This window comes from Sorex araneus, chromosome 8, assembly GCF_027595985.1.
Source record: "Sorex araneus isolate mSorAra2 chromosome 8, mSorAra2.pri, whole genome shotgun sequence".
NCBI classification, from domain to species: Eukaryota; Metazoa; Chordata; class Mammalia; order Eulipotyphla; family Soricidae; genus Sorex; species Sorex araneus.
In genome coordinates, this window is record NC_073309.1 from 44,633,518 (window position 1) to 44,907,128 (window position 273,611).

The 273,611-nt window shown below is 55.6% G+C and overlaps 11 protein-coding genes across 29 annotated transcripts in view; 5 read left to right on the top strand and 6 right to left on the bottom strand.

Annotated features, from left to right (window-relative positions):
* Positions 1-2,948: 2,948 nt before the first annotated feature.
* On the bottom strand, positions 2,949-6,253 carry SERTAD1 (SERTA domain containing 1). Its single transcript, XM_004620737.3, has 2 exons — positions 6,080-6,253; positions 2,949-3,984 (listed from the first exon to the last, which is right to left on the bottom strand). Exon 2 carries the CDS (start codon positions 3,982-3,984, stop codon positions 3,280-3,282), a length of 705 nt encoding a protein of 234 aa, XP_004620794.2. The 5' UTR covers positions 6,080-6,253; the 3' UTR covers positions 2,949-3,279.
* An 8,378-nt stretch (positions 6,254-14,631) lies between these two features.
* SERTAD3 (SERTA domain containing 3) lies at positions 14,632-17,905 on the bottom strand. 7 transcript variants are annotated; one of them, XM_055145774.1, is made up of 3 exons: positions 17,754-17,905; positions 16,104-16,363; positions 14,632-15,875 (listed from the first exon to the last, which is right to left on the bottom strand). In XM_055145774.1, exon 3 carries the CDS (start codon positions 15,867-15,869, stop codon positions 15,273-15,275), a length of 597 nt encoding a protein of 198 aa, XP_055001749.1. In that variant the 5' UTR covers positions 15,870-15,875; positions 16,104-16,363; positions 17,754-17,905; the 3' UTR covers positions 14,632-15,272. The 7 variants fall into 7 exon arrangements, with proteins under 7 accessions (XP_055001749.1, XP_055001751.1, XP_055001753.1 ...); XM_055145776.1 differs by having other exon boundaries at positions 16,104-16,252; positions 17,754-17,883; XM_055145778.1 differs by lacking the exon at positions 17,754-17,905 and adding an exon at positions 16,507-16,639 and having other exon boundaries at positions 16,104-16,252.
* Positions 17,906-21,965: 4,060 nt separating this feature from the next.
* Positions 21,966-38,784, bottom strand: BLVRB (biliverdin reductase B). The gene is made up of 5 exons (XM_004620735.2): positions 38,579-38,784; positions 26,536-26,700; positions 26,313-26,402; positions 25,344-25,472; positions 21,966-22,214 (listed from the first exon to the last, which is right to left on the bottom strand). Exons 1-5 carry the CDS (start codon positions 38,655-38,657, stop codon positions 22,057-22,059), a joined length of 621 nt encoding a protein of 206 aa, XP_004620792.1. The 5' UTR covers positions 38,658-38,784; the 3' UTR covers positions 21,966-22,056.
* Positions 38,785-39,935: 1,151 nt separating this feature from the next.
* On the top strand, positions 39,936-134,687 carry SPTBN4 (spectrin beta, non-erythrocytic 4). Of its 3 annotated transcripts, XM_055145822.1 has the most exons (36): positions 39,937-40,089; positions 43,838-44,030; positions 56,866-57,017; positions 58,563-58,736; positions 62,514-62,605; positions 63,270-63,350; positions 64,195-64,310; positions 66,168-66,280; positions 66,374-66,561; positions 66,661-66,778; positions 67,049-67,207; positions 68,383-68,685; positions 69,955-70,105; positions 74,488-75,439; positions 77,618-77,755; positions 79,914-80,658; positions 82,266-82,468; positions 86,840-86,930; positions 90,856-91,002; positions 93,918-94,181; positions 113,982-114,206; positions 115,701-115,790; positions 117,347-117,625; positions 117,709-117,839; positions 118,624-118,828; positions 120,799-121,179; positions 122,180-122,424; positions 125,695-125,833; positions 125,938-126,022; positions 126,398-126,594; positions 128,415-129,052; positions 130,264-130,333; positions 130,907-131,199; positions 132,392-132,565; positions 132,715-132,757; positions 133,630-134,687. In XM_055145822.1, the coding sequence occupies exons 1-36, from the start codon at positions 39,946-39,948 to the stop codon at positions 133,789-133,791; spliced, it is 7,881 nt and encodes a 2,626-aa protein (XP_055001797.1). In that variant the 5' UTR covers positions 39,937-39,945; the 3' UTR covers positions 133,792-134,687. The 3 variants fall into 3 exon arrangements, 2 of the variants coding, with proteins under 2 accessions (XP_055001797.1, XP_055001798.1); XR_008631261.1 differs by lacking the exon at positions 130,907-131,199 and having other exon boundaries at positions 39,936-40,089; positions 133,630-133,726; XM_055145823.1 differs by lacking the exons at positions 39,937-40,089; positions 43,838-44,030; positions 56,866-57,017; ... (13 more) ...; positions 82,266-82,468; positions 86,840-86,930 and adding an exon at positions 88,071-88,204.
* Positions 134,688-135,038: 351 nt separating this feature from the next.
* SHKBP1 (SH3KBP1 binding protein 1) lies at positions 135,039-145,375 on the top strand. The gene is made up of 18 exons (XM_004620734.2): positions 135,039-135,186; positions 135,398-135,451; positions 135,579-135,624; positions 135,740-135,813; positions 136,100-136,158; positions 136,573-136,653; positions 137,742-137,903; positions 137,998-138,088; positions 138,168-138,358; positions 138,748-138,863; positions 140,405-140,492; positions 140,591-140,707; positions 142,452-142,622; positions 143,340-143,495; positions 143,842-143,938; positions 144,459-144,637; positions 144,783-144,897; positions 144,993-145,375. The coding sequence occupies exons 1-18, from the start codon at positions 135,101-135,103 to the stop codon at positions 145,204-145,206; spliced, it is 2,097 nt and encodes a 698-aa protein (XP_004620791.2). The 5' UTR covers positions 135,039-135,100; the 3' UTR covers positions 145,207-145,375.
* A 1,975-nt stretch (positions 145,376-147,350) lies between these two features.
* On the top strand, positions 147,351-179,831 carry LTBP4 (latent transforming growth factor beta binding protein 4). 3 transcript variants are annotated; one of them, XM_055145598.1, is made up of 34 exons: positions 147,351-147,476; positions 149,076-149,142; positions 152,108-152,166; positions 152,317-152,465; positions 152,965-153,074; positions 158,310-158,501; positions 158,647-158,876; positions 158,990-159,092; positions 159,576-159,644; positions 159,720-159,842; positions 161,229-161,393; positions 162,220-162,369; positions 162,515-162,922; positions 163,812-163,931; positions 164,011-164,136; positions 165,216-165,341; positions 165,673-165,915; positions 166,318-166,443; positions 166,529-166,648; positions 167,244-167,372; positions 167,595-167,720; positions 168,102-168,224; positions 168,480-168,611; positions 169,526-169,657; positions 169,737-169,862; positions 172,794-172,949; positions 175,181-175,450; positions 175,700-175,771; positions 176,102-176,230; positions 176,360-176,518; positions 176,707-176,859; positions 177,787-178,491; positions 178,818-179,000; positions 179,475-179,831. In XM_055145598.1, the coding sequence occupies exons 1-34, from the start codon at positions 147,420-147,422 to the stop codon at positions 179,627-179,629; spliced, it is 5,493 nt and encodes a 1,830-aa protein (XP_055001573.1). In that variant the 5' UTR covers positions 147,351-147,419; the 3' UTR covers positions 179,630-179,831. The 3 variants fall into 3 exon arrangements, with proteins under 3 accessions (XP_055001573.1, XP_055001574.1, XP_055001575.1); XM_055145599.1 differs by lacking the exons at positions 147,351-147,476; positions 149,076-149,142; positions 152,108-152,166; positions 152,317-152,465; positions 152,965-153,074 and adding an exon at positions 154,298-154,576; XM_055145600.1 differs by lacking the exons at positions 147,351-147,476; positions 149,076-149,142; positions 152,108-152,166; positions 152,317-152,465; positions 152,965-153,074 and adding an exon at positions 156,622-156,872.
* Positions 179,832-194,729: 14,898 nt separating this feature from the next.
* On the bottom strand, positions 194,730-216,939 carry NUMBL (NUMB like endocytic adaptor protein). Of its 2 annotated transcripts, none has more exons than XM_055145839.1 (10): positions 216,777-216,939; positions 213,505-213,589; positions 211,872-212,011; positions 210,829-210,903; positions 210,662-210,736; positions 208,375-208,515; positions 202,511-202,688; positions 199,753-200,055; positions 196,905-197,027; positions 194,730-196,090 (listed from the first exon to the last, which is right to left on the bottom strand). In XM_055145839.1, the coding sequence occupies exons 1-10, from the start codon at positions 216,798-216,800 to the stop codon at positions 195,459-195,461; spliced, it is 1,776 nt and encodes a 591-aa protein (XP_055001814.1). In that variant the 5' UTR covers positions 216,801-216,939; the 3' UTR covers positions 194,730-195,458. The 2 variants fall into 2 exon arrangements, with proteins under 2 accessions (XP_055001814.1, XP_055001813.1); XM_055145838.1 differs by having other exon boundaries at positions 199,753-200,058.
* Positions 216,940-217,784: 845 nt separating this feature from the next.
* On the bottom strand, positions 217,785-239,386 carry COQ8B (coenzyme Q8B). 6 transcript variants are annotated; one of them, XM_055146328.1, is made up of 15 exons: positions 239,353-239,386; positions 235,263-235,367; positions 235,066-235,185; positions 234,841-234,907; positions 233,930-234,007; positions 229,651-229,755; positions 229,391-229,476; positions 228,314-228,454; positions 228,152-228,233; positions 227,560-227,653; positions 225,588-225,729; positions 225,346-225,453; positions 223,560-223,625; positions 218,852-218,938; positions 217,785-218,512 (listed from the first exon to the last, which is right to left on the bottom strand). In XM_055146328.1, exons 2-15 carry the CDS (start codon positions 235,362-235,364, stop codon positions 218,231-218,233), a joined length of 1,560 nt encoding a protein of 519 aa, XP_055002303.1. In that variant the 5' UTR covers positions 235,365-235,367; positions 239,353-239,386; the 3' UTR covers positions 217,785-218,230. The 6 variants fall into 6 exon arrangements, with proteins under 6 accessions (XP_055002303.1, XP_055002304.1, XP_055002301.1 ...); XM_055146329.1 differs by lacking the exon at positions 239,353-239,386 and adding an exon at positions 236,000-236,156; XM_055146326.1 differs by lacking the exon at positions 239,353-239,386 and adding an exon at positions 235,771-235,832.
* A 193-nt stretch (positions 239,387-239,579) lies between these two features.
* Positions 239,580-261,569, top strand: ITPKC (inositol-trisphosphate 3-kinase C). The gene is made up of 7 exons (XM_004620730.2): positions 239,580-240,779; positions 248,747-248,846; positions 250,457-250,670; positions 253,308-253,512; positions 254,727-254,828; positions 256,278-256,349; positions 260,150-261,569. The coding sequence occupies exons 1-7, from the start codon at positions 239,634-239,636 to the stop codon at positions 260,351-260,353; spliced, it is 2,043 nt and encodes a 680-aa protein (XP_004620787.1). The 5' UTR covers positions 239,580-239,633; the 3' UTR covers positions 260,354-261,569.
* Positions 261,570-261,586: 17 nt separating this feature from the next.
* ACTMAP (actin maturation protease) lies at positions 261,587-266,339 on the bottom strand. Of its 2 annotated transcripts, XM_055145614.1 has the most exons (7): positions 266,133-266,339; positions 265,380-265,971; positions 263,118-263,186; positions 262,753-262,877; positions 262,391-262,520; positions 262,232-262,302; positions 261,587-261,932 (listed from the first exon to the last, which is right to left on the bottom strand). In XM_055145614.1, the coding sequence occupies exons 2-7, from the start codon at positions 265,694-265,696 to the stop codon at positions 261,595-261,597; spliced, it is 1,050 nt and encodes a 349-aa protein (XP_055001589.1). In that variant the 5' UTR covers positions 265,697-265,971; positions 266,133-266,339; the 3' UTR covers positions 261,587-261,594. The 2 variants fall into 2 exon arrangements, with proteins under 2 accessions (XP_055001589.1, XP_004620840.2); XM_004620783.2 differs by having other exon boundaries at positions 265,380-266,339.
* Positions 266,340-267,006: 667 nt separating this feature from the next.
* SNRPA (small nuclear ribonucleoprotein polypeptide A) overlaps positions 267,007-273,611 on the top strand; it is an 8,513-nt gene continuing 1,908 nt past the window's right edge. Inside the window, exons 1-5 of one of the 2 annotated variants that reach the window (XM_004620729.2) lie at positions 267,007-267,298; positions 269,829-270,001; positions 271,513-271,692; positions 273,005-273,178; positions 273,548-273,611. The exon at positions 273,548-273,611 is cut by the window's right edge and continues 25 nt beyond it. In XM_004620729.2, coding sequence (XP_004620786.1) covers positions 267,226-267,298; positions 269,829-270,001; positions 271,513-271,692; positions 273,005-273,178; positions 273,548-273,611 — 664 coding nt within the window. In that variant the 5' untranslated portion in view covers positions 267,007-267,225. The remainder of the gene's footprint in view (positions 267,299-269,828; positions 270,002-271,512; positions 271,693-273,004; positions 273,179-273,547) is intronic. The other variant, XM_055145736.1, reaches the window with a different exon arrangement.

Sequence of the window (273,611 nt, forward strand, 5' to 3'; positions counted from 1 at the left end):
AGGAGGAGCTGGGGGCGGGGCGCATGGGGGAGCAAGGTTCAGATCCCAAAGGAGAAAGTGAACTGGGGTGAGGAGAAAATGAATAGATTTAGTTTTTTCTGGGGCTGGAGTGATAGCACAGCGGGTAGGGCGTTTGCCTTGCACGCGGCCGACCCGGGTTCGAATCCCAGCATCCCATATGGTCCCCTGAGCACCACCAGGGGTAATTCCTAAGTCCAGAGCCAGGGGTAATTCCTGAGTCCAGAGCCAGGAGTATCCCCAGGTGTGACCCAAAAGAAAAAAAAATTTAGTTTTTCTACCTTACCCGTTGGGTCCCCCACAGACACCCCAAAAGCTATAAATGCTTGCGGGGGGCGGGGGTCTGGGGGAGACCAGAACAGGCCAAGCTATATCAGGTGCCTGAGGGCAGAAGTGCTGGCAGGACAGGGTGGCTGTGGATGAGGGGAGCTGGCCGCCAGTGACTCCGTGAGGGGGAGACACTGGGCCTCTGTGAAAGGCAGCGCCCAGAGGCAGTGAGGAATGGAGTGGGCCCCGGAATGCGCTGGGGTCGAGCCCGAGGGCGGAGGGCTAGGGCAGAGCCAGGAGGCCTGCTCTGCTCAGACAGACAGACAGGCAGATAGACAGACACAAAGCCAGGAGGCCTGCTCCCTCCCTCTCTCTCTCTCTCTCTCTCTCTCTCTCTCTCTCTCTCTCTCTCTCTCTCACACACACACACACACACACACACACACACACAGAGCCAGGAGGCTTGGACACACACACACTCACACACACACTGAGCCAAGAGGCAGGCTTAGACACACACACATACTCACACACACAGAGCCAGGAGGCAGGCTTGGACACACACACACACTCACACACACACCGGGTCAGGTCCCTAAACACACACACATACAGAGAGTCAGGAGGCAGGCTTGGACAGACACACACACACACACACACACACACACACACGCAGAGCCAGGAGGCAGGCTTGGACACACACTCACAAACACACACACACACACCCTGGGTCAGGTCCCTAAACACACACACACACACACACACACACTCCCGGGTCAGGTCCCTAAACCCGAGGGTCCCAAGGCACTGGGATCCCTCTGCCCAAATTTAATCAGGTCCAATGTCAATGCTCTACTGGGGACCCTCAAGGCAGCCCCTGAAGCCGGGAGCCCTTGAGCAGTACACAACCTAAGCAACTCAGGGCTCTGGGCGGTTCTGGGCGGGGCTCAGGGGCAGGTGGCAGCCTCTGGGCAGAGACATAGCTGCTGGCGTCGGTGGGTATCACGGAGTTTTCCCAGTGTGGCACTGAGAAGTGTGGGAGACAGGCCTTCACCCCCACATTACAGGCCCCCTCTCTGGGAACAGAAAGCAGGGAGCGCAGACCCTCAGACTAGGCACCAGGGGGCACTGTTGCGTTCAGCCTAAACTCCCCCAGGTCTAGGTCCGGGTCCGAGTACTCAGAGGGGGTGGGGGGAGCAAGAACGACCCGAGGTAGGGGGAGCGCGGTGCCTGCAAGCCCCCTACGCATCCCCCCACTACTCGGGGCCAGGTTCCAGCTCTTTCCGGGCCATTTCCCCGGGGCCACCGCGACCACCTCCAGAAATGGGCACGACTTCCTGCCCTCCTCCAGGAAGCCGGCTGGGCACGCCCCTTCCCGCCCGAGGGGCAGGCCCGAAACTGCACCCCTCCCCCCTCCCCGCTCCACCCCGGCTTCGCCCTCCCAGAAACTTCCGGCCCGAGGGGAGGCGCCGGGGCCCGAGCACCGGCGTGTCCCCCGGCCCGTGTGTCCCCTGGAGGGACGCCCGCCGCTCCGTCCTCCCTCGCGGGTCCTCAGCGCCTCGCCTGACCTCGACTCGGGCCCCCCGTGCCCCCCCACGCCCGCGCCTCCACAGCCTCCTGGCAGCTCCCGGGGCCGCGCCCTGCACCCCCTTCCCCCCGGGCGCTGCCCTGCCCCCACGGCCGCCAGGAAGGACGCGGCCGGGTCCCGTGCCAGGCCTCTGAGTGTGCCGCCCCTCCCAGCCCGGCCAGGAATGCGGCTGGACGGCGGGGGCGGCGCAGACACCCCGCGCCCGGCCTATCACACGCGCCGGCCCGCAGGTGGCTCAGCTCGCTGGCGCCTGGCTCGCTGCTGCAGCGAAGGCCGAGCGGCCGCCGTGGTGCCGGGCCGGGAGCCCAAGGAGCCGGGCTCATGTTTGTAAAAACTTGCCCAAGGGGCTGGAGGGGCGGCACTTGCCTTGCTTGCGCATGCAGTAGACCAGGGTTTGAGCCTGCATTCCACAGCGTCCACCAGCACCGCCACGGGTGATCCCTGAACACCACGGGATGTGCTCCCCCAACCTCTCCCCGCAAATAAAAACTTCCTCAAGTCTGATCCGTTCCTTGGAGGGCTCCCCATCCGACTCAAGGGAAACTCACCTTTGCCCTCCACTCTCACTCAGCCCCAAAGACTAGGCCTAGGTTTTAAAACATGTCTCTGTGTATGTAGGGGCGGGTTGGAGTGGGGAGTGGGAGATGCCTGGAGAATGTTCAGCAGGAGGGTGCTTGCCTTGCGGGATTTGATCGCTGGTGTCCCGGAAGGTCCCGAGCACCGCAGGGAGTAATTTCTGAAGACAGAGCAAGGAGCAAACCCCAAGCAGCGCAAAAACAAACAATGTCTCTGGGTGTCCCTGCCCCTCCCTAGGTTTACACAAGGGGCTAATGGAGGCCCCGTAGCAGCCGGTCCTCCAGTCCTCCAGTCTCGGAGGATCAGTGACCAGACCAGGCGGGATTAAGTTTCTGCTGAGAAACCCCCCTCCCCCAGGGAGACTTGCTTCTGCCTCAGTTCCTCACCTTTAAAATGGGAATAAACACGCCCCGCTCCGCCCCCATTCTATGGTTCGAAAGCAAGTCAACACCTCCGGCACAGAGTGCTGGGCTGGGGACACATGCCACGAAAAAGAACACAGATTTTGAGTTTTTCTTTTAATTTCAAAACACTGATTGGGGTCTCCTCGCCCAGTAGGGAAAAGAATATTCCCCGACTCTGACCTTGGCGGTTCAGTCTGGCCCAGGGTCTGGTCATATCACATTCCAGTCCCCAGCCCTGTCATCACACTGAGGGCCAACCCCACACGGTCTCCTCAGCCCTGGACGACAGGCTGGAGGGAGGGAGGATGCCCGGGCCGACCCCATCTGCTCAGAGCCTCCTCTCTGAACTGAAGGTCCCTTCGGAGCATGGCGGGGGGCCGCCCGGCTCAGCTTGGCCACCGGACAACCATCCAGCCGGAGGGGAGGTCAGCGCCCCGGCCCTGGCAGCCGCTCCAGTTCCTGTGTGCTGACCAGCATGTCCATGAGGTAGTCCAGCTCATCCAGCTCCGAAGTTTCCTCCTTGCTGGGGGCCTCCACAGGGCCGGCTTTGAGGCCCTCAGAGGCCGGTGCCCACAGTTCGCTGTCATACATGGAGGTGTCGATATCCTCAAATAGACACTCGAGCCCATTGTCCAGCAGACAGCCGGTGGCTGGGTCCACCAGGTCCAAGTCACCCAGACCAGCAGAGGCTGGCCCCGTCAGGCGGCCCGGCGGGCCCTCATCGGCCAGGGGCTGGGGGGCCTGGCTCAAGCCCTCGATCTGGCTGAGGTCCTCCAAGAGGCTGGCCATGGAGGCCGAGAGGCTGGCATCTGAGCTGGCCAGCAGGCTGTCCACCACACTGGGGACGACGGGCGGGCTGGGCACGAGGGGCAGGGCAGCTGCAGGGGCCATGGATGCCTGGATGCGCCGTAGCGTGTTCACGACCAGCACCAAGTGCCTCAGGTCTGGCTCACTCTGCCGAAGGCTATGGTGCAGTTTGAGCACCGAGAGGTCAAAGAGGGAGCTGGAGGCGGCGGCAGGGGGGTCCTGTGCCGGAGCAGCGTGGCCGGGACCCAGCCACCAGGCGTCTTCCTTCCTCTCCTCCTCCTCCTCCTCCTCCCGCTTACGTTTCAGGCTCTTGCTTAGCATCATCTGCAGAGAGAGACAAGTCATTGGGTCCGTGAAGTTTACACAATTGCAGTCTGGGAGCCCCTGCGAAGTCACCGGACCTCACTGAGTTAAGGAACCTTTAAGAGGTGAATGAGGGGGGCCCATAGCATAGTGGGCAGGGTGCTTGCCTTGCATGTTAGATCCACAGCATCACATTTGGTTCCCTGAGCACTGCCAGAAGTAATTCCTGAGTGCAGAGCCAGGAATAATCCCTGAACATCACCGGGCATGCCCGCCGCACCCCCCCTCAAACACACACAAAGGAAAAAAGAGGTGAATGAAAGGGCCAGAGCCATAGTACAGCAAGGAGAGCGCTGAGCACAGTTGAGTGTGGTCCCACACATTAAAAAGTAAATGATAATCTTACTATATCAGAGAGTTGGTTTGGGGCAATGAATGAGACAATATATAAAAATTACTTACAACTGGGTCTGAGACACAATCATCACTCATTAAGTATTCTTTAAATAATAATTATTAGCATTTATGTTTTCAATGTGCTATATGAAATGTCCAATATCCAACCTTTCTTTGTGTTATTTGTTTTTGGGCCACACCCGGGAGTGCTCAGGGCTAACTCCTGGCTCTTGCTCAGGTTGTGCTTGGGGGACCCTGTGTGGTGCTGGTGATCAAACCGCAGTTGGCTGAGTGCAAAGCAAGCACCTGAACCCCTATACTCTCTCTGGTCCCTAAAATTTTTTTATAACCTAGAAAAGCAGTTGTTTCTCATAGTACAGTCTAAATGCACTAAATGTCTAGCATGCAGCCCACAATACAGGAACAAATACAGACAGGAATTTGACAGCGAGTGTTGGGACGTTGCTAAAAAGTTTCAACTGAGTGATCAGGGAAGGCTTCACTGAGGAGGTGACACCTGAAACTCATGTCAGTCATGGAAGGACCAGCAGGATAGTATTCCCCAAAGAGGAACAAAACCAAACAAGCAAAGGCAAAGAAAGTGGACAAGGCTGGAAAGGTTTATGCTGAAAACAGCCCAGCACGGTGGGGTGCAGACAGAGATAGGGTACTGAGTGGTCTTGGGCCGTGGTTAGAGACCAAGGAAGTGATCTGAAGTGATTGTGAGTGTGGCAGGGGGTCCTTGAAAGGGTCCCAACAGAGAGGAGTGAGACTGGGGGCTTTTCCGGATCCGGGGGTGGCAGGAAGGGCGAGGGGCGAGGCTGGAGCTGGTTCGGGACCCCACTCGGCTACGGCACGCTGGGTCGGAGATAATGGGAACTCAGACAAGGTGGTAGTTGGTGGAGCCGGAAAGATGCTGGATTCCGGATTGACTGTGTGGAAGGCGGAGCGGACTGAACTTGCCGGGAAAGCCTGCTGGGAGGGCTCGCAAGTCAGGGAGAGCGGTCTGAAGACACCACCCCCCTCCCCACCGCCTCCCGGCATTCCTAGGCCGGGGGCGCCCTGGAGTTCTGCACCCCTGGCCCAAACTGCGTTTTCGCACCGGCCACCTTCGGGGGCCCAGCAGGACCTTCGGTGTGACCGCACATAGGATCCCTAACTTGTGTCCCGGGAGCCTTCGGTAAAGGCCCGGGAGTTCTGAACCTCAGGAATTCAACCCTCACCCCCCGACTCCTCCCCCGGCTCCGGGCCGGCGCCCCCTAGCGGCGCCAGGCCGGCTGCCCGCCCCCCCAACCCCCAAGACCGGGGTCGCGACTCCTCGGAACCCTGCCACCCCGTTGACACTACACCCCACAACGCAGGTGCTGGCTGCCGGAGGCCGGGGCCGTCCGGCCCGGGACCCCTAGGGGCTGTGCTGCCCCCTCGGCCTGCGCTCGCTTCCGGAAGGCAGCGGAGGCGGCTCCTCCCGAAGCGGCGGCGGCGGAGGCGGGTGAGTCACGCAGCCGGAGCCAGAGAGCCGGCGCCTCCGCCCCCTTCCCTGACTGCGGCGTGATTCACCCGGCCAGGCTGGGGCGCGCGGCACGGAAAGGCCCGCGCGTATCGATACGGGGCAGCCCCGGCGCGAACCTGCCGGAGTCGGGGATCGAACCTACGCAAGGACCCCGCCGCCGCCGGGCCCCCCTCTCTCCCCGCCGCCGGCCCCTTCCCTTCATTTACATACCCAGCCAGCAGCCTGCCAATCAGAACGAAGAGAGAGCCGACCGCAGCCAATCAGGGAGCGACGGCGGCGGCAGCATCGCTCTCGGGATCCCTCACTAGCCTCGCAGCCGGCGCCTGGGTCGCGAGACGTACTTCTGACTCCGGCGCACGACTCGCAGCGCTGGACTCCCCTTAGTTACCGCCCACTCCGCTGGAGGCCCGCCCTCCACTCTGTGATTGGGCAATGGCAGAGAAGGGCGTAGCCTGGCTGGCCTCTGGAGGCCCGCCCTCCACGAAGTGATTGGTTTCAGGAGGAGAAGGGCGGAGCCCGATGGGGCAGGTCCGAAGGTAGTCAAGGTTCGATTCAGCGCGCATGCCCCGGAGGCTTCCTGCCGGGAGCCGAGAGGAGCTAGGTGTCAGCTTTGCTGGGTGGGGAGAGGCGTTTGCCTCTTGAGGTGCGGGGCCCTCACACCTGTGCCTGGGGAACCCGACATTGACCGGCGTGAGGGGCCGCACCTCGACAGGCAGCACGACACTACATAGGTTTGGGTTCAAATTCTAACCATGCATATTCTGCGTGACCTTGGAAAAAGCCTTGTAACGCAACAAAGTGTGTTACAAGGGGGCATCATCTTGCCCACTTCTTGGAAATCAGAAAACTTTCAATAAGATTGTATCTCTAAGGACCAGAGCAATGTAGTACAGTGGGGAGGGCGCTTGCCTTGCCACGCTGCCGTCCGAGGTTCGATCTCTGACATCCCATATGGTCCTCCGAGCACCGCCAGGAGTGATCCCTGAGTGCGGAGAAAGGACATCAGGAGTAAACCCTGGACATCTCTGGGTGTGGCCCAAAGACCAAAAAAAAAAAAAAAAAAGATTGTATCTCTATTTCCAGATTCAGCAGGTTCAGGGCTGTTGGGCTCAATTGTGGCTAAAAACCAGAGGGGAGTTGTAGGGGGTGTGGGGGTGGGTGGGAGGAGCCTTGAGGAAGCCACTGGATTCCCAATCAGGTCTCCATTCCTTCAGTCGCTTTGGCAAGGGCCTTAATCCTCATTCCCTATTCTTTAAAGAAGGAAAATAGAGTCTGGCTCATTGGATTGTTTGGAGAATTAAGTAGAAAATTTCTTTCAATCCTTTTGCGGTGTCTTTTGTTAGTAGCAAAGAGTAATCGGGATTGTTACAAAGTCAAGGTAGACACCAGTGGAGTACAGATAGAGAGGAGTTTAACTCTGGGCTGAGAAATTGATGCTGGGATTTACAGGTAGCTCATATGCTAATTTTCCTGCAAGGACCTATTGGTTGTGAATAAAGCTCCTAGTTAGGGGACAGAAAGATAATGCAGGCACGAAGGCACTTAACTTGTCTTCCAAGAATGCCACCAGGTTTGATCCCCCCCACACCCACCATCCCGGGCAGGAGTGATCCCTGAGCACAGAGCCAGGAGTAAGCCCAGAGCAGAGCCAGGTATGGCCCAAAAACAAAATAAAAAAAATAAATAAAGCTCCTAGTCAAAGTAAGCTCTTAAACATGTAGGATATCTAGGATTTGAGCAATACTGGGGCAGGTAGAGTGTTTGCCTTGCACACAGCTGACCTGGGTTTGATCCCTGGCACCCCATAGGCTCCCTTTAGCCCCTCCTGGCGTTATTCCTAACCATAGAGTAAGGAGTAAGTCCTGAGCACTGCTGGGGATGGCCCCTTCCCAAATGTGGGAAATTTATATTAAATTGTGGCACATCTATATTACAAATATACTGTTGGAAGAAATGTTTAATTTCAAGAATACACAAAAAAGGGGCTGGAGTGACAGCACAGCGGGTAGGGTGTTTGCCTTGCATGTGGCTGACCCAGGTTCGATTCCCAGCAACCCATATGATGTCCTGAGCACTGCCAGGGGTAATTCCTGAGTGCAGAGGCAGGAGTGACCCCTGTGCATTGCCAAGTGTGATCCCCCCCCAAAAAAAAAGAATACACAAAAGGATTTGGTGGAATTGGGGAAATATTGCAGAATCAAAGGTACATGATTGGGTTGGAGAGATAGACTAGTGGGTACAGCGGGTAGGGTATTTGTCTTGCATGAAGCTGACCTAGGTTTTAGCCCTGGCATCCCATATGGTCCCCCAAGCCCCTCCAGAAGTAATTCCTGAGCACTGATCCCAGGAGTTACCACTGAGCATTGTTGGGTGTGGTCACCCCAAAATAAGAATGAAAATAAAATCAGGGGTTGAGAAAGTATAGCAGGTAGGGCACTGGCCTGGTATTTGGCCAACTGAGGTTTAATCCAACACCTCATTCGATCCCTTAAGTGCTGCCAAGAGTGATCCCTGAGTGCAAAGCCAGGAGCATGCCCTGAGCACTATTGGATAGGCTTGGCCCAGAAACAAAACAAACAAATAAGAAAGAGAGAGAGAGAGAGAGAGAGAGAGAGAGAGAGAGAGAGAGAGAGAGAGAGAGAGAGAGAGAGAGAAGAGGGAAAGAGAGAGAGAGAGTCAGTGTTAACTAGAACCAAGACCTCTGTTAGACAAGTTTACATCATTTACATCATTCCCTTCTCAATATTTCTTTAAGAAAGTCCCAGAGGGGCTGGAGCAATAGCACAGCATGTAAGGGTGTTTGCCTTGCATGCGGCCAACCCGGCTTCGATTTCTAGCATCCCACATGGTCCCCCAAGCACCGCCAGGAGTTATTCCTGAGTATAGAGCCAGGAGTTAACCCCTGTTCATCGAGGGGTGTGACCAAAAAAGAAAAAAAAGAAGAAGTCCCAGAATATCCAAGGGACTTTTCTGAAAAAAAGCTTGTAGGAGTCTCTTGGTGAGACTCAATAACACTGAGTAAATGTGTGTTTATCAAGCACCTGTTATGTTGTCCACACTGTTGTAAATGATGGGGGAACAGCAATGAAGCTGCCTCAAAGGGTCTCTCCTGGGATAGCTCAGATGGGATGGGGAGAGAAAAGAATCAGACTACATTCACTGGCTCACAAATATTTGTGTACTGAGCAAGTGCTGTGGGTCAGACACTAAAGATGACACAAAGTAAAATCAGACAAAAATTCCCGATGTGGAGAGGTGAGCAAGAAACTTAAAAATAGAGGATAATCTCTAGAAAGGTGAAAAGGAAAAGCATAAGGCAGAAAGGAAAGTTATGAGTAGGAATGCGCAGGTAAGTCAGGGTGTTGGTGGGTTCCAGGGTCCCTGCAGAGGTGACCCCATTTAAGGAGAGACCTGGTGAAGTGAGGGGCAGGAAGGCTCAGGACAAAGTACTCTAGCCAGAGGGAAGGACCAGTGCAAAGACCCTGAGGTGGGAGTGTTGTTTGACCAGGAGTTAGGCCAGAGTAGCTGGATCCCATTTGGTTAGGGAAGTTTCAGACCCTTTAATTTCAGGCCCTTCATGAACGTTTCACCTCACCTGCCCCCGCCCGTGCCCCCCCTCTACTCCTGGCACAGCCAGCCGACCTCAGGGGACATATGAGGTACAGGTCAGTCACTTGCAAGGCAAGTACCCTACCTGTTGTACTATTTATTTCTCCAGCTCCTGAACTTTTGCTTTTCGTTCTGAATAGGATGAGAAGCCCCTAATGGTAAACAAATGAGGAAGATAATCCCTGCTTTTGTGGAGGGATTGAGCAAAATTAAAATTAGGGAAGTGGAGGTCTTGGTGGATATGGATAATTCCGAGATTTGGAAGACACATCTGCTGTTGAGCAATCCCGGAGTCCAGCCTTGAGGAGGTGACTAGGAAGCTGATACCAGAAAGTGAAGAAGCAGCCAGAAATGTGCTGAGGGGTGGAATGGGAGAGGGAGAGGAGAGAGATCGGGCCTGGGGAAACGAAACCAAAGCCACCAGGCCAAGCCGGCTCGGAGGACGAGCCTCCTCGAGCGAGCAGGGGGGGTGAGAGGAGAGCCCCGCCCTGGCCACCCCACCCAGCCTCAGGGGAGGGAGGAGGCGCCGACCCGCCTCCCGGCCACCGCTGATGGCCCGGTACCTTGTCGCAGACCAGCGCGGGGGTGGAGGGTGGGCAGGTAAAGTGAGTGCCGCCCACGCTCCGCCCATATGGGCGGGACCAGACCATAACCCGTCTTGGTAGGCGGAGCCAGTGCACAGCCCCCTCCCCGCCCCCCCCAGCAGCCGTGGCCCCTCCCCCAACGCGGGACGTCCGGGCTAGCTGAGGCTAAAAGGTGGACTCTGCCCTAGCGGCCAGGTTCTCTCGGCTGGGCCAGTCTTACATTTCTCCAGTCAGTTCTTTTTTTTTTTTTTTTTTTCACTGTTTCCACTCCTGTCTAGTCAGTTCTTGAACCGGGTACGATCCGGACCTTTTTATTATTTTTTTTTTTGTTTTTTTTTTTGGGGGGGGGTTACACCTGGCGATGCACAGGGGTTACTCCTGGCTCTGCACTCAGGAATTACTCCTGGCGGTGCTCAGAGGACCATATGGGATGCTGGGATTTGAACCCGGGTCGGCCGCGTGCAAGGCAAACGCCCTACCCGCTATGCTATTACTCCAGCCCCCCCCCCCCCACCCCCATCCGGACCTTTTTGAGCCTCAGTTTGGGGGCTCTTTCTGCAGGCTTTTCTGTGGCACAGCGGGAGAGCGACAGGGCTCTTCTGCACGAGGTTTCCTTTTAGGGCAAAGAGCCCGTCCTGTCTTTCCTCTCGCTCTCACCCAATGTAAAGGTCAAGTCCTCCCACAAGATCCTCGATGGTCTGCAGCCTGACCCCCTCCGGGATCCCAACTCGCTTTCCTGGTTCCCTTTGAACATTCAACAGGGGCCCTAAAACACTCCATTCCCATTCTGACCTCGGGGCAGTTCGCACTGGCCCTTACCTCTGCCAGGCTGCATCCGCTGTAGACACCGGGTTCACTACTCACCTTCTTCATATTGTCTCTGAAATGTTCCTTTGTTAATGAGGCCCCCGGGCCATTCCGCATAAATAGCAACACCCCATCACACCTCCTCCCTTTTTCTTTTCCTTCCTTCCTTCCTTCCTTCCTTCCTTCCTTCCTTCCTTCCTTCCTTCCTTCCTTCCTTCCTTCCTTCCTTCCTTCCTTCCTTCCTTCCTTCCTTCCTTCCTCTCTCTCTCTCTTCTTTCTTTCTTTCTTTCTTTCTTTCTTTCTTTCTTTCTTTCTTTCTTTCTTTCTTTCTTTCTTTCTTTCTTTCTTTCTCTCTTTCTTTCCTTTTTTGTTTTTTCAATCAAGATATATCTTATTGGGATTTATTTAAAAGATGTGAGGGGTGGGGCTGGAGTGATGTGATAGCACAGCGGGTAGGGCCGAGCCTGGTTCAATTCCCAGCATCCCATATGGTCCCCCAGCACTGCCAGGAGTAATTCCTGAGTGCAGAGCCAGGAGTAACCCCTGTGCACTGCTGGGTGTGACCCAAAAAGCAAAAGATAAATAAATAAATAAAATAAAAGACGTGAGGGGAACAGAAGTACATTATTGAGAGAGAACACAGGCTTCTCTAGAGTAGAAATAGGCAAGCATAAAAACATCAAGATATGCAAGAAAGATCCTTGTTCAAAGGAGAACAGGGACTTGAAGATCAAGCCCCCTTTTTCTCTGCAGCATTTAACCACCCACCAAGGACCTTTCACTGCCTTTTTCTTGTCCCCCTCAGCCTTCCCAGCCACTGCTGCCTTAAGATAGCAGGAAGTGGGGCTGGAGCGATAGCACAGCGGGTAGGGCGTTTGCCTTGCACGCACGAGGCCGACCCGGGTTCGATTCCCAGCATCCCATATGGTCCCCTGAGCACCACCAGGAGTAACTCCTGAGTGCAAATCCAGGAGGTAACCCCTGTGCATTGCCGGGTGTGACCCAAAAAGAAGAAAAAAAAAAGATATCAGGAAGTGCTGTGCATGTGCCTGAGACAAGATCTGGCCCACTAGAGGCCATTTAATCGATGGCTGATCAGAGCCTGGGTGTGTACCCGGTCTCTTGCTCCTACCTTTTGCAGAATCGATCAGCAAGGCTGGAATTCCTCAGTTCTGGAGGTGGAGATATGCAGGTGTGTTTGAAGAATAGTAGTGTTATAGTGTGTGAAGCATAGGAACACAGGCATGAGGGGGTGGGGGAGGGAAGTTGGTCCAGAGTTCACAATTTGCAGGGCCAAAGCAATAGTACAGAGGGTAGGGCTTTTACCTTGCCAGCAGCCATCCCAGGTTGGATCCCCTGCATCCCATGACTTGGTCAAACATGGTTGTAGGCAAGGAACAACACAACTGCTCCTTAAATTTCCAGCAGGCAAAGAAGCTAATCACAAACAAATAATAAATCACCTGAGATGGGAAGGTGCATGCTACAAAGTAAACAATCTGTATTAATGTGTATGTGTGTATGGGGCAAGAATGATAGTATGGTGGGTAGGGCACTTGCCTTGCATGTGACTAACTAGGATTCAATCTCCAAAATCCTGTATGGTTGGGGGCTGGAGTGATAGCACAGCGGGTAGGGCGTTTGCCTTGCATGCGGCTGACCCGGGTTCAAATCCCAGCATCCCATATGGTCCCCTGAGCACCGCCAGGGGTGATTCCTGAGTGCATGAGCCAGGAGTGACCCCTGTGCATTGCTGGGTGTGACCCAAAAAAGCAAAAACAAAACAAAACAAAACAAAATCCTGTATGGTTCCCTGAACCCCACCAGCAATGATTCCTTGAGCACAGAGCCAAAATTAAGCCCTGAGCACTGCCATGAGTGGCCCCAAAACAAAACAATGGAGGTGGGGGTACCAGGTGGGGAGTTTTTGTCCCAGAACATGTTGAACTAGAAAGAACAGGGACGGCAATGTCCCCTTCTGAGAAGGGGACATTTAGATTGCTAAAGCCATGGGGAAGCATTCTTTGGCTGTTCAGGGCAGGTGCAAAAGCCCTGGGGTGGGAATGAACATGGGCTCAAAAGAGAATAGTGTGGGAAGAGAGAATAGAAAAATTGAAGGCCTTGGTGAAGTTAGGTGGTGGGGTACACGGAGTGCATAAATAGTCTGGGGTTTAAATAGGAAGGATTGGTCACATGCAAATTAAGTACTTTACCTCCTGGACTATCTCTCTGGCTCCCAAAAGTTGGGGTTTTATCCTTTTTTTTTTTCCCTTTTTTTTTGGGTCACACCTCGTGATGCACAGGGGTTACTCCTGGCTCTGCACTTCGGAATCATCCCTGCCAGTGCTCAGGGGATGCTGGGAATCGAACCTGAGTCAGGCGCGTGCAAGCCAAATGCCCTACCCGCTGTGCCATTGCTCCAGCCCCAAGACCACCTCCTCCTTCTGGACTAGCACTGCATGTTAAAGGTACCCTACTGCTTTCAAACTTCTATGCTAGGACCCTCTTAGTGAGACTATGGCTTTGAGCCAGAAGCACCTGCAAAAAAACCCTCTTTCCCAGCCTAAGGACTGTGCCAGGCTTGTGTTTCTTCTTGTAGTCCTAGAAAAGTCCTTTAGTCCCTAATGCAGCCATGACCAGGTTTGTGCAGTACAGCAGCTTCAAACACTGCATTTTCCCTGATCCTATTTTTTTTTGGGGGGGTCACATCCAATTATGTTCAGGGATTATTTTTTTGTTTGTTTGTTTTGGGTCACACCCAGTGATGCACAGGGGTTACTCCTGGCTTTGCACTAAAGAATCACTCCTGGTTGTGCTCGGGGGACCATATGGGATGCTGGGAATTGAACCCGGATTAGTCACATGCAAAGCAAACGCCCTACCTGCTGTGCTATCAGCACAGCTCCCATGTTCAGGGATTATTCCTGGCTCTGCACTCAGGAATTACTCCTGGTGATGCTTGCGGTACCATATGGGATGCCAGGGACCAAACCCGGGTTGGCAGTATGCAAATGTCCTACCTGCTGCACTATTCCTCTGGCCCCGAGACCCCTTTCTCTTTTCCATTTCCCTGGAATTAAATCCTCCAAATAAATCCTGAGCACCCTAACATTGCAGGGGGTGGGGGGCATAAAGCGTTTTCATCTTCTAGACCTCACATTTCATAGAAGTTTTGGCGTGTTTTGGCCACACCCAGCACTGCTGGGGAGTTCAGGTGATGTCAAGGATTGAACCAGGACTCCCACATACTAAGCATATATACTTGCCAATCCTTTGTCATGACTGCCTGCTTTGGGGGGCTGCGAGGTGCATTACTCCTAGCTCAGAGATATCCTAGTAGTACTAGGGGGAATAGTATGTGGTACCAAGGATTGCAAGGGAAGTACCTTAACCCCTGAACTCTATCCAGCCTCAGTAAGACTTGAGTCACAAGCTATTGTTTGATGGCAATTCACATACCTCAGTATCTTGCTCCTGTTAATCAAGTAACTACAAACAGCAGCGGAACACAGGCCCAGAGGTAGACAGACTGTACTAGATACATGGTCCTTGTTCCCCCATCATATGACTTAGCTGCCTAAACCTCAGGCTCCTTCCAGGTAAAATGTAGGCCTCATATCTACATAAGAATGTATTGACTTAACTTAAGCACTCAGGAATAAGCCCCGATTTTGGCAGGTCAGAGGTGGAGGTGTCCAGGGAATCTACCCAGTTCCCTCCCTAATGACCCAGTGAAGTCGAGAAACACACCATCCCTTCCAAAATACTTTTATTAAAAAAAAAAAATACAAACAATCAAAGGAAAAAAAAAAGCCACCACAAAACCCGCCTTTCTTTAAATAGTGCGGCATGGAGCAGTTTGGTTTCCATCCTATTGCACGTGGTCCGGCCTGGTTATCAATCAGGAGGCTGCTGGGACTGGGTCCTGCCAAGGAGGTAGGATTCAGCCTGGGCAGGGGGGAGGGTGCCAGCCCCTTTCCACTTCTGGGAGATGCAGAGAGGCAGGGCCTGGTTTCCATAGCAACAGACAGCCCCTGCTGGGCGTCCTTCACAGGCCCAGTTTTATCTTCCCTGAGGGCCCCAGTGGTCACCAGGGGAGAAGGAACTGGGAGGACAAGGCAGAAGAAATGTGAAGTGGGAAATCAGATTCCCAGAGACAGTCTCATTAAGGCATTTGGAGTAGATAAATTAATTCAGGGAAAAAAAACAAGAACAAAACAAAAACACCACCTTCACAGAAGGTGGCGGTAACCAGACACACACACATGCAAGATGGTCTGTGGAACCCTGCAGTGGGAGGAGAGGGCCCCCCTCCCCCAACACACACATACAGATTTGCCTCCTGGGCTCCAGCCCACCTGAGATGAGGAAGGAACCATCCCCCCCACGCCCCCTTCCAAGTTTTAGGATCCCAGAATAATTTCCATGATGTGATCAAGTTCGTTCCACTCCCAGGAGCCTGGGGTACAGAAGAGGTTGTGCGGAGGCTCGGGCGGGGCCAGCGCGGGCTCCTTCTCCACCGTGGATGTGTCAATGTCCAGAAAAAAATCGTCCAAGCTAGAGTCCTCCAGGTACCGGGAACTCAGCGCTTCCAAAAAGACCGGATCGGGCTGGTGTTGTGGCACTTCGTTTTGGGGTGCTGGGGGCGCCACTGGATTCTGCGGGGGCTCGCTCTCGTCCATGGTGGTGTCCAGCTCCCTGAGAATAGAGCCGATGGTGGAGGACAGGGAAAAGTCCTCCTCACCCAGGAAAAGGGGCTCCGGGGGCAGGGCTGGGGTGGGCGCCAGGCAGAGCGCGGCCTGCAGCTGCTGCAGCGTGTTGTGGATCAGGACATGCCGGCGCAAGCTGGGGGCACGGGGGCCCAGGCTGCGCTGGACTTTGTCTAGGGAGATTCGCAGCAGGGCTTGCTGGTAGCTCCGCAGGCCGGCGGGACTCCAGTCCCATTTCTCATCTTCCTCCTCCTCCACATCCGAGTGTTTCCTCTTCAAGCCCCCAACCATGACGCCCTGCAGAGAAAAGGGGGGGAGGACTAAATGAGACACAGCAGAACCAGTTCCAATCCCACAGCTCCTGCTTGATTTGGGGGAGGGGGCTGATGTTTAACCATCTCAAGCTCAGTGTCCGCATCTGTCAAAGGAAAGCAGCAAAATCTCACAAGGCTAAGGGGGAAAAGTCTCATTATGACTCAGCACATGAGAACTCGATCGAACCGGTGCTAGGTGAAGCCCACTTACTTGCCGATGTGGCCTTGAACAGTGAATTTACATCCTTGAGGCTCAATTTTTCTCATCTAACTCAAGTCCTTCTGAATCCTAAATCTGTACTCTCCACATTACTCATTTCTTCAAAGGTGTTACACAAGACAGGTGTGGAGTACAGAGACCTGGAGTGGAAGGAGGGAATCCTGGGTTTGAATTCTGCCTCTGACACTGCTCAGCTGTGTGATCTTGGGAAAGTGATGTAAGATCACCTCGCTGGGCCTCAGTTTCCTCATCTGTAAAATGGGGATTGTACACATTACCACCACATTGTCACGTCGATCCCACGAGTAATACGCACAGGGCCCACCGCAAAGGAAACATTTTACGGAAGGAGTTAATCACCAATAATATAATCCAAGATTTTTATTTACACCACCTGGCGCCCTTGTAAGGGACCCTCTTCTTGATCGCCTCTCCGTTCACACGGCCGCTCTCTCTGTCCATTCCCTCTTCCTAAGCGACCTTGAGCTTGGAAGTGGCCTCCCCTGTCCCTCCAACCAGTGCCTTTGGCTTTCCCTGCAATGCGCCCCAAAGGAAAACTAGTTGGGACGAGACTAAAGCCAAGCCCCGCCCCCGACCGACGCTGCCAATCAGGTAGCTCTCGGCTCTCCCGCGACCTCGCCCCTCTATTCAGCGGGAAGACACGCCCCAATTTCGCCCAAGGCCTTCTGGGAAAAAAGGCAAACAGCCTCCGGGCACAGGCATTGACGTCGAACGCGCACTACAATCCCCAGAGGGCTCAGCAAACCACGGGGACCAACCCACGCCCTCCCTCCGAGCATGCGCAAAGAACAGGGGTGGGGGAGGGGAACCCGGACGTCCAGCTGCCCGGCGCTAGCCGAGCCCCGCCCTCCGTTGCCTCCAGGGCGGCCGGTCTGAGCTCCCCGCCCGGAGTACCCCTCCCCCCACCCTAGACGCCAGCTCTGAAGCTGCTTTCTCTGGGTCCGAAGGAGCCTAGAGTCTACCCCGAAACAGCTCTCGGGTTCCTAACATACCGCTCAAAAACTACAAACTACCCTCCGATACACTCCGTGCGGGAGATTAGCTTTATCTCAATTCTGGGATCTTACCCCCGTCTAATTTTCCCCTATTCACCCCTTCCGAAAAAAAGCCTCACGACTTCATCTCCAAACTCCCCCTCCGGCTCCAAGCGCCGAACGCTGGAAGTCTTCTCCAGTACCCCAGCCGCGCCACTGAGTCTGGAAGACCGAGCAAGATTCCTTGCATCTTGTTCTTTCACTTCTCCAAACGCTCGGGATCCCGGTTCCAGCCCCTCACATCTAGCAGTATTGTTCCCTAGAATTCTAAAGCCCCGAACTCAACCCGAATTGTTCTCTCCAGATTCCCTGACCCAAAAGTTTCTTCCCAGGGTTTTCCGCTTCTCCAGACACACCATGTCCCCATCTCAAACTCCCTCCACTCGAAAACTCTGCCCCAACTACTGCCGTCCAGGTTCTCTAACTCAAGTCTCAGACCCCCGAAGCCCCTCTAGAGCTTATCATCACTCTTAATCGGGACCCCCCCCCCCAACTCCCGCCCAGACCCCGCCTCCGCAACTTTCCGGGCCGCGCCTACACCTCCCTCAACCCATGGCAGAACGCAACCCGGGAAGCCACCCCTCACCTTCGCTGCCAGGTTCGGAATGAGCGCCTCCTGAAACATCCGCAGCTCTGCCACCCTTCACTGCTGGGTAGGGGCCTCTCTCGCCTCTCCGGGGCCTCTCCGTCTGGCTCCGGGCCCACTCAGCTCCGCCCCGGACCGAGCCGCGAGCCGCGATTGGTTGGAATGATGCCCGCTGCCGGGCGAGGATTGGCTGGGCGGGGCCACCGGTCGGTTGCCTGGAGACGTCGGACCCGCCCTCCCGTCCCTGGCGCCCAGGACCATTTAAAGGATTCCGACTCGCCCCGGGGCGGAGCCTCGGCTCTCGGGTGGGAGGCTGGCGGGGACATTAAAACTGTTTCCTTTAGTTCAGCTACTGTCGCGACTCCTAGGTCGCCAGCACTGTCCTCAGACCCCTTGATAGCAGGCTTAGACCTCGTCGCGGAACAAAACTGGCCGGCAATCACTACCCCACCTCGTTTTCTAAGTGACCAATGCGGAGCAACTCATGGAGGCCGCACCCCTGGGGTTTCGGGGGCGGACGCGGCGGGCTGGGTGACGCAGCGGAAGAGCAGCCAATGGGTTAGCGCAGTTGAGGTTGCCGGGGTGATCACAGCCCCGCCCCAGCTGTAGCCTGTGGCCCCACTTTCGTAATTAATCCTGAAGCCCTTTTTTTTTTTTCTCAGCGTGTTCTCTTGAGGTCCTCCTCTAACTCAGGATGGCCCTGCGTTGCTGGAAACTCGCTCCCGGCTCCTCTTAAATTAAGTCCAAATTAACTTTTCCAGAACCTGATACTCAGTTTGCTCTCGACCTTCCTGCAACACTGAATCACTTTGCTTTTCTAAAATGTTTCACGCTTGCCCTGCACCATTCGGAACAGAGATTTTTGTCCGTTTCTCTTTTTTTTCCCCGAACTTACACCAACAATGCCAGATACCCTTCGCTAATACTCAAGAAATGGAAGCGGAGTGTGTGTTTGTTTGTTTTCCTTTTGCTTTGGGTTCTTTGACCACACCCTTAGGTGCTGGAGGCTACTCCGGGCTCAATGCTGGGGAGGGGGTGCCCCCCCCTCTGGACCAAGCGGTTTTTGGGAACCGCTCCAGTATGCACGATTTGTACTCCAGTTCATTGAGCTAGCACTACTCCTGCCGCCCCCTAACCTCTAAATTCCTAAATCAGTTCTCTTTTCTCTTTATTAGGTAAATGTTCTGTCTCAGAGCCACTGCCCTGCCCCCTTTAATCCGGTTACCTTTTTTTTTCTGGGCCACACCCAGTGGTGCTGGGGCTTTCCCTGACTTCTTGCTGTGGGGTCGCTCCAGGCTATGGACCCTAAGATTTTTTTTCTTTTTGGGTCACAGGGGTTATTTCTGGCTCTGCACTCAGGAATCACTCACGGCGGTGCTCGGGGGACCATGTGAGATGCTGGGGATCAAATCCTGGTCCGCTATGTGCAAGGCAAACGGCCCTACCCGCTGTGCTATTGCTCCAGCCCCTGTACTCGAAGATCTTAAAATAAGCCTGGGCTTGAGCCACAGGTGCCCCAGCCCTTTGGACTTTCTGCTAACCCTAAACCTGTTTTCTTTTTCTTTTTGGTTTTTGGACCACGCCAGGCTGTGGTCAGGGCTTTCTCCCGGTTTTGTGTGCTCATTTCTAGCTCTTCTCAAGGAGTCATACTAGGGTATGGATCCCGAATCTCAGGCTATATGCAAGGCTATACACTGTACTTATCTCTCCAGCTTTTAAATCTTTTTTTTTGTTCATTTTGTTTTTGTAGCACAACTGGCAGAGTTCAGAGGTTGCATCTGTGCTCTATAATCTCTTCTGGTAACACGCAGGGGACCATATGGGATGCCGAGGATTGAACCCCGGTCGGCCCCATGCAAGGTAAATGTCCTATGCTCTGTACTATCGCTCTGGGCTTGAAAGCTGTTTTCTTTTTTCCCCCTCTTAAAAAAAATTTACCTTGCCACACCCAGCAATGCTCAGGGATTAGTCCTGGTTCTGCACTCAGGAATCACTCCTGGCGGTGCTTTGGGGGAACCCTGTGCACTGTACCCACTGTCCTATTTCTCCAGCCCCATAAATGTTTTCTTATCCTGAAAAATTTACCTTCAATTCCCAGACCACCTCTTAGCCGAATTCAACTCCAAGGTTTACTCTCTAAGAGGATCTCCCTATTCTCACTCTGGGTTCCCCTGGCTTCCCATGATCCCCCCCATTTCTGCCCAAACTACTTCGTGGTGCCTTCCCCATCTTTTATTTGGGGGGGCACACCTGGCAATGCTCAGAGGTTACTCTTGGCTCTGTACTCAGGAATCACTCCTGGCAGTGGTCGGGCCACCACATGGGATACCAGTTATCGAACGCAGGTCTACCGTGTGCAAGGTAAGTACCCTCCCAGCTTTACTATGTCCCCTGCCTTTCCCATCTTGGCCCTGGCTGTCATTATCTGGGTTGAGGGCTTTTTTTTTTTTTTGCTTTTTGGGTCACACCCGGCAATGCACAGGGGTTACTCCTGGCTCTGCACTCAGGAATCACCCCTGGCCGTGCTCGGGGGACCATATGGGATGCTGGGATTTGAACCCGGGTCGGCCGCGTGCAAGGCAAACGCCCTACCCGCTGTGCTATCTCTCCAGCCCTGGGTTGAGGGCTTTCTGGGGACAAGATTACTGAGGTCACCCACTCCTTAGCATTAGCTAGCACAGAGCAGTGCTCAGTTGATAAATGCCCAGGTAGTATGGCAGAAAGAGAAAGAGGGAAGGGGCCCAAGATAGTGGAGAGGTTAAGGTAGCCTGTCTTGTCTGTGTGGCCAGTACCTACAAATTATCCCCAGGAGGAGGCGGTTTTTTCCAGTCTGTGGTTGGGAAGGGAGTCTAAGATTCCTCAGACCAGTTCTCACCGCCTTTTTTTTTTTATCAACCAAGTTATCCTGCTGTTTGCAGAAGCAGTCAGGTCCTTTGGGGCAAGAAAGGAACTTTGCAAAGGAACTTCCATGGGGGGAGGGAGAGGGGAAAGGCAGAAGTGGGAGAAAGAGAGGAAGTGCTGCCAGGGGTGTGCTTCCCCCCCACCTCACTCCCCCCCCTACCCTCTCCCCTCACAAAGTATTGGAGTGCAAGATTTGTATGTAGGAGCCCTGGGTTCAATCCTCAGTCGTGAGCACTGAGCTGGGAGTAGCTCCTGAGCACCACTAGGTGTGGTCACGTAACACTGAACAAAACAAAGCACCAGGCAAACATGGTTCCCTCCCTTCTTCCACTCCTCCCGCAAACCTCAGAACCAAGCTCAGATTTATCACAATGCCTGTGCCTGGCTTGACTTCTCGGCCCAGCATCTTCAAGGTGGACCACCTGGTTGGACTCAGCCTGGCCTGTCAGGAGACCTTATGTAGTGCTGGGGACCGAACCAGAGTTCCTGGCATGCAGCAAGTGTTTTAACCCCTGTCCCAGCATTCCAGTCCTACAAAATAGTATTCACTGGAGGGGGGGGATTGCAGCTCTGCAGAAGAATCGTGAGTTTTTCTGTCTCCTGGCCTGACTCGGGTGATTTTTTTTTTCTTCTTTTTTTTTAATAGCTATTTAAAATTACTATTATAGGTGGTACTGCCAGCGGAGGTGCTTGGAGCCATGGGGTGCCAGGAGTGAAACTCGAACCCTGGCTCATCCTGGACATGTACACTGCCCTTGAGCCACGTGGGCAGCATTCACGAGGTTTCTTCCACGCAGGATGCCAGCATGCTTTAGAACATACTCCCCCCTCCCCCCCCCGCCCCCGGCTCATTCCTTTTCTTCTTTTTTGCTTGTTTGAGTTTTGGTGCTCAAGGCCTCAGAGTGGCTTTCAGGCTCTGTGCTCAGGAGTGACCCCTGGCGGTGGCCAAGGGCCAGGTGTGGTGCCAGGATGGAGGCCAAAGTGGCTTCATGCAAGGCAAGTGCCTTAAGTGTCTATACTCTCCCTGCCCCCGCCCTGGCTCATTCGTACCCAGAAAGATCTCCAATGAAGCCCTCTTCCACAGAAGTTTGTTTGCGCCTCAGACTTCATCTTCCAGAGCCTGGGCCCTACTGTTTTCCCATGGGTACTTGGAAGATCCCTGACGGCAGGACTCTGAGGCCCTGATGGGGCACAGGACCATTATGGGATACACTGGCATTGAAAAGGTGAATGAATGGATGGACAAGAAAGCCACACAGAAGAGACAAGAACCTGGGACACAGGGAGAGAGAAATGCCACAGTGTCAGGTCTTCTGGAATCATGTGAAGCTCTGGGCTCCATTTATTGCTCCCTCACTCTGTTCTCTATCTCCCAGGCTGCTGTCCACGGGCTGGGCGGACCCTAGTCATACTGGTGGGAGGGGTAGGTGCTGTGCCCGTCATACTCGTCCGTGGTGAGGCAGCGCAGCATGAAGTGGCCCAGGTCGTGTTTGGAGATGACCCTGGAGGGTCCCCGTCCATCCAGAGTGACCGTGTAGTCCCCGGTCAGAGGCTGATCTCCTGCAAGATGAGTGGGAAAATGAAGCAAAAAGTCCTTCTCTCTCCCAGCTCTCCAATCCTGACGGCCCAGAGTACGAGCCAGCAAAGGACAGAGTGCCTTTCCCAAACACAGGGCACTCATCTGTGTCCTTTTCCTTTTTTGCAAAGCTGGGGATGAAACCCAAGTTTCTTTTTTTTTTGTGGGGGGTGTCAGAGTGGAGGGGCCACACCTGGCGAGGCTCAAGAGTTACTTCTGCTCTGCACTCAGAGAGTGGTCAGGAACGCACTGGTGGCTGTGCTCGGGTGGCCATATGGTGGCTGCCAGGGATTGAACCCAGGTTGGCTACATGCAAGGCAAATAAGTGCCCTAACCACTGTGCTACTGCCAGACCCATGGAACCCAAGTTTCTTACATGTAAGGTATCTGCTTAACCACTGAGCCACTACCTTTCCCCCAAATAGCTTATTTTTTTTGGAGGGGGAGCGTAGAGGGGTCACACCTGGCTGTGCTCTGGGATCACTCTTGGCAGGCTCAGGAGAACCTGTGGGATACTTAGGATCGAACCTGGGTTGGCAGGCGAGAGCCTTACTCTCAGCCCCCCTAAATAGCCTCTTTATTTCCTTCACTTGACAAGTCCTTCCTGTTGTTTTCTTATGTCAGGTGCTGGCTACCCAGTGAGGACTCAATAACACAAGAATCTGTACCCTCAGCATTGAGACGTTTGCTAGGAAGAAGCAACCAAGAAGCTAAGAGACCAATGAGAGAGCCAGTAAGAATGGACTGGATTGGGATGGAGAGCTTGCACAGTGAGGAAGGCGCTTGTGGGGTGTCCTAGTGTGAATCCTCAGCATCCCAAAGGGTTCCCTGAGCCCTGCCAGGAGTGATCCCTGATCGCAGAGCCAGGAATAAGCCCTGAACAGTGGTGGGTGTGGCTTCTAAGCAAACAAAAAGTAAAAGGGGAAATCCTGTTTAGGAGACACCCCTCATTCCATGAGAGCCTTCCTGACCTTTTCCCTTTCTTTATGTTCTCTTCAATAAAATGGTCATCATTTAGGAAAAAAAAAAAAAGAAAAAGAGATCAGAGTGAGAGTACAGTGGGGAGGGCACTTGACGCGGCCAACCCGGGTTTGATCCCTGACATCTCATATGGTCCCCTGAGCCCCACCAGGAGTAATTCCTGAGTGCGGGGCCAGGAGTAAGTCCTGAGCATCATCAAATGTGGCCCAAAAACAGAAAGGAAAGAAGGGAGGAAGGAAGGATGGACAAATGGGCAAGTGAGAGAGCCCAGGGATCAGGGATGGCTCAGAGGCAGGCAGCTCTGTGTGTGAGGTTTTCTGGTTGTTTTTTTTTTCTTCCTTTTTGGGTCACACCCAGCGATGCACAGGGGTTACTCCTGGCTCTGCACTCAGGAATTACTCCTGGTGGTGCTCAGGGGACCATATGGGATGCTGGGAATTGAACCCTGGTCTGCTGCGTGCAAGGCAAACGCCCTACCCACTGTACTATCACTCCAGCCCCAGACAGGCAGCTCTGGCCTGAGCCTAGCCTAGTGGCTCACATAAGGCATGGCCCCGAAAGCTTGGCTGTTTCCAATCCCCAACTCTGTGGGCTGAGCCTAGCCTAGTGGCTCACATAAAGCATGACCCTGAAAGCTTGACTGTTTCCAATCCCCAACTCTGTGGGCTGATGGGCACACTCATTGCAGCTAGAAAGAAGATGACGCCCCCTCCTGGTGTGACTACTGCCACCGGAGTGGCCCTGCGAGTGTGTCTGCACACAGCTATGCCCCACCCCATGCACGAGCATTGCACCCAGGCCTTACAGAGCACCCCAGTTAAAGTGGGGTGCCCTCAGGAGCATCCCATGGCCAGGTATGTGTCTGTTTATGACTTTGAGTCACAGAGGAAAGGGGATGGGAGAGAAAAACAATTAAAAAAGAGGGTCTGGAGCCATAGCACAGTGGGTAAGGCGCTTGCCTTGCATGTGACCAACCTGAGTTCGATGCCCAACATCCCATATGGTCCCCTGAGCACCCCAAGAGGTAATTCCTGCCTGCAGAGACCAGAGTAACCCTTGAGCATCACTGATTGTGGCCACACACACACACACACACACACACACACACACACACAGAATTTCATAACAAATGAAAAATAAAAGAACGGCTGGGGGTTGTACAGGGCTTAGGCTTATGTCCAACCTGGCTGGGATCAATCCTTGACACCACTTGGTCCCCTGAGCATCGCCAGGTGTGCTCTGGAGGCTCCTGAACCCCTGTGGGGAGACCCAGGTGCTCCTCAGGGTCCAAGCAGCACCTCTTCAACTGTTGACTTGGTTGGCCAAAAATTGCCAGTGGGGCCACTCAGCCTCTTGAGCACTTCTTGGGAGCCCCCACCGCAATACACTAATTAAAGACATCAAATAAAAACCAGCTAAGGCCAAGCAGCTGGCTCAAAGGGTTGGAGTTCACGCTATGTATGTGGAGACCCTGGGCTCAATTCCCAGCACCATAGGGTCCCCCTGGGTGCTAATGGAAAGAGCCCCCAAATGAATAAAACCAAAAACTAATCCTTGGTACCTCATATGGTTTCCTGAGCATCACTGGGAGGAAGGAAGGAAGGAAGGAGGGAGGGACAGAGGCAGGGAGAAAGGGAGTGCGGGAGGGAGGGGGAAACGAAGGAGGGAGGGAAAGGGAAGGGAAGGGCCATGGGCAGAGGTGAGGGTGCAATACTGAGGTCACTTCTAGTGCCCAGCAGTTCGGGAAGGGAAGGGAGGGAGGAGGGAGGGAGTACAGACAGCTCCAGGTAGGAAGAAATGGTCACAGAGAACATCTAGGATGTCTATAACACGCCCTAAGAGAGAGGGTGGCTGTCCCATAGGGCTGAGCTCCAGAGACAGCCCGTCTGTGAGAAAGGTACCCTGCCCGAGCCGGAGCGATAGTACAGCAGGGAGGGCATTTGCCTAGCACTCGGCCTACCCAGGTTCCATCCAGCATCCCATATGGTCCCCCAGCATCACCAGGAGTAATTCCTGAGTGTAGAGCCAGGAGTAAGCCCTGAGCCTCACCAGGTGTGACCCAAAAAAGACAACAACAACCAGAAGGAAGGGTGAGGGGATCCCAGGTGTGGGCAGAGGCGGGGCACGCTCACCGATGTGTGGTGGCATCACAGCCACATACTTCAGGCCCGACTCCTGCAGGACCTTGTGCATCCGGATGTGGTCCTCGGTCACAGCTTGCAGTCTGGGGGGCACCTTGGTTGGGTCCCAGAGCAGGAAGGCTGTGGGGGGGTTGGGGGGAGACGGGCAACGTCAGTGAAGGTCTGAAGCTCTCAAAAACCTCCTGGCCAGCTCTGCATGCCTCCCCACAGCCCCCACCCTGCTGGAGGCAACAGCTTGGACTGTGCACCCACTTGCTCTGGTCACCCGTGCCTGCCGCCCAGGCCCTGGCACCTGCCCCCCACAATCTACAGCCCCTGCTAGAGGGGAGGGAGCTTTTCAGCACTGCCACCTCAGCTCTGGCTCTTCCTCTCCCAGAGACTGTCCCCAGATGGCTCATCCCCCTGCCCTGATATCCATGGTGTCGAGGAGGGGGGCGCTGTGGCCCCTCTTCCTCAGCTGGGAGTGTCCTGTCTTGGAAGCCCAGGGGTCTCCCTTTGGAGGACAGGGACCACAGTTCCCTCCTGGAGGCCCTGTGGAGAACTTTAATGCATCATCCCCAAGACACTGCGCACAGGAAGTGCTCAGCGACCACCCAAGGGCTGAAGTTGGCAGCGAGGTAAGGGGGACCCTCTCCACTGTGCAGCTTGCTTGGAGCCTCCCTCTGGACCAGTGGGGGGGCTCGCAGTCCACCAGGGGGCATGAGGGTGAGACCTATCCACAGAATTGTCCAGCCAGAGGCTGCCTGGGCCCCTCCGTCCTTCGCTGACCTCCTGCCAGCAGCACCCCCTTGTGTGACAGGTCTGACCCATTGACCACCACCTCAGTCTCAGGCACACAGCTGGTGCGCAGTAAGTACGCGGTGACTTGGGGTGGTTGCCGTGCACACTGGCACAGGCCCTCGGAACCCCTGCCCACTCCCCCCAGTCCCCGCAGCCCCACCACTCTGACCCACCACCCACCCGAGGTGCAGGCCACGACCTTGTCCACGCCGTGGGCCTTCATGGCCGCCACGATGTTCTGGGCCCCCTCGGACATCACCGTGGTGGGACCTTAGAGGGGACAGAGAGTGGCTGTCACTGGTGGGCGGTGGCGGCGGCGGTGGCAGGGGAGGGGCGGGGGGTGGGGGTGGCGCTGGGGGCCGAGGTGCAGGGGGGGGCCGTGGGCAGAGGGGGGGCTCAGTACTGAGGTCACTGCCAGTGCCCAGCAGCACGATGATGGCATCTTGCCCAGCCACTGTCTTGTCCACATCGGCCGCCTGTCGAACGTCCCCCACCACCACGTGGGCCGGCTGGGGCCCTGCCGAGGGCAGTCGGGAGGCATCCCGCACCAGCACTGTCACTTCATAACCTGCAGGCAAACGGGGGCAGAGAGACAGGTCAGGGGGCTGGTGATGGCACCCCAGGGGTTAGGTCCTGGGATGCCCCAAATCCATCCCCCAGGTTTCCATTTAGGGATAGTGGTCTTCAAACATAAGACTCCCCCACCTTTTCTCTTCCCCTCTCTCTCTCCCACCCCCCACAAGGCAGCCATCCGTGAAGAGACCCCTCTGCCAAGAGTCACATCTATTAGCAACTGGATTGTTGTACTATTTTGTTTTGGGGCCACACCGGGCAATGCTCAGGCCTTAATCCTGGCTCTGCACTCAGGAATTCCCCCTGGCAGACTTGGGGGATCATATGGGATGCCTGGACTCGAATCCAGGTTGGCCATTTACCAGGCAAACGCCCTCCCCACTGTACTATCTCTGAGGTCCCTTTAGCACCTGCAATTTGCCAGATTCCAGAACTGCTCAAAGTACCCCATCCAGGTCCCCCAGACTCTGGTGCTCTCTGCAGCGGCCTTGACATTCTCCTGCTGTCCTGAAAAACTCAGCGCAGCTCTTTGGAGACGTGGCTGATGCTGGGCTGCCAGGGAAAGACCCGATGAGCTGAGAGCAGCTTCTCCTGCCAGTGCTTAGTGAAGGAGGAGATACTTGTTCAAAGGAATAATGGGGGCAAAGGAAGCTCCTGAGTCTATGGACACCTGTACCTGAAGCTAACCTCACCACTCACCACTGGCAGCTATGAAAGGATGAAGCCATTATTCTGAAAAGCATAAAGGAAGAAGGTCAAAAATCAAATTGTTGGGGCTGGAGCGATAGCACAGTGGGTAGGGCATTTGTCTTGCATGCAACCAACCCAGGTTCGAATCCCAGCAACCCATATGGTCCCCTGAGCACCGCCAGGAGTAATTCCTGAGTGCAGAGCCAGGAGTAACCCCTGTGCATTGCCGGGTGGGACCAAAAAAAAAAAAAAAGCAAAAAAAAATCAAATTGTTGGGGCTGGAGCAATAGCACAGCAGGTAGGGCGTTTGCCTTGCACGCGGCCAACCCGGGTTCGATTCCCAGCATCCCATATGGTTCCCTGAGCACCGCCAGGGGTAATTCCTGAGTGCATCGCCGGTGTGACCCAAAAAGCAAAAAAAAAAAAAAAAATCAAATTGTTCATTCTTTTTTTTTGTTTTTGTTTGTTTTTGCCACATATCTGGTGGTGCTCAGGGTTTACTCCTGGTTCTATGTTCATGGGATGATCTGGGGTACTGGGGATTGAACCCAGGCCAGCCATGGGCAACGGAAGTGCCTTACCCGTTGTACATTCTCTCCAGCTCCCTTCCCCCCACTACTTTTTGCTTTTTGGCAATGCTCAGCGTTACTCCTGGCTCTGCACTCGAGAATCACTCCTGTCACTGCTCAGGGGGACATATGGGATACGGGATGCCAGGGATCAAACCCAGATCGGCTGCAAGCAAGGCAAGTGCCCAACTCACTGTTTTGTGGCTCTGCCCCAGCCCCCATTTTTCTTGACAGCTGTCACCCTCTTAGAAAATAAATCACAGGAGGGCGCTTTCCTTGCACGCAGCTGACCTGGGTTCGATCCCTGGTTTCCCATATGGTCCTTTGAGCCTGCCAGGAGTGAATCCTACATGTACAGAATCAGGAGTAAGCCCTGAACACAGCTGGGTGTGGCCCCAAAACAAAACAAAAACCGTATAGAAGCTGCTGAAATTCTAGAACCATGATAATAGTAGCCAGTTACATAATATTCAGAGAGTAGCATTATGTGCGAGGTGCCAAGTGCCTTGTAGATATCAGTTATTATTGCTTAATAGTGATATAAATCTCAGGGAAATGATGGATGGAATTCTAGCCCTTGTGCTTTTCAGCTGTTGAACACCCGGCAATCCACCTAGCTTTATAAAGCTAAAATTCACCTGGACTTTGTAAAGTGACACGAATAATAGTTTCTGCCTTAGAGTTGCTGCCATTTTAAATTAAATATCTAAGGATGTATTGTGAGTCATATGACAACACTGCCAAGACAATTTTTTGTTTGGTTTGGTTGGTTTGGTTTTAGGTCACACCCAGCAGTGCTCAGGGCTTACTCCTGCTCTGCACTCAGGAATCACTCCTGGTGGTGCTCAGGGGACCATATAGGATGCTAAGGATTGAACCTGGTTGGCCACATGGAAGCCAAATGCCTTTCCCGCTTCACTATCTCTCTGGCCCACTAAAACAATTTTAGTGCCAAGACAGGGGCTGGCCAAGGTAGTGGATAGGGCACTTGCCTTGCATGTGGTAGACCTGAGTTTGATTCCCAGGACCACATATGGTCTCCCAAGCCCCACCGGGAGTGAACGCTGAGTGCGGAGCCAAGAGCATCACCGGATGTGCCCCCACTGCCCACAAAAAAAAAAAATGTACCAAGACAATTCAATAGGGAAAGAATAATCTCTTTTAATTTTTTTCTTCTTCTTTTTTTTTTTTTTGTCTTTGTTTTTGGGCCAGTCCCAGTGATGCTCAGAGATTACCCCTGGCTCTGCACTCAGGGATCACTACTGGCAGGCTTAGAGGACCCATATGGGATGCTGAGGATAAAACTTGGTTTGGCCGAATGCAAGGCAAATACCCTACCTGATGTACTATCTCTCTGGCCCTCCTTTTAATTTTCTTTGTGATGTGTGTGTAGAGGGGACTGGACCACACCCACTGGTGCTAAGGAGCTATTTCTGGCTCTGTGGTCAGGGATCAAGAATAGTCTCTCCCTGAACCACATCCAAAAGAACAAAAGCAACCCTTGTTGGCGTGGATGTGGGGAGAAAGCGACTCTCCTTCACTGCTGGTGGGAATGCTGACTGGTTCAACCCTTTTGGAAAACAACATGGATGATTCTCAAAAAATTAGAAATTGAGCTCCCATTTGAACCAGCAATACCACTCCTAGGAATATATCCCAGAGAGGCAAAAAGGTATAGTAGAAACGACATCTGCATTTGTATGTTCATTGCAGCATTATTTACAATAGCCAAAATCTGGGAAAAAAACAGAGTGCCCCAAAACAGAGGACTGGTTAAAGAAACTTTGGTACATCTACACAGTGGAATACTATGCAGCTGTTAGAGAAGATGAAGTCATAAAATTTGCATGTAAGTGGGTCAACATGTAAAGTATCATGTTAAGTGAAATGAGTCAGAAAGAGAGAGACAGACATAGAAAGATCACACTCATCTGTGGAATATAAAGTAACAGAGTGGGAGACTAACAACCAAGAGTAGTAGAGATAAGGACCAGGAGGTCTGCCCCACAGCTTGGAAACCGGCCTCACATGCTGGGGGAAAAGGCAGCTCAGATAGAGAAGGAAACACCAAGTAAAGGATGTTGGGAGGACCCATTCGGGTTGAAAGGTGTGTGCCAAAAGTAGACTATAGACTCAACACGACAGCCACTCAATACTTCTATTGCAAACTACAACACCCAAAAGGAAAGAGAACAAAAGGGAATGCCCTGCCGAAGAAGAGGAATGGGGAGGTGGAGGATGGGGTGGAGGTGGTGGGAGGAATATTGGGAACATTGGTGGAGGAGAATGGGCACTGGTGGAGGGATGGGTAAATAATTATTGTATGACTGAGATGCAAACATGAAAGTTCATAAGTTTGTAACTACCCCATGGTGATTCACTAATAAAAATTAAAAAAAAAAGTCTTTCCAACAAATTGATCTGCAAGTAATGGATGGACAGTCATAGGTAGAAGAAGGAAGTTGGTCTATCACTCCACATACGAAAATGAATTCAGATTGATCAAAGAACCAAATGCAAGCAATACAACCAAACAGAACAGTTCTTTTGGTTTTAGGCCACACCCTGCTGTGCTCAGGAATTACTCTTGGCTCTGTGCTCAGGGATCATTTCTGGTGGAGCTTGAGGGATGCCAGGGATCGAACCTGGGTAAGCTGTGTGCAGGGCAAGAGCCCTACCCACCGTATTATCTTCCTGGGCCCCACAACCATACAACTCTTAGAAAGAAACAAAGACATAAATTTTGTGAGGTTGGATGAGGCACTGGTTTCCTAGCTAGGCTACCAAATGCACAACTGTTTCCTCAAAACTGCAAAAAATTTTTGGCTTCAAGCACACATTTAAGAAAGTAAGAAGTTCCAAATCCATTCCCCCGAATGGAGAGATAGTGGGAGGTAAAGTATTCGCCTTGCATATAGCTGACTCAGGTTTGATCCCAAGTATTGCATATTGTCCCCTAAGCTCTGCCAGGAGTGATCCTTGAGCACAGAGCCGGGAAAAAAATTCCTAAACATCATGTTAGTCTCCCACTCTATTACTTTATATTCCTAAACATCATGAGGTGTGAGCACACCCCAAAAAAGAAAATGAGAAGACATTATACAAATCATACAACTGCTTTTTTTTTTTTTTCTTTTTGGGTCACATCCGGCGATGCACAGGGGATACTCCTGGCTCATGCACTCAGGAATTACTCCTGGCGGTGCTCGGGGGGCAACATGGGATGCCGGGAATCGAACCCGGGTCGGCTGCGTGCAAAGCAAATGCCCTACCAGCTGTGCTATTGCTCCAGTCCACAACTGCTTTTTTTGAGGGGGTGGGCTTGGGGTTATGGGATTTAGGTTGTACCTGGCAGTACTGGAGGGTGCTACTCTGGCGCTCTGTCCAGGGGTCCCTGGGGACCGAACTGGGATTTAGCCATATTCAAGGTCATAACCTCTATACTATCTCTCAGGCCCCAACAAATATGTATTGGATAAAGTTTTGTACCTAGAATATATAAAGAACTCCTACAACTTGGAAATAATAATAGAGGGTAAGAGAGTTAGGCTAGCAGGTAAGGTGCTTATCTTGCACGTGGTTGACCCTGGGGTTTGACCCCTGACACCACATATGGTCCTTGAGCCCTGCCAGGAGAGATCCCTGAGGGCAGTGTTCCAAGTAAGCCCTGGCCCCTCAAAAAACAAAAAAACAAGGAGTTGGAGAGATATTACAGTGGGGAGGACATTTGCCTTGCACTGGGGTGGCCAGGGTTCAATCCCCTTGGTCCTCCAAGCACCCCCTAAGCACAGTCAGGAATACCCCCGGAAAAAAATGAACTGGACAGAATGATGCTCCAAAGAATATACACAAATGGTCAATAATCGGGGGCTGGAGCGATAGCACAGTGGGGAGGGCATTTGCCTTGCACGCGGCCGACCCGGGTTCAATACCCAGTATCCCATAGGGTCCCCTGAGCACGGCCAGGGGTAATTCCTGAGTGCAGAGCCAGGAGAAACCCCTGTGTATCGCCAGGTGTGACCCAAAAAGCAAAAAAACCCAAATGGTCAATAATCACATAAAAAAGATAGTCAATATTATAAGCCACCAGGGAATTGCAAATAAATAAAAACTACAGTTAGATACCTCTTGTGGCTGGAGCTATAGCACAGCGGGTGGGGGGTTTGCCTTGCATGCGGCCAACCCAGGTTCGATTCCCAGCGTCCCATATGGTCCCCGGAGCACCGCCAGAGGTAATTCCTGAGTGCAGAGCCAGGAGTGACCCCTGTGCATCGCCGAATGTGATCCAAAAAGCAAAAAGAAAGAAAAATATATCTCTCATTTTTTTTTGAGAGGGGTCAGACCTGGCAGTCCTGTGAGGGGCTGTTTCTGGCTCTGTTTTCAGGAGCGAGCTCTGGGAGTGCTTATCAGTGGTATCCAGGATCAAACTGGGGTTGGCCACATGCAATGCTAGCGCCGTAACCCCTGAACACTCTGTTCAGCCCCATACGTGAGAAACCTCTTCAGATGCGCTAGAATGGGCGCCATCCAAAGGATAGAGGAAAACTGGGTGTGTGTGAGCATAGAAGGGAACCCTCACACCAGGGAACTTTGAATGACTCAGCAGCTTGGGGAACCAGAGTAGCACTTCCTCAAAAGGGTAAACATACAGTTGCCATGTGACTCAGCGATTCTGTTCCTAGGTAGGAAAACATTTCTTCTAAGAGCAATGCAAACATACATAGTACACTGGGTAGGGCGCTTGCCTGGCACATGGCCCACCCAGGTTCAATCCCCGGCACCCTACAAAGTCCTTCGAGCCCCTCCACGAATGATCCCTGAGTGCAGACCCCTGAGCACAGCTGAATGTGGCCCCCAAACATATAAACAACAAAAAATGGTGTGCCTGCATGTTCTTACAGGCTTTATTCATAATAACCAAGACTTGCAAACAACTTTGAAGTCTTTCCAAGGCCAAATGGAGAGATAAAATGTGTCCATCTGTGAACCAGAGAGAAAGTACAAGGGATGGGGTGGTTCATCGCAGGAAGTTGACCCAGTTTTGATTCTAGGCACCCCATATGGTTGCCAGAATTTCATAAAGTGTGATCTCTGGGTGCAGAGCCAGGAACAACCCCCCAATACAACCAGGTGTGGCCCAAAAAACTAGAAACAAAAAAATCAATCGATTGTCCATCTACAGAAGGTGATAAATAATATTCTGCAAGTGAACAAAATGACTCAGTAATGCTACAATGGATGCCTAAGAAAGTAGACCGTATTAAGAAGTCAGTTTGGTTTGTTTTGGTTTGGTTGGTCAGAGGAATGACTTTAGATGCTAGATGCTGGTTTTTTCTTCTTTTTTTTTTTTTTTGGCTTTTTGGGTCACACTCAGCGATGTTCAGGGGTTACTCCTGGTGGCTCTGTTCTCATGAATTACTCCTGGTAGTACTTTGGAGACCATAGGGGATGCTGGGGATGGCACCTGAGTCGGTCACATGCAAGGCAAACACTCTCCCTCCTGGACTATCACTCCAGCCCCAGAATCTAGTTTTCTATGATTCCATTTCTACAAAACGTCTACAAAAGGCCAATTTAGGGACAGAGCGGTAATACAGTGGATAAGGTATTTATTTATTTATTTACTTATTTTTCTTTTTGGGTCACACCCAACGATGCACAGGGGTTACTCCTGGCTTGTGCACTTAGGAATTACTCCTAGCGGTGCTCAGGGAACCATATGGGATGCTGGGAATAGAACCCAGGTTGGCCGCATGCAAGGCAAACACCCTACCCGCTGTGCTAACATTCCAGCCCCGATAAGGTATTTCTTTGCCTTGCATGTAGCCAACCCAGGTTCAATCTCCAGCACCCCATATGACCCCTGAGCCCACCAGGAGTGATTCTAGAGGGTAGAGCAAGGCTGAGCACAGCTGGATATGATCAAAAGCAAACAAACTGATCAATTAAGGAGCCCCCAGGAGGTAACTGAGAGATAGAACATTTGGTCTGTCTGAGGCCTCGGGCCCTACCTTAAGAGGGGCAAATCTATACTAATAGAAAGTTGATGAGTCCTTGTCTAGGACTGATGAATGGGTTAGGCAGGAAAAAAGGGAGATGAATTCTAGTTTGTTTGTTTTTTTTTTCAGGGGCCGGGGATAATGGCAATACTCCATATTCACTGGGCTGATACTGGCACCACTCTGTGGCCATGATAAAAACTAATTAATAGAGCTGGAGAGATAGTGTAGCGGGAAGGGCATTCGCCTTGCATGCAGCCAACCAGTTTTGACCCCCGGCATCACATTAGGGACCCCTTATTACTGCCAAAGTGATCCCTGAGCACAGAGCCAGGAGTAAGACGTGAGCATAGCAGGGTGTGGCTCAAGCCCCTCATCCCCTGAAGAAAAAGTTAAAAAATGAGAGGCTGGGTGGGTGAGAGTGATAGTGCAACAGGTAGGGCGCTTGCCTTGCACGCGGCCAACTGGGGTTGGATCCCTGGCACCCCATATGGTCCCTCGAGCACTGCCAGGAGTGATCCCTGAGCACAGAGCTAGGAGAAGGCTCTGAACACTGCTGGGTTCAACACTATTTGTTGGCCCCCAAGCAAAACAACAACAACAACAAAAAGGGTTTGAAGCAACTGTATAGTAGTCAGGGCGCTTGCCTGGCACGCAGTTGACCCAGGTTTGATCCCTGAAATCCCATATGGTCCCCCGAGTTCTCCAGTCAGAGCTCTGAGCACAGATCCCTGAATACCATCAGGTATGGTCCCAAAACAAACCAGAAAAAAACAAAACAAAACACTGGATTGTATACCTTATTTTTTTAAATGTGTGTGTGTGTGGGGGGGGGGGGTTGAACTCCTCACAATGCTCCCAGATCTGTGCTCAGTGGTCACTTCTGAGCATGGGATGCAGGCAAGAGAAGTGCCTTTACGTCTGTACTATCTTTCTGACTCCTGACTTCTATACGTTAGTGGGTGAACTGTATGTGCATCCCAATAAAGCTATAAATGCAAAACTTAAATGCAGGAGTGAAAAGCTGAGGGTGTGTGCCCTACACAGGAATGGGCACTGATTTCTGGCTCTAGTCCTTCCTGGCCTCCTAACCTGCAGCCTCACACATCCACTGCCCTGCCTATTACCCTCCGCTGCCCCACCCATCTCTATTCCACAAGGCCGACAGCCAGCTTTCCCGAGTTGATATGTAAGTGTCCCCTGTTCAGATCCTTTCTGGAGGCCCCCTAATGCCTGAGGTAAAGTGTGTGTCTCTCACCTCTCAGGCACCTTCAAAATCCCAGAAGACCCTCCAGCTGTTCCTCTTCTGCAGTGCTGGGGCCCAACCCATTAGCCACCATATTAGCTTCCAGTTCCTCAATCACATCTGCTGCCCCCTGGCCTTTGCACATGCTGTGCCCTTGGCCTGGAGCTCCTGGTGCCTTCCTTCCTCAGTCCAGAGTGCTGTGCTTCCTATCAGGCTCTACATTTGCTGATCTGGAGTAAATAGGGCCTTCTGGGCTCAGGGACTGTGTCATTTTAGTTCCCTGATTTTTTGGGGAAGGGAATGATCTCTCTAGCAGTCCAGCAGGGCTAGGAATCCAAGGGGAATATTTTTTGGAAGGTTGGGTCATACCTGGTAGTGTTCAGGATTTACTCCTGGCTCTGAGTTCAGGCAAACACCTTACCCCTTGTACTACCTCTTTTTTTTTTTTGCCTTTTGGGTCACACCCAGCGATGCTCAGGGGTTACTCCTGGCTTTGCACTCAGGAACTACTCCTGGCGGTGCTTGGGGGACCATATGGGATGCCGGGGATCGAACCCGGGTCGGCCGCGTGCAAGGCAAACGCCCTACCCGCTGTGCTATCGCTCCGGCCCCCTGTACTACCTCTTTGACGCCATACCAGTCCCCATTTTTATTTTTATTTTTTTGGAGCCACACCCAGATGTGCTCAGTGTTTACTCCTAGCTCTGTACTCAGGAATCACCCCTGGAAGGCTCAGGGGACCCTATGGAATACCAGGGATCTAACCCTGGTGGGCTTAGTACACTGCAAGCGCCCTCCCCACTGTACTGTCTCTCCAGCCCCATCACACCAGCCCCCTGACCCTTTCCTGATTTTTTCTTTTTTTTGGTTGTTTTCTGGGCCACACCAATGATGCTCACAGCTTACTCCTGGATCTGCACTTCGGGATCAGTCCTGGGACCCATACAGGGTGCTGGGGAGATCAAACCTGTGCTGGCCGTGAGCAAGGCGAGTGACAGCTGTACTATCTCTCCCTGGACGCTCATAAACACTAAAGCACAGGACTGACCACTGGCTCCCTGAACCTGGCTGCTAACTGGGATCCTGCCGCTGCCTTAGGAACCCGGGGAAAGAAATACTCCCTAGTGAGACTCCAGTCTCGTCTCTCACAGGGCCAGCAAGAGGGCTGCGGGGAAGGTGCCTACCTTGCATGCCAGGCTCAGTCCTGGCACCCCACATTCAATGCTATGTCCTGCCAGGAGTAATCCCTGAGCACAAAATCAGGAGTCAGCACTAAGTACTGCTCGGAGTACCTAAAGTAGTGCTGTCTCACCACACATTGAGGAGCAGAAGGAACTTTGGGGTGCCAATTTTTAGGCCACTGATTAACTGCCACTGTGCATCCAGTGATGTTCAGGGGCTGCTCCATGCTCCGGAGTTGCGGCTGGGGACCATGTGGTCTGTTGGGGCTGAAGTCTAGGCCTTCTGCGCGCAGAGTCCTTGCTCACCCTTTGAATCACCTCCTGGGCCCCTATCATCTACAGAGAGTCACCTTGGCCCCACGGAATGACTGAGATCGAGGCAAGTCTTGCCTGGCATTGATGGGACTGTGGGCGGCTAACCCAGGTTTGATCCCTGGCACCCCTGAGCACCATCAGGAGTAATCCTAGAGTAAAAGAGCCAGGAGTAAGCCCTGAACACCACCAGGGAAGGAAGGAAGGGAGGGAGGGAGGGAGGGAGGGAGGAAGGAAGGAAGGAAGGAAGGAAGGAAGGAAGGAAGGAAGGAAGGAAGGAAGGAAGGAAGGAAGGAAGGAAGGAAAGGAAAGGAAAGGAAGGAAGGAAGGAAGGAAGGAAGGAAGGAAGGAAGGAAGGAAGGAAGGAAGGAAGGAAGGAAGGAAGGAAGGAAGGAAGGAAGGAAGGAAGGCTGTTCTACTCTCTGGAACTCTTCCTTCTGATGGGGACTGGTGGAGGGACTTGTCACAGCCTTAGGCCAGTGGGGCCCAGCTCTGAGTTCCTGGGTGCAGTTCCAGTGGTGAACAGCAGGGGGTCTGCGGGGCCCTGGGTGGATTTCAGGATTACAGGAAGGTAGTGCAGTGGGTACTTGATCCTTAGGGTGACTCAGCATCTCAGCTCCTGCAGCACTTCCTCCCCCAGAAGCATTCCTGAGCACATTCATGTTTCCCCTCCCCATAAGTCAATACCCTCCCTCAGTCCTGGGGGGCTGGGGAGGATGTTGGAGGTGGGGAGGTGGAGGAGGGGAGCAGTGGGCCTAATGGGAAGCTGTCTGTCAGGGCTGGAAGACAGCAGAGTGGGGCCCTGGAGGCCTCCACCCTTTTGGGGCACCCAGATAGTTGGTATCTTCAGGCGCTGTGACCAGCAAGGGTGGGGCCCTTTATCTGGAGGTCTCAGCCCCGCTGGGGGGTTGAAGTCAAGACAGTAGCGGGAGGGAGTGGGACATGCTGCCCCTTTCCTGGGGCAACTGAGTTGAGCCCTCCTTGACTTTCCCACCCCAGGGCCCTCAAGACTTTCATCACGTCTCCAAGATTATCTGGGCATGACGCTAAGCAACAGCCTGCCAGCCACCAGCCTTGTCAGCTTTGGGCCTGGGTACCCGTATAGAGAGGCAGAGGAGTACCGTGGGTAGGACAAGGGCTGAGGGTCGAGAGATCACAGAGTAAGGCGCTCACCTTAGGTACCAATCCTGCTACCCCTCGAGCACTACCTGGTGTGGTATGGCACTCAGGCCTCCCCAAATCAAAACAACAGAGTGAAGGCTGAGGGTTAGGGAGAGAGTGCCAAACAGGGATTCCATCAGGAGCTTGGGGTTCAACCCCCCACCACCGCCAAGCCTCCCAATACCGCCTAGAACAAGCGCTGAGCAACGCACTGGGAGTGGCCCCTGAGCACTGCTGGTTGAGGCTCCCCCAAACCAAAAAAGAGCCAGAACTGAGTTTAAATCCCAACGCTGTGTTATTGGGCATGTCAGTCTTTGCATGACAGTATCCTCTTCAGTCAATGAGTCGAGACTCTTTCCCACCTCCCAGGAGGGCAGGGAGGAGTTAAGAGAATCAAGAGAGAATGATTCTTGGGGGGGAGGGGGCGATAAACTGATCCCTGGCTTCTTAGACCCTCCTAGGGTACGCTAACCACCACCCTCTCCAGCACAACCGTCTCAACACCGTTAATAACATTTCCCAAATGTCCTGAACTTAATCCTGCCTCCGGGTGCCTCTATTCTTTGAAATCACATAAAATTGGATATTTTTATAACCTCCCACCCCATTCCTGCCATCTGGGTTTCCACCCGCCTCCGTCCCGTCCCTCACCCCCCACCCGGATTCTCCGTCTTAGGGGTCAACCATGACACTCCCCGCCCGCTCCAGCTCATGCCTGCTTGCACCGCCTGCGCCAGGGTGGTGAGCCCGGTCCTGCCGGTGGCGCCGAAAATCGCAATCTTCTTGACAGCCATGCTGCTGGGTCGCGCGGGAACCGAGTGGCCCTCCGGACCGCCCTCTTGGGGGTTCTCTAGAGGGAGGGACGGGGCGGGGCCGCGCACAGGGCCCTGTCTGGGCGCCGCTAGGGAAAAGGGAGGGGCCACGAGGCCACGCCTCCACCCGAAAGGACGGCAGGCGGAGTAGAGAAGGGGCGGGTTTTCTTCGGGCGCCCCGCCCCTTCCAGCCTTCCGCCCGCCTCTTAGGCTGAGGGGCGTGGCTGCGTTTGGCTAGCTGGAAGGACCGGGCGGACCAGACTACGAGAGACTGTCTATCACCCAGCGTCCCGCCCCCACACGGAGCCTCCCGGGGCGGGGCCATATGTGGCCACGCCCACAGCCCGTCCCCTAACACACGCCCCCTTTTCTTTTCGCTCCTTTTGGCGGATTTGAACTCGCTCCTCCGCCGAAGCCGGTGCCACCTAGAAGTTGCTGGCGAGGACCGTGTGGCTGTGTGTGGGTGTGACTGACTCTGTGTGACCGCAGTGTCTACAGGCTTGTGTGGCCCTGGGCAACTCGGAGTCACCTAAAGGGAGCGTCCGATGAAGGGTTGACAGCCTGTGTCGCTTCACGGAGGCTGTTCTGGTGTGACTTGTCCGTAGTGACCCTGGGGGGACCCCCGGGTGTCAGTCTATGGTCCTCTATGCATCCATGACGCTGGCGGAGAAGGTGCGCGTGCGACTCGTGACTGAGGCTGCCATGGTGTGACGCCGCTGGTGACATGTGTGGCACCCTGGCCCCCGCTCAAGTGCGTGGTGGGTCTGTTGTGAGGCGCTTTGTGACTTCCCGTGACTGGATGGGGTGGGTGACCACGACCGTTCGGGGGTTATGACCCGCTCCCCCTCCCCCCAGCTAGCAGGTGACACGTTCCCGAGTGTAGAAGTGTGTGACAGTGCTCATCCTGCGCGGGACAGTGAGTGACACAGATGTGCTTGCGTGACGCCGCGCCCACGGTGGTGACACCCCCTTGAGTGCTCCGGTTTGCGTGACGCGGTGGGGAACTCGTCCCCGCCCCGGGTGCCACCTTGGCGTGCCTGTCCCTGAGGGACCCCCTGTGCGGGGCTGGGGTGGACGTGCCTGCGAGTGACGCCGTGTGCCCCCGCGTGTGGATGACGCTCCCTCGGGGGTGTCTCCCCGCACCCCCGCGTGGCCGCCGCTGACCGCGCGCGGGAGCCCGAGCCGCGGGGCCGAGGGAGGGTCCTGGGGACGCGCCGAGCGGCGGCAGCGCGAGCGGGGGGAGGCGCGACGGCGGCGGCGGCGGCGGCGCATGCGGATCTGGCGGCGCGGCGGGGCCGGCGGGGCCGAGCAGAGCCGGGCCGGGCCGGGCCGGGCCGGGCCGCGGACGCCGACAGGGAGGGCGGCCGGACGCGGCGAGCAGCGGGGACGGTGGCACCGGCGGCCGCAGGCCCAGGTGAGCGGCCTCGGGGACGGGCAGCCCCTCCCTCCAGCATCTCCCCACCTGCCCGAGCATCCCTGGGCCGCGCGCCGCGGGCCTGTCCTGAGACCACCCCCCCGCCCCCCAACACCAAGTCTCCCAGGCTGCGGGGAGGCGGAGGGTCTGGGCAGAGGGAGCCCCCTCCCCCAACCGGTGGCGGCGCCGTGCGTGGGTCTCGCACCCCGGGCCTTGTCCTTCCCAGGTCCCCCTCCTCCGGAACGGTGACTAAACTGCATAGGGAGGCGCGGCCCAGGAAGGGTTAAAGCTCCGCTCCCACTGTCAGTCTAGGCCGGTGGCTTATGATGGGGCCCAGAACGCCTCTTTCTGCCAATTCCCACCTTTTCCATTCATCCCCTAATGGCCAGGAGGCCCCCTGCTCCCCCATTGAGCTAGAGCTGGAGAGCTCACGAAGTGCTAAGAGCTCCCCACCCCCAAGTTTCCTCTACTGAGGGAGAACCTGTGATCGCCGGATAACGGGAGGGGGGGAAACTGAGGCACAGAGCATCCAAGTGAAAGATAGATACAGCTAGAGGAAAGCCAGATCTGAAACCCTGGCTGTTCAGCCCCTATGCAGGCGCCTGGATAGTCTGAGCTGTGGAACCCAGGGAAGGCGGAAAAGCATCCGCTTCTGGGGGGTGAGGACTTGCCGGTATTGGTATTCTGTAACTCCAGGAGTACAGCTCCTGCATTGCTGATTGGTTAAAACACCCCCCAGGGAATTGGCACTGTGTTTCATTTTCGAGAGGAGCAAACTAAGACAGGGAGGGGGCTAGTGCCTACATAGGTGGTAGGTGGCTATGTGCCTTTTTGCAGAGGAATGAGGCACCCCAAGTGAAAGGCATCTGGGGTGTCCTTCCAAGCATCTGGGGCTGGCACCTGTCTGAGTCTTGGAATGGGGGGAGTTTCCTTCCTTTGAGGTGCCCAGGTCTAGTCAGAACCAAGGGTGGAGGAGATGATTCTGATGCTTCTTAGACCTTTAAACTTCTTGTTTTCAATCTGGCAGTGTTCTGGAACATTATTCTGGAGTAAGACTATTGTCACAATACTGCTGCATAAGAGTCACCCCCAAACTCAGTGAGTTTTTTTTTTGGCTTTTTGGGTTATACCTGGCGATGCTGAGGGGTTACTCCTGGCTCTGCACTCAGGAATTACTCCTGGCGGGTGCTCAGGGGACCATGTGAGATAATGGGGGTCGAACCGGGGTCAGCTGTATGCAAGGCAAATGCCCTACCTGCTGTACTACCATTCGGGCCCCATCAATGTTTTTTTTTTTTCACATTTATTTATTGGGTTTTTGGGCCACACCCAGCAATGCTCAGGACTTACTCCTGGCTTTGCCCTCAGGAATCTCTCCTGGTGAGGCTTTAGAAACTATATAGGATGACAGGGATTGAACCTGGGTTGGTGACTTGTAAGGCAAGTGCCTTATCCACTGTACTATCTCTCCAGCCCTATGTCTTTTTTTTTTAATTGAAGCGAAATAGCTTTTTGGTCATTGTTTTGCTTTTGGGATCACACCCAGTGATGCTCACAGGTTACTCCTGGCTCTGCACTCAGGAATTACTCCTGGAGGTGCTCAGGAGACCATATGACCATATGGGATGCTGGGGATTGAACACTGGTCGACTACATGCAAGGAAAACGCCCTGCCCGCTGTACTATTGCTCTGGCCCCAGAAAAATGGTTTTTATTGAAAGAAACTTACTTAGACGTGAGAAGAAGAGGAATATGTGGACATTTTTTTTCCTTTATTGTTTTTGGACCACACCTGGCAGTGTTCAGGGCTCACTCCTGGCACTGTGCTCAGGGATCATGCTCGGCATTGCTCAGGGAACCATATGGGGTACTAGGGATCGAACCCAGGTTGGCATCCTATCCACTGTACTGTCACTCCAGCCATGAGGCATATGTGTGTAAGAGAGAACAGAGGCTTCTCGAGAGTGAAAAAAGTGAGGAGAGAGAGAGAGAGAGCTTGCGCGCGAAAGAGAAAGTGTTCAAGAGATTCAAGAGAGAATATGGGCTTGAAAAAGCAAGCAAGCCCAAACTCAGAGTCTTAAAACACAAAGCCTTTATTTAGCCCTGAGTCTGAGCTCAGCAGCGGCGTAGGCTGAGCAGGGCAGTTTTCCTGCTCTCTGCTGACCTTCCTCATGTGTCTGGACGGAGCTGTGTGTGAACTCTTGGCTGCTCTGTCTGGCCTTGGCTGGAGTGAGGGAAGCATCAGACCCAGAGTGTAGCCTTAGCTTTTTTTTTTTTTTTTGGCTTTTTAGGTCACACTCAGTGATGTACAGGGGTTACTCCTGGCTCATGCACTCAGGAATTTCTCCTGGCAGTGCTCAGGGGACCATATGGGATGCTGGGAATCGAACCCAGGTCAGCCGTGTGCAAGGCAAATGCCCTACCCGCTGTGCTATCAATCCAGTTCCCCAGAGTGTAGCCTTAGGAGCGCTTTCATGGCCATGACCAAGTACAATCAAAAACACACAAGATCTCTTGAATCCAAGACTCAGAATTTACCAGCATTTCATATCTAGAGAATTGATGAAAGCTAAGTGAGGTGGCCAAGCCAGCCAAGGGGTAAGAGGGGCTTCTGAGAGCCTTCTTCTGCACTCTTATCCCAAGTCAGAGAATGCAGAGTTCTGTGGCAGTGACTGAGTCCATAAGGGTGAAGTATGGGGGCTGTTAATGCCGTCATCCGATCATAGTAACTACGTTTCACTCCTGCCTACACACTCGCTGTGTGATCTCGGGCATGTGAATTAATCTCTCTGTGCCCCAGTTTCTTCACTCCTGCCTATATTCTCGCTGTGTGATCTCAGGCAAATGAATTAATCTCTCTGTGCCCCAGTTTCTTCCCCTGCGAAGCAGACCTAATGATAGCCCATCTCTTGTGAATTAATTTGTGCAAATTAAATAAGATCATGCCTACAAGTACTGAGCACAGTGCAAGTGCTAATAAATGTTCATTAGTGTTATTACTAGAGTTATTTAGGTAATAACATCATCATTCTTTGTTGTGTGTGTGTGTGTGTTTTTTTACGTCAGGGGATGGGGGATGCTGGTTTGGGGCCATGCCCTGCAGTGCTGAGGGCTTACTCCTGGCTCTGTGCTCAGGGATCATTTCTGGCAAGCTCAGGGGACCATATGTAATGCCAGAGATTGAATGTTGGTCAACCACTTACAAGCCTGCTGCACTATCTCTCCGGCCCTTGTCATTGAGTCCACTTAATTTTCCTCTTGGTGCTCAGGGAATACTCCTGGTTTTGTGTTCAGGAGTGACCTCTGATGGTACATGGGTGATTGGGGCCATGTGAAGCACCAGGGTCAGCTGCCTGAAAGGCAAGCGCCTTACCTTCTTAACTATCTCTCCAGCTATCCAACTATCTCTCTATACATATATACCATTTTTATTTATTTTTGCTTGTTTGGGAACCATACCCTGTGGTACTTATAGCTTACTCATGCCTCTGTGCTCAGGGATTACTCCTGGTGGTGCTCAGGAAACCTTATGGGGTACTAAGGAATTGAACTGAGGTGGGCCATGTGGAAGGCACGCACCCTACTTGCTGTATTGTTGCTCTCACCCTTCATATATCGACTTCAAAGACGAGGAAGATGGGGAACAGAAGCCCGAGAGAAGGCACAGGACTTGGGGCCAGTGACCTTGAGGGATAGATTCTCTGCCCTCGGGCTGCTCCCTGCTTTAACCCGCTTCTGTCCATTCCAGGCCTCACCTTCCCTGATGGCGCAGGTACCAGGGGAAGTGGACAACATGGAGGGTCTGAGCACCCCCAACAACAACAACAACAACCCTTCAAGCCGCTGGGAGAGCCCAGACCGAGGCTGGGAGCGGGAGCCGCCTGCCGCCTCCACCGCTGCAGCCTCACTCTTTGAGTGCTCCCGGATCAAGGCCTTGGCAGGTACCAGGCAGGGAGTTGGAGTGGGAGGAGGGGAGGCAGGAAGGGAGGGGGTGCAGCATGGCGGTATCTGCACCTCAGTATCTGAGGACCGTGACTGCCTGGAGGGGCGGGATGGAAAGAGAGAACGTGTTTTTATTTTATTTTTGTTTGGGGGGCTACACCCAGCATGCTCAGGAATTACTCCATGCTCAGGAATCACTCCTGCAGTACTTGGGGGACCCTCTGGAATGCCTGGGATCGAACCTAGCTCAAAGTGCACATTTTTAGAACAGCCTAGTCTGGTAGTACTTTACCACGATGGGCAAATGTTACTCTCCACTATGTCTGTATACTAACGCTTGTGGCTGTGAGCAATGAGAATGTGGTCAGTGCTGTTTGAGGGACTGATGTTTTTTTTTTTTTTTTCACTTAAAGACTTTTAATGAAACTGGGAAAGCCACAGAACTGCACGTGGAAAAGCAGGGCAGCCTGAGAACCCTTGGGATCATCCAGTTCCTGAAACATGGGGCTTGGCATACAGAGTTCCTTCAGGTCCCAAAAGACATTGGATCTTGGGATCTTGAATGTTAGCCCAGAGACCCTTTGAACTGGAGACCCTTAAAAGCAGAATTGGGGGCCGGAGTAACAGCATAGTGGGAAGGGTGTTTGCCTTGCGTGCAACTTACCCAGGTTGGATCCCCGGCATCCCATATGGTCCCTCCAAGCTCTGCTAGAAGTAGGTTTTGAGTGCAGAGCCAGGAGTAATCCTGGGTGTGACTCAAAAAGAAAAAAAAAATAAGAAGAAAAGAGGAATTGTTAGAAACAGAACCTGATCTTCACACACCTTAAACATTTGAATCATTAGATTTGACTTTTGGGGCTGGAATGATAGCACAGCGGGTAGGGCGTTTGCCTTGCACGCGGCCAACCCTGGTTCGATCCCCAGCATCCCATATGGTCCCCTGAGCACTGCCAGGGGTAATTCCTGAGTGCAGAGCAAGGAGTGTGACCCAAAAAGCAAAAAAAAAAATACACATTAGATTTGACTTTCATTCTTAGAAACCTAAATTCTAATAAGTAGAGAGCCTTGGGCTTGATTATTCTTTTATTTGTTTTGTTTTGGGGCCACACCTGACTTTCTCAGGGCTTACTCCTGGCTTTTCATTCAGTAGTTACTCCTGGCTGTGGTCCGGGGATCATATGGGATGCCAGGGATCAAATCCAGGTTGGCCATGTGCATGACAAGTGACTTCCTTGCTCTACTATTATTGCACTGGCCCCTTCTGAACATTTAGAATTTCAGGTTAGAAGCATGATGGGTCCCTTTATTTATTTTAATTTATTTTTATATTTTGTGAAGCAAGATAGTTTTTATTGAAACCTACTTAGAAAGATGGGGTGAGGGAGCAACAGTAGGATGTTTACCTTGCATGACCCCAGGATGATCCTGGTTTGAAACCCAGTACCACAGATGATCCCCCAAACTCTGCCAGGAGTGATCCCTGGGTACAGAGCAAGGAATAATCATTGAGGACCACCGAGTGATCCTGAAGCAAAACAAAACCAAAAGAAAATGAAGAAAGATGTAAGGGAAAGAGAGGAAGTCTGTGTTCAAGGGAGAATACAGGTTTCTCCAGAGTGGAAAAAGCAAGAGACGAGATTTGTGTTCAAGGGAGAATGTGGGCTTGAAGAGCAAGTCTGGAACTTGAGGTTGCAAGCATGATAGATCCCTTAAAAAAATTTAAAAGGCGGGGCTGGAGCGATAGCACAGCGGGTAGGGCATTTGCCTTGCACACAGCCAACCCAGGTTCGATTCCCACCATCCCATATGGTCCCCTGAGCACCACCAGGGGTGATTCCTGAGTGCAGAGTCAGGAGTAACCCTTGTGCATCGCCAGGTGTGACCCAAAAAGCAAAAAAAAAAAAAAATTTAAAGGGGTCAGAGAGATAGTACAGCAGGTAAGAAGCTTTCCTTGATCCCCTGGTATCCCATATGTTCTCCTGAGCACCACCAGGAGTGATTCCTGAGTGCAGAGCTAAGAGTAGCCACTGAGCATTGCCAGGTGTGGCCCCAAAATAAACAAACAAAAATTAGAATTCTAGAATTGACTGTTTTATGCACAAATGTTTTCTTAGTGCCTGCTCCATGCCTGGCCTATGTTGAACAATGGAGCCAGCCCTGATTCTACTCCCCTGGGGCTCCCAAGACACTCCATCCAGCCCAGTCCTGATGACCAGAGGTGGCAGTGGGGCTGGTGTGGGCCAGACACAGCACAGGGCTGGGGTGAGGAAAGCCAGGAAATATAGAACCCAGATGAGAGTTTAAAATGCAGTTTAAGGGGGCTGGAGCAATAGCACAGCGGGTAGGGCATTTGCCTTGCACGCGGCTGAACCGGGTTCAATTCCCAGCATCACATATGGTCCCCTGAGCACCACCAGGAGTGATTCCTGAGTGCAAAGCCAGGAGGTAGCCCCTGTGCATTGCTGGGTGTGACCCAAAAAGAAAAATAAAATGCAGTTTAAGGAGTTCAAGTGCTTCCTGGAGGACAAGATTATCAAACTGAGGCCAAAAGGACCAAGAGGAGAAAACCGTGGGGGCAGGAACTGGAGCAATAATACAGTGGGTATGGTGCATGCCTTGCAGGTGGTGACCTGAGTTCAATCCTTGGCATCCTCTGTGGTCCCTGGAGCGTGTCAGGAGTCATTCCTAAGCACCGATCTAGGAATAAGGCCTGAGCATCTGTAGTGTGGCAAAAAAAAAAAAAAAAAAAAAGCTCTCAAAGAAACAAAAACAAAAATTATGAAAACCATGGGGTAGAGCATGGAAGAGTGTTCCAGGCAGAGGGAACAGCATATGCAGGCCTTCCTGAAGTCAGTGACTTGAGTAAGACAACTTATCAGGGGCAAGGAAGGAGGGGGAGCCAGTGGAAGTCTCACAGCATAAGACCTTACGGGTCCCAAGAAGTTTAATGATGCCACTGAGGAGTTTGGGCAGATTTTTTTATTACTGTTTTTATTACTGTTGTTTTTACCCAACAGTGCTTTTAAGGGCTATTCTAGGCTCGTGCTCAGGGGTTGCTTCCAGCGGTGTTTGGGGCACCATGGGGTGCCCAGGATAGAATCCGCATGCACTCACCTCATTTCTGTGCACATCTCATCTATGTGCACTCACTTCATTGCATCATCTCTCTGGCCCCATATGGTCAGATTTGAAGCTGGGGCAGCAGGATGTGATGTTATGGGCCAGGACTGGAGAGATAGTACAGTGGCTAGGACGTTTGCCTTGCATGCAGCTAACGTGGCTTCGAACCAGCATCCCATATAGTCCATTGAGCACTGCCAGGAGTAATTCCTGTTTGCAGAGCCAGGAGTAAACCCTGAGCATCACCAGGTGTGGCCCCCAAACAAAAGAAAACAAAAGAACTATGAGATGGAGAGAGTACAGCAGGTAGGGTGCCTGCTTTGCATGTGGCTGACCTGGGTTTGATCTCTAGCTATGTTCCCCCAAGGCGACGAGGAGTGATCTCTGAGCCCAGAGCCAGGACTCAGCCCTGAGCACCGCTGAGTGTGGCCCCCCAAAAAAGAAAAAAAGACAATATGAGAGAGAGAGAGAGAAAGAGAGAGAGAGAAAGGAGAGAAAACTTTTTTTTTTGTCTTTTGGGTCACATCTGGCGATGCTCAGTGGTTGTTCCTGGCTTTGCTCAGGAATTATTCCTGGCGGTGCTCTGGGGACCATATAGAATTCCAGGGATCGAACCTGATTCAGGCATCTGCAAGGCAAACACCCTACCTGCTATACTATCTTCCTGGCCCCGGAAACTAATTTTTTAAAAAAAATTTATTTTTATTTTTATAGTTGTTCACAATTTTTGATTACATTTAATATTCCAACACCAGTCCCACCACCGCTACACCTTCCCACCACCATATTTCCATCCCGAACCCCACACCCTGCTCCCAAAGCAGAACCAAAATTATTTTGTATTTTGTATTATTTTGTATTGCTTGTTATGAATAATCCATTAGAAATGAGACAAAAAAGGTTTCTTAGAGGAAAGTGTGTGAAGATTGTTGAATTTCACCCAGGAGCCATTAAGTCCTTCTAGAAGAGATTAGTAACATGTTGTTAAAGTTTGAGCCTTGTGTGCTTGTATGTAAATATATTTCCCCCTAAGATTGGTTGCCTTCTACTTTATTTATTTATTTATTTATTTATTTATTTATTTATTTTCTTTTTGGGCTGGAGTGATAGCACAGCGGTAGGGCGTTCGCCTTTCATGGGTCTGACGTGTTCGATTCCTCCGCCCCTCTCAAAGAGCCCGGCAGATACCGAGAGTATCTAGCCCGCACGGCAGAGTCTGGCAAGCTACCCGTGGCGTATTGGATATGCCAAAAACAGTAACAATAAGTCTCACAAGGAGAGACGTTACTGGTGCTCACTCAAACAAATCGATGAGCAATGGGATGACAGTGACAGTGACATATTTTCTTTTTGGGTCACTCCTGGCGATGCACAAGGGTTACTCCTGGCTCTGCACTCAGGAATTACTCCTGGTGGTGCTCAGGGGATCATATGGGATGCTGGGAATTGAACCGTGGTCGGCCGTATGCAAGGCAAATGCCCTTCCTGCTGTGCTATTGCTCCAGCCCCAATTGCCTTCTACTTTAAACCAATCAATTGTGGTGTGTTACTCTTAGTATATTGGTGGTACAAAGTACGAGATGTTGTGTGGCCGTCCAGGAATAGATTGACTCATGGGTGAGGCTCATCTGTGTGGAGAGCGGCTTTGGGCATGGTGGCGGTTGAGTTCTGGAGGTTTTTTGCTGCTGGGGCTGGCTTCACTGGGGCGGAGAGGGGCTCACCTGTCCTTCTCTGGGTTGCCCCAAATGAAACAGCCTGGCTTGAGTTCTGGCGGCATGGTATATCGTTTTATGGTCTCTTTAGAAAGATTTATATTGAGTCTCTGGATCATGGCCATTAATGAGATTATATGGTACCAATGGCAGCTTGTGGGTGTGACTGCCCAAGCTACTGGGAAAAAGGAGGAGATGGCGGGAGGTCACTCATTCCCAGTTTTGTTGGGCCTGGAGTTTTCAGTCACAAGTCCCACGTACCTGAGTTCAAAACTAATTTTTTTTTTTTTTTGGTTTTTGGGTCACACCCGGCAATGCACAGGGGTTACTCCTGGCTCTTCACTCAGGAATTACCCCTGGCGGTGCTCAGGGGACAATATGGGACGCTGGGATTAGAACCCGGGTCGGCCTCGTGCAAGGCAAACGCCCTACCCGCTGTGCTATCGCTCCAGCCCCCAAAACTAATTTTTAAAAACTTTTCCCCATACCTTCTTTTTTCTTCTTCTTTTTGGGTCACATCCAGCATTGCACAGGGGTTACTCCTGGCTCATGCACTCAGGAATTACTCCTGGCGGTGCTCAGGGGACCATATGGGATGCTGGGAACTGAACCCGGGTCAGCCGCATGCAAGGCAAATGCCCTACCCGCTGTGCTATCACTCCAGTCCCATTCCCCATACCTTCTTAAATAACTGCAACTATTGCTTCCTTCCTTTCTTCCTTCTTTCCTCCTCTCCTCTCCTTCCTTCCTTCCTTCCTTCCTTCCTTCCTTCCTTCCTTCCTTCCTTCCTTCCTTCCTTCCTTCCTTCCTTCCTTCCTTCCTTCCTTCCTTCCTTCCTCCCCTTCTTTCTCGCCTGGGGTTGCTTGATAAAACTTCTGGCTGAAAGCTGCAGGGATGGGGCACTCCTGACAGTGCTCAGGTGACTGTGTGGAACCTGGGGCTGTAGCATGCAGCACATATGGTCTACCCAGACTTAATGTAGTTTACTTAATGCACACAAATCAACATTAAAGGATATGTTTATTTCCTTTAATGCTTAGGACTCTCTAACACTCAGACACATTATGTTGGACTCCACACCCAAACTACAAAACCAGTGACATGTTTCTCAGGAACCCAGGGAGGCCTCTCTCAGCTGGACCTAGCTTACTACTCAAAATTGTGTAGATTCTTGAGATGCATTTTTTTTTTCTTTTTTGGGTCACACCCAGAGATGCTCAGTGGTTACTCCTGGCTCTGCACTCAGGAATTACTCCTGGTGGTGCCTGGGGGACCATATGGGATGCTGGAGATCGAACCTGGGTCAGCCACGTGCACGGCAAACGCCCTACCCGCTGTGCTGGCTCCAGCCCCTCTTGAGGTGCATTTTCTTGTATTTCCTCTTCCCTTGTTCGGATTAGGGGGTTATATGGTGCTTATGGGGTGGGGACATACCCTTTAATTGTGGTACTTGCATTCACCTAGCTCTGGTGTGGCCAGATTTGACTCTGTGGCACTGTACAAGAGATCTCAGACAGCAGAGCAGATGGGACTATGCTCAAGGCATGTGATGACACCAGGGACCAAACTGGAAGCCTTGCCTCATTAGGTAGTGAGAATCCACCTCTGCTCTAACCCCTGGGTCTCTGGAGAACTTTTTTTTTCTCTTTTTTTTCTTTTTGGTCACACCCGGCGATGCATAAGGGTTACTCCTGGCTCATGCACTCAGGAATTACTCCTGGCGGTACTCGGGGGACCATATGGGATGCTGGGAATCGAACCCGGGTCGGCTGTGTGCAAGGCAAACTCCCTATCCGCTGTGCTATTGCTCCAGTCCCCTGGAGTGCTTTCTTTTGTTTTGGAGGCCACACTAGCAGTGCTCAAGGCTTACTCCTGGCTCTGTGCTTAGGGAGACCACTCCTGGAGGGACTCAGGGGAACATATGGGATGCTGGGGATTGATCCTGGGTCGGCCACATGCAAGGCAAGCACCCTACCTAGCTGTATTATCGCTCTGGTTCAGTAAGTTCAGCATTTCCACAAATGGGTACCCAGATTAGGGAACAGAATAGGATGGCCCTGGAGAAACCCCTTCCCCTGTCCTCTCTGTCACTGCACTGCCAGAATGAATGCTGGCCTCGTGTCTCAGGTGGAACTGCTCTTTGGTGCAGTTCACCCTGCACTCTGTGAGGCGTTACAGATGTGAATGAGCCACAGTTCCCCTCTGCATCAGTGTGAAGCGTTCCAGGTGCGAACAAGCCATAATTCACCTCTCACAGGCTGCATGGAACTCTCAGGCATATCTGAACCATAAATTATCCACTTTTATGGTGACTTGTATTTGGATGACTTCTCATTTGTGACTACCAGACAAGAATCTTGTCTGTCCCAGACTTGTAATGACTATTATTACTACTTAATTTTTAGAGCTCGTTGTTCCTCAGAACTTTCTAGCACCTGTTGGTGGATTTATGTGCTAGTTCCGGGTGGCCTCCACCCTGACCCAGGTGGTGTTTGGATCACTGAGTAGGAATATGTCCCATTTTAGAATAATCTCGGGTTGGCTGGAGGATACCACAGCGGGCAGGGCTCTTGCTTGCGGATGGTCGATCCTCAGCATTCCATATGGTTCCCTGAGCACTGCCAGGAGTAATCCCTGAGTACAAAAGCTGGAGTAAGCCCTGAGCACATCTGTGTGTCCTCTCCCCACCAAATACATATATATATACATATATATATACATGTGTGTCTGTATTTATATACATACACATATAATATACATATATATAAAATCTCCGGTGGGCTGGAGAGATAAGACAGCAAGCATGGTGTTGGTTATAGCTGAGGTTTTTTTTTTTTTTTTTTTTTTTTTGCTTTTTGGGTCATACCCGGACATGCACAGGGCTTACTCCTGGCTCACGCACTCAGGAATTAACTCCTGGCAGTGCTCAGGGGACCATATGGGATGCTGAGAATTGAACCTGGGTTGGCCGTGTGCAAGGCAAATGCCCTACCTGCTGTGCTATCACTCCAGCCCCACAGCTGGGGTTTGATGCCCCATACACATTATGCTCCCCTGGGCCCACCAGGAGTGATTCCTGAGCACAGAAAACCAAGCCAAACAAACCCTCTAGCTTGAAATGTCACCAGTGTATCTCCTTCTTTGGTTGTTCTTCATCCATCCCTGCTGTGTTTTCATTCTAGCCGTCTTTTTGGATGTGCTTTGTTTTTCTACACTGAAATCACATCTTTCTCTCTTTCTTTTCTCTCTCTCTCTTCCTTCCTTCCTTCCTTCCTTCCTTCCTTCCTTTCTTTCTTTCTTTCTTTCTTTCTTTTTTTTTTCTTTCTTTCTTTCTTTCTTTCTTTCTTTCTTTCTTTCTTTCTTTCTTTCTTTCTTTCTTTCTTTCTTTCTTTCTTTCTTTCTTTCTTTCTTTCTTTCTTTCTTTCTTTCTTTCTTTCTCTCTTCTATTTTTTTTCCACTCCCAGTGATGTTCAGGGCTTATTCTTGGCTCTGAACTCGGGAATTACTCCTGGCAGTGCTTGGGGGGGGGGGGATCATATGGGCTGCTGGGGATTTAACCAGGTCAAATGCATACAAGGCAAGTACTCTATCCACTGAACATCTTTCTGGCCCCTGAACTTGTGTTTTCTTGTTGATTAATATAGCCTTAGTGTGGCGCAGGGCCTGTTCAAGTTTTTACTTACTATAGGGCCTGTTCAAGTTTTCCATTATTATTTGGATACCTTCCTGGGAAATGCTCATTCAGATTTTTTGCCCACATTCCCATTAGGTTTTCTACCTTTCCATCTTTATTGGTTTGCAGAACTTTGTATGTATTCTGGGGTCCAGTCCTTTGTCAGGTATGAGTGTTGTGAATATTTCCTCCCATTCTGTGACTTGCTTATCATTCTCTAAGTGATGCCTTTTTAAAACATTTTTGCCTTTTGGGTCACACCTGGTGAGCACAGGGGTTACTCCTGACTTTACACTCAGGATTACTCCTGGTGGTGCTCAGGGGACCATATGGGATGCTGGGAATTGAACCTGGGTCGGCCGCATGCAAGACAAATGCCCTACCCGCTGTGCTATTGCTCCTGCTCCAGTGATGCCTTTTTGGTCAGCAATATTCCTCTCTTATATTTCGGGGAGAGAGAAAGGTTCTTGGGCCACACTGAGAAGTGCTCAGGGACTATTCATAGTTCTGTGCTCCAGTGGCCCCTAGAGGTTCTAAAGGAACAATATGTGATGCCAGAGAGTCAAACTGGATTCCACTGCAGCCAAGACAAGCTCCTTGTACTATCTTCCCAGCTCTGAACAATAACACTTTTTATAAAGGAATCATTTTGTCTTTCTTGGGAGGGGGTCTCTGGACCACCTCTGGTGATGCTCAGGGGTATTCCTGGTTCTGCATTCAGGAATTACTCCTGGCAGTGCTCAGGGGGACCATATGGGATTCCAGGGATTGAACCTAGGTTGGCCACGTGCAAGGCAAGTGCCCTACCCACTATGCTATTGCTCTAGCCCCCCCCCAACAATATTTCTTTTTTGTGGGGGTGGGATGTCACATCCGATGATGCTCAGGGGTTATTCCTGCCTACTCCGGGCAGCAGTGCTTGGAGGACCATATGGGATGCTGGGGATCAAACCCCCGTTGACTGCATGCAAGACAAACTCCCTATCCACTGTACTCTCACTCTGGCCCAGTATTCCTTAATTTAAAACTAGTTTGGGAATCAGGTGACCCAATGGGCTGAGCAAATTCTTTGCAAGCAGGTGGTCTAGGGTGTTTTTTTGGCTTTTTTTTTTTTTTGCTACACCCAGCTGTGCTCAGGGCTTATTCCTGGCACTGTGCTTGAATCACTCACGGCAGGCTTGGGGGACATATGGGATGCTGGGGATCGAATCCAGAACAGTCTCTTGCAAGGCAAGCACCCTCCCTGCTGTGACTATTTCTCCAGCCCAGGAGGTTCAGGTTTGATCCCTGTCACCACATGATTTATTTTTCTATTTTTTTTTTGAGGGGAAGAGGTGAAGGCCATACCCAGAGGTGCTCTACTCCTGGCTCTTTGCTCAGGAATGACCTGTGGCAGTGCTTGGGGGACCATGTGCGGTGCTGAGAATAGAAGTGGGTTCCGCCATCTGCAAAGTGCCTTCAGTAGTGTCCTATCTCTCTGGTCAACATGTCAGTTCTTTTTTGGTTTGTGGGCCACACCCGGTGGTGCTCAGGGCTTACTCCTGGCTCTGAGCTCAGGACTCACTCCTGGCGGGGTGCAGGGGAATCACATGGGGTCCTGAGGAATGAGTCAGCTGCATGCACAACAAGCACCCCACCTGCTATACTATAAACCCAGTCCCAGCATGTAATTTCTTCATCTCAGTGTCCCCCCACCAAGAAAACTGAAGTGTCAGAACCCAGTCCTTTTGATGTCACCACCCACATGGCCCAGGATTTGTTGCTATTTTCTTTGGGAGAGCCCGGCAAGCTACTGAGAGTATCCCGCCCACACGGCAGAGCCTGACAAGCTACACGTGGCATATTCGATATGCCAAAAACAGTAACAAGTCTCACAGTGGAGACATTACTGGTGCCCGCTTGAGCAAATCAATGAACAATGGGATGACAGTGGTACAGTACTATCACTGAAATGAAATTGTGGAGTGTAAGTAAGGGAATAGAATTCTCTTGAATCCCTCTCCTCCAACCCCAGACACCCAGGATGCCCCAGAATCTCCCAGAATTCCCTAGAAAATCGTGAGGCTGAGGAGATGGCTTAAAAGGTAGGAGCTCCTGCTTTGTATGCAGGAGGTCTGGGTCCAGTCCCCAGCGTCATGTGGTCCCCTGAGCCCCACCCAGAGCCACTTCTGACCACTACGCCAATAGTCAATCTTTCTTTTTTTTAAATTTTTTATTAGTGAATCACACCGTGAGGTGGGCTGGAATGATAGTACAGTTCGGTAGGGCATTTGCCTTGAGTGTTGCCGACCCGGGTTCGATTCTTCTGCCTCTCTCTCAGAGCCTGGCAAGCTACCGAGAGTATCCTGCCCACACGGCAGAGCCTTGCAAGCTGCCCATGGTGTATTTGATATGCCAAAAACAGTAACAACAAGTCTCACATGGAGATGTTACTGGTGCCTGCTGGAGCAAATTGATGAGCAACAGGATGACAGTGACAGTGATACAGTGAATCACCATGAGGTACAGTTACAGACTTAAAAAGCTTTTTTCTTTTTTGGCTTTTCAGGTCACACCCAGCAATGCACAGGGGTTACTCCTGGCTCTGCACTCAGGAATTACCCCTTGGCGGTGCTCAGGGGACCATATGGGATGCTGGGAATCGAACCTGGGTTGGCCGTGTGCAAGGCAAACACCCTACCCGCTGTACTATCACTCCAGCCCCAGACTTATTAAGTTTTGTGCTTACATTTCAGTCATACAGTGGTCCAGTGCCCATACCTTCACTAGTGCCCATTTTCTACCACCAATGGTCCCAGCATCCCTCCCACCACCCCCACCCCATCCTCCCCCCACCCCACCTTGCCTCTGTGGCAGGGCATTCCCTTTTGCTCTCTCTCTCCCTTTGGGTGTTGTGGTTTGCAGTAGAGGTATTAAGTGGCCATCATGTTCAGTCTATAATCTACTTTCAGCCCGCATTTCCCATCCCGAATGGGCCCTCCTAGAACCCTTTACTTGGTAGTCCTTTCTCTATCTGAGCTGCCTTTCCCCCCAGCATGCAAGGCTGGCTTCTAAGCTGTGGAGTAATCCTCCTGGTAGTTATCTCTGCCAGTAGTCAATCTAAATGTGTCTTCCCGCCCCCCCCCCCAGAAAAACATGGAAAAGTTGGTCTATGGGGTTGGGGAGATAGTTCAAGGTTTGGGGTGCATGCCTAGCCTGTATGAGGCTTCAATGCCAAGTTTGACTTCTGGCATTGTGTGGCCCCTGAGCACCACTGGGGTGGCCTATTGGTACCCTATTGGTCCAAATCTCTCATTTTTTTAGAGATGGAGACCCAAAGGGAAGAGGTGACTGTCAGGGGCCCAGCTGCCCCGCTGAATTCTACTTGGACTTTAGTCCTGGCCAGAATCTATACCTGGGTGTGGGAACTGCTAGAAGTGCCCAAGACCCAAATACTCAACTGCACCCCTTTACTCTCATCCCTTCCTCCTGGGGGATCGATCAGCAGGTGAAGAAAGAAGGAAGATACAGTAGCTCTGTGACAGGAATTCTAACTTGGCTGTTAAAGGAATAATGTGCTGACACACATTGGATGAAACTTCAAAATAAGTGAAAGAATCCAGACACTCCCTGCCCCCCCCAAAAAAAATAAAACAGAACAAACATGTCACTATTGTGTGGTTTCATGAATGAGAAATGTTCAGAACAGGCAAGTCCATGGAGACAGAGAAAGGGTTGATGGTTCCTAGGGCTTCAAGTAGCCCAAAGACTATGTTTGTTCTGGGGGCATGAAAGCATTCTGCAAATTAGGGAACGATAATACAGTGGGTAGGATGTTTGCCTTGCATGTGCCTGACCCGGGTTCGATCCCTGGCATCCTATATACACTGCCGGGAGTAATTCCTGAGTGCAGAGCGAGGAGTAACCCCTAAGCATCTTCAGGTGTGACCCAAAAGGCCAAAAAAAGAGAAAGCGTTCTGAAAACAAATAGAGGTGATGCTTGGGCAATTTTGGATCCACTTTAAGACACTAAATCTATACTCTTACAGGGGGAGTATATAAATCATTCTAAAGCTGCTATTTCATTTGTTTGTTTGGGGGCCACACGAGCAGTGCTCACGGCTTATCCTGGCTCTGTGCTCCGAGACCTTATTCTATCTCAGGGATCCAACCCTCCTTCAAGGCAAGTACCTTACCCATGTACCATCTTTCCTGCCTGGCCCTGATTGTTGCAGAGAGCTGGGCCTGAATCGAGGTTGGCTGGGTGGCGGAGGGTGTGGGGGTGTAGCTGAAAGATAGGCTTGGGGTAGCAGGGGGAGTGGGTGGGGCTCATTGGGCGCTATCTTTCAGATGAGCGGGAAGCTGTGCAGAAGAAGACCTTCACTAAGTGGGTGAACTCGCACCTCGCTCGCGTGGGCTGCCACATCGTGGACCTCTATGCCGACCTCCGCGACGGCTTCGTACTCACGCGGCTCCTGGAAGTGCTCTCAGGGGAGCAGTTGGTGAGGGGGCCTGACGGGCTGGTGGAAGGGTGGGGCGTGGCTCTGGGATGGATGGAGCTAGGAGTGTGGGGAGGGAGTAAGAGGCAAACCCCTTCTGTGGTGGGCGGGGCTCCGGCAGGGGCGGGGCTTGGCTGGGAGGAGCCTGGGACTAGATGTGGCCCTAGAGCTGTGTTCCTTGAAGGTGATAGCCAAGGTCGACTTGAAGGGAGCTATTGGAGATGGGAAGAGCTTTCTTGAGAGATCTGGGGACTGGGTAGTGCTATAGTGAGGTGCGTGGCTGTCACACTGTGGCGCACCACAGTTGGCAGATCTATGCAAGAGGGAGCATCGTTTTGTTTTGGTTTTGGTTTTTGAGGGGTTGGGGGATCACACCCAGCGATGCTCGGGGACTACTCTTGGCTTTGTGCTCAGGAATGAACTCCTGGTGGTGCTCAGGGGCCCTGTGGGATGCCAGGGATTGAACCCATGTTGGCGGCGTGCAAGGCAGAGGCAGGACTGTGCAAGGCAAACGCTGTTCCTTCTATACTATTGCTTTGGCCCAGGGCGCAACATTTTAAACTGGGGTGGGGGTGAGGATTGTTATCAAAGCCACTTAGGTGGTGGAGTAGGGGAACCAAATGGAACTTTTATGTGTATGTAGCTTGTAGTTAGTGGGTGACAGCTGCATTTCTGGATTTGGTGGGTAATCCACTGCAAAGGGTGGGATTCTGATAGTACAGTGGTAGAGTGTTTGCCTTGCACGTGACCAGCTAGGATTCAATCCCCAGTTGGTGCCCCATATGATCCCCTGAACCCTGCCAGGAGGGTACTCTGAGCAGAGAGCCCAGGAGTAAGTCCTGAGCACTGCTGGGTGTGACACAAAAACAAAAAAAGTTTCACTTGGAGTACATTTCTTCCATGCACTATCTCTGTGGGGAGGGGGCAAAGTGCATGGTCCCCCAAGCACTGGCAGGAGTAATCCCTGAGTGCAGAGCCAGGAGTAACCCCTGAGCATCACCACCGGGTGTGGCCCCAAGAGGAAAAAAAAAGATTCACAAGATTCACAAGGACCACTACTTGGAGATCAGGAGTTGTGGGAGACTTCGACTATAGAATAAGAACAAACACCATTGGGAGGAGTGGCTCTATCAGCACTGTCCCTGGGATAGGGCAGGGATGGATGAAAATGGTCGTGATTCTGGGTAGGAACCTGATAGGGAGGCAGTGAGGCATGTTGCCATGAAACTACAGGCTAATGGCAGGACAGAGATCCAATGGAAAGGGGCTGACTGGCTGGATGAGGCCTGGTGGAGGTGGAGCATCAGGAGAAGGGGAGGAGTCAGGAAATCTCTTAAATTGGGGCAAGGATGTTACCCTTGACAGGTTACGGCTATGCATGTTTCTGTGCAAGGATTGAGTCCTAAATTGTGATAATTGTACCTCTGCCTCAGTCCCCCCCCCACAGGGCGTGGCTACGGGATGGGGAGGTGGGCCCTAAGAGGGGTGGGGCCGAGGGCACGTGCTTTTGGCCAGGCTCTGGATCTCCCAACGCCCCTGCTGCCCTAGCCAAGGCCCACGCGCGGTCGCATGAGGATCCACTCGCTGGAAAACGTCGATAAGGCGCTGCAGTTCCTGAAGGAGCAACGTGTTCATCTGGAAAATGTGGGCTCGCATGACATTGTGGACGGGAACCACCGGCTTACCCTGGGACTGGTCTGGACCGTCATCCTGCGCTTTCAGGTGCTCGCCAGGAACTCCCTCTTTTGCCCACCACTGGGCGGGGCTCATTCCTTCAAAAAATATTCCAAACGTGCTCGATACCTCAGTTCTGGGTGGTGAGGATGGAAATAATACAAATGATAGGAACTGGACAAGATAATACATTTGATTTGCATGCAGCCGACCTGAATTCAATCCCCGGCACTCCATATGGTTCCCTGAGCACTGACAGGAGTGACCCCTGAGAGGAGAGCCAGGAGTAAGCCCTGAGCACAGCTGGGTATGGCCCCCCAAATAAAAATAAATTATAGGGGCTGGAGCGATAGCACAGCGGGTAGGGCGTTTGCCTTGCACGAGGCCGACCTGGGTTCTAATCCCATCATCCCATATGGTCCCCTGAGCACCGCCAGGGGTAATTCCTGAGTGAAGAGCCAGGAGTAACCCCCTGTGCATTACTGGGTGTGACCCAAAAAGCCAAAAAAAAATAAAGAATTTGGGTTTTAGTTGCAGGAGAGATACAATGGAGAAGAAGCTTGCCTTGCATGTGACTGACCCGGGTTCGACCTCTGGTACTTCCTATGGTACCCTGAGCCCCTCCAGAAGTGATTTCTTGAGCACAGAGCTAGAAGTAAGCCCTGAGCACTGCCTAATGTGCCCCGCCTCAAATGCCCCCACCAAAATTTTGGATTTTGTCTGCAGCAAGAGTTTTATCAAGAGGAAGGACATGCTTAGTTAGAAGGATTCCTCTGAATTGGGGTGATTCCCCCAAATCAGGGACTGTGAGTCCAAAAAAGAGATAAGCTGGACCAGGGTAGGGGTGAGAGGAGGTGAGGGGGGTCATCTAGGAAAGCCACTCAGGAAGTGATGTGGACAGACCATCAGTAAAGGGGAACAGGAAGCAGCTGTGCAGGCTGAGACCCAAGGCTCTGACTGAGGGACTGGGGAGGGCACAGGAACACCCCTGACACCCCTGATCACCCCTGATCCAGGGAGGGGGCATGTTTGGGGAAAGCACTGGGATTATCTGGGAATATGGTGGTCTTAAGGGGTCCAGGACATAAGGGAGGGGCATTTAGGGGTGACACAAACGTGGGCAGTGGTGCTCTGCCGAGCAGGGGTGGGGAGAAGAGGCCCATTTGGGCACTATTAGTGCTGAGGCCAGGTGTTAGGCCATGTGGCCACACATTGCTACTGGTGCCTGGAGTCCCTCCTGGGAACTCACTCTCTCCCCTGACACCCAATCTCGGCTCCGGAATTGAGGACCCGTGTTCCACACACCCACCCAGGGATGTGAATTCCGGGACATTCAGAACCTGACTGAACATCCATGTGTGGCTGCTGGAAACGGCAGCTGAAGAGCACATGGGCCCAGGACGCTGTGAGGTTAGGGAGCCATGTGCAGCCGAATGCCACAGACTGGGACGCTCTGACAAATTCCAGACAGTTCCAGACGCTGCAAACTTGGGAGCCGGGAGCAGTGGGTTCTGGATTCTCAAGCCATTTGGTTTCCGCCCCTCGGCTGTCTACTCTGCTTTTTCTCCCTGGCGTCTTCTCCAAGGTTAGTCAGGGCACCTGTCCTCCGAGTTAGGACTCCAGGCTCTGACCTTATTATCTTTTTTATCCACTTCTGGGGGCTGGAGCGATAGCACAGTGGTAGGGCGTTCGCCTTGCACGCAGCCAACCTGGGTTTGATTCCTCCGCCCCTCTCGGAGAGCCCGGCAAGCTACTGAGAGTATCGCGCCCGCACGGCAGAGCCTGGCAAGCTACCCATGGTATAATCGATATGCCAAAAAAACAGTAACAGTAAGTCTCACAATGAGAGACGTTACTGGTGCTCATCGATTTGCTTGACAGTGACAGTGACAGTGATTCATTTCTGGGATGGAGGGGATCACATCCAGCAGTGCTCTAAACTTACACTGAGAACTCAGGGACCCTGTACAGTGTTGGGGCTTAAACCCGGGTCAGCCACACACAAGACAAGCATCTTAACCCCCTATACTATCTCTGCAGCTCTGCAGCGCTGATTAGCTTTACCTCCTTAAAGGCCCCATCTCCATCAAATTCAGTCGCAGTGAAAACTAGGGCTTCCAACTGTGCTTTTTAAATTTTATTTATTTATTTTCTAAAATTTTTGCTGTGGGGCCACACCTGGCAGTGCTCAGGGATCATTTCTGGTGGTTCTCAGGGGACTAGATGAGGTCCAGGGATTAAATCCAGACTTGGCAAGTTTGGCAAACACATTACCCACTGTATTATCTCTTCTTTCAGTCCCAGAACCACCTATGCTTTTTTTTTTTCTTTTTGGGTCCCACCTGGCGATGCACAGAGATTACTCCTGGCTCATGCACTCAGGAATTATTCCTAGTGGTGCTTGGGGAACCATATGGGATGCTGGGAATCGAACCCGGGTTGGCCGAGTGCAAGGCAAACCCCCTACCTGCTGTGCTATCGCTCCAGCTCCCACCTATGCATTTTTGAGGGGGACACAATTCAGTAAGTGCCGGGGGAGGGCAGTGAAGCAGATGAATAAATTAAAGGACTATGTGGGGGTAAGCTCTAAGGAGGAACTAAGGCCAAGGAGAAAATGTGAAGTGTTAGGGTTACACAGTCAGATTAAAAAAAAATAAAACAAAATGGGGGTTGGAGCAATAGCACAGTGGGGAGGGTATTTGCTTTGCATGCAGCAGACCTGGGTTCAATCCCCGGAGTCCCGTTTGGCCCCCCAAGCATCTCCAGGAATGATTCCTAAGTGCAGAGCAAGGAGTTAGTAACCCCTGAGCATCACTGGGTGTGATCTCCAAATCCCCCCCCTAAAAAAAAATCCCCAAAATCTCAGTAGTTGGGCTGTGAAAATGGTTTCAAGAACTGGTGCACTTGGCAGGTGAGTTATTGAGTTGGGCCCTGAGCCTGCTGGCAACACTCTCTGCCAGATAAATCAAAGTGGTAGGTGGTGACTTGAGAGGAAGGCCCCCAAGGAAGGGTAGGTCTTAGGAGATGATGACTGAGGAAGAAAAATCGTTTGTTCAAGAAGAAAAAAAAATTTAAAGTCTGTGCAAAGGTCCTGAGGTCTCTCAGGCTGAATGAGCTGCTGAGGTCAGGGGTGTAAGGAGTGCCTGGGGGTTGCTCCTGACTGGGTTTTGTAGATCACTAGAACCTCAGCCCTAGAGTTGTGGCCATAGGGCTTCTGCCTTTACCCCAAGAGAACCCCAGGAGGGCCAAGTGATCCAGATGAGCTGTGTTGTAGATGCTCCCAGAGTCCCTGCTCGCTCTGGTGACAGATGCTGGACTTGGATTAGGGATGTGGCTTCTCCTTCAAGCTCAGGGACTTCTCAGGAAGTCCAAGTACAGGGACAAGGGAGATGACTCAGAGGACTGTGTGAAGGATGGGGTTCGGGAATCCCCACCTGGTACCATCCCCGGCACTGCTTATTACCCCCTGCCCCACACAGAACAACAATAAAAAAGGAACAGGTGAGACAATTCAGTGGTGGGAGGGCCCTTATTTTGCATGCAGGGACTCTAGTTTGATCCCTGACACCACGTCTGTTTCCTTGAGTCCTGCCAGGAGTGATCCCTGAGCACTGGCTGAGTGTGGACCCCAAATAACAACAACAACCCAAACCAAGTTAAACAAAATCCATGTTTCCTCCATTTACATGCACCAAATATGAACATGCCCCCGCCATCCCCCAGATCCAACCCTCACACTCCTAAGCCTACCCCAGCCTGAAGCTCCCAGGGGCACCTAGCACCCCCTTTGCTGCACCCCCAGCCACCTACTTGCATTTCACCTAGATCCAAGTCATCAAAATCGAAACTGAGGACAACAGGGAGACACGCTCAGCTAAGGACGCGCTGCTCCTGTGGTGCCAGATGAAGACAGCTGGGTAAGCTTGATCTCGGGCTCTCCCCTGACAAGCCTTCTTGGGGCTAGGGACCCTAGGGCAGCTAGGTTCCAGGGTCTGAGGCAAACCAATGGTCAATAAAAGAGGTCCCCCTCCTCTGGAGCAATAGCACAGCAGGTAAGGCATTTGCCTTGCACACGGCCGACCCGGGTTTAATTCTCAGCATCCCATATAGTCCCCCGAGCACTGCCAGGAGTAATTCCTGAGTGCAGAGCCAGGAGTAACCCCTGTGCATCACCGGGTGTGACCCAAAAAGAAAAAAAAAAGAGTCCCCCTGCCTACACTGTGTCCAGGACATACAAACCTGTATCCTGGAAGGCTCAGACTCCCCCAAGATCAATGCGGCACTAGTGGCCTGTGCCCTCCCTGCTCTCCGCTTCTCCTCCTGCACCTCCAGAGTCCTTGGGTATGCCCCATGTGAGTCCTAGCCCAGGGGCCCCACTCTGGCCAACGCTGCTCCCAGGGCAGCCCCTGCCCAGCCGACAAGGGCGTGCACTGAGCCCAGGTGAGAAATCCAGGGACTGGGCCCTTCAGTGTTGCTGAAAACAGGGCTCTCTCTCTCTCTCTCCCTCTCCCCCTACTCTCCTCACCCTTCCCCCACCGCCCTGACTCTCCATCTGTCCATTTCTCCTGTTCTCGCTGCCAGTTACCCTGAGGTGAACATCCAAAATTTCACCACCAGCTGGCGGGACGGCTTGGCCTTCAACGCCCTCATCCACCGGCACAGGTACCTACCCCTCGCCCTCGCCCCTCAGCCCACATCTCTTCACAAGCATGTGTGGACCACAGGGCCACGGGCGGCACGTTTCTCTCCTCTCCACACCGACTCTGTTCCCTTCGCTCTGGCCACACACCCTTGCCCTCGCAGACACTCCTACCATCAGGGTAGCCCCACCCGCCTCCTTATGCCTAAGGACCTGGTGCTAAGTGTGTGAGAGAAGGATGCCGTGTCAGGAATCTGCCCCTAGCAGATTGGGGAAATGGAAGTCTAGTAGTCAAGGTGGGGCGAGGGGGGGCTTATTCTGGTGTCACAGAGGCCCCAAATCCACTTTCCCGGCTGCAGACACGCACTCATTCACATCCCGGGCACATACTAGGACTCGAAGAGGGAAACCCAACCTCGGCCACACCCCTGGCCACCCGCAAGCTGCAAAGGAGTTCACGCTCACAAAGGTGACACATCCCGAGGGACTCGAGCCCTAGGCGTGTCCTGTTCAGGGATTCTACAAGGTGCAGGCCCAAGGGGGGAAACTGAGGCACAAGGAGAGGAAGTTGTTTGCCCAAAGTGGCCGCAGGCTTCTGGTGCTGCCTCACATGTGACTGAGCTCTGGAGGGGGACACCTCCAGGTGGACCCAGAGAGCTGCTGGCCATGGAGCCCAGCACATCAGCCATTGCAACTCCACAGCAGTGAGCAGTTGCCCCCCGTCCCCTGCTGCTACCTCCTCTCCCTGGGCTCCTGCCAAGCCCCCATCCTTTGCTCTGGGTGGGACTTGGATGAAAAGGTCTTGGCTCACCTGCACCTCTGGCGCCGGGGCCTGCCTGCTGCCTGCCTGCTCTGTGCCCTGTGCAGGCCCGATCTCGTGGATTTCAGCAAACTCACCAAGTCCAACGCCAACTACAACCTGCAGAGAGCTTTCCGCACGGCCGAGCAGCACCTGGGGCTGACCCGCCTGCTGGACCCCGAGGGTGAGCCCCGCGTGGCCCAACCCCAGCACCGTCCTCACCACAGGTCCAAACTCTGCCTGACCCCCCCACATCACCCCCCGCCCCGATTGCAAGGCCCTTGGGAATCCCCATCTGGAGCTTCCTTCTTTCTATCCCTGCCACCTTCCCCGCCCACCTGCATTGTTTTCTGGGTCTCCAGTGCCACCTGTCCCCTTGCCTAAGTCCGTCTGGTCTCACCCTTTTCCCTTTCCACCCCCACACCCCCACCCCTCATTAACCGTCTCCTCCAAAATCCAATTCTCCTTCCCTCACCCCAGCCCCCAAAGGATCCCAGAACCAATCCCATCGACCCTTTGCCGTCCCAGCCCTTCCCAGGTCTTAGCCACACACCAGTCCTCAGAACCCAGCGATTTCCCAATCTCAGTGTTTCCCCCATCCCACCCTAAGGCACTTAGCCTCATTCCGGGTCTGTGATCTCACCCTTGACACCCCCGTTTCCCATCTCTGCAATACCGGTTGCTCCTCCTCCCCTGATCGCATACTAGCTGCATCAGACATGACTGGGAATTTAACCAGAATGGATGGCCCCTTCCCTTCCTTCCTCACACTGACCTGGCGGGGGGCGGGGGGGGGCGCATCGGTCACATCTGATTTCACCTCAGAGATGTGAAGTCCCTTGCCTGGTGTCACACAGAAAGCCAGCAAGCAGGACTTGTGATTTCAGAGTTCTGAGTCTTCATCACTCCTCTGCCCCACCTTTCCTAGCTGAATTCTGTTGCCAGTGGCTGGCGCATGGCAGATGTCAGTTCTGTCACTGCATGAGGTGGGAAAGAATGAGGGTCAGGCTGGAGAGATAGCACAGCGGGTAAGGCATTTGCCTAGTAGGTGACTGACCCTGGTTCCATCCCAGCACTGCGTATAATCCCCTGGGCACCTCTGGACACAGACCTGGGAGTGGTCCCCAAACAACACTAGGTGTGAACCCCCAAACCAAAATAAGTTGGTGAAGAGACAGGTGTTGGAATATTGTATGATTGAAACTTGAACATGTACAACTTTGTTTTTCCTATTTTTTGTTCTTGAGGGGGGTGCACACTTACTCTCCTTGCACACGACTGACCCGTGTTCAATCCCTGGCATCCCATATGGTCCCTGAGCACCACCAGGAATAGTTCCTGAGTGCAGAGCCAGAAGTAACCCCTGAACATCACTGGGTGCGACACATGAAGTAAAACAAAGAAACAAAAAGAGCCTAGGCTGTCTTCATCAATCTCAAGCTGCGCTTTCATCACAGAAGTGATTTTTTGGGTTTTCTGTTTGAGGGCTATGCTTGGGAATACTCATGGCTACTCCCATCTCTGTGCTCAGGGTTGCCCTTAGCAGTGCTGAGTGAGCCCCGTACAGAGCTCAGGATAGAATCTGGGCCTCTTGTATGCAACATCTATGCTTGGCCCTTTGTGCTCTCACCCATAAGTAATCGTTTGATTTACAATTCCTGACCAGCTGTGCTGAGGAAGGATACACTAAGGAGGTCAGCTGACAAGGTGGGCAGGATGGGTGGGCAGGACATGGTGGGCAGGGAGGCTGGTCCAAAGAAATTTAAGCTGAGCTGAGCCTGTGACAGTGAGTGCAGTTCACCACACAGAAGCAGGAACAGTGTTCCAGACAATGGGAATGACAAGTGCAAATGTCCTGAAGTGGATGGTAGAAAGATAGAATTGAGAACTGAGAAACAGAGAGGCTAGTTTCTTTGTTTAAGGTCACACAGCTTGTAAGAGTACAGGCTCCCTCCACCCAGCCCCTTCTCAGTACCTCCAGTCACTCTCTTTGTACTCACCATCGTGCATCCCCATTCTCCTTTGCCCACCCCTCCCCCAGATGTGAACATGGAGGCCCCGGATGAGAAGTCCATCATCACCTACGTGGTCTCTTTCTACCACTACTTCTCCAAGATGAAGGCGCTGGCAGTGGAGGGGAAGAGGATCGGGAAGGTAAGGAGGAGGAGTCCAGATATGGGATGTGGAAATCACCTGGGCGCACATCTGGGGTGTGGCTCTGACCCCAGCTGCCTTTGCCTGGGCCAGGTCCTAGACCAGGTGTTGGAAGTGGGCAAGATCATTGAGCGCTACGAGGAGCTGGCGGCTGAGCTGCTGGCCTGGATTCAGCGCACTGTGAGCCTCATCAGTAACCAGAAGTTCGCCAACTCCTTGAGTGGGGTACAGCAGCAGCTTCAGGCTTTCACGGCCTACTGCACGCTGGAAAAGCCTGTCAAGTGAGCCCATTGCCGTGCCCCCAACCCCCCAGAAGGGAGGGAGGGCAGCAAGTGGAGGAGCCACGGTCGGTCGCTGGTCCTGAGCTCCAGCCTCCTCAGGTTTCAGGAGAAGGGGAACCTGGAGGTGCTGCTCTTCAGCATCCAGAGCAAGTTGCGTGCCTGCAACCGTCGCCTCTTTGTGCCGCGGGAGGGCTGTGGCATCTGGGACATCGACAAGGTGAGGTGGAGGGGACAGAGCAGGGTTGCTCTGGCACGCAGGTCAGGTTGTGCACTGGCCAAGGAGTCCATTTGCACTGGAGATAGCAGGGACCGGAGGTTTGTTCAGATCATTTTGTAGCTGGAAAGCATCATGAGGAAGCAACGTGATGTCCACCACACCCAGTTCGCATGAAGGTCCTGGGAGTACTAGGAACAGCCCCCAAAAAAGCCAGACTTGGTCCATGGAGAGGCAGGGTTGGAGTGAAACTGTCTGTTGTCATCTCCCCAGGCTTGGGGACAACTGGAGAAGGCAGAGCACGAACGGGAAGCTGCACTGAGGGCTGAGCTGATCCGGCAGGAGAAGCTGGAGCTACTGGCCCAGAGGTTTGACCACAAAGTGGCTATGAGAGAGAGCTGGCTGAATGAAAATCAGCGCCTGGTCTCCCAGGTACGCTGCAGCGGCCCCGTGTAGGGCTTGGCTCCGGGGGAAAGGGAAGGTTGGGCGGGGCTGCAACTAGGACCAGTGATGAAGCTGGAGACATGATCTCCTAAGCAACAAGGGATGTGTTGCTTTAATCTCCTAGGTGACAAATGATGGTGGGAAGAGAAGATTGGTCTCCTAGGTGACAGGTGGAGGAGGGGAGTGGGCCTGGTCTCCAGAGTAACAGGAGTGAGGCTGATCTCCAGGGAAACCCAGAGGACAGAATTAGTCCCTTTAGGAGGAGGGAGAGTATTTAATTAGACGCTGAAGTGACAGGGAGGTTGTATCTGGTGTCCAAGGTAACTCAGGAGAAGAAAATTGGTCTCCTAAGGAACAGGATAAAGGAAAACAGTTTCCCCCAATGGAAGAATGGACTGACTGCCTGACTAGGGGCAAATTTAGAACTTTAAAAATGTAATGGGGGCGTTGCAGGCAGAGAGAGAATACAGTAAGTAGCACACTGGCCTTGCAACAGCCAACAGTTCAAATCTCGGGCACTTATAGTGTCCCCTGCACACTGCCAAGGGTAATCTCTAAGCACTAGGAGTAAGCCCTGAGCACCACAGGAAGTACTCCGCCTCCTGCGAGCAAACCGATATAACAGGAAAGGTCGGGTCGGGTCTCCAGAGCAGCCGGGGCAGGGGGTGATAAGACTGACCCAAGGTAGTGGGATCAAGGATCTGGTCGTCAGAGCATCTGGGAGTGATGAGGCTGGTCTCCATGGTAACAGGGTGATGCAGTTGGTCTCCTGGGTAACTAGGGATTGGTGGGTCTGGTCCCCAGAGTAGATACTGAGGATAAAATTGGTCCCAGAGAGAAGCACAGAGGGTCAGGCATCTGCCTTGCACATGGCCAATCCACTGACATCCTATATTGTCCCCCAAGCACTGCCAGGAATTATTCCTGAGCACAAAGCCAGGAGTGACCCCTGTGTATTGCTGGGTGTGGCCTCAAAAGCACCCCCAAAAAGCGAAAGACTGTTCCCAGGGTAATGGGATGGTGAAGCTGGTCCCCAGGTGACATGGACTGGGGGTGTTGGCCTCCAGGATGACAGGAGCAGGTGGGGGAGATTTCAGGGTCACAGAGGTCCAGGGCAGAGACCTGAGGCCCCATGGACACATGTCTGACCCATCCTGTTCCAGGACAACTTTGGCTATGAGCTGCCGGCGGTGGAGGCGGCCATGAAGAAGCACGAGGCCATCGAGGCTGACATCGCAGCCTACGAAGAGCGGGTGCAGGGGGTGGCTGAGCTGGCCCAAGCATTGGCAGCAGAGGGCTACTACGATGCCCGGCGGGTGGCTGCCCAGCGCGACAGTGTCCTGCGCCAGTGGGCTCTGCTCACTGGGCTGGTCGGTGCTCGGAGGACGCGGCTGGAGCAGAACCTGGCCCTGCAGAAGGTCTTCCAGGAGATGGTGTACATGGTGGACTGGATGGAGGACATGCAGGTGGGGGTCCGGCAGGGGCCCGGGAGGGATGTGGGGTGCTGGAAACGGGAAGGAAGCCTAGAGTCATGGAAGTGTTTGCCAGATGGACAGTGATGGTGGGGGGAGGCAGAAATTGATGAAGAGAGAAGGAGACAGAGAGAGGGAGAGAGAGAAAGGGACTGGAGGCAGAGAGAGGGCGTTTGCCTTGCACGCGCAGGCTCCTGTTTGATCCCCAGCACCCCAAAGGGTCCTCTGAGCACTTCCAAGAGTGATCCCTGAGCACAAAGCCAAAAGTAAGATAGAGCTTTACCAGGTGCGGCTTCTCTCCCCCCATCCCCAAATGTGTGTGTATATGGGTGTGTGGGGGAGAGGGTTGAGAGGAGGGAAAAGAATGAGAGAGATATAGAAGGACACAGAGAGTAGGGGCAGAGACTAGCCCATGGGAGATGGTAATAGTTTAAGAGGCAAAGAGGAATTAAAGAGAGGGGGGAGGGGGAGGGCAAGAGGGAAAGATGAAAGAGACAAAGTTAGCAATGGCTCTCTAAATGCCTGCAGGGAAATTATGTGAGAAAATGGAATCTATTCAAGAAATAGAAATACATACGAAGATAAGATTGAAGGGAGCAAAGAGAGGGACAGAGACAAGGTGCAAAGGAGAAGGGCAGAGATAGAGGCAGAAAAGTAGAGATAGTACAGTGGTTAGGTCACTCACCTTGCATGTCGCTGACCCAGGTTCTCTCCTCGGCGTTTCATATGGTCCCTGGAGCCCTGTCATGAGTGATCCCTGAGCACAAAGCCAGGAGTAAGGCCTGGTCACTGCTGGGTATGGCCAAAGAAACACCAAGAGGCTGGGATCTATACCTTGTCTGCCAGAAGCTGCAAGTTGAATCCCTGAGGAGTGTCTCTGGGTGTGGCCTTGGTGTCCTCAGCACCACTGGGCCCACACAGCACCAAATAACAGTTCTCACCCCCTCAGCAGGGAACAATCAATCCTGCAATCTGGGCTGAATACCTTCAGCCACCTCTGGGGAGGCAACCCCCCCCCAAAAAAAAAAGGAAATTGTGGAACCGGAGCGGTAAGGAGACAGAGATTGAAGACACAGAAAGAGCCCCGAGATAGAAAATGATGAGAGGAGAGGCAGATGGAGAGAAGGGCTGGAAGTGCAGAAAGCAAGCTAGAGAGGGTGACTGAAGGAGCAGAGCTGGGCCAATGGGAGCGGGGGCGGGGACTGGGGGGCGGGGACTGAGGCCCCCGCTCAACTGCTTGCTCAGTGCTGCCTCCTCTGGCAGGCTCAGCTGCTGTCCCGCGAGTGTGGGCAGCACCTGGTGGAGGCCGAGGATCTGTTACAGAAGCACGGCCTGCTGGAGGGGGACATTGCGGCCCAGAGTGAGCGCGTGGAGGCGCTCAATGCAGCTGCCCTGCGTTTCTCTCAGCTGCAGGGTGAGTCGGGACTTGGGCTTGGGGTGGAGACTTCTCCCAGGGCAGGGGATAACAGAAGCAGAAAGTCTCGGGGGGGATGGCAGGAAAGAGGGAGCCCCCTGTCTTTGGAAGCACCGGACTGGGTGTATCATCAGGTGAATTTGGGTCTCTAACGGAAGGTTCTGGAGCACACCCGCTTCCCCCCCTACTTGATGTCTTCAGTCATAGTTCACATTTAGGGAGCCCAGGTTTAATCCCCTGTACCACATGGTCCCTTGTGTACAGAGCTGAAAGTAGCCCCCCTCCAGTACCTCGAGGTGTGACCTCCAAAGTAAAGCAAACCAAAAAGATAGTTTGAAAGGTACTATTTAGACAGGGCTGTTTAGCAGGCAGTGAGAGAATCTCAGTTCAGTTAGCTGGTGGAGGAAGGGCGAATGCACTGGCCAGTGTAACCAAAGTGCCCAGGGAGCTACGTTGGCTTCAGGTCTGGCTGCATCTAGGGATAGTGGCGCTTCGATGCTTTTGAAATCCCGTCTCTCCCTGATTCTCCTCTCTATAGGTCCCATAGGCAGTCCCTCCCCATCTGCCAAAAACCTGGTATCCTCAGTCCTGCATCCACACCCCAGTAGATTGCAGAGGAAAGAGGCCCTTCCCCCACTAGTCTGGCAAAAGACCCAAGGAGGGGCCAGAGATAGTAGAGGTCAGACATCTGCCTTGCATGCAGTAACTTCTGCTGTGACCCTAGTTTCTCTCCCCGGCACCACATAGAGTTCCCCAAGCATTACCTGGGCGCTCCGGAGCAGAGAGCCAGTAATAGCCACAGAGCACTGTCAGGTGTGACCCCACCCCCAAATAAAAAAGACTCAAGGAACGCTTTTCTCAACCCAAGGGTCCCATCATCTTCACTCAGCCAACTAGCACTGGCGCAGATATCTCTGTGATCACACTGGCCCCATTCATGTAACATGCCCACCTGGGGCCAGGAGTGGGGGAGCTCTGTTCCAAGACATAGTTGAGGGGCCAGTGAAAGTACAGCAGGCAGGGTGCTTGCTTTGCACGTGGCCAGCCCAGGTATGATCCCTGGCATCCCACATGATCCCCTGAGTTCCAGCAGGAGTGACCCCTGAGTTCATACTAGTATTTATGTACTAAATACTCAGGAAATACCTGAGTATTTCCAGGTGTCGTCTCCTCCCCATACCCCCCCAAAAAATTAAAACAAAGACATAACTTAGAGGGCCAGATACTAGTCACAGGAATTCGGGCATTTGCCTGGCATAGTGGCCAAAGCTAGTTTCATTTCTGCAGCAGCACCAGGGATCACTGCTGAGCACAAGAGCCTGGAAGAGTCCCTGAGCACCTCTGGGTGTGTTCCAAATTGTGGGGTGTCCCCCAAATCCCAAAGAGGTAGCTAAGAAAGAGGAGGTGCACAGTGTTGCCAGAAGCCAGGCAGGGCCACTGCTGGGGACAGCCCAGGAGAGCACCCTCCAGCCCAGACCCCTGCCCACATCTCCCCCTGTGTGTGAGTTCTGTGCCCCTTTTGGGTGCATCTCAGGAAGAGGCTGTGACAAAGGACATCATTGAGAGAGTGGGCTTTGGTGATGGGGAATGAGATCACCATGTGGGCTTTCATGAGAATTGGGGGTGGCAGGAACTGGGGGCGGCTGGATGACTCGCCCCTCAGTTAGCCTTACAGTGCAGAAAGGAGTCAGAGAATAGAGGCTGCTGGTGTGTTCCACGTGGGCACACGGTGGCCTGATGTCAGGGTCCCTTGATGCAGTATGCACACTGGGAGTGTGGTCAGCTTTGTTCCTTCTCACAGATGAGGAAGCTGAGGCCCAGAGCCACAGAACCATCGGGAGGGCTTGAGGCTGGTCTGTCTCACTCCTTTATCGTATTTCTAATTATTTTTTTTAGGGGGGCACACCTGACAGTGCTCAAAGATTACTCCTGGCTCTGCACTCAGGGATCACTCCTTGATAGTGCTGGGGAGACCCTATGGGATGCCAGGGATCGAACCTGGGTTGGCCTCATGCTAGAAAGACTCTCTCCCCCACTGTACTATTATTCCAGTCCTCTATTTATTTTTTAAATTTTAAGGCCACACCTAGTGGTGCTCAGGGATCACTCCTGGCTCTGTGCACAGAGATCAATCCTGGAGGCACTTGGGTTGCTGGGGATCGAGCCTCAGTTGGCTATACACAAGGAGTGATTTTTTTTTTTTTGCTTTTCGGGTCACACCCAGCGATGCACAGGGGTTATTCCTGGCTCTACACTCAGGAATTACTCCTGGCGGTGCTCAGGGGACCATATGGGATGCTGGGAATTCAATCCAGGTCGGCCACGTGCAAGGCAAACGCCCTACCCACTGTGCTATCACTCCAACCCCAAGGAGTGATTCTTAAGTGCAGAGTTAGGAGTGATCCCTGAACACCTCTGGGTGTGGCCCCCAAACAAAAAAAATCCTATATATTTTTTTGAGGGGTGGGGGAACAGTACTCAAGAGCTTCAGGTACCTTCCCCAGCATCTCTCAGTTGACTGGGCTGGCAGTTTCATGCCAGCCCAAGGATGCAATGGTGCTTAGGTGTTGCAGCACTGAGGGCTACCCAGGCCACCCTATCAGTGCTTGGGGTCCTCCAGGGTCATACCTGGTGGTGTTCTAGAAGCCTCCAAACCTATACCCAGTAATGTTTGGAGGACCATATGTGCTTCTGTGCATCAAACCAAGCCCTGCTGCATGCAAAGCATGTACTTAACTTCTGTTCTAAGTCTCCGGCCCCTCCACACTATTTTTATTCAGTAAGAATTACATGTACCTCATGACCCCAAGTTTCATGGAGAGAGAGAGAGAGAGAGAGAGAGAGAGAGAGAGAGAGAGAGGCACAAAGGTTTTACAATGCAGTAATTCCCCTCACCTACATGCTGACACATTCTATTCATTCTCTTCTCTTCCATGAAAGAAATGCTGGTTGAGGACCATTAAGTTAATTTCACAGTCCTCTAGTCACAGAGTAGCAGTTAGGAGGAAGGTTTAATTGGGGCTAATAGACAGTGCCACAGAGGATGAGATGAACCCTGAAAATTGCTGACAAGCAGACATTACATTTGGTTTCATTCTGAAGCTTCACTAAAAATCACAGATTCTAAGGTTTAGTGAATCTTAGCTTCCATCCCTCCATCCATCCACCCCTCATCCATCCATCTACCCACACACTTGTTCATCCACTCATCTATCCATCACCCATGCACCCATTCATCCATCCATCCATCCAAATCCCATCTGTCCACCTATTCATCAACCATCCATTCACCCCTAATACACCCACCCACCCATCCCTCACTCACCCATCCCCCATCTATCATCAATTCATCTACCTATCCACCCATTCACCCCATCTTCCATCATCCATTCACCCATCTACCGACCTATCCTTCCACCCACCCACCCATCCATATGTTCATCTGTCTATCCATTCACCCATCCATCCATCCATCCATCCACCTATCCACCTATCCATCCCGTTTTCCATCATTCTTTCACCCATCCACCCACCTATCCACCCACCCATCCACCTATCTATCCACCCATTTATCCATCCAGTCACCCATCCATCCACCTCCCCACACATCCCTCACTCATTCACCCCATCCATCATCCATCCATCCACCTAGCCACCCATTCATCCCGTCTTCAATCATTCACTCATCCATCCATCCACCTACCCATCCACCCATCCATCCCTAATCCACCCGCCCACCCATCCCTCACCATCCATCCCCATCCATGATCCATACATCCACCTGTCCACTCATCCATCCCCTATCTTCCATCATCCATCCACCCATCCACCCATCCATCCATCCATCCATCCATCCCCCTTTCATCCTTCCTCCATTTATCCTTTTCACAATTTCCCTGGCTGTGACCTTATGCTGGGCAGAAATGGGGACATGATGTGGCAGGGACTGGTTCAGAAATTGCCCCTTTGCCTTTCACGCGGCCGACCGGGGTTCAATTCCCAGCATCCCATGTGGTCCCCTGAGCACCACCAGGAGTGGTTCCTGAGTGCATGAGCCAGAAGTAGCCCCTGTGCATCAACGGGTGTGACCCAAAAAGAAAAAAAAATTGCCCCTTTGAGTTCTAGATCAGAACGCGGACCCTTAAGTGGGCTGAGAGGAGGACATTACAGGTAGAGAGTGCAATGGGGGTTGGGAGAGAGGTAGCCAAAAAGCCTTTTTGATGCACAGAAGAACTGGGGATGCTAGGGAGGTGGCCTGGATGTTTTTGAACCCTGGCAACTGGTGAAATCTGGCCAAGGACTGGACGTTAGCCCGCACCACCTCTCTTGGGAGCTCCGTGGCCCGTGTCCAGCTTGGAATTCCTTCCCTTCTCCCGGCGCAGGCTACCAGCCGTGCGACCCGCAGGTCATCTGCAACCGCGTGAACCACGTGCATGGCTGCCTGGCGGAGCTGCAGGAGCAGGCGGCACGGCGTCGCGCCGAGCTGGAGGCTTCCAGGAGCCTCTGGGCGCTGCTGCAGGAGCTGGAGGAGGCCGAGAGCTGGGCGCGGGACAAGGAGCGCCTCCTGGAGGCAGCGGCGGGCGGCGGCGGCGGCGGTAGCGCGGCAGGGGCGGCGGGGACGGCGGGTGGCGCACACGACCTGTCCAGCACCGCGCGCCTCCTGGCACAGCACAAGATCCTGCAGGGCGAGCTGGGCGGGCGGCGAGCGCTGCTGCAGCAGGCCCTGCAGCGCGGCGAGGAGCTGGCTGCCGCCGGCGGTGCGGTGGGCGCGGGCGCCGAGACGGCCCACCTGGCGGGGCTGGCGGAGCGCGCGGCAAGCGCGCGCCGGCGCTGGCAGCGGCTGGAAGAGGCAGCGGCGCGGCGCGAACGGCGGCTGCAGGAGGCGCGGGCGCTGCACCAGTTCGGCGCCGACCTCGACGGGCTCCTCGACTGGCTGCGCGACGCCTACCGCCTGGCCGCCGCGGGGGACTTCGGCCACGACGAGGCGTCCAGCCGCCGCCTGGCGCGCCAGCACCGCGCGCTCACCGGGGAGGTGGAGGCGCACCGCGGGCCCGTGGGCGGCTTGCGGCGCCAGCTGGCGACACTGGGGGGCGCCAGCGGCGCCGGGCCCCTGGTCGTGGCTCTGCAGGTGCGTGTGGTGGAGGCTGAGCAGCTGTTCGCCGAGGTGACCGAGGTGGCCGCGCTGCGGCGCCAGTGGCTGCGAGATGCCTTGGCTGTCTACCGCATGTTTGGCGAGGTGCACGCGTGCGAGCTGTGGATCGGCGAGAAGGAGCAGTGGCTGCTCGCCATGCGCGTGCCCGACTCACTGGACGACGTCGAGGTGGTGCAGCATCGGTGAGCACGACGTCCCAGTCCGCACCAACCCACACCCCCTTGTTGGTTCAGCGGTTCCTGTGGCGGCGACTCAGCTGGAATTCACAGGCTCCGGAAGACCGGAGGGATAAGATTAGTTCTTACTTCACAGGCAGAACAGGAAATGAGCGAATACTGATAGATGCCTGGTGCCCAGGGAGCCTCCCAGAAGCGCCCCCTCTTAACTCTGAGGCTTACATTCAGCCAAGTAACCTGAGTGTCTCCAGGGCCAAGCAGCCCCCACCTTCCATGGACAAATGTTCCTCTAGCTAATAGCTCTAACCTTTACCAGGCTCTCTTCCTCCACCCACTAAGTTTCTTTATTACTCTTCCCACACATTAGATGCTGACTTGTCTGTAAGATGATTTACTAGTGAGCTGTTAAATGAGTGTATGAACCTCCTCTCACTAAGTATCTGTTCATCCATTCACACCCGCAGGCATCATCCCCTCATCCATCATGCCTGCACCCACCTGCCCATGCACACACACACACGCATACACACACACATTCATGTATCCACCTGTCCAGGCATATATGCAACCATCCATGCTTACTTCTATGTCTCCACGCATCCATGCATACAAATACCCATGCATTCATGCATCCATTTATCCGGGCATCTGGGCATTCATTCATGCTTACATTCATGTATTCTCCCATTCATGCATCCTTCCGTGGATCACTTATCCATCTACCCAGGCATCCAGGCATCCGTCCCTGCTTGCATCCATGTGCCTGCCCAGCCATGTACACATCCATCCATCTATTGGTCCATCTGTGCATCCATCCATTTATTCAACAAGTACTCCCTAAGCACCTATTCCCTTCTAGATCTGCCCTGACCACTATACTATCTCTTCAGCCCCTTGGGTAAGAGTTTTAAACTAGGGAGACCACCTGCCCAGCTTTAAAAAAACCTCCCTGTTTGCCCTAGGGTGCTGGGTTGCTGCGTTGGAGGGCTGAGAGTGGTGGCTGGGAGCCCAGAAAGGGAGCAGGGTATGTGGGAGGGCCTATGTGGGAAAAGACAGGATGGACAGGTCATGGGAGCAGATAGACTGTCCAGAACAGGGCCCCAAGTCTTGGCCTCAGGGGTGGCGGCACTGTTCCTGAAATGGGACGTCAGAAGAACTTTTACTTATTTATTCTTTAAATTTAATTTTTTATGGGGCTGGAGCAATAGCACAGCCGGTAGGGCGTTTGCCTTGCACGCGGCTGACCTGGGTTCAATTCCCAGCATCCCATATGGTCCCCTGAGCACCGCCAGGAGTAATTCCTGAGTGCAGAGCCAGGAGTAACCCCTGTGCATCTCCAGGTGTGACTCAAAAAGCTAAAAATAAATAAATTTAAAAAATTTTAATTTTTTATAAAGTTTTCCACAATAATTGATTACATTCAATATTCCAACACCAGTCCCACCAACTCTTTTTCTTTTTAAGTCACACTCAGTAATGCTCAGGTGTTACTCCTGGCTTTTCACTCAGGAATTACTCCTGGCAGTATTTGGGATGGAACGTGGGTCAACCATGTGCAAGACAAATGCCCTCCCTGCTGTACTATCGCTCCAGCCCCAGAAGAACTTTGAGGATCTGGAGAGAAAGTATAGCAAGGAAAGCGCTTGCCTTGCATGCAGCTGACCTGGATTCAATCCACAACACCACCTATGACCCCCCAAGCCCCATCAGGAGTGATCCCTGAGCACAGAGCCAGGAATCAGCTCTGAGCACAGTTGGGTATGGCCCCCCTGAACAAAAACGTTGAAACAACTTTGGGGGAAGCTAGTTTGAGTCCCATGGCTATGATGATCCCCAAAAAGGCTGATGGGAGGCTCTGAGGTTGGAAACGGGTTCAAGAGGGAAGCTGCCAAGCTCCAAGAAGGAGGTCTAGGGGGTCATGAACTCAGCAGTGAGGGACTGACTGGGGCTTGGGGGGATGAGATGCCATAAGTCAGCTTAGAGGGCCCAGGCAGCGGCCTGAGGAGTGGAAGATTTAAGGTAATGTTGAAGGTCCAGGGAGGGGGACAGGGACTGGGAAAAAGAAAGAACTGGCCAATGAGGGGAGGGGGGTGTCTGGAGGAGAACCACAAAGCAGTTGGACAAAAGCAAGTGGCCCTGGGCCCCCAGGGGCCAGGCCTCCCTGAGCATGTGTGTCCTCTGCAGGTTTGAGAGTCTGGACCAGGAGATGAACAGCCTCATGGGCCGGGTTCTAGACGTCAACCACACAGTCCAGGAACTGGTAGAAGGAGGTCACCCCAGTTCCGATGAGGTGCGCTCCTGCCAGGACCACCTGAACAGCAGGTAGGGGAGCCCTGGGCGACTACCGCGGGAATTTTCACCTCCGTCCTTCCCCTGATTCTCTCCTTAATCTATGCAAATATATTAAGAGCATGTTATTGCAACCCCCTGAAAGGCTAAAATGATGTAGTAAGCCAGCAGAATATATATATATACATATATATATAATTATATATATACATATATATATATATAATTGCCAGTGCAGTGTAAGTGATGCTGATGTCAAATGGGGACCCCGATCTATATGAGCTGTTCATTTATTTTCAGAAATGACCTGTTGACTCTTTACTGGGGTCCAGGAATTTATCCAAGCGTGATTTTTATCTTCTCTTAATATCCCAATTTCTGTAGTAAAGATTCTGAAATTCTTTTTCCATAGTAATAGATGAAAGCGGGTAGGGCGTTTGCCTTACATGCAGCCGACCCAGGTTCGATCCCTCTGCCCCTCTCAGAGAGCCTGGCAAGCTACCGAGAGTATTTTGCCTGCACGGCAGAGCCTGGCAAACTACCCGTGGCATATTCGATATGCCAGAAACAGTAACAAGTCTCACAATGGAGACGTTACTGGTGCCCACTCAAGCAAATCGATGAGCAATGGGATGACAGTGACAATAGATGAGAACCATTATTACTGTTATTTATTTTTTGTTCTGAGAGATAGTACAGGCACATGACTTGCATGTATCCACCAGGGTTCCATCTTCAGCACCATGTGGTCCCTAAGCTTGGTCGGCCAAAACTCACAGGGAGGATGCCCTGGATATCTGAGCCCCGCCTGTTCCCCCACCACCCCCAACACACACACACACACACACATACACACACACACACACACGCACACAAATCTTTTCCTGGATTGGAGAAATAGTTCAATGGGCTGAATGCTTGCTTTGCATGCAAAAGGCCCAGGCACTGCAGTGTCCCCCAAGGACCACCAGAAAAGACCCCAAACAGTCAAGAGTAGCCCCAGAGCACCTCCAAATGTTTTCCCAAATTCCCAAAAAGCTGATGAAAACTATTTTCAAGCCCCATCCCCTCCAAAAAATTGTAGTGAGAAGAGTGACCTTGTTTTGTGATTCTTACAAGTGTCTTTAATGTTTGCATCCCCTACTCCGCGGGGCTGTATGTGGATATCTGCTTCCAGCCTTTGTTTCTTGTTTGTTTTGTTTTGGGGCCACACTCTGCATTGCTCAGAGCTTACTCCTCGCTCTGTGCTCCCGGATCACTCCTGACAGGGCTCAGGCGACTCTCAGAATGTTGGGGATCAAACCCAGGTCAGCCTCCTGCAAGGCAAACACCCTACCCGCTACACTATCTATCTAATCCCTTTCCTGTGGTCTGTTTGTTTGTTTTGCTTTATTTTGGTTTTGTTTTTTGGAGGGCCACATCTGGCAATGCTCAGGCTTACTTCTGACTGTGTACTCAAGAATCACTTCCGGGGGCTGGAACGATAGCACAGCGGGTAGGGCGTTTACCTTGCCTGCAAACTGACCCGGGTTTGATTCCAAGCATCCCATATGGTCCCCTGAACACCGCCAGGGGTAATTCCTGAGTGCAGAGCCAGGAGTAACCCATGTGCATTGCCGGGTGTGACCAAAAAAATCAATAATAATAATAATAATAACAACAACAACAACTTCCGGTGGTACACAGAAAACCATATGGGGTGTCTGGGATCAAACCTGGGTCAGCCAGATGCAAGGCAAGTGCCTTACCCACTTTACTATCGTTCCAACCCGTTTTTGGCTTTTTGGTTTGGGGGCTACACCAGGTGGAGCTCTGGGGCCACCCCCTGCTCATGGCTGGGGGCGGGGCGGTGTCGCTCCCTGTGGTGCTGGAGGTGAGGCGGTATGAGGGAGGGACGGACTATGCAGTGCTGGGATTGGATCCAGGCTCCAGCTGATCCAGCCTTCCCGGACCATTTATAAAGACAGTGTGGCCCTCGCTCACTATACAGCATTTATGAGAACTTGCCCTCAACAGACGTGCTGGCAGCGGAGTTTGACACAGGCCGACATGGGCATTGGGGGGCAGGGGGCAGCGCCGGGAGATAAAGTGACTTGCAAAGGTCACACAGTGGCCGGGATGTCTCACCTGGCTTCTCGAAGCCCCAGCCGAGGTCCAGGTCTCCTCAGGCCTCTCCCCTCCCCCTGGACAGGTGGAACCGCATCGTGGAGCTGGTGGAACAGCGCAAAGAGGAGATGAGCGCCGTGCTGCTGGTGGAAAACCACGTGCTGGAGGTGGCCGAGGTGCGCGCCCAGGTGCGCGAGAAGCGGAGAGCCGTGGAGAGCGCGCCCCGCGCCGGCGGCGCCCTGCAGTGGCGCTTGAGCGGCCTGGAGGCGGCCCTGCAAGCGCTGGAGCCCCGCCAGGCGGCCCTCCTGGAGGAGGCAGCCCTGCTGGCCGCGCGCTTCCCGGCGCAGGCGGCGCGGCTGCACCAGGGCGCGGAGGAGCTGGGTGCCGAGTGGGGCGCGCTGGCCAGCTCGGCCCAGGCGTGCGGAGAGGCGGTGGCCGCGGCGGGGCGCCTGCAGCGCTTCCTGCACGATCTGGACGCTTTCCTGGACTGGCTGGTGCGCGCTCAGGAGGCAGCGGGCGAGGGCCCGTTGCCGGGGAGCCTGGAAGAGGCCGACGCGCTGCTGACGCGCCACGCGGCGCTCAAGGAAGAAGTGGACCGGCACGAGGAGGACTATGCGCGCATCGTGGCGGCCAGCGAGGCCCTGCTGGCCTCCGACGGCGCCGAGCTGGGACCAGGCCTGGCCCTGGACGAGTGGCTGCCGCACTTGGAAATTGGCTGGCACAAGCTGCTCGGCCTGTGGGAGGAGCGCCGGGAGGCGCTGGTGCAGGCGCACGTCTACCAACTCTTCCTGCGGGACCTACGGCAGGCGTGCGGCGTGCTGCGCAACCAGGTGAGAGGACGCCCGCGCGGTGGGGGTCCGAGGGAGAAAGTGCGCGGGAGGTGCAGGGATGGGGAAACAGAGGGATTCGTCGCGTTCTCCGAGGGCTGCGGGAGTGGGGAGCGCGTGCCGGGTGCGTGCTCACCAGCAGTGGGGTCTGGCGGCTGGCTGGGTGTCTTAGCTGAGCCGCCAGTTCAGAGCCTCTCGCGCGGGAATAATGCCCTGGGCTCTTTCTTGCCCCGGGCTTGGGGATTATCCGGAGGAAGAAAATAAGCGAGACTACGTTGTCGAGGGTTAACGAGGCTCCGAGATCTTATGGGGAGAACAGGATAAGTACCAATGACAGAAGTCGGTAATTCAGGCCGGGATGGTCCTGGATGACATTGGCGCACTGGCTCCATTCCTTTGAATTCCCTCCCCCGCTCACCCTTTTGCTACATCGTTGCTGGGACCGAGGTGGGTTTGCAAAGGCGCCCAGCTATGGTGCTCCCTGAGGGTCTGGTTTCAGGTCGCAGTGCTCCCTGGGGCTTGCACTCTGTTTTAGAGTTCTGGTTTGGGGCTACACCTGGCCGTACTCAGGGCTGACTCCTGTTTTGGTACTCAGGACTCGCCCCTAAAGGGTCTCGGGGGACCCTATGGTATACTGGTCAGGCCCAGGTGGGCTGGATGTAAAGCAAGTGTCCTACATGCTGGTCTATTGCACGGGGCCCAGGGACTTGGCCTATTAGTTGAGTGACTTGAGTTGTGGTTGTGGTGCTTGAGGAGTGCATTCCTGTGGTGTTCACTAGAGGTCACACCTGCTGGCACAGACCCTCCCCCCATCTTTAGTGACTTAGCTTCCAGGAGACATCCCCACACACACACACACCTTTATGTGGTATCCACACACTTCTGGCTGTGGTGCAGCTAGAAATTGCTTGGGAGTCAGGGACTGTGGGCGGGAGCACTGCCAGCCTCAGATGACAGGGCTACCAGGAGCATGGTTAGTGCATGTGGGTCACCAGGGGTTTTAACTCATGACCAGACCAACTGCTCGCAGGGCAGGTGCTCTAAGTCCCGCACTATCTCTCCAGATCCCTGAGTATCTCCTTATTGGGAATGACAGTTTGTAAGTTCTCTCAAGGTGGCAACTGTGCTTGTCGCTTGAGGAATCAAATGTGGTGGTAGCTGATCCAGCTGGCAAGTCATTTGGAATGGGCACCTAATGAAAGGATTTGGGTAAAATGAGAATGCCCAGTTTCCAGACTCTCCAGGAGTAGGCATCAGTTTTTTTTCAGGATTGCTTTAGAATTTGACTACCTGCACTGTTATTCAGAGAAAGCTGACTCCAATCACTTTCTAGGGGACACACAGGGAGCCCTGAGGCGGGGGAGACCTGCAATAATGAGGTTATTATTGCAGCCTCATTAGTGAAGCTCAGGAAGCCTCAAGAGACCCTTTGGTGGCTGACTCGTTAAAAATTTGTGGTGCTTACGTGCATGTCAGGAGACCAGCATGGACAAAGGCCCTGGGGTAGGACCATGCCTGTACACAGCTAACAGGCACTTGGGGAGCAGTGATGAGCCACAGCTCTGGAATGCAGGGGCTAACCTGAACACCCCCCCCCCGCCCCTTCTTAGGAGGTCGCCCTGTCAGGTCTGGAGCTCCCGGGCACGGTGGAGTCGGTGGTGGAGGCGTTGAAACAGCATCGGGATTTTCTCACCACAATGGAGCTGAACCAGCAGAAGATGCAGGTGGCCGTACAGGCTGCACAGGGCCTGCTGCGGCAGGGCAATGCCTACGGGGCCCAGGCACAGGAGGCTGTGACCCGGATGCTGGAGAAGTAGGTTCCGGAGACCTGGGCAGCCCCATGGGAGGGTGGGAAAGCAAGTGTCCTGCTATTTTGCTTCACAATTTTGTCTTTTCTGTCCTGCCCCCTTCAAAATTTCTATTCCATTTTGTAGTTTTCAATTTAATTTTACAAATGAGTTATTTTGTAATTTTAAATTTTTTAGTTTTCGTTTTTGGGCTGCACCCAGCTGTGCTCAGACCTTACCCCCAGTTCTATGTTCAGGGGTCACTCCTGGCTCTGCTTAAGGGATCATATGGGGTGCAGGAGATCAATCCTGGGTCTGCTGTGCAAATTCCCTAACCGTTGTACTATTGCTCCAGCCCCAAGAATTTTTATTTTTTAAATTGCTGTTATGGGGGGTCATATCTGGTGGTGCTCAGGGCTTACTCCAGGCTCTGTGCCTGGGGATCACTCCTGGAGGCTCAGGGGCCCCTATGTGATGATGGGGATTGAACCCAGATTGACCACATGCCGGGCAAGCACCTTACTCTCTGGCCTAAAGCTGCACTCAGGGATCACTCCTGGCAGGGATCGCTCCTCATCTCTCTGGCCCTAAGTGGATATTTCCCTTTTATGTGGAAAGGTAATTTAAGTTCATTTATAAATACAAAGGGGATGACACAGTGCCAGGTATGAAACGTGGGGGCTCACCTCTGCTAGACGTGTTCTCTGTCGCTCAGCCACACCTGGCATTGCTCAGGGCTTACTCCTGGCTCTGTGCTCAGGGATCACTCCTGTCAAGCTTGGGAGAACATATGTGGTGCCAGGATTTGAACCCGGGTTGGCCATGTATAAGGAAAGCACCCTCCTTGCTGTAACTATCGCTCCTGCCAATCACCTGGTTCTTTTTTTTTTTTTTTTTTTTTTGCTTTTTGGGTCACACCCGGTGATGCACTCAGGAGTTACTCCTGGAGGTGCTCGGGGGACCATATGGATATGCTGGGAATTGAACCTGGGTCGGTCTCGTGAAAGGCAAACGCCCTACCCGCTGTGCTATCGCTCCAGCCCCTCATCTGGTTCTTTTTGATGTGTTCCTTCCCTCTTGGTTACTTTCTTGGCTGTTGTCCATTTAGTTGCTTCCCAGCTGGGTAAGCGGTGCGATCTGTGCCCTATCCGGGGCCTATGGGCACATAGCAGTGACTGGGACCCACCACGACCCCCACCTTCTCTCAAGGGCTGCATATAGACAAGGAAGGCCCAGAATGGTCAGAACCAGGGAGCCCAAAGAAAACATCTCTGGCCCAGGTCTTTGCTGAGTGAGGCAGGAAAGTGGCAGGAAAAGAGGCATATCTGTTCCTGCCCCTTCCCCACTCACCAGACTCATGCAGATTTGGGGGCCCTTGGAGCAGGGCTGGGTGGCAGCTGATGCCATGGGGCTAGGCAGGGCCTGGTCTGAGTCCACACTCGACTCACATCGTGTAGGATTCCTCTGATTCAGTTCCCTTGGGATCTGCCCAGCCCTGTGTGCAAGGCCCTTTTTATCTGCATCTTAAAAAAAACAAAAGGGTTCAGATCAATAGTACAGTAGGTAGTAGGGTATTTCCCTTACAATCAGCCTACCCAGGTTCGACCTCTGGAATCCCATATGGTCCCCCAAGTGCACTGCCAGGTGTGACTCAAAAAGAAAAATTAGGGGCTGGAGTAATAGCACAGCGGGCAGGGTGTTTGTCTTGCACGTGGTCAACCCGGGTTCGATTCCCAGCATCCCATAAGGTCCCCTGAGTACTGCCAGGAGTAATTCCTGAGTGCAGAGCCAGGAGTAACCCCTGTGCATCGCTGGGTGTGACCCAAAAAGAAAAAAAAAAGAAAAATTATTTATTGGCTTGGGGGGTCACACCCAAACCTTATTTAAGCCTTATTCCTGACACCGTGCTTAGAGATCACTCCTGGCAGGGTTCAGGGGACCCTATGGGGTATGAGCCAAGGTCAGCCCTTGCAAAGCAAGGGCCTTCCATATTATATTATGTTAGCTCCCTAGTTTAATTTCCCTGCATTTTGCACCTAAGGCTCTGAAAAGGGACTTGGGGGACCAAAGCGATAGTACAGTGGGGAGGGCATTTGTCTTGCATGTGGTCAGCCCAGGTTCAATCCCAGGCACCCCATATAGTCCCTTGAGCCCCACCAGGAGTGATTCCTGAGCACAGAGCCAGGAGTTAGCCCTAAGCGCAGCGGATTGTGGTCCAAAAACCAAACCAAACAAAAACACTCCCCAGAAAGGGACTTGGACTTGGTCAAGATCATACTCAAGAAGAGGTCCAGCTCGGATCTGAACTTAGCCTTTTGCTCAGGCTCCCAGGACAGAGGGATTTCCCACCTCCCTTCTGCCAGGCTGCCTGGTGGATGAAGCCAGGGGCCTGGGAGGAGGGGGAGGGAGCAGGAGGGACCAGATTTCTGCTCAGTCTTTAGGCGTTTTCTATCTGCCTGGCTGGTTTCTGGTCCTTCCTGGTTCTTCTTCCTGCTCCGCCTCTGGCTCTTTGTAACTTCCTAGGAAGCTTTTTTCCTCCAGAATCAAGTCTTTGCCTATCCCTAGCCCCTCCTTCTCTCCCTCCATCGCTGTCCTCTCCTGCCTCTCTCCTGATTTCATACATCCAACAAAACTGTGTCAGGCATCTGCTGGGCCCCTGTTCCCCGGCACTGAAGCATTAGGGTTACATCTGAGAACAAGACAAATGTTCTAGCGCCCACAGAACCAGGTTCTTGTAAGGGAGAGAGACCAGATCATGCTGGACATATACCTACAGCGTGTCAGACAGTGCTTGGCACAGCAGTGAATATCGATGCAGGAAGGCAGGGCAGAAGTGGGGCCGGAGAGTACAGCGGGTAGTAGAGCATTTGCCTTGCATGAGGCCAACCAAAGTTCCGTCCCTGGTATCCCATATAGGTCCCCCAAGCACCACCAGGAGTGATCCCTGAGTGCAGAGCCAGGAATAAGCCCTGAGCATGGCTAGGTGTGGCCCAAAAACAAAAAAGAAAAAGAAAAAAAGAAAATGTTGCCGAGTGGTCCCAGAGGGGCCTCACTCAGGGAACCAGCAAGTGGGATATTGGGGTGGGGAAGAGCATTGAGGGAACAGTCAGTGTGGAGACCCTGAGGTGGGAGTGATGGGTAGGAGACTTCGGAACCTCAGGGCGAGACCTCAGTCCCTCAGCCTCTTAGATGATTGGCCCTGAGCTCTGGGCAGCTGCCTGGGTCCAGTCTGGCCAGTTCACTCAGGCCATGGACTGTCCTTCCTGGACGGTACCGTCCACCTTCCCTGTGGCTCCAGGTCATCGCCTCCTCCCCATCTCTTGGTGGGCTTCAGTCGGTTATAGTCTTACTATTTTCTGTTGTTAATTTTTAAATTTTTTTTTTTGGTTTTGGGCCACACCTGAAAGTGCTCAGGGCTTACTTCTGGTGGGGCCCAGGGGCTCATATGGGGGGCCAGGGATGGAACCTGGTCAGCCACATGCAAAGCAGTGATGCACTCCCTGCCTCCCTGCTGTACTATCACTCTGACCTTACTTGGTATTTTACTGTTGGTGTTTCTGCCTCTTCTCTGCTTGGGCTGTCCCAGCCACGACTCCCATTCTCTCATTCTCTCTCCCTCTGCCCCTCTGCTCTCGCTCTTTCTCTCTCTCTTCTTCTCCCTCCCTCCCTCCCTCTCTCTCTCTTCTCTCTCTGTTTCTCCCTGGAATGGCCCCTGTGTAATTTCTTCTCCTACCTTCTCTCTCACTTGGGTGTTTTCTTTGCCTTACTCTGGATCGCTATAGTAACACCCTCTTATTTATTTTTTTGAGCCGCATCTGGTGCTGTGCAGAGCTTACTCCTGGCTCTGTGCTCATGGATCACTCCTGGCAGACTGGAGGGGGGGGGTTGGCAGGCTTGGGTGGAGGACAGGACCATATGGGATGCCAGGGCTAGGGGGATGGAACCCTTTTCTATCCCGTGCAAAGCAAATGCTCTACCCGCCGCCCGGTAACACCCTCTTGAGGTATCTGTTTAGACAGAGGCGTCCTTGTCGCTCTCTCCCTCGGAGCAGCTCTCCCTTCTGATTTCTCTCTCTCTAAGGGACTCTCACTTTCCAGTGTTTGTCTCACTCTCTAGCCATCTCTTTCTCTTTTCTCTCTCTCTTTCTCTCTCTCATGCTCCTTCGCTCTCGCTCGCTCTCTTCCTTCCCCGACCCGGCTGGTCCTGACTTTGCCCCTGGATGTTTCTTCCTTGACCTTCTCCCACCCCTCCTTACTTTCTCCATTTCATGCCTTTGCATCCCGTCCAGTTTCCTAGACCCGTCAAATTTGATGCCCCGAAACAGCCCCGCCGCTGCCAGCGCCCCCGAAAACCGGTTCCCCAATTCCTATCTCCGCGCCCCCCCTCCTTTTACCCAGGAGCCAAGAAAATCAACTCCGGGCCCACCAGTGGATGGAGAAGCTCCACGACCAGCTCAGCCTCCAGCACTTCCTGCGGGACTGTCACGAGGTAGGGCCCTCCAGCTGTCCAGCGGTGCCCGCGGGGAACCGGGTGGGGAGCGCAGAGGCGCAGTGGGGGCGGGGACGCCCCGTCTAAGTGGGTCGCGGAGCGGTGCGCACTCGGTGCCGCCAGGGGGGGCGCGCGTGCCCGGGGATCAGCGCGCATGCTCTCCAGGTCCCCCCTCCCCCCCCTCCCCGCCCCGGCGCTCCTGGCAACGGCGCTTCCGCGTGTGCGGGTCCCGCGGGGCCGCGCGCGGAGCTCACCTTTCTCCCCGGAGACGGGAGCTGCGCGCTGCTGGGGAGCAGAGCAGGGACATTGGAACTCCGGGAAGAGGGAATGAGGCGGAGGCGGGGTGGGGTGCACCACCTCCCCAGAGTTCAAGTTCGGTCTAAGATGGGCCAGACCCGGTCCCGCGCCCCTTTAAAGTGTTCTGGAATCACATACTGCGCGCTGGGAGAAGGTTCACCCGTGGGGGTCACCCCCAGCGATGGCCCAGGTTCCCTGTCCCGTTAGAGAAGGCTCCGGAGACGCGGCCGCCGCCGCCTTCATCCCCTACATTCCCCGGAAGTTGCTCTGGACCCTAACCACTCGAGAGAGAAACGTTTTCCTAAGGCCCGGGAGGGGCTCCTCCGTCCACATACCTGACCCAGAACCCCCCAAGCAAAGATGTCTAGAAACCAGGCTCCTGGGCCCCATTCATGGCGAGCCCCGTGGGAGATTCTTCCCCCAACTTACGAAACGGACCAGCCTCCTCGGTGTCAGATCTGGGGTCTAAGACTCGAGCCCGTGAGAGTGATTCCAGGACCCTCGTGTCCCCCACCTTCCCGGGGAGGGTGACTGCGAAGCCGTAGACGGGCTGGCCCAGGGCCATCGCCTCGCAGATCCCCCTAGATCTGTTGCTGCTGAGGGGTCAGGGACTCCGAACCCCCTTCCTAAGAGAGCTGGTCCAGTGACCCACCCCATCTCCATCCCTCACCCCCCGCCCCCCGTCTGGTCCTCCGAGCTGGTCCCGGGGCCCCTTTCCCCGTCTCCGGGAGTGGGGGCGAGTCCTCCTGCAAGCCCCAGCCGGGGCCCGGAGGGGAGGCGGGCACGGAGGCAGCAGGGGGCGCGCGCGGGCGGGCGCGCTGCCGCGGCGCGGGGGCGAGGGCGGGGGCGCGCGCCCGCCGGAGCCTCAGCCGCCGCCGCCGCCGCCGCCGCCGCCGCCGCCGCCGCCGTCGCAGTGGAGGGGCGAGCACCCGCCCGCCTGCCGCAGGGACGCCCCGCCAACGCCGCCGCCGCTGCAGGTCTCGGGGGCGCCCGGGGGAGGGGGCCGGCGCGCGCCCCCGCGCAGGCGGGCGGGGGAGGGGGCTGGCGCGCGTGCCCGCCCGCCGGGGCCGCGAGACGGACAGGCGGGCGGGGGAAGGAGAGGAGGGGCGCGGGGGCGCGGGGCCGGCGCCTGGACCCCCGCCCGGCACCGGGCTGGCACGCCGGGAGCTGTCCGCGGTGCTGCTGCGGGCGGGACGCAGGGGCCGGACCCCAGAGAGGGAACCGAGCAAGGGGGCACTTGTAGGGCTGCTAGGGTCGGGGCTAGTCCTGGGAACTGGGGGTGGGGGCTCAGCCTCTCTCCGAAGCTCACTTCTGGGTGACGGGCGCCTGGGATTCGTCCCAGGTTTGGGGAACTCTTCCCCCAATCTTTCGTTTCCTCCCTTTGGTTCTTGCCGGGTCTATATTAACCTTTCCATGATGGGGGTAATTTTTTTTTTTTTTTGGTGAGGGTACGTCTTAAACTAAGAGACCCTCAGACTTGCTTGTGTTTAGGAGGGTCTGACTTTTAGGAGCTTTTCCTTGGTTTTCGGGGACTCGGGCTTTGCAGAGAGTGATGGGGGTCTGTTACTTTGCAGGGGGGTGCCTTGATGCCGCTTTGCGTTCTCTGCAGGCTGCGGTTGCCTCGGGCCAACTCAGCTTTGGGTGGGGAACCTGTAAATGGGGATGGGGATGTCGGGATGTGACTTGGTTCTGGGGTGTGGGTCTGAGGGAATTCGCAGGCGTGCTGGACCCCGGGGAGCCGTGCTCCAGGGACAAGGGGTGGGGTTTGGCGCTCCGATTTGTCCTTGGCCATGTATGACTGCATTTGCCTCCCGGGACCGCGGAGCGAGAGTCCGTTTGGGTTTTTTTTTTTTTTTTCCAAGAGGCAGGAGGAGGATCTTGTGACTGGGAGGGGGGTGAAAAAGGGGAGGGGTGGAGCTAACTGGCCCAGGTGGCAGGTTTGGTCATGAGTGGGGGAGGTGCCAGCCATAGGGGGATGCGGAGTGGGGGAGACTGTTTTATGGAGGGGGCTCAGAAAAAGCTGCCTTATGATTGGTCCTGATCAGGGTCGGAAGTCTCCCCCCTTGGTGTTGCATTTTGAGCAGCTGCTTTAACTGTTGAGTTGAGGGATTCCAACTGGCTTTGATTGGAGGGTGGGGCCGGAGGGGGTGCTGTCCAGGGACGTTCTGCTTAACCGTGTTGGGTAGATGTGAGCTAGATTTGGGCGGACGGTTTCATGCAAGGAGCGAGCAGGCCATTCTGCGGTGGGCATTTGGAGGGTGGGGTTAGGAACTTCCCATTTTGGAGATCTAAGGTCTTGGAGTCCCAGAGCTGGACACGGGGAGTCCTGTGGGCTTCTAGGGAAGTTAGATTTGGACTGTCGGGGGGGGAGGCTGTACTCTAGCCTGGGTGGCCGGTTTGGAGGGAAGTAGACTTTGCATTAGTTGGGATACTCTTCAGGGGTTCCACTGGCTGCATTGAGGGGCTGGGGCGAGATGGGGAGGCGTCATCTGCTATACATGGGAATGGGCTGGGATCTTGGTTCTTATTGGATGTGGCTGAGACTGCACCAAGGGCTCCGTGCTGGTGTGTGTGTTTGTCTGTGTGTAAAGTATATATATCTCTGTGCGTGAGTGTGTGCACCTGTGTGTGTCTCTTTGTTTTTGTGTCTCTCTCAGATTGTGTGTGTCTGTGTGTGTATCATTTATGAGTGTGCATCTCTGTGTTTATGTATGCATGTGTGTGTCTGCATCTGTGTGAGATAGTGTGTACTCGTGTGTGCATCTGTGTGTGCATGTATGTGTAAGTGTATGCATCTGTGTGAGAGTGTGTCTGTCACTGTTAGTTGTGTGAATATGTGTTTATATGAGAGTGTGTGTTTCCCTGAGTCTACATGTCTCTGTGTGTTTATGCTTGTGTGTGTCTGTGTGTCCATGCCCATGTGTGCCCCTGTGTATCTGTGTATATATGCCCATGTGTGTCTGTGTGTGTCTATGCCCATGTGTGTCTATGCCCATGTCTGTGTCTGTGTGTGTCTATGCCTGTATGTTTATGCCTGTGTGTGTCTATAGTCTATGTCCATGTATGTGTCTCTGTGTCAATGCTCGGGTATATCTGTGTGTGTCTATGCCCTTGTATGTCTGTGCCTGTGTGTCTGTGCTGCGTGTGTCTGTGCCCATGCATGTCTGTGTATCTATGCCTGTGTGTGTCTGTGTGTATGTGTGTCTGTGTGGCAATGCCCTTTGTATGTGTCTGTGTGTCTATGCCCGTGTGTCTGTATCTGTGTGTCTATATCTGTGTATGTCTGTGTATCTGTGCCTGTGTGTGTCTGTGTGTCAGCAGCTACCCTGCATTGGGGGACTTCCATCAGAAGTTCATTTGGCCCTGAGTGGTAGTGCTGATTGTGGCTCTACCTTGGGAGTTTATGGAGAGCTGCAGGGGGGTGCCCTGAGGGCAGGGGGGCTAAAAGACTGAGCATCCTAGAGGTGTTCCTCCACTCCCCACTTCCCAAGGGAAGAACTTGAGCTTGAGCTGCCCCCATAAAGCCCTTGCTTGCCAAAGTTCCCCCTTCCCACTGCCACCCAGACCCTGGGAACTCCTACAAGGGTCAGGGGGCGCCAGGCTGAGCCCCCTGCCCCGCCCTGCACAGCTGGATGGCTGGGTCCGAGAGAAGATGCTGATGGCGCGAGACGGCACGCGGGGCGACGGCCACAAGCTGCATAAGCGATGGCTGCGCCACCAGACGTTCATGGCCGAGCTGGCACAGAATAAGGAGTGGCTGGAGAAGATTGAGCGGGTGAGCACGCAGTCCCCCACCCCACACCCCCTGCCCCAGGCTTCCGGTGTCCTTGCCCCTGGGTCAGCTTTTTTGTACATCTGGCTCTGGGGCTGCGAGCTCAGGGCTGTGGCATGTGGTACCAACAATCACATTCTGCCTCTTCTCACCCAGCATGTTGGGCACGTGTCCTCCTTGCCTGTGAGAGATGCCCATAGGAGTGGCCAGTAAACACCTTCTGGCCAATAAACGGCTGAGAGGGGCTGGCCCCCTCTACCTCTGGACCCCGAGTCACTGCCCTCCTCCATGAGGTACCTGGTGTCCCCAAACAAAACCCCCTACATTAAAAATGGTTAGACCACCCCCACATGCTCCAGAGTGAACCCCCAGTTTGCTCATGTGTCAATAGTCAGTATCTCTTATGGATGGTGCTCAGAGTCTCCAGGGTGTGAATATCTACCCCCTGCTGTCACCTCTCCCATCAGACTTGCTCCCAGACTGTCTGGGGCACTAGACAGACAGGACAGACCTAGAGATTTGGGGTTAAAGTGAACTTTGGGGGAAACAGGGAGAGAGCGCAAAGGGTTGCAGTACCTGCTTTGCATGTGGGAGTCCTGGGTTCGATCCTTGGGGCTGCGTCATCCCCTCAGCACCACCAGTATCACCCCAAAACTAGGACAAGGAAAGAAAAGAAAAAGAAAGTGAATTGCCGGGCTGGAGTGATAGTATAGTGGGTAGGGTGTTTGCCTTGCACACGGCTGACCTGGGTTCAATCCCCGGCATCCCAGATGGTCCCCCAAGTGCCTCCAGGAGTAATTCCTGAGTGCAGAGCCAGGAGTAACCACTGAGCATTGCTGGGTGTGACCCAAAAGCAAAAAAAAAAAAAAAAGTGAACTGCACTCTACCTCCCTGGCTTTGTGCTGTGACTGACTGACACCCCTCTTCTTCCCATTTCTTTGTTCCTGGCGGGGGCATGGGGAGTTGGGGTGGGCCTCTCTGAGCCTCAGTTTTCTCTGCTTCAAAATGAACGAAACAGGAGCGGGGGAGGTACTTGCCTTGCATGAAGCTGACCTGTGCTCAATCCCAGCACCCTGTGCGCTCCCCCAAACATTGCTGGGTATAGCCCTAAAGGTCCCTGGGTACATCCAAGGGGCCCCATGGGGGTTGCAGGCTTTGAGCTGTGCAGCTCACACAGCTGTGCTAAGTCTCGTAGGGGTAGTTCCCTGATCCCTGAGCGTTGCTTGGGAAACACCCCCTCCCCCACAAAAATAAAATGAAGAAAATAATCAGCATAGCCACATCCCTAGGTTTCATGCACTGGCTGTGCCTGGCACAGGCTGGGCACCTTGGGGCAGCTTGAAGCTGGCATGGTTCTTTTCTTTTCTTCTTCTTCTTTTTTTTGGGGGGCGGGTTTGGGCCCACACCTGGGGGAGCTCAGGGCTTACTCCAGGCTCTGCACTCAGGAATCACTCCTGGGAGTGCCTGGAGAACCATATAGGATGCCGGTGATGGAACCCATCAAACCCGGGTCGGCCATCCATAAGGCAAGCACTCTACCCACTACACTGTCTCTCTGTCCAGCCCCCTGACGTGGTCCTTTTTGATATGTCATTGTAACGGAAGTATTTCCTGGCCGCCAATGAGCTTGCCTTTAGACTTGGAGAAACTCAGGTAGATTTTTGCTTCAAGCCTTAATCCCCCCCCTTCCTTATACACACACCCCACAACTGTCTCCTGTTCTGGTTAAACCCCTAAATCTGTACTTCCTTTTCTGACTGAGGTTAGAGCTTTTTTTTTTTTTTTTTTTTTTTTTTGCAGTTGGGGTTGGCATACCGAGCCAACCTGTAAGTAAGCCAACTAAGGGCTTACTCCTGGCTCTGTGCTCAGAGATCACTCTTGGCATGGCTTGGGGGACCATATGGGATACCTGGGATCGAGCCCTGGTCAGCTTCATTTAAGGATAGCATCCTACCTGCTGTATGCTTGCTCCAGCTCCCCACTTTTTGGGGAGATTTTGAAACCTTACTTATTTGTTTGTTTTGGGGGCCACACCCGATGGTGCTCAGGGATATTCCTGGCTCTGCAATCAGGAATTAAACCTTATCCACTGTATTATATCACTCTGGCCCTGAATTTTGTTTTTTGCTTTTTGGGTCACACCCGTTGATGCACATGGGTCACTCCAGGCTCTGCACTCAGGAATTACTCCTGGCAGTGCTCAGGGGACCATTTGGGATGCTGGGAATTGAACCTGGGTCGGCCACGTGCAAGGCAAACGCCCTACCCGCTGTGCTATCACTCCAGCCCCCCAAAATTTTATTTTCTATTTTGGGAGTGGGGGTTGGGCCACCCCGCTAGTGGTCAGGGCCTACTCCTGGTTCTGTGCTTGGGGCTCACTCCTGGTAGGGCTCCGAAGACCACAGGCAGTGGCAGGGATCGAATCAGGGTCCACAGCATCCGGTCCCCTCTGCTGGGTCTCCAGCCCGAGGCTTTAGCCCTGGAGATGGCCCGAGATGCCCCTAAGTGGTGGCACGTGCTCAAGTTCTTGACTTAGAGTTTAATAGAAATTCATTCTCTCTGTGTCTCTGTCTTTCTGTGGTCTGATTGTGCCCTGTCTCTGGCCTTCTCTCCACAATGTGCTCTCTCTCTCTCTCCCTCTCTCTCTCACTCACTCTCTCTCCCTCTCTCTCTCCCTCTCTCTCTCTCTCTGTCTCCTTCCTCTGCCTCTGTGTCCCTGGGTCTCCCTCCACACACCTGTCTGTCTGTCTGTCTGTCTGTCCCACTCCCCTCTGGACCCATCCGTATTGCCCTCCCTCCGCACATCTTTCCATGTTGCTCTGTGCTCTGTGCCTCCCAACTGCTCATTTCTCTCTCCCGCCCTGCCCCCAAACCATGTCCTGTCGCCCCCGTTGTTTCTCCACCCCTCTCTGGAGCAGGAGGGTCAGCAGCTGATGCAAGAGAAGCCGGAGCTGGCGGCGTCGGTGCGGAAGAAGCTGGGGGAGATCCGGCAGTGCTGGGCCGAGCTGGAGAGCACCACGCAGGCCAAGGCGCGCCAGCTGTTCGAGGCCAGCAAGGCCGACCAGCTGGTGCAGAGCTTTGCCGAGCTGGACAAGAGGCTCCTTCACATGGAAAGCCAGCTGCAGGACGTCGACCCCGGCGGGGACTTGGCCACAGTCAACAGCCAGCTCAAAAAGCTGCAGGTAGGTCCTGGCCCACCACCGGGGAGGCTCGTTCTGCCAGGGAGGGATGGGGCCCGGGAGCCCTGAGTCAGAGCAGGGGCAAACCCGGCCAGGGTGTTTCAGAGAGAGGGTCTTTTTTTTTTTAATTTTTTTTTTTGGTTTTTGGGTCACACCCGGGGATGCACAGGGGTTACTCCTGGCTCTTCACTCAGGAATTACCCCTGGCGGTGCTCAGGGGACCATATGGGATGCTGGGATTAGAACCCGGGTCGACCGAGTGCAAGGCAAACGCCCTACCCGCTGTGCTATCGCTCCAGCCCCCGAGCAGTCTTTTTTTTTTTTTTTTTTTTTTTGCTTTTTGGGTCACACCCAGCAATGCACAGGGGTCACTCCTGGCTCACGCACTCAGGAATCACCCCTGGCAGTGCTCAGGGGACCATATGGGATGCTGGGATTTGAACCTGGGTCGGCCGCATGCAAGGCAAACACCCTACCCGCTGTGCTATCACTCCAGCCCCTCAGAGAGAGGGTCTTTAACACAGGGATTGATGCCAGCGGGGTGGTGGGGCAGGCAGCTGCAAGAGAAAGATGGGCTTGTGGAGACAGGGGTGTGGGGGGCAGAGCAGGGAGGAAGGGTTGAGAGCAGGACAGGGGCTGGACAACCAGCACCCCAGTGCCTGCTTCCGGTCTAGGGCCACCAGGTCCAGAGGCAGGAGAAGGCTTGGGGTGGGCATCTTGTAGGGTATTACCTCTCCCCAGCTCTGTGCCCAGCCATCATGCCCCAGTAGTTCTTGGAGCTTGATGCTATTATTACTTGGTTGTTGTTGCTTTGGTGGCCCCAAACTGGTGACATTCAGAATTTACTCCCGGCTCTGCACTCAGGATCATTCCTGTTGGGATTTGGGGGACCAAATGTGATGTTGGGGATAGAACCCAGGTTGGCCACATGCCAGGCAAGTGCCAACCCACTGTGTTACCTCTTGCCCCCCAGGGTACTATTATTATTCCCTTTTTCCACAGGGCAAACAGGCCCAGAGAGGGGATTTCCAGCGAGTCAGCTCCTCCCTGTGGGACTGGGGGTGCCCGCCCGCCTTGCCTCTGCCCTGACTCGGCAGTTGGTGGCGGCCCAAGGTCTGAGTGTGGGGTGTGGGACTGGAAGTGAGAACTTCCTTTCAACTCCCCAGCTGGGCACCAGTGCCGGCAGAGTCAGGAGCAATCTCAGGTGGGAAACTGAGGCTGGGAGGTGACCTCATAGGCCCAGGGGAGCAAGTGGCGAGTGTGGCTCTGCATCCATGTCCCTCAGCTCCCCACTGCCCCCCCTTAGCACACTTCCTGCCGAGTCACAAGGCTGAGAGCCCAGGAGAGCGTCTGGCACAAGCCAGATGGACTAAGAATAAATAAAAGCATGAAATAAAATAAAATTAGCCATAGTACAGTGGGAAGGGCGCTTGCCTTGAATAGAGCCTACCCAGGTTCGATCCCCAGAAGCCCATTACAGTCCCCCTTCCCTGCAGGAATGATTCCTGAGCACAGAGCCAGGAGCCAGCCCTGAGCACTGCTAGGTGTTGCCTAAAAACAAACAAGAAATTATTATTATTATTTTGATTTTTGGGTCACATCTGGCGATGTACAGGGGTTACTCCTGGCTCAGGCACTCAGGAATTACTCCTGGCAGTGCTCAGGGGAACATATGGGATGCTGGGAATCAAACCCGGGTTGGCCGCATGCAAGGCAAACGGCCTACCTGCTGTGCTATCGCTCCAGCCCCCCAATTTTTTAAATTAAAAATAAACAAAACATCAGAGTGCCTGCTGTGCTATCGCTCCAGCCCCCCATTAAAAATAAATAAAAGCATCAGGCTACCAGCTAGTGTTAGTGGGGTTCGCCAATACGCAACTCTGCCATGCACCTACTGTGTGCTGGCAGCTATCCGAAATGCTGAAAATGAAAGCGGGCAAAAGCGGCCCCCAAATCCACACCCTCCTGGGCTCACATTTATGGTGAGGGTCAAGGGTGAGGAGACCGAGAGGCCCGGAACATAATGCCAGTGACGTCATTGTTTGTCCCCACTGGTGGGGCTGCCGGACTGACGTCACTTCCCTGCCACTCAGATCCCCAAAGGATTTCATTTCCCTGTGTCCTCCCTCTCGCTGTTGGTGCTATTAAAAATTAAAATGGAGGAATATTTAAGTTATTGATTTAAAAAAAATCAGCCATACATCAACGACAGCACTGCTTTTCGGGTCCTCGGCGAGTCTCAGGCCGATTAAGTAACCAAAAAACCGCACTTGGTGCATCGGAGGCTGAGTGCTGAGATGCAGGGACCCAAGAACACCAAACAGCTGACACACCTGGAGGAAAGTGGGGTGCGGAGAGTCCCCCTCCCAGCCTTTTCTGTTTGTTTTGTGTTTGGGCCACACTTGATGATGCTCAGGGTTTGCTGCTGGTGTGCTGGGCTCGGGGATGTCTCCTATGTGATAGCAGGATTCGAACCCGGCTTGGCTAGGGGCAAGGCCAGCGCCTTCACCCCCTGGACTATCTCTCCAGCCCCTCCTGTCCCTATGGTTGCTCCTTCTCCTCCTTCAGCTGCTGCTGTGATTGAGAGGACCAGGGTTACACCTTTGTGCCTGGGGTAGAAGGGGGGCTCATGTATCTCGGTCGTGGTGCTCCCCACGGGTGTCATACACATAGTTGTGGTTGTGCTACTTGCACATAATTGGCCGTGAGCTGGAGATGAACTTTCTGTTCTGATGCCTGGAGGAGAGATAGGGGGAGGGGTGGGGAAGGGGTAGGACAGAGTGGCCTGGACCCCACATATGGCACCTGGGGGTTAAACCCACGACCTCAGGCTGCAAGACAAGGGTTTTAGCCACTGAGCTGTCTCTGGGGCCACCTAGTCTTACTTCTTCTTATTATTTATGTTTTGGGGCTATATCCAGCGGTACTCAGGATTTACTCCTGGCTCTGCACTCAGGGATCACTCCTGGCAGGTGCCAGGGACCATATGAGATGCCAGGGCTTGAACCCAAATCAGCTACATGCACAGTGAGCACCTTCCCTGCCGGACTGTCACTCCAGCCTCGATGAAAGGCAAAAGAATGTAGAAGGCCATCTTGATTTTGATTTTATTTCTAAATTTTTCCCCATTATGGCACTTCAGCTGAGATTCCTTCCACCCACGCCCAGACAGACTGCTTTCTTTATGAGGCGAAGGGATTTTCATTTATGAAAAATTTCATATCAAACAAAAATATCTTGGTGTTTCCTGCTGCTCTAGAGATCAGGATGCCGGTTTCTCAAATTAAAAAAAATGCCTTGGTAGTGCTTGTTCCAGTGGCACATAGACCAAATTGAATGGCACAGAGATTAGTGTGGTGACCTCAAGGGTGACATGCAAATTTGTGAAGTGTTCCATATTTTTAAAATATACATATAGGGCTGGAGCAATAGCACAGCGGGTAGGGCATTTGCCTTGCACACGGCTGACCCGGGTTCGATTCCCAGCATCCCATATGGTCCCCTGAGCACCGCCAGGAGTGATTCCTGATTGCAGAGCCAGGAGTAACCCCTGAGCATCGCCGGGTGTGACCCCAAAAAAATAGCCAAAATAAAAGTATTCATATATACAAAAATGTGTCTTTAAATAGGTAAATTTAAAATATAAAATATATAAAAGTTGTATATTTTATTTTATATATTTATCCATATATATTATATATATATATGGGTAAGGCACTTGCCTTGCATTCAGTCAACCCAGGTTTGATCCCCGACCCTTCATTCCAGCGAACCCCACCAAGAGTGATCCCTGAGCATGGAGCCAGGAGTAAGCCCTGAGCTCTGACAGGTGTGGCCCCCAAACAAACAAAAGGGACAGCTCCATGTGTAAACACAAATTGCCAGTATAAGACGGGGTCCCCAGTATCTGTGGGGTAGAACATGGGGGCTGCCAGCCTTCGTAATGGTGTTGGCCTTGGAGATTATTACCTTTGCAGGGCATGTACAGGTGCATGTTAAGTGATTTGTTTATCAAGAACAGGGTAAACGTGAATAAAGTTTAATTTTGTATTTTTATTATAGTTTAGGTAACACATTGATAGTAGTACTGATGTTTGTGGTTTTCATGTGCAAAGTCACTACCTCATCACCTCTGTAACCACAGGGCCCACAGTCCTCCCCTGCTACCCGATGTCACCTCCTGTCCGGTCCACCTCTTCCTTCCAGCACCCGCCTCCCCATCTCAGTTTTGTAGTTCAAGGCCAAGAGTTTGTGTTCCCTTCTTTTTTCTTTTTTTTTTGGGGGGGGGGGCACACCTGGCAATACTTAGGGGTTTGGCAATGCTCAGGGCTTACTCCTGGCTCTGTGCTTAGGAATCATACGGGGGACCATCTGGAACCCATACAGGGGACCATATGGAGTCCACCCGGGGGACTATGTGGAATGCCAGAGATCGAGCCCCGGTCTACGGCCTGCAGGGCAGGTGCCTTACCTTGTTTTGTCTTTGACGAGTGAGGTCTTCAGTTACATGTTCTCCTTCTGACTTAATCCATGATGGGCAATGCCCTCCAGTTTCATCCTGATGGCAGCAAACTCCAGGTTGTCATTTTTCTCATGTTTGCAGAGTATTCTGCTGTGTGTGTGTGTGTGTGTGTGTGTGTGTGTGTGTGCTGATGTTTGTGGTTTGTGGCATCACCTGGTGTGGCCCCAAAACAAAACAAAAGCAAACCAAAAGTATCTAGAGTAGAGTCGCCACCCTTTTCCTGATGGGCCCTCACTTTGACCCTGTTTCCTTCCTGTGCCCCTACTCCTGCGCCACCCCTTTTTGATCCATTCCTCATTTTTGGACATTTTGGGTTGTTCCCAATCCTGGCTGATGTAATGAGTGCTATAGTTGACAGAGGTGCATCTTTTTACCCTTTTATTTTTGGCTTTTGGGGCCACACCTGGTGGTGCTCAGGGTTACTGCTGGCTCTGCACTCAGGCAGTGCTCTGGGGACCATGTAGGATGCTAGGGATCGAACCTGGTCAGCTGTGTGCAAGGCAAACCCCCTCCCGCTGTACTGTTGCACGTTATGGAAGGTGGGTCTGGCCTGGCCTCTGCCAGTGTGCAAGGGCCTGGCAGGCAGGGGCAGGGGGGGAGGGGGCCCCAACTCTGCCCAGAGGGGCTGGGGCCAGTAGCCAGGGCCCAGAGGCTCACAGAGATTCAGTTCCCATCAGGGTGACCCTGTTGGAAGCAGAAATGCAGCCTTCTAGGGCTGATGTGCTGGGGGGAACTGAGCAGGCCAGGGTCCCCACCAGGTGCCAGGCAGGTGCCCCAGAGCAGTCTGTGGGTGCTCATCAAGAGTCTAGAGTAGGGGGCTGGAGACATAGCACAGCAGGTAGAACCAAGGCATTTGCCTTGCATGTATCTGACCCTGGTTCAATCCCCAGCACCCCATGTGATCCCCTGAGCCCTGCCAGGAGTGATCCCTGAGAGCAGAGCCAGGAGTAAGCCCTGAGCATCACCTGGTGTGGCCCCAAAACAAAACAAAAGCAAACCAAAAGTATCTAGAGTAGAGTCGCCACCCTTTTCCTGATGGGCCCCTCACTTTGACCCTGTTTCCTTCCTGTGCCCCTACTCCCGACCTTGGTCCCCCATTTACACAATTTTCACCTTGGCCCCTTTGGAATTTCCTGGGGTTTCATATGGGACTTTATGGTCTAATCACAAGTTTCCTGACTGATCACTACCTACTTTTTCACTGTATCACTGTCATCCTGTTGCTTTATCGATCTGCTCGAGCAGGCACCAGTAACGTCTCCATCATGAGACTTTTTGTTACTGTTTTTGGCATATTGAATATGCCACGGGGAGCTTGCCAGGCTCTGCCATGCGGGCGGGATACTCTCGGTAGCTTGCCAGTCTCTCCGAGAGGAGCGGAGGAATAGAACCCAGATCGGCCGAGTGTAAGGCAAATGCCCTACCCGCTGTGCTATTGCTTCAGCTCCACCTACTTTTTAAGGGGGAAAAATCACTTGGTGCCCCCTCCCTGAAATAGACTCTCGTTTAGAGAAAACAAACAGGAAGCACCCCCAGCTCCTCCTGGGCCTTGCTGGGCCACCTGGCTCACCCCTGTGGGAGAGGGTCCCTACTCTGGGAAGGATGTTCTAGATACTATGGGGGGCAGAGGAGAGCAGGAACCTCTGCCTGAAGCGCCCCTGTAGAGGAGCCGGAAATGATGCCCCCCCCAGCTCTCCTCCATCAAGTCTAGTCTCCTGTGGCTCCACATGCCCACCGGGGGCAACTTCAGGGTGCATGGCCTATGGGGTCCCTTCAGGCCCCAATTCTCTGTTCTGCTCATGCTCTCTAAAATTAGTTGTTGGGGCCGGAGCGATAGCACAGTGGGTAGGGTGCTTGTCTTGCGTGTGCCCAACCTGGTTTCGATTCCCAGCATCCCCTATGGTCCCCGAGCACCGCCAGGAGTAATTCCTGAGTGAGGAGCCAGGAGTAACCCCTGAACATCGCCGGGTGTGACCCAAAAAGCAAAAAAAAAAAAAAAAAGATGTTGTTTGTAGGCCACATCCAGGGGCCTACTCCTGGCTCTGTGCTCAGGGATCCCTCCTGGCGAGACCTGGGGGACCATTTAGGGTGCTAGGGATCGAACTGGGGTCAGGTGCCTGCAAAGCGAACACTGTACCTGCTGTAATATCACTCAGGGCCCTTTTCCTTTGTTCTTGTTTTTGTTCTTGTTTTTGGCTCACTCCCTGCAGTGCTCTGTGCTCAGGGAACACTCCTGGCTCTGTGCTCAGGGGACCAGATGTGATGCTGGGCTTAACCCAGGGTTAGGTGTGAGGCAGGTACCTCCTGTAGCTCTGTGGCTCCTAAAATCTTTTATTTGTTTGCTTTTGGGGTCCCCCCGGCGAGGGCTCAGTAGCTATTCCTTGCTCTGTGCTTGGGGTCACTCCTGATGTGTGTGTGTGTGTGTGTGTGTGTGTGTGTGTGTGTCTTTGGGGGGAGTCATGTGCCAGTGCCAGGGATCAGGCACTGGGTCTTCTGCATGCAAAGCCTGTGCTCAACCCTGCAAGCGAGCTCTCCAGCCCTGCTTTAGAATTCTTACGCATATTTGAACAAGGGATCTGCATTTTCCTTCTGTACTAGGCGGGGCAAGTTACATAATCAGCCCAGAGCCTGACCCAACCAGAGGCCGGCAGACAGGCAGTAAGGGCGGATTGGTACCCCTCCTCTAGGTCATCCTCAGGGCCCCAGAGCAGGGTGGAGGCGCCCAGGCTGCGCCACGACGCTGCGTATAGCACAGCTGTTCCCCGGGGTTCTTATTTGATTCTAATTTGGGGGCCACTGCAGCAGTGCTCAGGTCAGGGGCTACTCCTGGCGCTGTGCTTGGGGGTCACTCCTAGCGTCCTGATCCTCCATCCCATCAAGCTATTGTTCCCTGGCCATCCCTGGGAATATTTGTTGTCATTATCAGTTTTTTAATTTATTTTTGTTTGGGGGCCATATCTCGCAGTTTTCAGGGCAGACTCCTGGTTCTGCACTCAGGGACCCCTCCTGGCAAGGCTCGGGGAAACTTAGAGGATGCCTAGGATCAAACCCGGGTCGCCCACATTCAAGGCAAGAGCCCTCCCCACAATGCTATGGCTCCGACCCCTCACTATCAGTTCTTCACAGCAACATTTGCTGAGTCAAAGCCACAGATCCGGGGCTGGAGCAATAGCACAGCAGGTAGGGCGTTTGCCTTGCACGCAGCTGGCCCGGGTTCGATTCCCAGCATCCCATATGGTCCCCTGAGCACCGCCAGGGGTGATTCCTGAGTGCAGAGCCAGGAGTAACCTCTGTGCATTGCCGGGTGTGACCCAAAAAGCAAAAAAAAAAAAAAGCTACAGATCCTGGGTTCAGGACTGTCCTGGATTTGAATCTCAGCTCACCTAGCCAGGCCTCTGGCGAGGTCTCAGGTGTCTCTCGGAGGGACGGCCTGTGGTGCTCTGCCACTCCATGGAGGGGGGCTGCCAGAGATAGAGCAGCACAAAGGTCACGCCATGGGAGCTGGTGCCTGGTGGTGCTCAGCCTCTGGGTGACCCAGAAATCTCTGGTCTTTGGGCCTCCATGTCGGCTACCACTGGATGGGCCTAAGGAGAGTGCTGCCCTCTGGTGGACACTGCGAAAATGGCAGGGCCAGATTCAGCCCAGGGCTGAATCCAAGGAACCTGATTCAGCATTTGTCTCCTAAAGAGTGTCTGGGATTTATTGCTCCCCACCCCCCTTTCAGAATTAAAAACTGTTCAGAACTCCCCTGGAAATTAAGTGGAGGTTCTTAATTTATACGTGCTTTTTTTTTTTATTTTTGGGGTTACACCCGGCGATGCACTCCTGCTCATGCACTCAAGGAATTACTCCTGGCAATGCTCAGGGAACTATATGGGATGCTGGGAATCGAACCTGGCTGGGCTGCGTGTAAGGCAAACGCCCTAACTGCTATACTATTGCTCCAGCCCCAATTTCTATCTGTTTTAAATGAAGAAACGAAATACTCCCCTCACCGCCCCCAAAGCATCTGAGGTCTCTACTGCCCCCTTAATCTTTCCAGTGATGATCCTGTGCAGTGGTCCTGCGCCCCGGGTGGGGTGGGATGGTATTACCCACATGAGGAAACACCTGTCTCCAGGATTGCAGTGGCCTTCAGCCCATCACCCCACCCCCATCTTATATGAAAAACAATTGTCCAATTGGTGTCCTTTGTATTTCTTTCTGGCCATTCTCTCTACTTTGTAAAAAATGTAGTGGGGACTGGGGCTGGAGCAATAGCACAGTGGGTAAGGCATTTGCCTTGCATGCGGCCGACCCGGGTTTGAATCCCAGCATCCCATATGGTCCCCCAAGCACCGCCAGGAGTAACCCCTGTGCATCGCCGGGTGTGACCCAAAGAGCAAAAAAAAAAATGTAGTGGGGACTGGGGTCGGAGCAGGTAAAGCACACAGCCGACCTGGGTTCTATCCCCAGCATCCCATATAATCCCCGAGCCATGCCAGGAGTTATTCCTGAGCACAGAGTCAGGAGTCAGCCCTTAGCACTGCCAGATGTGGCCCCCAAATCAAAATAAATAAAATTAAATATAAGGGGGCGTGCAGGAAGACAGCTCAGAGGATTGGGTTGGAGCACATATGTGTCCATGTGCAGAGCTCCTGGCTTCAGTCCCCAGCACAGTGTGACACCCCCAAACCGCGTCACAGTTGCCTGCCCATGGCCCTGCTGGTTCTGAGGAGCCTGTGACCCCCAAGCACTTGAGCAGTATTTGAGAGAGAAGAAATTTTGGTGATTGATGTTAAGGGTTGGCCTTTGGGCTCTTCATCCTGGATTCAATCCACCGTGACGATTGCGGAGACCTGCAGAGGCACAGCCCCAACTGGGAAGCTCCTGCTATCAACTCTAGGTGGATTTGTCCCAGCATAGAGGTGGACACCTTCAATCCCAGAGAGATGGTGAGCCGAGTGCGGTGGTAAAGGTCAGCACCCCTGGGGCCGAAGACAGGACAGCGGGTAGGGTGCTTGCCTTGCACGAGGCTGACCCCAGTTCAACCCCCAGCATCACATAAGGTCCCTAGAGCCAGGATTAAGTCCTGAAGATCCCTGGGTGTAGCCCACCTCATCCCCCAGAAGAGAGCTTACTTAGCACTATCTCCTGCCTGCCCTAGTGTCCATGGCTGGCAGCACTCAGCCCTGCACCCAGCCCACAGGAGGCCCCGTTTCCTCCCAGACTCGCGCCCCCTACCCCCGGTGGTCCTGTGGGCTTCCTCTGCTTCCCCCCAATCTGTTGGAACGAGGAAACTCTCAGTGAGGCACTTGCACCATTTGCTGAAGTCACTGGTGCACTCTGGCATCCTTCTCATTCCTTTGGCTTTTAAGGGTTTGGTGACTCTTGGCCCCTAGGCTGTGGAGGGACTGTGTAGTTCCACGAAGCTGCAGAGAGCACGGTCGGAAGGGACAGCCTGCGGGTGACAGGGCCCTGAGTGCCTCCCTTTTCCCAGCAGAGGGAGCTCAAGGCAGGAGCGTCTCCCGGGGCTCTGGGTCCTGTCTGGAGCCCGCCCGGCCTCAAAAACTGCCTCTGGGGAGGGGCCACCAAAGCCCCCCCCCCCACCCCCCAGCTCACCCGAGACCCACCTGAGCCCTGTCACTGGAGGCGGGAGTGACTTTGGCAGCTATTCTGCCCGGCACGTTTCCAGGCTGCGTGACGGGCGCCCCTGTCTCTGTGGGCCTCTGTCCTGCTCTCCAGCCCGACCCCATCTCCTCTCTCTGCGTCTGTGTGACCCGTCACGGCTCTGCCGCACTCTTGCAAGCGCCTCTTTTGTTTTGATTCCAGTTCTTCATCCCCGTCTCCTGCCCTGACCTCTCTAGCCCATGTCCTCCCCTGTCCCCAGCCCCAGCCACTGCTGCAGGCTTCCTGGAACCCCACAGCCCCAGGTCTGGGCCATGTGACCCAGAGTTCCCCCCCCCACCAGCCGCTCCTGCCCAACTGTCCCTCCTGATGGAGGAGGGAGCAGATGGTGGTGGCCGAGGTCTGACTTTGCCCAGTGTCCTCAGGGCCTAGCCAGATGGTCCAGCTCAGACACCCGCTCCTGTTCAGGGGAGGCTGGTCCCCGTCATCCTGGGGCGGGGAGGGGGTGGGGGTGGGAACGCACTGGAGGCTTTGCAGCTGCTGTGCTGAGTCCTTGGGGATCCTCCAGTTGTCCCCCCACCCCCTCAGCCAGGCTTCCTCCGGCCCAGTCAGCACCTCTGCACTCATGCTCAGCCCCCCCCCACCCCTCCACCCCCAGTTTCTTCATCCGGCTCAGCAGGGCCTGAGAGAGGAGTCCTGACCCGGGAGCCTCCCTGTCTGGGTTCAAATCCACACCCAGGGCTGTGTGGCCATGGGCAAGGTGTCCCGCACATGGCGGGGGCGGGCGGAGGTTACTCAGCCTCTCAGGAGAGATCCTCAATCAGCTCAAAGGCGGAATCAAACTGTGCAGACGCCTCCGAGTCTTTGTTTCTAAGGCCGGAAAATGGTTCTTTTTATTTTTTTTCCCTGGTTTTGGGGCCACACCCGGCAGTACTCAGGGCCCACTCCTGGCCCTGTGCTCAGGCCTCACTCCTGGTGGTGCTCAGGGATCAGACCCGGGTCAGCTGCACACAGGGCAAATATCCTACCCACCGTCGTATCGCTCCAGACCCCTGAGTCTCAGTTTCTGAGGCTAGAAAATGGGGTGAAGGCAAAGCAGGGCAGCGGAATCTGGCAGACCCGATCCCTGCCTCCCAGGTGGCCCGTGCCTCAGGCGTTGACCTTTGTCTTCTGTGTGTCCAGGGATGGGGGGGACAGCATTCCAAGTAATGCCCAGGGTCCACTTTTACCCACTCCCCAGGAAGTATTTCCAGGGGTCCCAGTGATTCTCAGTCACTCTGGCTGAAATGCTAGAACGATCTCAGTGCTCCTGGAGGCCTATAAGGGTTGGGAACCATACCAAACAATGCTTGGGGAGCCATGTGGGACCAGGGATCCAACCCTATGTCCAAGGCTCACTGCAGACAGGCATGTGCCTTAGCCCCTCTACCGTCTCTCTGACTCCCTTTAACATCTTTTTAACATTTGAGATCCAGGGCCTAGAGCAACAGTACAGTGGGTAGGGCACTTGCCTTGTACATGGCCGACCCGGGATCCCCACGTGGTTCCCCCAAGCACCACTAGGAGTGATTCCTGAGTGCAGAGCCAGGAATAACCCCTGAACATCTCTAGGTGTGACCTCTCCAAAAAAAAAAAAAGAAAGAAAGAAATGGAGGTGTTGGGATCAGGAAGACAGTGTCAAAGCCTGGAGCACATGCAAAGCATGCACAAGGCCCCAGGTTTGATCCCTGGCACTGCCTGCCCCCTGGAGCACTGCTGGGTGTGGCCCCCAAGTACTGCTGGGTCTGAGCAGTATCGCATCACCAGGCCCAAGCATTGGACCATCTGGTCTGACTGGGTGCCCTCCTGCCCCCACCCCACCTCCCGAGCATTGGTTGGGAGACCCTTTTCCTCCCAGTGAGATCTAATCCCATCCAAACACAGTGTACACTTATAAAATGCACAATTCAGTGGGTTTTAGTGTGGATGCAAAACTAAACTCTTTCCCCACTATCTAACTCCAGAACATTTTCATCACCCCCAAAAGAAGCCCATTAGCTCACTCAGGCGATCTGCATCCTGTCTCTGGATCTGCTGGCTTGGCTGTTTCACATAAGTGGGATCTTGCAGTAAGTGAAGGGCCTTTGGGGCCAGCTTCTTCCCCTTAACATAACGTGTTCCAGCCGTCTGTGGTCGGATGCAGCTGTCCTTCCTGGCCCCTCTGGTTTCAATGTTTAAAGTGTGACATCTTTTGACCAGACGTGTAGTTCAGGGGTAGAGCACATGTGTGGGGTCCTGAGTTTGATCCCTGGCACACACATGCACACAAAAGAATAAGTAAGTAAATCGAGCCGTCTTAAATTTTGTTTGGGTTTTTGGGAGAGGGCCACACCCGGTTGTATACTTCGGGCTATTTCCACGGGTGCTTGGGGAGCCGTTTGGTGCCTAGAATTGAACCCGGCCTCCTGTATGAAAAGCCTGCTCTCTGGGGCCGGAGTGATAGTACAGCAGGTAGGGCATTTGACTTGCACGCGGCTGACCTGGGTTCAATCCCCGGCATCCCATATGGTCCCCCAAACACCGCCAGGAGTAACCCCTGAGCATTGCTAGGTGTGACCCAAAAAGAAAAAAAAAAAAAAAAAGAAATCCTGCTCTCAGCCCATTGAGTGTCTTCCCAACCCAAAACAGGTGTTTTTTTTTGGGGGGGGGGGGGATTTGGAAGGTTGGGCCTCACCTGGCTATGCTCAGGGGTTACTCCTGGCTCTGCACCCAGGGTTACTCCTGGCAAACTTCAGGGAACCATATGGGATACTGGGGTTGAACCCAGGTGGGCCATGTGCAAGGAAAGTGCCTTACCCACTGTACTATCTCTTCTGCCCCATAGTTTAATTTTTTAAAATTCTCACTCGGGACCAGAGAGCTAGTACAGGGGTTAAGGCACTTGCCTTGCATGTAACTGACCTAAGTTTGGTCCTTGGCAGCACATAGGGTCCCACGAGACCCACCAGGAGTGATCCCTGAGCTGAGAGCCAGGAATAAGCTGTCAGCTGTGTACAGCCAGCTGTGGCCCCAAAGCCAAAAATTCCAAATAAAAATAAAATGCTGACCTTGAATACTGTCCATCTAACTGCCAGGCACAGGCCCCACTACAAATGAATGTACCACTTCCTGTTCACTGAAAGGTGTTGATCCTTAGGATCTCCCAGGCCAGTGTTTTTGAGGAGACGTGGGCCAGCTCCCTGAGAATGGCTGTATGTGGGAGGAGAAGTTAGAAGGAGGGGTAAGAGTAGGAAGTAATAGTCTTCCCCAGGGGCCCAGAGAGGTAGTACAGTGGGCAGGGTGCTTGCCTTGCATACAACCAACCCTGGGTTTTATTTTTTTGTGTTTTTTTTTTTTTGCTTTTTTTTGGGGGGGGTCACACTCAGCGATGCACAGAGGTTACTCCTGGCTCATAAACTCAGGAATTACTCCTGGCGGTGCTCAGGGGACCATATGAGATGCTGGGACTCGAACCCGGGTCAGCCATGTGCAAGGCAAATGCCCTACCTGCTATTGCTATTGCTCCAGTCCCTCCAACACTGGTTTGACTCTGAGCACCCATATGGTCTCCTGAGCCTGCCAGGAGTTATCTATGAGCACAGAGCCAGGAGTAAACCCTTAGCACAGCTTGATGTGGCCAATAAAAGGTCTCTTCCAGTTCTGCCCACTCTAAAGTGGTTCACGAGATCTAGTAGATTCTTTTCTGATCTTCTGGGAACACACACAACCCCCTGTTTTGGCAGTTGGGTGGAAACATCTTTTTTTCCCCACACCTGAAAGTTCTCAGACCTTCGTCCTGGCTCTCTGCTCAGGAATCACTCCTGGCAGGCTTGGGGAACCATGTGGGGTGCTGGGGGTTGATCCCAGGTGGACCATGTGCAGGGCAAGTGCCCTCCCCTCTGTACTGTCACTCTGGCCCCTGAAGCTTACCTTTTCCACTGGGCATGGCCTGAGCCCCTGATCTGTGTGAACATGTCCCTGGGCTGCACTTTCCGATAGGGTCACATTGGTCACTGACATTGCTCAGAGTGAAACTCCTGTTTTTTGGTTGTTTTTGTTTTGTTTTGTTTTGTTTTTTCCTTTTTTGGGTCACACCTGGCATGCTCAGGGGTTATTTCTGACTCTGCATTCAGGAATCACTCCTGGCGGCGCTCAGGGAACCATACAGGATGCTGGGAATCGAACCAGGGTCGGCTGCGTGCAAGGCAAATGCCCTACCTGCTGAACTATTGCTCCAGCCCCCAGAGTGAAACTTCTGGATTAAAAGGTGTATGAAGTAAAACTGGGGTGCCAGAGCCATAGGTCAGGGATCAGGAGGGCATGTCTTACATGTGCAAGGACCTGAAGCCAATCCCAGGCACCACAAGGACCCCCAGCAGTGCTGGGTTGAGGAGAACCACCTCACTGAAGCCAGACCATTGAACTCTCTGGCCCATTTGACTGTGTACCATCCAGAAGTGGCTTCCAATACCTCCTGAGTCACTTGGGAGGGCCCACCCCTGTCTTAAAAATAGGAAGTTCCAGGTTGTACCATCTCTCTACCTGATCATTGTTAGCTATCAATTAGCAAACTTTATATTCGCTATTATTCTGAAAGTGAGAAATTTTGCCTGTCTCATCTTTTCTTTTGGTTTTGGGACACACCTGGCACTGCTGATGGATCACTCCCAATGAAGCTCTGAGGACTATTTGTGGTGCCAGGGATCAAACCAGGGTGGCACCGTGCAAGGCAAGCACCCTACCAGCTCTAACATGACTTGTAAAATTTTCCACCTTCTGTAGTTTTGGCTTGCTATATTTGCCTTTACCTGTTTTCATGACTTCTATATAATGTAATTAATATCAACAGAGACTCTTTGGCATACAGTTCATAAAATTTCAACCAAATTTGACCAGGGCTAAAAGAGGTCATTTCTGTCTCGGGTGGCTGAAAAATGCAAGGCAGATGCATCTTTAAGATTGACCAGATCATTGCCTCAGTAATCTTTTTTTCTGGGCTCTATCTCCCCAGTGGTGGCCTCAGGAACTGATAGTGCGATGGTCCCCAACACCCTAAACCCACTTCTACCATCATCTCAAACCCTCCCTGAAAGAGAGCACCCCTTCTGAGCTCACCTAGATTCCAGATCAGTGGGATGAGTTTTCATTGGACTATTTTAGGTCACATGCCCTTTCTGATCCAATCCTATGGCCAGGATGATTCAGTGATTTCTTTGGTCAGGCCTCAGTCACATGAATGGTCTTTGAGGACGCATCAGTAGCACCTCAACAAACCAGAAGCGTTTTAACTATTGGTTCCCCTGATGTAATGTTACTTTCCTGACACCAGAGAGATTTCAGTATTACTGGAGGGGGTTGTTTTGTTTTGTTTTCATTTTACTTTTTGGGTCACAGTTTGAGATGCCCAGGTCCTGGCTCTGCACTCAGTAATGACTCCTGGTGGTGATCTAGGGAACATATGGGATGCCGGGGATTAAACCCGGGTCAGCCTCATGCGAGGCAAACACCTTACCTGCTGTACTATTGCTCAGACCCCAGGTGTCCATATTTTTGATTGGACAGGCTTGAGTCATGTGACCAGCTAGCTTTGACTAGTCTCTCTAGAAGCTCAGAACCTGGAGTGGGATTTGAGCTGGTGAAGAAGTCCTAAGAGATTGGGAGAGCTGGGCTGAAGCAATAGCACAGCGGGTAGAGCGTTTGCCTTGCACTCAACCCACCTGGGTTTGATTCCCAGCATCCCATATGGACCCCCAAGCACCACCAGGAGTAATTCCTGAGTGCATGAGCCAGGAGTGTAAACGCTGTGCATCGCTAATTGTGACCCAAAAAGCAAAAAAAAAAAAAAAGAAAGAAAGAAAAGAAAAGAAAGAAAGAAATTGGGAGAGCAAAACCAACCATTCTGCCCTATTCGACCTTGGAACAGAAATCTTGAGTTGGTGCTTGAGTTTTGCATTGCAGTCTTTGGCTAGAATCTGTTCCTACTTTAACTGTTTTGTTTTCTAGCTTTCTCCATCTGTTTAGAATCACACATAACATATGAGTATATTCTTTTGGTGAAAGATCTTACTAACAGAGAAGTCTTCAGTAAGACATGAATTTTCCCTTCACTGTATCTTTCAATCTGCACCTCATAGGAATCCTTAATCATTACTTGACTATTTGTTGTTCCAGACCACTTCCTAGGCATTTTTCACTGGCCTACATGGATTTCTCATGTATATTCTGATTTTCATGTTAAATTTAATTCTTTTTGTTTGTTTGTTTCTTTGTTTTGGGGCCACACCAGGTGGTGCTCAGCTGACTCCCAGCTCTGTGCTCAGGGATCACTTCTGGTGGTACTTGGGATCAAAGCCAGGTCAGCTGAGTTTGCAAGGCAGTTGCCCTGCCTGCTGTGCTATCTCTCCAGCCCCTTAGTTAAATTCTTCTTTTTTTTCTTTCCGGGTCACACCCATTATGCATAGGGGTTACTCCTGGCTCATGCACTCAGGAATTACTCCTGGTGGTGCTTGGGGGACCATGTGGGATGCTGAATCGAACCTGGGTCGGCCGCGTGCAAGGCAAACGCCTTACCCACTGTGCTATCGTTCCAGCCCCAAATTCTTGAGTTAATAGATCTTGAGTAAGTAGGTGTTTTTTTTTGATTCAGATATCAAGCACTTTTCTTTCTTTTCTTTTTTTTTTTCAACACTATATGAAAAATCTCTCCATCATCTCAGTCTCCGCCATTGACTGGATTCTGAGTTCCCAATAGGTACCATCTGTGACTGGTTTCTTGTTTTCGCCAAGGAATTTTTATGCATGTGCAACCCACTACAAATGTATTTTCATATGTATGCTCTGAATTACTTTTTCCTCTTAATGTTAAGCTTTGGCTATTATTCCATTCGGATGTGGATATGTTTAACCGTTTCCCTCTGGGTGGGCCTGGACTTGTTTTCCACTTTTTTCTCATGATAAACACCACACCAGTGAGATCCTCAGAGAAATGTCTAGGCTGTGATGTGCTCCTTAGACAAATGACCCTGTGTCTGTGTGCCAGCATTTCTTCTAGCTCTCTTGCTAGAGGAGAAGGTGCATGGGCGGGCCAACACCTGTGTGCCTTTTTTGCTTTGAAAGGACCTACCAGCTCATCTTCCTGAAGCCTCACCTAATTTGCATCCTGCAGAGAGTGACTCCATGTACCCATCTCCCTGTACGTTTAACATTCAGTATTACTGATCTGTAGTGTTGTTTTTTTTTTTCAATCTGATTAATAGAAAAGGATAGCTGGTTTTTATTTGCTTTCCCCTAATGGCTAGCAAGCCTGGGTATCTTTCCATGTGTTTATTTGTTGGTATGTGTATGGCCTCTTCACATCTGACACCCATGTCCCTCTGGGACGGGCTTTCCTTTTGCTGGTGTCATTCATTGTTGCACTGACCAAATCACAGTCACAGCTCCATTACATGCCAGACGCTTTTGGAGGCGGTCAGCAGAGGGCAAGCTGACACAACCTCTGCCCTCGGGAAGTGCACATTCTAGAAGCAAGACACCAATAAAAACACACAAATATTTCCACCACCACTGTCCCCAGTTTCCCTCCTGTGCAACCACCCCCCACCCTGTCCCTGGCAACCTGCCTCTATGGCAGACACTCCCCCCCCCCTCCTCCTCCTCCTCCTCCTCCTCCTCCTCCTCCTCCTCCTCCTCCTCCTCTCTCTCTCTCTCTCTTTCTCTCTCTCTCACTCTCTCTCTCTCTCTCTTTCTTTCTCTTTCTCTCCCTCTCAGGCACTGTGGTTTGCAATACTGTTACAGAAAGGGTACCATGCATCTTCCTTTCAGGACTCAGTTTTCATCCAGAATGATCATTTCCAACTATCATTGTCATAGTGCACTCTTCTCTGTCCCCCTTGGTGGCGCTTCCTACCATGGACCCTTCTGGTGAAGGGACAGCTGTTGGAACATTGTATAACTACAACTCAATCATGAACAACTTTCTAACTATATATATATCACTATATATATATATATATATATATATATATATATACATAAACACACAAACAGCAATAGTACAGCAGGTAGAGCATTTGCCTGTACATGGCCCATCCGGGTCTGATCTCCAGCACCCCATATGGTCTCCTGATCCTGCTAGGAGTGATCCCTGAGCACAGCTGGGTGTGGCAAAAAAAAAAAAATCCCAGGGGCTGGAGCGATAGCACACAACGGGTAGGGCGTTTGCCTTGCACGTGGCCAACCCGGGTTCAAATCCCAGCATCCCATATGGTTCCCCTGAGCACTGCCAAGAGTAATTCTTGAGTGCAGAGCCAGGAGTGGCCCCTGTGCATTGCCGGGTGTGACCCAAAAAGCAAAAAAAAAAAAAAAATCCCACAGAAATAAAGTACCAGAGAGATAGTAGAAGGGTTATGGCTTTTGCCATGCATGCTATCAACCCTGATTCCATCTCTGGCACTGCAAATGTCTCCCAAGCACTGCCAGGAATCCAGGAATGACCCTTGAGCCAGGAATATACTCTATGCCAGACATTGCACAAAAAACAAAACAAAACAAAAACAGGACAAAACAGAACAAAACAAACACACAAGCAAAGGCAGAGCTATGGTGATAAGCCCGGTACAGATTAGGGGATTTCTTTGATTGTCATAAAATGGTTCCTTGCTCTAGTACATATTAACTTTTTTTTTCCTTTTTGGGTCACACCCGGCGATGCACAGGGGTTACTCCTGGCTCATGCACTCAGGAATTACTCCTGGCGGTGCTCGGGGGACTATATGGGATGCTGGGATTTGAACCCGGGTTGGCCGTGTGCAAGGCAAGCGCCCTACCCACTGTGCTATCGCTCCAGCCCCCCCCCAATATTAACTTTTATCTGTTTTCTTTCCGTTTGTCATTTGGCTTCTAACTACAGCTAAAAATTTCTCCTGATGAATTTTTTAAAAAAGTCCCCCCCCTCTCCGGGTAAAATTTTCCCTCATGATTTTTATGCTTAGAAAGATTTTCTTCATTTCCAAGAGTATAGAACCATTCGCTCAGGTTTTCTTCTATTGCCTTATGGATTTACTTAGTCCATTTAAATCTTTAATCCATCTGGAATTGCTCACAGCATAAAGAGCCAGGGACCAGCTAAACTGGTGAAGACGTCGGTCCATGAGCATTCGTTGAGTCTTTTCCTTGGAGATGGTTAGGAGCACTCATGCTATATGCGAATTCTCTGCGTCACTGCGTCTTCCCTTGCACTTCCTGTCTGTCCCTCTGCACACCAACCATAAATCATTATAGTGGCAAGGCTAGCACTTGACAAATGAAGTACCTAACTTCTCCAGGCCTGTTTCCTCCTTGTAATACAGGGATCCCACCAATTTTGCAGGGTTATTCTGAGAACGAAAGATTTAACGGGACCCCCTTTAGTCTTAGAGGGTTCAGCCATGCCTCCTAAAGAAGATGACGTTGGAGCTAACATGGATTGACAAGGAAGAGCAGGCCTGGTGGAAGGGACTAGCAAGGGCAAAGGTCCCGGCGCGGGAACTAGATTAGCGGGGACGCCTCTGAATGGGGGCGCAGAGAGGGGTTCGCTGTCACCGTAAAGGTACTGTAGAGCCACAGCTGATCATCTAGAGGGACAGTGGGGCCCGCTGACCCTGGCCTTATTCCTACAGTCAATGGAGTCGCAGGTGGAGGAGTGGTACCGCGAAGTGGGAGAGCTACAGGCACAGACGGCAGCGCTGCCCCTGGAGCCGGCCAGTAAGGAGCTGGTGGGCGAGCGGCAGAACGCGGTGGGCGAGCGCCTGGTGCGTCTTCTTGAGCCCTTGCAAGAGCGCCGCCGCCTGCTGCTCGCCTCCAAGGAGCTGCACCAGGTGGCGCACGACCTAGATGACGAGCTGGTGAGCACTTTCGCGTGGAGCTGGGGCGGGACCACGACACTGGGAGGCTTGGGAGAGTGGGGCAGGGCGTGCAGGCAGCGGCGGCCGGGAGGTCGGGGCGGGGCCTGGACCTGGATAGGTGGAGGTGTGCAAGGGTGAGGCGGATCCGTGAGGGGGGCGGGGCCTGGGCCTGGATAGGTGGAGGTATGCGAGGGTGGGGCGGAAACGTTAGAGGGGGAGGAGCCTAGGACGGGGCGGGGTTGTGGGACGGAGGTTCAAGCCTGAGACTACTGAAGCCCTCAGACTTAAATCATCCAGCCCTCCACTTAAAGCACGAATTTATTCATTCTCTCTTTATTGATTTATTTTTGTCTTTTTTGGGTCACACCCGGCAATGTTCAGGGGTTATTCCTAGCTCTGTGCTCAGGAATGACGCCTGATGGTGGGGACCATATGGGATGCTGGGGATCCGACCCGGGTCCGCAGTGTGCAAGGCAAACGCCCTACCCGCTGTACTATCGCTCGGGCCTCTCACTCACTCTAATATTCCTTCATAATTTGTTTAGAGAGTTCAAGTTTTTTGAGGCAGAAGAGACAGTACAGCATGTAGGGGGCTTCCCATATGGGAAGACCCTCCAGGAGTCATCCCTGAGTACAGAGCAAGGAGTAAGCACTTGCTGGGGTATGCCTGCCCTCCCAAAAAATTTCAAGATTAAAAAAATATTCTTTGTGGGGGCTGGCTGAACCACACTCGGCAATGCTTTCAGGGGCTATTTTGGCTCTGTACTGAGGAGAGACCCCTGTAATGCTTATGGGGATCGGAGCAGGGGTCATCTGCATGCAAGGCAAGCCTTTCCATCTTTACTATCTCTCCAGCCTTTATATTCCTGTAGTCACTTTCAATCATTCACTGATCTATTCACAAAATCATTTTGTCATCGGCTCTTCCTTTATTCCTTTCTTATTTATTAGCTTACTGCTCATTTATCCACTCACTTGTCCATTCTCATTCAGTCACTCACTTCCCAATTTTCTCATTCATTCATTCATTCATTCACTCACGAGGTGGTTCATTCATGTTCTCATTCAGGGTGGAGATTGTGGCTGGATGATGCTGGGATTGCAGGTTATGTCTTGTTCTTGGTCAGAGAGAGCTCAGAGTTCAAAGGGTGCGGAATAATACACCCCAAAAAGGGAGTGACAACTGTGGATGTATTAGGGTTGTGATGAGGGGGACTGGGGAATTATGAGAAGTCCCTGACCCAGGAGTCAGGAGTCCCTGCTGTCAAGGAGGGTTTCCTGGAGGAGGGGGTGCCTGGATTGAGGTAAGAGAACAAGTGTCCTGAGTAAATGGGAAACAGGCAGCAGGACTTGCAGATGCCAAGGCCCAAGGTGAGTTAGCATAAAGCTGCTCCAGTGCTCAGCTGGAAGTACACAGAAGGGCCTTGGATCCTGTGTCTTACAGTTGAATTTGGGCCCATTCTTGCCCTAACCTGCTTCCTGTATCCTCTCCAGGCGTGGGTCCAAGAGCGGCTGCCACTGGCCATGCAGACTGAACGGGGCAGTGGTCTGCAGGCTGTCCAACAGCACATCAAAAAGAATCAGGTGAGGGGGCCTGAAAGATAGTAGAGTGAGTAGGGCACTTGCCTTGCAATGACCGACCTCAGTTTAATCCCCAGAACTGCCAGGAGTGATTCTTGAGTGCAGAGCTAAGAGGAAGCCCTACACACACACACACACACACACACACACACACACACACACACACACACACACACACACACACACACAAAAGCAGGTGATAGAGACATAGCTCATATACTTTGGACAAGGCAGTGCTTCCTCTCTATGGTGTCTCAACAAAGACAGAAGCAGGTGGCCAGAGTTAGGAAGGGGAGAGGTTTAGAACACACTTGAATGTGAATGATAGGAAGCCCAGGGTGGGTAACGGCCCTGAGGGCGTTATTGACTTTTGTAATTGAGAAGATTGGGACAGGGCTGGGACTGGGGCTCAGTAGCAGAGCACATTCCTCACCTGTGTGAGGCCCTGGGTTTGATTCCTCACCCGGCTGGGGGGAAAAGACACAAAGGCTGGAGAGCACATATATATGCATCATTACAGGGCTGGGGATACGGCTCTAAGGGCGACAGCATGGGCTTTGCATGTGGGAGACCTGGGTTGATCTCCAGCACCGCATGGTCGCTTGAGCACTGCCAGGAAGGGCCTCTGAGCATTGCTGGGTGAAGTCCCTCAAAAGAAAAAGAAAGCCATCATAATGTAATACATGAATCAAAGACTTCCTGTGTATGGAGTCTGCCTGCCTTTGTGGGTTAGAGTGATTGTTTCATTGAGTTCCCACTGTAGGTAGGAGGTAGGTATTGCCATTACCCCCTATTACTAACCCATGAGCCAGGTTCAACTCCTCTGTCTCTCTCAGAGAGCCCGGCAAGCTACCGAGAGTATTCCACCCACAAGGCAAAGCCTGGCAAGCTACCCGTGGTGTATTCGATATGCCAAAAACAGTAACAACAAGTTTCACAATGGAGACGTTACTGGTGCCTGATCGAACAAATCAGTGAACAACGGGGCGAGGACGACAGTACTACAGTGCTACTCCATGAAAAGGAACTGAGGCAAATGCCTGATGGTGGTGCCTTTTATTTGGGGGGTGGAGGGACACACCCTTCAATGCTCAGGGCTTACTTCTGGTTCTGCACTAAGGGATCACATCTGGCACGGTGCTCAGGGGACCCTGTGGGGTGCTGGGGATCAAACCTGAGTGGGCTGCATGTGAGGCAAAACGCCCTAGCCACTGAGCTCTCTCTCCAACCCTTCCCTTTCCCCAATTGCTGGGTATAAATACTCGCTGCACCCGAGCAGCGTGATTTTCAACCGTTTAGGGGGGTCTCGCTCATCACTGGGGCGTGTTTCAGGGCACACCCAGTCTCGTGGGAGTCAGCTTCCCGGGTGCTAATCTTGGTCCCCCCTTCCCGCCCCCAGTTACTAGCTACTAGTTCTGGAGCCAAGTATTTGGGTGCTGCGTGGTCTGACTTGCCGCCTGCAACGTGCAGAGGGATAAGTGAGCCCCTGAGAGCTGGGGGGTGACGCGGTGGGCCTCCCCGGCGCCCCCGCACCCACAGCCTCTCTCCCTGCCCCCCAGGGCCTGCGGCGGGAGATCCAGGCGCACGGGCCCCGGCTGGAGGAGGTGCTGGAGCGCGCCGGCGCGCTGGCCTCGCTGCGCAGCCCAGACGCGGAGGCCGTGCGCCGAGGCCAGGAGCAGCTGCAGAGCGCGTGGAGCGGCCTGCGCGAGGCGGCGGAGCGGCGGCAGCAGACGCTGGACGCCGCCTTCCAGGTGGAGCAGTACTACTTCGACGTGGCCGAGGTGGAGGCGTGGCTGGGCGAGCAGGAGCTGCTCTTGATGAGTGAGGACAAGGGCAAGGTGCGCCCCAGCTGGGGGGCGCGGAGGGCTGGGGCGGGGGTGCGGGGCACTGCGGCCTCATTGCGGGCTCCGTGTCCCCCCAGGACGAACAGAGCACCCTGCAGCTGCTGAAGAAGCACCTACAGCTGGAGCAGGGCGTGGAGAACTACGAGGAGAGCATCGCGCAGCTGTCGCGACAGTGCCGGGCGCTGCTGGAGATGGGGCACCCCGACAGGTGGGCAAGCCCGGGAGTTGGGGCTCGGTGGGGGAGGGCCGGAATTCAGGGTTGGGGATGATATGCAGGACCGGAAGTCTGCGTTTGCGTCGTGGGGGGAAGGCCAGAGGGAGGAGCCCCCTCTGGGATTCGAACGTAGCCCGTGAGGGTGACAATAGGACTGAGAAGGGAAGTTAGATGACAGGGGAGGGCTTTAGAAAAGACGTTGGGGGGGGGCTGTACTTGGCCCCCAGCGCATTTAGGCTGGAGTCAGGGGTGGGAGCAGGTATTGGGAGTTTGGGACCAAGGCTTAGATCTGGAAAGGGGCACAGGGTTAAGACCCCTGTACACCCCCCCACCCCTAACTTGGCGATTGAGGCGGAAGGTAGGGCCTGCTCCAGGAGCTGGGGGCCTCACCCAGGTTAGTGGAAGGGCAGGACTGGGGTCAAGGACAGAAGGATGGAGAGGATGAGCTAATCAAGCATGGGGAAAAAAATCCCCCCCCCCCATCCCCAGGAAGGCTGAGGTGCAAGGGCTGAGCTGAGTGACTCCCCGACTTGTAGGAAACAGTTGGGCCAGGGAGGTGGCTCAGAGGACAGAAGTGCAGCTTGGCAGGTGGGAGCCCCCAGGGTCCATCCCCAGCACCCCACAGTTCCCTGGAGCGACACCCAGCACGTCGCCCCTGAACACAGCCAGGTGTGACCCCCAAACCCAGACAGAACTTCAGAGTCCCCTGGATGGAGGTGTCAGAGGGGCACAGTTCTGTCGCAGGACTCAGGGGTCCCCGTCTGTGCCTCCCCGACAGCGAGCAGATCAGCCGGCGGCAGTCCCAGGTGGACCGTCTGTACGTGGCACTCAAGGAGCTGGGCGAGGAGCGCCGAGTGAGCCTGGAGCAGCAGTACTGGCTGTACCAGCTCAGCCGCCAGGTGGACGAGCTAGAGCACTGGATCGCCGAGAAGGAGGTAGTGGCCGGCTCGCCTGAACTCGGCCAGGACTTTGAGCACGTCACGGTGAGCATGGGGCGGGTTCCTCCCAACACTGCCCAGCCCTGGGCTGCTTCGGGCTTCTGGCAGCTCCGGACCTCAGGTTCCAAGCCCAGCTCTATAGAGAGCCTACTGGTGGGATATAACGTCAGTCACATCAGACCCTCCCAGCACACAGCGTCCCATGCGCTAGTTACTGTAACTGACTATTGTAACTAACTCTTTTCTCTTGATTCCTGTGACAGTGCCAGCTGTTCCCGGTGTAGGTACTTCAGGATCCAGGGTGGCTTTTTAATTTTTAAAAAAATTTATGTATCTAGGGGCTGGAGCAATAGCACGGTGGGGAGGGCGTTTGCCTTGCACACGGCCAACCCGGGTTTGATTCCCAGCATCCCATATGGTCCTTCGAGCACCGCCAGGAATAATTCCTGAGTGCACAGAGCCAGGAGTAACCCCTGAGCATTGCTGGGTGTGGCCCAAAAAGCAAAAAAAAAAAATTATATATCTATTTTGTTGCTTTTTTTCTGGGGAATGGCACACCCAGTGGTGCTCAGGGCTTATTCCTAGCTCTGCACTCAGGCATTACTCCTGGCAGGCTCTGGGGACCATATAGCACAGCAGCTAGGGCTGTGTCTTGCACGCGGCCGACCCGGGTTCGATTACTCCATCACTCTCAGAGAGCCCGGAAAGAGAGTATCCCGCCTGCGCCGCATAGCCTGGCAAATGACCCGTGGCATATTGGATATGCCAAAAACAGTAACAACAAGCCTCACTATGGACACGTTACTGGTGCCTGCTCCAGCAAATCGATGAACAACGGGATGACAGTGCTACAGTGCTACATACTACATGCTAGGCAAACTCCCTACCCATTGGTTGTACTGTCACCCTTGCCCCATATTTCTATTCTATGCCTAGTTTATCCTGGGCCATAAGTTTTTGCCCCTTCAGTTTCTTCTGGGATAGTCTTTTTTTTCCCCCTTCCAACTAGCCTCCTGGTCAGCTTTAGGGCCAATCTGCTTTTCCTCAATTGGACCCAGGGATGGGGTAAACCCGTCCATTGAGCCCTGAAAGTTTCGTGGTTCATCTTGGGTGTTTTGTTCACCTGGATATCCTCAATGGCCAAAGACTCTCCATGTAAACCCTTCCATTCAGCATTACTCCCTACATTTTTAAGCATGTGCAGTAAGAATCCCACACTGTTTGGGGGCCACTGGACCCACTGTTTGACCTGGGCTGCACCTCCCAATTTCAACACTGTGACACTGGAAGGGCACCATGTTTCTTTGTTTCTGCCCAGTGGTACCCTTCAGCTACCAAGTGGCTTTTCAGACAGGACATCCTCATGGCCTGCAGTTTCCCCCAGTCTTCTTAAAGGGAGCTGGAAGGGAGGCCAGAGCAATAGTATAGCGGGGAGGGCATTTGCATTGTGTTCGCCTGACCCAGGTTCAATCCCCTGCATCCCTTGTGGTCCCTGGAGCCCTGCCAGGAGTGTCTTCTGAGCACAAGCTAGGAGTAAGACCTGAACACTGCAGGGTGTGGCAAAAAAAAGCCAGGGGAGGGGGAAAGGCTTAACAGGAAGGGAAGGTTCAGAGCCTCTTGACTTTCATGATTTCTTAGGGTTATGGGGTCAGGTGAATCGTGTGCCATCTTGAGACCACCTCGGAGCACTTATAGAAAATCCGGGGGTGTTTTTTTTTTTCAGGGTTATCATTATTGCTATTTTTTTTACCTGCCCCAAGAGTGGAGTTTGGGGGCTGGAGTGATAGTACAGCAGATAGGGTGTTTGCCTTGCACAGGGCTGACCCAGTTCCCTTCCTGGTATCCCGTGTGGTCCCCAAACGCTCCAGGAGTGAGCCCAGAGCCAGGTGTAAGTCCTGAGCAGCACCAGATGTGGCCTACCAAAAAAAAAAAGAGTGGGGTTTTGGAGGGCTGGGGGGGCCACCCACAGTGCTATATTTCACCCACACTGTACCCCACACCCTGCCTGGTACCAGGTACTGCAGGAGAAATTCTCCGAGTTCGCCAGTGAGACGGGCACCGCGGGGCGGGAGCGCCTGGCAGCCGTGAACCAGATGGTGGACGAGCTCATCGAGTGTGGCCACACGGCGGCGGCCACCATGGCCGAGTGGAAGGACGGGTTGAACGAGTCCTGGGCCGAGCTGCTGGAGTTGATGGGGACACGGGCGCAGCTGCTGGCCGCCTCACGGGAGCTACACAAGTTCTTCAGCGACGCCCGGGAGCTGCAGGGACAGATCGAGGAGAAGCGGCGGCGACTGCCCCGCCTGACCGCGCCCCCGGAGCCCAGGCCTAGTGCCAGCTCCATGCAGCGGACCCTGCGCGCCTTCGAGCATGACCTGCAGCTACTCGTGTCCCAGGTGGGCCTTCGGGAGGGCCCAGCGGGACAGGGGACTGGGGCAGCAGAGAGAGCAAGAGGCAGGCTGCAGAGCGGGTCAGAGTCTGGACGGAGACTGGGGAAGCAGATGGGGGGGACAGAGAGGAAAGACAGGTGAGGCTGGAGCCCTGGGACAGCAGGGAAGGCGCTTTCCTTGCACGCAGCCGACACGGGTTCAATCCCTGGCATCCCCTGTGGTCCCATGAGTAACGCCAGGAGTGATTCCTGAGTGCTAAACTGGGAATAACCCTTGAGCACAACAACATGTCGCCCCCCCCAACAAAAAGAAATAGAAAAGGAAGGAAGAAGAGGACCAGAGAGAGCGCGGGGTGGGGGGGCGCTTGCCTTGCATGCAGCCAACCTTGATTCAATCCCTGACACCCCATATGCCCTGCTGAGCACCGTCAGATATGGCCCAAGTAACAATTTTATAAAAATAAAAAGTTTTTTTTGTTTGTTTTTTAGTTGTTTTTTTTTTGGGGGGGTCACACCCGGCAATGCACAGGGGTTACTCCTGGCAATGCTCAGGGGACCATATGGGATGCTGGGAATCGAACCAGAGTCAGCCACATGTAAGGCAAACTCCCTACCTGCTGTACTATCGCTCCAGCCCCCCAAAAGTAAAAAGTTCTTAAAAATTATATTTTTAATTAAAAAAGGAAAAAATAATATCATTCTAGAAGCTGGAGCGATAGTACAGCGAGTAGGGCATTTGCCTTGCACACGGTCCACCCGGGTTTGATTCCTGGCATCCCATATGTTACTCCAAGCTCGCTGTGACTGATTGTAGACTGAGTGTAGAGCTAGGAGTAACCCCTAACCACCACCGGGTGTGGCCCCCAAAACCAAATAAATAAATAAAAGCAGTAGAGCTCTCAGCCGAAAGGAAGCAGGCAGCGGGCTGGAGGGAAGTGTGAGTGCAGACCCCCAGCCTCTTCAGACTGTCCCAGCCCTCCGAGTGCAGACCCCGGCTCCCCCCTCAGGTGCGGCAGCTGCAGGAAGGGGCAGCACAGCTGCGGACAGTGTACGCGGGCGAGCACGCCGAGGCCATCGCCAGCCGAGAGCAGGAGGTGCTGCAGGGCTGGAAGGAGCTGCTAGCCGCCTGCGAGGACGCACGCCTGCACGTCAGCTCCACGGCCGACGCGCTGCGCTTCCACAGCCAGGCCCGGGACCTGCTCTCCTGGATGGACGGCATCGCCAGCCAGATCGGGGCTGCCGACAAACCCAGGTGCCCCCCCCTACCCCCTCTTACCCTGCTGGCCCCGCCCTGAAAGAAGTCGCAAGAGCCTGTGAACTGGGCACTTCATGTGTCCTTATTAGGGCTCCAGGGCAGGCATGTCACCGCGGGGCTCACAGTATGGGTCATCTTCCTGCCCTCTGTTCTTCGCTGTTGTCCCTGACTGGCCACCCATGTGGCTGGCTGGCCACAGGACAGACTGAAGCCAGGACAGAGTTGGGGAAGGATGGGACCTTTATTTGTGACATCAGCTGAACATGTCTTCTTTTTACTCTGTGTGTGTGTGTGTGTGTGTGTATGTTTTGTGGGCGGCCACATCCTGCAGTGCTCAGGATTTGCTCCTGGCTTTGCACTCAGGGATGACTCGGGGAATCATATGGGGTGCCAGGGATCGAACGTGGGTTGGCTACGTGCAAGGCAAGTGCCCTCCCCACTGTACTATCGTATCGCTCTGGCTCCTCATCAGCCTTCTTAGCCCCCAGGCCCACACCTGTCCGATATACTGGTCCATGGACCTGCAGTTAGAACCTACGCCCAGACCAGTGGCGTTCAACCTCTCAGTCTGCCTGCACACCTGCACCGCTCAGTGGACTGGTGTTGGAGAGTTACTGAACTAGCAGGCACTGGTTTTTGGCTCCCGTCAGGGTTCTGCATGAGCGTCTGGCAGAAACCTGCCAATGTTCCCGGCCTAGGAGTTTCTGTCCAGATCAAGCCTGTGCATCCACAGAGAGAGAGAGAGAGAGAGAGAGAGAGAGAGAGAGAGAGAGAGAGAGGGAGGGAGGGAGAGGAGGGAGAGAGAGAGGGAGGGAGGGAGGGAGGGAGGGAGGGAGGGAGGGAGGGAGGGAAAGAGAGAGAGAGAAAGAGAGAGAGAAAGAAGCTGAGAAGCTGGTCAGAAGGCTGGAGCACAGGCAGGAATGACCCCCCGAGCACTGAGCTGCAAGGAGCCCCTAAGCAGCACCATGTGTGGCCCCTAAACTAAAGAAACAGAGCTGGGGCTGGAGCAATAGGACAGCGGGTAGGATGCTTGCATTGCATGTGGCTGACCTGGGTTCGATCCCCGTTGTCCCATATGGACCCTCAAGCACTGCTGGGAGTAATTCGGAGTGCAGAGTCAGGAGTAAGCTGCCCTGAGCACTGCGGGTGTAGTCTAAAGACAAACAAAATAAGACAGATTTTCTGTCACTGAGCCATATTCCCAGCCCCCAGAATCTTTCAAATATCAAAACAAAGGCCAGGGAGATGCTCGCCAGGTACTGGAGTGTGTATCTTGCATGTGGGAGCCCCGCGGTGGATACACATGGTCCCCCTAGGTATACTGGGAGCAATCCTCAACCTGAGCTGGGAGTAGACCCCCAAGCGCTGTCGGGTGTGACCCAAAACAAAACCAATGAAAAGCGGTGACAGTATATTGACCCCATGTGTCGGGTCAGCCATCACGTGGTCAGTCTGGATTCATCCATATCCTCACAGCCCTCCACTGCTCCTCATCGACTTATTTTCACACAAATCTCAGTTTCCTATTAGGTCACAGGATATGTTTTAAAATTATAAATGTCCCACTCTTAGTTGATGAGTTGGCTTCAGGAGCTGAGGGAAAGAAGGGTCACAGAAGGACAGAAGGACAGAGCTAGAGGGGCCAGAGAAGTAGTACTAGGGGATATGGCACTTGCCTTGCATGCAGCCAAGCTGGGTTTGATCTCCAGCATCACTTAGGATTCCCCAGTGGACCACTGGCCACCTGAGCCCAGGGGATGGGCATTCTAAGCAGGGCCAGGAAGGATCCCTAAGCACAGAGCTAGGAGTAAGTCCTGAGCATTGCTGGGTGTGGCCCAAACACACACGCGCGTGCGCACACACGCACGTACGCACACACACACATGCATGTGCACACACACACGCAGGCACACATATGCACAGAGATGGAATATTGTAGCAGCAGCGCTTAGGGGAGAATCAAAAAGCTCATTAGGGACACGCTGAGTCCCAAGTAGTAGTAGGACTCATTGGCACACAGGACCCTCAGAAATAATTTGGTACATCTTACAAGGTGCTGCATGCTCACCAGTGGAATCTGGGATTTGTGTGGCTCTGCAACCACTTAGATCAGCGCTACCGAGTAGTTACACAGCCACAAATAGGTGCCACGGGATTTAAGATTTTCTCATGAATGCATCCAACCAGCAAAAAGTGGTTGGTGAGACTCTCTGTCAAGAGCTCGGTGTGGAATGCCGCGTGGCCCAGCCAGTGTCTCTGCCACATAGAATCTGTATGAAAACTTGGGAGCTTTTCCTGTTCTAAGAGCATCAAAGTCCGAGGTGTACTTGCTTTGTTTTGTTTGTTGGGCCATAGGAATTACTCCTGGCTCTGCACTCAGGAATCCCTCCTGGCGGGGCTTGGAGAACCATGTGGGATGCCAGGGATCAAACCTGAGTTGGCTGTGTGCCAGGCAAATGCCCTCTCTGCGCTGTGCTCTCTCAAGTCCCAACAGTGTGTAGTATTTGGGTTCAGGGGCACACCCAGCTGCGTTCAAGGCTTACTCCTGGCTCTGTGCCCAGTAATTATTTCTGGCAGGCTCAGGGGAATCACATGGGATACCAGGAATCGAACCTGAGTCAGATGTATGCAAGGCAAGCGCCCTCCCTGCTGTACTATGGCTCCGGCCCTTTAACAATGTGTACTTTTGGGCTGGAGCATAGCACAGCAGGTAGGGCATTTGCCTTGCACGGGTTCGATTCCCAGCATCCCATATGGTCTCCTGAACACCGCCAGGAGTAATTCCTGAGTGTGCAGAGCCAGGAGTAACCTGTGTGCATCGCCAGGTGTGACCCAAAAAAAAAACAAAGCAAGAAAAACAAACAAACAGTGTGTACTTTTATACTTCAGTGTGTCTCACTTCATCTAAGCCACATCCCACGGGCTCATCTGCTACCGTAATGGCTAGCACAGGCTTAGCAGAGGTTGACTCGTGGACGGAAAAGTGGGGGACACTAGTGGCATCTCCACACCGCAGCACGGCTAGTGGAAAGGAAGCTTGGATCTTGAAACCCTTCATTAGAATTCCCGGAGCATGACATTTTAGCACCTTGAGGAGAAATGGAATCAGTAAAGACCCCAGGATCCACAGAACATAGTCGAAGGCGTGGGGGGGCAGGGGATGTCCCGGGATGGCCTGCAGCGGGGCTGGTTGGGAGCTCCTGCTGGGGCAGGCTCAGGGAGGCTGCCATGACCGGGGCTCAGATCCCGGCCCGCCGCCCACTGCAGGGACGTGTCCTCGGTAGAGGTGCTCATGAACTACCACCAGGGCCTGAAGACTGAGCTGGAGGCGCGGGGCCCCGAGCTGACAGCCTGCCAAGAGCTGGGGCGCTCCCTGCTGCTCAACAAGAGTGCCATGGCTGATGAGGTGCGGAGGGCACAGGGCGGGTGGGGGGGAACCCCCACCCTGCTGCATCCCACAGGGTGGGAACCCCCCTTGACCCTTCTCTCCTCCACCACCGCCGGTCCCAGATCCAGACGCAGCTGGACAAGCTGGAAACCAGAAGGGAGGAGGTGTCTGACAAGTGGGACCGCCACTGGGCCTGGCTGCAGCAGAGTGAGTGGGGGCTCGGCCCCGTGGCCTCCAGGGCTCAGGACACACGCCAGCCTGTCCTAGAGGGCCGCAACAGCCTCTCAAGGGTCTTCACAGCAGCATGTGTGAATGTCTGGGAGAGGGGAGGTTGTCTCCGCGGAATGCCTGTTGGTGGCCTCCAAGGGGGCCGGTAGGGGAGCCTGGGCTGCCCTCAGAAATCACCCTGGTCCCTTTTAATGCTGAGGTGCCTGGGGTGGTCAGGGCTGCAGTTGGAGCTACTGGCGTGTGTGTGTGTGTGTGTGTGTGTGTGTGTGTGTGTGTGTGCACTTGAGGAGGAAACAGCCACATCCTATCCAGTGCCCACAGACGCCCCAGCACTCTTACCCCATGTCCCCTCAGTGCTGGAGGTGCACCAGTTTGCCCAGGAGGCGGTGGTGGCCGACGCCTGGCTCACGGCCCAGGAGCCCATCCTGCAGAGCGCGGAGCTGGGCAGCAGCGTGGACGAGGTGGAACAGCTCATCCGGCGGCATGAGGCCTTCCGCAAGGCAGCCGCAGCCTGGGAAGAGAGGTTCAGCTCCCTGCGGCGCCTGACCACGGTGAGCACCCCACATCAGGCCCAGGGCCCTTCTCCCAGAGTCCCCTTTCTGTCCCTCCCTAGCAGACACACACACACACACACACACACACACACACACACACACACACACACACACCAGTACTCAGGGCTCCGTGCTCAAGGCCCTGCTAAGTGATCTCACCCCACCGTTCAGCCAGGAGAAGGGGAGGCGGGGCACTGGGCCAGGATTGTCCTGGGGTCAGGGACTGATCAGGACAAAGAGCCCGTCCGGGTCAAGGTGGAGGTAGGGGCATTAAGGAATAAGGAAATGGGGCTCAGAAAGGAATTTAGGACCAGAGAAATAGAGGAAGGGAAGGTGCTTGCCTAGTACATAACCACCCAGTGTGGTCCCCTGGTTGGTGAAAAAGAGGAATCTGGGTCTGGAGTGATAGTGAGTAAGTAAGCAGTAAGATGCTTGCCTTGTACGTGGTCAAGCTGAGTTCAATCCCTGGCACTCCAAAGGGTTCCCCGAGCTTCTTGACAGGAGTGATCCCTGAGCACAGAGCCAGGAGCAAGTCCTTTTTTTTTTTTCTCTTTTTGGGTCACACCCGGTGATGCTCAGGGATTACTCCTGGCTCTGCACTCAGGAATTACTCCTGGCGGTGCTCAGGGGACCATATGGGATGCTGGGAACCGAACCTGGGTTGGCCACATGCAAGGCAAACACCCTACCCACTGTGCTATCACTCCAGCTTCCGCCAGGAGTAAGTCTTGAACACCAGTGGGTAATGGCCCAAAAGGTGAATGAAAAGAAGAGAAAAAAAAAAGAAAAGAAAAGAAGAGAAGAGAAAAGAAAAGAAAAGAAAAGAAAAGAAAAGAAAAGAAAAGAAAAGAAAAGAAAGGAATCTTGGGGCTGGAGCGATAGCACAGAGGGGAGAGTGTTTGCCTTGCACGTGGCTGACCCGGGTTTGATTCCCAGCATCCCATATGGTCCCCCGAGCACCACCAGGAGTGATTTCTGAGTGCATGAGCCAGAAGTAAACCCTGTGCATCACCAGGTGTGACCCAAAAACAAACAAACAAACAAACAAAAAGAATCTAGTGGTCCAGGATGAAGTTTAGTGGTAGAGCACTTGGCTTGCATGGGTGAGGCCCTGCGTTTAATCCCTGCCACTGAAGGAAAAAGACAAGAAGAAAGAAAAAGATGAGGCCCAGAGCGATGGTGTAGGGTGAAGATGCTTGCCTGCCTTGCACGCCACTGATGAACACGCAGCTAGGAGTGATTCCTGAGTACCGCTGGGTGTGGCCCAAATACAGAAAGATAAAAATAGGCGCCGAGAGCTAGTGCATCGGGTAGGGCTCTTGCCTTGCATGCGTTCCTGGGTTCCATCCCCACATCCCATATGGTTCCCTGAGCCCTGCCAGCACTGATCTCTGAGCACAGAGCCAGAAAGGAGTAAGCCCTGAGCATCGCTGGGGGTGGCCCCCAGGCCTTAAAATATAGATAAAAATGAAAAATTGAACAGAGCTTTTCTTGCAAAGAGAAAGCAGTGATGAAGCTAGTTCTTAAGGATAACTAGGCATTTGCCAGAGGAGATAGAACGTAAGCTCCTAGCAGAGAGTAGGTGTGGGCGCAAAGCCATCAGCGGGAGGTTCCATCCCCGGCACCCCATATGGTCCCTCCTGTTAGAGCCAGGAGTGATCCCTGAGTACCACCGGGTGTGCCCTGCACCCCCCCCCCAAAAAAAAAAGCCTGATCGTCCTTGCTTCTTCCCCATAGTGAGGGGCTGAGGCAGACAAGCTAGACCCCTGAGCCTCGTCTCGCCAGGCCCCTAACCCTGACTCTGCACCTCCCACCAGATCGAGAAACTCAAGGCCGAGCAGAGTAAGCAGCCGCCCACCCCGCTGCTGGGGCGCAAGTTCTTTGGGGACCCTGCAGAGCTGGCGGCCAAGGCGGCGCCCCTGCTCAGGCCGGGCGGCTATGAGAGGGGCTTGGAGCCCCTGGCCCGCCGGGCCTCCGACACGCTGTCGGCCGAGGTGCGGACCCGAGTGGGCTACGTGCGCCAGGAGCTGAAGCCCGAGCGCCTCCAGCCGCGCATCGACCGGCTGCCGGAGGTCCCGAGCCGGGTGGAGCCCACGACCCCGCCGCCGCCCGCGGCAGCCGAGGACGCGGCCGAAGCCCCGGGGCCTCCCCCGCCGGCGGTGGCGGTGGTGGAGCACGTCCGGGTGCGGCCGGAGCGCCAGGAGGCGGCGGATCGCGCCGAGGAGCTGCCCAGGAGGCGGCGGCCCGAGCGCCAAGAATCGGTGGATCACCCCGAGGAGACGGCGCGGAGGCGGCGGGCAGAGCGACAAGAGTCGGCGGAGCACGAGGTGGCGCACAGCCTGACGCTGGGCCGCTACGAGCAGATGGAGAGGCGGCGGGAGCGGCGCGAGCGGCGGCTGGAGCGGCAGGAGTCCAGCGAGCAGGAGACGCCTGTCCGAGGGGAGCTGGTCAAGGGGTGAGCGGGGGAGGGGGGGAGTGAGGGAAGCGGGGCTCGGGGTGGGAGAGGAAGCGGCAGGCCCCGGGGAGAGAGTTCAGAACCGGCTCAGAACTGCCCGCGGAGGGCCACACCTCCGTGGTGCCCATTTTGCAGAGGTGCAAACTGAGGCTGAAAGCAGGGCGTAAAGGTGGCCCAGAGAGGCTGTTGTGGAGTCGGGAGAAGAGAAGGGCTTTCCCGCAGGCGCCAGTGCACAGCTGAGCTCTGGCCCAGCGCTAAATCTTTTGGGCGGACCTGGCCAGGCATTTGCGCTCTATGTTCTTGGTTTCACTGCTACGCCAAGGGGGCACTGTCACCTCCCTGTTTGGAGAGAAGAGCCTTTGTCTCAATCACTGCTTGTCAGCAGGGGGCGGAGAGGGGAGCCGCACTCCCCATTTTATGGATGGGCAATGGAGGCACAGAGTGAGCAAGTCCCGCCCACACACACGCGGGATGTCGGGCTGGAATCCCGAGTTCATCAGAGTGTGGTACAGATGGATCCAACCAGCTAGTCCCTGAGGGAGGCCTTTGGTTCACTGCTGCACCCCTATTTGATCTCGCATTTCATGCAGAGCACCCACTCTGCAGACTGCTGTGTGCTGAGATCAGTGGCTGGTGGGGCAACAGGGGGCTCACAGTCCAGGGGGAAATGAGCTCGTCTGGGGCCACAGACGAATCCAAAAGGGTCAGGGCAGAAGGGAGGGTGGCCAGAAAGGCAGCCCCAGGGTGATGAAAGCTGCAAGGCTCAGGCTTGTATGCTGGCTGGGCGCTGTGGAAAGGGAGGGAAGCTCCCACCTCCCGCCCGACAACCACAGTCCAACACTGCTGTGGAAGGCAAACAGATGTCAGAGGCGGGAAGCAGCTGCTGAGCAGGGGTGGGGGGAGCGGGAGAGCTGGGGGATGGACCCGCAGGCTGAGAGGCGGAGCTCCAGGACCTTAGTAGAGAGTGTAGGACTCTTGCCTTGCGCTCAGCTGACCCAGGGTTCAATCCCCCCAACCCCACATCCCATATGGTCCCCTGAGCCCCACCAGGGCGAAGCCCTGAGCACAGAGCCAGAAGCAGCCCCTGAGCACTCTGGGTGTGGCCCCAAAAGACAAACAAAAAGAGGAGTGGAGCTCGGCCAGGCAGCTGCTCTGGTCCCTGGGGAAATCACCCCAATCCCATTGGGTCTTTCTGTCCCCTTCTCCCCCAGGAAGGCCACCCTGGCCGACATTGTGGAGCAGCTGCAAGAAAAAGAGGCAGGTCCCGGTCTCCCTGCTGGGGTAAGTGGAGTCCCTGCGTGGGTTGGAGGTGCACAAGTCAGGGTCCCAGGAAGGCCAGGCCGCCCGCCCCCACCCCAGAGAGATCTTCATGGGAGATGGAGAAGCTCAAGAAAATGTCCCCCTTACAATGAGGCCACCCACGTGTCAGCGTCCCCCTTCACACACCTCCAGATTCTTTCTGTGGACAGCCTGCAACTCCCCTGCTTGTCCACGGCCCTTCTCCCTAATGCCACAGGGATTCCAACAAGATCTAGAAGTCCCAAGGCCAGCGGGGCCCCTGGGGTTCCTGGGGCTGGAGCGATAGTACAGCGCGGGAGGGCATTTGTCTTGCACTTTGCTGACCCAGGTTCAGTCCCCAATACAGCCAGAACTAACTCCTGAGTGCATACCAGGGGTAACCCCTGAGCATTGCCGGGTGTGACCCCAAAGCCAAAAAAGAAAAATAAAGGGTTGGGGTTCCAGCCCCAGGGTCGCCCCCTCCAAAAGAGATCGCCCTAAAGACAGCTGGGGACCCCCGATGACCCCGCACCCGCCCCGGTGGACAGCACCCCTTTCCCCGATCCCTTCACACAGCCGTCGCTGCCTCAGCCTCGCGAGCTTCCCCCCGGCCGCCTACCCAACGGGCTCGAGCCGCTCGAGCGGACGCCCCGGCCCGATCGGCCGCGGGCGCGGGACCGGCCCAAGCCGCGACGGCGGCCGCGGCCCCGCGAGGGCGGGGAGGGCGGGGGCAGCCGGCGCTCGCGCTCCGCCCCGGCCCAGGGCGGCTCCGCCCCCGCGCCGCCGCCGCCGCCCGCGCACACGGTGCAGCACGAGGGCTTCCTGCTGCGCAAGCGCGAGCTCGACGCTAACCGCAAGTCGTCCAACCGGTGAGCGAGTGGGCGGGGCCCAGGGCTTCGTGTCCAATCAATGGGTCTGCGCTGCGGAGCAGGGGGTGGGACTACAGATGGACGACGCCCAATCCGTGGCGGGGCCAGGCGAAGGGGACGGGCTGGGGGCAGAGAAGGGCGGGGCTTAAGTGCGAGCATTCCAGAAGCTCAAGAGTTGCTGGCTGCTTGACGTTTTACATGCGAGCTGAAACGCACGAACTTGTTCCGAACGTGAACAATCGGGACCCAGTCTCGTAGCAACCACCCTCGGGGTTGACTAAAGCTAAAAGCAAACTGGATGTGAAGTCTAGAGGAATTCGATGATTTGTGAGGTGGAGCCTGGCAAGGAAAGCCAGTCAGTCCATTGGTGGGATGGGATCCCTTTGCATGTCTGAAAGTGGGGGTGGACCTAAAACGGGGGGGAGCTGCCTGTCGGTATCCCAGCAGGGGCCGAAAGTGCAAGTGTCTGCACTTGCTCAATCCGTTTTGTCCAGCTTGGAATCAGAGGAGCCGCAGGGCCGTCTCTAAAAGCAAGCACTGGCCTCTCTCAGGTGTTGAGGCCAGCGTGGGAATGAGCCCGGACACCTTGATGTATTTTGCTCATGAGAAATGCCTTCCTGTGGGGCCAAAGCATTAGTACAGTGTTAGCCTAGTGCTTGCCTAGCAGGTGGCCAAGCCAAGTTCTATTCCCGGCATCCCAGATGGCGCCCCGACCACTACCAGAAGTAATTTCCCCCAGTGCAGAGCTAGAAGTAACCCCGGAGCACAGCCGGGTGGGACCTCTTGGACTGAGACTCTGGGGAGACAAGAACTCGATCCTGACAGACTATCTATTCTTGGGTGGGAGCGGATGGGGGGGCATTGCTGGGGTGTGGGGGAGTAGGAGGACGTGGAGGCGGAGGTGGGGAAGGACCATGCATAAGCTGGAGGCTTTTGGGGAACTGCCTGTCCTCAGGAAATTCAGCATGGAAGGGGATCAGAAAGGGCCAGCCCCGTCAGAGGCCCAGTCTGAGCTAAGGCTTATACTCAGGAGACTCCATCCTCACTTGGGGACAGCCCTGCGGAAGCCTATCTGCTTTGCCAAAGCAGGGCAGAGACCCCCAGTGGGAGGCAGGCTGGAGGGTGGCGGTGAACAGCAGCAAAAGGAGTTGCATGGTTCTCTCCTGAGTCTCTCACCCTCCCGTGGCCTCAGGTCGTGGGTGAGCCTGTACTGCGTTCTCAGCAAGGGGGAGCTGGGCTTCTACAAGGATGCCAAGGGCCCGGCCTCTGGGGGCACACACGGCGGGGAGCCTTTGCTCAGCCTGCACAAGGCCACCAGCGAGGTGGCTAGTGACTACAAGAAAAAGAAGCACGTCTTCAAACTCCAGTGAGTGCCCTCCCCCCGCCCCACCCCCCGGGGAAGCGGGGAGGGATCCAAGGCACACTGCCCTCTTCCTGTGGCCTGCTAGGGGATGGGGGGGGGCCAGGCCCGGCCCAGGACTCCCCCGACCCAGTCCTTTATTCCCTTTCCTACAGGACCCAGGATGGCAGTGAATTTTTGCTCCAGGCTAAGGATGAGGTGAGATGTACTTCAGGGACCACCGGGCTGGCTGGCCTCTGGGTGCAGTGGTCCAGTGACAGCCCAGAGGGAATCGAGTCCCAATCCTCATTGCGGGAGATGAGAAAGCAAAGGCAGAGGGTGTTGGACAGCCAGTGAGCCTCAGGACAAAGGCTAGCCGCACTGTCTCAGCCTCTCAGAGAGACAGGAAATGGGAGCTTGCATATCTTAAAATATGGGGATGAGAGTCTAGCAGGTAGGGCTTGCATGTGGCCAACTTGGGTTCGATCCCCAGCATCCCATACAGTACCCCGAGTACCGCCAGGAATAATTCCTGAGTGCAGAACCAAGAGTAACCCCTGAGCACCACAGGGTATGACCCCCCAAAAAAAGCCAAAAATAAAAATATGGGGATGAGGGGGACCTGAGTAGTGCCTGAGTACCTCTGGGTGTGCCCAGAAACCAACAAAATTAAATAAATTTATAAAAATAAAATGGAGGGGCTGGAGTGATAGCACAGCAGATAGAGCGTTTGCCTTGCACACGGCCGACCAGGGTTCGATTCCCAGCATCCCATATGGTCCCCCAAGCACTGCCATGAGTAATTCCTGAGTGCAAAGCCAGGAGTAACCCCTGGGCAGCATCAGATGTGGCCCCCAAACCAAACACCCCTCCCCAAAAAAGAGGAAACTGAAATTCTGGGCAGATCCTCTGATTCTAGAATCATCTATTATCAAATAGGGACCTGGTGATGTGGGGAGAGGGACCAGAGGTACAGCTCCAGGGGCTGATGCTACCAGTGCGAAATTTAAAAAAAGAAAGAAAGAAACGAAAGAAAAGAAAAAGAAAGAAAAGCCAAATAAAAACAGACTCTGTTCTACTCTTTCTTCCAGGAGGAGATGAACGGCTGGCTGGAGGCGGTGGCCGCCTCGGTGGGGGAGCACGCCGAGATTGCACGTTGGGGACAGCAGACACTACCCACCACCTCCTCCACTGATGAGGGGAACCCCAAGCGGGAAGCTGGGGAGCGCCGGGCCAGCGGGCGCCGGAAGTGACCAACCCTAACCCAGAGGGTCCTCTCCACACTGTGGGCACAAAGACACTTTTTCTTCCGTAGGGGCGGGAGCCCCTAGACACACCAACACTGCGGGCGCGCCATGACGGGCACTGGAAAGGAGGGGACTTCTCCTGCACCCTGAAAGTGGTGGGGGGACTGCTACCCCTATAGCCATATCTCGGCCCCTTCCCGCTCGCCACCCCCACCCCAGGTGCTGGGGCTCCATTATTTTTATGCAATAACTGAGCTTGGGGGAGGGGGGCGGGTCAGGGGCCAGTTGAGCCAAGCCCCCTGCCCCAGCCTCAGATCCTGCCCCAAGAAGCTGGGGTGGTGGGAGTGAAAATTCCTGCCCCCCCTCCGCCCTCGGGATGGGCAAGGGGGCGCTGGTGAGGTCCCCTGGACCATCCAGGGTGCTAGGGGGTGGGGAGGGGACGCCCCTTCCCGCCTTTACCTCACTTCCAATGCTGCCTTGATCTCAAGTCTGGGAAGGGGGAGTGAAGGGGCGCGAACCTCCCCACACTCCGTCGCCTCAGAGCCATGCGGTTAATTCCTGATTTAGTTTATTTTTGCAAAACGTCGACCTCCTCCTCCCCCGCCCCGCATCAGCGAAGGCTTCTAACGGGAGGGGCGTCAAAGCTCAAAACGGTCTTCCTCTCTTCCCCCCCCCCGCCCCTCCAGCTGTAAATGCCACTTCGTGAGGGGAGGAGCGAGGGGAAGACCCCCTCCCCCGCCCCTGCATGCTTCTGGCTGGAGCACCTCCCCGGGGAGTGGGGGTACAGGGTCGTGGGCAGCCCCCATGGCCGCCTGGAGAAGCCGCTGGGACCCAGCGGTGAGGGGCGGTGTGGCAGGCGCACACTGTACGAACCTACAATAAATCCTTCGGCTTTGACGGTCTTTGCTGGTTTGTTTCGCGTTTCATGGGCTTGCGTCTGGGGTGAGGGGTAAGTGTGGAGAGACCACTGCTGCAGAAAACGGTTACGGTGACCCTCTTGGGGTGAACGAATGGGCCTGAATACGTGCCCCCTCCCCCGCATGACGATGTACCTAGATGCCACTCCTCAAATGATGCCGGAAGGATGGAGAAATGTTTTCCGCTACTCCCCGAAGCGGCAGCCGGGTCCGCCCCGTCCAGGACAGGAAAGGCGGATCTCTTTAAGGAGGCGGGGGATTGATCTGACGGCTGAGCGCTTTGTCCAATTGCCAGCAGCACCGGGGGCCTCCGGCCCAATGAGCGCGCGGCGAGGGCGGGGTCCGGCCGCACACCCGGAAGCGGGTGCAGACCCGCAGGCCGGCTTGCCGAGGGGGCGATGGCCGCGGCTGCGCCGCCCGCCGAGGGGGCCCCTGGACGGGGACCTCCCGGGGAAGTGATTCATTTGAACGTGGGAGGCAAGAGGTGAGCGTGAGGAATTCCTGAGGCCCCACCCTCGGGAGCGGGGAGCGGGATGGGAGTATCCACCTGTCTCCCCGGAGATTCCTGTCCATCAAGGCTTGCCCCGCCCCCTGCACCTGGCCGGGCTCCGGGGAAGGGGATTCGCCCGGCCGTAGAGCCCGGGAGCTGCATCGCTCGCCCTCCATCCTCGCGTGGGCTTACTTTCCCCGCCCAGGTTCAGTACCTCTCGCCAGACTCTCACCTGGATTCCAGACTCCTTCTTCTCCAGGTGACCGGGAGAGCGAGTTTGGGGAGGGCCTTGGGAGGCTGGGGGAGGGTCCGGGGAAAGACTGCGCACCTACACGACCCGTGCGCACCCCCCGACCGACCCGGGCTATCACGATCCCTCCTCACAGCCTTCTGAGCGGGCGCATCTCGACTCTGAAAGATGAGACCGGAGCCGTGAGTTGAAAGCCCAGAGCTTGAACAAGGGGGTGGCCGGTTTGGATGGACGAAACTCCCCCTCCCCGCTCCCTGCTTTTGTACCCCATTCACCACCTTCCGCAACCCTCCGCAGATCTTCATCGACAGGGATCCCACCGCCTTCGCCCCCATCCTCAACTTCCTGCGCACCAAAGAGTTGGACCCCAGGTTGGCATGGAGGATGAGGGGGTGCCCCCTACTGTCTTCATCCCTTGTCTCTTGCCCCTTCCCTGTCCACTCCGCCAGGACCCCTCCCTGGGACGTTCTGTTCTGCTCCCTTTCAGAACCTTGATCAGGTTTGACTTCTGTAGCCCAGAATTCCCCTCCACATGTCTGCCCCACCGCGCCATGGCTCCTTAGAATGCTCATTTGTGCAGTTTTGCAAAGGTTCTTCCCAGAATCCTCAGCAATGCCCATTTCCCAGACCCTGACCTCGGTCATTTCTACTGCCTAGGGGTGTCCACAGTTCCAGCCTCCTCCACGAAGCCCAGTTCTATGGGCTCACTCCGTTGGGTAAGTGGGGGTCCCAGTTAGCATCCTCTGGGTAGGAAAGCCAGTGTTGCTTTGTCTTAGCCCCCTCTCCTTAGAGAAGATTGGGTTCCGGGCCAGAGCGATAGTACAGCTTGTAGGGCATCTGCCTTGCACTGGGCCAATTAGGGTTCGATCCCCAGCATCCCATATGGTCCCCTGAATCCCGCCAGGAGTGATCCCTAAATGCAGAGCCAGAAGTAAGTCCTGAACATTGCTGGGTGTACCCCACTCCCCAGGAAAAAGAAGAAGAAGAAAAAGAAGCTTGAGTTAGTGCTAAGGGCAATGGGGTTTGGTCCTGGGTCTAAACGGAGTAGCAGTATGGGGAAGACAAAGCTGGGGAGGCTTTCCCCAAAAGCCCCCATCGGCCCCAGGCTGCTCCAAGTCCTTCTGTCGCAGTTCGTCGTCTGCAGTTGCGGGAAGAGCTGGATCGATCCTCCTGTGGAAACGTCCTCTTCAACGGTTACCTGCCTCCACCAGGTGGGCACCACATAGAGGGGTGAAGAACGCTAGGAATTGTAGTTCTATATGGAGGCAACCCAGAATCCATGGGAAGGAGTTAGAAATAGGGTCCCCGCCCCCTCCCCAGCACTGCTAGGAGATTCCTAAGCGCAGAATCAGAAGTAATCTCTGAGAATCGCTGTGTGTGACCCAAAATGGCAAAGAAAGAAATGGGACTATGTAAGTGTCTTGGAGGCGCAGAAGCCTGCCCGTAGCCTGGTGGGAATTGTAGTTCAGATTGAATTTCTCTGGGAGGAGTCTCTTGTAGAGAAAGACAAAAAGGGAGTAGAAGAAGGCATGGAGAAAGGACAGTGAGTGTATTTTCCCAACCACAATCAACCTCTGCTGCCTTCATGGATTTTGCCAAATAAAAATAAAAATAGCTACAATATTTTTTTTTTCATTTTTTTCACCTTTGTTGTTGTTGTTTTTGTTTTTTCTTTTTGGGTCACATGTGGTGATGCATAGGGATTACTCCTGGCGGTGCTCAGGGGACCATATGGGATGCTGGGAATCCAACCCGGGTTGGCCACGTGCAAGGCAAATGCCCTACCCGTTGTACTATCATTTTAGCCCAGATCTTTGTTGTTTTGATGTACTAAGGTCCAGAGGGGGTGATACAGGCAGGCCCTCCACCACTGAGCCGCGTCCCTGAGCCCTATGCTATAATTTCCTTAGCTTTGCCTTGTTTTAAAAAGATGAAAAGAAAAAAATAAAGATGAATTTTAGGCTGGAGCAATAATATAGCAGGTAGGGTGTTTTCCTTGCATGTGGCTGACCCAGGTTCAATCTCCGCACCCATATGGTATCCGGAGCATTGCCAGGAGTAAACCCTGAACACAGAGCCCTGAACGTTGCCAGGTATGGCCCCAAAACAAAAATCACTTGAAAAACTAAATAAAGATAATTTTTAGTGCTGGAGCTGTAGTACAGCAGAGAGGGCACGTACCTTACATATGGCCGACCGGGGTTTTATCCCCAGCATTGCATAAGGTCCCCTGAGCACTGCCAGGAGTGACCCCAGGGAGCCCGACACTGATCGTCTCCACTCCTTCTCCCTGTTTCAGTGTTTCCAGTGAAGCGGCGAAACCGGCACAGTCTGGTGGGACCCCAGCAGCCTGGGGGCCGCCCCGCCCCCGTCCGACGGAGCAACACCATGCCCCCCAACCTGGGCAATGCCGGGCTGCTGGGCCGCATGCTGGACGAGAAGGTCCCGCCTTCCCCTCCAGGTAGGGCTCTGGCTCCCCAGAGACCCAGGGGGGGGTAGTGGACCCCGAGGCCCCGGCCCTGACTGCCCCCGCCCTGACTGCCCCCGCCTCCCAGGGCTGCCGGAGGAGCCCGGGATGGTGCGTCTGGTGTGTGGCCACCACAACTGGATCGCTGTGGCCTACAGCCAGTTCCTGGTCTGCTATAGGTGAGCGGGGTGCGGGCAGGGGGCTCTGCAGGGGGAGGACACGGCGTGAGGACCCATGGCTCCCCCTGCTTCCCTGCAGGCTGAAGGAGGCCTCGGGCTGGCAGCTGATCTTCTCCAGCCCCCGCCTAGACTGGCCCATCGAGCGGCTGGCCCTCACCGCCCGGGTGCTGGGCGGGGCGCTGGGCGAGCATGACAAGATGGTGGCCGCGGCCACGGGCGGCGAGATCCTGCTGTGGGCCCTGCAGGCCGAAGGCGGTGGCTCCGAGATAGGTACGGTGTCCTGCGTGTTCTAGAACCTTCCGTCCTTTTGAATGCCAGTCCCGCCCATGGCCTTCGAGTGCCTCGCCCCGCTGGAATTCTGGCACCTGCTCAGAGAGTCAGAAAATTATCCCAGGAATGTTGTACAGTTTTCTGACCCCGAAGATTGTGTTTTTGGGGGAACCGGAGAGAGAGTAAAGCAGGTAAGGCGTTTGCCTTCCCCGAGGCTGACCTGGATTCGATCCCCAGCACCCCAGAGGGGCCCCCCAGGAGTGATCCCCAGGGGCAGAGCAGGAGTCAGCCCTGAGCACCACCGAGTGTGGCCCAGAATCAACCCACTTCTATAGCCCTCCGACTCAGAACAGAGGAGTGGCCCACTGAGCACTTCCTGCCCTCTGCAGGAGTCTTCCATCTGGGGGTGCCCGTGGAGGCCCTGTTCTTCGTCGGGAACCAGCTCATCGCCACCAGCCACACGGGGCGCATTGGGGTGTGGAATGCAGTCACCAAGCACTGGCAGGTGAGACCCACCTACTGCCAGGGGAATTCCCCCGACTTCCTGCAGGTCTCCAGGAAGGAGGCTCCTTCCCCCCTGCCCACCCCCTCTCGAGGGAGCCCTGCCACGGGCCGGAGCCTGGGGACTCAGCTGCTAATGACCTCACGGTCATCGGGGAGGCCTTCCTGGAAGAGGGGCCGGGACGAGACTGAGAGGAAGGATGGTGGGCTAGGGGTGCTCCTGGCACGGGAGTCCCACACCCCGAGAGGCTCCCACGCCCCTGCACCCACCAGGGCGAGTCTGCCATGGTGGGAAAGAATCCATGCGTGGCCTTGCTTTCTCCTCCTTGGTGGTGTGTGGGAGAGGCAAGAGGCAGGGAGTCAGCAGAAGTCGGGGGGCCGCAGCACTGGGCCGCTGGTCGGGCAGCCTGTGGAGAGGGCGGCCGAGACCCACCAAGGTGCCTGCAGATGTTCTGTTTGAGTTTTGGGACCACACCTGGCTGTGCTCAGGGGCCATTCCTGGTGGGGCTCAGGGGACGCGGTGGGGTGCCGGGGGGCCAAGCCTGGGGCGCTGGGCGAGCATGACAAGATGGTGAGACACGCACGTGGCAGGTGCCCTCCCTGCTGTACTGTCTCTCTGGGAATATCTTAAACCTTTTCCTCTTACTGGGTTTTGTTTTGACTTGCGGGCCACAATTCTGGGCTCCTGGCTCTGTGCTCAGGAGTGACCCCTGACTCCTTTGGGGAACTGTCAGTGGAGCCACATTCAGAGTTGGGGTCAGGCATGTACAAGGCAAACTCCTTAACCCCTGTACACACTCTCTCTCTCTCTCTCTCTCTCTCTCTCTCTCTCTCTCTCTCTCTCTCTCTCTCTCTCTCTCTCTCTCTCTCTCTCTCTCCCTCAAATTTAAATTTGAGTCCTAAATTTCAGCCATCAAATTTAGCCATAGTTTTTATGCTTTAAAATCTAACTTCATGGAAAATAAAAACCCATTCAACACTCCCTGCTGTTTTTCAGTCTTGATTTAGGACTAGGTCTTTTCTTTCTTTCTTCATTTCTTTTCTTTCTTTTTCTCTCTGTCTCCCATTTCCTCTCTTTTCTTCCTTTCCTCTTTCCTTGCCTCCCTTACTCCCTCCCTCCCTTCCTTCCTTTCTTCCTTCCTTCCCTCCTTCCTTCTCTTCTTTCCTCTCCTTCCTTCCTTCCTTCCTTCCTTCCTTCCTTCCTTCCTTCCTTCCTTCCTTCCTTCCTTCCTTCCTTCCTTCCTTTTTTCCTTCCTTCTTTCCTTTTTTTCCCTATCCTATCTCTTCCCTTCCAGTTTTGGGGTCAGGGGTTTCTCCTGGTAGTTCTCAGGGGACCATGTGGGTCCACCTTCTGCAAGGCCAGTGCCCTGCCCCCTGAACTATCTCGCTGGCCCTAGCCACTTTCAGAGACAGCTTGGGAGAGACCTGGTGTGTGTGGGATGGGAGAGCTATGGGCCGTTCCGGGCCGGGTTCTGGAGTGGGGAGGAGAGGGCTGGCCTGCAGGACACCGCGGAGGCACGACCACGCACTGTCCTGTGGCTCCAGGTCCAGGAGGTCCAGCCCATCACCAGCTACGATGCAGCCGGATCCTTCCTCCTCCTTGGCTGCAACAACGGCTCCATCTACTATGTGGGTGAGCGCTGACCTCTGGTGCCCCTAAGCCCCCGAGGGTCTGGGCAGGGTGCCCCCTCAAGGCCTGAACAAACCTCTGTCCCCTCCTATGACCCCCAGATGTGCAGAAATTCCCCCTGCGCATGAAGGACAACGACCTCCTGGTCAGTGAGCTCTACCGGGACCCAGCCGAGGACGGGGTCACAGCTCTCAGCGTCTACCTCACCCCCAAGACCAGTAAGCCATGGCCAGCGTGGCCAGCTTCCGTCCACCACTGTCCCCCAGCCAGCCCCAGTCCACCTCTGTCCCCCAGCCAGCCCCAGTCCACCACTGTCCCTCTGCCATGGCCTGCGGGATGGATGCAGAGAAGGGTCAGGACCTCTCATAAAGCCATTCAAGAAACACTCCAGGAGTGCACTTTTTTTTTAAATGGGTTTTGTTGGTTTGTGGGCCACACCTGGTGATGCTCAGGGGTTACCCCTGGCTCTGCACTGAGGAATCACTCCTGGTGGGGCTCGGGGGACCATATGGGATGCCGGGATCCAACCCATATTGGCCATGTTGCAAGACAAACACCCTCCCCACTGTACTACCACTCTGGCCTCTTTATCTTTTTGAATGAAGAAAGTTTTATTAAGAGAACAGAACGAAAGGGGAAGCATCCAGAAGCCTCCCATGGAATGAAGGGTGTCTCTTCATTTCCTCTTTTACTGTTTTTTAGTTTTTGGCTGCGGGACACACCCACCGCTGCTCAGAACTTACTCCTGGCTCTGCACTCAAGGATCGCTCCTGGCAGGGCTTGGGGGACCCTGTGGGGTTCCAGGGATTGAACCTGGGTTGGCTGCATGCAAGGCAAGCGCCCTACTGCTGTGCTATTGCTCCAGCACCCCTGAAGGAGCTTTTGCCCAAGGGCTCTCTGAACCTCTCTGCTGGCTGAGAGTGCCAGCCTCCTGCCCAGAGGCAGAGATGGAAAAGAAATGCAAAGATGAATAAAGTGGGGGCAGTGCTTGGGCAGTGCACTGTGCTATCACTCCAGCCCCTGGAGCTTTCTTTCAATGGTGAGGATTTTCTGAGCTATTCTTTTTTGTCTTTGTTCTTTGGCAGATATTTGAATATATATATATATATATATATACATATATATATATATATATATAACTGTATCACTGTCATCCCATTGTTCATCAATTTGCTGGAGCGGGCACCAGTAACGTCTCCATTGTGAGACTTGATGTTACTGTTTTTGGCATATAGAATATACCATGGGTGGCTTGCCAGGCTCTGCTGTGCGGGTGGAATACTCTCAGTAGCTTGCCGGGCTCTCCGAGAGGGACAGAGGAGTCAAACTGGGGTTGGCTGCATGCAAGCCAAACGTCCTACCCCTGTGCTATCACTCCAGTTTATATATATATATATATATATATATATATATATATATATATATATATATATGTAACAATAGGTCTCATTCCCCCGACCCTGAAGGAGCCTCCAATTGTTGGGAAAGATGAGTAAGCAGAGGCTGCTAAAATCTCAGGGCTGGGAGGAACAGAGACATTATTACTGGTGCCCACTCGAATAAATCAACAAACAATGGGATGACAGTGATAATTGTTTTTGGGTGGGGGGAGTGGTTAGTTTTATGTGGTGGGGGGTGGAGTCACTGTCATTGATGCTAAAATCAAACTGAAGCCCAAGCGTTTATTCCAGCCTGCCCCAGCCCCTGGCCTTACTCTTGACTGTTCCTTGATTTGGGGGGGCAGGGGGCCATACCCTGCAATGCTCAGGGGGCCCCCCTAGCAGTGCTGGGGGACCATGTGGAGTGAACCCAGGCCTCCTGCCAGCAGAACCTGCACCTGCACCCCCCAGCACCCTCTCCCTGAAATGTCCTTATTGTCCTCTTGTTGCCCACCCACCCCTGTGACCCCAGCTGACCTCCCTGTGTGACCCCAGCTCCCCCCATCTCTGTGGCCCCTACAAGGTGACAGTGGGAACTGGATTGAGATTGCCTATGGCACCAGCTCTGGGGGCGTCCGGGTCATAGTGCAGCACCCCGAGACCGTGGGCTCAGGCCCGAAGCTCTTCCAGACCTTCACAGTGCACCGAAGTCCCGTCACCAAGATCATGCTGTCGGAGAAGCACCTCATCTCAGGTGGCTCTGGGGGCACCTGCGTCCCTGTCCCCACGGTGGCGGGGGCAGTGTATGGAGGAGCCGGTCTCCCGGGGCCGTGGCCTGAAGGAGCCCAGCCCAAGGATCAGCCCGGGGAGCACTCAGCAATCCAGAACCTGCATTTATTGGGCACCAAGTGTGTACCCAATGCAGGGGCCGCAGTGGCAGGGAGGGCCCTTGATGGGGCAGTGAATGTTTGCAGCCGGAAATCAGTCCCGGGCAGGGATGGCAGCTCTGGAGAGGGGTTGGAGAGAGAGCACAGCCAGGAGGGGGTTTTCTTCGCAGGCAGCCAACCCGGGTTCAATCCCTGGCACCCTGTAGGATGTCCTAAGAGCAGAGTCATGAATGATCCCTGAATACAGAGCCAGGAGTTAAGTCCTGAGCACTGCGGGGCATGGACCCCCACCAGCTCAAAAATAACCTATGGAGAAGAAGGGGTCACGGGGAGGCGAGGAGTGGGACCTGGGGAGGTGTCCCTGGAAAGCAGGGCCAGCAGAGCGGCTGTGAGGGGACGCGGGGCCGCTCAGGAGGAAACAGACCAGGTGGGCGGGTCTTGGAGCGGGAAGGGAAGCGGAGCGGCTGCTGGGATGCTGGGGTGGGGGGTGCCTGGGGCTAGGAGGACGTCCTGGGCCTGAGGGGCGGGGGGGACAGTGGAGGCTGAGGCAGCAGGACCGACCACCAACCTGGCCCTGCCCGCAGTCTGCGCCGACAACAACCACGTGCGCACGTGGTCCGTGACGCGCTTCCGCGGCATGATCTCCACGCAGCCCGGCTCCACCCCGCTCGCCTCCTTCAAGATCCTGGCCCTGGAGTCCGCCGACGGCCAGGGCGGCTGCAGCGCGGGCAATGACATCGGTACGTGCACTGTGCCCCCGGACCCCTCCTGACCCCGAGACGCCCCCACCCCCGACCCTGGCTGACCTTCATTTACCCCCAGCTGGTCCCACCAACCCCCATTAAATGTTGCACCCCCTGTGAGCCCCGTGGACAACCCCCCTTCACACACACATACACACACATACACACACACACCACACACCACACACACACACACACACACACACACACACACACACACACACACCACGGGGCCTGAACCCGTCTACCTGCTTCCGGGACCAATCCTGTGCGAGGTGCAGTGGGGAAGGAGGTGCTGGGATCCCGCTGACCCGACTCTCCTGCCCCTCTCGGACCTGGCCAGGCCCCTACGGTGACAGAGAGGACCAGCAGGTTTTCATCCAGAAGGTGGTGCCCAGCGCCAGCCAGCTCTTCGTGCGGCTCTCCTCCACTGGGCAGCGGTGAGGCCAAGGGCCGCGGGGGACAGGCGGAGGGTGAGACAGGGGCGGGGGACGGGCAGAGGGTGAGACAGGGGCGGGGGACAGGCAGAGGGTGAGAGCGCCGGGAGCCCAGAGGTGCTTGTACTGTGTGAAGAGGCCTGGAGGGCTCCCTGGCTTTCCTGGGGAGCACTGACCCCACCAGGTGGGTGGAGGCCATCGGCTGGACCCCAGGCAGGAGGTGTGGGTGGGCCTGGGGCATCTGGCCTGAGGGACATCTTCCCTGAGATGCGTCTGGGATGTCAGGGTGGGCATGCAGGAGGCAGCAGCCGCCCCAGGGAGCCAGGGGTGCTCACAGGGGGTGCTCCCGGGGTGCCCACAGGGAGTCCTTAGGAGGTGCTCCTGGAGTGCCCACAGAGTGTGTTCAGATGCTGCTCCTGGGGTGTCCACAGCGGGTGCTAACAGGTGCCCCCGGGGTGCCTGCAGGGGGTGCTCAGGGGATGCCCACAGGGTGTGTTCAGGGGGTGCTCCGGGGTGCCCACAGGGTGTGCTCCGTGCGCTCTGTGGACGGCTCCCCGACCACCGCCTTCACCGTGCTGGAGTGTGAGGCCTCCCGCCGGGTGGGCTCCCGGCCCCGCCGCTACCTGCTCACCGGCCAGGCCAACGGCAGCTTGGCCATGTGGGACCTGACCACCGCCATGGACGGCCTTGGCCAGGCCCCAGGTACGGCTGCCCTGGCCCTGGCGCTCTGCCGCTTCTGCACTGCCCTGGCAATGCCCGACTAACACGTTCCTCCTGTCCCGACCCGCCATCCTGGTGCTCGACCCTTGACCCTTGCCTGACCCTTCTCTTGTCCCCTGGTCCCCAGCCGGAGGCCTGACGGAGGAGGAGCTGATGGAGCAGCTGGAGCAGTATGAGCTCACCCCACTGGCTGCCTCGCGGGGCGCCTTCCCCAGCTCCTCGCCCCACGCCTCCCTCTCCAGGTAGTCTCGGCCTCTGTGTGCAGGGAGGGGAGGGCAGAGCAGGGGACCCCTCGCCCCCAGGTGACTGGTACTGATTCTGCACTGCACCCCCCCAGTCTCCACTCAGCCTCCAGCAGCCCCTCCCTGTGCGGGCGCCGAGGGAGCCCCAGCACCCCCCAAGCTGAGGCCCGGCGTCGGGGAGCAGGCAGCTTTGTGGAGCGTTGCCAGGAGCTGGTGCGGGGCGCCCCCGAGCCCCGACGGCCACCCACACCTGCTCCCAAGCCCCACGCGGCACCCCCCAAGGTGAAGCTCAACGAAACATCCTTCTGAACACCGCCTCCGCCGTGCCTCTGGATACACAGGTCCCAGGGGGACTCGCGTGCCTCCCCTCCTCCTGGCAGCGCTCTGGGTTCAGGGCCAGGGCCTCCACGGAGTGGTCACTGTTACTAAAACCCCACTGCCCCCCCCTTCAGAGCCAAAGTCATGCCCTCACCTAATAAAGTTCTCACTGCCAGTTACCCCGTTGCGTTCTCGGAGGGCCTGGGTATCCCCGGAGATAAGGTGGGAGAGGTGTGGGGTCCAGCCAGCCTCTGGCTGCACTGTTTAGGAACATCTGCCGTGGAGGTTTAAGAATAGAAGGGGGATGCTTTGGTTTCCAAGCTGACTTCAGGCATTTGGTTCTGTCTAGGGGCTCAGAGTCTTGTTAGTCACCTCACAAATTCTGGGTTTCCCCTCTGTGATCCACAAGCACTCCAGGTGCACCCTTGGCAACTTTTATTCCCAAGGTGTGCTATGCTATTGCTCCAGCTCCCCCCCCAGCAAAAAAAAAAAATTTAATTGAATCACAGTGAGATACAAAGTTGTTCATGATTGGATTTCAGTCATACAATATTCCAACACCCATCCCTTCACCAGTGTACATTTCTCACCACCAATGTCCCCAGTTTCTCTCCCACCCCCCAGCCTGTCTCTATGGAGGGTACCCCCCTCTCTCTCCCTCCCTCCCGTTCTCTCAGAGAGATCATTCAGTGTCAGTCTCTCTCCTTCAGACTACCTTCGCACATGATACTCCCCAGATCCCTTCATGTAGCAGCAAATAGCATGACTTTTTACCCCAAAATATTTTTTTGTTTTGGCTTTTTGGCTCATTCCCAGCAATACTCAGGGGTTCCTCCTGCGTCTACACTCAGGATTACTCCTGGCCGTGCTGGGGGACCATCTGGGATTCCAGGGATCAAACCCAGGTTTGGCCGCATGCAAGCCAAATGTCCTGCCCACTGTACTATCACTCTGACACCAAAATAGTTTTTATTGGATGAAACTTCCTTCAAAAGGGCTGAGGGGATGGATCAGAGTCATAGTACAGCACGTAGGACACTTTCTTGGCACAGGGCTGACCCAGGTTCAATCCCCAGCACCCCAGATGGGCCCCTAAACCCTGCCAGGAGTGATTCCCTGAACAGAGCTAGAAGAGCCTGAGCACTGCCGGGTGTTGCCAAGAGACAGAGAGAGAGAGAGAGAGAGAGAGAGAGAGAGAGAGAGAGAGAGAGAGAGATATGAGGAGAGAGGAAATACGTGTTCTACATGTTCAAGACAGGATACAGGCTTCCCAAGGGTGGAGAAGGTGGCAAGCAAAGAGACTCAAAAATAAACAAGCTAAGGCTGGAGTGATAACACAGCAGGTAGGGTGTAAGCCTTGCATGCAGCCGACCCGGGTTTGATTCCCAGCATCCCAAATGGTCCCCTGAGCACTGCCAGGAGTGATTCCTGGGTGCAGAGCCAGAAGTAACCCCTGTGCATTGCCAGGTGTGACCCAAAAGCAAAAAAAAAAAAAAAGATAAACAAGCTATGAGCTCTATGTTCAAGGGAGAACAGGGGCTTGAAGAGCAAGCATCAAACATTGTTTCTCTACTCTAGGGGGATACTTTCGTGTAGGGAGTCTAAAAGGAGGTGGGGCTGGAGGGGTTTAGTGATGCTAGTGGATCTCGGACAGGGAAACTATTTTGTCCTGGGCAGGGGAATCTAGATCACACATGTTTCTAGAATACTGATGAACTTCTGGAACGGACAGCTGAGGGACTATCAGAAAACCTGGAGCAAGAAAGCATTTTGTTAGCGCCAGGGTTAAAGTCGTGCATGAACACCAAAGGGTAGGAAGTGTCTGGAATATCCTGGCTGAAGAACTCCAGGACTCTGAAAGGGTAAGATCAGGTCAGTCTTCAAGGGGTGACATCGAAAGCACCCCCGGGAGCTGGTGGCACTGACAGGAGGAACTGGCGCTGAGGGGGAGGGGAAGCTAACGCCATCGCCGGAAGTTGCAGTGGTGAGCCAGAGGCTGTTGCCTAGCAACGAGCATTGAAGATACCCTGGATCCCAGGCAGAAGGGAGAAATTTCAGCAGCGCCCCCAGCAAATGCTCCAGCCCCAGGGTAGGATGTGGGTAGGGGGGCAACGGGCGCAAGGCCACACCATGCTGTAGGGCCACACCTTGGAGCAGAGCTCTGGGGGGTGGGGGGGCTACCCGAGGACAGGGGCACGAAGTACATGCCGTGGGCAGAACCTGACACTTCATCATCGTTCTGGGACACCCCGGAAACACCCGTGAGTGGGGCCTGAGTGGGGCGGTTCCTGCTGGGGTGGGGGGCGCTGAGTGGCCTCGGACAATGGGTGGGCGCGGAGGGCCGGGTGTCCGTGTGGGAGGAGGTGGAGATGGCAGTCCGCGGGAGTAACTGTGTGTGTGTGGCTGTGTGAGTCAGCCTGTGCGCCTCATTGGAACGAGGGAGGGTGATGGGGTCTCCCATCTGCTGTGCACACCTTCCGTGAGAAGTTGGACGGCAGACAAGGCTGCAAGGAGGAGCAGGAGGAGGTGCATGCAGGGGCCCAGGGTTGCATCCCCCAGCACCGCATGGAGCCCGATCGCCAACGGGAAGGGCTTCCTGGCTATTACGGGGTGTGCAAACAATTTTTTGAAAAAAGCTAGAACAGAAGAAATAGCAGCCGGGAGGAGGTCAAAGCTGCACCCGCTGCTGTCTTGGTGCAGGAAGGGGTCTCTGGACAGGGCAGGTGGTCTGGTAGCCGGTGTGGGTGGAGCCTTGATGGGCGGGGCTCTGCTTGGTGGGGGCGGGACTAATGCTACAAAACCTGAGCCCTCCTCCCCTTCCTCCCTCCCTGTTCATTTTTCCCTCCTCCCGGTTTGGGGGCTGCACCTGGCGGTGCTTAGGGGTTACTCCTAGCTCTCGTGGTGGGATCACTCTTGATGGGCTCGGGGGGCCATACAGGTTGCAGGAGATGGAACCAGGCTTGGTGCGGGCAAGACAAGCGCCCTCCCAGCTGTACCCTCGCTGCAGCTCCTGAAAACTTCCACTTCACACCAAGATGGAGCCAGGAGACCTGCCTCCAGGCGACATAAAAGGGGTGGGGCTTAGGAGGCTAAAAATGAGCCACGCCTTGATTCTCTGTGGGGAGGGGTATTGCCTGAAACTCAGGAGAAGGGGCCCTCAGGTGGGATGGGGGGGTAAATCTGAAATTCCGGGGGCAGCACATTTGGGCAAAGAGAGAGAGGCAAGGTTTGTAACTGTGAGGGTAAAAGTTGGGACCTTGGCTCTATAATGAAGGGAAGGGGCTGAGACTGAGCTTAAGTTAGAAGGCTGAGAGTAGGGCTTGGAGTGTGGGACCCCTGAAAAGAGGTTCAGGTGGGTCCTAAGTCCCTGTGGCTTGGGGTTCCTAATGATAGAACCACTAGGTAGGAAGTGGACTGGCATGGAGTGCGTAAAGATTAGAGTCTGTTTCTGGGGGAGGGGGGAGGGCGCTCTCAGGAGCTTTAAAGATCCAGGCAAGGAATGGGAATGTCTGGTTCCCTCTAGAGGCTGCCCGTGCAGTAGGGTGCAGGGCAGGCAGCATGGCCAGAAGCCCTTTGCAAGTGGTTCAGGGGCAGAAGCTAGAGTTCTGAGGAACAGTCTTGCTTGCTGGGCCTGGGACCCTGAAACTCAGAGCCTTTGGGGTTGGGGGAGGGAGGCTGGAAGAGAGGGCTGGGACTACACCCTACCTTGCTAAAGGGCGGCTCCGTGCTGAAGGGTCACTCTTCACAGTCATAGGGGCTCTTGCGCAACGCCAGATTAATGAAGTTGGGGTGGTCCCGGGGTCTGCTGCACGCAAGGCACCACGTGCCTTAACTCCTGGGCTCTCTCCTACTCCGTGCAGGGTCTTTGGAAGATCTGGAGTAGATTTGGGCTCACCAGAGGAGACGACCATGGGACCTTAGTGCAAGGTAAGCGCTGCGTTCCCCACGCCTGCGTTTCTCCCGCGAGGAGCGAGCGCCTGCAGGAGCTCGCAGCATCTGTACCATTGAGGGAGCCGCTTCAGATTCCACACTAGGCAGAGATGAGGCAAGCAGGTGGGAATGTCGTTGAGGGGCTCCTGCCACCGCCTACTCATCCCTCCCAGTGGTGGGAGGGGTTCCGGCCACTCCACGCTGGGGCCCTCTCCTTCATTCAGTCAGGGGCTGACTCGCTTTCTCCCCACCCAAAGCTCTGAGAACTCCGGAGCCAGGCGCCCCCCTGCACCTGTCCCTCTAGCCCCGCCCCTGCCGCCTCCGGATTGGGCGCTCGGGCAGCGCCCCCTGGAGGCGCTGCGCTCCGATTGGCGGGATGTTCGCAGCCCGGGGGCTTGGGTACCCGAGAAAGTGAGTGTGTGGGGATGGGGGCGGGGGGCGGGGCCGCCCGGGGCTGGACCCGCTGGACAGACGGTCCGCCTGGAGCTGGACTCCGAGCCGGACACGATGCGGCAGCCTGGCCCCCGCAGCCGCCCCCCCCTCCTGCTGGGGCTGCTCTCGCTTCTCGCTGCTGCCTCCGCCACGGCCTCCACCGCCAGCCCCGGCCCCCGCCAAGCCGTCGAGGTTGCGGGGATTCCAGGCCGCCCGGCCGGGTAAGCTCCAATGCGCCCTCCTGCTCTGCCTGCGCCCTCCACCCAATAAGTCTGAGAGTCCGGGAGGACGGGAGCGTTCCGATTTAAGAGAATGCGAACCCACTGCCTCGGCATGCAAGCCCTCTATTTAGCGCGGATTGGAATCTGGAGTAGAACCCCGGGGAGAACTGAGAACTTGAGAAGCGGTACCCTTTGGAATGGTAGAGGCGCATGGTCAGGGGAGTTCCACGCTTATATAAGAGCGGGGCTTTGAGTTTTTCCAGAATAACCGATGAATGCGACTCAAGCATATAGGGGCATAGGGTCCCCCCCACCCCCCATTTTTGGTGCTTAAGGAGGGACTTAGAGGGTAGTTCAGATGTTCTGATTTCCTAGGATTCGGAGGCTCTTGAATTAATTAGAGGGACCCTTGGAACTTTTTTTAATAAGAAGACGTGGGGAGGAGGGTCTTACGAGGAGGGGTGTGTGTGTGTGTGTGTGTGTGTGTGTGTGTGTGTGTGTGTGTGTCCCCAAAGATTTCCTGAGGCTGGGAGATGCTCGTTTCCTAAAATGAGGGGACCCGAGGCTGACATAAGGTAGGCACCAGTGATTTCTCGGCGAGAGACCCAAAATCTCTGAACCTGCCCATCCCAGCTGCCCATCAGCTGCCATCCGGTCCACAGAAGCGGCGCGGGGCGCAAACGCCCGCCTCGCACCCCGCCCCGCGGCCCCCGGCCCCGCGCTGCCTTACAAAGAGCTGGGGCGCTGCTCCCGCCGCGTCCCTGTGAATGCGTTTAGTAACCCGAGCCGCGCCAGGGGCGGAGCCGGGAAGGGGTTAACCTGGAGAAAACGCGGGAGGGTGCCCGGCAAGATCGGGATTCCGGGAGGCTTTCAGCCTGACTGCCTCCACCCCCACGGGGACCCCCCCCAGTCTGGATGGAGCCCACGCGCGGGACGCCCCTTCGCGGCCTGGCCGGAATGCGCTTCTCTCCGGGACCAGCGCGCGCGCCCTCGTCTCTCGCCCCCCTTAGCTGGAGAGTAATGGAATTGTCTGGGGGGCCCCCAGGGTTGCGAAGCCCTAGCGGCGCTAAGAGCTCGGCCACCCCGAGTCTGAGACCCTCGGGGCGCTTGGAGAGTTCTCCAAGCACCACTGGGACCCGAAGTGGACCAGAAAACGCTAGCTCCGGGACACACTTCGTGGAAGGGCAGAAGGCTGGAACTCCCGGTCGCGGGATTCTCGGTCCTGGACTTTGGCTCTGTCTGCAGCCCCCTCCGCCTCCGAACCCTGCCGGAACCACATTCAAAGGACCCTCAGCACGAGCTGAGGCCTGTGGGAGTGGCGCCACCTGCCGGCCGAGCTCGGGATGACCTCCGAGTCCAGGATCGGGACGGGACATGTGCGGTGGGCGGGGATCTAGATACCTCGGGACTCGGAAATGAATTTAAATATCCAAGACGTCGATGCTCCGGGGCCTCCCCTGTCTCGGGAATTGCTCCCGGCGGTGCTCGGGAGACCATGTGGTGCTGAAGATGGAACAGAGGCGCCCATAAGTCAAGCCCGAGTCCCAGCCGATTGAGTCATCCCCCCGAACTTTTAAGAGGGGGGGATGAGGCTGGTGAGATAGTACAGCAGGCAGGGCGCTTGCCTTGCACACGGCAGATCCCGGTTCGATCCTTAGCATCCCATATGGTCTCCTGAGCACCACCGGGAATGATCTCTGAGCGCAGAGCCCAGAGTAAGCCTTTGCATGCAGCCAACCAGTACATGAGCCCTGGCGCCATGTACAGTCCCCTAACTCCTGCCAAAAGTGATCACAGAGGGGCTGGAGAGATAGCACAGCGGGTAGGGCGTTTGCCTTGCACGCGGCCGACCCAGGTTCGAATCCCAGCATCCCATATGGTCCCCTGAGCACGGCCAGGGGTAATTCCTGAGTGCAAAGCCAGGAGTAACCCCTGTGCATCGCCAGGTGTGACCCAAAAAGAAAAAAAAAAAAAGCACAAAAGTGATCACAGAGTGCAGAGCTAGGAGTAAGCCCTGACCACCCCCGGATGTGCCCACCCCCAAAGGAAAAGGAAAAGGTCTCGCTACAAAAGTCACATTAAAACACAAAGTCATGATGACTTCTACTCCAAAGTGCCCAAGCCAATTCTCTCCCATTGTACAGATGGAGAAATGGAGACGTCGGGAATCTTGCCTCTTCTTAGTCGCACATCTATTTCCAGCACCCAAAGCTTTATCTTGGCTTTAGATTCCTCCCTCCTCCACTGCCCTCTAGAGAATTCCAGAGTTCGGGGGGGGGCCTCAGTGACTTCCTCTTCTCTATTTATAGTGTCCCTGCTTGTCGCTGCTGCCCAGGCCAATCGCCCAGAAGGAGCCACTGCTTCCGAGGTGGGTTTTCTAGGTGGGGTACAGTGAAGTGTGAAAGGACATTAGGAGGACCGGGGGCCAGGGGGGTCCCTTCTCCCCACGAACCCTCCCTTGGAGAGCTGGATGCACCTGGGGGCTGGAAGGGGTTCCGTCCCTTCCTTCCCCATTTAGTCCTGGGCTGTCTCCGAAGCCTCCTGCAGGGGCCAGAACTGCACAGCCCCCAAGTGCGCAGGTCCTCGGCCGTGTCTGACCCCGGTGCCCCCAAGCCCCAGCCCCAGCGTGAAGAAGAGACAGGTGTCCCTTAACTGGCAGCCGCTGACGTGAGTGTGTGACGCCTCCTGGGCAGGACCTGCTCCAACCCTTCTCCCTCCCCCACCCCTGTTTCAGGCCCACCTTTGTCTCTGTACCCTGGGTCTCTTCCTTCTTCTCTGACAAATCCATCCGTTTGCATCTGTTTCTGCTTCTCTGTTTCCTGCCTACAGCTGCTTGCATCTTCCTGCCGCTGCCTGTCCTCTGTCTCTGCCTGTCCCCTTCCCTCCATAGCTGTCCTTTGCCTCTGGCTCCAATGCTCTCATCCCTGTCTTCCTCTGTCTCTGCCTCTGTGTGTCTCTCTTCGCTCCCCCCCACACACTCACACCCTCTCTCCTGCCTCTTTGTCTCTGCCTGACCCAGGCTGCTGGAAGAACACTCATACCAGGTCCTGGAAAAGGGATGAAGGGCTGGGGGGAGGCGGGGCAGAGGCGCTATCGAGAGCCCTCCTGGGGGGAGGCTGCTTCCAGCCACAGGGTGACAGCCCCTTCTGTACCTCGTCTCACCCAGACTACAGGAGGCCCGAGCATTGCTGAAACGGCGGCGGCCCCGCGGGCCGGGGGGCCGATCCCTGCTGAGAAGGAGGCCCCCCCAGCGCGCCCCTGTCGGCCAGGCCCCGGGTAAGAACATCCGCCCTTTCTCCGCCAGGGGGGCTGGCAGAGGAGGGGGGGGTTCCGGGCCAGATAAAGCCGTCTGGTTCCCACGGTCCAGTTTCTGCCTAGCTGTCCCCCTTTGTAGCTCAGCCCCCACCCCCAACAGACACATATGCACCCCAGGACGTGGTCCCCTCCAGGGACCCCGGCGTCCGGCAGTGCGAGGTGAGCCCGGGACAGGACCAGATGCCGGCCAGAGGTGCTGACCCGCGGGGGTGGGGCTGGGAAGCCTGGCGTCCGGGCTCCCTGCGGCCAAAGAGGGGGGGCGCTGTGCCGGCCCAGAGCGCGGCCCAGCCAGCCCAGACAACAAAAGCGATTGTGCGGGTTGGCGCCTGCCAGGTCTCTGAGAGCCCAAAACTGGGGTGGCTGGGAACCAAGGCCTCCCCTGCTTCTCGGGATCCCCCTAGTCTCCGCCGCCTCAGCTCTCTACCCCTGGACTAGCGCCCCCCGCCGTCTCAGCCACCCTCAAGTTCCCCTCCTGTCGTGGCCGTCAGCACAGACGGGTCGCTTCTTCCTAAAGTCTTCCACATGTGGGCCCCTGGCCAGATGTGCGGACCCTGCTGACGCCCCCCCCCCAGCTTCCCTTACCATCTTGACTTCTCCCTCCGTGGAGTGTGTGTGTGGGGGGTCCTGGCCAGAAGTGGTAGCATGCAGCCCCCCCTTCCCAGCTTCCGGCCCCACCATCCCGAACCCCACTTCCATCCTGTGCCCAGGTGCACCCACCCCTCTCTCCCCCAGATGTGTCCCAGGGCGGCCCAGATGTGTCCCGACAGCGCCCCCCTTCCCGGGGAAGCCCCTCGCTCCGTACGCAGAGCCGAGAATCCGCCCTTGGCCGCCGGCGCCCCCCCATAACGGCCCCCGCCACGCTCCCCTCCTTAGGGAGCCGCCCCTGTCTGCGGGGCGCGGCCGGAGGGGGCTCACGCGGCCGCCCCCACCTGTTCCCTTTCCGCCGCGCCCCTGCGAGCCCCATTCACTTGTTGGTGCGAGCCGGGGGCCAAGGGGGGCGCCCTCCCTGCGGCGTCTAGCGCCCAGCCCGCGCGCCTCTGGCCGGGCGCCCAGCCCCACGCGCCCCCGCGCGGCCGCCGGGGAGGGAGTGGTGGGGAGGGGGGGGGCCCCGAGCGGGGGCGCGGCCGTCCTCCCCCGCGGGCGGGCGGGCGGGCGCGGCCGGGCCCCTCGGGCGGGCTGGGGCGGCGGCGCGGCGGAGCGCGGCGCTGCAGCCATGGCGGGCGGCGCGCGGCGGCTCGGGGTGTCGCTAGTGGTGCTGCTGGCGCTGCTCCGGCCGCAGCCCGCGCTGGGCCGGCCCCGAGAGCGCCTCCGCGTGCGCTTCACCCCGGCCGTGTGCGGCCTGCGCTGCGTCCACGGGCCCAGCGGCCCCCGCTGTACCCCGACCTGCGCGCCCCGCAACGCCACCAGCGTGGACAGCGGCGCGCCCCGCGGGGCGGCCCCGGGGGGATCCGGCTTCCGCGCCTGTGAGTGCGGGGTGGTGGTCCCGCGGGAGGGGCCCCCAGGGCGGGGAGGATCCCCGGGGATGGGGGAGAACCGTGCCCCGAGGGCGAGGGCGCCCAGGTTCTGTGTGCCGCGCACGGGAGCATCCCTGGGGGTGCTTGAGGCCGGGGACCTCAACTTTTCCTGGCTGTGGGGCTCGGGTTTCGAGGATCCGGAGTTTGCAAGCAACGAGGCTTCTGGGGTGCAAGCAACGAGGGAGCTGGGGTGCTCCACGTGAGGCGCTTAGGCGTGCTTTCGTACCTTTGAGTCAAAGTGGGGGAATCCCAGCGTTGGGCGCCTGGGCGCTGCGGGGATAGGGTTTCCAGTTCTGAAGTTGATGAGGGGGTCTCTGCGCACGAAGGGAGCTTTTCCGTCCTGGGAGGGGGTCCCCGGTTTTCTGCCTTTGGGTGGGAGGCATTAGGAAATCTCGCCCTGGCGCGGGGTGGCGTGCCTGTGAGGAGGGGGGCTGGGGTGCGGAGTGATGGGCGAGCTGAGAGGAGGGTCTCCGCGGGACCCTGACTTCCAAGGGTCCCACGTGGGAGAGAAATGCAGCTCGGCTGCCTATGGGAAGGAGCGCCCCCTAGGGGCAGACGGTGGGCTGAGGGTGCACTCCAGGCACCCCGGGAGCCGGGGCACCCCCAGGGGACTTCAGGTGTGTGTAGGGGAGGTGCAGAGTGATCCACCTGTTGGCTCCAGAGGGCAGGGGTGGGCAGGTTTGTGGGATCCGGCCTATGTGCCCCCAAGACCAGAAACCTCTAGAGTGGGGAATGGGGGGCCCCTGGCGCCGAGAATTCGCCCAGCCTGGCCCGGAGCCAGCCCAGTCCCGGCCGGCGTGAGCTCATCTCCCGCCGGAGCCCCGCCCGTGGCCACTCCCTCTCTCCTCCCCTTCCTCCCTCCTTTCTTCACTCCCTGTCGGCCCAGCCCCAACTCGCCCGTGCCAGGCGCCGTGCCCAGACGGGTGCCAAGCTCCTGGAGGCAATAAGGAGGGGCATGTGGCGGCGGGGGTGGGGCAGGGGGACTGACCTCGGCAGGACCCCAATGTCCTCAGCTCCTCATTCCTCCGGGATGGTGGAACATGAAATTGGCGGCGCCCATGTAGCTGCCCTCCCCTTGCGGAAGTCCCGGCGGAGCTTGTCAGGGGGCCTGTCTCCAAGCTGGGAAAAGGCAAGGGCCCGCGGCTCTGGCACATGCTAGCCACCCACTGCAGATGGTTTTCTTTGCTTTGGGGCCACACCTGGCATTGCTCAAGGCTTACTCCTGGCCGTGTGCTCACGGATCACTCCTGGCAATGTTTGGAGGACCATATGTGAAGCTGGAGACGGAGCACGGTTGGCCACGTGCAAAGCAGGCGCCTATCTGGTGTCTTCTCCGCCCAGCTTCCTTTTTTTTTTTTTTTAATTTGGCTACACCCCAGGTGCTCAGGGCTAGTCCCGTTCCTTGGGGGTCTCTCCTGGCAGTGCTGGGGTCCTTTTGCGTGAGAGCGTGCACTCCAGCCTGATCACTTAGCTCCCAGGCCCACTAGTTGGTTCCTAGTTAATCCTCTCCCAGACCTGCCACTCCATGAAGGATGCCCCATTAGAACACCCCAGAATCCAGGTCTGACTCCCCCCCACTAGAGTAGCCCAGAGTTTCTGTCTCCAGACCCAGAGCCCCCTCTTCCACCCCATTAGCCGCTCCTGTGATGGTTTCCCCCACTCTTTGGACGGAAAGCCCCAACCTGTGCACCTCACAGGAGAACCCTGTAATCATGTCCCTCAGTTAATCCCTCCCTGTCCTGGAGCTACCCGGGCCACAAACCCCATGCAGTGATAACTCTGTTCCCTGGCACACTTCTCTTCCCAGAAGACTCCCATTTTTTCTTTTTTTTTTTCTTTTATTGGCTCACACCGGCGGTGCTCGTGACTTACTCCTGGCTCTGTGCTCAGGGATCACTCCTGGTGGGACTCGGGTGACCATATGCAGTGCCGGGAATCGAACCAGGGTTAGCCGCTTGCAAGGCAAGTGCCCTACCCACTGTACTGTCTTTCACACCCCCCCACCTCCTGTTTTCTTTATTACCACCTCCTGTTTTCTTAATATTTCCAACTGAGTCCCTTCAGTTCTGTCTCTCCAGTCCTGTTCTTCCAGCTTCGCCCCGCCCTCCGTCTGATCCATCTCTCTTCAGAGAACCTCAGAGTTGGTTAAGTTATGATTAGATGATTCTCCTAAGGGATCTCATACATCCAGGCATCCATTCGTCAAAAAGACTTCGGCACCTAAGCTCTTAACTGGGGGTAGCAGGTAATTCCTCAATGTTTTGGAGTTTTTCTAACACGTGAGACTGTTCTGTACTAGAGACTCCGGGAATCTCCCTTCTCTTTCTAAACCCTATTCTTTGCAGCTTTAAACTGGCCACCTCCTAGGAGAGTACCATTTTCTAGGTAACTCTCTCCTCCAAGGACATGTCTGCCCTATCTTCTGCCGAGCTAGGCTCCCTTTCCATTACGGAAACCTTAGGAGTACCAGTCTCTTTATCCTTCTAAATTGAGGGGTGGGGGAGTCCCTCTAATTCTTTCCTCTCTCCAGTTGTAGCTCAAAAATCCCCCAAATGTCCTGCTTGGACTGCGGAAGACTGGATGCCTGCCCCCTTCCTCCACTCAGCACAGCTGTCCCCAGCTGTTCTCCGCAGCCCTCGGGAGACAGGCGGGTGTGTGTGGGGGGGGTGCCCTCGCAGGACACGTCCGTCCTCCTTTGGCTCCGTGGTCCCGGGGCTCCCCACGGGTCCGGAATGCCGAGACACCGCCCTACCCCCGCCGCACCCCTCTCTTTGTTTACCCCGCCGCACAGCTGGCAGTGCCCCGCCCAGAGGTGGCGGGGGGCTCAGCGAGGGCGCGCAGAGGGGGAGAGGGAGGCGCGTTCCCGCTGGTGGCCCCGCCTCGGGGCTACTGGAGGAGGGAAAGCAAGAGTTAGACCTAGCTGGCGGGATGGAGGTGGGCGGAGACCAAACGCGGTGGGCAGGGCCAGGGCCTCCTCATAGGCGGAAGGCGGGGTGGGAGGAGCGCAAACGAGTCCATCAGGGCGAATCAGCGTGAGAAAAGGAAGTTGGGCGGGGCTAAGGGCCCCAGGTTAGAGGCCGGGAAAAGCAATTGAGAATCGCTCCAGTGGGAGTGGGCGGGGCGTCTAAGCGGGGGGCGGGGACACGCGTGGCTAGCGGGCGGGGCTTGAGCCTCGTGGCTGTGCCTGCCGGGGTTTGGGCGTTTCTAGAATGGTAAGGAAACGGGGCTGGGAGACGCGGGGAGCGGTGCCAGGCTGTGACTTAAAAGTGGGTTAAGACAATAGAATACGCTAGCGCTTAGCGTCTGCCTGGCTGGAACAGCCAAAGACCCAGCCAGACGCGGAGATGGGTGGAGCTAAATGCCCTGGAAGGAGCGAGCCTGCGACCGACCATCCAATGGACGGAACCGGGTGCCCAGTATTGCTGGGGAAGATGGCTAGGCATGCCTTGCTTACGGGAGCCCTGGGTCCCCCAGAAGTATGGGACGTGACCCTCCCCAAATACCGCACCGGGTGTGGTCTTCCTCCTCATCCTCCAAAACCAGTAATAATTCTAGGAAGAGCCACTAAGAATTGGTACCTTTGAGGATGTCGATATTACATTAGGGACTGAACTAGATCTGATTGCTTCTTCAGAGGTGCCCATCAAGAGGGTTACCCTGAGTGTCCTTGCTCTCACCCCAGTCTTGTGTCCCTTGATCTGTCACAACGGCGGTGTGTGCTTGAGGACGGACCGCTGCCTCTGTCCCCCGGACTTCGCTGGCAAGTTCTGCCAGTTGCATTCTTCGGGCGCCCGGCCCCCCGCCCCGTCCACGCCAGGTCACACCCGCTCGGTGTACACCATGCCTCTGGCCAACCACCGCGACGATGAGCACGGTGAGAAGAATGGAAAGTGCCCTCAGCCCTCTGCCCCCTACCCTACCTTCCCGTCCCTCTGCTCCCCTTCTTTCCTACCTGCCTTCCCCCCACTCCCGGTGCCGGACTGCAAGAACCCCTTTGCGCGCCGTGCCCCACCCCCCAGGCGTGGCGTCTATGGTGAGCGTGCACGTGGAGCACCCACAGGAGGCGTCCGTGGTGGTGCACCAGGTGGAGCGAGTGTCCGGGTCGTGGGATGAGGCGAAGGCCGAGGCGGCGGCGCGCGCCGAGGCGGCGGCGCCCTACACGGTGCTGGCGCAGAGCGCGCCCCGCGAGGACGGCTACTCGGACGCCTCGGGCTTCGGCTACTGCTTCCGGGAGCTGCGCGGCGGCGACGTGAGCGGCGGGCGGGGGGGGGGGCGGGAGGGAAGGGGAGGGAGGGCGGGGCTCCGAGCCCTCGGCCGCGCGGGGGCGCGCTCACCCCACGCTTTGCCCCCCACCCCCTGCAGTGCGCGTCCCCGCTTCCGGGGCTCCGGACTCAGGACGTCTGCTGCCGAGGTGGCGGCTTGGCCTGGGGCGTTCACGACTGTCAGCCGTGCTCCGAGTACTTGGGTAAGCTTCGGGGTGCGCAGAGCTGGGCATGGGGTGCACCTCCCCGGGTCCCACCCGCTTAGCATCGCCAACTCCATCGTGCAGAGATGGTTCCCAGTCTCCACTGAGCCTCTCTTTCAGTTATGGGAACACCCCCACTTTGGCGCTTTTTGCGTTACTGAAATCATCTTTGTCTTCTATCCTGATCTTGTATTCAAACCCACCCTTTTACCTTTTAGTTCCTCCCGCGCCGCATCTCCTCTCTTTCCTTTTCCTCCCCTCCCCTCTCCTCCCCTTCCTTCTCCTTTTCTTTTCTCCTTTCTCTTGTTTTTGGACCACTCAGCGGTGCTCAGGGCTTGCTCCTGGCTCTGCGTTCAGAGAGCTGCTCAGAGGACCATATGGGGTGCCAGGGGATGGAGTCTGCCACTTACAAGACAAGCGTACTATCTGTACTATCCCTCTGGCCTCTCCATATTCTATTACCCCATTCTCTTTACTCCACAGGGAACCCAGAGCGAGGAGTGGATGGACCTTGTCCAACCGGCTTTGAAAGGGTTAACGGGTCCTGCCAAGGTGAGCTGGGCAGAGAGGGTGGCTTTAGGGCTGGGATTGACTGGACCCCTCTGACTACTCAATGCTCCCTTACAGATGTGGATGAGTGTGCCACGGGCGGGCGCTGCCAACACGGGGAGTGTGCGAATACACGTGGTGGCTACACGTGCGTGTGCCCCGATGGGTTCCTGCTTGACTCCTCCCGGAGCAGCTGCATCTGTGAGCACCCCCAGGAGAGGGGCATTGAGGCTATGACCCTGCTACCCTACCCTCAGACCCCATAGGAGCATCCCCAGGTTTTTAATTCCCATAGACACTCTCTCAATATTGTTTCAGCTGTCCCCCCTTCCCACCATTCCTGTCGTACCCTTTCCTGTCATACCATTTCAGATTCTTAAGCACCTTCCAGTTTCCTGATCTTTCTCAGCCCTGCTAAGAATCCCTTGAAACCTTTTATTTATTTATTTATTTATTTATTTATTTATTTATTATTTTTTGCTTCTTGGGTCACACCTGGCGATGCACAGGGGTCACTCCTGGCTCTGCACTCCGAAATTACCCCTGGCGGTGCTCAGGGGACCATATGGGATGCTGGGAATCGAACCCAGGTCGGCCGCACGCAAAGCAAACGCCCTACCCGCTGTGTTATCGCTCCAGCCCGAAACCTTTTAGAACTAAAATATATATATATATAGATAGATAGATAGATAGATAGATATGTATTTTAGGGCCACATCCAGTAGTGTTCAGGGGTTACTACTGGTTCTTCACTCAGGAGTCACTTCTGGTGGTGCCAAGGGACCATATGGGGTGCCAGGGATCAAACCCATGTGGGCTGCATGATGCAAGCCAAGCACTCTGGCCAAACCAAATTCTTTCAGAGCCCCACATTCTGTTTTTATGGGGGCCACATGTGGAGGTGCTCAGGGACTACTCTTGGCATGATGCTCAGGGGATCATGCAGGGGATCGAATCTTGGTTTTTGTTTGGTTGTTTTTTTGAGGGAGCCACACCTGGTGATTCTCAGGGCTTACTCGGGGTCCACTCCTGGTGGTTTGGGAGACCACCTGGGGTGCTGGGTTGGCCCCATGAAAGGCAAGTGCCCTCCCAGCTGCACTATCACTTCCAACCCCTGAGCATTGAAACTTGGGCTCCTTATGCTCAAGCCTTTGAGCTCTCTTTTCAGCTCTTTGATTCTCACACTTTTCTTTTTGTTTTTTATAAAGGTTACTCCTGACTTGGTGCTCAGGGATCACTGTGCGTGGTGCTCAGGAGCCCATGCTGCGCTGGGGATTGAACGTGGACCACCTGCATGTGAAGCATGCGCTTAGCCCATCCCCCTAGCCTCCAGATTCTCACACTTTATTCAGCTTCTCTAGAACTCCCCAATACCCCCTCACCTGTCAGACCCGAGATCCTTCTCAGAATCTCCCATTGACGACCCCCTCCGTCCCCCGCCAACCTTCTCAGACCTCTAGACTCCCTCTGACCTCTGCCGAATGCCCCCTACACCCACCCACCCTCCCAGGGACCCTTCTTCCCTCCCAGACAGTCTGATTCCTCTGTTCCCGACTCTACCCTGAAGCACTTCATCCCCCTCCGCAGCTCAGCATGTGATCTCAGAGGCCAAGGGGCCTTGCTTCCGAGTGCTCCGCGACGGTGGCTGCTCGCTGCCCATTCTGCGGAACATCACCAAACAGATCTGCTGCTGCAGTCGCGTGGGCAAAGCCTGGGGCCGGGGCTGCCAGCTCTGTCCACCCTACGGCTCAGGTGGGCGCCTCCTGCTGGTCGAACTCTGGAATTGGCGTCCTCCTAGTGCTCAACCGGCAAACTAGTTTGGGGGCGGGGCTAGCCTTGGCCACACCCCCATTCTCTTTCCCCGCCCCTTCTCTCCCCCCCACGACTCCGCTGCTGTCCATAGGCTGGACCGACCCCAGCACCCCACTCCATCTTTGACTGCATTTTTTGCTGAATTGCACCACCTTAAAGTTATACTCTGTCCCCTTGAAACTGCACCTTCAGCCTTGGGGGCCCCTGAACCCCATCCTAGTCACTTTCTTCCCTGAAACACCTCCCTGTCAATTTTTTTCTCTTTTTGGGTCACACCCTGTGATGCTCAAGGGTTACTCCTGGCTCTGCACTCAGAAATCACTCCTAGCGGTGCTTGGGGACCATATGGGGTGCCAGGGATCAAACCCATGTCAGCTGTGTGCAAGGCAAATGCCTTACCTCCTGTACTATCACTCCAGCCCCCCTCCCTGGTAGTTTTGCTTCTGCTGAGAACCAAGAAACTACCTGTTTCCTGGCTGTTATCCCAGTCCCTTTCTACCCCAGACCAGACCCTGTCCCTATCCCAATCCCCATATCTATTCCTAATAGGAAGGACATCTGGAGACAGCCCATTATTTGGTCACATTATCACCCCAGTCCAACATCCATGCAAACCCCTGATTCACTCCCAGACCAAGCTGTGTTCTGTTCCCAGCGACCGCCAGATCCTAGACTACTCTGGGTGTGCTCTCGCTCATGTGCTCACTCGCTCTCTCACACACACTCGCCCTCTCTGCGCCCCTTGCCTTCCCTCTTCTGTTCTCAGAGGGCTTTCGAGAGATCTGTCCCGCCGGCCCAGGCTACCATTATTCCGCCTCTGATCTCCGTTACAACACTCGGCCTCTGAGCCAGGACCCACCCCGTGTGTCTGTCAGCCAGACCAGGCCCTTGCCTGCCACCACCAGGCCACTCACAGGTAGGCTGGCTTCTGGGGGAGGGACAGTCATTTCCAAAGGGGAAATTATCCCCACAGTTTCCTAGGGGAAAGAGCAGAGATGAGTGAGGATGCTGGTATCCAGGTCTGCACTGCCCAGTCTTCACTAGACTTTCTGCCCACCTAGAGTCCAGACCTGAGCGTCGCCCAGAGTCCCGGCCTGAGCATCGACCGGATCCCCGGCCTGAACGTCGGCCGGATTCCCGGCCTGAGTATCGACCCGATCCCCAGCCTGAACATCGGCCCGATTTCCGGCCTGAACATCGACCCGATTCCCGTCCTGAACGTCGGCAAGATCCCCGTCCCGAACGTCGGCCCGATTCCCGGCCTGAGCATCGACCCGATTCCCGGCCTGAGCATCGACCGGATCCCCGGCCGGAACATCGACCCGACCACCGGCCTGAACATCGGCCTGATCCCCGGCCTGAACGTCGGCCTGATCCCCGGCCCGAGCGCCGACCAGAGCCCAGACCCGGCCCTGAGCTTCCTGTTCCCAGCATCCCAGCCTGGACTGGCCCTGAGAGCCCCGAAACAGGTGCAGTGGAAGGAAATGGGACTTTGATCAGCAGGAAGGGAACTTACAGGGAGACTTGAGGGGGAGGCTCCAAGGTGACTTTTTGTGTTGTTTTGTTTTGGGGTCATGCCCAGCGATGCCAGGCCTTACTCCTGGGTTTGTTGCCCAGGAATCACTCCTGGCGGAGCTTGGGGGACCATATGGGATTCCAGGGATCAAACCCTGTTGGGCGCGTGCAAGGCAAGCACCTTCCCCGCTTTATTATCCCTCTGGCCCCTAAGGTGATGATTTTAGGATGGACTGTATAGGGCTGTCAACAGCCAGAAGAATCAAGAAATGGATGGAAGAAGATAAGATTTGGGGTTGAGGGATGGTCACATCAAGAGCTGGAGTTTAACAGGCCTGGGTTCCAGTTCTATGTCAATTGGGCAAGTGCTGTACATTTAGGAGAGAGTACAGGGGGACACCCAATGATACATGGGATATTATGCCATGACGGGGATCAGACCTGGGGTTCCCGTATGCAAAGCATGCAATCCAACCCTTTGAGACTTCTTCCCAGCCCATTTATCCTCTCTGGGACTCAGTGCTCTCATCTGTAAAATGGGATCATTGTGATGGTTCAGTGAGCATCTCTGAAGAGCCAAGCACTACTAAGTGCTCAGTGTTTGATAAATTATATTTTCCCACGGAGGGCAGGAGGAACTTATTTCAGGTCGAGGACTGCAGAGCTAAGTCTTCCACGGCCAAGGCGTCATTGGGGGATTCTGACAGATGGTCTGATCAGAGAGAACATCCTTGATAAAGAGAGAAGTTTTGAGATGGAAAATTTTGGGAGGGACATCCATGAGGCCAGTTAGGCAGGGGATTCAGATTTGGTAGCCCCAGTTGACTCCATGTCCCTGCACAGGTGCCTGTCAGCGAAATCCTCAGGTCTGCGGTGCGGGACGCTGCATCCCCCGACCCAGCGGCTACACCTGCGCCTGTGACCCGGGATACAGACTCAGCCCCCAGGGCACACGCTGCATTGGTGAGCTGGGCAGTGGGGTAGACAGGCAGGACCGGGCTCTACCGGGTCACCTGCTCACCAGTCCTCCCTGTGCCCCCAGACGTGGACGAATGTCGCCGGGTGCCCGCACCTTGTACTCCTGGGCGCTGCGAAAACACGCCTGGCAGCTTCCGTTGCGTGTGTGGCCCGGGCTACCGAGCTGGTCCCCGAGCTACAGAGTGCCTGGGTGAGAAATCCGCCCTTCCTGGCCAGGCCCTACCCCTGCCTTTCTATTGTTTGTACTGGCTGGCCTTCCTGTCCGGGCTGGTCCCCAGCCAGCTGCCAGGCACTTTTTCCCTGACCGGGTCCCAACGCCGCCCCTCGCTGGCCTCTCCAAAACCCACACTAGTTTCTGCCCTTACCCAGACCCGCCCCTCTATAGCCCTGACTAACTCCACCCCCTCCGATCCCAGGCCAGTTCCCTCTCCTGAGGCCCCGCCCCTCCAATCTCAGGCCAGCTCCCACCCCTGGGCTCCGCTTTCCCAGTCCCAGACCAGGCCCCGCCCCTCCCAGTCCCAGGTCAACTCCCACCCCTCCAAAAATCTGACTAGTTTTTGCCCTTCCCAGGCCCCGCCCTTCTATGGTCTAGACTAACTCCCGCCTCCTCCCAATCACTGATCTGCTCCTGACCTTCCCAGGCTCCGCCTCTCCATAGTCTAGATCTAGGCCTGAGCCACAGTACTTCAGGTAGGGTGCTTGCCTAGCACACGGCTGATGCGTCTTCGATCCCAGGCTCCCATATGGTCTGAGCACCACCGGGAGTAATTACTGAAGCACAGAGCCAGGAGTAAGTCCTGAGCATCGCTGAGTGTGACTCACCGCTTCTCCCCCGACACTCACAAAAAACAGATAGTCAAGACAAGCTCAGACCTTTGCCAGGATCCACCTGTCTGTCTCAACCCTAACCAGGTCTGGACACCATCCCTCTTCATCTCCTAACTCTCGCTTTGTCAAACCAGTGTCCATCCCATCCCTAAATCAGCTCTTCTCTGTTCCTGCCTTCCCTTTGCTCGTTGAGGCCTGCTCAGGGTCTGCCCTCCCTCCACCCCACTATCACTCATAATTCTTCTCTTTCCCTAATCCTTATCCTGCCCTCCCTGCTCAAGACCCTCAAGCCTTTGTCCCCCTACCCTTGCAACCCAGCCAACCCCTCTCTCCTGCCCAGGTGGTCTGGCCCTCTGCCCCTCCCTGTCCATCCCTCAAAGGTCTGGGGTGTGAGGGTTACCAGGCCCCATCTCAGTCACCCTTTTTTTTTTTTGTCTGCAGATGTGAATGAGTGTCACCGTGTGCCACCACCCTGTGACCGCGGACGCTGTGAGAACACACCAGGCAGCTTCCTGTGTGTGTGCCCAGCCGGGTATCAGGCTGAGCCCCACGGAGCCAGCTGCCAGGGTGAGGGACTGTGAGAGGAAGGGATGGAGAAGCAGAGCACTGAGGCTGGCCAGGTTCTGAGGATGCGGCCCAGTGGTGGGACACAGAAGTGTGGGGAGCAGTTGTCAGGGTCAGCGGGGGGGAGGGGGAGAGTGATGGAAGTGGCAGTTGAAGCAGGCAGAGACCGGAAAGGGAGCATCTAGCAGGCCAAGGGGGGAATGGAGGGCTGAAGTTGGAGGACGCCGGGGCCTGGGTGCGGGAAGGTGGAGGCGAGAAGGCAACATGATCGCGGTTAGCGGAGCAGCATGGAGGCTGCGGTGCAGAGACGAGCCCGGCCTCTTGCCCCGTGCAGATGTGGACGAGTGTACCCAGAGCCCGGGCCTGTGTGGCCGCGGGGTGTGTGAGAACCTGCCCGGCAATTTTCGCTGTGTTTGCCCGGCTGGCTTCCGCGGCTCATCCTGCGAGGAGGACGTGGATGAATGTGCCCAGGTGCCACCGCCCTGCGGGCCGGGACGCTGTGACAACACTGTGGGCTCCTTTCACTGTGCATGCCCCTCTGGCTTCCGCTCCCGAGGGCCCGGTGCCCCCTGCCAAGGTGAGGATGCTGAGCCCAAGTTCTTCCCCACCCTGTAACCAGGGGGACTGGAGAGAGCAGTGATGGGAGGGTGTGCAGGGAGAAGGGGGATGAGGCTCTGAAGGGAAGACAAGGCTAGAAACCTTACTGGAGACTCCTCTCCGTGTGAGAGGGGGAATCTCCATTCCTTCTCCCTTTTGGATGATACTCTTGGGCTTGGGGGACCCTGAGGAGAGGGCAGCTCCGGGGCAGAGCAGACAGTGGATGGAAGGTGCCCGGGCAGCTGGAGAGACCATTATTGGGGGAACACTGTAAGAGAGGCTGGTCTCCCAGGTGCAGGGTACATCCTGGGCCAAGACTGGGATCAGGGTGGGTGGGAATGGCGGCTAGGGTGGACCTACTTTAGCCTCTTGTTTCCCCCAGATGTGGACGAGTGTGCCCAGAGCCCCCAGCCATGTAACTATGGCCGATGCGAGAACACGGAGGGCAGCTTCCGGTGTGTCTGCCCCACCGGCTTCCAACCGAATGCAGCCGGCTCTGCATGCGAGGGTGAGGCAGGCGGGGAGGGCTACGGACGGGGTAGCGAGGGGGGTCGGGGGCACTCCTTCAAGGCCCCACTATCTCTGGCCCTCAGATGTGGATGAGTGTGAGAACCACTTGGCGTGTCCGGGACAAGAGTGTGTCAACTCACCTGGCTCGTTCCAGTGCAGGGCCTGTCCTGTCGGCCACCACCTGCTCCGAGGCCGCTGCACCGGTGAGGCCTTGGGGGTGCTGAGGGGCTGCATCCTAACCTTGGACCTGGCCCGTAACCCAACTTCCTGGTTTGGGCTTACTCCTGGCTCTGCACTCAGGGATCACCCCTGGCAGGCTCTGGGGATGATGTGGAGTGACTGGGCTCGAACTTGGGTAGTCTGAGTGCAAGGCAAACGAACGCCCTCCACACTGTGCCGTTTCTCCAGCCCCTTGACTATGACTTTTGATCTAACCATAACCCTGATCACAACTCCTGATTCTATGTGACGCTTGATCCTGTGCATTTCACTGGCCCTGACCCTCCTCAGGGACTGTTCCCTAGGAGTTCATGATTCTGAGCCCCTCTTAACTGGAGGTATAAATCTGGGGCTGGACTGCAACCCAGACCCTGAGTGATCTGGGTCTTTCACAAACCCGAGTGTCAAGGTAGGGAGTCTGGGGAAACCCAGGAACCCTGGACAGGGAACGTTGGCACCCTCAACCCGCTTCTGCCATGGAATCTTTACCTAATATCCATCACCTGCTCCCCACCCCTCTGCCCCAGAAGGGTATCCCTTAGACTGGACCCTGCCTGTCTGACACCCGAATTCCTACAGATGTGGATGAATGTAGTTCGGGCGCCTCCTGCGGTCCCCATGGCCACTGCACCAACACAGAAGGCTCCTTCCGCTGCACCTGTGCCCCTGGCTACCGGGCTCCGGCGGGCCAGCCTGGGCCCTGTGCAGGTGGGCAGGGCAGGGAGAGGGCCAGAGAGCCGGCGGTGGGGACAGGGGAGAGGAAGACAGGGAAGGTGGCTGGTTGCGGCTGGCGTTTCTAGAAAAGTCGGCTATAGAACTGGGAGCTGGATGGGTGTTGTGGGTGGGTAGAGAAACGGCTCTCGGTGCGGGTGGCCCTTAACCCCCCCGAGAGCAATGTGAGTCCATAACCCCGTCTCTCGCCGTTTCTAGACGTGAACGAGTGCCTGGAGGGAGACTTTTGCTTCCCGCACGGCGAGTGCCTCAACACTGACGGTTCCTTTGCCTGCACCTGTGCTCCCGGATACCGGCCCGGACCCCGCGGAGCCTCTTGCCTTGGTCTGTACCCAGACTGGGCCTGAGCGAGGGAAAGAGTTTGTTGGGGATTGGGAGGATAGGGCGTGGGGGATGTTATGCCACGGAAAAAGGTGTGACAGAGAGGATGCAATGGGAGTTTGAAGTTTTGGCCAAATTGTGGAACCTCGAAAGGGGCGGGGTTGGAAAGAGGACGGAAAGGGGGCGGAGTTTGGATATCTGAGTGCTGATTGGATGGGATGGGTTCCGCGACCCCGCCGGGGGTGGGGCTTGCAGGGTGGGCGGAGCCTTTTGGGTGTGAGGGCTGGGCGTGCGGCCTCCACTGGGAGAGGGAGGCGGGGCCTGGTCCTTATTATAAGCCAGGTCGGGATGCGACTGGGTTTCCAATGATGCGGTGCCTTGCAGACGTGGATGAGTGCAGTGAGGAAGATCTCTGCCAAAGCGGCATCTGCACCAACACCGACGGCTCTTTCGAGTGCGTCTGTCCCCCCGGACACCGCGCCAGCCCAGACCAAGCCTCCTGCCAGGGTGAGAGGCCCCGCCGGACCTTACCCATGTCCTCTGCCCAGCTGCGCCACCCGGGCACTTGCCTCCTCTTTCCTGCTCCCCATGGCTCCCCCCACCTCCTCCCGGACCGTCTTCCTCTGCCGCCTTCCTTTCACTCTCTTCTCTGCGTCCCCCACTTTTCTCCTCTAACTCCCCTCCTTGACTTCCAGTACCCTTTTTCCTTCCCCTCCCTGTCTCACCTGCCTCTCCTGTCTGACGGCCCGCCTCCCCCATCAGACGTGGACGAATGTCGCGAGCAGGGTCCGGCCCTGTGCGGGTCGCAGCGCTGTGAGAATTCTCCCGGCTCCTACCGTTGTGTCCGTGACTGTGATCCCGGCTACCACGCGGGCCCTGAGGGCACCTGTGACGGTGAGCCAACCCCTACCCCCGCAGTGGCTGGATTTTGGTCACCTTTGGCTTCCGGAAGGGTGTTTGGGGGGCCCATATGGGATGCCAGGAATCAAACCCAGGTCGGCTGCTTGCAAGGCCTCTGCACTCTATCTCCAGCCTCCTATGCTGGTTAAGAAGCAAAATACAGCAGGATGGAGGAGCAGAGTTGTCAGGCAGTGGGGGAAGGGACTAGGAGGGCTTGTCCCGGTCACCTGAGTGGAGGGAGGAAACTGCTGGTCACTGGGACAGAGTTCCAGCAGCGGTGTTGTGTGAGGGCTCGGTCAGACAGGCTAGACGCTGCAGACGTATTAACTCTCACTGATCTTTATAAAGTCAGGGGTCGGACAGATGGCAGAACAGGTCAGGTGCTTGCTTTGTAGGCAGCCGAACCAGGTTCTTCCCCCAAGCTCTGCCAGGAGTGATCTGTGAGCACAGAGCCAGGAATATACCCTGAACACCATCGAGGGTGGCACTTCCCTAATAAAAAGGGTCCAGAGAGATTTTTAGGGTGCTTGTCTTGCATGCAGCTGACCTGGATTCAATCTGCAATACCATCTAAAGTGCTCTGAGCCCCACAAGGAGTGATCCCTGAGCACAGAGCCAGGAGTAAGCCCTGAGCATTGCCGGCGTGGTCCTAAACCTCCGCCCCAAATAAATTAAAGTTTTTTCAGACTGTGGCCACCCAGCCTTATAAGTGAGTCTGTCACTCTCATCATACCATGGGGTTTTCACTATTGGGCCTCTTGAAATATCCTGGAACCCACAGGGGGGGCCACAGGGAATTTCTCAATTCCCAATTGAGAAATGCTATCCTGGAACCCTGGATTCATGGACTCAGAGGTGTGAATCCTCGTGTGTGACCCCTCCGCTGCCGCCTCTTCCCTCTCCTGCAGATGTGGATGAGTGCCAAGAATATGGCGCCTCAATTTGTGGGACCCAGCGCTGCGAGAACACCCCTGGCTCCTACCGCTGTGTGCCAGCTTGTGAGCCTGGCTATCAGCCCACGCCCGGAGGGGGATGCCAGGGTATGTGTCCTTGGGGTTCCGGGCTGGAGCTGGAGGGGGGTGGAAATCCAGCTGTGGCCTGACTGTCTTGTGGTTGCAGATGTGGATGAATGCCGGAACCGATCCTTCTGCGGGGCCCATGCCGTGTGTCAGAACCTGCCCGGCTCCTTTCAGTGCCTCTGTGACCAGGGCTACGAGGGGGCGAGGGACGGACGTCACTGCGTGGGTACGGGGCATGGGGGGTGGGGTGGGATGGGAAAGAGAATTATGGAGTTTCAATCCTTGGCATCTCATCTTGATGGCAGTTAGAACTATTCTGTTACAAACAATAATAACTCTCTTTCTCCAGGCTTTATATGTGCGTGGAGGCGGGTATTTAAGTTGGGGGGGCTTAATACTTTTTTGAGGGGGAGGGCACACATGGTAGTGCTCAGGGCTTACTCCTGAGCTCTGTGCTCAGGCATCACTCCTAGTGGGGCTCGGGACCATACAGGATGCCGGGGTCCCGAGTCAGGGCTGGAGCCATAGTATTCCATATACTCCACATGTAAGGCACTTGTCTTGCACTTGACTGACCCAGGTTTGTCCCCAGTATTCCTTAGGGCCCCCTGAATCAATCTACCAGGCGTTATTCCTGGGTGCAGAGCCAGGAGTAAACCCTGAGCATTGCAGGTTGTGGCCCCATAACAAACAAACAAAATGAACCCAGGTCAGACACATACAAAGCAAGTGCCCTACCTGATATACTATCTCACTATCCCCAAATTGTATACTTTTTTTTTTTTGAGGTCACTCCTGGTGATGCTCAGGAGTTACTCCTGGTTCTGCAATCAGGAATTACTCTTGATGGTGCTTGGGGGAACATATGGAATGCTGGGGATTGAACCCATGTTGGCTGCGTGCAAGGCAAACACCCTATCTGCTGTACTATCGCTCCGGCCCCAATAATACATTTTTCTTTTTCCTTTTTTTATTTGTTTTTTTTAATTAAATCACCGCAAGATACAGTCACAAATATTTCATGATTGAGTTTCAGTCTAACACCCATCCCTCCATCAGTATACATTTCCCACCACCCATATCCCCTGTGTCCCTCCCACCACACTTTACCCCCAGCCTGCCTCTATGGCAGGCACTTTTCTTCCCTCTATCTCTCTGTCTCTCCGTCTCTCTCTGTCTCTGTCTGTCTCTGTCTGTCTGTCTCTCTCCTCTTTTGGGCATTATGGTTTGCAATACAGATACAGAGAGGCCACCTTGTTTGGTCCTTTGCCCACTTTCAGCACACATCTCTCATCCAGAACGATCCTTTCCAACCATGATTGTCATAATGGTCCCTTCTCTATTCCAACTTCCTTCTCACCCAGCCCTTGAGGCAGGCTTCCAACTGTGGACCATTCAGCCTGAACCTTGTTCTACTTTCCTTGGGAGTTAGTCTCATACATTTTTAAAGTATGTAGCAGCCACTAATTTTGAATGTACAAAACAGGCTTTATTTTCCTCCCAGGAAATTTTCTAAGATTACAGCCTATTTAGACACTTGCAGGCCAGAGCTGGGATGTAGCACAGGAAGTCAGCACGTGATCTGATGCTTCGTATATAGATGAGGCTCTGGATTCCATCCCCAGCGGAGGCCAGCTGGAGACAGGGGTTGAGGTACTTGCTTTACATGCTGCCAGTCCCAGTTGCGATGCACGGTCCCTGGAGTACCACTGGGAGTGACTCCCAAGCACAAAGCCAGGAAGAGCCCCTTCTTTGGGTGATACCCAACTCAGGTATCACCTAGTGTGGACTCCACTAAATAACAAACCGAAAAATCCCAGCAGAGACTTAGAGGCTAAACGTCCACATGCATACTCATAAGATGTATTCCCTGAGTACCTACATGGAATCATTAGACTTGTTTCCTCACATCCATCCATGAATGCACCCAGTGTTGGGCACAGATTCTAATCACAGGTCTCAGCTCTTCCCCCTCCATCCTTCATGTGCTCATCATTGACCAGAGTTCCATAGATCCTTACAAGGCGTTTTCCTCTGAGATTCATCTCACGCCCAGTAAAAAGTTACATTTTCTGGATTTTTTTTCTTTGTTTGGGGTTCCCCCTGGGCGGTGCTCAGGTGTCACTCCTGGTTCTGCACTCAGGAAATCACTCCTGACAGTGCTCCAGGCACCATATGGGATGCTGGGGATCAAACTCGGGTCAGCCACATGCAAGGCAAGTACCTTCCTTGCTGTTCTGTCACTCCAGCCCCGCTGTCTGGATTTGTGACAAATGCAGACACAGCTGACTTGATGTTGTTAAAAAGCCTTAAATTGTGATGAGTCCTGCAATCTGTTCAAACCTCAGGCACACTTCGAGGAGGTGGAGTTGCAATATGTACTGCCAGCCCCGGAGTCCCCATCTCTCAGCTCTGCATCCCTCCCGTGTATTTGTTTTCATACAGATTTGCTTTTCACAATGGCCAAAGTGGCCCTGACCCCCTGGGCTCACCTCCTCAGCTTGGCAGCCCCAGCCACCAAGTTCGTTCTCCGTATTTCTAGCAGATTCCCCCGAGAGACTGGCTTGGTTTGTCCCACTGATCACTAGCTCTCTCCGGAACTGAGAAATGTGGTCAGCTTGTGGGCACTGCTAGGACTCACAGATTTGGCCCCACTCAAATCAATAGGCTCCCAAGGGGAATTCAGGGCTTGTCCACCAGTGATAAGTGAATCATGGGGGTGTAAGCCATCAAAAATACATTCTCAGGGCCAGAGCGATAGCACAGTGGGTAGGGTGTTTGCCTTGCATGTGGCTGACCTGGGTTCGATTCCCAGCATCCCATAGGGTCCCCTGAGCACTGCCAGGAGTAACAGCATCACCAAGTGTGACCCCAAAAGACAACAAACCAAAAAATACACTCTCATGGGCCAGAAAGATAGGACAATGGGTAGGCCACTTGCCTTGCATGTGGCAGATTTGGGCTTAATTCTTGGCATCCCATCTGGTCCCTTGAGCACCACCAGGAGTGATCCCTGAGCTCAGAGCCAGGAGTAACCTCAGAGCACTGCCAGGTGTGGCAAAGCAGAACAAAATAAACACATACTGTTGATTGGATAGTGCAGGCCTTTGGATTGCTAGAGGTTTGAGGCCGCTGACGCACTCTCTCCTGCTCGCAGATGTGAATGAGTGTGAGACACTGCAGGGCGTGTGTGGAACTGCCCTGTGTGAGAACGTCGAGGGCTCCTTCCTCTGTGTCTGCCCCACCAGCCCCGAGGAGTTTGATCCCATGACGGGGCGCTGTGTTCCCCCAAGGCGTTCTTCAGGTTCTTCAGGTGAGACCACTTGGATGTCTGTGTTCATTTAACTGCTGGCTGCAGGCCCTGCCACCTCTCCCCAATGATGCGAACAGTAGCCACAGTGAAATGCAAAAAAAAATTTTTTTGGTCTTTTTTTGAGGGGGGGGTAGCACACCGGGTGATGCTCAGGGCTTACTCAAACCTGGCAGTGCTCGGGGGAACCCTATGGGGTGACAGGGATTGAACCTAGACCATCTGCATGCAAGGCAAACACCCTACCTGCTGTACTACTGTTCTGAGCCCTATTTTATTTATTAAATTTTTGTGTTTGTGTGCTACACCCTGTGATGCTCAGTGGTTACTCCTGGCTCTGTGCTCAGGATCACTTCTGGCACTGCCTGGGGCATCATATGGAATGCCAGGGGTCAAATCTGGGTTGGCCGTGTGCAAGGCCAGCACCTTACACAGTGTATAAACTTTCTGGCTCATGAAATGCTGTGATTTAATTTTTTTCTGGGTTTGGAGAGATTGGGTTAGTCAGAGCTTTTGCCTTGCATCTGATTGACCCAGATTCAATTCCTGATATTCCATATGGTCCCCTAAGTATCACCAGGAGTAATTCCTGAGTGCAGAGCCAGGAGCAAGTCCTGAGCTTAGGTAGATGTGGCCCAAAAACTAAAACAGAATTTTTGTCTGTTTATTACTTTTTTTTTTTTTGCCTTTTGGGTCACACCTGGCGATGCACAGGGGTTACTCCTGGCTCTGCACTCAGGAATGACTCCTGGCGGTGCTCAGGGGACCATATGGGATGCTGGGAATCGAACCCGGGTCGGCCGCGTACAAGGCAAACGCCCTACCCGCTGTGCTATTGCTCCAGCCCCATGTTTATTACATTTTATTTACTTGTTTTTGTGCCACACCTGGTGGTGCTCAGCACTTACTCGTGGGTCTGTGCCCAGTGGTCACTGCTAGTGGTGTAAAGAAAATGCTGTGATTTTTTTTTTAAAAAAGATGAACACCCTCAGAACACAAGGGCTAGCCTGGTTGGTAGGACTCAGTGTCGGGAGACCTGAACACTGGCTCTGATTTTACTAGTTTGTTTCATTCAACAAATATTCACTGGGCACCTACTATATATAAGACCTGCTCTTGGGAGGACATAGCAGTGACTAGGAAATATGCTGTCTTTGAGGGGTTCACAGTCCAGTGTGGGGGCAATCAGATTGGGCAACCCAGAGAATTTGGGGCTGGGAGAGAAGCACAGGCCAGGATTGGGGGCAGACATGGGAATTCAGAGATGATGCCAGCGCTTGCCTGAGAGGAGGATGGAGGCCTTCCTGTAGGAAGGGGTATCTGATCTAGGAACAATAGGATGAGGGGGAGTGAGCCAGTCAGCGTGGGTCAGGGTGGGAATTTGGGGCAGAATACATGGGAGGCCCCACACATTTGAGGAACTAAAATAAGTTCAGGGGGTATGATGGACAGGGCATGGAGTGGAGTACTAAGAGATGATGTGTGAGAGGCAGGCAGGCACGCAGGAAGCCTGCTGGCTTGATATGCTCAGGGTGGTCAACCTTTCCCCCACGCACTCAGGCATCCAGAAGGGTTTCGGTGGGAGATCATCAGATTTGAAATCTCCTCTGACTATCACGTGAAGGTGGGCTGGAGGGGGCATTCCTGGAGACTCAGGCAGGGACCTGGACAGAGAGGACAGGGCTGGACACACTGAGAGGGGAAATAGGGGGCCCGGGGAGCCCTAAGCACGGGCTGAGAGGCTGCCTTGAGGGGTACATTCTCCAAGACCCAGCCAAGGTTTGGGGATGAAAACAGGCGGATGGGGGTGATGTGAGGACCCCCAAGAGACTTCTGAGAGGCAGGGCAGTCTCTGTCCCCCCTCAAATAAACTGTAGCACCGCGATGGGCAAGTTGGCAGCTGGGTGGAAGGAGGCAAGAGAGATACAGAAGCGACCCAAGGGGCGTGAGAGCGTGTGGCCATAGATGGGTGATGGATAGAGAGTCAGATTCTTGTTTGCTTGTTTGGGGGCCACACCCAGCAATGTTCTGGGCTCACTCCTGACGATGCTCAGAGCACCCTATGGGATGCCAGAGATAGAACCTGGGTCAGTTGCGTGCAAGGCAAACGCCCTCTTGCCCCAAGAGTCAGATTCTGCCACTCATGGCTGGGAGTCCACAGAGCCTGCTTCCCCCACAATACCATGGGGGCTGGAAGCTCAGTCCGCACTGGCGAAAGCCCCTTGTCTCTCCAGGTACATTCCCAGGTTCGCAGGCCCAGGCCCCTGCCAGCCCAAATCTGCCAGCCAGGCCAGCCCCACCGCCACCCCCAGCCCGCCGTCCCAACCCACCCAGGCAGGGCCCAGTGGGCAGCGGGCGACGGGAGTGCTACTTTGACACTGCGGCTCCTGACGCCTGTGACAACATCCTGGCAAGGAACGTGACGTGGCAGGAGTGCTGCTGCACGGTGGGCGAGGGCTGGGGCAGTGGCTGCCGCATCCAGCAGTGCCCCGGCACGGAGACAGGTGCGTTGTGCGGCTGTCTGGGATGCAGCAAAGCACACATCTGGCCGGGGGCCTGAGCACTGGCTGTGCAAGAGTGAATGGCCACAGGAGGGCAGTGGGAGGCTTGAGGCTGGGAGGGGGGGGGGGGGGCTCCAGCCACCGGCAGTGATGTTGGGAGGGGGGTCCCAAAGCCCTGGGGCCTGGGTGGGCAGCCAGGGCAGAGGCTGCAGAGGGGTGGGTGTCCGGCTCAGCCTGTTTCTCTCTGTGCAGCCGAGTACCAGTCATTGTGCCCCCATGGCCGGGGCTACCTGGCACCCAGCGGAGACCCCAGCCTACGGAGAGGTGAGTCATCTCAGGGCCCCAGGCACTCCGCCCAGCTCTACCCCAGCTGTCTTTGCTTTCTAGGCAGAGAGTAAGGAGCTAATGCTTTGTTTTAGGTGAACGGAATCTAGGGCATCTTGACAAAGAGGCAGGTGCCCGCCTCAGGGCCCATCTCTGGCCTCTCTGTTTCACTCGCTTCTCTCGCCCTATTTTCCTGCATCCGTCTCCACTGTTCCCTGACTCTACCCCTTGCTGCCATCTCTCTGTCTCATCTCCGCCGACCCTGGCCCCACAACCACATGATCCCCACCATCCTCGGGCCACAAATGCCTCTGACCCTCCTTGCCGCAGATGTGGACGAGTGCCAGCTCTTCCGGGACCAGGTGTGCAAAAGCGGCGTGTGCGTGAACACGGCTCCCGGCTATTCGTGTTACTGCAGCAACGGCTTCTACTACCATGCCCGGCGGATGGAGTGCGTCGGTACGGCCCCCGGATCCCCCTTCCTCTCTTCCCTGCCCAAGCCGCTGGCCAGCACCAGCGGGGACACCTTCCTGGACGGGCACCTCTGTCAGCGCCGAGCTGACGGGCAGCCCCTCTCTCCCGCCCTAGATAACGACGAGTGCGCCCTCGATAACGACGACGAGGAACCGGCTTGCGAGGGCGGCCACTGCGTCAACACCGTGGGCTCCTACCACTGCACCTGCGAGGCGCCGCTGGTGCTGGACGGCTCACGGCGCCGCTGCGTGACCAATGAGAGCCAGAGCCTAGGTAGCCCCGCCCCTAAACCACACCCACAGCGCGTGACTCCACCCGCCGCCCCGCCCCACCCTGAAAGAGACCACGCCTCCTGCCTGCTTCGGCCCTGCCCCCTTTCAGATCCGTTTAGCCCTCTGGACCAAGCGTGGGGGTGGGCCAGAATGTCGGTCCCACCTGAGTAGATGTTGTCTCCATCGCAGATGACAATCTGGGGGTGTGCTGGCAGGAAGTGGGGGTCGACCTAGTGTGCAGTCGCCCTCGGCTGGACCGCCAGGCTACCTACACCGAATGCTGCTGCCTGTATGGGGAGGCCTGGGGCATGGACTGCGCCCTCTGCCCCGCCCAGGACTCAGGTACTGACCAGCTGCCTTGCTCAGAGGCCCTGCCCTCAGCCTCCCAGTCCAGGTCTTTAGGCCTCCCATGTTACCCCCCTAGGGTCCTCCGACTCCGTGTGTCTCAGCCCACCCCTCAAACCTGGTCCCTAAGATGCCAGTCGCACCCCAAAGACCTCCAGGTCCGCGGCAGTGGTTCCCAGCTCTGACTCACCAGGTCCACTAAGCGCTGGGATCTAGTCACTTGCACCTTAACTCTTGCTCCCCCAAAGCCCAAAATACATCACGAGATTCCCCTCCTCCAAATTCTGAACCCACAGAATCGGATACCTCTTGGTTCAAAACCTGACCTGCCTGACTCACACTTTTCCTGCTGACAGTCCCAGAGACCTGCAGTCCTGGGGTCTTAGACCCCCCCCCCCCATTACCCAACCCCACCCCAATGAGTGCCCAGGACTCCACAGTCTCAAGTCTGGCCATTTAACTCTGAGTGCAGGTCCTTAGACCCTCCATCCCCCTCCAAACTACCGGCTCCCATTAGAGCATGCGTTCTAGCCCCACAGGGCCTCAGTAGCGCTAGAGGGGTGGGGGGAAGGTGGCCACAGTCCTGGTCCCTATTACCACGATCATATTTCTATAGGTTCTCGTCTCAGTCCTCTGGGTCCTCCAAATACCAACACTTGGGCCCAGATACCAAGCTGCAGTCCTTAGTGCCTAGTGCCTTGAGCCCAGAGCACTAAAATCTGGTCTCTGATTTGAAATCCAGAGCCCCACCCCCATCCCAGCCCTCCAATCCCAGACCGTGTTCTCCGAAGCCCCTCCCCTCTCCCCTTGGTTCCTCTTCCCACTGCGGCCTGGGGGTTGGGGCCCCGGGGCTTGGTGGCAGAGTCGGGGTGGACGCGGAGTGGTGGGTGCCAGGCGGGCCCACTGACTGTCTCCTGTTTACAGATGACTTTGAGGCCCTGTGCAACGTGCTGCGCCCCCCTGCATATAGCCCCCCGCGGCCCGGGGGCTTTGCACCCCCTTACGAGTACGGCCCAGACCTAGGCCCACCTTATCAGAGCCCTCCCTATGGGCCCGAGGTGTACCCACCACCCGTGCTCCCCTACGATCCCTACCCACCACCCCCGGGTCCCTTCCCCCGCCGAGAGGACCCCTACCCACCACCACCTCCCCCGGGTCCCTTCCCCCGCCGAGAAGACCCCTATCCACCGCCTCCTCCCCCTGGACCCTTCCCCCGTCGCGAAGACCCCTACCCACCACCACCGCCCCCCGGACCCTTTCCTCGCCGGGAAGATCCCTACCCACCGCCCCCGCCCCCCGGACCCTTCCCCCGCCGGGGAGACCCCTACCCACCACCTCCTCCCCCAGGGCCCTTCCCTCGCCGGGAAGATCCCTACCCACCGCCCCCACCCCCCGGACCGTTTCCCCGCCGCGTGGACCCCTACCCACCACCTCCCGGGCCTTTTGCCCGCCGGGAGGCCCCCTTCGGGGCGCCCTTCGACATGCCCGATTTTGAGGACGACGACGAGAGCGAAGGTGTCCCCTATGGCGAATCTGAGGGTCCCGTGCCGTCCGACCCGGGCACCCGATGGCGCTATCGGCCCCGCGACACTCGTGGCTCCTTCTCTGAGCCCGAGGAGGCCTCGGAAGGTAGAGGCTATGCTGGTGAGCACTGCAGGGCGGGGCTGGTGGGGTCCCAGACAAGGAAGGAGGCCCGGCCGCGGGGCGGGGAGGCAGTCAGCAGAGATGGGAAACGGACCCGTGGGGCCCTGAGAGACAGAGACACAGAAATCCGCCCCCAGAGGCTCCCCCTGGATTCAAAGCTAGCACGGCTGGAGGGAGGTCAGCTTCCCGGGGGTACCGTGCCCCCCCCCCCCGCACAGCTTAGAAGGGTCCCTGCAGCCGGGCTGCACAGCCCTACTGTCGGGAAAGGTGGCGGGAGGGGAGTCACGGACGGTCAGTCACTGAGCCCCCAGAGCCCCCGGCCGCGTTTTCAGCAGGCGCAGGCGCACTGGCTGGGTCCTACGAGGGGCTGGAGGCCGAGGAATGTGGGATCCTGGACGGCTGCGCCCATGGCCGCTGCGTGCGCGTCCCCGAGGGCTTCACCTGCGACTGCTTCGACGGCTACCGCCTGGATACAACACGGATGTCCTGCGTCGGTGAGGGCCGGCGGGGCAGACTGGCCAAGGGACGGGGTGGGACTAGGAAGTGGCAGGGGGGGGAGGGTGTCCTAGCTTAGAGGTTCGGGTGCCCTGGGCCAGGAAGTGGGAATGGTTCTTGCACAAACTGGGTATTTGCCTGCCGCAGGCTGCTCCCTGGGCCATTTGCTTTGACCTCCCCCCCCCAGCCTCAATTTCCCTGCCCCCCCCATCCCCCGGGAAAATGGGCTGTTAATCTAGGGGGCCTCCTTTCAATGCCAGGGGAGTGGAGTGTTTTCCATCAAGGACACGGAGAGATCTCAGGCGCAGCCCAGCACTTTCCTGCGTGACCCTGGACAGGTCACTCTTTGCCCAGTTAGTAGGACAGTAGCGCAGGCGAGGCACAGCGGCCGCCTGCGCCCCTGGGGATCCCAGGCAGGCCAGCTCCTGGGTGCCCCCAGCCCTGAACAGCGCCCCTCCTGCCCCCCTCCCCAGATATCAACGAGTGCGACGAGCCGGAGCTGGACGCCCCACTCTGCGTCAACGCGCGCTGTGTCAACACCGACGGCTCCTTCCGCTGCGTCTGCCGCCCGGGCTTCGCCCCCACGCACCAGCCGCACCACTGCGCGCCCGCGCGACCCCGAGCCTGAGCGGCGAGCGCTCCGCGCCTGCGCACTCGGGGCCCGGCGCCCCGCCCCCAGTCTGCGCGCACGCGCACTGGTGACCCCCCATCCCGGTCTCGGGGCCCGTGATGCTGTCGGGCCCTCGGGGGACCCGCACCCACAGCATCCTTCACGTTCCTGCTCTCCTTTTTATACAATGTTTTTTTCAATTAAAAACACCTATTTTGTACTTCTGTTTTGTGTTGTGGGTCGCAGTCTGGCGCCAGGAGACTGGGCGGTTCCCCTTCACAACCCTGTGCCCGCCCCCCCCCTCGTTTCCCCAGTGTCTGTCCCTGTCCTCTCCCTCCAGGTCTCTCGGTCCCTCTTTTGTCAGTTTCTTTGTCTCTGGCTTTTGACTTTTTACTTCGTCTGTGTCTGTCTTATGGATTTGAATCTCCTGAGAGATTTTGCCTTCTGTTTTGTAAAGTTTATTTTTATTACGTATATTTATTTGGGGGCTGCTGGAGCGATAGCACAGCGGGTAGGGCGTTTGCCTTGCACGCGGCCGACCCCGGTTCGATTTCTCCGTCCTTCTCTGAGAGCCCGGCAAGCTACAGAGAGTATCTCGCCACAGGGCAGAGCCTGTCAAGCTACCCGTGGCATATTAGATATGAAAAAAAAAATAGTAACAAGTCTCACAATGGAGACGTTACTGGTGCCCACTCAAGTCTCACAACGGAGACGTTAGTGGTGCCCACTCTAGCAAATGGATGAGCAAGGGGATGACAGTGACACAGTGATTTATTTGGGGGCCACGCCCCACGGTGCTCAGGGCTCACACCTGCCAGTCATTGAACCCAGGCCCCCGCTTACAAGGCAGGCCCCTCACCTGCTGCTCTGGCCCTGGTGTTTTGTTTCGTTTTATTTTGTGGTCATAATGGAATAGTTAGAAGCTGGTTAGGACAAGTCCCTGGATGAGTAAATCTGAGAGATAGTACAAGGAGAGAGGTAGTACAATCTGAGAGATAGCCTGGAGATAGTACAAGGGCGATGAGAGATATTACAAGGAGGGATGCACTTGCCTTGCATGTGGCCAACCCAAATTTGATAACCTGGCACCCAATGTGGTCCCTGAGTGCAGAGCCAGGAGTAAGCCTTTTGGTTTGGTTCCGTTTGGGGGCCATACCTGGCAATGCTAAGGGTTTTCTCCTGGCTCTGCACTCAGGAATCACTCCTGGTGGGAGCGGAGAACCATATGAAACGCTGAAGAGCGAATCCCTAGTGGGCTGCTTGCAAGGCAAGGGCCCTACCTGCTGTAGGGTCTTAAAGCGACGGGGCCACCGAGGCTCCAGGATTTCAGTGCCCCAGGAGAAAACCACACTCTCCAGCACCAAGTGGGGGGAAGCTGAAACTCCCCCCCTCGCTTTTAATAACAATATATATATTCTCATGGGGCCAGAGAGAGACTCAACAGTTAAATATATTCCTTGCATAAGTGAGTCCTGCATGCACCGTCCAGCACCTCAAAAACATAAATAGGGGCCAGAGTGATAGGACAGCAGGTAGGGCGTTTGCCTTGCATGTGGCTGACCCAGGTTCGATTCCCAGCATCCCATATATGGTCCCCTGAGCATCGCCAGGGGTAATCCCCAAGTGCAGAGCCAGGAGTAACCCCTGTGCATTGCCAGGTGTGACCCCAAAAGCAAATAAATAAATGGGGAGGGTGGATCACACCCAGAAGTGCTCAGGGATTACTCCTGGCTCTGTGCTCGGGAGTGATCCCTGGCAGTGTGTCAGAGACCCAATGTGGTGCTAGGGGTTAAACCCAGGTGGGCTGCAGGTACGGCCAGCCTCTACCCACTGTGCATAATATATACCTAGAGAGGGCACTGCTGGGGCACAGCAGGCTGGCCTGACGACTTTGCATGCAGGGAGTCCGAGCCCAATCCACAGCACCACATGGTCCCCCACATGCATCCAGGCGTCACCCCTGAATAAGCTGCAGTAGCTTATGACAATTTCTGGGTGTGGGTCCCAAAACAAAACCACAAAGAAACCATCCCACTCCCACTCTGCTCTGCACCCCGATAAACTGGTTGTGCTCTTTCCCCCACAGAACCTGGTGGGCAATGATAGACAGCAGCCCCCCTTGTGGCTTGAACAGGGGACCCTGGAGACAGCCCTTTGTTGGGGAAGTTTGCATCTGCCCTCATGCTGGTCCTAACCCCAGGCTCCAGGGAGACGGCCTAAGGAGGGTGGGAGGGACCCTGAGGACATTGGTGGCGGGAAGGTCACACTGGTGGAAGGATCGGTTGGCACACTATCCAAAACAACCTCATTATCACCAACTTTGTAAATTGTAATGCCTTAATAAAAATAACTATAAAACAGGAGCCCGAGTGGCTGGAGCGATAGCAGAGCAGGTAGGGTGTTTGCCTTGCATGCAGCAGACCTGGGTTCGATTCCCAGCATCCCATATGGACCCCTGAGCATGGCCAGGAGTAATTCCTGAGTGCATGAGCCAGGAGTAACCCCTGTGCATCACCGGGTGTGACCCTCCCCCCCCCAAAAAAAAACACAAATAAAACAGGAGCCCGAGGGACCATACAGCAGGTACGGCATTTGCCTTGCTGTGGCCAACCCAGGTTCAATCCCTGGCATCCTCTAAAGTCCCCCATGCACTGCCAGGAGTGATTCCAGAGTGCAGAGCCAGGAGTAAGCCCCAGGCGCCACTGGGTGTGGCCCATAAATAAACACGGAGGTATGCTGAGTGCCTTCAGAAATCCCAGGGCATGGGGCTACGGTCCAGATTGGCCAGGTCTTCAGGTCCAGCACCATTAAACTGCAGAGAACATGTGATGGAGGCACCATGCTGCGCCAAGCCCAAGTGCCTTGGCTGCCAGAAGCGCCATATCGCCAAGAAATGGGACTTTACCGATGCGCATGGGTCTGAAGAGATGGCAGCTGAAAAACAGCTCAAGCAGATGGCTGTGGGGTTAAAGACACCCCCTAAAGCTGACCCTCCGGGAGATAGTGGGCTCTGTATTTTTAAGACCCTCAGAGCTGCCGCTCCTGAGTTCTGGTCCTCCTCTCCCCATCCCACTCCATCCTGCTTTCCTATCCAAAACAAAGAAAACACACTCCAGGGGAGCTGGCATTGCATGCTTTGTCTGGAGGAGCCTGGGTTCGATTCCTGGTACATAGTCCCCTGAGCACTGTAGGGTGTGGCCCAAAGCAAAGGCATGTCTGACGCACAAATCACCCATGTAATCATCCCAGAATCACTCAAGTTGTAAGGATTGGGGGCCAGAGTCTCCTTTTTTTTTTTTTTTTTGGTTTTTTGGGTTACACCCGGCAATGCGCAGGGATTATTCCTGGTTTTACACTCAGGAATTAGATGATGCGCAGGGATTATTCCTGGCTTTGCACTCAGGAATTAGGCGATGCGCAAGGATTATTCCTGGCTCTGCACTCAGGAATTGCTCCTGGCGGTGCTCAGGGGACCATATGGGATGCTGGGAATCGAACCCGGGTCAGCCGCGTGCAAGGCAAACGCCCTACCCGCTGTGCTATTGCTCCAGCCCCCAGAGTCTCTTTCTTGAGTTGACCTTTTGGAGCTTTGGGGAAGAAGGGTCATTCTCAAGAGCCACTGGGTCCTCCGAAAGTGTGTAGCTGCAGAGTACTGGAGGCGGTTTAATGGCTTGTATACACCAAGTGCTTACAGATGCACCTGGCACAAAGCAAGGGCTCAAGAAGTCATCAAAATATCCCTCCAGCTCCCTGGGGACGCTGAGTCTTGCTGCACAGATGCTTTGCTTGGAGCTATTGTTTTGTTTTTTTTTATGGGACACACCCAGTGGTGCTCAGGGGTTATTCTGGGCTCTGAGCTCGGGGATCACTCCTGGCAGGGCTCAGGGAACCATATGGGGTGCTGGGGATCGAATCCGAGTTGGATGCGTACAAGGCAAGCATACTGCCTGCTGTCCTATGGTTCCAGCCTCCCTGGAGGTGATATTTAGATGTGAATGAAGGAGGGAACTGAGGGTGGTGTTCCAGACAGAGGGAACAGCATGTGCAAAGGCCATGGGGAAATGGAAGGGGAGTCTATTTTTAAATTAGCTTTTTTTGTTGTTGTTGATCCCATTGTTCTATGTCAGTCTCTGTATTGGACAGTGCGGAGGACATTTTAGATGCTAGGAAATCCCTGCGCCACTGGGGCTGGAATGATAGTATCGTGGGCAAGGCACCACATGCAGTCTAACCACTTTCAATCCCCAGCATCCCATATGGTCCCCTGAACCCCACCGGGAGTGATTCCTGAGTGCAAAGCCAGGAATAAGCCCTTAGCATCGCTGGGTATGGCCCCCAAACGAACAAAAAAATAAATACCCGACTTCATATGGCTCCAGAGAGGGGCCTAGAAGCCATTACCACACCGTACCCTCAGGACGAAGATGGGGGCCTAGCCCCCGGGGTTCTGACTAAGTTAGGAAGATTAGAGGCTATGGGTACTCGGGAAGGTGCCTGACCCAGTCTTAGAGAACATCAGGGAAGACTTCCTCCTGGAGGAGACAGTTCCGATTAGTCTGCTGTTCTAGATCCCTTGGAGAGCCTGTTGAAAAGTTCAGACTATTCACAGAAGAAAAATGCAAACAAACATAGTTTCCCCAAACTCCCACTTCTTCAAGCCTCTCTGTGAGAGACCCACTTACCCTCGTCATTTTCCGCTACTTTACACACACACAGAGGCATACACACACACACACACACACACACGCACGCACATGCACATACACGCACACGCCCACACGCATGAATATCCTTCTCACCACCCCAACACAGGGCCAGAAGGACGCGCCAAGGATCTAGCTCTTATCCTGCCTCCGCCCCAGACCCGGCGCTATGGAACTCGCCTTGGCCAATCCCTTCTCTGGAATGTCCAGAAGGATGCGGTCCAGGCGGGCGGGCCGCGCAATCACGGGGCAAGCTCCGCACCGCCCCCTTCCGGCCACCACTCGTCGGTACACCCCAAACCTTCCCAGCCTCTAGAGGCCGGTGCTCAGAGCCATCATTCACAAGCAGTTCCCCAAAATTGTCCTGAGCCAGAGAGACAGCAGAGCGAGCAAAGCGATAGCCTTGTTTGCGACTGACACAGGTTCGATCCCAAACACCACGAAGGTCCCCTTAAACCTGCCAGGAGTAAACCCTGAGCACTGCTGAGCAACACCCCGATCCCTTTTCCTTATGTTTTATTATTAACAGCTATATTAGTTGTCTACCTATTTAATTGGTTGGGGTTTTTTTTCCTTTTTGGGTCAAACCTGGCGATGCACAGGGGTTACTCCTGGCTCTGAACTCAGGAATTTCTCCTGGCGGTGCTCAGGGGACCATATGGGATGCTGGGAATCGAACCTGGGTCGGCCGCGAGCAATGCAAACGCCTTACCCGCTGTGCTATCGTTCCAGCCCCAATTTTGTTTATTTTATTTATCATTTGTTTGTTTGAGAGCCACACCCAGCCGTGCTTACTCCTGGCTCTGAGCTCAGGGATCACTCCTTGCTGTACTCAGGGTACCACACAGATGCTGGGGATCAAACTCAGACCGGCCACGTGGAAGGTGCTTGCCCTACCTGCTTGCCCTACCTACTACTGCTCCAGCCCCTACATGTACCTACTTTATATACCTAAATAACCCAGGGTCATGGCCAAAAGTGATCATGAATGAAAAGAGTATAGGCAAGACACCAAAAAGGAGAGAGAGAGTGGGGCTGGAGCGATAGCACAGCGGGTAGGGCGTTTGCCTTGCACGCGGCCCACCCGGGTTCGATCCCCGGCATCCCATATGGTCCCCCAAGCACCGCCAGGAGTAATTCCTGAGTGCAAAGCCAGGAGTAACCTCTGAGCATCGCTGGGTGTGACCCAAAAAGCAAAAAAAAAAGGAGAGAGAGAGAGAGCGAGAGAGAGAGAGAGAGAGAGAGAGCAAAAGGAAATGCCCTGCCACAGAGGAGGCGGGGTGGAGTGGAGGGGATGGGGTGGGAATGGTGGGAGGGATGCCGGGACCATTGGTGGTGGTGGAAAATGGGCACTGGTGGAGGGATGGGTACTCGACCATTGTATGACTGAAATGCAAGCATGAAAGTTTGTAAGTCTGTAACTGTACCTCACGGTGATTCACTAATACAATTTTTAAAAAAAAAAATTTAAAAAACAAAAACTTTGTCACTGTGTATTTCACAGCGATTCAATGAAAACAATTTTTTTCTTTTTGGGTCATACCCGGCGATGCACAGGGGTTACTCCTGGCTCTGCACTCAGGAATCACCCCTGGTGGTGCTCAGGAGACCATGTGGGATGCTGGGAATTGAACCTGAGTCAGCCGCGTGCAAGGCAAACCGCCCTACCCGCTGTGCTATTGCTCCAGCCCCTAAAACAAAATTTTTTTTTAAAAAAAGAAAATTTAGAGAAGTCCTGATTTCATTCATACTCCTAATAAGGATATAAGAATCACCTGAGAACTGGGAATGTCACCCTCCAGGCCCTCAGGTGCGCTCAGTGTAGAGAATTTGGCTTGTGTGTATGAAGCCCTGGGTTCGATTCCTGGCAAGGGAGTTTGCATGCATGTACTCTCTTCCTCTCTTCTTCCCTTCCCTTTCTCTCCCCTCCTCTGTGCCTTCTTTCTTCACCATCTTTCCAACTCAGAATTGATTCCCGGCATCCCAAATGGTCCCCCACCCCAGCATTGCCAAGAGTAATTCCTGAGTACTGAACCTCAAGAAACAAAATGAACAAAAAGACTCCACTTCATGCAAATGAGCTGGTTCAGTCTGGAACCCTCAGTGACTCCTGAGTACTGTCAGGTGGGGTCCCCCACGTCCCCCAAAGAAGAAAGAAAAACATGTTCATAATCATGCACATAAAACTGTCTCAGATGCTATTCCAGTGCTGAATATTTCAATAAGCATTAAATAGTAATTTCAAGGTCTTTTTTTTTAAATGTTGCAATGTTTATTAAAAAATAAACATTTAAAACATTGTTAATTTTTTAAAAACAATGTTGATTCTTTTTCACTAGCAAAATTCAAGAAAATAAAATGCTTTTTAAAAAGTAGTGTGTGGGGGGGGGTGTTGGGTGCTTTGCATGTGGCCAACCAGGGCTCAACCTCAACACCCCATATGGTTCCCTGAGACCTCAGGAGTGACCCCTGAGCTCAGAGCCAGGAGTAAGCCCTGAGCATCGCCAGGTGTGCCCCCCCCAATAACAACAAAGCTGAGGCCAGAGCAATAATATGGTGACTTGCCTTGCAGGTGGCCAACCTGGTTTGATCCCTGGAATTCCATATGGACCCCTGAGCACTGCCAGGAATGACCTAAAGAGCAAAAAGAGGGGCTGGAGCAATAGCACAGCGGGTAGGGCATTTGCTTTGCACATGGCCAACCCGGGTTCGATTCGCAGCATCCCATATGGTCCCCTAGCACTGCCAGGAGTAATTCCTGAGTGCAGAACCAGGAGTAACCCCTGTGCATCGCCAGGTTTGACCCAAAAAGAAATAAAAAACAAAAAACAAAGAGCAAAAACAGCCAGCAAGGGTCCTGAGAGATCAGATGCTTGTCTTTCACTAGCCTGGCACGGGCTCAATCCCCGGTGCCCTATATGGTCCTTCCAACACTGCCAGGAGTGATCCCTGAGCACCGAGTCAGTAAGTCAGCTCTGAGCACCACTGGGTGTAGCCCCGAAATCAGAGAGAGAGAGAGAGAGAGAGAGAGAGAGAGAGAGAGAGAGAGAGAGAGAGAGAGAGAGAGAGAGAGAGAGAGAGAGAGAGAGAGAGAGAGAGAGAGAAACAAAAACAATCAATAAAATGTTCACTCTGTCTTCCTCTTCTGCCTCTAGGGGGGCCCCTCCCATTTCCTGGGAATTATTACTGGAATTCACTGCAGTATCTGGACCGGAGGTTCTGGGCCGACCCCTGCCCGGTGAGATTTAAGACGCCCAGAGAGCGGCTGAGGGACAGGGTTCACTCGGGGACACAGCACGGCGGAAGGTGGGACAGGCCCTGGGACTCCCTTGGGAACAGGGCGACTTTCCGTGGGAATTGAAAACACCAGCCCAGCCCAGAACTATGTGGCAGGGGCCTGGGGTGCCCTGGCTGCCGGGCCTCAGCCGGAATCAGTCAGGAGGGTTGTAAAGGAAGGGGGGCGGGGCAAGGCCGGCCCAAGACCGTCACTGGGCGTTTTCTGGGTATCTTACTTAGCACGGGGTCCTCACAGCCCCATCTCACCGACATGGAAGCTAAGGCTCGGGGTTGGGGTGGGGGTGGGAGTTGGGGAAGAAAGCCACAAATCTCAGAGGGGCCCGGAGCTGCTGTGTCCCTGAGACGCCTGAAGGTGCATTTGCCACGATCAATAATTTCAGGGTGCGCCATCTGCCAAGGATTCCATTAAAAAAGGAAGACTGGAGGGGCTGGAGCCATAGCACAGAGGGTGGGGCGTTTGCCTTGCATGCAGCCGACCCGGGTTCGATTCCCAGCATCCCATATGGTCCCCTGAGCACCGCCAGGGGTAATTCCTAAGTGCAGAGCCAGCAGTAACCCCTGTGCATCGCCGGGTGTAACCCAAAAAGAAAAAAAAAAAAAAAAGGAAGACTGGAGCCAGAGCAATAGTACTATGGGTTGGGTGCTTTCCTTGCACGTGGTTGACCCAGATTTGATCCCTGGCACCCCAGAGGGTCTCCTGAGCACCACCAGAAGTGATTCCTGAGTGCAGAGCCAGGAGTAATCCCCGAGCATTGGCAGTCTAATTAAAAAAAAAAAATTAAAAAGCAAGACAGTGGGTTGGGCGCTTGCTTTGCTCATGGCTGAACCAGGTTCGATCCTCAGCATCCCATTTGGTCCCTTGAATACTGCTAAGAGTAATTTCTGAGTGCAGAGACAGAAATAAACTTTGAGTATCTCTGGGTGTGACCCAAAAGCAAAACACAGCAACAAAAGACTGGTCAGGAGAGCTAGTACAACGCTAACGTGCTGGTTTTGTAGTTAAAACTCCCAGCATCAGCTATGGTCCCCTGTGCACCACCAGGGGGCATTGTTGAGCAGAGACCTAGGACTAACTCCTGAGCACTACAGTGTGTGGCCCAAACCTCCTCCCCTCCAGAGAGACAAGACAGTGGCGGTAGCGATAGGATAGCAGGGGTAGGCGGCGGTGGCTTGCCTTGCACCGGGCTGACCCAGATTCCATCCCCGGCAACCCATCTGGTCCTCTGAGCCTGCCAGGACTTGTCCCTGAGCGCAGAGCCAGCAGTAAAACCCTGAGCACCACCGGATGTGGCCCCAAAACCAAAGCAAAGCAAAAACAAAACAAAACAAAAACGGGAGATGCTCATTACGATATTTATGAATGAACAGGACCGTTCCTTGTACTTTCTCGGAATATTCGGCAAAAAGGGGAGGGAAGGTAGACAAAGATAACGTGGAACACTCTTCCTCTAGGGCCCTCCCCCCCTCGGTGATTAACATCTTGACGCATGCCTGGTCCATTTTTCCTACTTGGGGCAGGCTTTTAGAAACGTATGTGTGTTTTACATAACCGGGCGAGGCAATTGTTTATACAGGCCCGCTTTTTCCCTTCTTGAATGTAAGCTGTTCCCCTGTTAAAACATCTTTGTGTAAACACAATCACTAATGTTTGCCCCGTGTTTACTCAACGGCCAGAGTTGCCAGACATTGAAGCTGTTTCCAATTTCCTCCCATTATAAATAACGCCGCGGCGCACATCCTTCCACGTCCCAGTGGCGGGACTCCTGGGCCAAAGGCGGCAGACCCTTGGCAGCTGACGGTCCAGATCTCGGCAGAGCATTGGCTAGACCCTGAAGCTGCAGTGATCTCATCTGTTTAACGTGAGATTTCACTGTCATTTGTTATTTCCTAAAGGTTTGATTCATGACTCAGGTTCACAAGATGAATTCCTGCCCCCCCCCAACCCCCAACTCCTCAGTTGCAGAAACAAATCCATTCATTCACACTGGCTCATGTCAGAGAGGAAAGCTAATGTTTGGCTTGGGCAGGCCATCTTGGCCATGTGGATTGTTGAAATTCTGAGCCTGAATGGTAAATCACACTGTCTGGAGGCTCGCTGGAGAACCCTCAGGAGGAGCACTGTACCATCCCCACTAACGGAAGAGTTAATATCGGGCACTGCTTGGAACCGTTCTGCTTGATAGGTTTGAAAAGAACCGATTCTATTCGGTTTTGTTTTGCTTTTTGGGTTGCAACAGTGCTCAGGGCTTACTCCTGGCTCTGTGCTCAGGGATCACTCCTGGCATGACTTGGGAGGACCCTATGGGATGCTGGGGATGGGACCTGGCTCGATTGCATGCAAGGAAGCACCCTATTCACTGTCCTGTCCCCAAGGACTGCTTCTTCTTCTTCTTCTTTTTTTTTTTTTTTTTTTGCTTTTTGGGTCACACCGGGCAATGCACAGGGACTACTCCTGGCTCTGCGCTCAGGAATCACCCCTGGCGGTGCTCAGGGGACCATATAGGATGCTGGGAATCGAACCCAGGTCGGCTGCGTGCAAGGCAAATGCCATACCTGCTGTGCTATTGCTCCAGCCCCCCCAAGGACTGCTTCTTTTCTTTACTTTTTTTTTTTTTTTTCTTTTTGGGTCACACCCATCGATGCCTAGGAGTTACTTCTGGCTCTGCACTCAGGAATCATTCGTGGCAGTGCTCGGGGGACCATATGGGATGCTGAGAACTGAACCCAGGTCGGCCGCGTGCAAGGCAAATGTTCTACCTGCTGTGCTATTGCTCCAGACCCCAAGGACTGCTTCTTAATTTTGCAATAGAGACTAATTTTGCTGATTTGTCTCCATTTCAAGTTACAGAAAACTGACACAGGGCCCGGGAAGGTGCAGAGTTTAGGTGCTTGCCTTGTTCCCTACAGACCCCGATCCCCAGGTCCGCTTATGGTCCCTTGAACTGTACCAGGTGTGATCCCTGAGCACAGAGCCAGGAGTAAACCCTGAGCACCAATGGTTTATCCTCTACAATCGCGTTTCCTCCGAACAGGCATTTCTTTCCTCTGTCCTTTGTCGTTTGTTTGTTTTGAGGCCACACCCAACAGCACTCAGGACTTACTCCTGCCTCTACACTCAGGAATGACTCCTAGTGGGGCTTGGGGAACTGTATATGGTGTGGGGGGTCAAACCTGGGTCTACTGCGCCCAAGACAAGCACCTGCTGTTCTATAGATTCATCTCCTCTGTCCTTTTTTGCAGGGAAGGAGGGTGAGGGAGAAGCAGAGGAGAATGGTGGAGGTTGGGCCTCCTGTGAGTTCTTTGGATGACCTTGGGCTCTGGGTACTTGGCAGTCTTGCTTCTCGGCGTCGGCTCATCCTGGCAATTCCAGAGTTTCTGGGGTGGCCAGGTCACATGGATGACGCCGCTGTGAGGACAGAGCCTCCCCCTGGCTCAGTCTGGGCCAGTGCAATGTCGGAGGGTATCTGGGAACGGGCCATGTCTGGGGTCGACCTGGGATCACACAGTGACGTGGGAAATGGCTGCTGAGAGCAGCTTTTCTGGAACGGTTGGAACTCAGGAAGTTTTTACACTTTTTTTTCTTACTTTTATTTTTCTTTTGGTTTGTTTTTGGTCACACCCATTGTACTATTGCTCTGGCCACTTTCTTAGTCTTTGCTTTTTGATTTGTTTTTTGTCTGTTGGTGGCCACACCCGGCAGTGCTCAGGGATTATGCAGTACTCAGGGGACCCTGCAGTGCCAGAGATCAGGGCCTCCTGATACTAGTCTGTAAGCTAACTCCCTGGCCTTCATGTTCTTCCTTATAAAACGGGCTGGAACAATAGTACAGCGGTAGGGCGTTTGCCTTGCATGCGCTGACCTGGTTATGATCTCCGATATCTCATCTGATCCCCTGAGCTCCACCAGGAGTAATTTCTGAGATCTAGAAGCATAGATCTAGAAGCAACACCTGGGTATTGCCGGATGTGCTCCACCCGATAAAAATAGGGGGCTGGAGCAATAGTACAGTGAGTAAGACACTTGCTTTGCATACAGCAGACCTAGTTACAATCTCCAACATCCCATCTGATCCCCTGAGCACCATCAGGAGTAATCCCTGAGTGCAGAGACAGGAGTAACTCTTGAGAGCATTGCCAGGTGTGGCAAAAACAACAAAACAACACCCTATACCCACTGTACTATTGTTCCGGACCCTCCGGTCCCCTTTATAAAAAATTAAGACCAGGGACTTATCTCATAGACTAGTGTCAGAAAGTCCTCCAGGTGTGGTCCCCCATAACTCCTCTCCAATAAAACTTTTTTTATTTTTTGCTTTTTGGGTCACACCTGGAAATGCACAGGAATTATGCCCTACCCGCTGTGCTATCGCTCAAGGCCCCTCCAATAAAATGTAAACCACATTTTTTCTGCTTTGGCATGCATGGGCTGGTCGGCTGGGCTCCTTTCCAGCCACAAACTCCGGTCAAGCCGCAAAATCCCAGGATAGACCACAAGGCGGCGCTGTTATACCACGCTCGGGAGACGCTCCCCCTAGCCACGTGGTTTCTCAACGGCCGGAGAGTACAAGGAGTGTTGGGGTTGGGGGTGTTCTGTGGAGTCATTTCCTAGGAGACTGAGGCAAGAGACGCGGAGAGAGGCCACACGCCGGCCAGGGAAGCTGGCCTGGGCATTCTTTCGCGCTCTGCTGGGTCAGAGCTGATCCCCCAGAGCGTGTACCGTTACCCGGGAGACGGCCACCAGGCGGGGGCGTGGCTTCACGAAATGGGCGTGGCTATTAGGCGGAGGGAGGCGGAGCTTTGTGAAATGAGTGATGGTGAGACAGTGAGAGGCGGAGCTTCCTAAGTGGGCGTGACGATGACATAGAGATGGGCGGGACTTCCTTAGTGGGCGTGACGATGACCCAGCGAGGGGCGGGACTTCCTAAGTGGGCGTGGTGACGAGACATTGATGGGTGTAGCTTTCCAAAACTGGTGCCCTACAGGAGCTCCCCATGGGGGCCGGCTATTTGGCTCTTTGGTCGGCTCTCAGAATCAGCAAGATTTTCTTTTTTTGTTTGTTTTTTGAGTCACACTCGGCGATGCATAGGGGTTGCTACTGGCTTTGCACTCAGCAATTATTCATGGTGGTGCTTGGGGGACCATATGGGATGCTGGGAATGGAACATGGTTCAGCCGCGTGCAAGGCAAACGCCCTAACTGCTGTTTCCAGCCCCCAAATCAGCAAGATTTTCTAAAGTGAACTGGGTGGACGGAAAGATAGGTACTTGCCTTGCATGTGGTTGGACCCCAGTTCAATACAAACCCCACCAGAGTGATCCACTGACCATCGCCAGCTCTGGCCCCCAAACAACCCCCCAAAATAACAAAGTGAACCGGGCGGGGGCAGCTGGATGTCCCCACAAATGCCATCAATGGGATGATGTGCAGCCCACAGTGCTAGGTGCGAGGAGGTTACACCAATTCCCGAGTTTCCTTGCTATTAGAGGGCTAAAGGTGGGCGTTTATCCTGGACATCAGATCTCTGTGATGAGGCCTGAAGAGTCAGTCCCCAGAGAAGTGGGAGAGCCACTGTGGAAACAGGCTACTGACCCCTGGGAGTCCCCCATACCAGTGTGGATGTGAGCACCAGCAGGGAGGGTCTTGCCTGTTCCTGGTTTGCTGTTTGGCTCTTGGCTTCAGTCTCCCTATTGGCTCCTCAGCTGGAAAAAATGCCAGTCACTCACCAGCCCTTGACAGTGCTAAACTGCTGAGATGACCCTGTGCGGGGACACTGGTCCCACCTGCACTCACTGAAGGGGGATCAATGGCAGGCCAGGTCAGGTGACACTAGGACGCAGAGGGGTCAGCACCAGCAGGTGGCAACCTGAGGCCTTGAGATCCAGGGAGTGGGCCTGGAGAGATAATACTGCAGGTGGGCACTTGTCTTGCAGGCAGCCAGCCCAGAGACCATCCCCTATGGTTCCCTGAGGCCCCATAGGAGTGCACCCTGAGTGCAGAGCCAGGCCTTGCAAAAGGCCCCGTGTTCCATCCCTGGGGCAGCCACACGCATGGAGCATGAATATTGGCACTTCCGTTCCTTGGGATGTCTGGCCTGGGCTGAGCAAATGACTCAGCTGCCCTGCAGGCAGGCTTGTGGGCCCTGCAGACGGTGCCCCTGGTGGGCAGCTGTGAGCCCAGCCATTCCAATCAGGGAGCACTATAGAATGTGCGACCATGGGTCAAGCATGTGTGTGACCCCGGGAAGGCAAACACTTGGATTGTAAAGTCTGAACATGGAGCTCACCAGCCAGATTCTTGTTTTAAAGCCATACCTACCCAGCAGTGCTCAGGGCTTGCTCCTGGCTCTGTGCTCAGGGGAACGTATGTGGTGCTGAGGGACTGAACCTAGGCTGGCTGTGTGCAAGGCAAGTGCCTTCCCGCTGTGCTACCTCTCCAGCCCCAGTTAAAAAGTCCCTGGTTCAAGATTTGTGCTGGGCTGATTAACGTTGGGGTACCCTTCGATTTTTGTTTTCACTTTGGACTTTGCACAAGGATCACTTCTGCTGGTTTTCAGGGGACCATGTGGGGTGCCAAGGACCAAACCACCTGTCAGTCACATGCCAGGCAAGAACTTTCCTTATCTGCTGTGTTATTTTTCCCTCCCTACCCTTATTATTATTATTATTGTCTTTGGGTCACACCCAGAGGTGCTCTGGGCTTACTTCTGACTCTGTGCTCCAAGATAAGTCCTGGAGGTGCTCAGGGGAATATAGGATGTCAAGGATCTAATTTTTTTTTTAATATTGGGGCCTCTCAAGCAGTGCTCAGGGAGTCCGGGGGCCACTCCTGGGGTGATGCTCAGCTGGTCTGGCTGCAGGGTTCAGGGGCTGGGCCTGAGGGTGCAGAAGTGCTTGTGCCATGGTGGGGGCCAACAAGGCCACCCCAGTGGTGCTCAGGGGACCCTGTATTTCCAGGTTCCAATCGGGGGCCTGGTGCACTAACCTCTGAGCTCTCTGGTCCTCTCCAGTACCCGTCTCTCGAGTGCTTGTTCAGTGTAGGTGCTAGTGTCACTCGGAGGCTTCTCCCGGGAAGGCTCTGCGCCACCCCCACCCACACAGAACCCTGCTTTCCCGCTGGGCTCCATTATATCTTCCTTTATTGGCTGTCCTGTATAATACAAATCTGCAAGTTTAGATACAAAAAAATCTGGAAATAAAAGATAGAAAAGTACCCGCCAGGCACCCCTCCCTCTTCTTCCGGGACCCCTACACCACGGGCACCAACGTGAGGTAACTGAGCATCTCCTTCCTGTCCCCCTTGCCCTCCATCCGGGGCCCCCCAGCTTGGCCCCTGCCCCCACCGAGACCTTGGCCCAAAGAAGAGGTGACCCTGCGTGGGAGGGGGACGAGCACAGCGTTGGCAGTGAACGCAGCGGGTGGGCAGAGGGAAGCCCTTTGCTTGTGCTGAGTTTGGGGGGAAGGGCCAGGCTGGGGGGTGCACACTCATGGGGGAGCCTAGGAGAGCCCCTCAGTGGGCGTCCGTCTTCCAGCCTGCCCGAACACTGGAAGGTGGAGGTGTACAAAAGAAACCGGGAAATGGAGCTTAAACGGAGGGTCCTCTGTGGGGGTCCTCGGGCCTGGTTCGGGGGAGCAGCATTGCCAGCTACACATGGGTCCCTTAGCCAGGCGGGGGTCTGTCCCTGAATTCCCTCCTGTCCCGACCTGGGCGTCACTATGGGGCCTATAGAGGGGGAGGGGGGAGGGGGGAGAGGGAGGAGCGACGTGGAGGGGCGTTGGGGGGCGCAGGCTGCGGGACGGTGGGGGGAGGGGTGTGCCTGCAGCCCCCAGGTCAGGCACCCGCAGATGCTGCTACAGCTCAATCTCGAAGGTCTTTTGCAGGTCGCCGGAGAAGGGGTTGGGCGGTTTCTCAGCTGCGGGTTTGCCTTCCAGCGCCGCCCACTGGGCCTCAAAGGGGTCCAATTCGGGGGCCGGGGCCGGGGTGGGCTCTGGGGGCCAGGGCGCCCCACTGGGGCGGGGGCGGACCTGGCCCCCTGGGGCACTGGGGGTTGCAGGGGCCGGGAAGGCCCGAGCTTTCCCCAGCAGGGCGGCGGGCTGCGGCTGGAGCTGGGCGGCCGAGCAGAAGGCGTTGGCCACCATCTGGGAGGGCGTGATGCCCACTACGGGCACCCGGGGCAGTGGGGGGTAGCCCAGGCCCGGGTAGGCGGGCACAAACGGGGGTTGCATGTGTGGGGGCGGCAGGAACACGGCCACCTGGGCGGGCGCAGCGTCGAAGGGCCCCACGGGGGCGGGGTAGGGCTGCAGGGCGGCGGGCACGGCGGTGGCTTGTTGCTGCTGCTGCTGCTGCTGCTGCTGCTGCTGCTGCGCTCGCGCCACCTGGGACACTTCTTCTAGCCACCTCTCGGCCTCCGAAGGGGTCCGCTTGTGCCCGGGCTGGAAGGCCGCGGCGGGGGCCACGGAGGGCTCGCCCCAGGCAGACGTCCCTGCAGAAGGCAGCAGGGCTCATAAGGAACCCGGGACTGGGGGGTCTGGGTCTGGGGGTGCTGCACTGCCGAGGGCGGGGACCCGAGGACTACTCCGGTCACTGAGCACTGCTGGGAAGGCCCTCGCTGGTTCTACAGTGCGGGAGTGGGGTGTCTCAGCAGGACTCGCCCCCCACCCAGCGCCGCTTCCTTCTGGCTGGGCAGTGCCCAAAGCCTAACAAGTAAATCTTTTAATTTACATATTAAGAGGTGGGCGGGTGGGTGTTGGGCCATAGCCAGAGGTGCTCAGGGGCTACTCCTGGCTCTGTGCTCAGGAGTGATCCCTGGTGGGGCTTGGGGAATCATCTGCGGTGCTGGGCCTTGAACCCGCACCCGCTGCTACAGGGCATGTGTCTTCACCTGCTGTGGTCCCATGAAAATTTCCGTCTGCTTTGGGGCCACACCCGGCGGGGCTCAGGGTGATGCTGGAAATTGAACCCGGGTCGGCCGCGTGCAAGGCAAGCGCCCTCCCCACTGTACTCTATCACTCTGACCCTGAGGGCCAGCGGTTCTAAGGCCCCTCCCAGGGGGACCAGGATCAGCCCCCAGGGCCCGGCTGTGCTCGGAGCACTCTTGTGGGAAGTTTCATGGCTCTGAGGCAGGGTAGCCTGACAGCGGGAGGCATCATTTCAGACAGGAAGATTTCCAGCGGAGACCCTGGTTCAAGCTGACCCCTTGTGCAAAAACCAATGAGACACCAAGATTCCCAGAGTGGTGGCCCCGGGGACCCCTGACTGGAGCTGAGGAGTGTAGGTGGGGTGGCCCCAGGGTTTACCTGTCGAGGTGGGCGGGGGCCCTGACGCGGGGGCCCCAGGGCTGGCGAAGGACGAGCTGATCTGCGTGCAGAGGGCGCTGATGCCGTCGCTGTCACTGGCCCCGGGGGGCTCCATCTCCGGCACTGTGGGCATCAGGGAGAAGAGGAGGGAGGAGTGAACAGGCCCGGCCCCAGCCCGGAGTTCCTCTCCGCAAGTGGGCAGCTGATGTCAGGAGGCTGAGGCTCCCCAATGAAACTGGGGTGCTTGCCCCCTCATATAGAGAAACTGTGACAGCCCGGGGTGGGGGCTACACACGGACAGCGTAGCTGTGAGGCTGCCCCCATGTGTGTCCTGCGGAGGTTGGACATCTCTCAGAAGCCACTCTGGGTTGGAGGGCAGAGCTAGTCCAGGGGTGAAGGCACATGACCTGTATGTGGCTGACCCTCATTTGATCCCAAGTACCACCAGCTGTGAGGTATGGCCGGAGCACCCCTGGATACAGACCCACACCCCTCCCAGGCCCTCCCCCAGCCCCAGCCTCCAGCAGGTGCTTCAGGTTTGGTTCGTTTTCATTTGGGGGTGTCATACCTGATGGTGCTCAGAGCTGACTCCCAGCTCTGTGCTCAGGGATCACTGCTGGTGGGGCTCAGGGGGAGACCATCTGGGATGCTGGGGATCGAGCCCAGGTTGGCCCTGTCCAAGGCAAGCGCCCTCCCCACTGCACTATTGCTCCGGCCCCCATGTGTCTGAGTTGGGGATGGAACCAGCACCCATGCCGGGCTCCAGGGACTGTGGGGAAGACAACCCACATGCAGTGGCTTCCTGAGAGACCTGTCACCTTTTTCTCCTTTTCCCACAGCAAACATCTTTTTAAATTTTTTTTTAAAGAAACTATTCATTTATATATTTATTTTGGATTGGGGGCCACATCCGGCGATGCTCAGGAGTTACTCCCTGGCACGCCGGGCAGGCTAGGAGGACCATATGTGGTACTGGGAATTGAACCCATATCCGTTGCCTGCAAGGCAAACCCCCTACCTACTATACATCACTCCAGCCCCTGCAACCATTGCTTTTATTATTTATTTTTTTTGGTTGGGGGGGACACACCCAGCAGTGCTCAGAACTTACTCTTGACTCTGAGCTCAGGGATCACTCCTGGCAGTGCTCAGAGGGCTATATAGGGGGCTGGAGACTAAATCCAGGTTTGCCTCAAGCAAAGCAAGTACGTTACCTACCATACTATCTCTCCAGCAGCAGCCCCCATCTTTCCTCTCCCCCTCAGAGCCAGAGGTGAAACCCAGAGCCCCAGCCTGCCAGGCGAGCACTGTAGCACTCAGGCACGTTCCCAGCCTCACACTTGGCTGTCAGATCATGATCTCTGCCACGGCTCTCCTCCTCCTGGCCACGGCAGACATTAGTAATCAAATTCTCCCACCAAACTCTTTTGCTCACCTTTACCCCTCCTGGGGCCAGACCTCTTTGGGACACTGGCCAAACGCCGGGAGGGTCTGGCCCTTTTCCCTCCAAGCGAGTGTTCACAGAGCCACTGCACTGACAAAGCCACTGGTCACCCAGACAGTGGCTCTATGTATAGCCAAGGAGCCGAGTGGGCGTAGGGTTGAGGTCTGTGTAATTACACTCTGTGACAGTCACACAATGAAATCACCTGCGTGACTCACACTCCAGACGCAGCCGCTGTCAGCGACTGCGCCGCCTGTTCCTGTCACTACTAGCCAGTGATGGGACCCATCCTTCCTGTCACAGTCCCTAGAGAGCGTGGCTAACCAGTGGAGGTAGGTGCTGGTTAGTTTGGGATGTTGCCCTGGCCCGAAGGCAACATCCCAAACCCCTCGTCATGATGCCTGATGCCTCTCTTCACCTCCTGTCTCCTCTGGCCACATGTCTGGAGCAGAACCTGCCCTTCCTGACGCTCTGCTGGGTCATGCACATGGGTCATGCATGCAGACCATGCATGCCAATCATGCACACAGGTCATGCACACGCATCACGCATACGGATCACGCACATGGATCATGCACATGGGTCATGCACACAGATCACACATATGGACCATGCACACGGATAATGCAAGCCAATCATACACATCAACTCTCCAGGCCCCAGAGCCCCATTACTGCAGATGGTGCTAATCCACCAAATTCCTGGGTACCACCCACTTGGACCCTTCCTTGGCCTGATGGCAATGCTTGGAGGGAATCGGGCCTCCAAGCAGATTCCTAAGCCAAACCCCGACACACACACACTGTTTCTTTTGCTAACTAGTCCTGGCGGAGGCCAATCCTTCTCCTTTTTTGTTTCTGGGCCACACCCAGCGATGCTCAGGGTTGAGTCCCAGCTTTGAGCTCAGGATCACTCCCAGTGGGTTTCAGGGTTGCCAGGATCAGCCCCATGCAAGGCAAATGCCCTCCCCTCTCGCTGTACTCTCTCTCCAGCCCACTCTTTTCCCGGAGGCCAGTAGACTCTGCCAGTCAATCCGGTCCTATTTCACCTTGCTTCTCCCCCATGTCCACAGCAAGATTACCAAGATTCCTGCTCTGGGGCCCGAGCAGCAGTACAGTGGGCAGGGGGCCTGCCTTGCTTGCAGCCAACCCGGGATCAATCTCTGGCACCTCACATGGTCCCCTGAGCCCCTCCAGGAGTAATTCCTGAGTGCAGAGCCAGGAGTAACCCCTGAGCACCATGTTTGGGTGTAGCCCCCAAACAAGACAAAAGATTTCTACTTCTCTCCCTAGGTGGTCTCGGACTGTGCCTAGCCAGTGGCTGACGGTGCCTGTTGCTTGTGGCATGTCCCACCCCTTACAGAAGCAGCCGAGATCCAGAAGCTTCTTCCCCCTTGGGGCTCACCTGTGCCTTTCACCTGGAAGTCGGTGCGACGCTGTAGTGTAGACGGCAGCTCGTTCAGTCGTAGGCTCAGCTGCCGTTTGAAAGGCGAGTTCTTCTGGCTGAGCGCCGGGAAGCCCCGGAAGGAGCCCTGGCGAACCAGCTGCTCCAGGGGGGCGTGGCGCCGGGGGATGGCAGCCGCCGTGGTGCCCGCTGCCACCGGGGTACCCGCCTCCCCCTTCTCGCCGGGGGATGTGGTGGCGGGTGTTGGAGACACATGTCCAGGCTGTGCGGGGCCGGGCGCCGCCGAGGGGGCAGCTGCTGCCTCTGCTGGAGACACAGGACACAGGGTCAGTCGCCTCACTGCAGCCTCCTGCTGGCCCAGATCATTCCCCCGGCTGTCTCCCTCACCCAGTGCCCCCTGCAGGCTGGTGACCATCCTGCAACTCTTAGGGCTCAGGCCGAGATTACCTCCCCTTCAGCACCTGCCCCTGCCCGGAAGGCCAGTACCTCACACCAACCCTCTGTCTGACAGAGCTTTCTGCTATTATCTGAACCTGGGTCGGTCGCGTGCAAGGCAAACGCTCTACCTGCTGGGCTACTGCTCCAGTCCAACCCTATAACTGTATATAAAATTAACATATAATTATGTATTACAAAGTATATTATATATAATATACAATGCTATGTATACTATATTTGTTATATAGTATATAGTTGGACTGGAGCAATAGCCCAGCAGGTAGGGCATTTGCCTTGCACGCGGCCGACCCGAGTTCAATTCCTCTGTCCCTCTCAGAGAGCCGGCAAGCTACCAAGAATATCCCGCCCGCACAGCAGAGTCTGGCAAGCTATCCATGGTGTATTCGATATGCCAAAAACAGTAACAATAAGTCTCACAATGGTGCCCACTCGAGCAAATCGATGAGCAATGGGATGACAGTGACAATATATAGTTAAATATATATATTTTTTCCCTCCCCGCCATGCTGGGAACCCAATCCAGCACATGCAAGGCAAGTGCATCCAGCTGAGCCAATTCCTCAGCTTATAAGTATGTAAAGAGGTTTGTCAGGGGCCAGAATAGATAGCACAGTGGGTAGGGTGTTTGCCTTGCATGCGGCCATTAGGGAGTATTCCCAGACTTATACATGGTTCACCCCTATCTGTACCTGGACTGATCCCTAAGTCCAGAGCCAGAAGTAACCCCTGAGCATTGCTAGCTGTGGTCCCCAAACAAAACCACAGCTGGGCTTCTGCAACTTCTATTTGCCCCTCCCCACCGCCTTTTTTTGTGAGGGGATTTTAGGCCACACGAGGCAATTCCAGGGGATACTCCTTGCTCTGCACTCAGGAATCACCCCTGGTGGGCTCAGGGGACCATACGAAATGCCGGGGATTGAACAAGATGGCTACATGCAAGGCAAACCCTCTACCCGCTGTTCTGTCTCTCTAACCTCTCAACTCAGATCATTTCACTTGACCTGGGTATACAGGTATAAAGTCATCATCATCATCATCATCATCATCATCATCATCATCATCATCATCCCGTTGATCATTGAATTTCTTGAGCGGTCTCAGTAATGTCTCCATTTGCCTAGCCCTGAGATTTTAGAAGCCTTTCTTTACTCATCCTTCCCAACGATGTCACATTAGAGGCTCTTTCAGGGTCAGGGGAATGAGACCCAGCATTGTTACTGGTTTAGGCATATGAATACACGATGGGGAGTTTGCGAGGCTCTCCCATGTGGGCAGGAAACTCTTGGTAGCTTGCCAGGTTCTCCCAGAGGGAGAAGTAGGCTATAAGATATATAACATATAGGTACAAAACAGGAGCTTAAATCTAGGGCCAAAAACAAACAAACAAACAAAAGCGTGGACATGGCTGGACAGTAGGTCAATGGACTTAGAGCTGGTTTTGCATGGGCAGGGCTGGATTCCATCCTCTCCACAGCATGGCCCCCCACAATGGCTAGGAAAACCTCACCTCCAGCACCCAGCAGGGCGTAGCCAACACTGGGTATGGCTCCAAAACAAAACAGCAAAGGAAAGAGAGCGAAGTCCCACATGGCTTCCTACAGCCAGTTCCAGTTTCCTCACTGCCTGCATCAGGGCCTTTGGAGATGTTCTTTATTAAAGTATTTATGATGCTAGCCTCAGAGCGGAGCGAGCATAAAGCCTGCGGCCTGCAGCTCTGGGTCTGAGGAGCCTCCAGCAAAGAGGAAGCCTGGGAGGTCCCCCAAGGCCTCGAGTGCTGGCCAGCCCGCTTTGCAAGGCAGACCAGGTCTTCAGACTCAACTAGAGCAGTATGAGGTGGGTCTGGTCCCCTGAGCACCGAGGGGAGCACAGAGCCAGGAGCTCCTGAGAGCTGCCCCAAACCATACAACACCCTCAGGAGCTGCAGAGACGGAGCTGGAGCGATAGTACAGCGGGTAGGGCGTTTGCCTTGCACGCGGCCGACCCGGGTTCGATTCCCAGCATCCCATATGGTCACCCAAGCACTGCCAGGAGGAATTTCTGAGTGTATAAGCCAGGAGTAACCCTGCTGGATGTGACGAAAAAAGCAAAAAAAAAAAAAAAAGGAGCTGCAGAGACGGCTCACGGGGCTGATAGGCGGTAAGCCTGGGTTCAATTCCCTGAGCACAGACCTGGCAGAGCGCCCTGAGCGCCACCGGGCGCAGCCCCCAAACCCAAAGATCCAGCAGGAAATTCCCAAGCATCAGGGGTCTCGGAGCTTCTGTGGCTCTCCCCACCCCCGGCCCCAGGCCCTCGAACCCACCTTTCTTTTTGTCAGAGGCCTCTCGCTCGGCCGGCCGCCCTCGGAAGGACCCCTCGCGGGCAAAGCTGGTGCGGCTGGCGTCGAAGGCGGCCGTGACCCCACACTCCTTCTCCCGCCGCTGTTTCCGCTCCAGGCAGGCGGCGAAGGCACAGCCCACGGCGTGGCTCAGCCTCTCGCCCTGGGGGAAGAGATTGGGACTCACTTCAGCGGCTGGGGTGGGGGTATGTGGAAGGTCTCTGCACCCCTCTGGACTGTAGTGTCCCCTCTGGGCCAGGAGCAGCACCAGTGACTGTCAGGGCTGAGCACGCTCCGTCTGGGCTCCACAAGAGGCGAGACTCATCTCTGATGAAAAGCACAGAGCTGATGGGGGCATGGCAGGGCTGGGGGACTCTCGGTGAAGACACACGAGGACACTTTGGGGGAGAGACGGGTATCAGATCTTTTTTTTATATATTTTATTTTTAATATTTTTTTTAGCCTTTTGGGTCACACCCAGCAGTACTCAGGGGTTACTCCTGGCTTATGCACTCAGGAATTACTCCTGGCTGTGCTCAGGGGACCATATGGGATGCTGGGAATAGAACCTGGGTTGGCCACGTGCAAGACAAACATCCTACCAGCTGTACTATCGCTCCAGCCCCAGGTATCAGATCTTGATCCAATGGGCGTGGGGGGGGAGGGGTGTCTTGGTCACATATGCATGTACAACAGTTAAAACTAAGCAAATGAGGGGCTGGAGCGATAGCACAGCGGGTAGGGTGTTTGCCTTGCACTCGGTCGACCCGGGTTCGATTCCCAGCATCCCATATGGTCCCCTGAGCACCGCCAGGAGTGATTCCTGAGTGTAGAGCCAGGAGTAACCCCTGTGCATCGCCAGGTGTGACCCAAAAAGAAAAAAAAAACCGAAGCAAATGAGGGGATGGAGTGATAGTACAGCAGGTAGGGTGTTTGCCTTACATGTAGCCGACCCAGGTTCAATTCCCAGCATCCCATATGGTCCCCTGAGCACTGCCAGGAGTAATTCCTGAGTGCAAAGCCAGGAGTAGCCCTTGTGCATCACTGGGTGTGACCCAAAAAGCAATAAAAAACAAAACAAAACTAAGCAAATGGGGGCCAGAGCCATAGTACATCAGGGAGGGCATTTGCCTTGCATGCAGCCCTGGGTTCGATCCACAGTACTTCACAGGGTTCCCTGAGTGCTGAGCCAGGAATAAGCCCTGAGCGCCAGTGAGTGCGGCCAAACAAGACAAAAAACAGCTAAGCAAATGGGGGCTGAGGGAAAGTCCAGTGGTAGAGCACTTGCCTTGCACTAGCCAGGGTTCTTTCTGCTCTTTGGGCCACACACGATGGTGCTCAAAGGTTATTCTTGGCTCTGCCCTCAGGAATTACTCCTGGTTGTGTACAGGGGACAATAAGAAATGCCAGGAATCAAACCCGGGTCAGTTGTGTGCAAGGCAAGTGCCCTCCCCGCTGTACCATCACTTGGACCCCTAACCTGGGTTCTATCCCCAGCACAACCCATGGTCCTCGAGTGAGTGAGTCCTAAGCACTGCTGGGTATGGCCGAAAACAAAAACAAAAACCAAACAACCCCCCAAAAAAAACTCCCCAAAACAAAATAACAAAACTTCCCAAACTGAACAAGTGGGGGCCAGAGAGATATAGGAGGTAAGGTGCTGGTCTTGCATAGGCTGAGGGCAATCCCTGGCACCACATATGATCTCCTGAGTATCTGGGGTCACTCCTGAGCACGGAGTCAGGAGCAAAAAGCCCATGAGCTCCAAACCCAAACACACATGCAAAAATCTCAGCGAGTGTTTTTTTTTTTTTTCTTTTGGGTCACACCTGGCAATGCACAGGGGTTACTCCTGGCTCTGCGCTCAGGAATTACTCCTGGTGGTGCTCAGGGGACCATATGGGATGCTGGGAATCGAACCTGGGTTGGCCGCATGCAAGGCGAACACCGTACCTGCTGTACTATTGCTCCAGTCCAATAATAATAATAATAATAATAATAATAATAATAATAACTATACCCAGTTTAAAAAAAGAGTGGGGCTAGAGCGATATACAGCGGGAAGAGTGTTGTCTTGCATGTGGCCGACCCGGGTTCAATCCCCACACTCCATATGCGGCACCCCAAGCCCATCAGAAGTGACATCAAGTGCAGAGCCAGGAGCGAGTCCTGAGCACTGAGGGGTGTGACCCAAATACAAACAAAAAAATAAGATAGAGAGAAAAAGAAAAGGAATCCAAACTAGAAGAGGGAAAGTAAAGAGATGTCTATTTGTAGATAACATGTGCTTAAATGTACAAAGTTTGAAAAAAATCAATCTCGGCTGGAGAGATAGCACAGGGAGTGGGGTATCTGTCTCACATGCAGTCAACCCTGTTCAATCCCTGGCATCCCATATGGTCCCCTGCGCACTGCCAGGAGTAATTCCTGAGTGCAGAGCCAGGAGTAACCCCATGGCTGGCTGTTGCAAAGGAAGGAAGGGTGGAGGGAGGGAGGGAGGGGAGGAGGGAGGAAGAAAGGAAGGAAAAGAAAATCCATAGCCTATCAGTGAAAAAAATGAATTTAAATCGCCAGTGTTACAAAATGAATTCAGGGGCTGGAGCGATAGCACAGCGGGTAGGGTGTTTGCCTTGCAGGTGGCCGACCCGATTCGATTCCCAGCATCCCATGTGGTCCCTCGAGCACCGTCAGGAGTGATTCCTGAGTGCAGAGCCAGGAGTTAACCCCTGTGCATCACCAGGTGTGACCCAAAAAGCCAAAAAAAAAAAAAAAGAATTCAAGAGCTGGGAAGGTGACTAAAGAAGCACATACTCTGAATTCAGAAGAGCATCAGATCCCTGCACTGCATCCCCCTGGCCCACTGGCAGACAAGAGCCAGTCACCCCAACCCTAGCACCACTGGGGGTAGCCCAGAAAAAAATAAAGCAACAAAACTAAATGAATCCAAGTGCTGAGGCTAATATTACTGGGGAATCAGTGTAGGTTTTGCAGTAAAGAAGCCTGGAGTCCAACCCAGGAACACACAGACAGACAGATACACACACACACACACACACACACACACACACACACACACACACATTCTAATTTCTGTGACTTTTAGGATACAAGATCAGGAAGCAAATATCCAAGGCAGCTATGCGCCCTCACCACGCACAGTCCCGGGATGACATGAGGTTGACAACTGCAAGTACAGCAGCGTCTGACAGAGCAAATGGAATCTAAGAACACGGAGGACGAGTCCACAGAAAGCCACCAGCCCGGCGGGGCGGGGACGAGAAGCAGATGGAGCCCTCGTGGATTCGTGCTGGAAGACTCACTGCTAAGACGGCAATGCTCTCGCTTCGTGCATGCTCCGCCCCCACGTTCTCCCCAAGCCAGCGCAACTGTACGTGTTTACTGGACACGGAGTACAGGACATCAACCGACACTCCCTTGGGGGTGCTGGCGCTGGGACGGTAAGGCGCCTTGCATGCACGAGACCTGGGCAGTGCGGTCCCCAGCAGGGGGAACTAAAGTGGGGCGGGCATGGAGAGACAACACAGCGGTTAGGGCATTTGCCTTGCACGCAGCCGACCCGGGTTCGATCCCCAGCATCCCATAAGTTCCCTGAGCCTTCCAGGAATAATTCCTGAATGCAAAGCCAGGACTAAGCCCTGACCACTGCTAGATATACACCCCACCCCCCAAAAAGAATTCTAGAACTTTCCGTGTGATCTCCAGAATGACTGCTTCCTTTCAGAAGAGACAAAGTCCCCAGGTGAGTCATTTGTGCCAAAGGTCCCACAGCCTGACGCTGAATCCTCAGGCTTGTAAAGAAGTTTATCAGTCAGGGAGATGGGCATGCAGGAGGCTTGGGTTCAATCACAGCACCACAAAACCTCTGAGTACAGAGTTGGGAGTAGTCCCCGAGCACCGCCTTTGGGGAGTGGACCCCAAACCAACCCACAGCCCAATAAAGGAATCTTGAGGGGCAGGAGCGCCCTGAGGGGGGACGTCCCCAGGCTGCCTGGTCTCTAACCTTCCCGTTTCCGAGCCCCTCACAGCCTCTCCTGATCTGGACTTGGTCTGCGGCCAGCAACCAATGAGCAATGGCAATCACAGAGCACGGAGAAGCCGTGTGGCCCAGGTCCATGGCAGGGGCCGGTGCAGACTTTTCCTGGCAGGAGACACAGATCAAAGGGCTGAAGCATGTGCTGTGCATGCGGAGGCCCAAGTCACAACAGCTGTAGGCTCCCTGGAGCACTGCCTGGAGTGACCGCTGAGCACTATGCCCGGAGTAGCCCTAGAGCACTGCCAGGTATAACTCCAAAACAAGCAGAAAAGACTCTATTTTCCACCATCTCTTGCAGCTAAAATATCCTGATCATTCAGTTCCTGCTGGCAGTATGGAGTTGGAGATGTCATGCCTCCCTCTGGCACATGGTTGGACTGAAGACGTGAGGGCTGGAGCACAAGCATCCCTCTTGGGTCACAGAGGAGTGGAAGCTGAATTCCAATGTGGCAACAAGACGTGTGTGGAGCCGCAGCCCCCGATGGGTGAAGAGGGCTGCATAGGCATCCCATAAACTGCCCTTGGATGCTTTTGTCCAGATTCTGAAACCAGCTTCTAATATCACGGAAATCACTGGAATCTGGAGCTTCCCTGTCACAGACCTCAGAGCCCTACTTCTGAAAACATGGGCCACAGTGGCTGATGCCAGACTCTCAGAAGGAGTCCCTGGGACCCACAACAGAAGGAACCACCACAAAATAAACAGAAGTGGGGACCAGAGCAACAGGACAGTGGATAATACATCTGCCTTGCATGTGGCTGACCCGGGTTTGATCTCCAGCATTCCCTGTGGTGCATCAAGCCTGCCAGGAGTGATCCCTGAGCACTGAGCCAGGAGTTAGCCCTGAGCAAACCTGGGTGCAGTCCCTCAAAAAAACAATAAAAATATTCCCAACAATGTTGGAACATTGTACACTTAAAGCCAACCAAGGACAGCTTTGTCACTATCTGTGATTTAATTAAAAAAAAAAATGGAGGCAGAAGAATCAGTGCGTGCCCCTGGGGAACAACTGTTGTTTGTTTGTTTTGTTTCTAGCCCACACCCAGTGATGCTCAGGGCTTACTCCCGACTCTGTACTCAGGAATCACTCCTGGTGGCACTGGCTCAGCGCTGGGGGATCCTATGGGATGTCGGGGACCGAACTGGGGTCGGCTGTGTGCAAGGCGAGCGCCCTCCCCACCGCACTACTATTCCAGCCCCAGAACAATTGTTTGATTGGGACTGGAGGGTCCTGCCGGGGGCAGGCAAGCCTCTGGATCTGCAGTTTTTCAGTGTGTGTGGGAGTATGTGGTGTCCGGTGGGGGACCCAGGGTATTTCCAGGGGCACACATGGGGTGGGGGGCAGAGTACCAAAAAGTGTTGGGGGCAGGGGGTGAACACAGGAAGGAAAGAAGGTTAGAGAAAGGTTGAGAAACAACTGCTCTAGACCTCCATCTGCCAGAAATATGTCCCAGATCCAGAGCTGGGCCCGCCCGGGGCCTCTGTGCTCGGGGACACGCGTGTGTGCGTGGAAGCGCCCAGGAGCAAAGTTGGAGAAGCACAGCACGTAGGTGAGGAGGAGGAGGGGGAGATGGTGCGGCTGTGGGAATGCCTGTGGGGAGGGCGAGCAGCATGTTCTGAGCACCTCACATGAGCACACTTGGGCCCTCTGTGGGCCTGAGTCGTGCAGCTGGGAGCCTCCCCCTTTGCCAGGCAAGAGCACTGGACACGGAGTAGCTGGAGGTGTCACTGGCTGCAAGGGGGCCCGTGGGAACTGGGGCTGGGATGGCAGGGCAGGATCCCGGGGACACTCACGGAGTCCTTGAGTGCCAGGAAACAGTGGCACATCCAGCGGCGAGTGGTCCCGTCCCGGCAGATGTAGGAGAAAGCTTTGTCCAGATTGCGGTCGGGAGCACAGAAGGAGACTTTCTCGATGGTCTGGTCGACCAGCAGGTCCTGGGAGGGCACGGGAGGCCAGAGGAGGCACGTCATCATCAGATTCGCATAGAGTCGCTAGGTCAACACTACCCCTGTGGCAGCCGTGAGCCACAGAAACGGCCTGGGGAGGGGAGGGGGCGGGAGTGCATGCAGAGCGCCCAGCTGAGGGGGAAAGTCGGACGCCTTCATGGAGCCGGCCCAGAGTGACAGCCGGGAAGGAAGGAGGGAGGCCCAAGCAGAGGGGTCAGAGCTCAGGTTGAGAGGCACAGAGGCGGGGCCCGAGTGATAATACCGCGGGGAGGGTGTTTGCCTTGCACGCAGCTGACCGGGGTGCGATCCCTGGCATCCCATATAGCGCCCGAGCACCTCCAGGAGTGATCCCTGAGCGCAGAGCCAGGAGTCACTCCTGAGCATCACAGCCCCCGGGTATGACCCAAAAAGCAAAAGCAAGAAGAAAAGAGGCGGGGGCGGGGCGCGTGGGGAGCCCAGGTGCTCACACAGGAAGCAAGAGAAGAAAGTGCCAACTCAGGAGAAATCAGGCAAGGCTTCATGAAGGGGGTGTGAACAGGCAAAAAAAAGAAAGAAAGAAAGAAAAAAGCAAACAAGGGCCATAGATAGAGTCAAGCAGGTAAGGTGCTTGCAGTGCACAAAGCGGCCCCAAGCTTGGTCCCTGGCACCAAAGAGGGTCCCCCTGAGCTCCACCAGGAGTAACCCCTGAGCACCAACCAGGATGGCCCCCAACAAATACTGTCACCATCACTGTCAGCACTGTCATCCCTTACTCATTGATTTGCTCGAGCGGGCACCAGTAACGTCTCCATTGTGAGACTTGTTGTTGCTGTTTTTGGCATATTGAATATAACAAATAAAAGAAATTATTTCCAGCTGAGACAGCTGCCTTATGCCCCCAAAGCCCAGGCCTGGCTGGGTCTCAGTGAGACCCTCACTCCTCCGTAGGGGTCTTCTCTGCCAGTCGCTGGGGACTCAGGTGAGCTGAGTGCCCAGCCCCAGCCTCGGGCTCATGATTCTCAGCAGTGCAACATTCTCACCATTCTCCGCTTCAGCCGTCTGGATGTACTGGCTTCATCCATCACAGAGATCTTGTCTGACAGGAGAGTCTATCTTTTTTTTTTTTTTTCACTTTTTGGGTCACATCACAGTCAGCAATGCTCAGGGGTTACTCCTGGCTCTGCACTCAGGAATTATTCCTGGTGGTGCGTGGGGTACCATATGGGATGCTGGGGATTGAACCTGGGTCGGCTGCATGCAAGGCAAAGGAGGGTCTTGACCCTCATGCTATTCCCCCATTTGGAGGAAGCTTTTTTTTTTCTTCTTTTTTTTTTCTTTTTGGGTCACACCTGGCGATGCACAGGGGTTCCTCCTAGCTCATGCACTCGGGAATTACTCCTGGCAGTGCTCAGGGGACCATATGGGATGCTGGGAATCAAACCCAGGTCAGCCATGTGCAAGGCAAACGCCCTCTCACTGTGCTATCTCGCCAGCCCCTTGGGGAAGCTTTTGGATCACAACTGGGGTAGCCCAGAGGCTCTTTCTGGCTGTGTGGTAGAGTCACTCCTGGTGCTGCTTCAGGGGACCAATTGGGGACAGTTACATGGAGGGCAATGCCTTCAGTGCTGAACACTCTCTTTTCTTTTTAGGCTTTTTTGGGCCACACACAGTGATACTTAGGGGTGACGCCTGGCTCTGCACTCAGAAATTATTCCTGGTGACGCACAGGGGACCATATAGGTTGCAGGGGATCGAACCTGGGTCCTCCACGTGCAAGGCAAATGTCCTATTCGCTGTGCTATTGCTCTGGCCCAGTGCTGAACTATCCCTCCAAACCATTATCCTCATTTTACAGATGAGACCCCTCTGGCATGGGGTGTGTGTGTGTGTGTGTGTGGTCATCCAGTTGGGGAGTGGGGGGCGGGGACGGGTGCTGGAACCCCAATCTGGGCTCACAGCTCCTCTCAACGCCAGGAAGGTAACCAGGGGGCTCATGCTTAAGCAGTGAGGTGAGCTGGGTCATGGCCCAAGGAACATTCTAGAAAGGGCCCGAAGGAGAGGCAGACAAGTGTTGGGCTTGACAGTGTCCTCCGTGGATTCTGGCAGAGTGGACGGGGCAGAGCTGGTGTCCACCCCTGCCCCACGGACCCCCTACCTTGGTCTTGTCATCCACCACTCGGAGCCCATCGGCTGACACCCACAGGACTGACTTCACCGACTTGCGGCCCATCTGGGGAGCAGGGGAGGCAAGCAAGGGTCAGGGCTGCCGCTTCTGGTGGGGGTCCCCTGCAGCCCTCCCCCCCCCTGCAGCCCCCCACTCACCGCCTTCAGCTTCTTCACAGCGTCTTCACACACGTGCATGCCCCGGGACTCCTCCACCTCCACGTGGCCAAGGTACTGCGGGGCGCGGGTGGAGAACACGACGTGAGCACGACCATCAATCACTCGTCATTCCTGGGGCTCACTGAGCACTTCCACCCGGCGCCGGAAGTACGCCCTGCTTATGGAGGCGTCTACACCGCACCTCCAATCACAAGGTGGGGCCCCTCCACCCCCAAGGCACACTGGTGGGGGTGTCCGTCTTGTCCCGTCTGTTCCCTGGGCCTTCACCCACACCTGGTCCTGGGCCCCAGTCTCCAGGGGAGGGGGACAGAAGGGAAGGACATGTCTCTGGGGATACTGGTGCACTTGAACCCAGCCTGCCTGCCACATGGACCTCGCCCCAGTGCCGCTGAGGCCTGTGCATCAATGTTGCCCAAACCAGAAAGCACTTAGCAGCCGAGGTCTTTGCAGACGCTGCAGCATCTCTGGAACCTATTGGCGCCCTTGAAACTGTAAGTTCCGGCACTCGGGTAACTCCAGGCGGCCCTGCTTCCCACCCGACAGGAAATATTCTCCTGATACAGACTGTATTGAAAAAAATCTTCCTTCTGGCCACACCCCACCATGCTCAGCGATTATTCCTGTCCATGCTCACGGGACCAATATGCGGTGCCCAGGACTGAGCAGGGGTCAGCCACGTGCAAGGCAAGCAGTGCCCTCTGCACTGTGTCTCTAGCCCTCAACAGGTTTTATTTTGTTTAGTTTTGTTTTGGGGTCACACCCAGCGATGCTCAGGGATTGCTCCTGGCAGTGCTCGCGGGACCCTATGGGATGTCAGGAATCAAACCCGGGTTTGCCACATGCCAGGCCAGCCCCCATCCTGCTGTGCTATGACTATATCTAATCCCAGCTCTGCAGGACTGGGGCCCTGGGGGTCTGCCTGGAGCGACACCACTGTTGAGGGGCTCCAGCCTGTAGGTTCTCCTCAAGGACCCCACCCCCGGGGAGACCCGTACCCCCGCACCCCTGCACCCCACACTCACCCTGACGGGGAAGCTGCAGGTGCCCTTGCGCACGGCATCCTCGTCCGCCTGCCACTGGTGTGGCCGTGACGCCTCGGGCACATACGCGGGTTTCCGCCGCCGCAAGCTCTGCCGTAACTTGTTCATGGTGCCCGCCCCGTCTGCGGACACAGGGCGGGGGCACACGGCCACGGAGCATGAGGATGAGGAAAACAGTGGGGCGGGCACTGAGTTGGTGACCGTGACATCCGGGGAGCTTGGGTCCCCAAGGGGGCAAGAAGAAAGGGGCAATGGAGGGGAGGGGGCTCAGAAGCCGGGGGTCTAGGGCTGCAGAGTCACAGCTCTTAGAGATTTAAAGACGGGGGATACGGTGGTGAAGGGGTCCGTCCGAGGGTCCAAAGTAGTGGGAGGCCAAGGAGGAATAGGGTTGGGGGCCACGGGCTCCGGGAATGAGGCAGGTGCAAGCACAGGGTAGTTGGGGGTGGGGCTGCCACGTGTGTGTGTGGGGGGGAAGGAGCTCATCTCAGTCCGAGTTACAGCCTAACAACCGTGTGTAGTTTGAGCTGGGGTTCCCGGGGGGCTGCGCTCTGGCTGGGGGTGACCAGCTGCGCAGACAAGCCTCCCCTGGGAGGAGGAGGAGGTGGGGGAAGCACCAGGAGCTGGCACCACGGCCGACGGGACGTGCCTCTCAGCAGGAGGGACCCCCGAGTTGGTCACTGCCACGTGCAGAGACATGTCCTGGGAATGCTGTCGGGGGCGGTCTGTGCCCGGTCAGGGCCATCAGGTGGACTAGCTGGGAGCCAGCGCACGCTGCCCGAGTGCCGGCTATGACTCTGGGCGGGGCACCTGTGGCCGTGAGAAGAAGGCAGCTCCTGCCCCCCACCCTACACCCCCGCAATACATCTGTGTCCAGGGGACCAGGAGAGGCTGTGTGGGGTCTGGGTGTGGTGAGCAGCTGTTAATGGGGAGTGTGTGTGTGCCCGGCGACGCTCTCTGGGGCTTGTCTGAGTGTGTCTGGGAGGAAGTGACAGTGAGCCTGTCGTCTGGGAGAGGGCTGAGGATGAACAGGGCAGCCGTGTGTGTGTGTGTGTGTGTGTGTGTGTGTGTATGTGTGTGTGCGCGCGCGCGTGCGTGCACATGCACCTGTGTGTGTGCATATGTGCCTATGCATGCATGTCTATGTGTGTGCATGTGTGTGCACTTGGTGCGCCTGTGTGTATGTGTGTACACATGTGTCTCTATGCATGTGTGTGTATGGCTCATGTGTGTGCCTGTGTGCGTGCATGTGCATGTGTGTACACATGTGCACGTGTGCATGGGAGTAGGGCTCATGGAGAGAGCCCCAAGCCCCAGAGGCTTGTGTGTGAGGCTCATCTGGGCAGCGTGGGGCCCTGGGAGTGCGCCCTGCATATTGTCCAGAATAAAGTCTGTGCATGTTCTGTGACCCCATCTGGGGTCAGGGGCTGTCAGGGAGTCGAGGAGTCGAGAGTGCGTGCGCGAGACTGTGTGTTTGGGTAAGCGCATGCCCAGCGAGAAGGTTCGGATGGTCATCTAGTGGGGGACTGTCCCTTTATGCACACAATGAATCTGGTGTTCCTGCTGCCAGGCCCTCCCTCCCACTTGTCCCCTGCCCCATCTTCAGCAGGCCACTCACCTGGCTCCGTCCTGGAGGGCGCAGGGGGCCCCGGGGCCCCACACGGGGCTGGGGGCAAGCGGTGTTCGGGCCTCCTGGTTCCGCCCTGCCCACAGGAGAGCCGAGAGGTGAGAAGCTGGTCTGGATGGGGCTCCGTCCCCTGCCTTACCCCTTCCTTGGACATCAGCCACCACCCCCCTCATGTCAGATGCCCTGATGAGAACCCTGGTTGTCATAGCAACGGTAACCAGGGAGCGCAGCCACCTGGTTCCAAGGGCCCAGGAAGAGGAGGTGTGCGGGGTGTGGGGGGGGTTGTTTGTAGGGACAGCCTGGGCAGAGTGAGGAGGGGGCAACCCTGCCCCCTGAGACACATGGCCAGGGCCACACATAGAACACAGCCAGCTGGACATGCCCAGCACCCGGTCACATAGCCACGGTCTCTCTCTCACACACACACACAGACACACACGCACACGCACACAGACACACACACACACACACACACGAGAGCAGCAGGAGTCGCTGTGGGCACCCACATTCACACAGCCCATATCTCCGTTGCCAATATCAGTCCACGAGCACGGGAGCACAGAGTGTCCCAGCCTCCCCTTCACTTCCTGCCACTGGGCCATTCCGCTTTCCTCAGCCACACACAAAAAGCACACACGTGGCACAGACACCCCCGCCCCCAAGTTCCTACTGGGGACCCAGCCACAAAGAGACACACAGAGGTCACCTCCTGCTCAGCCATAAGCACCCAATCATATGGTCTCACCCTGGCCACACTTGCTGGTGACACAGGAAGCTCAAGAGCAGACCCGCCACCCCCCCACACACACATGCACACACACGTACACACACAGGCACACATGCTTATCACACCTGATACTGGTCCTCCTGTCTCTGGGACTCCCCCACCAACCCTCGCTCTATCCACCACAGATCACAGACACCCACTGAGGGCCACAGTCTGGGCACTGAGTGAACCAGACAGGCACTCTTGGGACAGGCAATGGCCACCAAGGAGGTGCCATACTCAGACAGAGGCAGTGACCCAGCCACGGGAATGGACACACAGCCTCGTGGATCTCACGATCATGCGATCGCCACGCTCAGTGGTGGCCTCTCTTCCGGTCAGCCCGCACGTCACTCAGACAAGTGTGTGGTCCAACCCAGGCTGTGCGCATAGATACCCACGATCCCGGACATCACAAATGCCCCTTGGGCCGGTGATCGCCCAGCAGCGCCGGGAGGCAGACAGGGCACGGAGGGCTGTGTTCCCACAGAAGGCGTGATGCCTGCCGGAGTGAGTGACTGCTGCCCGTGCCCCGTCACTCCAATCCAAACCCAAGGCATAACACACACTCTCTCCAGTACCCAGCCCAGACGTGTGCACAGTCATCCAGGAGCCGAGACATGCAGGCCTGGAGGAATTTATAGCTGCCACAGCCACTAACGCGCCCCCACAAACACGCACCGTTACCTGGTGCCACCGCACAGACACACCTATGAGTCATACACATGGAGTGAAGCCACTAGAAAGAGGGCGACAGACCCCGAATCTAGGCTGGGGTGAGGTGGGGGCGCAGGAGAGTGCCTGCCCCGTGAATGAGAAAGCCCGGGTTCAATCCCAGGCATCCTCCAGCTCCCCCCGGAAAAAGAACCCACCCCAAATGTGAGGGAAACTGCACAGCCATGACTATCAAGGCACGACGGGCAGCGGGAGCCGGCCTGAGGGAGCCGGCCACTCACAGATGTGGCTCTGCACACACTGGGACAGTGGTAGGCACACGTGCAGGGAGGCAGGGACAGTTGTGTATCACAGAAAAGTGTGTGACGCAGAAACACAGCCCCCGGCATCCATGCTGGCCGCACCTGGACTAGTTGGCACACACCACCCCGCTTCTGGCCACAACTCCACCCATGTCCGTGCCAACTCCACACCGGTGCCCGCAAAATCACAAAACGCCGGGGGTCCCAGTCAGAGTCACAGACACACCCGTGGGGTCACAAGCATGCGTACATAGGCACTCAAGAGCTCGGGGCTAGAAAAAGTGCAGGGGTCTACACGGGGGTGGGGGGCAGCAGGAGCACACTCATACACACACACACACACACACACACACACACACACACACACACACACTCACAGGCACCTCCAGACACGGCCACAAGCCTAAAACACAGACATACACATAAGATCCCTCAGAGCGAACAGCCTGCAGTGCATGCGCCACCCTCACGGAAACAAGGGGTGACACTCAGCCCCCTCCCTACTGCCTGCCTGTCTGCCTGCCTGCCCCCTTCCCCAGGTACCACCACACACAAAGACGGCAGCAGCGGTGGGGACAAGGCCACCGCAGACAGCGGCATTCGGTCCCTGGGGAGCCGCCCCCCCACCCCCAGCACAGCTTGAAGCTGGTCGCCTAGGGGCGTCCCCCAACCCCGGAGGGGGTGATGATGCATTGTCCGCGGGTGGGGCAGCGCCCAGACAGCTGGGCAGTCCCAGGGACAAAAGGGGGCAACCCCAGGGGACCTGTGCCCCGGGGCCCTTGACCAAGCCTTTGTGGGGGTGGAAGGGGGGCGACCCAGCATTGCTGGGATCTCATCCAATGTGGGGGGGGGCTCCGGGGCGGAGTCCCGGCACCCGGGCGCTGGTCCGGGGACCTTGTTTGGAGAAGGGGCTGCTCCTGGGACGCCGCCCAAGGATGGAGGCTGGGGCGGGGATACTTGTGCCCTGCGAGCTGCTGGGGCCTGGGGACTGGCTAGGCTCGGCACCCCCACTGACCTGGGCTGGAGAGGGGGAGCTGTGGGCAGAGACCCCTGCTCCTGGTTTGCTGTGCTGACTTGGGAGAGAGGGAGGGAGGGGGAGGTATTGCGTCTCCTCTGGAACCGCTTCCTGGAGGGGAGGCCTGGGCTTGGGACCAGGGTTGTGCTCTGGACTTCACCCCCTCCCCCCAAAATAACCTAGCCTATGGAGTTGTACCTAGAACCTGGCCCCTGTCCTTGATTTTTATTTTTTTTTTTAATCACGGGGGTCTGTGTCAGGGCGCCCTAGCTCCCGGGCCTTGGAGAGAGGGCCTGAGCCCAAGACCCCCAGCCCCAGCCCCCGTCTCCCCAGCTTGGCTGGCTGCGGGGCAAGGGGGCGCCTGTGCCGGGACCCCCACCCAAAGACCATCCTCCCCAGCCTTGGCACCCTCGCTGCATCCGGGCGCCGCGGCCGCCTCCCACCCTCCGCCACATCAGCAGCGGCGCCGCCCCCCGCCCCGGTCCCCCGCTCCCGCCCTTCTCACGCTGGCCGCCGCGCTGCGGGACATCCAGGGCCCGGGCGCCCCCGCCTCCCGCGGCCCCGGCTGGGCCCGGCGCTCCGACGGCGGCGGCGGCGGCGGCAGATCGCGGGGACGCGGGCCGGGGCCGCAGGCCGGGGGATGGTGCGGGATGCACGCGCGCGAACCCGCTCGGCTCCCCGGAGGATTCCGATCCGGGGGCGGGGAGCGGCCCTCCCGCCGAGGCCCCGCCCCGCCCCGCCCATTGGCCCGCCGCCGGGATATGCAAATAGATCCCGCCCCTCCGCCGACAGGCCCCGCCCAAGTATAAATAAGACCCCCCTCGCCCCGCCCCTTCCCCGCCACGCCCATTGGGCAGTCGAGGTTCCGCGTGCCGCGTGCGCTGGAGTCGCGTCGGGATCGTCCCCCCCACCCCACGCCCGCAACCCCTGGCCGCCGCTCCAGGAGGTGCAGCGCCGCCCCGCACCCCCAGATCCTCCAGCTAACCCCACGTTCTCGCAGCCCCGCGGAGGCGGGCAGGAGCTGTGACGAGGCACTTTTGCAGGGACGGGGAGGGGGGTTGGACAGACCCTGGCGTCCTGCTGCGCCGTCCCTGGGGTTCGGGCTGGGCTCAGCTTCAGGGCAGGGACCTGGGTGCGGTTCTGGCCGCCGCCCCCACCCCCCCACCGCACCCCACCTTCCCGCCCAGTCCTGTGGCTTTGGCAGAGCAGCTGGCTGAGGCATTAAGGCCCATTAGCAAGGCGAGGTTGCCGGGAGCCCAGAGCCTGGGAGGTGGCCGGGGGTTGGAGGGTGGCCGTCTCAGCTGCCACAGCCTTTTGAGCAGGTGGTCAGCACGTGCAGGGAGCTGGGGGGGTACTTTGGGAGGGGAAGGGGAGAAGGAGGTTCCCGGCAACAGATGGCCCGGGGCCGGGCTGAGGCTTTCAGACAAGAGGGTGGGAGGGGGTTCGCCATCTGCACCTGGAGGCAGCCCACCGTCTCCTCCCCCACCCCTCACTCCAGCGCAGGAACAAGAGCTGGGGGATGGGGGCCGCTTTTATTCGGGCTGAAGGGTCAATGCCCAGGGCCACCCACCCTGGTGACACACACACAAGATGAAGCTGAGAGCAGGCAGCTGCTGGAGGGGTCTGGACTGAAATGGTGCGGCCGCCTCTGCCCAGCGCCAAGCCTGCACCCCTCCTTGCGCAGAGGGGACTCCCTCCGGAGAAACCAGAGGTGGGGGTGCGGGGCTCTCCCTCTCTGAGTGCGTCTGTCTCTCTGACGCCCCGCCTCCTCGGATGCAGGCTGGTTCCCTGATACCACCCTGGCCTACACAGAGCAGGATGGAGGGGTGAGGCCCCTGAGACAGAGAGCTAGGCAGCCCTTCGAGGGGCTGGGTGTGGGGCAGGTCCTCAATCCTGGAGCAGGGTGGGAAGGACAAGTCCTGCCAGGGAGGGTCCCTGGGAGGCGGAGGGCAGTGGCTCTCAGGCCTGGCGCTGAGCCCAGTAGCGGTGGTAGGTGTCCAGGAAGAGGTCCCTGCAGGCGATCCGGGCCCGGAGGTGGGCGCAGGCCAGGAAGGCCCCTGCCAGCTTGCGGTGCAGCGCGTAGGTCTCCTCCGGGGGCGGGCGGAGGCGGTGCCGAAGCAGGACGGGGATGAGACCCTGCACCCGGTGGGCAGTGCCGCCCGCCCCGAAGTCGTAGGGCTCCTGGGTGGCAAAGGGCTCCCCCAGGATCATCACTGCCTCCACGTGGGCGTCAGAGAAGGCCTGGGGGGGACAGGGGGGCAACATGCCGGTCAGTCAGGACAGAGCCCCCCATCTGTCCCAAAGGGAGCAGGTCTGGAGTATAAATCCCAGCCCCCAAACCTGCCCCGGAAGAGAATCAGGCAGAGCCCCAGGATAGCCCCGTCACCCAGCGCCCCAGACACCCGGCCTGTACTGGCAGTAACCCCACTTCCCTGCTCTAGAATAGGTACGTGGTACCCACCTGGCCAGGGTGCCTTGAGTAGCCGGGCAGCCCCCACTTCTCTGTGGACAACCCCCCCCACACACACAGGGATCTGCAGCCCCGACCCCAACGCCTCCCTCCTAGCAGCTTGCCCCGACCTTGGTCTCGAAGCCTGTGAGGAACTTGAGGTCCTGGGACTTCTGCAGGACGCGGTCTCTGTCCCCATTAGCTGCGGCCATCACTACCTGGAGGGGTCCAGGGGGGCACAGGATTAGAGGGGAGTGGAAGTTGGGGAGCTCAGACCTTGTAAGCAGGGAGGAGGCTGAGGCTGGGCCATCCCCCCCCACCCTGCACTGCCAGAAGAGACCCCCTGAGGAACAGGACAGAGTAGCCCATGAGCACCTCCAGAGGCGCCCCCCCCCAAATCAGAAAGAATTAATAAGGAGTAGGGTGCATGAAGGGGAGGGGTCTGGACACCCGGACCCAAGCCTGGCCCCCAGAGCCTTTCCATCCCCCGCCCCTGCTGACCCCAACCCTCCGCCTCCAGGCCTCTCCCCCCATCTTGCCTGAGTGTCTCCCTCAAGGCTGGAGGGATGGGTGTGGGGAGGGGGCCAGGAGGCAGGGCTGGGTGTGCTGCAGCCGCCTGCGCCCCCCACCCACACCCAGGCTGGGAAATAAACAGAGCCTTCCTGGAAGTGATCCCAGTGATCCACACAGGAAAAGATAAGGCAAGTGCAGCTCAGGATCCCCACCTCAGCTGCACCAGGACGTGACTATGGCCCAGGATGGTCCCCAGACTGCACGGGCACTAACTCAGTCAGGACAGAGCCCCCCATCTGTCCCAAAGGGAGCAGGTGCTGCCCGTGAATCCTATGCTGGACTAGGCACAGGTCCTCAGGAAGCCCTGGGCAAACCCTTGTTTAGAAAATGCCTGTGGGGCCTAAGCTTTCCCTGGTCCTGAGTGCGGAGGGATAAGGGGGGGGTGGGGGAGGAATAGTACAGATGGATGGATGGATGGATGGATGGACAGATGGATGGACAGAAGTGGGACCTGCCTCGGGGCACAGTTCCACCCTGTCACCTGCTGACCAGAGCCTTCACATGGGTGAAGTGGGACACTGTGAGGTCAGCATGGCCTGCTCAGTGACCAGGGAAGCACGGGGACTCCGAGGGGCTGTGAGGGTCCCACAGAAGACGGGGCGTGGAGAGCGTGGAGAGAAGCAAGGGGAGGAAGGGGGCAGAGCCCGACCCTTCCCCCAAGCGTGCTGCCCTTTCTGGGCTGGCCGGCAGGGACCCCGGGATCAAAGCTCCGGCTCCCCAGCCCCTGCCTGTCTGGCCATCTGTCGCGCTGTGGGCCTTGGGGCCGAGACAGGGGCTGGTTCAAACTGGAGAAGGCTGGCAAGCAGCAGGAGGGCCAGGCTGGACAGACCTGCAAGGGGGAGTGGGGGGCAGGAGGAGACGACATCCTCAGGGATCTGTGCATGTATCTGGGGGTACCGACTCCTCCTCCTTTCCCCCAGCCCCCAATCCCACCTCTGGGCCTGGCCCCTGATTCTCATCATCGCAGCCTCCCTGGGCTCTGCCCCCCACCACCCCCCCGGCCCAGAGACCCCTCCCCCTTACTCAGAGGGATGGTGCAAACTCTGTCTCAGCTTCTCCCCTGCTCAGATCTTTTGGGGGCTCCCCAGGATCCTCGGAACACGGGCAAGCTACGAAGCTTAGATTTGTGGGGTGGGAATAGGTGGACAGTGACTGGCCCCTGACTCCTCCCCGCCCAGCCAGTGGCCCAGGCACAGACAAGGACCTCGTGCCTGAAAGCGCCCCAAAGCGCCCCAAAGCACAGTGCCTGTCCCAGCAGTTCTGGCAGCACGAGGGAGACGGGCAGGGGCTGAGCCTCGCTCGGGCCCAGCGTCTGGGCAGGGGCGTGGGGAGGGAGGGGTGTGTGCAGGCAACACTGAAGTTCCAGAAGTTGGGCCGGGGAGATGGTGCAAGGAGGCCCAGGGTCTACCCCTTACGTGGCCCCCTGAGCACCACCAAGAGAGAACCTTGAGCACCAAACTGGAGTAGTCCCTGAGCTTTTGTCAGGTGTAACCCAAAAAGTTAATAAAAAAAAAAAGGGGGGGGGAACAGCAGCTCTAACAGAGATGAATATTCCTTCACTTCTCTTGATTTGGCATTTTGGAAAGCCGCCCGAATCTCTTCCTGACGGATCCTCCTCAGGATTCAACTCGGCCGTCCCCTCCTCCAGGAAGCCTTCCCTGACCCCCTAGGCTTGACAAGGCTGCTGCTCTGGGCTCCTATAATCCCTAATGTGCTTCCCCTACCCTAACCCTGAGCACTCTGGGGACGCGGAGCCTGGCGCTGGAGGCTTCTCTTGTCCCCGGGTGAACTAATGATTGAATCAAGAAGCCCGGTCGAATGTCCAATGACAACTGATCAATGAGCTCGGCTCCTCTGTGGCCTCTGGGACAAAGTGACCCGGGGTGGGAGTGGGGGGCGCTCTGAGCGAGGGAGCCGCCGCGCTGGGAAGAGAAGGGCACACGGAGGGCCTCAGGACCCACGTTCCCAGTCTGAATCTCGGGTCTGCTGTGACCCGGGCGAGGGCCGTGAGCCCCACTTGCTTCATCTGTACAATGGGGCAAAAGACAGTGCTTCCCACTGAGTCACTGCAGGGTAGCCCCCCGGCCACACGCGATTGGCGCTTGGCATAGACTCAGGAACCAGAGCACGTGGCTGGCACACACGAGGTTCGAGTCTGGTCCCTGGTGGCCCCGAGAAGCCCCGGGATGGATTGTTCTTGTTTTGGAGCCACACCCAGTGGTACTCAGGGCTTACTCCGGGCCCTGTGCTCAGGTGTGGCTTGGGATACCCTAGTGGGTGCAGAGATCAAACCAGGCTTGGCTGGTGCAAGGCAAGCACCTTACGCCCTGCACCATCTCTGCCGTGGGCCCACTTACTGAGCCCTCCAGCAAAGCCTCAGCAGCGGCTCCCGCCCCCCTGTGCCCCTCCACCCAATGAAGTGACTGGGGCCTGAAGAAATGATACAGCAGGGAGGGTGCCTGCCTGGCATGCACTCAACCTCGGTTCGATCCCGGCACCGTACACAGTTCCCTGAGTCTGCCAGGAGTGGTCTGTGAGCGCTGCTGGGATGAATGAAGCACAGGAAGTGACAGGGCTAGGAAGGCACCACAGCTGGCAAGGGCATGCCCAGTAGCATGAGGTCAGAGTAGGTCCCCCAACCACAGCAGGGCCCCCAAGAGTGCCGCCAGGGTGGGTCTGAGCGGCAGACTGTCAGGCCCCCCGGGCCGGGACAGTGATGCTGGGAGTGACTCAGCCCTGGCCCCTCACAGCCTGGCACCACTTGGGGTCACTCTGTTTTTCTTTTTGGAGTTTTTTGGTTTGTTTTGGGGCCACACCTAGCAGTGCTCAGGCCTTACTCCTGGCTCTGCACTCTGGAATCACTCTTGGCGGTGCTCAGGGGGATCCTATGGAATGCCGGGGATTGAACCTGGGTCAGCTGCCTGCAAGAAAAGCACCTGCCCCCTGTACTATCACTTGGCCCACTCGGGGTCACCCTGGATCAACCTGGATGCTTGAGATCACAAACAAGGGGTGCCAGGGGTTACACTGGGCCTGGACCTTAGCCCTGTGTGCTCTCTCTGGACCCAACAGTGCTCTCAGAACACTGAAGAAAAAAACAAAACCCCAGCCTTGGGACTAGAGAGGTGGTTCAAAGGACTGAGTCAGGACTGGAGAAACAGTACCAAAGGCTGGGTGCTTTCCTTGCATCCAAAGGACCCAGGTTCGAGCCCCAACGCCCCCATGTCCTGCCAGGAGTGATCCCTGAGCACAGAGCCAGGAATAAACCCTGAGCACTGCCGAGTGTGGCCCAAAAACCACGTTGTTTTTTTTTTTTTTTTTTTTTTTGCTTTTTGGGTCACACCTGGCAATGCACAGGGGTTACTCCTGGCTCTGCACTCAGGAATTACCCCTGGCTGTTCTCAGGGGACCATATGGGATGCTGGGATTTGAACCCGGGTCGGCCGCGTGCAAGGCAAATGCCCTACCCACTGTGCTATCTCTACCACGTTTTTTTTGTTTTTTGTTTTTTTGCTTTTTGGGTCACACCCAGCGATGCTCAGGGGTGACTCCTGGCTCTGTACTCAGGATTTACCCCTGGCGATAGTCAGGGGACCATATGGGATGCTGGGAATCGAACCCGGGTTGGCCGAGTGCAAGGCAAACACCCTCCCCGCTGTGCTATTGCTCCAGCCCCTATAAAAAAAAAAAAAGGACAAAGGGGACAGCGGGGAGCAATAGTACAGCAGGGAGGGCGTTTGCCAGGCATGCAGCTGACCTGAGTTTGGTCCCCGTTATCCCATATGGTCCCCCAAGCACCGCCAGAAGTGATTCCTGAGTGCAGAGCCAGGAGTAACACCTGAGCATCACTGTATGTGACCCAAAAAGGAAAAAAAAAAAAAAGGACAAAGGGCTGAACACATCTTTGCATGCAAAAGACCCACATCCAACTCCTGGTAGCACATAGTCCCCACGGTGAGCACCACCAAGCATGTCCCCCTCCAGAAACATCCCCATTTGGGGGAGGAAGATATAGCTTAAGTGGTAACGCCCATGTCGGACATGTGCCAGGCTGTGGGCTGTTTCCTTGGCACTGCCCGGCCGTCCCCAGCCCCTCCCGGTATGGCCCCTAGAGCAAACAGCCCCGCGTGTGCTGAGTGACAGACAACTGGGGCCCTTCTCGGGGATGGGGTGGGGGGGTCCTGGCATTAGGGTCCCTGGTGCTGCCCCTGGGCTCAGGCCCGGCAGGAACCCTCAGCCTTCCGGCTGATGCGAGAAGACACTCACCTCGATGTAGTGGTCTGTGAATTCCGTCCCGAACTCCCGGCTTGCACCAAAATCCAGTAGGGTCACCTGGGAATGAGGTGTTGTGAAGGCAGTGCTGGGAGGCCCCCCCAGTCCCCACTGTCCCTCTCTCCTGCCACAGTCCCTGGGCAGGCTGGCAGCCTCCACAGTCCACTCCACCCCACGGAAAGCTGAAGCAACCTTTTATTTTGCTTTCATTGCAACTGGTTGGGGGTTTTGTCTCTATTTTCAGTTCTTTTACTGAGGATATGTGGGTTTGAAGACTGTTTTGAGGGTAGGAATTTACACCTCTTTAAAATGTAAAATGTATTGATTCAGGGGCTAGAGTACAGTGAGGGGGTGGGGATGGAGTGGCTGACCTGGGTTCGATCCCCAGCACCCCATATGGTCCCCCGTGCCTGCCAGGAGTGAGTCCTGAGCACAGAACCATGAGTAACCCCAGAGCACAGCCGGGAGTGGCTCCTCCACAAAATAAATTGATTCTAATTTTTGAGGGGGATTTGGGGGCCACACCATCAGAGTTCAGGGTTGGGGTGGTACAGGGGGGGGCACCATGTGGTAGGAACTCGGACCCTGAGCACTCTCTGGCCCTTGGTTTTCATAAGAATGTGTTTTAGGCCTGATGCTGGGGGCCCTGGAGGCTGTGGATGGGACACCCAGCCCAGAGGTGTGTTTTAGAAAATCCCTTCGAGCCATCTGGCAGCCACACAGAGACAGGTCAGTGTGTCCGACCCAGACCCCTACCCATGGGCATCCTGTGACCCCTTCCTGTTCTTCCAGTTCTCTTCTGATCCACCTGGTTTCAGCTTCAAGGATGCTTCCTTCTAGACGCCCTCCTTGACCTGACCCATGCCAGGCTGGCTCAGCCTTCTCTTTGGCTGCCCCATGCCAAACCTGAGCACTCGAGCCTGTGCTTCTCCATCTTGCCTCGGACCATTCTGCCTCAAGTAGTTTTCTGCTATAGGCAGGAGGGGGGCTGAAAATCGTGGCTCTAGGTCAGTGTGCAGGGTGATGGGGTTTGGTTTCCCAGCAGACTGGGTGCTCCAGGAGAGTGAGGCTTTCCCAGAGCCCCTTGGGGAGTGGGGCAGGGGGTGCACACCCAGTGGTGCTCGGGGCTTACTCCTGGACTCTGGCTCTGCGCTCAGGCGTCATTCCTGGTGGGGGTCGGGGGACCATAGGGGATGGTCCTGGGTCAGCTGCCTGCAAGGCAAGCACCCTCCTCACAGCACTATTGCATCAGCCCGTCTTGTTTGTTGTTGGCAAGAGGCCACTGGTGGGCGCCTGATGTGGCCTAATTAAACGGCAAGCATGGTAGCCATGACTTAGGGCCTTCAGGCCACTCTGCACTGTTGCATGGCTACTGGGATGCCGGTGGCGGCCAGGGACTCCATTTCCCAGCACCCCTTGCGCTTCCATAGCCAAGTCTCCTCCAGGGAACAGTAAGTGCCGGTGAGAGCAGTGTGGCGGGGGTCACCCGCCCACCGGACGCAGAGCAGGGCCTGATCTAGGACATGGCCCCGTCACAAACAGGCAGGCCCGAGCCCCCAAGTCAGCACCTGGAGGAAGACCAGCGGAGCCATCTGGGTATTGTGTTGGCCTCAGGTTGGAGCTGACGCCCACGGCGGGGGGCCCAGGCTGTGGTTCCCCCAAGCACACCGCCAGGGGTAGCCCCGAAACCAAGTCAGAGGGAAACTCGTGTGGTGCCAGGCACCTGGACCTCGGGGAAACACAGGCGCCAGCAGCGGGTGCAACTGCTCTGGGGACCCACCTGGTGGTTGGAGGCGTCGTACAGGAAGTTGGCCCAGTTGGGGTCGGTCTGCATGAAGCGGAACTCAAACAACTCCCGCAGACACAGCCTCAGGAGCTGGAAGCAGATCTGTGGGGCGAGTGGGAGAGGCGGCTCAGCCTTCTGGCGCGAGAGAGAAGCAAGGGTCCAGCAGCCGCCCCCCTCTCCCCCGCTGGCTCTGCCCTGGGGCACCACCCTCACTCTGGCTCCGCAAGACGCCGTACCTCATCCCGGATATCCTGGCTCAGGCCCTGGCACTGGTCCAGGGGGACCCCTCCTGCCAGCTCCATGCCCAACACCCGCGTTGTACTCAGCTCCTTAATCACAGCTGGCACCCGGAAAAAGGGGTCATCGGCCAGCAGCTGCCTAGGCAGAAGGGAGGGGAGGGAGAGGGTCTTGGTGCTTCAGGCCCCGCGGGGGCCCAGCTCACGGCCTCCTCCTCTGAGAAGTCCTCCATGAACAGCCTGCCTGTCTTCCTCCCGCCTCTGTCCTGAATGATGGCTCATATCTGCCTGGGCCCACATTTATTGTGTTTTATTCATTGGGTTTATACATTCACTCATTCAACAGTGCTCTGAGAGCCAGAGAGTACAGCAGAGAAAGTACATGCCATGCATGCAGCCAGCCCGGGTTGGGTCCTGGCTATCACATGTGGATTCCACGAGGAGTGGTCCCTAAGCACAGAGCCAGGAGTCAGTCTGAGCACCACCAGGTGTGACCCAAAACAAACAAACAAAAAAGTTCTTGAGTCTGTGTTTTGGCTGGATGATGAGAGCTGGGCAGGAAGGGGGGTGGTATACAGAGCAGTGGCCTAGCCACAGTCGAGGGCCCCCCTCCGACATCCTAGACCCCACTCTAATAAACAGCCATCATAGATTGAGGTGCGCCAATGTCAGATTTGGGGGACATGGAAGAGTGAGGCCTTATTTGGAGCGATGGCACAGCAGGTAGGGCATCTGCCTTGCATGTGGCTGACCAGGGGTCAATCCCCAATATGTCATATGGTCCCCTGAGCACCACCAGGAGTGACCACTGAGCACAAGTTAATCCTGAGCATCACCAGGTGTGGCCCCAAAACCAAAACAGCAAAACAAAGAACAAGGCTCCCACTGGGGGTCTGTGAGGTGGCTAGAGGGAGGGGCGGGGGGGCAAATAGGGGGGATTTACTCTTGGTGCTTGGGGTGCTTTGGGGCAGGAGAAGTCACTCCAGAGCCCGTTGTCCCCCCGTCACACCACCCTCCTCAGGACTCTGCTTCTCCGGGGTCCCCTGTTCAAACCCCCTCAGGCCCCTCATCAACAGCTGACCCTCTCTGCCCCTGGGAGGACACGGCCAGGTCCCCAGGTACAATCAGGCCATCTGGTGCATGAAGGGCTGGCGTGGGACTAGATTCCACCTCTGTGCCAGGGCCCATGGCCCTAACCACGGCCTGCATGGGGCACACACACTCTCTTTCTCCTGGCAGCGCTCAAGGGACCATGCGGTGCCAGGGATCGAACCCAGGCCTCCGGCATGCAGAGCCCACGCCCTGACCTAATGAGCACCTCATCACGCTCTCTGGGACAAAACAAACAAACAAACAAACCTCCTTTTTGTTTGTGTGTTTCCTGGGCCACATCTGGCGGTGCTCAGGGCTTACTCCTGCTCTGCTCTGCACTCAGGAACCACACCCAGTGGTGCTCAGGGGACCCTGTGGGGTGCTGGGGACTGAACTTGGGCCAGCTGTGTGCAAGACAAGGACCCTACCCTGTGGACTATTTCTCCAGCCCCCCAACCCCCCAGACTGTTCCCTGAATGCCTCAACAGGGCTGGGATGTGGCTCAGTCAGCACATGCTTTGCTCCTAACAGGCCCTTGGATGGATCCTTGGCACCCAATAACCCAGAAACCTGCTTAAATAGCGACTTCTCTGCCCACTTCCGCTCCCCAGGGCAGGGCATCCTGGAGCCGCAAGCACAGCCGCTCTCTCCATCACCCGCCTGCTGATGCCCATCAGTGTGGGGGGTGGGGTGGGGGCGGGGGGTGTGTCCCACAGAATGGGCAAGGAAACGGGGGCTGAGGTGAGGAGAGGTGCCCACCAGGCTCAGCGGGCACAGGGAGGAGGGTGGGGAGGAGGGTGCAGCCTAGGGCCATGGACGAGGAGAGAAGGCCAGGGCCGCCCGCCCAGGTGTGGGGGTTGGGTGATGGGGTGCGGCCCACCTGAAGTTCCCGGCGCAGGCCGCCTCGCGCTGGTAGTCGCACTCCCAGGCCAACTCCTGCTGCAGGGCCTGTAGGCTCTGCTCGGCAAACAGGCCTGAGTGGGCAGCAGCATCAGAGGGGGGACCTGCCCCCAGGCACCCCCTCCCCGCCCGCCCGCCCTCACCAGGGATGCCTTCTTCCACTGCCAGCGTTTGCCTCTGCCCTCATCACCCTGCCCTCGCACCGCCCTGCCTTCCGCCTCAAGTGCCCCAGCCATCTTCCCAAGCCACAGGCCCACCTGCTCAGCCTCTCTTTCACACTCTTCCAGGCTCTGGAATCTTCTAGGCCTGCCCCTACCCCACCACTCCCTGGGCACCCTCGGGCACCCCGGGGCTGCCACACTCAGCCCTGCTCACATTCCCTCCCACCTGCACATGTAGGGCCACTGGGCCTGGTTTTGGGGCCCTGGTCCTCTGCCACAGATATCGCTGCTTCATCTCTCTCACACTCCCCGGGGAGGTCTCGGGGCGGGGGATCCCACTCCCCCACGCTAGGCTGCACTGGCTCCCTTAGGGTTCCCTCAGGCAGTGGGGGATGGGAGGGCGGTCCTCACCCTCTGGCAGGGCCACGCTCATCTTCAGCACAGCCAGCAGGTTCTGGACGTCACTCTGGATACTCTGGGCCACACCTGGGTACTGCAAGGGGACGGGGCGGGGTGGATGGGGTGGTCTCTGGACCAGTCAGAGGGCCCACCCCGCCCCACCCGTCTTCTTACCTGGATCTTCACGGCCACCTCTGTCCCATCCTTTAGCACGCCCTGGTGGACCTGTCCGATAGAGGCAGCAGCAAAGGGCACCTCCTCCAAGGAGGCCACCTTGGTCTGCCAGTCCTGGCCCAGCTCTTCTTCAAGAACCCTCTGTGGAAAGCGGGGGATGACCATCACGGTCACGGTGGTGACCAAGGGTGGCTGAGTACATTCCCTGTGAGCCCTGCTGGCTCACCCCATGCAGGGCCTGGGTTCAGCCTATGGCCGTGATCCCATTTCATAGATGAGGAAACAGAGGCACAGACAGCCTGCGCTGGGGACGGCTGAGATGGGGACGGAGACTGATGCTACTCCTTGGTGCACTCCTAGATGGTATTGTTTGGCAAGGGGCATCCGCACCCAGCAGTGTTTGGGGTTTACTCCCAGATCAGTGCTCAGGAATGATCCCTAATGGGGCTCGGGAAACCCTATGGGGTGCCTGGGCCGGTTTCGGGCAAGGCAAGCGCCCTCCCCGCAGAACTAGCGCTCCAGCCCCTAGAGCTGACACTCTGCACTTGAACGTGATGAAGCGGCGCTGAATTAGGGCTTCCTTGGGCCAGAGCCCGTCTGGACTGGCAGAGAGAGGGGCAGGCATCACGCCGGGCAGGGGGAGCGGGGTTGGGACCGGGAGGGGGACGTTGGCTGCCCCTTTTGGATCCCACACCCTCGCCTGCTTATTAGAACAGCTCATGTCTTGGGCACTTACTCAGTGCCAGGCACTGTGCCAACCTATTTACAGCCACGATCGCCTTTAATTAAGAAACGAGGAATCATGACCATCAAGGCTTGCGTGTGGCCTGCCTGGTCGTGCGGGGTGGGTGGTGCTGCTCCCCGCCGCCCCCCCCAACCGCGTCTCACCCGCAGCCCCTCTAGCGGCCCTCCCCCCACCCGGCACTCAGCACTCTGCACTCTCCCCACCGGCAAGCCTCAGGCCGGTCCTCCAAGGGCTGTGCTCCAGTGCTCCCCTGGGGCTTGGGGCAAGCACGGGGTGAGGAAGTGGCGGGGGAGGGGTTGTGCGTCTCTCCAGGTCCCCCCTACCACACGCACCAGCATCTGCCATCGGGGCATGAAGTCGGCGCTCTGGCGGACACGTTCGAAGATGCGCTTCAGCTGGGGGCTCATAAGGCTGTTGTCTTGGGGGGATTGAGGAGGGAGCCGTGAGGGGGGAGCCCCCGTCCCGCCTCGAGGAGGGGAGCCCCCAGCCCCACCCTACCCTGGGAGTATTCGGATGCAGCAGGTGGGGGGAGTTGAAGGGAGGTGGAGGGAGGGGGGGAGAGCAGGCAGGGGTGGGGGGCAGCAGGCTGTACCCTGGATGCTGAGCATCTGGCCGACTTTCAGGGCTGCTCCCCGAACGGTGCATAAGGTCTGCACGATCCGCTCAGCGTTGGCCTCCGACAGGAAAGGGCTGGACCCTGGCAGGGAGTCACCGTCAGGGTCACCAACAGCCGCGTTCTTTTCACTTTGTTTTTCTGTTTGCTTGCTCGGTTTGAGGGTCACACCCTGCAGTGCCTGCAGGGCTATTCCCCCCAACCACACCTTCGTTCCCCTAGAGTCCCCTACCCAGCCCCAGCACACACTGTCCCCACCAGGTAGCCTGCAGAAGGGCTGGGATGCAGGGGCCACACCCCCACCAACCTGCACGCCCTGGGAGGGAAATAGCTGGGGACCTGGAGGGCGGGAGGGGGATCACAGAGGAGGCATTGGACCCCACCCCCACTGCAGGGGTGGCCCTAGTGGACCGAGCACTGAAGCACCAGGCCACAGCAGCTGGGCAGTCATCAGTGAGAACCCCTAAGCCCTTGAGTGTGCTTCGGAGGACCCCGAAAATTCGAGAGAAAAAAAGAAAAGCACATGCCTGTAGCTTGCCCCACACACCGCCTGCCTCAGAGACACCCAGGACGGGCACAGACATGTGTCCGCAGGCAGAGAGCCCAGAAAGAAGCATCCAGATGGGCCCGAGCACTAGTCTGTCCGTCAGAAGGCATGGCGCTTGTCTTGCACAGGGCTGACCTGGGTTCGATCCCCAGCACCCCATATATCTCCCAAGCCCTGACAGGTGTGAGCCCTGAGCGCTGAGCTGGGCGGAGTAGCCCCATGAGCACCGCTGGGTATGGCCCCAAAGCCAAAATAAATACCTAAGGATAGGTTTTAATCGCTTTTGGGGTATTCAGAATTGTGCAACTTTCACCATGACCAATCTTCTCTTGCTTTTCTGGGCCACACGCAGCAATGCTCGGGGGTTATTCCTGGTTCAGCATTCAGAAATTACCCCTGGCGGTGCTCGGGGGACCTTCTGGGGTGCATGGGGATCGAACCTGGGTTGGCTTGGTGCAAGGCAAACCCCCAACCTGTTGTACTGTTGCTCCAGTCCAACTACAGTCAATTTTAGAATGTTTTCATCACCCTCCATAAGAAGCCCTTACCTATTTGTCATCACGCCCACATTCCCTGACCACCTCCGCCACAAGTCCTGGAAACCACTTAATCTTTCTGTGTCAGCAGATGTCCTGGTTCCAGATATTCCACATCCCCTGACACACACCGTATGTGACAGTGTCTGGCTTCTCCCTGCGGGTCACTGAGTTGGTGCCGCTTTATAGATTTACTGTTTTGGTGGGTCGGGGGTGGGAGTCTGGCGGTGCTGAGGATCAAGCCCAGGGCCTCACATATGCAGGCCAAGTGCTCTACGGAGGGGGGGGGCGAGCCGGGGAAGGGGGGGGGGGAGGAGAAGGTGCTGAGAACAAATTTAGGGTCACATCCAGCAGTGCTTAGAGTTTAGTCCTGGCTTGGGCCCCGAGACTCACCCGCTGAGACTCATATTTTCTTTTTGTTTGGGGGCCACACTCGGGCGTACTCCTGGCTCTATGCTCAGGGATCACTCCTGGCAGTGCTGGGGGGGTGGGGGGAACATATGGGAAGCCAGAGATCTAACCGGAGTTGGCCAAGTGCAAGGCCAGTTTCTTCCCTGCTGAACTACTGCTACTCTGGCCTCACCAAGACCTGTATTTTCAATTCACCCACTTTGGTGTTTTGGGACCACCTGGTGATGCTCCGAGGTTACTCCCAGTTCGGAGTCACTCCTGGTGGCGCTTAGGCCCCCATAATGCTGAGGACCTAATTCAATCCTCCCATACACAAAGCACGTACTGCTGCCCATGTGCTCACCCATCCAGAGACTGAGACCCCCAGATCAGTCCCTTTTTACTGCTAAATGCCACACCCTGCCAGAGGGACGGGTCCTGCAGATCTGACCCTTGCTTTCAGGGCATGCTGGGACCCTGAGATTAGAGCTGAAGAACTGCGGTCCTAGGGTTCTCTCTGCGAGCACACACAAGTGTCCACGTGGTGAAAGTGAACCAAGCCATGCATTTGGGTATGTACTTGGTCTGGACGCAAGTGAAATGATCATTTAATAAAGTGCTTATTAGGGAATTTGCCTTTCATGCAGCTGATCTGGGTTCGATCCTCAGCATCCCATATGATCCTGAGCACCACCAGGAGTAATTCCTCAGTGCAGAGCCAGTAGTAACCCCTGAGTATCTCTGGGTTTGACCCAGAAAGAAAAAACTAAAATAAATCCAGGGGCAAGAGGGGCGCCTGCCTTGCATGCAGTCAATCCAGGTTTGATCCCTGGCATCCCATATGGTCCCCCAAGCCGCACCAGAAGTGACCCCCCAAGCACAGAGCCAGGAATAATCCCTGAGCACAGTTGGATGCATCCCCCAAAATAATCAAACAAGCAAAAAAAAATTTTTTGTTGTTGTTGTTTTTGGGTCACACCTGGCGATGCTCAGGGGTTACTCCTGGCTCTGGACTCAGGAATTACTCCTGGCGGTGCTCAGGGGACCATATGGGATGCTGGGATTTGAACCCGGGTCGGCCGCATGCAAGGCAAACGCCCTACCTGCTGTGCTATCACTCCAGCCCCAAACAAGCAAAAAATTATTAAGGAGTGACCCAGGTAGTGGTTCAGTGTCTAAATCGTCTGCTATGAGTGGTCAGTGAAAGTATAGTGGGTAGGCTGTTTGCCCTGCACACAGATGACCCAGGTTCGACCCCCGGCATTCCAAATAGTCCCCTGAGGGACTACAGGAGTAATTCCTGAGTGCAGAGCTAGAAGTAACTCCTGGGTATCTGGTTTTTTTTTTTTTTTTTTTTGCTTTTTGGGCCACACCCAGCGATGCACAGCGGTCACTCCTGGTTCTGCACTCAGGAATTACCCCTGGTGGTACTCAGGGGACCATATGCGATGCTGGGAATTAAACCAGGGTCGGCCACATGCAAGGCAAATGCTCTACCCGCTGTGCTATCACTCTAGCCCGTATCTGGGTGGTTTTTTGTTTTGTTTTGTTTTTTGCTTTTTGGGTCACACCTGGGGATGCACAGGGGTTACTCCTGGCTCTGCACTCAGGAATTACCCCTGGCGGTGCTCAGGGGACCATATGGGATGCTGGGAATCGAACCTGGGTCGGCTGCGTGCAAGGCAAACGCCCTACCTGCTGTGCTATTGGTATCTGGGTATTTTTAATTGTGACCCAGAAAAAAACCCTTTTTTTTGGGGGGGCTGGAGAGATAGCACAGCGGGTAGGGCGTTTGCCTTGCCCGCGGCCGACCCGGGTTCAAATCCCAGCATCCCATATGGTCCCCTGAGCACAGCCAGGGGTAATTCCTGAGTGCAGAGCCAGGAGTAACCCCTGTGCATCGCCAGGTGTGACCCAAAAAGCCAAAAAAAAAAAAAAAAAAAAAAAAAAAACCCTTTTTTTTAATTGTCTGCTGTGTAAGCCCGATGCCTTGAGTTTGGTCCTTCCCCCTTGTTTCTGCCCACATGTGCCCAGCACAGTCCCAGCATCACTGGTGTCTGGGTCAATCTCACAACCAAGGGAGAGATGTCTGAAGACAGCAGGCTGTGTGCAAGCACTGCCTATGGGCACTGCAGCTAAGAGAGGTGAGGCCCCCGGCGCACATGTGTGAGTGCCACCATTGCTCCTGAGGGTACCACCCCCAGAATGTGAGCCAGCACCACCACAAAGTCTGCAAGCCCCGGTGAGGTTGGCAACTGAGGTGACTGTGTAAGCAAAGTTGCTGCCCCTCGTGAGAGACCCCCAGTTGCTACCACAAGGGCAGGGGAAGCGAGAATGGAAGATATCCACTGAGTTCCTGCGGTAAGAGAGTACAGGGGTACTGGCCTTGCATATGGATGACCCCAGTTCGCCTTTTGTTTTTTTCTTTTCACCCAGGGATGCTGCTCAGGGCTTACTCCTAGCTCTGCGCACAGCAGTTCCCCCCGGCAGGGAGACCATACGGAGTGGCAAAGATGGAACTTGGATCAGCCTTGTACAAGGCAAGAGCCCTCTGCGCTGTTCAATTGCTCCAGCCCTTCCTTCACTTTTCTCTTGGCGGTGCAAGGGATCAAACCCAGGTGTCCTGTGTGAAGTCCCCAGGCTCCTCGGCCCTGTTCCGACCACCTCCTCATATCCCTAAGAGGTTTGTCGTGGATCATCTCCACCCTACCCCCAGAAACTGAGAGGGGGACCAGAGATGCAGTGAGGCCATGCTCCCAACATGCCCTCGGGGTGGCTCACTCACCTGGTTTCGCAGTTCCGCCCGGCAGCGACTTCCTGGCCAGCTCGGCCAGCGCTCCCAGGCCCAGGCCCATGGCCAGTCCTGGAGGGTGGGAGAGACGCCTGAGTCCCAAGGTTGCAGCTATCCCAGGCCTCTCCCCTGCCTTCTCCTCGCCCAGACTCCCAACTCAGCCCTACAGCTCTACCCCCTCTGTCCCGGGCTGTCTGTTCTTGGGGTTCCCATCCAGGTGAGGTTTCCTCTTTCTCCATCCCTCTAAGACTCTGCCCCTCACTAGCTTCTGGAGAGGCCCCACTCCAGAGGTTCCGCCTACACTGAGATGAGGACTGGAAACTTACTAGAGTTTTGTTTTGGGGACAAGCCTGACAGTGCTCAGGGGCTAACTCCTGGCTCTGTGCTCCGGGCTCAGGGGACCATAAGCAGTGTGGGAATCAAACTGGAGTTAGGTAGTACTGTGACCTCTGTGCTCTCTCTCCAGCCTCGTTTTTGACTCTTTGAGTGACCACACCCAGCAGTGCTCAGGGCTTACTCCCGGCTCACTTACTCCAGAGGTCACTCCTGGTGGGGCTCGTGGACTGTGTAACATGGGAGACTGAGCCTGGGTAGGCTGTCCACAAGGCAAGTGCTGTGCTATATCTGCGGGACTCTTGCTCCAGCCCCTCATGTTCTTTTTCAGCTTTCATTTTTTTTTTTTTTTTGGTAAGGCCAGAACCCCTTGACCCCTGTACTGCCTCTCCCCAGCCCCCATTCCAACTTCCTAATGTTCTGTTCTTCTCTGTTCCCCTTTGGTTTGCAGGCCTGGGCCTTGGCTCTCTCTGCATCCTTCTGTCCTGTCTCAGATTCGCCCCCCCTCTTGCTTCACTCTGGATGTGTCACTTCCTCCAATGTAGGTCAAGATCTCTCACAGCGACACCTACCCCCGAAGTTGGCCAAGCGGCTGACACGGGACGAGGGCACCTTGCGCTCTCGAGAGCGGTCACTCAGCTGGGAAATGCGGAGAAAGCATTTAGGCGGAGAAAATGGGCAAAGCACCCAGGGACTCCAATTCCACCCACATGCCCACCCTTTGACACCCTACCTGAGCCTAGGGGGGTCTTCACAGGGCATGGGGTGGAGTGGTGGGGGGGACAAAGCAATGATACCTGGGGCCGGGGTGTCTTCGTGATCCGGGCTTCCCGAGCCCTACGAATGTCCTCCTCAGCCAGGCCTCTGCTAGGCCTATCCTGATGAACCCTGTGGGCCCAGGAACCCCTCCATGGCCCCTGCAAGAAAGGGACACATTGGTCAGGAGTGCCCTGAACCTTCAGGGTCCCTCCCTGGCCCCTCCCTAGCGTCTTACCCTCAGGTGGGGCCGGGATCCCAGGGTTCCCCAAGGCAGAACAACAGTTCGGCCCAGCTGTCCACTGGTGCCCCGCAGCAGACCCCCCACCTCCAGCCACATGACCTGCGAGAGAAGAAGAGGGGTGTTGAGGAGAAGTTGCGGGACATATGGCTGCGCTCTCCCCTCACCCCTTTTGCCAGGCACTCAAGTTCCTTCAGGGTCCATCCTAAAATGCCCCTACCCAAGACTTCGTCCCCTGCAATTAGCGCCCCCCCTCGCTCTCTCGTTGCTAGGAGCCCTCCTGCAACCCACTCTCCCCCCGTCCCACTTCCCGCCGTTGCTAGGGTCCTCCTCCGTTGCTAGACACCCACAGCTCCTCCAGGGTTACCTCGCCACCTCGCGGACCACCCCCCCCGCGGACCCCATTGCTAGGCACCGCCTTCCTCTCGGTTGCTAGGCAGCCACGTTCCTCCCGTGTCACCCCCTCCCACCCGAGACTGAGTCCCTCCCCCCCGTTGCTAAGCACCCACGGCTCGCAGGCTCCGGGTCCGCTGCGCGTGGGGGCCCCGGCACTTCCGGGAATCTCCCCGAGCCCGCCCCCTCCGGTAGTCTAGCCAATGGCGTGGCAGAGACTGGCTGACGGACGCGGAGCACGTCCCGCCGTGCGTGAGGAGGCGGGGCGAGGGGCGGGGCTTGGCGCGGGCTCGGGGGCGGGGGTGGGGGCGCACACGTGCCCTTTTTTGCCCTTCCCTCACCTCGAATGCTCCTGCACTCCGTGGCTGCCCTTTCTGTTCACTGCACCATCATTTTAGCAAGCTTCGCGCCTATGAACGCTCCCGTCCGTGAGCATCTCGCCAAACTTCCCTGCTCTTCATTTGTTTGTTTTGTTTTGGGGCCACACCCAGGGATGCACAGAGGTTTGAACTCCTGGCCCTGCATTCTCCTGGCGGTACTCAAGGACCCTATGGGATGCCAGAGATGGAACCCGGGTCGGCTGCGTGCACGTCAATCACCTTTCCTGCTGTGCTATGGCTCAGGTCCCTCTCCTCTTCATTTTCACTCCCAGCAGGCTCCCCATTTCTCCTTGAAACAACGTGTCTTTGCAGCAAACATTTCCCTTGCATACCGTGCCCCTCCACCTTGCAGGCGCCCGCTGCTCCGAACACCCACATCCTGGCACCCCACCTCTTCTCTTGCCCAGAGAACCCCCTGCCTCGCTTGCCAACTGTCTCCCTATCTATAAACCGCCTCACACCCAGCCCCTGGCACCCTGGGGCTGGGGTGCTCCTCCCAGACCCTACTTGCTGTTCTCTCCGATCCCCACCAGCCGTGGGAGGGTGTGAGCAGAGCCCTTGTTTCCTGCAGGCCTGACATTTTCCAGAACACATTCAGCCAAGATTCCCTGTGCTGAGTCAGGAAACTTGGCATCCCAGAAAACCAGCTCCTGGCCCATCTGGGTGTAGGGACGGGGGGAGAAGAAGGAGCAGGCTTTAAGCCTCCCCCACCCCAACAGGCTGACTCACCCCTCTTCTCACAGTCTGGAATAGAAGCAGCTGGCTGGGGCATCTCCCCCACAGCAGGGAGGGACCAGGAATGGATGTGAAGCTTCTCCCCCAAAACACCCCTGCCCCAGTCTAAGCCCTGTTTTGGCCTGGAATCAGCCTCCTGGTCTGTCCCAGTGCTCTGTGATCTCAAAGGAACCGTGACCCTCTCTGAACCTCTGCTTCCCGGCCAGAGCACCCCCCCCCCTCCTGCTTCTCACTACCCTGCAAAGAGTGATTCATTCTAGATCCTGGACGTCTGCCCGATACCTCTCTCCCAGGTGACTCAATTTCAAGACAGAAACTCCCCTCGCTGCTCTTCAGACATCAAGATCTGACTCAGGAGCTGGTAGCAGCTCACCCTGGGGGGCAAAATAGATAAAGAGCAGCGATGACACTAACCCTAACAGGGCTGGGGCTGGTGTGCGTCACATATGTGAGGTCACATATGTGAGAAAACAGGAGCCGAAGAGATAATACAGAGATAATGCTTGCCTTGCATGCAGCCCACACTGTTCAATCCGTGGCACTGCCTATGGTCTCCTGAGGAGTACTGCCAAGAGTGATCCCTAAGTACAAAGCCAGGAACAAGCTCCAAGCACTGCCAGATGTGACCCCCCCTCCTACAAAACCAAAAAGAAAAAACGGCAAGTGGCCAGAGTGATAGTCCAGCAGGTAGGGTGTTTATCTTGCACGCGGCCGACCCAGGTTCGATCCCCGGCATCCCATATGGTTCCCTGAGTACCAGCAGGAGTAATTCCTTATGCGTCACCAGTTGTGACCCAAAAAGCCAAGAAAAAAGAAAAGAAAAGAAAAGAAAAGAAAAGAAAAGAAAAGAAAAGAAAAAGGCTAGATGCTGGTGGACTCAGAGTCTCAATATCCCCATCAGCAGACATAAATCTGAGGTGGGCTGGAGAGAGATTTCAAGGGGTTAAAGGGTCAAACCCTGGTGCCGTATGATCACCTGAGCACTATAAGGAGTGCTCCCGGAACAGTGAGTGGAAGTAGTCCTGGAACACTGCCTGGTGTGGCTCTAAAAACAAAAAACAAGTTGAAAAAAAAAATATCTGTGGTATCCCCTCTGGCATGCTGTTAGTGACAGAGCAAGGCAATGAAATCGTGTTTGTAAAGCGCTTGGCAAAAGGCCTGGTACAGAACAAGTAGGCTAGGCTGGGGAGATAGCTCAAAGGGCTGGAACACATCCTTTTTTTATTTTGTTTTGCCACACCCGGCACTGCTCTGGGCTTACTCCTGGCTCTGCACTCAGGGATCATTCCTGGCAGGCTCGGGGAACCATATGGGGTGCTGGGGATTGAACCTGCATTGACCTTGTGCCCAGCAAGGGTCCTACCCTCTATGCTACTGCTCTGGTCCTAAGGCACCTGCTTTGTATGCCACTGATCCTGGTCCCCCAGCACCACTGAGCTGCATATCCTGAGCACTCCTGGGTGTGGCCCTCAAATCTTAAGAAGTAATGGCTGGGGGCCACAGACCACAGCTGCCAGGTATAAAAGCACCTCAGTGCATGGAAAGCACTGGGCATTGGACTCAGGACCTTATACTTACAAGGCAGTTATTCTAACTCACCAAGTTATTTCCCTGGAACCCTATTACTATCTCTTGTGCCCAGATGGTTGAGGAATCACATAGGGTGCTGGGGATTGAAACTACGTCAATTGTGTGCAAGGCAAACACCTTACTCTCGGTACCATCTCTCCAGCTCCAGGATTTGATTATTTTCTTTATTTGAGGGGGATTGAGGCCACCCCCAGCTGTGCTCAGGGATCATTCCTGGCTGTGCTTGGGGGGTGATCTGTGGTGCCCAGGGTTGAACCCAGGTTGGCTACTTGTAAAGCAAGTACCTTACTGGCTCTACTATCCATTGTAGGGGTCTACTGTTGATTCCGACAGGAGACAGATTCTCCCCAGCCTTCATTTCCCTATTGATAGAAATGCTTGACTCTTGTGATAAAGGGCACACACTTCTCAAAATAAAATAATACTAGGTGGGCGTCACTGCACCTCTGTGCTTGGAGGTTGTTCCAGGACTGTTTCGGGGACTAGGCCATACTGGTGATCAAACACTGGCCTCATTCAAGCGAAGCACAACGTCAGCCCACTGAGCCATGTCTCTAGCCTAAGATTATGTGCCCTTGCTTTACACTGAGAAAAAACGGGCAGGAGCAGGAGAGAGGGTTTCAACCAAAAGTGACTGAGTGGAATCTAGAATCGAGGCCTAGGCGACAGGACAGCGGGCAGGGTGCTCGCCTTGCAAGGGAGCGACCGGGTTCGATTTTCGGCACCCACTATGGGTCCCCGGAGCACTGCCGGGTAGTAATGCTTGAGCTCAGAGCCAGGCGTCAATCCTGAGCACCGCCGGGTGTGGCGCCCCCAAGCCAAACCAAAACAAAAGAATCTCGAGTGTCTGTCCTTGTGACTCTAGACTTTCTGAAAGTCGTCCCGGCTGTTGAAGACGTCACGGAAGATGACGGGGCGGCTGAATTAGTCACAGGAGGGCCTAAAGAGGTTGGGTTAGTCGCGGGGGTCGTTTGGGGGCGCTCACTCACTCGCGATCCCGACACCCAGGGCACGCCGCAGAGCCAATCTGCACCAGCAGCGGGCGCTGGGGGGGTCCACGCCCTCCCGCCCCGCCCCCCTGCGTCACGTCCTGCGGGGCGGGGTTTCTGGGCTTTCCCTGCTGGGGGCGGGAGTATCGGTTAACCCCGTCGTGACCGGGCCGGAGCTCGGCCGGAACCCGCGAATCGGGGCTCCCCAGCCACACCCCTCGCGGGATTTAAAGGGGCAGGAGGGGGGTTGGGTCCGGTGGAACGGAGCGAGGGGAGCGGGCATGAGGCGCTGCCCGTGCCGGGGGAGCCTGAGCGAGGCGGAGGCCGGGGAGCTGCCGGAGGCGGCCCGCATGGGGCTGGAGGCTCCGCGAGGGGGGCGGCGGCGGCAGCCGGGCCAGCAGCGACCTGGGCCCGGCGCCGGCGGCCCGGCCGGGCGGCCGGAGGGGGGCGGGCCCTGGGCCGGGAGCGACGAGTCCTGCCTTCACCTGGAGCTCGAGAAGGCCGACCTCGGGCTGGAGCCGGGGACCGATGACCAGGCTGAGCCCGAAGCAGCTGGCCCCGGCGCGGAGACGGAACGGCCCAGTCCGGAGCCGGAGCCCGAGCCCGAACTGGACGAGCCCAGCCGCTGCCCGGAGCTGGAGTCAGCCGGTGCTCGGACAGAGCCGGGCACAGAAACCTTTTGCACGGAGGACCCACGCACGTCGATTCTCCGTTCTCCAGCCGAGAGGACCAGTCTCCGGACACAGCCCATCGCGGATGAGCGCTGCACGGGGCTAGAATGTAGCCCTGGGTCTCAGACCCAATCCGAGAGGCCCACGTCCTTGACTGAGGACCTCTTGACCCCCCAGGACAGCCCCAGCCTCCCCCAGCTAGAGGGAGTGTCCGCCGAGGAGAGCACCTGCAAAGAGGTTTACTTCGCTGATGGCCCCAGGACGCCGCAGGCTACTGAAGGCCCCCGGATAGAGCCGCACACTGATGCCCCCCGGACTCCCCAGGACGCAGAGACTGTCTGCAGACAGCTTGTTCCAGATGCTGCCAGCCCAGCACCGGACACAGACGCCTCCTCCTGCCCACAGCTGGCCGTTGAGGAGTCCCCGACGCAGGACCCTCCCGCACTCCAGTCAGAGCCTGGCCCACACTGCCTGCTGGGCCAGTCCGACCACGGCGACTCCTCGTTAAGGGAACCAGCACCGGGGGTGATGGTGACTCACCTATGTCCACACCTGGACGGCATCTCCCTGACCCCCGTGCCCTGCCTTGTCATCACTCCGGAAACCCCCGAGCCTGACGCCCAGCCCACGGGACCCCCTTCTCGGGTGGACGGGCGTGGCGGCGGGGGCTTCTCTTCTGCATCCTCTTTCGACGAGTCTGAGGATGACGTGGTGGCCGGGGGTGGAGGTACCAGCGACCCTGAGGACAGGTCTGGGGTGAGTGGGACCTCTCCTGCCTCCTGAGCCACACCCCCCATCTCCATCCTCCCCCTGCCTTTGCTCTCAGAAGGTCTCTGGTTTCCACCACAGTTCCAGCTGCAGCCTCCTCCTCCTTCTGACTGTTGACCATCACCTCCTCCTTATTCTGTCACTCCCCCCCACCCCCCTACCCCCGCTGTCCCCAGACCCAAAGTCTCAAGCTGACAGACACTGACTCGTGCAGGCCATCAGGAATCCCCAAATTTGTGCGTCTGCTTTTTGCGAGGGCAGCCCGGGTACATGGCTGGGTTATAGGACTTAGTCCCAGCTTTGCGCTGGTCCTTCCTGGAGGATCAAACATAGGTCCCCTCTGTGCAAGGCAAGTGCTCGGGCCCTGAAATTGTGAGTCCTATCTGAACTTTGCCCCAAGACTGGAATTTTGACGTGGGTGAGATCCTCTGGAGATATATCTTCTTAATTGTTTATTGTTTTGGGGTCATACCTGGCTTCGTGTTTACTCCCAGCACTGCTCCAGGGAACTCTGCATTGCTAGGGATCAGACTAGTGTCAGCTGCATGCAAGGTAAGCACCCTAACCTCTGTGCTATCTCTGCAGCCTGCCCTGGAGAGTTTTGAAAGCTAGATTGAAAGCTCATTGATTAGATACAAAGGCGGGGGAGGAAAGTTTCTACCTTTATTTTGCATTTAGAGGATTGATCCATGCCCAGCCCTCAGCCTCCTGTAGAACCTCCAGTAAAAAGTGTTCAGCAGGGGCCAGAGCCATAGTACAGTGGGTGGGGCATTTGCCTTGTACCTGTCCTACCCAGTTTGTTTGTTTTTTTTCTTCTTGTTTGGGTCACACCCGGCGATGCTCAGGAATTACTCCTGGCTGCTCAGGGGACCATATGGGATGCTATGAATTGAACCCAGGTTGACTGCATGCAGTGCAAATGCCCTACCCGCTGCTATCGCTCCAGCACCCCCCCCCCCACCTAGTTTTGATCCCTAGCATCTCATATTGTCCCCTGAACCTGCCAGGAGTGAATCCTGAGCACAGAGCCAGGAGTAAGCTCTGAGCATCACTGGGAGTGGCCCCAACCCCTTACTCCCCAAAACACAGTGTTCATCAGAATCATCAAAGAGCCCTGTGAAGCCAAGATGCTCAGGGAACCCCAGCTTAGTCAGGGGCCCTTGTTGCGAGTGTATGTAGGGGGAGATCCCTGGAATCCTGTTTATATCCTCCACCCTCTCCTCCGCTGGGGTGTGGCTCTGCCTGGTGAATCAGGAGGCCTGGCCTGGCATGTTTATGGAGGCAGGTCAGAGTTTCACACAGGCAGGTGTGGGCCTCATTTTGGGGCCGCCCTCTGGGGCTCCCATTGTTCTGGGGCCCCAGTGGAATCTGTCCCGAACCCTGTCAACCCATCAACCTCCCAGTAGTGTTCACACTCCTAGCCACAGGGGGGATCGGACTTGTTGGGATTTTCTCCTCAGGCATCTCCCCCCCCCCACCTCCCTGGGGGCTTTCTGCCGGTGTGGGGGCGGGGTGGGGGTTGGCCCTTCCCTCTGCCCTTCACCTTGGAGTTGCTAAACAACTCAGAGTCAGAGGGACAGTACATTGGGGAGGGCGCTTGCCTTGCACTCGGTCGACCTGGGTTCGATCCTCAGAGACCCATGTGGTTCCCTGAACCCCGCCAGAGTAAGCCCTGGGCATGGCTGGGTGTGGCCCCCGCCCCAAAACAAACAAACTGACAACAAGACAGTACTAGAGTGGGAGCGATAGTGCCGGCCTTGCTTGCAGCGGCCCCCCCCTACTATGAGTGCCATGAACGAGCCCCACCAGGAGTGATTCCCAAACACAGAGCCAGGAGTCAGCCCTGAGCACCGCCAGGCATCGCCCCCCACGCCCAGGAAAGAGAATGATGGTACTTTGATTACTACTGGGAATAGTAGCTGCTGGCATGCACTTGTGCCTAGCCCTGTGAAAAGCCTTTTCTTTTCTGGCCCCTGCCAGCAGTGTTAGGGAGGTCCAGGGGTCATCGTGGTGCTCAGGGGACCTTGTGGTGCCTGGGCATGGAACGTGGGTCTCCCTCATGCAAATGCTGTGCTCAGCCCTTTGAGCCAGCTCTCCCAAAGCCTTATTGTTTTGTTCGGGGCGGGCGGGAGGGGGGCCGTTACCAGGTCAATACCTGGTGGTAGGAGGGACCCTGTGGTGTCGGGGATCGTACCAAGGGACTCACCTGTCAGACGTGTAGTACTTCTGACCCTCTTTCCTGCCCTGTACTAAGCTACTTTGTGTGTGTGTGTTGGGGGGTGGGGATGGTGTGTTTGGGCCACACCCTGCGGTGCTTACTCTAGACTCTGGGCTCAAGGATTGTTCCTAGAGGGCCCAGGGGACCAGCAGTGCCAGGGACCAGCCTCAGGGAACCAGAGCTGAAGCAGAGATGCTGTGAAGGAGTAAGAAAAGAGACTGATGGGGCTGGACAGACAGTACAGTGGGAAGGGCTTTTGCCTTGAATATGTGGACCCGGGTTTGGTCCCTGGTGTATCATTTCCTCCCGAGCCCACCAGGAGTGAATTTTTTTTTTATTTTTGCTTTTTTTTTGGGTCACACCCAGCGATGCTCAGGGGTTACTCCTGGCTCTGCACTCAGGAATTACTCCTGGCGGTGCTTGGGGGACCATATGGGATGCCAGGGATCGAACCCGGGTCAGCCGCGTGCAAGGCAAACGCCCTACCCGCTGTGCTATCGCTCCGGCCCCCAGGAGTGAATTTTGAGCACAGAGGTAAGAGTAAGTTCTGAGCAACCAGGTGTGACCCAAAAAAACAAAAAGAGATAGAAATAAGCGTGGGGTCGGGGCGGGGGGCAGGGGGCTTCCAGCCTTAATTGTCCTTCATGTACTATACTTTTTGCTTAGAATCAGGAATCATCAGAAGTAAAAGAACAACATTTTTTGGTCAAATGCCTATCTTAATCTTAATCTTTCCAGGCATCTAAGGACCTCAGTATATCAGGACAAGTATCTTTGTAATGGGCTTTTTTTTTTTTTATACCACCCAGCAGCTTCCTCCTGACTCTGTGTCAGGAATCCCCTCCTGGAGGTGCTTGGGGGACCTTATGGGAAGCTGGGGATTGACCAAGGCAAATGGGGATTGTACAAAGCAAATGCCCTCCCTGCTGTACTGTTGCTCTGACCCCTGTAATGGGCTTTCTCAAGGGAGATATTCTTCCGGGAGTTAGAGCAGAGAGAGGACCCTCTCTTTGGCATGGCTCAGCGTTCTGGATTGAAAGACCCCCTAAGGGGCTGGAGCAATAGCACAGTGGGTAGGGCGTTTGCCATATGGTCCCCTGAGCACCGCCAGGAGTAATTCCTGAGTGCAGAGCCAGGAGTAACCCCTGTGCATCACCAGGTGTGACCCAAAAAGCAAAAAAAAAAAAAGAAAGACCCTCTAAGCCTCCATCCTCCTCTTCTCTATCTTAAGCCTCAGTCCCCAACAGTATGGGATGCCAGGGATGGGTTGGCTGCATGCAAGGCTAGTGCCCCCCACCCCGTCCCATACTGTCACTTTGGCCCCCGATAAGCTGTTTCTTGTCCACATTAACTTGTTTCGTCTGCACACAACGGTCTTGAGAGGAAACTGAGGCACAGAGGGATGCAGGTGCGTGTCCAAGGTCACAGAGCTGGGATCTCAGCCCTGCCAGGCGCCCAGAGGCACATCTGGGTATTCTGTCTAGGCCAACCCCTGGTCTGTCTGTCCTCTCGCTGCCACCTTGGCACTATTCCTAACTCCTTTTGCAGGCGAGGAGAATGAGGGGAGGTCATTCTTTTTAAAGGGTAGAGGGTACATGAAATAGTACTCACGGTTGTTTTTTTTTTTGGGTCACACCTGGCGATGCTCAGGGGTTACTCCTGGCTCTGCACTCAGGAATCACCCTTGGTGGTGCTCAGGGGACCATATGGGATGCTGGGAATCGAACCCAGGTCGGCCGCGTACAAGGCAAATGCCTTACCCACTGTGCTATTGCTCCAGCTCCTAGGGGGAGGTCATTCTTTAGGGTGGGCCAAATCTAGTTGGAGCCAGGATTCCATTCCTACCCAGTGCTCAGAACTTATTCCTGACTCTGTGCTCAGGGATCACTCCTAGGGGTGCTGCAGAGGAGGGAGGACTATATACCTGTATATAGTCAAGGGTGGCTGCATGCAAAGCAAGTGCCTTAACCCTGTACTATCTCTCTAGCCCTGGGGTCAGGATTCGAACTCAGTTCTAGCTGAATTTAAAAACAGGGCCACAGGAGATGACTCAGAGGGCTGGACACGTGAGTTGCAGGCAGGAATCTAATCCCCAGTACCACATGATCCCCTGAGCACTGTGTGTGGGGAGCACAAAGCTGGTGGTGAGAAGCACTGGGCGTGACCCAAACTTCCCCAAATGCAAACAAACCTTGGTTGTCCTTTTTTTTTTGCATTTTGGGTCACACCCAGTGGTGCACAAGGGTTGCTCATGCACTCAGGAATTACCCCTGGCGGTGCTCGAGGGACCATATGGGATGCTGGGAATGGAACCCGGGTCGGCTGCATACAAGGCAAACGCCCTACCCGCTGTGCTATCGCTCTAGCCCTCCCCTTTTTTTTTTAATATCACCTTGATCAACGTCACAAGCCTGTGCTGAGTATCTGTCCCTGGCCACTGAGGCCCATTGTTTCCTCCCCGTCCTCCTCGTGTGTAGTTCTTCGGCCTCTTTCCTGGCTCTGGGTCTACACTTCTCCTTCTCCAGAACCTCCCATGGCTCCTGAGACCCTGCTGAGAGCGATACGGAGTGGGGAGTTCAATTCTCACGCTCCCAGCTTGTGCTGCTGGCTCCTGGCCACGCCCAGCTTCCTGCCGTCTCTCTCGACCCTCCAGGCCACAGGACACACTGTCCCCCAGCACCCTGCTGCCATCTGCTCCCCTACTGGCCGCTCTAGCTGTTCCTCCCGCTGTCCTTCTGGCTGTGTGTCTGAGATCCCCCTCTCACTTCAGCTAGAGCTCTGCGTGCTCAAGGCCTCCCACCTCGTCCCCACCAGCCTCTGTCATGGTCTTGTCTGGCCCTTTGTTGGCTTTGCTTGCCTGGCTCTGAGCCACTCACTGCCCTCAGGCAGCTGCCAGGATCAGTGGCTGCATCACATGGGTCAGCAGGCGGCGGGAGGCCAGAGTGATGGGGGCAGCCCGGGTGGAGGAGGCTATCGGATTAACTGGCCATATGTGGGGTATCCTAGAGAACTTCCTGGAAGAGTGGACATGTGTATTGACTATCAAGAAACTGTTTTGGTGGGGCTGGAGTGATAGCACAGCGGGTAGGGCATTTGCCTTGCACGCGGCCGACCCGGGTTCGAATCCCAGCATCCCATATGGTCCCCTGAGCACCGCCAGGAGTGATTCCTGAGTGTAGAACCAGGAGTAACCCCTGTGCATCGCCGGGTGTGACCCAAAAAGCAAAAAAAAAAAAAAAAAAAACTGTTTTGGGGGTCACTCCCATGCCCACTGCCCCTCCAAAAAAAAAAAAAAGGTGTTAGGGGGTTATTCTTGGCTCTGTGCTCAGGGATCACTCCTGGAGGGCTCAGGAGACCATATGGGATGCCGGGAATAGAGCCTGAGTCGGCCGCAAGGCAAGCCCTTCCCACTGTATAATCTATAATCCATTGCACTGGCCCCTACCATGAAACCCTCTGAAATAGCTCAGCTTAACCATCTGATCGACGAGAAGAGAAGGTACAGCTTCTGCTAAAGGTGGGGAGGCTCTGTGACAGGGAGACGCCAGACTGTGACCGCCCCGCCTCCGGCCCTGTGAGCTTGTGTCCTGCTTGCTGGGTTCCAGGCGCTGAGCCCAGGGAGGGGCTCAGCAGAGGCCCCCCCTCCCCCGCCCTCGCAGCCAGGTGCTGTGTGATTTAAGCAAGTGACTTCACCCCTCTGCGCCTCTGTTTCCTCCACGGCCACAGAGAACGATTCCTCTGGGGATTGTGTTCTGAGGATGAGGTAGTTTATGGCACACCGAGTCTTTGTCACGGTGCCTGGAATGTTCCAGGTGCTTAGTAAACAGGAACCTTTATTAATCATCCCTCCCCAGAGCTGGTGACTGGAAGGGGGAGGGAAGAATCTTCCTGATCCCAGCCTCACCCCGAATCTGGGTGACCTGCCCACTGTCTGCTCAGGAGCTGGGCTGTGACTGTGGCCTTGGGGGCGGGGAAGGTCTCCCCCCAGCTTCCTTCTTAGGGGGTGGCCCATTTGCCCTGGGCTTGTCTGGGGAAGAAGAGTATTCAGGTGTGTGGCAGGGAGTAACCTGGACTCCCCAAGAATGAGAGATGGGGAGATAGCTCAAAGGGCTGAGTGCAGGTTTCTCATGCGAGAGCCCCATGGTCCACCCTCTGCACCATGGGGGGGGGGTGAGTGACTCCTGAGCACTGAGCTGGGGATTACCTCTGAGCACTGCCAGGTGTGGTGCTGAAATATTCATAACAGAAAAACAACACGGGGCCAGTAGTGCAGCAGGGAAGATGCTGGCCTTGCATGCGCCAACCCAGGTTCAATCCCTGGCACCCCATATGGCCAGCAGTGATCCCTATACTGTATAGGCCCCCCTCCCAGCACCCACAGGAATGACCCCTGAGCACAGAGTCAGGAGTAACCCGAGTACTGCCAGGTGTGACCCCCAAACCAAACAAAAAATCAGAGACAACAAAATCCTTGTCTTGTGTTTGCTTTTTCTCCCTTTCTTCTCTGCCCTCTCCCCCCGCCCCACATTCTTTTTTTTTTTTCTTTTTGGGTCACACCTGGCGATGCGCAGGGGTAACTCCTGGCTCTGCACTCAGAAATTACTCCTGGTGGTGCTCGGGGGACTATATGGGATGCTGGGAATCGAACCCAGGTCGGCCGAGTGCAAGGCAAATGCCCTACCTGCTGTGCTATCGCTTTGCGCCCCCCCCCCCCCACATTCTTTGCCCTCTCCCTCGACTTTCTTAGTCTTTTAGTAGTTTCCTTGCTCTCTGTTAACTCTGCATCTCCCCATCTTTCTGGGGCTTTTCCTTTCCCTTGTAAACGCTGATTCTTGGTCATGGTAAGTCGGGGTTGCTGGAGTAACATGCAGCCCTGTCCCGAGGTGACTGGAGCAGCCAAGGATCACTCTGGACCTCGCTCTGATGGGGGCCGTGGGACGCCCAGCACCAGGCGCTGGCAGCCCCCTTTTTCTTTCCATTATACCCCTTCACCAAGAGGGAGAGCGGGCTTTCAGGCTTCTGCCCGATGGCCACTGCTGCCTGCTTCCCACGGACAAAACAAGTCTCTCCCCTCCATTCGGGAGGATGGAAGGTCCCAGGGGGAGGACGGAGAGAGTGTTGTGGCTGCCGCAGACTGTCCTTTTCTCTGGCTTTGTCCCCATCCTGACTCGGTCTGATTCTGCTGCTCTTTGTTTTGTTCTGGGGGCCACACTCGGTGGTACTCAGGCTCACTTCTGGCTCTGAGCTCGGGGATCACTCCTGGCGGTGCTCAGGGGGACATGTGTGATGCCGGGGATCGAACTCGGGTTGGTCACGTACAAGGCCAGTGCCCTTGTCACTGTGCTATCTCTGGTCTCTGCCACTCTCAGAGACTGAGCTCCTCCGCTCCTCCTGTGATTCCCCCCTGCCTCAGTTTCCCCACACACATCACAGAGGTCTGACTTGGGCTGTGGGTGGGGAGGTCTGGGGGTCAATGATCCCCGTGACAGACTCTCTCCTGTCTTGACTGTCAAGCCTCTGAGAAGGAGGGAGATAGACATGGATGAGACTTTAGGGGAGTCTTTTGATGAGTGTGTGTGTGTGTGTGTGTGTGTGTGTGTGTGTGTGTGTGTGTGTGTGTGTGTTTCTGTGTGGAGGGATGTCTCGTGAGTGCTTTGCACCCCAATGAGCATGGGACGGACCGACCGTGAGAGACCCCAGTTCACTCCCCCCTGACACGGGCTCTGTCCCCCCACAGTACACGCCATGGAAGAAGCTGAAGACCGTGCTGAAGTACTCGCCCTTCATGGTATCCTTCCGGAAACACTACCCGTGGGTCCAGCTGTCCGGACATGCTGGTGAGAGCTGGGTCCTGGCCATGGGGGGCTCCTGGGCTGGACTAGGCACCCCACTGTTCCTGGAGCTTGTTTCCCAGTCTATGAAGAAGGTCCCTGCCACCTGGGGGCTGTCAGGGGACATGCTGGGGGCTGGGCTGGGCCATTCATCCATCCCCGAAGAGGGTGTGGGGGTGGGGGTCCCTGCTACTCCCTGGCTAGGAAAAACTCAGCCTGGGCTTGGAGATGGTCCTCCTGCTTCTTGCCCTTTATTTGTGGGTGACCCTGGGAAAGTTATTTTCCTTTATTGGGTCTCAGTTTCCTATTCCTTCTTTTGTTTTCTTTTTCTTTTTCTTTTTTTTTTAATTTGGTTTTGAATTCTTTTCGTTTGTTTCCGGTTCTATGCTCAGGGATAATTCCTGGTGGGACTCAGGGTCCATACGAGATGTTGGGAATTGAACTCAGGTCAGCCTCATGCAAAGCCAGTGCCCTACCTGCTGTCCCATTGCTCCGCCTCTCGGTTTCCTGTTTTGTACCTGGAGATCCCCCACCTCCCTGGCAAGGGAAACTGAGGACTACAAAATCAAATAGCTCGCCAGGCCGAGCACATGCCGTGGGTGTTTCTGTTGTTTCTTTGTCCACTGCTGGCTGTGCTCAGGGCTTATTCCTGGCCCTGCACTCAGGGATCACTCCTGGGGCGCTGGAGATGGGACCCAGGTCACCGCATGTAAGGGAAGCGCCTTCACCCCTAGAGTCTCTCTCTGGCCCTTAGAGCATGTGCTGGTGGCTTGTGGAAGCCCTGATTTACATCCCTGGCACACTGGGAATGTCACTCCCACTCCCCAGGACACCAAAATAAATATGGGTTGCAGAAGAGGGAAACCACGAAGATTAAGGCACTTGCCTTGCATACGGCCCACCTTGGTTCCATCCCCGGCATCCCAGAGGGTCTCCTGAGCCCCACCAGAAACAGCTCAAGTGGTGGGGGGAGTGTGTATGTGGGTGTATGTGTGGGGAGCTAGGGGTGCAACCTGGCACCCTGGGGCCCACTCTGCCCTGGGGCACCACAGGGGGTTGTCTGGAAGGTGCCTGAGCACTTCGGGTCTTCCCTGTCACCCAGGGCCCGAGAAGCTCTTCATCCCTTGGGTGCTAGCACTGCTGGGTGAATGAGCAACGTCAGAAGTGACCCTAGGGTCCCCTGCCTAATAAAAAAAAAATCAATAAAATGGAAATTGAGACACAGGTCTCATGAATGGGAATTAGCTTTCTCATTCTTTCCTTTTTTTTTTTTTGGCCACATTTGGTGAAATTCAGGGGTTACTCCTGGCTCTGCATTCAGGGATCACACCTGGTGGTGCTCAGGAGACCCTATGGGATGCCAGGGATTGAACCTGGGTCTGCCGCATGCAAGGCAAGCGCCTTAATTGATGTTCTATCGCTCCAGCCCCATCCAGTGTCTTTTGGGGGCCACACCCAGCGGTGCTCTTGGCTTACTCCAGGCTCTGTGCTCAAGGGTTCCTGAAGACGGGGGATCAAACTTGGACAAGTGCCCTGCCTGCTGTCCCCTGGCTCCAGCCCCCTCCCCACCCCGACTCTGCCTCTGACGCTGCCCTCCTGTTCTCTGCTGCTTGCAGGGAACTTCCAGGCAGGTGAGGACGGCCGGATCCTGAAGCGCTTCTGTCAGTGTGAGCAGCGCAGCCTGGAGCAGCTGATGCAGGACCCCCTGCGGCCCTTTGTGCCCACCTACTACGGTGTGGTGCAGCGTGACGGCCAGGCCTTCAACCAGATGGAGGATCTCCTGGCCGACTTTGAAGGCCCATGTATCATGGACTGCAAGATGGGCAGCAGGTGGGCCTGGATACCAGGGTCGGGCTGGAGAGGGCCTGTGGGGGGAGACGGACCCTCGACTCCGAGTACAAGTGCCCCTGTTCTTTTGTACGCTTGGCGACGCCCGTTTTCACCTTCCTAGTGGGTATCTCCATGTTGTTTCCTTGTTTGGGACACACCTGGCAGTGCTCAGGGGTTACTCCTGGCTGCGCTTGGGGATCTATGGAGTGCCGAGGATCAAACCCTAGTCAGCTGCGTGCAAGGCAAACACTTTAACTCCTGTACTAGCACTCCAGCCCCTCTCCATCTCATGTGTTTTTCACTTGTTTGTCTGAGAACCAAACCACCGAACAGTTTTCCTACACTGTTTGACCACATGGAAATTCTCTTCGAAACATGCCAGTTGAGACTGTTTGACCCATTTATTAAGACTGTCTCTTCCTTTAAAAGGAAAAAAGAGGGACCGGAGCGATAGTACAGTGGGTAGGGTGTTTGCCCTGCATGCTGCTGACTGGGGTTCGATCCCCAGCATCCCATATGGTCCCCCGAGCACCACCAGGAGTGATTCCTGAGCGCAGAGGCTGGAGTAATCCCTGAGCATCGCTGGGTGTGACCCAAAAAGCCAAAAACTACCCTGAAAAACCTTTCTCCTTTCTTTTGGGGCTACCGTGGCAGTGGTGCGGGGAGAGGACTGCTCTGGGCAGTGCTCCCGGCTGTGCTCAGGGAGCACTGGGTGCCAGGGTCAAACCAGGGTCTCCCCTCTAGAAGGAATGTGCTTCATCCCACTGGAGTATTTCTGCAGCCCTGCCTCTGCCTTTTTTGTCTATATATGTGTGTTTGTTTTGGACCACACTGGTGATGCTCAGAGGTTACGCCTGACTCTGCACTCAGGGATCACACCTGGCAGTGCTCGGGGACCCTGTGGGATGCCGGAGTTTGAACTGGGTGACAGCATGCAAGGCAAGCACCTTATGTGCTGTACTATTGCTCTGGCCCCTCTGCCCGTTTTTTTTTTTTTTTTGTGGGGAAAGGTAGTGCACACCCAGTTCTGTTCAGGGGTTCATCCTGGCTCTGCACTTAAGAATCATTCCTGGCAGGCTTGGGAATCATATGGCAAGCTGGTGATGATTGAACGGTGTTGGCCACGTGGAAGGCAGATGTCCTGTCCGCTGACCATGTCTCTGCATTTTTGATTTGTAATTTTTTGGGAGAGGGTGGGAAGCTTTGGATCACAGCTAGCAGTACGTGGGCTTATTCCTGACTCTGTGCTTAGAGGTCAGTCCTGGCAGCGGGTCGGCCTGTGCCAGGTAAGCTCCTTAACCTCTCTTCTGTCTCTCAGGCACCGGATGTTGGGGTTTGAACTTTGGCTTTTTGCTTCCAGGCTGGTGGTCTAAGATCCTGAGCTGTTCCTCTGGGCTCTGATGCATATATATATGTTTATATACATTTGCCATACCTGTGATGCTCAGGGGTTACTCCAGGCTCTGCACTCAGGATCACTCCTGGTGGGATTCTAGGGACCATATGGGATGCTGAGGATCTAACCTAGATTGGCAACATGCAAGGCAAGTGCCCTCCCCGCTGTACTATCACTCTGGGCCCTGATTTATAATTCTTTATTTGTATCTGGTGTGGGTTCTTGGTGGAGACACTCTCAGACACTTACTCTCCAACTTTTCTATTTCACTCCCTTTTGGCAAACACATATTTTTAGTCCAACTTATTTTTTACTTTTCATTAATGGTAGTGGTTTTATGTTTAAGGAACCTTTTTTTGAGGGCCAGAGCAATAGTTCAGCAGTTGTGGGCTTGCCTTGCATGCAGCTGACCTGGGTTTGATCCCTGGCACCCTGTCTGGTCCCCCGAGCACTGCAGGAGTGATACCTGAACACAGCGCCAGAAGTAACCCCTTAGCTTTGCCACTGTAACAAAAAATAACTCTTCTTTTCAACTTCAAGATTGTGAAGATTCTTTTTGTTTTGCAGGGGTGGGCACACCCAGCAGTGCCCAGGCACTACTCTTGCCTTGGTGCTAAGGGGTCATTCTGTGTAGTGTAGGGGAATCGATCCTGGGCTTCCTGCATGCCAGGCAGACACTCAGCCCTTTGAACCATCTTATTTTTTTCTTTCTTGTTTTTGGGTCACACCCAGCAATGCTCAGAGCATACTCCTGTGTTCATGAATTACTCCTGGCAGTCCTCTGGTGACCATAGGGATGCTGGGGATTGAACCCAGGTCGGTTGTGTGCAAGGCAGATGCCCTTCCCACTACTTGGGCCACTCCTGCAGGTCAGACTTAACTTTAGTTTTCACATGCAGACCTACAAGCCCTCCTGGAAAGGGCTTTTATATTTGCTATGTCAGAGGGATGGAGGTTTGCATTTTTCTTCTTCCATTACCACGTACTGCAATGAAGCATCTCCTTTTGGCCTGCCTTGGGAGTGGCCATGTGCGTGCGTGCATGTGCGTGTGTGTGGTATGTGCGTGTGTGTGCGTGCATGAACACATGTGGCGTGGGTGTGCGTGCATGAACACATGTGGCGTGGGTGTGCGTGCGCGTGCATGCGTGTGCATTTCGATGCTCTGCTTCGCTGTCCATGTGTGTGTCCTAGAATGTGCTTCCTCTTTCATCCTCTCCTTTGCCACATCTCTCTGCCTCAGGACATACCTGGAGGAGGAGCTCGTGAAGGCGCGGGAACGGCCACGGCCCCGGAAGGACATGTATGAGAAGATGGTGGCTGTGGACCCGGGCGCTCCCACAGCCGAGGAGCATGCGCAGGGCGCCGTGACCAAGCCTCGCTACATGCAGTGGAGGGAGACTGTGAGCTCCACCTCCACCCTGGGCTTCCGGATCGAGGGCATCAAGGTGAGGCTGGGAGCCGAACCCCCAGCCCCCTTCCCCTGGGCAGACGGGGAATGTGGGGATCCAAACAACTGGGAAGAAGCAAGATCTGGAGAGAGAGCAGGAAGCTGTGGGGCCAGCCCAGGACCTGTTTTCTCCCCTACCCCAGTAGTGAGTGACCAGGAGGTTTGTCTGTCTACCTAGGGGTTGTCTGAGGCCCTCCATTCTGCTCCTTCTCCTCCTCCCTGTGGTGCTCCAGGATCACTCTTGGCTGGTGGACCAGGTGGTGTTTGTAGATAAACCGAGTTTGCTCCAGCCCTTTCAGCTGCCTCACTAGCCATTCCCTGCTCCCCCCCCCCTTTTTTTTTTTTTTTTAAATTTTGGTTTTTGGGCCATACCTGGTGGTGCTCAGGGGTTACTCCTGGCTCTGTGGTTAGGGATCACTCCTGGTGGTGCTTTGGGAGGGGGGCACATGGGATGCTGACAGTCGAACCCAGGTTGGCCGTGTGCAAGGCGAACACCCTGCCTGCTGTGCTATCTCTTTATCCCCCTCTCCCCTCGTTTTTTATTTTTTTAAATTTTATTTATTTATTTATTCTTTTTGGATCACACCCGGTGATGCACAGGGGTCACTCCTGGCTCTGCACTTAGGAATTACCCCTGGCGGTGCTCAGGGGACCATATGGGATGCTGGAAATCGAACCCGGGTCGGCCGCGTGCAAGGCAAACTCCCTACCCGCTGTGCTATTGCTCCAGCCGCCCCCCCTCGTTTTTTAAATGCTGAGAATTGTAACCTGGGGCTTGCAGCTCCCCCCAGTCCTGTTCCAGCTCAGACAAGTGCCTGAACACCTCCTTCTGGTTCCTCAGACACTGCGCTCACCAGTTAGCGCCAGCAGCTGGCCCTGTCCATTCCACTCCTCTAGGATGTGGATGAGGCTAACATGTTCCCACTTTCCCAAGGGGAAATTGAGGTAGGGGCTGGGCAGTAACCTGCCTAAGAACGCACAGCTGGGAGGGAGCAGAGCTTCTCTTCGGAGCCAGCTGTTCACCCACCCCCTTTTGAAGCCCACCTGGCTTGACTGGTTCCTGGCCCACGTTGGTAGTCTGGAAGGAGCGTGACTGACGGGAAGCTGGGGCCTGATTTCCTGCAGGGGCAGGGCCATGGCCCTGTAAGTGCCTGCGACTGTGCTGGGTTGGGGTGCAGAGGGTGTTGGTGACATGACCCCCATATGCTGCAGAAATCCGACGGGACCTGTAACACCAACTTCAAGAAGACTCAGGAGCTGGAGCAGGTGACAAAGGTGCTGGAGGACTTTGTGGACGGCAATGTCAACATCCTGGTGAGCGGGTCACCCATGCGCCCCACTTTAACAGCGGTGCCCCCCCCCCCCCCGCTGCTGTGTCCAGGTTGGCGGGGATTGGCAGCCGTTGCTCACATCTCTGGCCTTCCGGGGCTTGGTCCTACCCCCAGGGCCGCTGCCAGGCGTGGTGTGGCAGAGGATTTGGCAGCCCGGCACTCGCCATTCTGCAGCCCACAGACCAGCCTGAGCTTGCCCCGACCTCCCGGCCCCAGAACCAGGCGCAGCAAGGCTGGGAGGGGCTGCCAGCATGTCTACCCCATTTGGCTGGCCAAAGCCTGGTCTGTGAGTGAGTGAGTGATGGACATGGCTGAAAGGGCTGGAGCATCAGCTGTGTAGGTGGGAGCCTTGGGCTCAGTCCCTGTGCAGCACTCACACACGGGGTGTCCACCCCCAAACAGAACAAAGACAGAAGAAGGGGAGACAGATCTGGGACTGGGCAGAGTGCATGGGTCCCGCACTGCATTCGGCCAACCCTGCTTCCACCCCGGCCTGGCATGGGGCCCGAGTGCTGCTGGGAGTGATGTCCAGGCACAGAGCCAGGATAGGCCCCGGCACTGCTGGGTTTTGGCTCCTCCCCCCGCCCCAAAAAAAAGGAGCAAACTTACGTCTTGAAGGGAGGCTATGAGGAATCTTTGGTATCCCTGAATTTCACCAGTCACTTTTTTTTTTTTTTAAAGAAATTTATTCTTTGAAGAGGTAATACATTCTGAGTGGAACAGCTACAAGACTAAATTAGTTGAACATTAGTAATGAGCTTCTTTTTTGTTTTTGTGCCATACTCAGCAGTGCTTAGGGATTACCCCTGGCTTTGCACTCAGAAATCACTCTTAGAGTTGCTTAGGGGACCATATGGGATGCTGGGATCAAACCCAGGTCTGCAGAGTGCAAGGCAAGCACCTCACCTACTGAACTATCACTCCAACCCCCTTTTTTTTTGGGGGGGAGGGACGCACACCTGATTGTGCTTAGGGCTTACTCCTGGCTCTGCACTCAGAAATTACTCCTGGCAGTGCTTAGGCAAGCGATGCTGGAGCTCAAATTTGGATAGGCTGTGTACTAAGCAAATGCCCTCTCTACTATTGTTCCAGCTCCCAAAGTTAAAAAAAATCAACTTTTGTTTGCTTGTTTGGGGGCCACCGCCAGAGGTGTTCAGGTCTTATTCATAGCTCTGCACTCCATGATCAATCCTGATGAGCTCTGGGGACCGTTTGGGGCTGGCCATGCGCAAAGCAAGCACCCTACTGGCTGTACTCTGGTTCCTGTCCCAACAGCCACCCTCTTGCCTGTGCTGCCCTATGTAGGCCTCCCACTTCCTGTTCACCTTGTCCCTCCCTGGCCAGGGTCTGTGGAGATGTGGGGTGGTCACCTCTCAGGATGGGTCAGGACCCTCCATCCCCTGGGCTAACCAGAATCCTCTCTATCATGCAGGGGAAGTATGTGGCACGGCTGGAAGAGCTTCGAGACACTCTGGAGAACTCCTCCTTCTTCAAGACTCATGAGGTGTGAGCCCCTGCTGGGCTGGGGGGCAATGTGGCTAGGGGGTGTGGGGGCCCCCAAAAGAAACTTGTTACAGCCAAGCTAAAAAGGGTAGGGGGCACACCTGGTGGTGCTCAGGGATTACTCTTGGCTCTGCACTCAGGAATTACTCCTGGAGATCTTGGGGGACCATATGGAGATCAAACCACATTCGAGGCAGGTGCCCTCCTGGCTCTACTACTGTTTCAGCTCATATTTTATTTTTGTTTCACACCCAGTGGTGCTAAGGGATTACTTCTGGCTCCATACTCAGGAATCTCTTCTTTTTTTTTTTTTTTTTTTTTTTGCTTTTTGGGTCACACCCGGCAATGCACAGGGGTCACTCCTGGCTCTGCACTCAGGAATTACTCCTGGCGGTGCTCAGGGGACCATATGGGATGCTGGGATTCGAACCCGGGTCGGCCGCGTGCAAGGCAAACGCCCTACCCGCTGTGCTATCGTTCCAGCCCCAGGAATCTCTTCTGGTAGTGCTTGGAATACCATATGGGATGCCAGAGATAGAACTTGGGTTGACCACTTACAAAAATGCCCTCCCCGCCGTACTATTCCTCTCTTTATATCTGTCACTGTCAGTGTCACTGTTATGCCGTTGCTCATTGATTTGTTCGAGCGGGCATCAGTAACGTCTCTCATTGTGAGACATATCGTTACTGTGTTTGGCATATCCAGTAACCCACGGGTAGCTTGCCAGGCTCTGCCGTGCGGGCAAGATGCTCTCGGTAGTTTGCCAGGCTCTCCGAGAGGGGCAGAGGAATCGAACACGGGTTGGCTGCATGAAAGGTGAACGCCCTACCACTGTGCTATTGCTCCAGCCCCTCTATATATAATATATAAAAAGTATGTTTTATATATACATGTGCATGTATATATAACTTTTGTCCCCATTACTGTATAAGCATGACCCAGTGATAGAGCTGGAGCAGCCTGCAGTGCTGAGGATGGAGTCCAGGGCCTCTCACATGAGACTGTGCCATATCTCTGTCCTAGGTTCCTAATTTTTTTCCCTGGTTGTACTCAGGGATCATTCCTGGTAGGGCTCAGGGGATTGCAGGGGATTATGGGGATTGAATCCAGGTCAGCACCGTGCAAGGCAAATGCCTTGTCTGCTGTACTGTCTCTCTAGCTCCTTATTTTCTGTTGTGTGGCCATTCACACCAGTGCTCAGAAGGTACTTCTCAGGGCTCTTGAGCTGAGGCTTTTGTAGTTTATTTTGGGGCCACACCCAGCAATGCTCAGGGATCACTCCTGGCAGGGCTTGGGGGACCTATATAGGGCATCAAGTATTGCACCTGGGTTAGCTCTGTGCAAGGTGAACCCTATGGTCCCCTAATCCAGTGTTCTGGGCTTGCGCCGGTAGTGCTTGGGTGTCCATGCCGCACTGAGGATTCACACCTGGGGTTCCCGTGTGCCCAGCACACCCTGAGCCTTTGAGCCATCCTTCTATCATTGGGTGCACCTTTCTTGGGGAAAGAGCAGAGACGATTTTAGGGTAGCACAGGGCCAGCAGTCTGAGCTGAAGGCTGGCTCTGCTGTTACCCTGGGCCCTTTCCCTGCCCTCAAGATCTGTTCCCACCTGTCACAGGAAGGAACAAAGTCCCTTCCTTCTGCAGCTGCTGGGGTCTGAGCTGAGTGGCCTTTGGAGCTCAGAAGGGCGTTGGACTCTTGGCACTGACAATGCTTTATATGATCAATTTATTTTTCCCCTGGTGGTGGTGGTGGTTTGGTCACACCCAGTGCTGCAAGGGATGGAACCTGGGGCTCCACATGCAAAGCAGGTGATCCAGCCCTTTGAGCCGGCTTGAGGCCACAATCACAGATGCCCGTGCTGCCTTCTCCCAGCCCTCCTCATGCTCTTGAAATGTTCCTTTTTCCGGGCTGTCTCTGGGAAGGGCCTGCCCATGCACCCTCTCCTCCCCGTGCTCTCTCCCAAACTCTTCTGCCTCCTGCTTCTGGCCTCTGTGGCCACTTGTCCTGAGATCACCCCTGGCCTGGCTAGAGCACAGAGCTGGGACTGGACACAGGGCACCCCCAATCCCCAGGCAGGCTAGGCCTATTGCATGTATTAGAGGGGACGGAAACTGGAAAGCATCTCACAGGCCTGAGGCCAGAGCAGAGTGAGAGCTGTAGTCAAGCCCATGAACCATCTGTGTGCAGCTGCCACTGGCAGATGTCCACCCTTGCCCTCCTCGTGGCCTTTGGGCCCCATTTACAGGCCGTGGAGAAGGCCCTCCTCATATCTTCCCCTCTCCAAGAGTGCCTGGTGAACTCCTTCCACAAACGAGGGACCAGCTACTACAGCCTGGATTGGTATTTCTGGTGTTCCTTGGTACCGGACAGCACTGGGTGTCATAGGGTGACTGGCCCCCTGCAGGCCCATCCAGGCTGGGTGGTAGCCAGCTGTTCTGTCAGACTCAGCTGTCCAGATTCTCGGGAACTGATGCTGTAAAATGCTTCTGCAAACAGGGAGGGGGCGTTGGCCCTGGAGCTGGCTGAAGTTCCTCTCAATGTGCTTGTCTAGGGTGGTGCACGCAGTGGTGGAACCTAGGCCTCCTGCATGCAAAGTGTGCATTCAGTTCGATGAGCTATTACTCTGGCCCTGTTCTAAAAAAACAAAATGGGGCTAGAGCAATAGCACAGGGGGTAGGGCATTTGCCTTGCACGCGGCAAACCCGGGTTCGAATCCCAGCATCCTATATGGTCCTCTGAGCACTGCCAAGAGTAATTCCTGAGCGTAGAGCCAGGAGTAACCCTTGTGCATCGCTGGGTGTGACCCAAAAAGCAAAAAAAAAAAACAAGGCTGAGGAGATAGGATAGTGAGTAGGACGCTTGCCTTGCATGCAGCCAACTAGGGTTGATTCCTGGCATCCCATAGGGTCCCGTGAGCACCATCAGAAATGATTCCTGAGTGCAGAGCCAAGAGTCAGCCCTGAGCACAGCTGGGTGTGGCCCCAAAACAGAACATAAGGAACTTGGGGAGATTGTTCTGAGGTGAAGGCACTTGCCTTGCACGTGGCTGACCCTGATGTCATTCCTGGCCCCATGTAAGGTTCAGCTGAGCCTACAAAGAATGATCCCTGAGTACCCCAGGTTTGGTCACAAAGCAGGACCCAGAAACTGGGAGAGAGGTGTGCCCAGTGGCAGAACATATGGTTCCAGCCCTGCAGCGCCCCCAGAGGCACCTGAGGCGCAGCGTCTCCAGCAGGCTGACTGAGCCTAACACCAGGAGGCTCTGGGGAGATCAGGGAAAGTGATTCAAGCCCTGGTGCAGGGGCTAGGCTGTTCCTCAACTCCCTGTTGTACAGAAGAGGAAACTGAGGCTGACAGGGAGCCCCTTCCAGGCCCCCAGCACTCTCCTGGTCCACCCACTCGAGACTCTGCTGGCCTAGGTTAGCAGTCCCGCATCAAGTAAGCATGCTGGAGGCCAAGGTTTGATTCCCAGCACCTCAGGTACCCCCAAGCACTGCTATGTGTCTTGATGCCCTTTTAAAAGCAAAAAAGGGGGTGGTGGTGGTCCTTCTCTTGCCTCTCCTGCCTCCCCACAGCAGTTCTGCGTGTTTTCTGTGGATGACTCCCACACCCACGGCACAGCACCTTGCTTTCCATCTTGTAGAGGACAGGTGCTGAGGCAGAGAGGTTAAACCACCTACCCGTGACCACACAGTCAGGAAAGGGTTGAATGCAGGCCATCTAGGTCCAGCCCCGTTGGACCCACCCTGCTCCTGTCCAAGGGACGGGACTTCCCATATTGCCTCCTCTGCCTGCAGGTGGTGGGCAGCTCCCTCCTCTTCGTGCATGACCATACCGGCCTGGCCAAGGTCTGGATGATCGACTTTGGCAAGACAGTGGCCCTGCCGGACCAGCAGACACTCAGCCATCGGCTGCCCTGGGCCGAGGGCAATCGCGAGGACGGCTACCTCTGGGGCCTGGACAACATGATCGGCCTCCTGCAGGGGCTGGCCCGGAGCTGACCCACAGTGCCCGTGTGCTTGTTGGAAAGTGCCGTCTGGCCACCTGAGCCCTGTGTTCGGATGTGGGGGTCAGGAAGGGCGGGGCCTGAGACCAGTAGGCGCCCCGTCCTTTCATGACCCCCAGGGACTTGTGGGATCTGAAGATGGGGTACTACCAGTTGGGAAGGGAACTGAAGGCCTGTAGGCATGGACCTGATCAGCCCATCCACCTAAGAGTGATGCCCCGCCCTCCCCCCATCGACACACCTGTGTGCTATCCCTGGGCAAGTCCTGGAGTGGGCACCCCTCATCCTTCATCTGGAGGGGTGACTCAGTTGACCCATCCTGCCTTGGGAGAGAAAATGCCAGCACTGCTGCCAATCGGAACCCCCAGAGGCTGGAGCCATTCGCCCCACCACCTATCCGCTTCAGGCTGCCTTCCCAGGGGGCTGCTGGCCATGACCCCAGGCTCACACCTGGTCTAAACCAAAGATGCCATTCCCCTGAGGTGGGGGTGCCCTCCTCACCACATAACTGGTTTCCTGGCCCAGTAGAGGGGCTAGCTGTGAGGGGTAGACCAGCCCCCTCCCAGGCCCTGGGCAAAGTTGTGGTTCTTCCAGGGGCGGGTGGGGGGCTTTTCTACTGCCCATCTTTGTACTTATTTATATAGCCTAACGCTAGTGGTTAAACAGGGGAGCTCGGGGGCAAAGGGCACAGTGGCGCCAGGGTGCCTCCCCCGTGACCACACCCCAATAAACAGCACAGCTGAAGTTGACTTGGTGGCATTTTCCTCTAGCACCTGGGGTGTGTGGGCTCCAAGCTCCTAATTTGAGCATCAGTGCAGGGTGGGGTAATGGGGTAATGAGGGGTTTGGAGCAGAGGCGAGCTTGGCAGGCGGGCTCCTTCCCACTGCCCCCAGAGGTGCGGGCTGGGGTTGGGGGGTAGACAGCATCCCACTGTGCCCCATAGCCTCAGATGAATGGCACATGGCGGGGGGAGGGGATGTGTGAGGGATGGGTTGGCTGGGGATCAGGGTTTGGAGCTCCCCAGTCTGTTCCAGCTAGGATACAGAGAGTGCTTAATACTTGGGACCAGGACTCAAGGTGGGGGAGTCAAAAGGATGTCTGGGCTTGAGACTGAACAAGGCAGGGAAGTCTGGGGGAGATCCCCCCCATTAAGACTGTGGCTGGAGGTCCTGAGAGATTTCCCCCCAACCTCATCACCCAGAGTTCTGACATGGGGGCTGTCTGGAGCACAGCCAGCTAGTGGCCGGATCCCTGTGGTGTGAGCAGCAGGGCCTGGCCGCAGAGACCGGCCCGCACCCCGCCTGCAGGCAGCACGTAAGTGCGACCATCGGCGGCCCTAGCGGGCGAGAAGTCAGTCAGCTGCTGGTTGCTCTCACGGACGTGTTCGTAGTCCCACAGCAGGCAGTGCCAGCTCTTGCCCTGCTTAGCCAGGAGGTAGACCAGGCCTGGGCTGCCGTCCTCAGGCAAGGGGGGCGGCTGGTGGGCCACACCAGTCACTGGCACGAACAGGCCGGGAAGCTCCGGGTCCTCAGCATAACCGAAGTCTGGCACCCTTGGCACCCCCAGCAGGACCCCTGGGAAAAGAAGCTGTGAGAGGGGGTTCAAGGATGCTCCCTGATCCCCTGAGAAACGGGGGCAGGCGGGGCCAGCTGCACACAGCAGGGTGGGGACCTGCCACCAAGTGGACACTAAAGCATGGGCTGTGGGGGGTCCTGAGGGCCTGTGAGCAGCCGATGCAACATGGGGTGCTTGTGTCCCCCCCCCACCCCAATTTCCAGAAAGGGACAGGGAGGCCCAACCGCACCGAGCCCTGACATGCCTAGTGGCCCGCAGGGGTGAGGACATAGGGGGATGGGCAGGAGGCAACACCCACCTGCGCTTACTGCCCAGTGGGCCTTGTGGCCGCGCCGCTGACATGGCTCGTGGTTGAAGTCCTCGTCGTAGCTGGAGCTGGGGTTAAGGGCAAAGCCGAGGTGTGGTCCTGGACCTGCCTGTTCCCTGTCCCTTCTACCCCTGCCCAGTACTGGGATACGGGATGAGCAGCGGGTGTCCAGCGAGCAGATGCCGCAGGATGCGGTCTCGGTTTGGGGGGCCCAGGCCACCGCAGAGCAGCTCAGCCCGGCAGCCCAGCACCTCCTGGGCCAGCCTGCCCATGTCGGCCACTGCAGGATGGAAGAAACCCAGAGTCGGGTCACAGGGGGTCAGGGCATCTCATACCAGGACAAACAGTGAGGCTCAGGGAGGGTAAGGGGACAAGCTGTAGCCACACAGCAGCACAGTTCCAGAATCCACTGTCTTACGGGGTGGGGACAAGGACAGGAGGAAGCGAAGCTGGCACGCCATATCCCCTCGACCTCCCCAGGCTCCCCTGGAGGTCACCTGGCCCTCACTCACCAGAGAACATTTCCCCGTGGGCGGTGAAGCCTCTATCCCGGGCGACCTGCACCAGTCTCTCCAGGGGGACGCCACTGGGGGGCACCAGGAGGGCACCGGCCATCCACAAGGCTACCTGCCCACACCTGCGGAGACAGGCCAGCCCCTCAACCCTGAGGGTGTCTTTCCAGCACCTCCCCCACCCGGCTGCCGACCCCTAGCTGGAGTGTGGGGACCTGGCTGCAGGGCTGGGGTGAAGTGGGAGGGGCAAGGGGGATGTCACCCATGTTTCCCAGGAGGTGCCAGAATGGTTACTTCACAGCTGGTTCCAGGCTCCTGGCCCCCTGAGGGGTCCCCTCTCCCAGGGAGGGGTGCAGGGCACGTACTGAGGGCCTTCCTGGATGAGGGACGGCAGGTCAGCACAGAAGAGGAGCCACCGCAGGTCACTCCTGAAACTGAACACAACCTGCTGGGACCAGGCCTTCCAGGTGTGGCCGGGGACACATGGTGGACAGAGGCTCCCCTCCCCGGCCCCCCTCCATGGTGGTCACCAGGGGCAAGACAGCATTGTTTCTTTTTTTTTTGTTTGTTTGGGGGCCACACTCAGCAGTGTCCAGGGCTTACTCCTGGCTCTGTGCTCACTCCTGGTGGGGCTTCGGATCAAACCTGGGGTCAGACACTTGCCAGGCAAGGGAGCACCAGCTTACTGGAGGAAATTTCTCAAGGGGTGCCTTCTTGTCCGACCTCTTGCTGGGCTTTCTCTCAAGGTCCTCTCCCGGATGAGAGAAAGATCTAGAGTAAAAACAAGCTGGAGGTGCTGGAGGAGTATGCCTCGCACACAGCTGACCAGGGTTTGATCCTTGGCATCCCATTTGGTCCCATGAGCACCGCCCAGAGTAATTCATGAGCACAGAGCCAGGAGTAACCCCTGAGGATCACTAGCTATGACCCGAAAACAAAACAAAATAAAACATACTGGAGGGGGCCACTCCCAGAGCACAAGGAAATCCCAGGCCCTGCCCTGTCCTTGCGGTTCTGGAGTGGGACAGGCATGGGCAAGACTGAGGGCACCCCCTATGGAGAGGCGTGCCTGCCAGCTGGGTGGCAAAGAGCCTGGAGTCCCAAGGCCAGAGTTCAAACTGAGGTCCCTCTCTTTTTTCTTTTTTTTTTTGGTTTTGGGGTCACACTGGAGGTGCTCAGGGCTTACTTCTGGCTCCACAGTGAGGGATCTCCCAGCAGCGCTCAGGGGATCATATGGGATGCTGGGGAGTGAACCCGGGTCAACCATGTGCAAGGCAAACACCCTCCCCACTGTCCTATGGCTCTGGTTCGTGAGTTTCCATGCTTCTGAACTTGGTGGCTAAGCGGTTCCTTCCCAAGAGCTCCAGGATGGCTGTACCTTACAACAGCTCCTGCTGCAAAGGCCTTGAGAGAACTCAGCAAAGAAAACTGGAAAATACAGAGAAAACACTGCTGAGCATCGCAAGGCAATTCTATCAGGGGGTGCATTAAATTGCGATCCGGAGCAGACTGGGAACTTGTCTGGGGAGCTGGATGTTTGTTTCTCCTGTGAATATGGGAGCCACTTGTCCTGCAGTCAGGCAAATCATCATGAAACCAGTGTCCAAAAAGCCTCAGGCCTAGCCCCTTTCCCTACTGCCTGGCGGTGGACTTAGGGACCCTCAGATCTCTCCTGGGCCCCTCCACTGCTGCTGTCTTGACAGGGCATTCCTTGGAGAGAGTGGCCTCTCATTTCCCTGCCCTGATTAAAAAAATATTTGCGGGATATTTCTTCTAGCTCAGTGGTAGACTTCAGGCCTCTGATATGTGAACCTGCATAGAGAACCTGGCATAGAGAAAAAAAATTAATGCATAAAAATGAAAAGAATAAAAAAATAAAAAGAAAAGACCATCACAAAATGCTGAGCATGGTCCAAACAGCATGACTTGTGGGGCCCCTGGGGCAGCAGTGGAGGTATTGAATCTCTAGTCTACTATGCTCAGGAAGCATATAAGAGTTTCAAATGGGGGAGGAAAAAAAAAAAGATTCCCAGAGAGACAGTACATCAAACTACACTTAAGATACTTTGCCTTAAGTGCTACAGACTCAGGTTCAATCCCTGGTCACCACATGTGGTTCCTTGAGCCCTACGGAATGATCCCTGATTACAAAGCCAGGTGTAAGCCCTGAGCACCACCAGGCGTAGCTCAATCTCACACACTCACACGCAGGCACTTACGTACACAAAGATAGGATGAGGTCAGAGAGACAGTACAGGAGGGCGGGGCATTTGCTTTGTACACAACACATCCGGATTTGATCCCTGGTCACCACATGTGGTTCCTTGAGCCCCACACACAGAATGATCCCTGATTACAAAGCCAGGTGTAGCACGCACACACACACACACACACACATGCACATATGCACGTGCGCAAAGATAGCATGAGGGGCTAGAGAGATAGTACAGAAGGGCAGGGCACTTGCTTTGCACACAAGGCATGCAGGTTTGATTCCCAGTACTCCCCAAGCCCCCCAAGTCCCATCAGGAGTGATCTCTAAGCACAGAATTAGAAATAAGCCCTGAGCAAACAGGCCACCCCAAGAGAAGCCAGCTGAGACCCGGGGCGGGTGGGGGACTCCCTACCGGTCCTTCTGTAGCTTCAGGAGTCTCTTCACATCCTCTCTGCTCCCCGGGACCGGGCCGGCCTTCTCCAAGGCCTCCTTCAGAAGCTGGCTCTTCTCCAGGCCGAATACGTGAGGGGGAGCGACCCCTCTAGCAGGGGGTGGAGGCGGCGGTGGGGGCGGAGGGGCGGGGGCCGCCAGCCCAATGGGAAGAAGTGGGAAAGTTAAGTCAGAGATATTTGGGGGTGGGGGAGGAGGTGGAGGAACGCTGGGGGCCTGGGGTGCAGGGGCTCCTGGAGGGAGGACTGGCGACTCTTGAGGAGCGCACGGAGAGATCATTTCGGGCTTCGATGGCACCGACAGAGAACCCAAGCGAGAAGCCGCCCCCCCAAAAAGGGTTGGCCTCAGGGAGGGAGGTTATTTCGAGCTGAATGGCCAAATTTGGAGGCTGAAAGAGACGGGAAGTCCTAGGGCTGAAATCTGTAATGCCCCACTTAGGGCTGACTCCGGAGCGAATGCAAACCGTGGCAATGGGTAAACTGACAGTGCACTTATTCTTCCGGGTCAGAGATGCCAAGCGCAGGGGTCAACTCTGGGATGCCGAAGCGCAGACCCTGGTCAGGGGTATGCAAAGCCCAGAGACTAGAGTTAGTCACTCTCCTCGTCGGGGGGGGGTGGGGGGGTGGGGACGAACAGCTGGGCTAGAGACCGCGGGAATTCTGACTCAGCCCTTCCCTCACATCCCAAGGCCCGAGCTCAAAAACGTCCAGCTGACCTTTTGAGTCAGGAGGTCAAGAGGTCAAAAAGCAACAGGCGGGAAAAGCGGCCCATTTTGTGGAGAAGGTCCCGAAATCAGGGTGCAACAAGAAAGCGCTCCCCGGGCGCGGGAACGCTGAGAGAACGCTGAGGTCTCTGAGGAACGTGTGACAGCTGAGCGCGAGAATGGACACAGGAAACGACGCGCGCCTCCCATGCCCGCAAGATGGCGGCCGCGGGACACCCCGCCCACCGCCAGTCACGTGGGGGGCGGCCCCTCGCGCCCGCTACGGGAGGTCACGTGACGGCGCGCGGCGTGGGCGGCCGAGGCCCTTCGGCCGGACGGCCTCCGGAAGAGCCGGCAGCGCGAGCCGAATCACGATTGGCGAGAAGCGCCTGAGGAGGCGCGGTCTTCTCCCATTGGTCTGTCTCCCAGGAGGCGGACTTTTTTCTGCCTAGGCGGGAATCCACGTCTGGCTTTGATTGGGGCTCAGGGACGAGACTTAGTCTAATTGGTTACTACGTCGAGTTTCCACGCGGGGATTGGCTTGTAGAAAGGCAAAGGCGGGGCCGGCACTGAGTTTTGTGTAGGAACCCGGTCACTAAGCAAGCGCTTCTTGTGGGAACTTGTGGCTTTCAAGGTGAGCCATGAGGACGCAGGCGGCGTTCGGCAGCAGACAGGTGGAGATCCTGGCTCCGGGTCTTCACGTGTCTCGCGTAGGAAAACTAGTGCCCACTGAGAGAAGCCAGGGCCTCTCTCCTTACTTAGCTAGCTATTACATCCGGGTTCTTTCTCCTGAGCCCGCCCCTTTGAGTATATAGACCAATGGGAATCGCCATTTCTGGACGCTCCGCCCAGTGATCGCGTAAAGCATCCTGGGAGTGGTAGTAAACGTCTAGCTCGTTCCCGCACCACGCGGAGAAGGAGCCGTGTCGAGCGCTCGCGTTCTGGTTTAACTTCCTTCTCCTTCGTTCCTCCCCGCGCCTTCCGCCACAAAGGAGGATCCCCGAGCAGCCAGTGGAGCCCACCTGGGGGCAAAAAGCTTTTGGAGAAACCAAGTGCTGAAGTTCCCGGGTTTCCTTTTTTCAGCCCTGTCTCAGCGTCTCGCTCCATGGCGGTTCCCGAGGCCCGCCCCAACCACACTATTTATATCAACAACCTCAACGAGAAGATCAAGAAGGATGGTGAGTTCTCGGGGGAGTTGAATTGTCTGCAGACCGTCCTGCATGAACTCTTCCCCCCGCCCGCTGCATTCCCGGCATCCTCCGCTCTCCGTTTCCCTCCAGCCCGACTGTTAGCGCCTCGCACGCGCCGCTCCTTCGGTCGGCCCCTCTCCCAGTCGCCCCACGTCGTACACACCCTCCTGGTCCCTGTTGATCGACTCGCAACTCCTCCTCCTAGAAGCCTTCTTCCTCAAACCTTTTTGCCCATGACTTCCTCGAGCAACAAGCTTCTGACTTCCTCTAGATTTCGGACCCCCCCACACACACTAAACCCCCTCCCCCGCATCCTTCTGGCTTTGGGTGGGGGTGGGGGGGGCGTGATTTGCTTGAGCTCCATGAGGCTGAAGCCTGGAAACTAGCCTCTCTCGTCGTCTCAGGCACTAAATACAAGATTTCTTAAGTATCAGAGAGAGGGCGGAACAACAGTGGCTCTCACACACTCTGCTGGCCTCTGATGCCTTATCTTGCTATGAGGTTCATTGTTCACGAGACTGCAGGAAGGAGCCCGTGTTCCCAGTTCTCAAGCTAGGAGACTGAGACCAGGGCTCATGTGGCTTGCCCACGGTCACACATAGCAAGGGTTGGAGCCAGCAGTACTGAAGATTGGGCTTCAGGATTAGATTATGGGGGAGAGGGGGTTTAGCGCACTTGTAGCATCAAGGATATGGGAGGCCACCCCTTCCCCCAGTTATATTGCTGACATCAGGTTTACTTTCCCAGTTTTTCAATAACTTACGGACTTTCTGGAACTTATAGGCCCCCGAGCACCCATTTTTGTGGCCACACCAGCTTCTGACTCTGTGCTTGGGAGTCACTCCAGTTGGTACTTGGAGATCGTTTAGTGCTGGAGATCAAGCCTAGGGTTCCTATATGCAGAGTGTGCACGCCAACCCTTTGTACTGCCTTCCAGCCCTATATCCTCCATTTTGTTTTATTTTTGTCTTTGGGACACCCAACGATTATCAGGGCTAACTCGGCTCTACACTCAGGAATCACTCCTGGCAGTGCTTAGGAGACCCTGTGGGGTGCTGGGCATTGAACCCAGGTCCGCTGTGTGCAAGACAAAAGCCCTACTTCCTGTACTATCACTCTGGCCCCTCAATTATATTTTGGAAGATGTGTCACCTGGCTGGATTTGGGAACATATATGGTGGCAGGGATTGAATCAGTGTCTGCCACATCTCCTGTACTTCATTACTATATTGAAATTGACACTTGGGCAGATCGTTTGCATGGATGTTACAGGGACTAAATCTCCATGTTGGCGCTGCTGCCTCTGGTCCTAGCAGTCAAAGGGGGCGGGGTGAATGATCTCTTGGGACAGATGCCAGAGGGCCTCCTAGTGGGACACAGAAGTTGAGGTGCTTGCTGCGGGAAGGGGGTGCTCATCGGCCTTCTTTACTTGTGGTGAGTGCCAGGTTGCATCTTTTCTGTTGAGGTGCCTCTCATGCCAGCCGGTGCTGTGGCCAGAACCCCCCCATGTTGCACCAGGGCTCACAAATAGCTGCGCTGCCAGAATCCTGTGGAACTCTAGGGATTCAAACCTAGGAACTGTTGCTGCTTGCAAGGCAGGAGCTCTCTCTGGGCCCCTCTCTTGGGCTGAGAGCCTCTTGTGTGAGATCTGGCCCAGCTTTTTGCTCTGCTGTAAGGAGAGGCAGTGAGGGGTGGTGGTGGATCCTGGCTCCAATCCTGCTCTGCTGGGTCTGTGCTCCCTGCAGCTGTGGGTGAGTCCTCCCGATTATCGACAGTCTCTCAGAGCTGCTTTCCATGTTGGTTTAAAAAATAATTACTCTCTCTGAGTGGTTCTGAGTTCCCTGGCATTCTTTCCATGAAGCACTTCATGATGTCCTCTCCATGATGCTGGGGAGAAGCTGGTGAGCAGTGGGATGGGGGTGAAGGGGGCTTTCGGGTCTTCAGGGGAGAGCCCAGTGGCAAGGGAGCCTGCTTGTTGGCAGAAGGTGGGCAGTGCCATGAGGAAAAGCAAACTGATTTTGAGGAGGGACATCACATGAGAGGGCATCAGTCCCTATGCTCCAGGTAGGCCTCTGGGGTGGTGGCTTTAGGCTGAGACCTGGGTGACTGGAAGGAGGTAGCCAGGGACAACTCAGGAGCAAGTCATTCTTGGTAGAGAGAGCATTTGGGCAAGGATGCTGAGGCAGGGGTCTTGGGGGCGGGGGCAAAGTGACAAGGTGGAGGAGCAACGCCAGCCCTGACAACATCATTCAGGCCGGTGTCAAGGTATTGTTGACATGGGTATGAAGTTCCTCTGATCTCTGCCTTCTGCAGCACCTGCAGGGGTCTCCTTTCCCCGTGGCTGGGCTCCTGGGCAGCTGCTCTGGAGGGACTGCTGACCTGTGACATTCTGTGTACTCTGTCACTTTTCCTGGGAATCCCCATCTGGCTTCAGTTTCCTCTGGAAAGGGATGCTTGAGCTCCAGGAGGTGATGCCAAGGGCTCTGGTCACCCATGGGTCTGCCATCCCCCATTGCAGAGTTGAAGAAATCCCTGTACGCCATCTTCTCCCAGTTTGGCCAGATCCTGGACATTCTGGTGTCAAGGAGCCTGAAGATGAGAGGTCAGGCCTTCGTCATCTTCAAGGAGGTCAGCAGCGCCACCAATGCCCTGCGCTCCATGCAGGGCTTCCCCTTCTACGACAAGCCCATGGTGAGCACTGGAGGGGGGATCTGGGGGGGGTTGAGTGTGTATGTGGGACTGGGGAGACCTGTCCCTCTTGTCACCAGAGCTGTAAATGCACTGGAGTCAGGGCTGTTAATGGAATTCAGCAAAGTGCGGGGAGGGGACTTTGGTGAGGCACCGGTTCTAGTCTGGGGGTTCAGGAAAGGCTCTTTGGGTGAGGGGAGATGGGAAGGAGGGGGAAGAGGGAGAGAATGTTAGGCAGAGGCAGCACATTGAGTAAAGCCTGTGAGCCAGCACCTGTGTGGCAGGGGGAGGAGAGAATAGGACAGGAGGGTGGCAGACAGTCAGAAGGTAAGTGAGCGGCCACCAATGCCCCGTGCTCCATATAGGGCTTCCCCTTTTACGGCAAGCCCATGGTGAGCACTGGAGGAAGATCCGGGGGGTTGTATGTGGGACTAGGGTGACATGCTTTGTATGCAGGATGCCCAAGTTCATTTAGCAGTGATCCAAGGGTATCTACTAGCACCACTGACTGTGGCCCACAAACCAACCAACCTCAAAAGGTAAGTAGTAGGCCAAGGAGGCTGCAGTTCAGAGGGGAGAAATGGCTTAAAGACCCTGAATGGGGGCTGGAGTGATAGCATAGCGGGTAGGGCGTTTGCCTTGCACGCGGCCAACCCGGGTTCAAATCCCAGCATCCCATATGGTCCTCTGAGCACCACCAGGAGTAATTCCTGAGTGCAGAGCCAGGAGTAACCCCTGTGCATCGCCAGGTGTGACCCAAAAACAAAAAACAAAAAACAAAACAAAAAAGACCCTGAATGAAAATTCCTGGCACCTATTAGTTCACCTCTTTGCATCAGTGTCTGTTCTGATTTCTAAAGTTTCACCTGGTTGGAATGTGGCCTCTGACCAGCTTCCTGGGGAGGCGACAGTAAGTGTCCCCCAGCAAGTTGTCTCCGTGTGGAAGGCAGTGCCACACTGCCTTGAGCTTTCAGCTTTCTTGCCTCTGCCTATTGTCACCTCTGGGTATTTGAGCTTCTGATTTCTGGAGCAGCTAGAAATGGACCCCGTGCATACGAGCCATCCAGCCGGGGCCCGGGATCCAGCTATATAGACTGGAGCACAGGTTAAGGCCCTGCACCTCGCAGTCCCCAGAAAACTGCCGAGAGCGATCCTGAGCTGAGACTAACCTTCAGCAGCCTGTGGTCACCCTCTGACCTATCTTCCCACTGTTCCTCTTTTGTCTGGACCCTATCGTGCTTGAGTGTGTGGAAATGGTCCCCAAACTCTGTCTGTTCTTTCTGTTCCGAATAGCTGTCTCCCTTTCCTTCTCGCTGGTTCTGGCCACTTCTCTCCTTCATCAAGGCTGGCCTCTCACTGCGCCGCCTGCTCCGTCCTGGTGTGTGGGAAATAATCACTGCTCCCATCTCACAGATGTAAATGTAGAAGGATGACTTGGGCCTGACTCCCTGAGCCCCTGCTCCACCAGTGTGGCTCGGAGGTCCCTCTCTTCAACCTCCGCTCTCTGCTTGCAGCGCATCCAGTATGCCAAGACCGACTCGGATATCATTGCCAAGATGAAGGGCACCTTCGTGGAACGGGACCGCAAGCGGGAGAAGAGGAAGCCCAAGAGCCAGGAGACGCCGTCGGCCAAGAAGGCCGTGCAGGGCGGCGCGGCTGCGCCCGTGGTAGGCGCTGTCCAGGGACCTGTCCCGGTAAGGGGTGGGGGTGTGAGGAGGGCTCTCCCTGCAGAGTTCAGGCTCCCCATTCCCCTCATTTTCCTTTCCTTTGTATTTCTCTATTTGGGTCTGGGGGGCCACACTGGGGAGTATTCAGGGATAATTAGTGCTCTGACTTTCTCAGGGGATCGTGGGGTATTGAAGCTTGAACCCCAGCCTCCTATGCGCAGAACACGTGCTGAACCAGTTGAGCTCACCCAGCCTCTTTTCCTCCCCCCCCCCCATTGCCATCGTGCTAGTGATGGCACACACTGGGCTTTAGGGTTGAACTTGGCCATTACTCTAGGTGTGTGGTCGCTCCCTGAGCCCTCTCCCACCTCCATTCCCTGTAGAGCTTGCGCAGTGCTTGGGTGATGGTTTGTGTACTTGGAAAAATCTCTCCTGGCCTCCCTGCTTCTGAAGTTTGTGTCTTTAGATGAATTAACAGGTAGATGACTCAGAGGCAACTATTCATGGATTTAATCCTGGAAAGTAACTGGATGTAAAGTCAATATGGAAAAAAAGTTGGCTTTTATTTCCATATTATGACAAATGGGTTTGGGTCAGAGAGATAGTAGGGCACTTGCCTTGAACATAGAAGACCCGGCTTCAGTGTCTGAGTTTTGAGTTCACACACACACACACACCACCACCACCACCACCACCTCCTCTCCAAAACTAAAATAAACAAGTAGACGTCAAATGATTTTTTTTAAAAAAAAAAAAGCTCCAAGGAGACCAGCAAAAGGTGTAAAGCACCTCCGGAAGCTGCCACTGGCTGGAGGTGTGGCAGTGGGGTTCATGTTTTGCATGTTCAAGGGTCAGTCACTGGATCAATTCCTGGCATCCCCCTTTAGCTCCCTCCCCCTCACAAAAATTGTTCCATTGAGCATCTACTATGTGGAAAATGCTGGGCAGTGCATCAAGGATATCTCCACAAACAAAAGAGGGTAAATGTCCTCCAAACAGGACTAAGGAAGTAAGAGCCAGAGAAGGAAGATAGTGGGCCACACATTTTCTGTATCATTGACAAGGGTTTCAACCCTCTGCCCTGTGTAGGATCCCCTTCAGCCTGTCGGGAGTGAGCACAGAGCCAGGAGTAAGCCCCGAGCATAGCCAGGTGTCGCCCCCGAAACTTAAAAATCAGAAACATTTCTTTAGGTGCCCAGGAGACATCTAAATATTTTTGTGTGGTATGTTTTTTGTTAGAGTTTTCATCTTAACTCTCCCCTTGGGTTCCGGTTCTGTTTGGGTCTTTCTCCATGTGTCCCCACCTGCACCCCCTAACTCCCAACCTCTCTGTCTACAGGGCATGCCACCCATGACCCAGGCACCCCGCATCATGCACCACATGCCGGGCCAGCCTCCCTACATGCCGCCTCCTGGCATGATCCCGCCGCCAGGCCTTGCACCGGGCCAGCTCCCTCCAGGGGCCATGCCCCCTCAGCAGCTCATGCCTGGTCAGATGCCACCTGCCCAGCCTGTAAGTGCTTAGTCACGAGATCACCCTGGGTCTCGTTTCAGTAGAACACAGAAGGAAGGGGTAAGGGTGGGCTGTGCGCATTGGCACCCTTAGAAGTGCTGTGGGTGATTAGCTGTGTAGAGGTGGGGGGGCTCAAGAGGAAGTGGGGTACTGGGGGGTGGGAGTGGGAGCCGGCCTCTGTTCATTTTCATTCATTCAGGAACTTGTGACAGGCTCCCGCCTGTGCACGTATCTGTGCCCTCCTATGCGCCGCAGTCTGTGGGGCTTAAGGAGTGTGGGGAGGCTTGTCACATGAGAACTTTGGGAATGCCGGGCGGGGGGGGGGTGCTGGATTCCCACACACTCATGCGGCGTGTTTCTGCCTTACAGCTTTCAGAAAACCCACCCAATCACATCTTGTTCCTCACCAACCTGCCTGAAGAGACCAACGAGC

What these genes read in the sequence shown, in the direction of transcription:
- SPTBN4 (XM_055145822.1), top strand. Translation starts at nt 39,946, where the DNA reads ATGCGGATCTGGCGGCGCGGCGGGGCCGGCGGGGCCGAGCAGAGCCGG. An exon ending in GCATCTGGGACATCGACAAG is followed by an intron (nt 66,779 to 67,048) that starts GTGAGGTGGAGG and finishes TCATCTCCCCAG; the next exon opens with GCTTGGGGACAACTGGAGAA. An exon ending in AAGCACGTCTTCAAACTCCA is followed by an intron (nt 132,566 to 132,714) that starts GTGAGTGCCCTC and finishes CCTTTCCTACAG; the next exon opens with GACCCAGGATGGCAGTGAAT.
- COQ8B (XM_055146328.1), bottom strand. Translation starts at nt 235,364, where the DNA reads ATGTGGCTGGAGGTGGGGGGTCTGCTGCGGGGCACCAGTGGACAGCTG. An exon ending in GGGCGGAACTGCGAAACCAG is followed by an intron (nt 229,756 to 233,929) that starts GTGAGTGAGCCA and finishes ACTCCCTGCCAG; the next exon opens with GGTCCAGCCCTTTCCTGTCG. An exon ending in GAGCGTGGCCCTGCCAGAGG is followed by an intron (nt 227,654 to 228,151) that starts GTGAGGACCGCC and finishes CTGCCCACTCAG; the next exon opens with GCCTGTTTGCCGAGCAGAGC.
- LTBP4 (XM_055145598.1), top strand. Translation starts at nt 147,420, where the DNA reads ATGCCGTGGGCAGAACCTGACACTTCATCATCGTTCTGGGACACCCCG. An exon ending in GGTTAACGGGTCCTGCCAAG is followed by an intron (nt 159,645 to 159,719) that starts GTGAGCTGGGCA and finishes GCTCCCTTACAG; the next exon opens with ATGTGGATGAGTGTGCCACG. An exon ending in CCCTGAGAGCCCCGAAACAG is followed by an intron (nt 162,923 to 163,811) that starts GTGCAGTGGAAG and finishes GTCCCTGCACAG; the next exon opens with GTGCCTGTCAGCGAAATCCT.
- ITPKC (XM_004620730.2), top strand. Translation starts at nt 239,634, where the DNA reads ATGAGGCGCTGCCCGTGCCGGGGGAGCCTGAGCGAGGCGGAGGCCGGG. An exon ending in ACCCTGAGGACAGGTCTGGG is followed by an intron (nt 240,780 to 248,746) that starts GTGAGTGGGACC and finishes GTCCCCCCACAG; the next exon opens with TACACGCCATGGAAGAAGCT. An exon ending in ACGGCAATGTCAACATCCTG is followed by an intron (nt 254,829 to 256,277) that starts GTGAGCGGGTCA and finishes TCTATCATGCAG; the next exon opens with GGGAAGTATGTGGCACGGCT.
- ACTMAP (XM_055145614.1), bottom strand. Translation starts at nt 265,696, where the DNA reads ATGATCTCTCCGTGCGCTCCTCAAGAGTCGCCAGTCCTCCCTCCAGGA. An exon ending in CTGAAGCTACAGAAGGACCG is followed by an intron (nt 263,187 to 265,379) that starts GTAGGGAGTCCC and finishes GGTTGTGTTCAG; the next exon opens with TTTCAGGAGTGACCTGCGGT. An exon ending in GGACACCCGCTGCTCATCCC is followed by an intron (nt 262,303 to 262,390) that starts GTATCCCAGTAC and finishes CCCCAGCTCCAG; the next exon opens with CTACGACGAGGACTTCAACC.
- SERTAD3 (XM_055145773.1), bottom strand. Translation starts at nt 17,792, where the DNA reads ATGTTTCAGGAGGCGCTCATTCCGAACCTGGCAGCGAAG. An exon ending in TTCCGAACCTGGCAGCGAAG is followed by an intron (nt 15,876 to 17,753) that starts GTGAGGGGTGGC and finishes TTTTCTCTGCAG; the next exon opens with GGCGTCATGGTTGGGGGCTT.
- NUMBL (XM_055145838.1), bottom strand. Translation starts at nt 216,800, where the DNA reads ATGTCCCGCAGCGCGGCGGCCAGC. An exon ending in CTTCCAGGTGAAAGGCACAG is followed by an intron (nt 197,028 to 199,752) that starts GTGAGCCCCAAG and finishes TGATGCCCACAG; the next exon opens with TGCCGGAGATGGAGCCCCCC. An exon ending in GCCCCCGCCCACCTCGACAG is followed by an intron (nt 196,091 to 196,904) that starts GTAAACCCTGGG and finishes TGCCTTCTGCAG; the next exon opens with GGACGTCTGCCTGGGGCGAG.
- SERTAD1 (XM_004620737.3), bottom strand. Translation starts at nt 3,984, where the DNA reads ATGATGCTAAGCAAGAGCCTGAAACGTAAGCGGGAGGAGGAGGAGGAG.
- BLVRB (XM_004620735.2), bottom strand. Translation starts at nt 38,657, where the DNA reads ATGGCTGTCAAGAAGATTGCGATTTTCGGCGCCACCGGCAGGACCGGG. An exon ending in GGGCACTGGCAGTGACCTCA is followed by an intron (nt 26,403 to 26,535) that starts GTACTGAGCCCC and finishes GTCCCCTCTAAG; the next exon opens with GTCCCACCACGGTGATGTCC. An exon ending in TGTGATGCCACCACACATCG is followed by an intron (nt 22,215 to 25,343) that starts GTGAGCGTGCCC and finishes CTCATCTTGCAG; the next exon opens with GAGATCAGCCTCTGACCGGG.
- SHKBP1 (XM_004620734.2), top strand. Translation starts at nt 135,101, where the DNA reads ATGGCCGCGGCTGCGCCGCCCGCCGAGGGGGCCCCTGGACGGGGACCT. An exon ending in CAGTTCCTGGTCTGCTATAG is followed by an intron (nt 138,089 to 138,167) that starts GTGAGCGGGGTG and finishes GCTTCCCTGCAG; the next exon opens with GCTGAAGGAGGCCTCGGGCT. An exon ending in CTACCTCACCCCCAAGACCA is followed by an intron (nt 140,708 to 142,451) that starts GTAAGCCATGGC and finishes GGCCCCTACAAG; the next exon opens with GTGACAGTGGGAACTGGATT.